Here is a 288358-nt window from a genome sequence, read left to right on the forward strand (position 1 = left end):
TGGAAGTGTTCAAAAAACGTTTGGATGTGGCACTTCGGAACATGGTTTAGGGGGTATGGTAGCACTGGGTTGATGGTTGAACTTGATGATCTTGAAGGTCCTTTCCAACCTTAGTGATTCTGTGATTCTGTGAAACCCAGGCACCGGTTTCCTACTGACAGGCTGCGCCCACGCTGCTGCAATGGAGTTGCAAACACCATCAGTTCTTGATTAAGTAGTCTCTAGTTGGCATTTTAGGAGAGGTGAAAATACTATGGCTCTGTGCAGCTACACGTATTTAAAGAAATAAGCATCATACTATGTGCCCCAGCTACAAATGGCCATTACTTTTGAGGAGAAGGAAGTCAAGAGACACGCTCTTGTTTGCAATCCTTACAATTTTCAGCCTGTCTTACTCCCACACTGCAGGAACATAAGCTCCGGCTCCCACAGGCGCCAGCACAGCGAGGGATGCCAGCAGTGCTCCAGAAAGCTTCATGCCATACCCCATCCCACCCCACCCCATCCAGCACAGGGGTACCAAGTGGGGATGACGTTGCAGGCAACCCTTGCCTGAGCAGGGACATCAGAAGGGGACGGAGCCAGCGCAGGGTTGGAAAGTGCCCGGCTGTCCTTGTTGTATGCTCTAGCTCCTTGTTGCTCCCTCAGGATTAAACTCCCACTCAGATTTAAGAGGGCCTGGCTATAAGATCATGGATTCTGCACCTTTCAGATTACACAGAGCCAGTGGCAAGGCAGAAACTTGACATGATTGCTGCTGGTTGTAAATATATCCAGCCAGCAATCGCTTTTGGTTTGTTCTCTATAGTTTAGACCGTTACACTTTTTGCTTCCTTTAAAATTTCTGTCTTTCTCCATGATGTAGTTACATGGAAACTGCACTGTGAATTTCTCTCTCTATGGTAATACGTATATATTTTGCTCTCTCACATCAAGCAAACTGCTCAGAGCAATAGTCTTCCTTATTACATTCCTGCAAATCTGAAAATCTTAACAGGGCCAGTCCTCTACATTGACCTACTGAGAGCAAACTCTCAGCATGCATTCACTAAGATAATTCCTTTCAGCTCGTGAGGGCAGAGAAGAGCTCGGAGGCTTTGCTCAACACCCCCCTGTCTGTCAGGGCTCACCTTTGGCTGACACTGAGCTATGCAGGCATGGATTTGTAGCCTTCTTCCTGGAGAGGCCCTGGCAGCTGCCTTAGCTTTGCCATAGGGTTTTCCAGCCTGAGCAAGCCAGGACAGTGCAGAGAAAGGGAGGCATGGGTGTCAAATCTGACTTATCCATCCTTCCCCTGGCAAGAGGCATCCATGTTTTAGCTGCCATAGGGATTTCATGGATGCCTCCTCCCAGGCAGCAATGTCCTGCAGGGCCAGGGTGACCTTCTGTGCACTGCAGTGGCGGCAAACGTGTGCGTACGTACCCAAAAGCCACGTATTTTTTGTCCAGGTAGGGAGCTGGCTGGAAGGTGATGTAGAACTGCGAGCCGTTGCTGTGGCGGCCCTTGTTGGCCATCCCGAGGACTCCTCTTCCCTTGTGACGGATGGAGAAGCTTTCATCTAGGGAAAGAGTTTGGGGATGAAAGACTGCGGTTGTGTTGCTCCCTTTGCTGCTAGTCACTGTACAGCTCCCTTTTGCCAGCTCCTGCAAGCTCCCCTTTCCTTCTTCCCTGCTCTCCCTTTCCCTTCTCCTTTTCCCTCCAAAAGTCTCATCGAGTCGCATGCGAGCAAAGTCTGGTTTGAATCAATGTCCTTCCTAGAAAGAGCTTCCCACTACTGCCTAGTGCTTAAGCCAATAAAGAAGCTAATGAAAAATATTCATGAAAGAGCACTCTAGGTATTTCTGAATGTCAGAGCCGCAGCAACGATGCCTCAGGCTCCCCGTTGTCGGTCTGTAATGCCTCTCCCTGGAGGAGCTCAGGGCATTTAGTGCAGCATTTCCCCAGGGCTACCTGGGATAATTCCCACTGTAGGGATGAAGATGGTGGGAGGCAGAGTGGGTGCTCCAGGCATCCCCCATGAGCAGAGACCGGGCTGTGAGGGCAGGACTGGGGTGGGATGCCCATCTGCTCCTGGTGTTCAGTGACTCGCACAGGAGGGCTCCTTTAGCCAAATAAAATGACAGAGCCGAATAAATGGAGAGCAGGTATTTAGTTAAGCAGATCAGGGTGCTCCCAGAGCAGAAGCTTTTTCCAGAAGCTGGGGCAAAGAGAGGAGGCAGGTGATGGGAGACACAAGGCAAGGGCAACTTGGGAGCTGTGAGGAGGTGAAGATCCTCCGTGCCGGCTAAGGAGGGACTGGTTAGGGAGAGAAGAAACAGCTCTCAAGAGGGATGACTGGGGAAGGAGAGGCATAAGGAATGCTTGGGTTTGGGGGATGACGGCAGGACTTGATTCCTTCTCCTCCGTGGAGGGGAGCCCGGCTATGAGGTGGGGAGCAGGGGGTGCACTGATCCTAGCCTCGTCCGTCACCTGTCTCTGACCTGATCACACTGAGCAGTCAACAGCCCCACCACGCTCTCAACAAGCTTGAAGGAGACTGTAGAAATCTTTCAATTTCATTGTTCTGTGATTTTTTTAAAATTCTTTTTACCTTGTTTGAGTGCCCTTCTCAGAAACTGATTCATAAAAATGGTGATTAAATTTTAACTGAACAGTTACTCCCTGACCGCTGCCTTGCAATTTGCAAAATGACTTCAACAGACTAATTTTGGCATAGGATGCTTTGTCCTATGACGTGACTCTCGAGTCCGAGTGATTTTCTGTAATTACCTCAGTCCTTTCAGCTCATTACAGTAAAATGTGGTTGCATCCCATTAATTTCAGCAAACGTTGCAGTGCCCGGACATGTGCCAAGCACAGCATCTCCCAGAACATTAGCAGCTGACAGAGGCATCTCTCACCCTTTCCAGATATCGAAGATATTTGTCCTCTGCCCTCAGTGTAAAATAGTTTGGCGGAAGTAGTGGGAAAGCAATCTAGGCTTTAAGATAGAAAGGCATACCCAAGGGAGCACCTTTCTCAAGGATGAAAAACAACTATTAATTAAAAAGGGGTAGGGGAAGAATTAGCAATCCTCTCCTTCAATACATCAACACATAGAGAATGTGCATATATGGGTAATAAAACTCTTCTAGGAACACTTTCAAGGTTGACAGCTTCCCAATTAAATCCACCTTAAAATTACTTAAGCGATTTTTGACACATTGTCACCTTCCCACATGACATGGCAGCTTCTTTCCTGGTTAGCACAAGGGAAGTATAAGCTTTGCCTGGAGGAGGAGGAGGATGGAGCCGGGAGCCAAATGCTGCATGCTGGGCTGGGGCTTCATGCTGCAGCCCGGGCAGCGCGCGTGGGGCCGTATGTCGCTCTCCGGGACGCAGAGGAGCCTACCGCACGCTCAAACTCATTTTCCTCTGCAGACAATTTCTGCCCCAACAGAAAGTGCGAAGGGTGCGAGACGTGCACTAGCCCTAATCTATGGGGTATAATCGCTGGAAAAGAGGATTCACAAACTTTTAAATCTTTGGTGATGTCCGCCCTGCAAACAGTTTAACAGCCAGCCCTAGTTTTTTCCCCTGCCAACCTATATTCTTTCTGAGATGTGTGTGTCCTGAGAGTCAAGGCTTGCTGCTCTTTCAGGAGCTCCAGCATCAAAGAAGCGACTTTTGCACCTCCCTGCCCACTCTAGACAGCCCGTAGCATTTACTGCCTTAAATCCCGCACGCCGGGCTTCCACTTCCGGCAGCTTTCTTGCCCGCCAGTGCTGTGACTCGGCCGGGCCGAGGGGGCTAGCGACCCACCGCCAGCTGGCTTTTCCTCCATCCATCCCGGGACCTCGAGGCGAGCACGGCTCTCCTCGCGAGCGGCTCTTCAGCATCTCAGGAAGGGAAGTTTTCAGCCACACTTGGCATCTCTGATCTCACTGTTGGCTGCTGCCCAGCCTGCTCAAATGTCACCTCGTTTGCGCCATTGGCAGTGGGAAAGCTTTTATGTAAGGGAACATAAATCAGTTTCAAAAGTGCTTTAACTGTCATAAAACATCTTTATGGGTAGCATTTAATCTAAACAGAAGATCCCAAATGTCTATGTCAATTACATGGGTTGTTTTTCTTAAATATTGCATGCTATAATGTTCTTTCTTCTTTACATTTTATTACTTTATACCAGTATGGGGGAACATTTTTTGTTAAACTTAGCTCATGTTTGGCATTTCTTGACTTTCAGGGTTTTATGTGAGACTCAGAAGTAACTCCCCTTACATCCGCAGAGTCACGTAGCCGCTGGCAGCGATGGCTCCGGTGTGCCCAAGCCTGAAAGGCTGCCCAAGGTCCAGGAAAGCTGGAGTTAAAGCCAACTTCATTCCATCGCTTTAAATGCATTTAAACAAGTGGTGCCTGGAGATCTGTAGCTAATCCACTTCGGCTTTCCTAAGGTCCTGTCCACAAGGTGAGTATTCGCAGTTTGATGTAGGGGTGACCATCAGCCCTCATTTAGGCAGGGAGAAGGGGCTGATGGAGCTGAGCCTCAGGCAGAGGAGGGGGGCAAGGTTACAGATCAAAAAGTGGCCTCGCTAAAGCAGTCCACTCTGGCTAATACAAGCAGATAATAATTCTGACTGAAAAGCAAAACCTTTTGCTTTGGGGAGATGAAAGGAAATTCCCAGGTTATTCTGTGAATAAGATCAAGTAAACAACTTGATTTTTGCAGAAAACTGCCGCTTGCGCAGTAAGATAGCCGAGGAACCATACCTTCAAAGGTGGGACCATAAATTGACTCTCCTCCGTCTCCTTTTCCAGTTATGATGTCTGCAGGGTAAATAAAAATAACCATCAGAGACCAGGTTTATCACAGGTGTTGTTGGGGGTTGTCAGTGAGCAGCTCAGCCAAGGTCAGGGACATGGGTTGCGCATCAGCCTGGGGGAACAACTGCATCCATCTTTCTGTTTCACTACCGAAATTTTAACAGACCCTTGGGAAGATCTCTGCTTCCGTCCCAAGAGACTGTCTCTCTATGGAGAACTATTTCATGCGGTGCATTTAATCGCTGCCCCTCTGAAGAGGTCCAGCATCTCCTGCTGGGAGAGGTCCTGTGGTGGCAGCCCCCAGCCGAGGAAGGGGCGCCCTGGAGAAGGGAGCAGCATTATGAGAAGGAAGGATGAAAATGCAGCTGTGATATTATGGGGAGTTAAGACCACTAACTTGTCTAAGAAAAGAGATTTGATAAGAGAGAAATTCCTATTGAACCAGATTTCTGATGAGTAAGGCACTAAAGAAACCTGATGCATTTATTGTTTAAATTTTTTTTTTCCCCCAAGAAGTCTGGTTTTGTTACTTTATTTAGACATTGTCTTATACCAGTCAGGTTATGGTTAGTCCTCTACAGTAGCAAGCCTGTAATTTTAGGTTGCTTTTACGGACTACATAGACATCTGCATATTTATTCATGGAAAGTAGGAGGTGTATCTTCAAAGTAAATGGATTTAAGCACTCACATTTGGAGCAGGCATGGCAAAAGCAGGTACAAAAATAGATAGGTAAGCTGGATGATAGACCAAAAGGGAGTAATGAGGGAAATTCCTTCTGATACACCTAACTATCTTGACTTGCCTGGGGATGTTGGGCAAACTGCATGGCCCATTGTTCATGGTGCCTTTCTTGTCAGTGCCGAACTCCAGTCATAGCGCTGGCATTCACACAACTCACCAGCACATTTGGAAGGGCTCTGGCACTTGGCTAAATGCCTCTGTAAGTTAATCTCTCTATAAAACAAGTAAAAAGTTTTCCTATGGATATTCTTAGGGTTTTCATGTTTCCAATTAGTTTCCTAATTACTTACCAAAGAACTTCATGGAGAAGAGTTTTAATGTTTTCAATTAGTTTCCTAAATTCTTTTGAAAAGGTCTTGGATAATCAAAAGAACAAATTATCCAAACTTTTCCTATGTTTAGAAAGTGAGATGACTAAAAGAGAAAATGTTTTCTGTTTTTTATATATACATTAATTAAGAGATTAGCTTTGTCCTGGAGTTCAGTTACATCTCCACAGATGAAGACTGTTACTCATGCCACCACTCCTTGTGCTGTAACTCGGATTTACTCAGGACACCTGGAAATGCACCTCCTCCCTGGATCCACCCATTTTCCACAAGGCGATGAAAAAGGGAGTTTTTGTAGGTGAGCTCTCTGCCGTCGCAGAGAGACTTTGCTCCTCTGGCACACAGGGCACGGAAATTCTCACAGGTCCTGGGACACACGTCAGAAAAGAGCTGCAAAATGAAAGCGAGAGAGGAAAGCACATGTGAAATTCCTAGCTGACATCCACTGGCCAAATTTCTGGCCCCCCTCCTTTGGCAGGTGAAATCACTGCGCTGGGTGGGACTTGTTCACAGAATCACAGAATCACTAAGGTTGGAAAAGACCTTTAAGATCATCAAGTTCAACCATCAACCCTACACCACCATGCCCACATGTTCCTCGCTTTTGCTGTTCTCCTCTGTAGCGTACCTCAAAGAGCAGCCTCCCGACGGGCTGTTCCTCAATAGCTATCTCCAGGTACACAAACACGTGCTGTTTAAAGCAGAAAAACAAACGCAGTGAGGGAAAGGCCAGCTCTCCGTGCTGCACTTGCTTCCTAGCACCGGCCAGGGTCCTGCTGCCTGGTGCAAATGGTCTCAGAAAACATCTGCAGGGTTGTCACTGCACAACAGCATTCCTACTATTTTGTTTAAATAAAGAAAAAAGTAGAGGAGGTTTCACTCATTCAGGGCAGAAATAATCCCAACAGTGTGTTAAAAGCAAACTACTGGGCAGGGCCCACTTCTTCATCTTGCATTTATTTACACGCCTATTGCAGCCTGTACAATACAGGCAGGAATAAATGAATCTGCAAGAATACCAGCCACCCTGCCAAAATGGGTATTTCTTGGCCTTCCCAGCCAGCCTTAAATCTGCATGCCATCGATGATGTACCTTCTACGTTACCCATTTTGGTATGACATTTTATTTTTCTCTACTCTCAATTACGGTGTCAGCGCTGGCCTCATCACACCTCACGACACCATGGCATTTCAGGGGGTCTTGGCTGGGAAAGGAGAGGTTTGGCAGTTGGGCTTTTGGTACTCAAAAATAAGGGTACTCAAGGATTTTGGTACCCAAGAGCTGGGCGGTTTGGGATTTTTGAGCAGCACAGTTGCAGCATGGTCAGCAATGTGCTTTTGTTGGACTGTTCAGCCCTGAAGCAGCTAATACATGTTGCGCATCCAGGCTAGTATTTGCCCCTTCCAGGCTGCCAAGAGGCATGGAGGCTCTGCCGTCCTTGGCAAGGGATGGTCCCCGCTGGCCGCTCCAGCCCCAGCTCTGGCCCTGCCATCACAGGGCAGAAACCAAGAAACCACCATCTCTATGCTCGCTCTCCTTCCTCCTCGTGGTGTCTGCCATTTCATCTGACAGCCCCTCCAGCCACTTGCAGACCTTGTACTCTTCTTGTCAAATGGTGCTACTTGCCTGGCTGTTTTTCAGATATTTGGTGTAGAAATCCTCAGCTATCGCTTGGTAAAGTGCCTCGGGCTTAAAGTCATGGTAGTCCCACTCACAGTAAGACCACTTGAGCAGCTCCTTCTCGTCCCCCAGCAGCTGGCCACCAATGAAGCACATCACCGAGGAGGCATATGCCCACACCTCACCTCTCAGTTCCTGCATTTCAGAGGGACAAAATAAAGCCTCCAGGGATTATTTACACCTTTAGTGAAGAAGCAATTGGAAATAATCCACCGCACCCATGGTATTTTTATGCCTTTCCTACTTTTCAAACCACAAATCCCACCAATGGGAACTGGGCAGCAGCTTTCGGTAAGGTGTGCTGACAGTGCACACACTTACGTGCCCTAAATATCTGGATTCTGCTGCTACGGGACATTATCGTGACGACAGTCGCCTGGGCATCACTTTGGGGGCAGCTCAGACTGAACTGAGAGCCTCACCCTGCCTTGAGGGTCTCTGAGAACGTTAAATAAATTGGGGTGGAAAAGCTCACTTCTGAAATCTGCGGATGGCACCGAGCTGCAAGATGCTGCAGCCTGGAGGAGAGGACTCTCATCTGAAACAACCCGAGGACGCAAGAGTTACCTTCTTTTTCTCCTGTAAATATTCACGCCATGCAAATTCTACTAAAGGCTGTATTACAGGATCTGCAAACTTGCTTGGAAACTTCAGCTTCAGAGCCTAGATTTTCAAGGTAAGGAAAAAAAATTGCATACAAGCAGTTTAATACCCCCCAACCCATCCTATCACAGCTTGTATTTCCCTCATGAACTACAACCTAAGCCACGTTCTAATCCCGTTATTGCACTGCCTCTGTCTCTGGCGTAATTCCCGACACTTGCAGAAATACACACAAATTGTTCTAAATCCCTCTTTGCAGATGTAGTGGGTGTCTTGTTTTTCTGTGAAGGGCTGCTTCACAAATATTATTGATTTATCCTGGTACTCCCCCCGCCGCTCCCACATGAGATGGATGTAAGTGGTGAGGTATTCATAGATGTTTCGGCATCATTGCCGAATTTTTGCATGCGTTTCACAGGGACAGGGAGTTGCAGTCCTCTGCTGTCCTAGGAGATTGGGTCCAGGGCCTTGGGGCAAGGAAGTGGCCCGGTGAAAGCTGTGAGGTGAACGTTTCCAGCCCCTGTTGCTTGTACCATCGCCTCAGGAGCACACGGCTGTTTAGATATGGGACGTTCCTGTCCAGGGATTTAGCCTCATCTCCGTGTGGGCTGTATGCAAGCGCTGCGAGCTGCGGCTTAAAGCCAGCCCAGCTGGGCTTAAAAAGAATAAAGCGAAGAAGTGACTTTCTATTCAGCTCCTCGTTGCCGTTGCTGTTGTTGGGACAGTGGCTGGGGGAAAAAAAAAAAAAGGAAAAAAAGCCAAGAGGCCAAGAGGCGCACAGCCCCTGCAGCTGTCGGCTTGGCTTGTCCTTAGGGCTGCTGATAGATGGCAGAGCTTTGTCAGCTGTAAATAACGCTGGGGAACGAGCCCGGCCGATAACTCACGTGCAGGGAGGGCATAAAGGTCGGCTTTGTGCACCCCACGGAGGGCTGGGCGCTGCGCGTCTGCCGCACAGCTGAGCTGCTCAGGAGAAGCCTGCCAAACCCCGTGGGGTTTGCAGCTCTTTTCCCTCTCATCCGCACCGACAGAGCTGCCGTAAGGGACTCGCTGTAAGCTGCTGAGCGGGCAGAGCTGCGCCGCGCATGACGTCTTACACAGCATCGCACAGCTTAAAATTTCTTGGAGGTGTGAGAACAAGGAGGTGAGGATGCTGCAACGGAGACCCCCCGGCCCCAAGCAGTACTGAGCAGGGAGCCCATAAAGCCTCGGTGCCGGTGCCTGCGCCGGGCAGCGCCAAAAAAGAGCAGAAACCCGAATTGAGAGTATTTTCTCCGCTGTTGGGTGCAGGCATTCCTCTGCTTATTTACTTCCAGCCCGCACCACTCCCTGCTGCTCCCAGCCTGGCACCTGAAGCCCCGGGGCTTACCTCTGCCGTGCACTTGGCCACGTGGAAAGCCGGGTCCCGGAGCAGCCCCACCACTGCCACTGCCACGCGCCGCGGGCCCATGGCACCCTGGCCACCACAAGTCCGAGTCTGTCAACAAGAAACCAGCTCCAAGGCAACGCCAGACGCCAACGCCCGCCCCTGCATTTCTAAGCGCTTCCCAAGCCCGGCGCAAGCTGTCAGAGGGGGGGAAATGCCCCGATTTCTGTTTTCCCCTGAAGGAAGGAAAACGAGGTTACACAGAAAGCGCGTGGCAGGGCAGAGGACTGAAGCCCGCTCGTTCCAGAGCTCATGACGGATGCCGTCAGTACGGGGTCATTTAAAAGGAAGATGAAGATCCTGTTGCTAACGGTGGCTAAAATAGCAGATGCCCAGCAAAAAGTGGTAAGAACGAGCAAAACGAGCAGTGTTTTGCCTTTACTTTCCCAGTTCGCCTTTACTCTCCCAGCCTCTGGTGACCCTCTGCTCAAGGATTTCCCGGTATCTTTGTGTTTGATTCCTCTTGGTGGCTCTTTTTCATGTGAATTTCTTTGCTTTTCAGACAAATGTAAAAATCCGGCACCCAGAAAGAGATTTACAGCGTAATTACACCCCGTGTAAAGGGTTGCATCTCCTTTTGACATGGAAACTCCTACCCACGGCTGTATTTGCTGGGAGCTGCTGAGACATCATGCCCAGCGGCAGCCCGGGCAGAGCGGTGTGGAGCATCGACGGAGCGGTTCCAGAGGGGTCGTGGCTCCTGCAGCAAAGCTTTGTGCCACCACAGCAGCTTTGCACCCTTTCGGCTAACGCAGCATGTGCGAAAAAGCAGTTTTGTGGGACAGCACGGGCGCCTGTCAGCACAGCTGGGTCAGGGCAATTTTCATCTCTGAGCAAGGTGTATTTTAGGAGACACTGGTGTTAGAAGTGACAAGACTGAGTTGTATGTCACGTCAAAAATTTGTGTATTTTTCCGTGACATCACGGAGCAACGCAACAATCGTCACATGCCCAGGAAAAATAGCGTGTCAGAATCCTATTGCAGATGAGACAGTTGTGATTTTCTTGCAAAAAATATGTTCTTCAGAAGAAACCTATGTTAAATATAATAAAAATTACATTAATTTCTTAATAACAACGTGCACTCTTTTTTTTTTTTTTTTTTTGCAATTCTATATCCAAATAGCTTTATAAGGTTCTAAATTTGTACATAACCACAGAATTGGAACCAAAAAGCCTAGTGCCTCTCAGCTAGATGTTTCTGAACTACCCATGCCTGTAAAATATTCAGACTGAGAAAGAAATCACAGGTTGCAGAAGGGCTTCCTCATGTAGCCCTGAAGTTCCTCTGGTCCGTGTGTGGCTCAGTGGTAGTTTCTCACAGCGATTCATCAGGGTCACACTTTCATAGCTATTTTGTTGGGATTGCAGCAATGTTGGATTTGAAGAGCTCCATCCTCATGTCATCAAAGACCGTGATGACTATCAGACTCTGAAGGTTTAGCTGCCACAGCTGCTCTCTTGCCTGAAAGACCCATGTACAAGATATTATAATTTCATTTTATGATGTTGTCCTGCTGAAAACATGCAGAAAATTGAGGGAGATGGCACAGTTTGGACATAATAAAATCCTAAGGTAGACAAGGCAGTTTTAATTTACGCAGCGGTACTGGGTGGCAGCAGACAAGCCGAGGCGTGATGGTAGCTGACGGCAGTAAAGCAGCAGCATGTTCCCCTGCAGCTCCTTTTTGTAGACTGTGACTGAGCCACACGCAGGAAAGCCCTTTCCTTCCTCCTCCCCAGGGCCAGCATGACGACTGCCGGAGCCTCTGCAGGCTGTGACAAGTAGAACCTAATTTTAGTAGCCAGACCATACGGCTTCTGCTATAGCCAAACAAAGTCTATAGCAGCCTTAAAAGTCAAGAAGAGAAGCGGCATACCCAAATACAAAATCAGTAACGCTTCAGAAAACATTCTCTCCGCTACCTGTTTTTCTCTACATCCCTATCTTTAGCTTGATACAGATTAATACAACTGAAGTTTATTTGGCCTTTTAAAATGCCTCTTCCTCCTTTTTGTACTATAAAATGGAAGTATTAAAACCAGGGCAATCAAATGCATATTATTTAAAAAAAAAATAGATTGATGTGTGCAATGGCTAAGCGAGTTTAAATTTACACACAAATTCAGCACATACAAATGACTGGCTCCTGTAGTTTCTTTTTCTTTAAAAAAATAAAATAATTAGCTCTTCTTATTTTTTAACTGATAATTTCTAGGTGTGGAAATACTTGCTGTCAGTGTGGGCAAGAAAGGTAATTAACTACAAATATGCTGCTAAATAGCCAATGAAAAAAATGCAGCAAGAAGAAAGTCAACACTTAACCAAACAAGCATAATATTACTAGCTGCACAGGACTGTTTTCTGAAGATTTATGATGGTTGTTTTTTAAAAAAAGAGGAAGCCAAGAGCCACCGATTACTTGCTGTCTCTATCCATTCTAGCTTTTATTTCTCCTCTTTTCACAACACTTTGTAATTCAAGTACATTAAATCTGTTCAACATGTTGCCAATTATCAAAATTATAAATACTAAACCCTTGAACTGGATGACTATTATTCATTTCAGCCTCTTTCTGTTACCTGTTTATGACAACAGGATCTTGTTCTGCACACTTGTTCGTAATACTCAGATGAGCATAAATGTTTTGCTCAGGCAGGAGAGCTGCTGGGGGTCACCCAGCAACATTTTGGTGAAGGGTGAGTCAAATGACTACAACATCGCCCAGCTGAAAGCTGCATAAAGACTAATGCTGTGCTTGTTGAAGGTGCCAAATAACTTCACAAACACCTGGAGAGGAAACATTGCACAGCTTATCTGCTGAAGCTGCTGAACCACAACAGCGTGCTGCGATGACTAGTGGGAGGGCCACTACCGCTGTTTCTGGGGCTGTCACAAGTCCTTTCTGAGAGATACTGTGCAGGGAAAACGCAGCTGTTAGATCACCCAGCGGTCAAAGCAAGCAGCATGGGAGACTTCAAAAACAAACTTCCTACTGCCAGGGAACGAAGGACAGATTCAGCTCCAGAAAGAAGACAGACCTCTATAAGCTCAGTTTTCCAGGTGGAAGGCAGAAACTGACATCACTTTATCAAGAAATCTAAAGCAAAGCCAAAGGGATAACCTGATTTTGAAGATGACAATGTACTAATCGGGCTGTCTACACCGGCCTGAAGTTCTCCACGTGACTGCTGTAATAGCCACAGGCATGCTGCCTTCAAGGGCAAGGAAGATCCAGTGGTTTGGACGGAAGACCCATGAACACACATGAGAGATGGTTCCCTTCAGGAATGCAGAGCCAGTGGGCTACAGTTGCGGATGTTAGAAAAACTTGCAGGACAGAGAGTGGGGAGTTGCCAACTAAAGCAAAGCTCTGCATCGTGCTATTCCAAAGATACTTTCAGTTAGGTAGGATTAAAATGTTAGCCAGAAATGAGCAGTAAGCGTACTACAGTGACATGCTGGTTCACCTAGAATATACCTGGATGGTTGTTTCTATTCAGAAGAATTGCTTCGGCCAGAGATGAACAGCGGTCCATCTGTTGTAGAAAACCATTCATTGTTCATTATATTTTATGGAGCATCTGAAAAGGGATGGAGCATATAGGATTGTTGTAGCTCACAGGACTGCAGGTCTGCAAGAAGCAGACTCTTTAATGCCTCTAACAAATAGATACAAGAGGTCCTGAAAATGAAACCACAGCTATGGAAAGTATGGCATTACTTGTTCCTTCTCTGCTCTTGGAGGTTAGAACCTGCAACAGCAGTAGAATTGGGAAAAATCCTACACAGACGGGAAGAGAAGCGTATCCAGGAAGCAGCCCAGCCTCCAGGGCACACCTGCTTTGCAAACCGGTCTCCACTCGGCTGCTCCCAAGTCAGACTCAGCTTCTCTGGGATGTGGACACTTGCACAGTCAGTGAGACAGTCTGCTGCAGAGATGGAAGACATGGGGAGGCAGGAAGTGTACCAGGCTGCCTCGCTCACATGGGCAGTGGGGCAGTGCTGAGGAACACACACCATGCCAGCTTTCATTCAAGGTGAAGTGGGAAAAGACTAAAAAAACCAAAAAAAGTCAAACTAGGATAGGTCTTAGCAAACACCAACCATAACTTGATCATGATGACTAACCAGCTAAGACAGTAAAACAAGCGTTTTACAAACAAAAGAGATGCAAGCCAAACTCTTCCCTGAGTGGCTGGCAAGATCGACGCTGCGCTCGACACCCTTAACTTCAGCCTGTGAATAAGCATTCAGTTTGAAAGAGTCCGTGGTGAGGCAGTCATGTCTTCTACTCAGGTGCTAAGACGTCATTGCTGTACAACCCCTAGCAGTGCTTTTTTCGTCCCTCTGAGCAGAAAAGAGAGCATAAACCAAGCATAAACAAAACCCCTTGCAAAGTAACGCATGCTGGGATGAAGCTTTTTGTATTGGCAGGGAAATTTGCTCGTGCAGCTCACGTGAAATACCGATATTCATCTGTCAAAAATGAGATGCAGGACTGGAAGGCCCACTGGTCTAATCTACACTGCCAGCGTCTCAGCTTCCACGCACAGAACAGCAAACTCTCTTGAACTTTAGATTTCCAAGGTCACGAAACGCTACTTAGAGCTAAACCATGAACGTAACTGGCAGCAGAGCCAGTATACACACAATACTCAAATACACGCTTAATGCAGCCTGTTTGCTCTACCCCTCAGGAATTTGTTTCAACTTTCACCTGGAGAATCAGCCCCAATCTTCAGAAAAAGCCAAAATTTCATAAACTTGCATTTGAAAAAATAATAGTAAAATCTCTTCAGAGTTCAGCTACACTGGGTCACTTACAAATGGAGTAGAAGAAACACACAATGGTGTTAATTGCTCACAAAAATAGCTCTTTCTTTAGTCTACTTATTTTCCTGTGTTTGTCAAAAATCCTAATCTCATTTTAGCATAGTAAGCAGTGAGATGGATTTGCTAAGAAGATTATGTGAGGAAATGAGAAATTAAGGTGTTTACTGGCTAAGGGGTAAAGATATTTAGTGAGCTTTGAAACATTTTTTAAGGCATACATTTTTTGCTATATAGTTCTTAGTGGCAGCTGGACTAAAAAGCAAAGCTGAAGGGGGTTCCTTTCAAATTCAGAGCAATCCTAGGCTTCAAAGCAATCCTAGGCTTCAATTGCAGCCTTAAAAACGCACACACAGAAGAGGGGCTTATTTTCATCTTTAGTAGAAAGGCACTCACTGGAAAGGAAGCAAATGGTGTCAACGTCTGTGGTATGAGAAACCACGCGAGCTTCTCAAGCAAGCTACGACGTGTGCCTGACAGCTTAAGCAACACAGGGTGCAAGATGAGTCACTGCTGTGCTATTCTCAGAAGCTCATTTCTTCAGTGGTGATTTGGTACAAAAGCGTAAGAAAATTCCAAGCCCAAAACTTCGTTCTTTTTAGTTATAAGGGAAGAATCAAGCAATCTCTATGTGACAGTGGCTCAAGCGTAACTGTAGCATCATACTTAATCCTGCAAGAACTTCATAATGAACAAATCAAAGTTCAAAAACAGAGGAAAGTATTTAAGTTATTCTACTGGTAGTTTAGAACTTAGCTTGTAACCAGCTTTTAGGCATTTCAGGATTCCCAGGTATATGGCAGAGAAGGAACTCAGTGCAAGTTCCAGACCTATGACCAGACAGTATTACGGCTCCCCAGTACAGTATTTTAGATAAAATCAAACTTGTTAGGATGAAACCACCAGAATATTTATTGTAAACTTAAATTTATATAATTAATCAGTAAGATTTTCGCTGATGTCATAACAAGCTCCACTTGCACCTTTTTCATCTGTTCTTCCAGCATCAAGACTTCAAGCTTCTGAAGTACAACTGCAGAATATGCTGGTTCTTTTTTGGTGGCAGAAAAGTATACAAATTCTATTCTGAAAGGAAAAATCAAAAAGTGAAAAGCCTAACTACAGTTTTGCCGTGGGACATTTTTTTGCATTGATTTATTCCCACTGTCTACATGAAAAGGTTTCATGACCAATTTCTATGAAAACTGATCTAGTACTTTGACAAAATGGAGACACTTACCCACACTCCAGCAGAACACAGCTGGGAGCCAGCTGAGTAGTCTACACTTGAGCAAGGAACATCCAGAATTTGGGCTCCCAGAACAAGACGGACATTGATATACTGGGCTGACTGCAGCAGAAGTCCGACAAAGTGATTAAAGAGCTGGAGCACATGACAAAAAAAGCTAAGCGAGCTGGCTTGATTAAGGCCTTAAGAGGCGGCTTTGGGAGGACCTTATTGCTGTCTTCAGCTACCTAATGGGAAGATGTAGAGAAGACAGGGCCAGACACTTCTTGGAGGCGCAGCAGCAGGACGAGAAGCAGTGGACACAAACTGGAACATGGGAAATTTCAATTAAATACAGGAAACATTTTTTCACTATGAATATGGTCAAACACTGGAACTAGTGGCCTAGAGAGGTTGTGGATCTCCAACCCTGGAAGCATTCAAAACTCAGCCAGACAACAGCAGCATGACCTAGTTGGACCTGCTTTGAGGGAGGTGATGGACCAGATGGCTTCTGGAATTAAATTATTTCTAAATTATTCTATCACTCTATGCACTGGGCTTTTATGCCAGTGACTCTCTGGGCAGCCATAGAAGCCAAGCAAGTACAAAGATCTTTTGTTTTGCTTTTAAATTCACCTGCTAATTCCTTAATTTTTACGTTTTGCATTTGTTAAAACATAAAGTAACAATGTAAATCACAAGTATGACACTTTAAAGCAGAAGTGACAACTGACTATGTTGCTTTAAGTACCAGTGGCATTTTATCTGGATTTTAACACAAGTACACTATGTGAGATGTTACCAGTAGCTTAACTTGAAAAGGCAAAGCAGGTATTCTGGCATGGCATTTTATTAAGATGTCAAATATTTTTTGTTAGCAGTTGGTCAGTATTCAAAACAACCTGTACACATCTAATCTAGTCAGCGAAAACAGCTGTACAACTTCAACGCTATATGCCCCGTTTATATAGCTCATTATGCTCTGAAGTGATTCATTGTTTTAAGTCCCCACGAAAACAATTACCAGCTTTAACGAATATTAAAAGTAACATTACATTCTGTTCTCAAAAGTACAAAAAAATAACACTTTAAATATACACTAGCTCCTAAGCTTAGACCAAGTCCTGTCAGGAAGAGAATTTTGCACAACAATAGACAGTGCCTTCAACATCAAGAGCTCTTCAAAGTGCTTGGCAGAGCATGTGAATGCTATCCCCACAGACTAGATGATGAAACTAAGGCACAAAGGTCAACTACCTTGCCCACAGTCACACAGAGCGAGTGGTAGAACTAACAGAGCAGAATTCAGGCTTTTCAGCTGTCCAGTGTAACCACCACATCTCATTGCCACTATCCAAGTGCACTGGCTTAAGCATTTCTGAGGAGCAAAACTTGTACAGCATACAGTAAATAGAAGGGACAACCCAGGGCCAGTCAAAGGCTGCAACAATTTCAACCCAATACAAACAAATCTGGTAGTCAATAAATCAAAATGCACTTAAGGGAATGATCACATAGAAAATTATACATTAACTTGCAGAGCAAAAGCTCATTAAACTTAAGACACATGGTGTTAACTTTGCAAAAAGTACTGGTTAACTTGACAGTAGTTCAGGTAATGTTGACTTCGACAGAGAAGTCGTTCTTTCTGATCGGCAGACATCTTAAGCACTGTTCTACCAGCAAGGTACACTTCTCTGGAGAGTCACACAGAAATGGAAATAAGGGGCCAAATATCTGCTCGGTAGGCATGGATGTGTATGAGGCACAAAAAAAACCCAAAACATCATTTGCTTGTGAGGTATGGAGCAAGTGGTAGAGAAATAGCAATCTGAAAAAATAAAAAAAGCCTAAAATAAATAAGGTTAAGAAAACTGAAAGCCACCCATGAAAAATCACCAAGAAATGCATCTTCGGATAGATTATGCTGCAGAAAAGAAAGTGTGATCTGTGTAATCACTGCTTGGATGAGAAGCATGCTATAGCCTAGCCCTCTGATGACAAATAAGCATTTCAGAAAGCCTGTCCTTGAATAGCGTGCTCATGAGAGGACTCATTTACTGACACAGACTGCTGATGAGGTTCAGAAACGTGTACACTTTGATTCTGTTCTTCACTGATTTGATGGGAAGGAACCGTATCTTGGCTAGAGTGAGACTGTTGATTTGACTCCTGAGTCAGCTGCACGTGCTGAGCTGGATGTGCAGATCCTGCTAAGTGGATTTCTTCACTTTGTCCTTGATGAGCATGGAGATGTTCTAGTGCTTCCTTGGAAAGAGTGATGACGTGCATTTGTTCAGGCTGGGCAGTCTCCATTTGGTTTGCAATCATATTGATACTTTGGATTTGTTCTGCTTGCTCCTGCTGAGCTGAAAGCAACAAGTTTTGCAACTGCTGTGGTGGCTGAGCAAGCAGCGTGAGGTTAGCAGCCTGCTCTGTTGTCATATTTGGGGCGTCTTCTGCAGTAACAATGCTAATGCCTTGATTATGACTAGGCATAAAGTTTATATTATGTACTGCATCTGTAACCAGTAGTTGGATTTCCTGCCCTCCAGAGGCAGAAAGTTGATACTGCTGCAGCTGAAGAATGTTTCTCACTTCTTCTGAATTGGCGTTGGTGCTTGGGGCAGTGCTGGCTTCCTGAAACTGCTTTTCCTTGCTGTGAATTTTCAAATGAGACTTCAGGTTGTCCAGACGAGCAAACTGCAAACTACATTCTGGGCAAGAGAAAGGCTTTTTGCCTGTGTGTAAGATACAGTGTCTTCTCTTAGCACTGGAATCAGAGAAGGATTTTCCACATATACCACAAGAATATGGCTTTTCTCCTCTGCAACAAAAAAACAAAAAGTATTTGATCTCATTAAAATATTCACTTTGACAGTGCTATTTGACTTCCTAATTATTTCTATCTGACTCCACAAACTGTACCACACTTTCATTAGTATATATGCAAGAGCTACAGAGATGATGTAACTGCCCTCCTGTCGTTAATACCAGCTGGTACAAACTTTATGCTGCTAGACCTTGACAAGAATGCAACAACTTACTTTGCACAACTGTAAGCACTGACCATTTTAAGAACATTAATTAACAGTGTGGACTTTAAAACAAAAAGAAGTCTCTAAACCGTAACTTGCTGCCAGTCTCAAAAGGACAAGAAATTTTACCGGAAATGTTTTCTTTTACATAAGGCCCACAGCAGTTCTGCAATGATTTAAAATCTGACATGCCTTTATGTAATGCCTCACATTGACATGGGTACAAGATAACTAATGCTGTTAAAGAGACGTGATAGACTACAGGGAAACCAGACAATGCTCCAATAATCTTGTTACATCATAGCTACTGTTCTGCTGTCAAACAAAAATTTACTGTAAAATTTTCACATAAATAATATAGCAGTAAGTATACTCTCATAAACAGACACAATACACAAAAGAAGAATCTTAGCATGTCTGGGCACATGAGTATTTAACAATAAGTACTTTCCACTACCAATTATTTCTTTAAATAGATGAAACAAAATGTCAATCTTTAACCATCCATCCAAAACAAAACCAAGCCCTGACCATTCTACAATTAAACAAGCACTACACACAGGTATCAGATCAGAAATTACATTTTTAAAGAATGTAATGAAAATTAGACGTACTCTACCTGTGAATTCTAATGTGAGTCTGAAGAGAACTTTTAGCTGTGAATGATTTGCCACAAATTTCACAAGTGAAGGGCTTCTCTCCTATGAAAAAAAAATTTGACATCACTTTTAATATAGCACTTCCCATCAATATATTAAAAAACATTTTACATTTTACCATACACAGTATTAAGTGTGTACTGTCAAATCCTCACACTTCTGCCATGGGTCAGTACAGGATATCTGAAACTGAATGAACTCACTAGTTAAATGAGGATATAGTATTTTAAAGGTACATCTCTGATGTTTCTCCTCTTTGAAGATAAAGAATTAGGTGATCCAAGCCCTCAGAGCAACAAACAACATATCTATCATACAGATGTGGGTGCTCCACATGGAACAGACAAGTTTGAAAAAGGCTGCCCCTGAACTAGCAGGCATTAAATGCTAGGCTCACGTGCAGCACCATGCAGACGAGTAAGCCCGCATTTCCAAACCTGAAAAGCAAATCCATTTATCTTAACAAGTTGGTTGGCTTCCTGTAAGGCTCCAACCTAGGCCTATGATATCCTGGGAACACCAGTCGGAAAAAAAACCCCTAAATTATTGTGGGTTGAATAAATTGTGGGCTTGGTTTTTTTCCACTGCATTTTCTTCTAATTGAGTAGAAGCAGAGGAGCCAAATTAAGTAACAAAAAGGTTCACAAGAAACAGATACTACACAACCAAAGCGAATCCTAATTCACACCATAACGTATCCTTCTTGCATTGAGCTTCTGTAAGACACTAGATATGAGAATCCAGATCACCACTGCGGTAATTCACACCATCCAAGCACGATGAAACTGGGGATGGGGCAGCAGCTAGTTTCCAAAGAAGCTTCACATTTAGGACAGAACTGCTACACTTAGCAGCTTTCATATGGCTTTGGAGGGCAGGGGCAAAGTATGAGAGAACAAGAAATATTTGTCATAAGTGACCTCTAGTCATCTAGTCACAGCCTCCCACTGAAAACAGGAGTACCTTCCTAAGTAGACTGTATTCTCATGACATAGTGTTACAAAATTGCTGCCAAAGCAGAAGAGTCATAGCCATGACTTCATTAGAGACATAGCCATAGTTATTTCTGCATCAGTAATACTAGCATCCGGCCTGTCTTTTCTGGAAGCAAAATACATTGCAAGCCAGTTTCTGCTAGAACTTGTCTTAGTTGATGTATTTTTGCAACTTACCTTGCTATTATGCTTCCTCTTCTCATTTCCCACCACCAAACTAATTTCCCACTATAGAGCTGTACCAGCTTCAGATACAAAACTGTTCTGTGTGTCAACAAACCTCAACAGAAAATGCAGTAAGTATTCCAAGTTAATGCTATTGTGGATACACCAAAACCTCCCAAAAGCACAAGTTCTGACCTCATCATATCTCAGGGAATTTAAAGTTGTGTTATTTTCACTGAGAAAGAGAAAGGAATGAATGAGATATACAACTCAATCTCGTGCTTACTTTATTACAACCGCAGGCAACACGCTTAAGAACAATTTGATTTTCGGAAGAAACAATCACCACTATTTACAGCTATTTTAAAAGAAAAACTTATTCACCCATCATCTTATGAACTTACCCTTCAATGAAAACTATTTTAAGCAGCTTATGCTTTGGTATCACAAGAAAGTAGATCAACACTTTAATCTCTGTTAACCAGCCATTCAAGTATCACCCTTCCCTCTACATTTCTTAAAACACCCTCTGATGCATATGCATTAAATCATCTCTCCCAGCCCAAGTCCTGCCGACGTCTGGTTTATTACAGCGCAATTAAAGAGTAAATGGAAATAATTATTTTTCTGGTCAGCAGCATTTTTCATAAGTACCCATCCCTCACAGACAGGGGTGCCCAACTCAGTTAGGGCATACACTTTTCTGTTACTAGTTAGCTCACTTCAAGCCCCATATGTGGTGGATGCGCTCTCCTGATAAACTGAATTCCCAGCCCAGGATTCTATCACAGGAGAGCTAACTGGCATTTTCTGCACCAGATTTTATAAGAAAGGGGGGGTGGGGGCGAGCTCTTCCAGAATAGGCACTGCTGCTGTGCTGTTGTAACACAAGCATTTTTGTGCTCCTGCGTTCTTGATGTCAAATCTCTTCATTAGTGATACAGGCACCATTATTTACAAGTAGAGCAGAAGTTCATACCACAGAGACAAGTGTCATTTGCCCAACAATGTCTGTATTTGTCTGTACTACTTCCAAGAAACAAAAAAAAAAAACCACAAAACACCGTGACAGACAATATTACCTGTATGTGTTCTTAGATGTTTCTTTAACTGAGCTGCATCCATGAATTTGCGACGACACTGGTTACATTCCGGCAGTGAACGGCCTTGTCGCAATAATAAAAAAAGTGTCAGTGCATAAGTGATCCCCTGTATCTCTTCAGTGATCTTTGTTAAAGCACTTTCCTGTAAAATAACCACTTTGATATAATATAGAGATAAAACAAAAGGTGATTCACTGTCTCCTCCCTATCTTAACTGTCACACTCCTCTTTCTCTATTTAATACTGTCATGGGAAATGAGGAGACTGACATCTGCTCCCCCCCAAACATGCATTCTCTTGATGCTTTGTAAATTCTTCCACCACTTCCTGTATGCGTAACTTAATCTCCATCTTGCTCCAGAAGTGAGGAGGACAATTCTTAAAGCTTGTTTGCCGTTACTAGTCCAAAGTAATGGGAAACTACAAGGCAATTTGCACAACAGGCAGAAGAGACTATAATTTATACAATTCCTAGCTTCTATGTAACACAGCAGAGCCAAAATAAGCAAGTTGTATGTCAAATACAGCGTAACTAATTTGTAATCATCATAAGAGTCCTTCTCGATTAGCTAGCTTTCTAAACATTCCATTAATTATACACTGTTTTGTCTTCTTCACCCTATCCATTGTTATATCAAGATACCACACATCAGGGTAGCAGAGACTAAACACATCACTGAAGAAGAATTTTCAGCCTTGAGGAGGTCAATCTTTAGGAGGACAAATTAGCATGGACTGCAAGCCAGCTCTTCAACCCAAACTTGTTATACCTGTGTGTACTCGATAGTGGCTCTTGAGCTGTCTTTTTTGGCTGAAGTATTTCCCACACTGATCGCACGTAAAAGCCTTCTGCCCTGTAAAGAAAAATCACCTATTAAAATGTAAGCCACATCCCAAGCAAGTGTAAGGAAGTCAATAAATAAACCAGCACACATGAGGGAGAGGAGAAAGACCTTTTTTCAGAAAGGCAAATTCTTGGGGAAGAGAGAATCACAGAATCATTAAGGTTGGAAAGGACCTTTAAGATCGTCAAGTCCCACCATCAACCCAACACCACCATGCCCACTAAACCACGTCCCAAAGTGCCACATCCACATGTTTTTTGAACACTTCCAGTGATGGTGACTCCACCACCTCCCTGGGCAACCTGTTCCAATGCTTGACCACTCTCTCTGTAAAGAAATTTTTCCTAACATCTAAGCTAAACCTCCCCTGGTGCCACTTGAGGTGGTTACATTTGCCTCGAAATATTTACCAGTATGCAGGCTCATATGCTCCAGAAGAGAATGCTTTGTTGTTAGAGCCTTACTGCAGACGGTGCACGTGTACGGCCGTTCTCCAGTGTGCATCCGCTCATGGACTTGAAGAGAATGCTTCTGGGAAAAGCCTTTGCCACACTCACTGCACTTAAAAGGGCGCTCCCCTAAAAGCAAAAGATGGCATTTTTAAGTACTAATGCATTATTTCTCACTAGATATTTGAAGCTGATAGTGAGATGTATTGCAATTTAGTAGCTACTAAAAAATGACTTTTCAGTAGTGATAAGGAGAATTAAGAGACAAGCTTCATATAAGCAAAAACCACAATTCTTTAAATATTGCCATATAGTTCAATGTTTGAACAGAGAAATGATTAACTAAACTGCAATCAAGGCAAGACATAAAGGCTACGAGATCTGCTGACAAGAATAAAACAGTGAACGCAGGAGACACACTATAATTTGGATGAGCATGCTACTTTGGACAGGTCTTGCTGTAGACAACAGCACATTTCAACAACCAGCCCGCATTTAGCAACAAGTCACCAAACCCTAACCCAAAAGCAGCAGTCTCTTAATGCCTACCTGTATGACTTCGCTGATGAATTGCTAAGAAGTGATTATATTTAAATACTTTGCCACAGTCTTTACAGCGAGCTTCAGAACCTGCACGTTTCCTTTTTCCATCGGTTCTCTTTGCCAGTCCTTTTTCCTCCTCATCTCCGAGAAGTTTATAATCTTTTAGTTTGATTGACCTCCTTATTCTACGCTTGCTGTAACGGCTCTGAGTGCTCTGTATTCCTTCAGATTTGGGATCATAATTCTCATCTTTCTCCGCTGACAGATCGACAGCAGCTTCTGAGCCACAAGCAGGTTCAGTTTCTTCTGCATCTCTCCTCGCTGGAGCCTGTTCGCTGACAACTGTTTCTTCTTGTGCGGTGTCTTCCATCATAAAATTTTGCTTATTTTGCATGGAGTTGTTCTCCCTCAGCTGCACATCTTCGGCAGAATTTGCGGCCGATTTTTCTTCTTGGACATTCTTGACTTTTCTCGGTCGCCCTCGTTTTCGTTTTGGTGGATCTTCATTTTTCTTGTCGTTTGCAGTAACGGCGAGAGAGGCTCCGCTGTTAGCCGGAGCTGGTAATGCATTACTCGGGCTACGGCTGGCCTGGTAGTCCGTACAGGCCCATACCAAGTCAGTCACTTTCAGCAGCTGTGCAGTAGCCAGAATTTGTTCTGTGCTTTTTTCACTGGCACGGAGGCAACCAGTGTAGATAAATTCTAGCAGTGCTCCAAAGGTGTCTGCAACCATTCCCTCCAACATGTAAATTGACTGCCCTATTTCACCCTCATCTACAAACATCATTGAGAAGTATTCACTGCTGGCAGCAAGCAAAGCTTTATGGGCTCTGAACTGCACATTCTCCACTATTAGGGTAATGTCACAAAGAAAATCCTTTTTCCTTTGTTCTTCAAAATTAGCTAGAATAGTATCTTTGTGAGCTTTGGAGTGGATGACAACCAGGTTCTCAGAAGTGTCAGGAGCCATTTCTGCCATTTTTATTGTGCATATGAAAGCAGGTGCCTACAAGAACAGAATAGCTTTAATTAAGAAATGTAGAATTGTAGAAGTCTGCATTATAACACACCAGCTATACTTGCTTTACCAGTCAACAGAGTTCAACAGTTTCTGAAGCAATTCTGAAGCCTCTGAACTTTTTTTTAAAAAAATCAACACTATTGCTGACACAGACTTTCTTCAAAACATGTTTTAAATCCTAAGAAATGGCCACGGAGAGTTTCTTCTTAGATCAGAATTACTACCTATTATTTCCTTTGTTTATCTCTGATGTACTGTGAACTGTTTTGCATCTAAAAAAATGGCTGCCCTTTCTGAAAACTCCTTTCACAACTAAAACAATTGAACAAAAAGAACTCTTTGTTCACAGCTCCTAAGTGGAAACAAATAATAATAATAATAATAACAACAATAATAATTTTTTAAAAAAAAGCTCAACTGGAGCTTCATCCCTGCAGATGTCACATTTCAGATTATTCAGGGAAAAGGCTATGAAATCCTGTAATCAATCGTAAGGCTTCACTGGCATCAGTGTGGCAGGACTCCATGCCTTCTGTTATCCATTTCTACCCTTCTGGAAATTTTTCTTTCAGGAAACTTACCTGTTAAGCTTCAGCCTATGGAGGTGGGCAATAAAAGCAGAAAACCAGCAGCTTTTTCTAAGAGCTCTGTCTAAAATAGAGTTCCACTGATCTGGCTTGCTAAGCTTCTTCAATTGTAAATACGCAAGAATTAAAAACAAGCCAAAAAATTACAATCCAGTGATTTCAGAAGACTCCACCAAATAATACTATGGAAGAGATGTGCCAAAAATGTCCATTTTAAGAGGATCAGCTAAGCCAAACATGAAACAGATTAGCTACCTGCCATCCTAAAATATAAAGATGTAATTTTAAATACACACATTTAAAACACAGCAATCAGTGAGCACAACAGCTCCAATTACTGAAGGAACGCTGTAAGAAACAACACAGACTACCTATAGATGATACCTTAATGCTACAAGCGATTCTTTAGCCCCGTTCAGCCATCAAAGAGCTCATGCTGGAGCCAAACTGTGTGCCCAGGAACCTTCATTTCTGAAGGATGCAAACCTGATGTTGCACTCCTAAAGCATGGCTTTAGGGTCTGATTTTTTTTTTAGGGTCTGACCCAACCCCATGTTATAGGGGATTACTGGAACTCCTTGGAGACCTGCTGCCGACTCTGCCGGCAGGCTTTCCCTAACACCCAGGCGCGCCTCAGGGAGGTGTTTTGTGGGTATTCGATCACGAGGTGACATCATTACTATGTGGACTGCAAAATCCAAACCTGCATGCTCACCTAAAAAAAGTAACAGCTGTACAGTAAGGCCGCCTGTAAGGGGAAGGCACCCACACTGCCAGCAGGGCGGTCAGATACATCTGCTGACCGACCGTGGAAGGGCTCACGCATGTTCTCGGGAGCTGGCCCCGAGTAACAGAGCACGGCCCCGGGCTGCTCCTCGCCACGACGGCAGGCCCTGCGGGGCTCGCTGCGAGCGCGGACGGCGGGCGGCCCGCGAGGCACGCAGCACTGCGCGGGGGGCAGCGGAGCGGCACCCCAACCCCCGCCGGGCGCCCCCTCGCCTGCCCCCAGCGCCCCACTTAAGCCCCGAGCTCAATAATTCGCTCCGGCAGGCTTTGGCCGCCCCCCGGGCTCCCCTCGTCAGCGGGGCGAGGCGGTGTCGGGGTACGGAGCGGCGCCCGCGGCCCGATTCCGCGGTACCGGGACGGAGCGGGCGCTGCCCCGGCCGAGCCGCCGGCCCAGGCTCCTCCGGCCCGGCTGCTGCCCTCCCCCGAGCTACAGCGGCGGTTGGGGGCGAGGGTGGGCGAGGGTGGGTGGGTGTGGGTGTTCGTGGTGTCTCCCGGCGGCGCCCGGCACTCACCGCTCCGCCGCCAGCCCCCTCTCCGCAATCGCCGTCGCACTTCCGGCCCGGGCGCCAGCGGCGCCCCTTGCGTCCTGACGTTACACGCAGCGCACAGCGTGGCGACGGGCCCCGGGCGCGGCGGGCGGTGCCGGCGGTGCCAGCCCCGCCCTCCCGGCCGCCTTCCGCGCGCCCTCCGCCCGCCTTCCGCGCGTGCCCAGGGCTGCCGTAATAAGCGTTAAACGAGGCGTGACTTGAGACAAGAGATTTTAATTTGACGATTTCGTGTCTAAGAAACTGGCCCTGGAAAGGGTGACGTTGTTCGCCGGCCGCCTTCCGGCAACGCGGGCGGCTGGTGGGGACGCGCCTCGCGTTAATGGCAGGAGATGCATGGTGGCGGCGGCGGGGAAGCCGCAGCCTACGCTACACAAAACCGGGGCTGGCGTCTTTCAGCGAAAGGAAAGCCTGCAGCCTGCCGTCCAAGCCAAGGGGCCTGCGCCGCGGCTCCCTGTACGGGCCCGCCATGGCCGCCCCCAGGTAGGGGACGAGCTGGCAGTGCTCCATGAACTGCGCCAGCTTCCTCCGGTACGTCTGCCGCGCCGGCTCCGAGCTCCTGGGGTTGTGCGCTGCAAGAGGTTAAACAGTGTCTTAGTGTCCCCGCCATGAACTTTCTGGATTACAGAAATTTTAAACGGGATCGACGCTACACCTGGTGTTTTTATCCTTGGTACAGATCAAACCGCCATACGCCGTCCCCCTTGACGGCAAACCAACAGAAAAAATAAAGTCTGGTGTTTCAGAAATTCTTAACTCTGACAGGGTAACAGCACTCTGAAAGATCAAGGCTTTTGATCGAGGCCCCTGTGTGGGGCTGCTGCGTCCTTAGCACAGTTGTTCTATGACCTAAATGCTTTGCCCATAAGAAAACGTGAGCAGAATGATGCTTTACAGGGGGAAGGAAATGTCAAGGCCAAGAACTTCACAAAGAAGATAGTATTGTTTCTTTACTTTCTTATTTCTGTGCCCTAAGCTGTATTTTGCTGTACATTATTATTGAGTGCCAATCCTCAAATTATTATTATACTGAGGCAGAGGGGAAGGAGTGTTGATCTGCTGGAGGGTAGGAGGGCTCTGCAGAGGGATCTGGACAGGCTGGATCGATGGGCAGAGGCCAACTATATGAGGTTTAATAAGGCCAAGTGCAGGGTCCTGCACTTTGGCCACAACAACCCCATGCAATGCTACAGGCTTGGGGAGGAGTGGCTGGAGAGCAGCCCGGCGGAAAGGGACCTGGGGATGCTGGTTGACAGCCGGCTGAATATGAGCCGGCAGTGTGCCCAGGTGGCCAAGAAGGCCAACAGCGTCCTGGCCTGTATCAGGAATAGTGTGGCCAGCAGGAGTAGGGAAGTGATTGTGCCCCTGTACTCGGCACTGGTGAGGCCGCACCTTGAATACTGTGTTCAGTTTTGGGCCCCTCACTACAAGAAGGATGTTGAGGTGCTGGAGCGTGTCCAGAGAAGGGCAACGAAGCTGGTGAGGGGTCTGGAGCACGTGTCTTATGAGGAGCGGCTGAGGGAACTGGGGTTGTTTAGTCTGGAGAAGAGGAGGCTGAGAGAAGACCTTATCGCTCTCTACAACTACCTGAAAGGGGGTTGTGGCGACGAGGGTGTTGGTCTCTTCTCCCAAGTAACTAGTGATAGGACAAGAGGAAATGGCCTCAAGTTGCGCCAGGGGAGGTTTAGATTGGATATTAGGAAAAATTTCTTCACTGAGAGAGTGGTCAGGCATTGGAACAGGCTGCCCAGGGAGGTGGTGGAGTCGCCATCTCTGGAAGTGTTCAAAAAACGTTTGGATGTGGCGCTTCAGGACATGGTTTAGGGGACATGGTGGTGCTGGATTAATGGTTGGACTTGATGATCTTGAAGGTCCTTTCCTGATTCTGTGATTCTGTGAGTGATTTAAGACAACCAAATCATAACCATTTTTTCCCTGTAGAAGGTACTTTGTATCTTATTACAAAAACTGGACAGCATGCAGGACTATGCTATGAGACACTTCAGCCCACTAGCTTTAAATTGTAGACAACTGCATTTAACAGCTTCCGAGTGATTTTTCAAGCATAGCTGTACGGAGAGCTCTTACAGAAGCCAAGTTTGAAGGGCACTAAATCACTCCAGTGAGGCACGGTGTCCTACTCTTTCCCCCCCCCACCAGGAGTAAATCTCTCTGCATTTGTGATTGATGACCTGTACCTTCTCTTCTTGGATACTGAGAACAATCCAGTATTGTTGTTAGAAAAGCTGCAAGAGCAACTAAACCACTGTTTCTTGTCCCCTATTTAAATGTGACATAAGAGAGAGAGACATAAGTTGAAGATGAGAAAGTCTCACTTTAGATAGAAATAGGATGTAAAAAGTTTTCAAGGGACCATGAAGCACTTTGATCAAGTGTTTGATCAAGGACAGCGTGACTACTCTGAAGAGACACACAATAACAAGTAATGCTGTATTTGCCAAGGAGGTTTTTTCCAGTGTTCTGGAATGCTGTATCTTGGAAACAGTCCTACCCAGTATTAGAAGGAGATAACTTGTTTTCCTGGGTTCCTGTGGTCAAACTGTTTGTCACTGCACGAGGAGAAGAGATTTGTGTCCCTGCATAACGTTTCCATTTCATCATCCAGTGCATATAATGATTTAATGATGCAATATATGAGCAAAGCATTCCTAGCATGGACATTGTTAAGTTATCAAAGCTGTGGTAACAATAGAATGAAAACAGTCTTTGTGGATGAAACAAACTACAGCATAAAAGCAGTTTTGCTGGCTTAAGAACGCTACATTTATACAGGGGCTTATTGTGTGCCTACGCTGTTCAGTGGTCTTCCTTAACAAAGCTATGCTGGCAAAAAGCTGTGTCTTTCTAGTCCAAGAAAATTCTGGAGGGCTCTGGAAAATGCATGAGGAAACACAGGATGTGAAGAACTTTAGACAAATAGTAAAGATTGCCATTATCTAAAAGAAGAAGTAAAAATTCGAAATAACAACAGGCAAGGTAAAAAGTTCACCCGCTGAACAGGTTGGCGTATCAAAGGCAAAACTGGTGGGTTGAAGAAGTAGCGGTCTTGCTCCAGAAATCTCCAGCAGTACTGGAAACCAGACCAGCACTACAGCAGAGCTGCAAACTAGGTTGTTGAAATCCTGAAAGCTGGCACTATTGAGGCTGGTTGCAAACTGTTAAAGATTACTAGATGCAACTGCTATCTTGGACTACAGACAACCCAAAGAAACAAAAATTCTAAAAAATAGCAGATACGAACACAGGAGACAAAGCTTGAGCAGCTTTTCTCGGTGAAGGAGTAGTTCTAACCCCTGGTAGCTCCATGAGATGTTTTACTTCATCATTATTTTGTGGGCTGAGTACAAACCACCTAATTTTAATTTTGGACTTGTTCATCTTTGTTATGGGAAAGTAAGGTGGTTGATTGGACTGTCAATTAAATGAAAAAAGTTAAGAATAATCAATATACCAATACTCTGAATCACGTTAATTTTGAGATGTTCCTAGATAATTTTGCAAATAAGCAGACTGATAAAAAATATTTAATTTCTCTGTGCTAAAAACTTAAAAATCTAATTAAATCTGCATGGATATCTATTTTTTCAAACTGTTTAATTTAGTGTATCGGTATGGAGCCTGTGCAAAAGAAGAGCTTTTCTTGAAAATGACAGGTGTTCTGTATGCACTTAAGTTGATTTTCAGTACAGTTAGGCTGCTCATTTACATATTTAGCTGATGTGTTGTTGGAGATACGTATGATCAGAAAGTTGTCTTCAGGTTATCTGCAAGGCAAGGTGTGTTAGTAAGTTTTAATTGACCACCTGATACGGTTGAAAAAAGGCAAGCATTCAGGATCATAAACCATTCCTCAGTATTTCAGCAGCCTTTTATTTCAGTAATTTTAGTCAATTTTTAAAACAATTCAGGTTATCTATGACTAGTTTAAAATGCAGTACCACCTAGATCATAACATTTTACTTTCTGTTTAAAAACTCCAACAATTCATGTTAGAAATGTTTTCAAGGTTGTCAGGTTGTTGGTGATAAAATGCTATTAAAGTCTCATGGTTTGTGAGAGATCACTTACTAATCTACCCATCTTATTAACCTTATTTTCCTCCCTGATCCTTAACACATTTCCAAGAAGTTTGGCAGTGTGTACTTAAGTCATTATACAATAGTATTTTCCCAATTTGGACATAAGAAAATGAGAGAAACTAGTTATTAGTCTTGAACCAGATGATTTACTGCATTTATAGAATTCATTATTTTTATAGCATATTATTTTATACGCTACCTTTTAAATGGCAGGCGACAAACAGGAGAGCAGTTTTTTTTATACTTAGGAATGGAAATTTTGGCTTTAAGCAGCCTACTTCATTCAGAGCTTTTATGAGAGAAGTTGCTACTCCCTAAAGAAAGAAAACAGTTTTAGAAGACCATTACAGAAATCTAGAATGAAAATATATTCAAAGCCTGATCCTGTCGTCATGCAAATCTATCAACATCAGATGATACCAAATCTGGTGAATTGTAGAAGATAATAAATAATGTAAAATAGGGAGGGAAGTGACCATTAATAATTTCTGATTTCATATTCATGTCTCAGAATGTAGTCCGATGGACTTAGTTGTATTTTTTTCCATTAAAGCTACAAATACCTATTATTTCAAAGCTTTTAAAAATTCTTCTCAGTTGTAAGTACACAGTTTAATATAAACCCATTAGTAAACATAAGACTCATATTGCATTAAAAATGAAATAAACTGGGTGGGATATACTATACATTTTAATATACAAAAGCAAAAACTGGCCTGTTCAAGGTATCCAGCCAAAGGAAGTGCAGTGAGTAGTATTGGCTCCTTTATTGGAGGGAGTTTATGTGGAAGCTTCAGATTCCAATACTTCTCTGGTAACCTAAACAGAAAAACTAAGCACTTTTAAGAAGTATAAACCGTGACATGGTTAAAGATTAAAATGCAGTTAGTATATTCACCTCATAAACTTCAGAAGTTTTTCTTCACTTTCAAAAATATATACCTTATCCTGATATTTTGCTGCATATTCGATGTTGCCAGGCACCAAAGCTTCATATCTGAAGAGGCAGAGCAAAAAAGACTATTCACAAGAAATGTAAAACATAATTTGTGCAGTATAAATTCATGAGCTCTTGGGAGCCTTCTAGTAATTTAGCAAGTATAGGAACTACAAAAAAGTCGCAGCTGGATCATCCAAGTTTCCACCACGTGACTGACAGTTACAAGGTTCAAAATCTGAGAGTCTCTGCCTCAAAATCTGCTTATTAAAGGTCTTTTATAGTGCTGCTTCAGAGCTCCTCTAGTTAAAATACCAATCATGGTTGTTGAAGAGATTAAGAAGGGGCAGCATAAAATTGACTATTATGGTTCTACCTTGTTGAGAAATTCCTGCACACTGAGGAAATCAGTGGGACTTTATGGTGGATCTTTATGGATCTCTTATAAAAATCTTAATAGCTAGTTTTGCATCTACTAAGATTTTGTGAGATTTGTTTGAACTTTTGAGGCTTATGATAGAGAAAACTCAAACTATACCCAAGCAGTCTTCATCACAAAAGACAGTAAGCTGATGCAGATCCTTGTAGAACTTGTGGCCATATGAGTTTCAAAAGGTGATTTTACATTGCTTTCCAAAGCTACAGGCACAGTATAGAGACGTGTAATTGCTTTTCCTGTCCAAACCCTGAACACTATTAAAATGTACTTTGAAAGTATTTTCTCATTGATGTGTTAATATAGGACACATAGTCTACAATTCCAATGATGAAAACTGCTGTGATGTACCTCTGTTTTCCATCTAGGTAAGTGACTGGGCAGTATCCCTGCATTTCAGCACTTATAGGGAATAAGGCCTTCACTTCTGCCGCAGTCAGCTTCTTTGGTAGCTTATCAGGGGGTGGGAGAGGGTGAGGTGCTAGTGGTGGCACATAAACCTCTGGTCTGCTCAAGAATTTCTGTAGAAAAAGAAATTAAATGTTTTTATAATGAAAGAAACGCTGTAAGACTGTTAGTCAAACTCCAGAGGACTGGTTCACGCAATTCAGAAGCTTGTTTATTCCACAACACCTTAGTGTGCTGCGCTGCTGCTGCTCTTGGGTTAAGTCATTTCTTTTCCAACCCACTCTCAGCTGAAGTCATCACTATCTGCCCACCATCCATCACTGTCCATTGCTATCATTAGCCGTGGACATCTACCCCACCATCTCCCCAAAACAGATGGAGAAAGGAGGAAATGGTTGTTTTAAAATGAATGTTTGATCTATGACAATTTGGAAGAGGAGGTTTGGTTTGAATGGACGCTGCTGCATTTTGTCTGCCTATCTGGCGTTTGATAGCAGAAGTATACAAAAAAAAGCTTGAATACTACTAACACTAGTCTAATTCAGATTACATTTGCTTGTTTCTGTATGGAATTAAAGAATTTAAGCAACAGTGTTCCCTCCTCCTGTAATCTCTTCCCAGCCTGCTTTTTGACACTTACATCCAGTTCTTCCCGTGAAGCCATTTTGTAATAGTGTCCTCGAAATTCTGCAGCAAACTGCAATGACGACGTTACAGAGCAGTCAACCAATTCACCCTTTTCTGCAAGGCTGACGGGACAGTACTGTCCAAATTCCCCCAGCCGATACCGCAGCTCTTCAGGAGTGACACATAAATCAGCAATGCCGGCTGCTTTTCCTGTTGACAGAAGCAATTAATGATAATGTTTTATTAATGAAAGGCATCAAAACATCAAACATTTCTATTCAGAAATGTTTCATTTTAGACATAATTGATCATGTCAAAATAATATGAAATAATGAGAATTAAAGTAGCAATTTTAATAGATTGATTTTAAAATGAAGTTGCAATCCGTTTTACCAATTAATTTTAATAAAGTTTTCCTAGCACTTAAGAAATATAATAATTATTAGTGATGTGGGATACTTTGCATGCTTAACTTATTAATCTGTTTTTCCTGGGACAACTTTATTTATGATTTATTATTTTACTCCTTTGTGTTGCTAAGGAACATTTCAGCTATTATTTTATTTCTTTACATTGGTGACAAAGAGTACAAGGTGTGATGAAAGCCTCCCATTTATTCATCCATGTCTTGCAAATGCTACAGTCTATCTGGATGAAATACATTAAAAATCTTTAATAAAATGTCATATAAACTCCAGGCTATTTAAAAGTTGTGCTTTTCAAGCTTGATGTGAAAAAGTTAAACATTTTAAAAATATTTTTTGTGTTATGGCTGCAACTTTTAAGAAGGGTGCAGCCACAGATCTGTAGAAGTTAAAACCAAAAGGTGGGTATAAGATAAGGAAGTCTGTTTTCCCTTCAGAGGAATTCTAGTTAAACTGTACAGGCATATTTAAAAGGCATATTTAATCCTGACCTATGCTGACATACAAAAATTCAAGTGGGAACTGTGCCATTTTAGACTAAAAGTAGTTTTCCTCTCACAGCACAGAAATTAACTCGGCATATTTAACCTTAATTCTGAACATCTAATTAACATTTTCCCTCTCCTTCCCTCTTCCTTCACTGACACTTAAGTGATGCTGCAAGTCATAGTTCCCCTTGTGTCCTTTGAGGTACCCTTTGTGATTTATCACCCAATGCTGAGGAATCTGCCATGGACCATGAGACATCTGACTTCTTTCAGTGTATTCTGTTACCCTGTTCTTTGGAGGATGGCCTCAGACTGTCCTGTAGCTGGTTTTGTCTTTGCTCTCTTCAAGAGACCTATTCAAGATCTCTGCAGATGAGAGCAAAGAATTCAAGGGTATGTATGTGCCCAAGAGTTAGCTTCATCCAAAGCAAGCTGAAGTTGAAATGTGCTCATTACATTGCAGCTTCTTAAAGAAACTAATATTATTTTGAGAAACTTTATTTTTCTTTTACCTTCTTTTATTCTTTCCAGGTATATCTGGATTTCCTTAACAACCAGTTGAACTTCCTGCAGTACTTTCTTCCAGACCCACCACTTGCTCTGAAAGGCATCAATTACACACCAGTTCTGATGTTCCTTCTTATAGTGAGTCCTAATTGCATCAATGTGCTGTTTATAGCAGGAATTTTTAATAGCTAGAATCTGTGAGCTGTCATGTTCAGGGTAGGGAAGTCTGAAGACAATGAAAAATTTAAGTATGAAGATTAGATCATTTCATTGAATTTCACATGTAAATTCTAGAGTTAACTTTAAGTCCTTTTTACAAAACTGTGCTTATTTGACACTGTAGAACATATTTGAGAAATACAACTTCTTAAGAATATTACCAGTTACATATGAAAAGCAGCATACTTCTGATCAGACAGTTATGTTCAGAAACAAAGAACAAAACTTTTGCTCTTTGTATCCCAAATACAACTCAGTAATTTTGTAAAAGACTTGGACTGTATCAGCACACTACCAACACACCATTAAATAGTACCCTAGACAAAATGCTATAAGACTTTTAAAGTAAATTGTTTATTGAAAAACAGGCATAACTTTGAATTATGCTGTTGTTTGAAATCAAGAAGTAGCCATAATCCTTGGATATATTTTGAAAACTGCCTGACATATCTACATGTACATAAATGAAAATAATCTGTCTGACCTCTAAAAATATTATGCAAGACCAGAAGAGATATTTTTATTAAATCATAGAAGTATTTCCTGTTTTGGTTCTTAATTTAAATGACGCCAAAAAAAGGATAAACTTCTGTTTTAATAGGATTAATTTCTCTGTAAGTTGTACCTTTCAGAAATATCTGAAACTGCACATTTGATTTGTATTTAAGCCTATGAAATGCAATTAGTTTGGTATTTAAAATGAAAAGTTTAAAGTAATACTTTTAAAAAGACAGCATTAATTTAATTTCTTGCAATGCAGATTGTCTTTAGGCTCTCAGTAAACAATTAAGCATTGTACTGATTACTTGATAAAAAGAAAGAGGCAAAATGAAAGAGACATGCAATAATGCTCTAAGCTGTCTGGGACTTCTTAGAAACACTTCCTCTAATGAGAACCAGGTTCTTATACAATTTAATTTTAAGGTGAATGTTCTGTTCTTTTTAATTCTCTGTCCGTTTATAAACTACTTACTGCTTTTCCTCAAAAACAACCAACAGCTCTTTAAATAGAATATTTATCTCCTTAGAAAAACAAAGGAGGGAGCAATCTGAACGGAAAGGTTCAGATGAGTAACTCATGAATTGTATGTTATTAAAATATACATTGTTTCCATTTTTTAAAAAGAACTCCAATTGAGACTTAAAAGAGAGCTTATTAGATGAATTATCAAGTTCTCTTATGATGATAATAATTGAATTGATGAATGATAAACTTCAGGAGCAGAGTGAACTAGTAACATTTCTGAAGTATAGTTTATCATTAAAGCCAATCAAACTAAGCAGTGGGTGCACAGCATTGCACATCAGTGACCTGAATCATGCAACTGGGGGATCTGGCCAGAGCATGTCACAAATTCCTCTGCCCTCTTGTGTCTCCATTTCTCGTCTGTGGAAATCAAAGCACTAGAATGTAGAGGGACTGATATCCATGTCTTTTCATATGTGGCATTCGGAGACAGCTGGGTTATGCATCAGCTTAGATATAGCCTCTCTGGGTACAGCACTGAGGCACATAAATAGAGAAATGACAGTATCATGTGGATAAAAATACTGCTATCAGGGAGCATCACTACCTGCTCGTGCTTTCCTTATCCAGCAGTGCTCTTCTGAACACTTCCTTTGCATCCATATCTAATTCAAAAATTTTCACTGGAATTATTCTAGCTGATTCTAAGAGGTTTACTTGCTTTCTTGTTACAGGATATCCATCAATTACAACCCTGCATACAAACAGAAGCAGAAAGACAGTTTCCCTCAGAAGTCAGTTTCTAATTAGCCATTAAGACTATGTATATTCCTAGTACATTCTCAATAGAGACAAAAGTCTACACCCATACCATGAAGTTATTGCTGCCCTGACTTGATAGACATAGTCTTCACTCCTAAGAATTTGTAATCAAACAAGCAAACAAAAAAGTAGATAGAATAAGAAATGTAAAGAGTAAAGGAAATACACAAAGGGCAAAAGGTATAGGAATGTAAGTGGATGGCTCTGACTTACAAAAATGGTGGACTTCAAAATTCTGACACGTCAGTCATTCAGAAACCTAATTTTAAATATGGGAAATCTCCATATGGATTGGGAGGAGTAGTTTTCAAAGTGAAGAGTAAAATGATTTATAGTACTTGATGAGTTTTTTAAATCATATTGAAGAAGAAATGCTTTTCACATATTAGGCAATACTGGGGCAAAATATACTGAAACAATATTCCAGTATTTAGCATGAAAGAAAAGTTGAAAGAATTCTGATCTCAAGCTCAAATAATTTTCAGAGATTATTCCAGAGTTGCCTTTCCTTGTAACAAGTCTCCTTTTTGGGGAGAGGAGTTGAATGTCATGAAATCACTATCATGAAGCGTTTTAAGTCTGCCCAGTTTGGTAGGTGTTTCAATTTTGGAGAAAGAGCCTAGGAAATCAGAATCACATATGAATGAGGTGGAAAGACTCATTGGTTTCAGTTCTTCTTTAATAACTTCTGTTGTTAACAAAACTGCAAAAAACCTTGAGTACTGAACCAGTCCCATGACCAAAGAGAATCAGATGCATCCAAGTTGGTACTGGAGTTGGTATGAGAGAGATAAAATGGTGGTTCTCAAAGGATAATAGAAAATACTGGCTTATTGACTGAAAAAATGTAACTTTCATAAAGCATATTACTTGGATTTACAGGAATATACTGACTTGAAAATTGCAGAAAATTATTCTTCAGTCTGGTTTCCCAGAGTAATGTGAAGAGCCTCATTTTGTACAAATTATTTTCTTAATGCATAAACCAGTGATGTCTTTTAGTGAAATTGTTTTACAGTGATAATATGGGAATCACTGCCTATGAAGGCACTGGCATGTCTTGAAAAAAACTCCAAAACCCAAGCAAGACTCTTACCCGGTGGTATTACACACGTGATTCATCAGAGCCACATCTAGAGCCTGGATGGCAAGTTCATCAGGTACAGTCAGTCCTTTGTGAAGATGCCGCTTCAGCATAAGTGCCAACTCGCTCTCTGGCTGACTGTCTAACACTAGCCGTATGGCATCTCCCATACTCAGGCGCAGTAACCCATATACACTTGCAAATTTCTTGGCAACTGCAAAACATTTTGATTTCAAGACACAACTTTTACATAAGCAACATCACAACCTAGCAGTCTGTTAACCTATGTCCTTAGACTTAGAAGCCAACTGCTCAGCTCATTTCCTGGGTCATTTCCAATGCATATAATGTCAGTAAGTGGGTAGCTAACCCTGCTTAAGCCTCTGAAGGGCCCAAGCCTTTGCATATGTGCAGAGGTTGCCCAGTGCACTAACAGCATTCAATTCAGCACAAATCTCAGCAGCAATAGTCAATATTATTACAAAATATCTTAGAAAATATGCTTCCATTGCCTGCCCTTTTACTGAACAGCCTAGCAGCTGGATCATTTATCTTGGAAATGGGAAATATGGTTAAAATTTCTGCCTTCATATGAGATATTTTGAACCTGTCTCTCCTTTTGCTAACGCCCTATTCTAATCATTAAGCTATGGAGTAAGCTCAGTTTCATCCTCCTCCAGTTAAAGGCAGACCTGTGGATTGAAAGAGTCATGGAGGAAGAATGAGATGGAGAAAGACAGAAATCTTGTTTTTTTTAATCTAGAAGTTTGGAAACAGACTGGGGGATGTGGAGTTTTGGGTTCTATGGGTTTTAGTCCTTGATCCTAAGAATATTTCTTCATTTTGCATTAGATCATATTGACTGAAAGAAATAAGAAACAATTAGAAAGCAATCAGAAATAATACAAGGGGAATAAATAGTCTAAGTCCAGATTTTCTACGTGCCACTCCAGGTCATTAACTTCTTAAGAAACTGGAATAAAATTCAGATGGACAATGCATAAGTATCTACCTGTAAAATGAGACACTAGAGAATGAACTAAAGGATTCTATGCCCAGCAAGAAAAGCAGGAAGACCAACAGTATTAATAGTTTATGATTTTCTAACAGCAGTAATGACAGATACAGCTTCAGTCATTAGACAAGGTTTTGCTTTATAGATAATACTGGCACCTACCTGTAGTCTTTCCAGATTTTGGAGGTCCCACGATTGCAATCTTAACTGGCACAGCTGGTTTAGGTTTTGGCTGACGAATATATTTGATGGGATTTTTCATAAATGTTTCTTTATTTTTTTTACTTGAAAAGAAATAAATATATTGTCGATGGATTACAGGAAAGACTGTGTTTTCATTGCTTTGTTGTGGCTTGATTACATCTCCTTCACTTAGCTGTAGCATATATAAAATGGAAAGCAGTTGATTAGGTTTGACAAAGCCTTCCCTCCCTCCATCCTACAGAAGAGGCTTTATAGGCAGGTAGAGGAGTCCCAACGGTGTGAAACAAACCATCAAAGCATTCTAAAGTTTGTACATACGGACATAATGTTTTGTCCGAGTCTAAGGAACTTCCATACATATGCAATTTTTGTACAAAAAGATGAAGTAAACATTGAAGAGAGAAAGAATATTCACTGTTTCCAGTAGGTGGTACCGTAACACTTTCTGTCCATCAAGAGAGTGTAGTTAGAGAGGTATAACATAATACTTTTTTAAATTTTCAAAGAAAATAATTTTATTCCTCTGTGAATTAAAACCACTTATCTGCCTGACAGTAGAAGTTATACTGAGAATATTGTATTCAGCAGCAGTCATGTACAAATGAAGAAAGCAGAAAAGAATATAATCTCATTAATCATCTCATTGTGGTGAAGTTTAAAACCACAACAAGGCAAACCAAAAAGCTTTTGGTAAAATACATACGCTGCTGATGAAATCTTTTCAAACACATCAGACAGACCACTAGAAAGTCTGTAGTGTTGATGAACTGACATGTAAGAGGAGCACTAATGGCAGAAAGAGTCATTGCAGAAATGCTAAATGAATTCCTTGCACCACTGTTCACTATGTAAGAATGTAGTCATGTCCCTGTTGCAGCCCTTCTTGGAAGAACTGCCTTAAAGTGTCAATAAAAGATGTTTTAGAACAAATTGTTGACATCTGTAAAAAAAATTACCCAGATGGCCTTCACCTTACAGTTCTAAAGGGACTTGGAACGGAAATTGTTACTGAATAATGTGTAACCTATTTCTTACATTGGCCTTCCTTCCACAAAAAAGGAAGGTGGAGAAAGTGACCATTTTTTGAAAAGGCCTCGAGGATGGATACTGGCAAACATAGTCCAGTAAATCTGAACCTGTATTGAGCAAATTTAAATAAATTAAGGAAAAAACTAGTAGTTACAGGCATATATATAAAATAATGGGGAAGAGCAACTCAGCTTCTTGTAGAGTGAAATCATACCTTGCAAATTTATTAGTATGCTTTGAAGGACTCAGTAAATATATAGATAAGTTGATCTGACTGTTAGAGTAAGAGATGAGACTGTCCTGCTGTGCAGCATTTCCTTGCCAGACTCTTTTCTGATTCTCAGGTTCCTATTTCTGCATCAAATCATTTCAGGGTGTTTGCCCTCAATTTATGAGATGTCAGGAATCTGTTCTACTCTACATCTGGCTCCCATTCCTCCCTCAGTTCATCATTTTTATTCTCTACTTATCTAACTCCCTCCCCTCCAAATTTAATGTAAAAGTAATTGGCATATACTCTATCTGCCTTTCTACAAAAACCCCTCCAGTCCTTAATCAATTTCATCATTTCTGTTATATCCTAAAATACTCTCAAAATGATCCTATTTCCCTTTCATTATTGTCTGCATGTACATTTCCACTGTCAGCACACCACTCTGATTTTATCTAATAGCTTTCTATGACTTCTTTCTTCTAACTGAATTGTACTTTTTGGTTGGCAAAAAACCACTATACAGCAGAAATGAATGAATTGGAGAAATGGAATGACAAAAATTTAATGAAATCTAATAGAACAAAGTGCAAGGTTTAGCATGTAGGGACTAATAAGAATTTCTCATATAAGCTGGGGTGCAGTAATTGGAAATGGCAAAAAAGAAGAAATATCTACTTTTATTAATATGTCCCCAGATTATTAGATGCCAATTTGATGCAGCCATGGAAAAGGCAATTCTGATCCTAAAACATTTTAAGTAAGTATTTTGATTATATAAAGCCATAAGAGCTGATCTGTATACAATTCTGATTGCCAAAGTTAGAGAAAGATAAATGTGATCTGGAACAGGTGAAGACCCAACATGATGACTATACAAAAGGGAATAAAAGTTACTTGATTAATTAGCATAGTAAAATGAAGGCCAAAGTATGTTTCCTTTAGGAAGTTCCTGTTTTCTGTGTCCACTGCGGTTTTTTTAATCAATCCTCCTTGTTATTTCTGATTTACTCACAACCCAACCTGCTTTTATTTCTAGCATTAAACCAAAAAATTTACCCGCTAACATTTCACTTGCTACCTATAAAACTGTATCACCCCGCTTTTGGGGGTAGACATGAGTACTTTCTGACTTTGACTTTCCAGATCTCTAGTATGGAATTAGATTTGTTGCTTTTCAAAATTTCTAAATTTTGACAACAAAGAATTATTGCTGATGAATTACATACACTTAACATCTGTTGGTTTACTTTTTTGTCACTTCTAGGGTTGGTGGCCACCTGTGTGGCTTCTTAGAAATTCAAACCCCAAATCCTTTCAGTTTGTTTTCATTGCTTCTGGAAGGCTTTAAGACCTTCTCTGTTATCCTGTGTTTTGTGGGTCATTAAGAATTAGGCATTTCTTTCTGATTTGGTGCCACCTTTAATTCTGTTGCTAATGCTAATGCAACAGATTTTACTAAATGCCTCTCAGGCTTAATTTAGCTGCAACACTGAAGAGAGTAACACCTTTTATTATCAATGCTTGCTGTATTTTGTGCATATCCAGTGGTGCAGTTTTGATTTAGTAATGTAGTTTTCATTAAATATTTCTGGTATTAGTAGCTACTGTCTGATAATACTTTTTATGTGAAATATATTTTTAAAAATATTCTTCAGCTATTTAAGAACATTACCTTGATTGGATCCCACTGACCAAAAGAACTTGGAAATTTATATGAGAAAACTAGCATCTTATGTGCAAGTGGCAAACTTATTGGGTAACATTTCTCAAAAATGCTTCCACGATTTTCCACTAGAGAATTCAGCTTGCTATATATTTCATAGCGTACGATGTGGGGCTTCTGTCCTCCATTGATCTTGATTTGTGGTATTAACAATTTTTCAAGTTCTTCCTGGTTAAGAAAACAATGAAATATTAGAATGATAATCGCAATCAGATTTTTAACAATGACTGACAGCGAGATTTTCTGTGAACTATCAAGCATTTCTTGACCATGTTCGCAGTCACCGTAAATCAGCAGAATTTGGTTTGATATGAGAATTGGTCTTTCTGCCCATTGAAGTTTAAATTACCCAGCCTATATTAAGTATCACACTATTAAAAAAAAAAAAAAAAGACAACCTGACAGTTAACTTTGAGGAGTCTGCTATCATAAAGCTAAAGCTTAAGAAGTATCTTTTATTAAAAAAATAATAAAATATCATTCTTTCCCTACTCCAAACAATTTAGGATGGCTTATTTAGTTACTCTCTAAAAATATTGCTGCTCTCTGGTGACTTAGTATTCCCCGGCTTATTTGACTAAAATATAAAACCAAACCATTTTCTACAGAATTTTTTCTAGCAACCTAATATTCTTACAAGTGCTACTGTGTTTTAATGTCATCATTTAGTTTTTCCTAAAAGACCAAGATTCCACAATGTCAAAGGGGACCAACAATTACAGAATTAGAGAACAATAAAGAGGTGTCTTGAATAAAGGATCAGAAATAGTAAGTTATTTAAAGTTATTTATAAAGGCATAAATGTTCTTGGAATTAAAAAAATAATGGGAAAAATACTGAGTAAGCTGTAACTAGGAGATGTTAGTAGTATCTAGTCTCAATATGTACTTTTATTATATGATACTACTTTTGTGTAATTCCTCAACTTACATATAATATCTATATAGATCCACTTACTGTCATAAACAGAACTCGATATAATAATAAATTCTAAAACAGTAGAGAAACAAACGTTGCTGACTCTCTTAATTACCTGTTTCTGTTTCTGAGCAAATTTTTCATCAGTTTACTAATGCAACAAATGATACCCTCCCAAATGACAGAGAGGAAAATCCTCCAAGAACTACAGTATGCCACTAGTTTTAACTTGAAACATTGTATTGTTCATGTAAAGAGCTAAGGCTGTTAGCAGGCTTTCTTGTTTGTCTCTCATGGGCTTTATCCTAAGTTCTTTCCAATTCTATTTTGCACATTCAGTTTATACTCAGAAAAGTGAAATTAGCCACAAGCTTCATTCAGAACCCCTAAAATTATTTTTGTGATTATCATTTGGATACATGATTATATGCATTGAATAGTTCAACAAAATTATGACATTTTATGGTCACTTTTGGTAATTGAATGTACTTTAAATTCACGTTCTTCCAAAATTAATGGAGAGGTGAATCTCTGAGCACAAAACATTGTGCTTATGCTTCCTTGAAGTACAAAGAATAGTAGGAGTATATTCTTGATTCATCTGACATTTAATCCATTAACTATCAAAATAAAATGAACCTTGAATCAGTTACAATTATGGTGTTGGTAACGGTTGTATTCATTTTGCAAATCTTAACATCTGTGTCTTGGCTATCTACATCTGTAAACGTTCACTCTGGCCAGTGGACAGAGTTTCTTCTAAATCACAATTAGTTTCCTCCTGAAATAAGATACTTTGTATAGTAAACAAATGGCACCAATCTACTAACTGCCTTAGACATGGGCATTAATGTTGCAAATATCTCAAGTTAGATGAGGTTGCCTCACCGTAGGTAATTGCACTGATTTCAAGAAAATTACGCTACTAAGAACTGTGCAAAAAAGTTAGTGTTGTCTATTAAGGATTTTGCCTTAAAAATTATTTTCAAATCCTGTTCATATACTTACGAATCTCTAGCTTGGTTGCCTACATTAACTGACCTATCAAAAAGGAAATAAGGATCCCAAGACTGGGTAGGTCCACTCAAAAGTTTCCTCTGTTTTTTTCCCAGCAATATTAGTCTTATAAATTATATACTTTTAAAAGTATATACCTTCTCACTACAGCCATATTTAGATCATGAGTACAGCAGCATGATTGTTTTAGCACTATAACTTTCAAATTTGACAACTAAAATAAAACTGAAAACTCTTCTTGCATCATGTGATCATATAATTTAACAAAATAGGCAGCGGAACAGGTACCTCTACACCTTGTAAACTGTCTGTTTCTGACTCAAACTTTTCTGCAATTTCATTTTTTATGCGGTCAACAGCATCAATCTCCTGTTCTTCTTCAGCCTCTTCTTCTTCATCTAAAAACTCTTCTTCAAGTATAGCTTCAACATCTTCATTCTCATGTTCCTCCTCAGTGGCTTCATAATGCTCCTTCTTTGCTAAAGCCTATCATGGTAAAATATTTTGTTGTTTCATGTCTATGATACAGATGTTTTGAAGGAACATACGGTATTCTTGTCTCTTTTTTAATTAAAAAAATCATTAATTCAACAAAACCTCATTTTGGGGTATCCTTTATTGTAAGCAAAAATCTAGTAAATTCTAGAATCATATTTCAGAAGAAAATACAGAGGTATTGCATAGTGGATGCAGTGAAGCATTGTACCAGTTCCAAGAGTGCTTAAAAAACTGAAGTGCTATACTACAGTTTTGATAAGAGGAGAATTTTTTTCATACATGGTATTGTAGTTTGGCAGGACTTTGATATAAACAAGTTGAAAGTGTAGTTGACAGAATTTCATCAGCAGTCAAGTAGCACATTAATGCATTTATAAATATACGTTGTAATTGAGTTTGTGCAGAAAAACTGGTACAATCCTATTCTGGATTAACTATGGATTTGACAGGGTACTTAAAAGACATGCCTAATTGTAATTAGTGGGGCTACTCTTATGCTTACAAATTAGACATATAAAACACATTGTAAGTATTTTGCTGAACTGGAGCACATATCAAGAATTCTTTTAAAATTGACTTTAGTGTTCATGAGTCAATAGTTTCTAAAACAATTTAAACATCATGTCAAATTATTTTTGAAAGTAGAAGTTTCTGACAGTCTATCACATTTTTACTATTCTACATTACCCTGAAAATTCTGTGACTAAAAGCTCTAGAAATTTCTACTATATGAATACAAACACTTCTATTTAAAGTCTTATTAGTTTGTTTTCTGTTGTGGTGTAACCCAGCAGGTAGCCAAAACAACCACACAGCCATTCACTCAGCCTCCCCACCTCTGCAGTGGGATCAGGGAGAGAATTGGAAAAAAAAAAGGGCAGAACTCATGGGTTGAGATACAGTTTAATAGGACAGGAAAAAAAAAATAATGGTAATAATAATGATAAAAGAATATACAAAACAAGTGATGCATAACACAATTGCTCACCAGCTGCTGACTGATGCCCAGTTAGTTCTTGAGCCACAGCCCCTCCCTGGCCAACTCCCCCAGTTCATATACTGGGCATGACATAGTATGGTATGGAATATCCCTTTGGCCAGGTCGGGTCAGCTGTCCCGGCCATGTCCCCTCCCAGCTTTCCCTGCACACCCCACCTTCTGGCTGGCAGGCCAGAGCACGGGAAGATGAAAAGTCCTTGGCTGCTCAGCAACAACTGAAAACATCAGTATGTTATCAACATTTTCTCATCCCAAATCCAAAACATAGTCTCATACTGCTTTGTATGAAGAAAATTAACTCTATCCCAGCTGACACCAGGACATTTTCTTACCTCCTGTTTCTTTTGGGTTTGTTCTGCTAAAAGTTCTTCCCTTCTTCTAGCAATCTTCTCATCCTGTTAATGAAAAAAGATGGAAGAAGACAATGATATTTGCTAATAAAAGATCTCCGCTGAGACTTGGTAATGTGATCTAGAATTAATGTTGTTCTTTCCACCTTAAAACACTGTTTCTAGTTGCTTCTAATGTTAAAAAATACTCTCTGTGCAGCTTAAATTTTGCAGATGAGATATACCTCTCTACTAGGTGAACATGTAAGTAAATTTTAGTAAAACTAATTTGGTAGCTTCTGAGATGGAGATTAGAGGGGGGAAAAAGACTGTGATACTGATCACACTGAAAATATTATAATATTATTGGTAAACTACAGAGTTTCTAAACTTATAGGTGGTTTCTGCCATTTGGCAAAGGGGTGACTGAGCATAGTATTAAATGTGTGCTGTTCCCTATGCCTTGTTTAAAACTGCCCAATTTTGACCAACTTATACGCATTTGAAATATAGTCCCACATACATGCTCAGTAGATGCATGTCAAATATCTGATGGCTAAATCCTGTCTCAGAAGTAATATGCAGAAGCATTCCACTGAAGGGCACTGGGGCTGATGGATATTCAACCTGTAATTGCTGTTCTTGCACACTGTGATGCTGTCACCTGAACTGAGATCAGAAAAACTGAGTATGTCAACATGCAGGCATCAGTGCAATTTTAGAAATCCACATTAACTCCAAGTGAAGTGGCCTGGATACCAGAGCATTCTAAGCAGAGCAGCAAGAAAGTCTGCACAGACTAATTTTCTCTACTCTTGTGACTAAACTCTGGTGTTCCTGAACGACACAGTGCCGCGGGCATACTCTTTGCTCTCAGTATCCTGTTGCCAGCTCCTTTCAGTGGAGAAGGAAACTCTAGGGTGTTCCATCCCTCTGATCATTTTTGTGGCCCTCCTCTGGACCCTCTCCAACAGGTCCATGTCTTTCCTGTGCTGAGGGCTCCAGAGCTGGACGCAAGACTCCAGGTGAGGTCTCACCAGAGCGGAGTCAAGGTGCAGAATCACCTCCCTCAACCTGCTGGCCATGCTGCTTTTGGTACAGCCCGGGATATGGGCCTTCCGGTCTGCGAGCGCACATTGCTGGCTCATGTCCAACTTTTCATCCACCAGTACTCCCAAGTCCTTCTCATCAGGGCTGCTCTCAATCCCTTCATCTCCCAGCCTGTACTGATACTGGGGGTTGCCTCAACCCAGGTGCAGGACCCTGCACTTGGTCTTGTTGAACCTCGTGATGGTCACACAGGCCCATTCCTCGAGCTTGTCCAGGTCCCTCAGAATGGCATCCCATCCCTCAGGTGTGTCAGCTGCACCACTTAGCTTGGTGTCATCTGCAAACTTGCTGAGGGTTCACTCGATCCCACTGTTTATGTCATTGATGAAGATCTTAAAGAGCACTGGTCCCAATACAGACTCCTGAGGGTCACCACTCATCACTCCATCATTGGACATTTTAAATAGGACCTTGTTATTTTCCTTTTTCATCAGGACCCATATTGATGCGTACACTGTCCATTAGAAGTTTGGACCCTTGGATCCATAGCACAAGTAATTGCCACTTGCATTATCAGAGTAACTGATTACAGGGTGAGCTGAGTACAGCAATGTAGGCTGGTCACTAGAATGTACCTTTTCCAGCAAGATTTTCAACTTGCATCAGGAAGGACTGAACTGAAAAAATACTTTAGCTCTCCTAGATTATGTGCATTCTCAGAGCCAATCTCTGGCACAAGCAGTTCAGAAAACTTACTGGTATTGTGTGAGCCTTGTCCCAAATTCTGTTGTACTAACATCCTTTGTGTCAGCTGCTCTGTAGTAACTTTTGCTCAGACCTGTTCTGATAGTACATGTGAAGTACTTTATCTCACTTTTATAGAAAATTAGGAACGTTGAATATATTGCACATGCTGATTGTAAATGTCTGCATAGAAGTTTCAGATTACTTCAAGTAACTTGTAACCTGTTCAGTAGTAGGCACAGTTTTGTTGAAATGGGCAACCATGCAGCTGCAACAGCACTGTGGCTTAATGCTATTACATTTCTGTGCAGAGTATCATAGCGGGAAACACAGACACATACACCATACAGTACCTATGAAGTCAGCCTGTGTGAGATGACTCAACAGCACATGTTCAGGGAATATGGGATGCAACAACAGTATGGTGCATGAGCTGTGTATTTGATTTTTTACGGCCATACTCAGTCTCTTCATCTAGTTGCCTCTTGTCCTGGACTTTCTAGATGTCTGGCATTCTGTCAGACTGCCAGTTGTCCGTCAGCGCAGCTGCTTTTCTTGGGCTGTGAGATATCTAAACTCCTACATGAAATAATTGCACAGAGGAGGAAGGGAGCCCTAAATTCTTTCTGGTTCCTATGGTAAATCTGGGAATGCTGTGAATGTGTGGGGCTGTGTCTACTGGCTCCCATATCTGTTCTCTGTGTGCTCTTCATTGCTCTGGGAGTTTTAGAATCTATGTTCAGACCTGTGCTGCTGAAATTACAAGAAAGTAGAAATGACTGCAAACTTACCCTTATTTTTGCTTTCAGGTCTTTCAGTTTCTTTTTATTTTCCATTTTTTTATACTGTTTTTCTTTCCATTTTTTCAGACGTGGAGGAAAAAGACGTTCAAGAACATCACTTTCTTCTATTTGAATATAAACCACAGCATCAGGACAGAGTCCTCGTTCTGACAAATACTGGGCTTCATCTAAAGTACGAGGGAAACCATCCAGTATAAATCCTGTGGACCTAATTAGAAAAGAAGATATTTATCATTACACAATGTGGTTTAAAGTGCAACATGGTGAAAATGCAATTAATCTGAAAAAAATTTTAAAAGTCCCTTATTAAATGTGTATGTTAAGAGTAAACTTAAAATACTTTCAGGTATTATCTTTTGAAAATGTAAAACTGATATTTCACTATATATTTTAATCAGCGCGCTAACAAATGTATTTATTCTGAGGTTTTAATGTGCAGGCATTAATTATTTTAAAATAACTTTAAAAAATCAAAATTAATTGCGTCCTCAGTCTTGCTTGTGTGACTCTAAAAACAGTACTTCTTAGCCACTGCTCTCAAAAAAATAGAAGTTGCCCCAAACTTTCTTTTGGTAACATTTGCCGCAGAAGGCATGTTGCCTGAAGATTCATTTTTTCAGAAATGCCTGACAGTTTCTTCTCTAGTGTAGGATGAGTGCCACTGAGCATGACCTACATCTCCCTTCCTGCAGATATTAAAAACGGGTCAGATATGTCTGGCAAGCTCTATGGCTTGTTGGAGCTCTTACAGTCTCAAATTAGATGAGTAATTCTTTAACGCTGAATGTTGTATTAATAACAAGTTCATGTTTCTCTTTATTACTTTAGACCTTAATAGGATACATTGTAAAACTGAGGTAACCAAAGAAGCTACAAGGAGTGGGAGTGGATGGAAGAACAGGTGGCCCGGATGCTGTGGCAAAAAATTGGGGGAAGGATGTCAATCACAATGTATAATGTGACAAAGGTTCTCTTCTGCTATACAGTCCCTGATGACGCTAAATTTATATAATATAATATTGCAGTATTATGTGTAATGCCGGGTAATTTTTTGTCTTGGTGCATTCTTTTTTCCTAAAACTGATCTCTCTATTTTTACACCATTAAGGGAACGTTGTCCCCTATCTGTGGGCTGACAGGATATAAGTTTATTTGAGGATCTTGTTTATTCTTTTAAGGCATTTATCATACTGTTAGGAATTGAAACCTAATGGTCAATCTGCCAGCAGCTATGATCTCGATGGAAATGGATGGAAGAGATAGGACAGGGAAAAAGGGATTTTCCCTGCTGAAACGACATCCTAAAAAGCCAGTCTGCTTTCTAGGAGTCAATGACCTTATTTATTTATGCAGCAATAATCCACATTTATTGCAGTGTTATGGATGTACTTTCTCATATGAAAGGAAGTCTGTTGCAGATACATCACTGGACTACAGATTGTGATGAATGCACAAGATAACCTGATTCTCTGTTATTTTGGAGGCCACTGATACTTTATCTTTGCTTTCCACACAATGTTTACAATATATGGAAACCAATAGTTACAGCTGGATTCCAGCTCTCCATGTTTATTAATTACATGAAAACATAAAAGGTTTATTTACATGTCTATCCTGTAAGCCCACAAAAACTATGTGGCTGTTCAGGAGATTTGATCCAATTCAAGTGCACTAAATACTTTTGTCCAGTCCTGTGTAGAGCACATGAGACATTATATTACTGTGAAAATATCAATCAAAATAGAGCAACAAAACCAAGACTGAGAGGTAGGTCATGATTCATAAGAAGTACAAAAGCTTTGAAATACTCTCAAGAATCTGATTACACTTACCGGAATGGCTCTTTCCTCCACCAGTCAAGAACAATGTTATCAAGGACTTCTGGAGGCAGTGCCTCATTATCCATTAGATTTGCTTTGATTGCTTCTTCCTCATCGGTTAACTGCACTTCCTTTATGTAAAGAAAATCCACAAAAAAAGAAAGAAAAAAAAAAAAAACCAACAGAAAGAAAGATCGATCTACCTGACACATTTATTGTTTTTTTGACTTAGTAATGTACCGTCTTCATTTGATTTAAACCAGCAGAAACAAAGTAAACTCATTTGCCACATTTCACTGTATTACATTATACATTTTGGGATATTTCCCACGTACTTGGGGTTGGGTAGTTCCCTAGAGTTGGGGCAATTGCTGCTATATGAGTTTTAATGAAACATAAACCCAAGCACAGTTGTAAAGTATTTAATTATACATCTGCTCAAGTGAGAGAAATAGAAACTGAAATGATCACAGTTTCTCCTAATTGCCTACAAGAAGTTTTCCACTTGGTTATACATGTTCTCATGCTGGAAGATTATCTGCTCTATATCATAATGGTTTTTCACTTTTAAAAGCAACTTTTATCTTTTGATGCAATCCAAAGAAAGATATGCAAGGTTACTGGATATAGGCACATCACCAGAAATCAGAAAGATAGCATTGTTCTACAGGGCAGTAATAGTATTAATGACTAGACAAATGCAGAGCATTCAAATACCAAATCTATCTGTTAAGTTCTTGTGAAAAACTGTCCAGAATATGTAACACTGTGAGATTAATATAGCTGAGGATGCACTTCTCATAAAATGGCTTCCTGACACAAACTATAGTAAAAAAGAATGAAAAGAGGGTATACATTTGGTGATGTCAGATTAGTTTACATCAGTCACAATATCAAAATACATGTTTTTACAAGTATACGGGATAAAAGACAACATTAGAATTCAGAAATTACCACTGTTCCTGACCTACTGTGTTAATTTTTCATGGCAATATTCACAGAAGAAAATAATATTTTCTAGTTAGTTATTTTTTTCCCCCTGAAAACAGAATGGCAAAGTTTGTAACAGAAATGTATCTGGTATCCTTTAAAGAGTTCAATACTTTTTCTGGCATACCTTATAAAGGTCGCATTTGTAAAAAGTAATATGTATTTGTTTAAGACTATATATACACTACTGAAAGAGTGTTTTTTAAATGTCAGTGGCCATCAAACATGTACCTATGTTGTATCCAAAGTAACTTGGGAAGAAAACTTAATATGCAGCTAAGTATTCTCCTGTTCCTCTCAGCAAATGGGTTTTAGCTCTCCCCTGAGATTCCTTCATGAATTCCTTACAAAGTTCTGCTATCCTTTCCTCATGTAGTAGTCATATTAACCCAAATTGCTCAAGAATTTGTTAGCATAACCTGTCAGAAAATAAAAGAATAACCCTTTTGAACAAAAGGATCTGAAGTGACTCAAGAACCCTCAAAATGATGATAAGGGAGCTGCTTGCTGCAAGGACATCTCTGAATAAGAATTCCTATGCCTGACATCCATTTTGATAATGTAGCCAAAAGAACTCGAGAATATGCTGGAAGCCACAGACCTGATGTAGTGTGAGTGTGAGTAATATTTTCTCTAGTGCCTGACATAGGCACTAGTGTATATATTAAAAGATGTTAGTATGGCATAACAGATACCTAAGAAGGCAAGGTGGTAGCCAGATCTGTAACACAGAGGCATCTTGAAAGAAATGTGTAAGTGGAAGAAAACAGTAAAACCCATATAAAAGTGTATCACTGACATCACCACTGCAGATGAAATCTTGAAATGGCATTTGCATCTGATAAAAGAAACACAAGATGTATATTCCGGGTACAAGAAAAGAGAACACACCGCATAGCAGTGGTTCAAAGGACAAGGTTGCTCCCCAGACCTGTCAATGCTGTGAAGGCTTTGGTTGACACGTACTAAAACAACACGGATGGTATCTTTTTGCTAAATTCCCAGACTGCATGGTATGGTTTGTTTGCCTTTTTTGCTTTGAATATTATAGCTGACCTTTACCTTAGGCTATGATAGATATGCTTCTAATGTCTTGTGCCAAAGTGAAAGAGAATGATACAAATGAAGTTAAATGAACTTATTTTGCAGAGGTAGTGGGGTCAGTGGAAACTAGAATAGTCAGACGGTCTGTTCATAGTCATATTCATAGAAGTGCTTAGGGAGTTCACAACCCTGGAAATAATCCTCTAGAGTTTTGTGCATGGACCAGTGAATGGGTTTCTAAACAGAACTGCAGTTGCATCAGCTGTGCTTTGGTCACGCCATCAGATAAAGCGCTGTACAAGAAGTGTGAGAAAAAAATACTAATGTAGAAGAAGATTGTTTACCAGCAGAGAAAAAGATGATGAGGAAAAAACACTAACAGAAGTGTCTTAGTGTAAGACATGTATTGATGCCAAAAAAATAAAGCTGAGACAGCCAGCCATAACCACCAGTGCCAGGAACACTTGCCACATTTTTGGCTGTGATGACCAAGTTGTAAACAGACTTGCCAAGAGAACTGCCTCTTAGATTTAACTAATGAAAACCTGAATTTTTGTTCTGACATCCATCATTTTGATCTGTGTTGAAGCATTTGCTTCCAATGTTACCTGCTCTTGTATTACTGCATCAGGAACACTATCTTCCAGTTATCAGGGACCTCCCCCACTTTTCAAGACAACAGAGAGTGGCCTTGAATGCACCTTTGGCAGTTTCCTCAGCACCTGTGAATGCACTCCATTTATTTGTGTACATCCAGATTACATATATGATCCCAAATTTGATCCTATTCCGCTGTGCGTAGTACCACTCCCTACCCATGCTTTCCTATTAGGCACAGAGACCTAGAGGGCCACAGACTAGACCATACTTGAAAAGACCAAGGTAAAGAAGCCATTGAGCATCTCAGCCTTTTCAGTGTCTTTCATCAAAAGCTCACCTGCCCCACTCACTGGCAGACTCATATTTTCCAGGTCTTCCTTTTGCTACTGTTGTTCTGATAGAAATTCTTCTTGCTACTCTTCAGATCCCTCACTAGTTTCCACCTGCATCGGAGCGCTCATCTTCCTAATACTGTGCCTGGAGTTTGTTTCTGTATGCCTCCTCTGTAGCCTGCTTCCCTTCCTGCACGCTTCTTTAGATCCTGTTGTAGGAAGTCTTTGAAGGTCTTTGATGACCAATAACTTGAAAGAACATAGCAGGTATCAGGAGCACACACAAAAAAAAGGCTCTTAGAATGGGATGCAGAAACTTATTTCTTCCTGAAGCTTTGAGAGTTGCATAAACCCTTATTTGTATTGTATAGGAGGTAGATTTTCAATGTCTTTGTACTATGCATTTTTTGAAAGATTTATGTGCTGTGCACCTGTGTGTTGAGACTTCTCCACACAATAAAGGCTTTTACCATATCCACTGCTGTGTTAAGAAGAATTAATTTGCATTGAAACCTCGTCTGTTTTTCCTGATATATCACTGTCTAATAAAAGAAATCGCTCTCTCCTGATAAAAATTTATGTAAATGTTTATTGTTCAGGGAAATTATACCCTGTAAGAGATGGGTTTTAGAGTGTATATTTATAACAACTTTTAGCCAGGATTCAATCTGATTAGGAAAAACAACTAATTTTCTGAAAGCTATCATTCATGAATTATTACACCAGTTCCATGAATATCCAGCTATTTTAAACAGTTTTTAAACTAGCAGGCATATTTGATGCTACCTAACAGTTTTTCTGGTTTAAAGCTGCTGCTAATAAGCAAAGACAACACTACAATCCCGATTACAAAACCTACTGTATTAAAAATATACTATCTTACCCTTTTATGAACACAGAAGTGTATCTGTTTTTTTGACAAGGTATGATCACACTGAAGGGCTGGTAGAGGCATTCTATCCTTTTGCCCCAAGAGAGTGCAGAGAGCCCTGCTGGTGAACATTTCTAAACTCTTGTGCAGCTGGAGCACATTCACCAGACTGAAGCTGCGTAGTATAAATACTTTTCATTATTATTCTGACCTTCTTTTTTTTTCCCTCAGTTTGTCTTCCTTTGCCCCATTTAGCATCTGTCTCTACTGTTTAGAAAAAAACTATACATAATTCCTGGAAATGTTTTGAAGAATGTTTGTGGCATTCATAAGAAAACACTGTCAAGAACTATTGTTTCCACGTATCACAGAATCACAGAATCATTAAGGTTGGAAAAGACCTTTAAGATCATCAAGTCCAACCACCAACCCAACACCACCATGCCCACTAAACCATGTCCTGAAGTGCCACGTCCACACGTCTTTTGAACACTTCCAGTGAAGGTGACTCCACCACCTCCCTGGGCAGCCTGTTCCAATGTTTGATCACCCTCTCAGTAAAGAAATTTTTCTTAATATCGAGTCCAAACCTCCCTTGGCGCACCTTGAGGCCATTTCCTCTCATTCTATCACATTTCATTAAGTAAATAATTTAACATAAGTTTTAACATAAATTTTATTTATTTAACATAAATTTTATAGGAAATTGCTATTCTGCTCTGAAAATGGTTATTTTGTGTATGGACATAAAAAAGATCAGATGATTACCTGTTTGCTTTTTTCAACATCAATTTTAGTCATGGTCTGAGAGAAGCTGTCCAGTTCCTGTGACAGAATTGGCAGAATTGGCATTTTATCATCATCTTCTTCAGGTTCTTCATCAAAATCAGGCCCAACTTTCTCTTTAGTTTTGGGTAAGATCAATTCCTGTAGATATTCTTCAAACTGAATATGGAAAATGCCTAATTTGTCTGCTATCTGTCGTGCACAAGTAGTTTTACCTGCTCCATGAGTCCCAAGTAAGCACACCCGTAAGGGAGGAGCCTATAGGAAAGAATTGGAATATTTTATACCAATTTGGATTCTACAGTGTAACCCCTACTATTTTTCACTTCCAAAATATTATTGTAAAAATTGCATGAAAACCAGTCACATCATTTTGCATTTTAATTTTTCCAGGCCTTCTACTGCTATTCCAAACAGACTGCCTGCTCTCTGGAAACACTGAACAAATACACTATGGCATTGATGCCAGCAGGTAAAAATGAAGCCTCATTAGACAATTCTGCTAAATCTTCCCTTCTTTTACCCTTCTTCCACTTACAAAAAAAGACTTAAAGATAGTACCCCCCCCAATATTTGTGATTTGTTAATCACATCTTATGATTATATAAGCCCTTATAATCTTCCTCTCTTTTCTGCTTTATTTGCATCATTAATTCAATGTGTTAATTTAAAAGTACACTAAAAAATCACTAGGGAAGCAATGTGTTTTATTTGTTTCAAGGACTTGCCTGATATATTTATTGTGACCTAAAAAAAATCATCAATAATAAACAATTACAAATGGGAATGGAAAACAGCTATTTTAAGCTGTTATTATCGGCTTTAAAGAATTTTGAAGATTCTCACTTGTATTGGTTCACTGTGAGCCACGTACTCCTCGGGGTTCTTCAGAAATTTATCTCTGTACTCAGAAGTTGAAAAGTAATAAAACTTTTCTTGATATTTAGCTGCATGTTCATGGAGTCCTGGGTAAAGGACAAAGTTCTCTTTCAGACTGACTGGACAAAAGTGTTTTGTGTCTCCCATGTGCCTTTTCTTTTCCTGATTTTTTTCTTCATCCTGAAAACATTACAAAAATTTTGAAAAACTATTTGAATTCAGTAGTTCACTTAATCTAAATAGATCAACTATATCAGATTAAGTAATTTCAAATACATCAACTGAGCATTGAATGAGAATGGTATTCTTAAGATAGTTTGTAAGCTGAATGTAAGTCTATGAAAATACACAGTTTTTAGATTCAGAGTCAGAAAACAATCTATCCAGACTATTGAGACAATTACTGAGAAAAAAAATGACCATTTTAAATTTGAAATTATAATATCATAGTTAGCTATTGAAGACCAAAGTTAAGATAGAAGTATCTGTTATAAAATCTTTTCCTGCTGTGTTCTTGAAACTCACTTTCTGCTGCTTCTAAATGTGCAGAAGTAGACCTCTTCAGAAAAGGCAATGAGAACTGGTATTATGAAGTCAGATTACTTATCCAATAAAATTAATTTCTAAAAAATCTGTTTCATACTGCTCCAGTACAGTATATGGATATCTTGTACTGTTAAATTTGGGGATGGGCGTCTTCCAACATAGGATGAAAATGAAAGAAAGGTGAAGCTAGACCTTTAATTTCATTAAAGTGGGTGTTTGAAAATTATCAATAGCTGAGATGAAACAGAGAATTGCACATTAGGACTCTGCACCTCCTAATGTTTACATGATGGCTAATGTTTTTGATGGAAATCAAAGTTCACATTTGTTTCTTCAATAAAAGTCCTCTTTGCCATCTGTCAAAACCAGGTACATTCATTCTCCTTATTAGCATGGGGCATTTATGTTTCTCGCTGGGTAAAACTACTATCAGCCAGAACATGGGAATATAATGAAAATGTTCTTGAAACATATACTGATACTCATTCTGTTAGAAGGCTGAAATTGGATCATACAAAATCAGGTCTAAAAGCTGATTTCTCTATGGTTATGTTCAAACTGAAAATAAATGAGTTAAAATAAAAGCATAAATGGACAAAGCCAGCATGCTTACTTCTTCATCTTCATTTTCCTCTTCTTCAACTTCTTCTTCATCTTCCCCTTCAGCAGCCAGATCTTCTGCTTCCTCATCTAAGTCTTCAGCAGATAATTCCCAACTGTGATATTTAAAAGGTTCTGAAAAAGTTAAATATTTTTTTCCCCATTTTAATATTTTTCCTTTGGCTATGCCAGAATATATTCTCTTTGTCCATAAAATAAGCACATATGTGAAAGCAAACCATGCCAACTGTCTGTTGCATTTCTCCTACTCATAGAGCAAAATGTTCACACTGGATGTAGGAATTAATATATTTCTTCTTCCAAAAATGGAACTTCTACTAGTTGTTTTTCGGTTGAAGTAAATTGGTATTTTCAATGGGAACTTGTAGTACAAAAGTTTTAAATAAACACATGCAAATAGTGCCACTACTGTTTGCAACAGGTTTTTTCCTGTTGTTCGTTGGTCAAATTTTATTTATTATAAAGCTAGCACAATAAGATGCTTTGGTTAATAAAACACTTGCATTGTAGTAATGATAGGGAAAATGTAGTATTAATATTATTTATCCAGTACTCAAAATTGTTAAGAGATTTGAGCACGCAAGTGAAGAAAGGTAATTTGCCAGAAAAATATCAATACTGTAACAATCCAGTCTTGAAACACAATCTGTGCAGGTGGGTAGATTAGATTATTATGCACCCTGAAAGTCTCATTGACTTCAGTGAATATTGTACATTAGTGAACCTTTGTCCAGTTCTCAAAACAGTATCCTGACATGCCCAGATAGAGCAAGTAACTGGGGAAATGTGCTGTCAGAATGTTCAGGGAGCTATTATGCACATATTTCATTATGTACAGACATTATAATATATTCACATTATATATATAAATATAGATATATTTCAAATATATATATATTCCTGTCGTGGTTTAGCCCCAGCCGGCAACTAAGCAACACGCAGCTGCTCACTCACTCCCCTTCCCGCAGTGGGACGGGAGAGAGCATTAGAAAAAAAAACCTCATGGGTTGAGATAAACACGGTTTAATAGGACAGAAAGAGAGAAGGAAACAACAATGATAATACCAACAAAGGAATGTACAAGAACAAGTGATGCCCAATACAGCGATTACTCACCACCCAGCGATCAACAGCCCATCCCTGAGCAGCAATTTCCACCCTTCGGCTAACTCCAGTTTATGTACTGGGCATGATGTCGTATGGTAGGGAATATCTCTTTGGCCAGCCTGGGTCATCTGTCTTGGCTGTGTCCCCTCCCAGCTCCCCGTGCACCCCCAGCCTGCTCGCTGGCAGGCCAGCACGAGAAGCTGGACTGTCCTTGACTGCTTAGCAACAACCCAAAACATCAGCACATTATCAACAGTTTCTCATCCCAAATCCAAAACACAGCCTCACACCAGCTTCTGTGAAGAAAACCAGCTCTATCCTGGCTGAAACCAGGACAATTCCTCAATCTTCCTATGTCTTAAAGGCTGCTAGTGTGCTTTTCAGCTCACCCACAGAACACAGCATGTCCTCTTCCCACTTCATGTGAGTAATACAGAACACTGTATAACCTGCCCCCCCATATATTCATCATACGAGTTCTCCAAAATCCCCCTTGGTAGGTTAAGTGTAAATCACATAAACAGTATTACTTACGTTCCATAACCAGCACAATTTGATTAAGCAGACTTTCTGGAGTTTGCTCAGCAATCTCTAAAACAACAACCTGAACCAGAGATGACTGCTTGATTTCTGACTCCATTGTTTGCCAGTCATGCATGAAAAGGTCAATCTTCCTTTTAATTATTTCCATTGCTGGTATATCTGGAAAATCATCCTCTGCAAACTCAGGTAGTATGATTTCTGAAAATCAAATAATATATAGAAGGCAATGCTCCTCTAAAATATTTAGATATTAAAATTATCATTATGCTTCAAGATTATTTTTATTTTCCTTAAATATGGTGACTTTTTTTAATGCTTTTTTACCCCTGTAATTATGAATTATACTACTAGTTTACAAAGACACTTTGAAAATGCCAAATTCATTATGTTGATATAGTGTATACTGATGCTTCTCCAGGAAAATAAACAAGGTCCAATTACTTAACTAAATTTGCATATGGTTATTTAAATCAGCACACATAAATACAATGGCTCTTTCTGCAAACCAATATAAGGAATATACGTTAATTTAAAAATTAGGATTTAATGATTAACAGTTTTTGACAGGCTATCCATATGGTCATGCATCAAATGGAACATGCCAGTATAGGAAGAAATAAAAAGAGTAGAAAACTCACATATGCTGCAAAGAAGCAATTTCATGTTCTGACCTGGTTCAGGTTCAATTACTGAAGCTGTTGTGGAGTGTTCAGGTTGCATGTTAGGTTACTGTTCTTTTTCAAGTGGAGCATGTTCTCTTTACGTGAATAGAAATATAATGCATACTACTAGGTGTTTTTCCTCTCCAGCACAAGATCTCAATATACGTATGTTCATGAAATAAACCTTCATTTACTCAAAGGCACACATATATAAAGACCAACATGGCAAAATTGCTGAGAAAAGAGAAGATTTAAGAGGAGAAAGGAAAGACGGGACTAAGCAGAGAAGTCCACTTCAGTGTAAATATCAAGGATATGAGGTGGTATCGAAGACTGATAAAGCCAAAGCTGTGAGCTAAAACACTAAACCATGCAATATAAGGGTTCTTAAACAAATTACACCTGATGCCTTTATCCATAACTAACAAATGAGGCAAGACAGGTACACAGGGATTATGACCCATCTTTTTAAAGTGATCTGTAATGGGAATGTCTTGATTTCTGGATACCTAATGTTTAATCTTTGCAGAGATGCTGAACACACTTTTGCTTGTTAAATGAAACTGAAACTGTGGGTGTTAAACAGCTTGAAATTTAGATCTACTTGTTCAGAGAACTGGAATACTTCCAGTTCACAACCAAGTCTGCAACAGAATAGAAACAGGGAATTAATTTCTTCTGACTTTCAAGCCTCATTAGTGTGATTTAACTACTAAACCAGGCCTCTTCAGAGTTATGAATGCATTTTTCCAATTGTGCATTGTTATAAATGTACAGAAATTAATGAAGAGGTTATCTGTTAGATATTCAGAGACAATTTGGTCACACATGTGTAATGTAAAAATAAAGTTTACAGCAGATAATGGCATAAATTATGCACTATATCTGCATTAAAAATATACTGAATATCATAAAAGAACTGGTGCCAATTTCAAAGAAAAGATACTGTTATCCTCATTATATGATTGATAATAATTTTAAAAACTCCAAACAAAATCATGCTTGAAACATCTATTTGTACTTCTTCAATCTTGCAAGATGTTTTCAGATACTAAGAATTCCCATTTAGGATAAGTCATCTGTTGATACATTTTGGCTCTTCCCAGCGAAATGGATTAGCATGCTAAAATCCCTGTGAAAATGCATCGTCCTGGAAGAAACCGGTATCGCCTCTATTTATCCTACTGAGTATGGGGAGAACATATAGGGGTTGAAGGCTGAAGTTCCTCCCAAAAAATAGAGGAGTAGCATCATACTTGAAAGTCACTGTGTTATGCACAGGATTCTCAGCAACAGCTTCTCTTACACTAATGGTGAGGCTGCTGCAAAGTTGCATCAGCCTAGGTTTAGCCTGTTCTTGGAACATGACTTTGTGTGCTGTTCCCTCTGCACTTTCTCAGGTATACACTTATACAGATTGTAAGAATGTGCTTACAATTGCAGACAAAAGCATATTATACCTAGGACTTACAGAACCCAAATACTGGTGCTATGAAGCTACAGATGTATGCATGTGTGGAGTAATTCTAAGAAGTACAAAGAAGGAGATGCAAAAGTGTAACCCGTTTCTCTGGAGGCTAGAAGTCATCCGTAGTTATGCAAGGAAAAAGGCTGTGGATGTAAATCCCATCTGCCAGTCAATACACTCCAGCACAAGGAGCATATAAATGATGATAATAATAGTAATACAAAGATGAGTGAAAAAATAAATGAAAATTTAAAAAATTATATCATGGCTTCCCTCTGTGGATACTTGGACTGAGAAACTGTCAGAAAAACTTTGGCTTTAATGAAGCCATGTCTGCATACAATGACTTGTTTAATGAGTGAGGGAAAGAAAATACTTTAATCTCTTAAGATTGTGGAGCAATTTGTCGTGTCAATTGTTTAAGATCAGAGAAGTACAAGCCTGTCTCCTAACAGTCTCATGAAAAGTAAGAAGAAGCTAGATATTGAAAATGCATTAATGTAAATAAGAAATTCACAGGTACTACTCATGATAAACATGACAAAACCATACCAAATCTGTTGTTATACTTGGAGACCAAAATAACAAAGGGATAGGTGCTTCCACTGCCATCTATTTTGCTGAAAAAGGCAGAGGGAATTAAAAACTTGATACTGACACAGAAACAGGAAAGGACAAAGATACTCATTGGTTCCTAGGGCTGCAGTTAGTATCCATTTAGACATTGTCAGGCCCTGAAAGTCCTGAGACACGGTTCTGTCTCAGCTAGAAGAAGATACAGAGGTACCTAGATGACACCATCACCACCTTGTCCTTACTAAATCATGAACAGTCTCTGGGAGCAGCAATGTGGTATTGTTGCTGTTATTTCCATTCCCTGCACTCATTTAATTTTCAGCCCTGATTTTCTTCTTATAATTTTTCTTTTGTCTTCTGTTTAATAAGTCTGATATCAGTGTCTTCAGCTAACAGAGAGAGAAGCAGTTGAGAGCAATGACTAAAATGGTCTGATATTACTGTAAGTTTGCTGGGACTTACAGTGTATGCTGTCTTTGTCTCTTCCCAGAAATGAAGCTGCAAGAAAGAGCTTGAAGAGCAGATGGAGTGATTTTCTACTTTGCTATGATTTTCCCCTCCTCCTTTTGTTTCTGTCTTGTTTTGAGTTTGAAAGAGCAGGGACAGATTCTGACACAAGCAACAACAGGTTCAGCCCATTTCAAAGAACTTTACTGATTTTTACAAAAAAGGACCATTACTACTATTTTTCCTTATATAACTTCCTACACATAAAAAGGAGATTTATTACAAAAAATGAAAGCTTTACTTAATACCTTGTATGTTAATAGCTTCAGCCATTTTCATAAAAATACAAACTCCCAAAACATTAAAAAAACCAGTGTTTTATGGTTACTCCCTGGCATTAAGGAGGCCAGTGCTCACCATGTGAAACTGCAGCACTGTAACATTCATTTTGAGTTTGCCCCAACCTGAAAAATTAAAAAAAATTTCTGGCTCATGAAGAGTTAGACTGCTCTGTTACAAAGTATTTCCTCCCAGAACTGAATGTCTCTCAAACTTCTCTTCTGGATTGTTGAAGAAATCCACAAATGCCACATTTAATTTTCAAAAATAGAGCTAGGTTCAAAAAATGCTATTACTAAGTACAGTACTTAGGTACCAGTAAGATTTGGCAGGAAACAGGACTAACCTACAGTCAGAGTAGAGACACTGCCTAACTTTTGTCTAACATGCTACCAACCAAAGCATCGCCTGTAAGTGTCAGTAACAGCTGGGATATGTGAAAACCTGCAGGACAAGGAACACATCAACAAATTTTTCTGACTTGGATGGCTAAGCTACCTATTATACCAAAGGCCAGAGCCACTAGTGTCTTCTAGAAGAAAGCAAGCTGGTGCCCTGCTTCCAGTGAGTTAAATGCCAAAGAGCTAGGATTAGGGACTCCCATTCTTTTGTCATCGGCCAAATTTGAAAAAGATGCAGGGTTTCAAATACATGTCTCCTTTTGACATTCCTTTATGGCTGGCCCCTTGCTAGTTTGCTACTTGTACCTATTTCTATAATTCTTAATTCCATATATGAAGCCAGGCACTTAAAGGTTACTATAGCAGTTTTGGGTGCTGCAATGTCTACATCTCCTTATGGGTGTTAATGTGTAGTCCTCTAGAAATACAGTCAATTTTTAGATACTTAGGTGATTTAAAAAATTTTATCCTTCCACTTACGAGGCTAAAACTTTTGTTCTCTCAAACTTTTATTCACTCAATACCCCCATTTACCTCTACTATATATATGATAAATTGAGATTTGAAATAAATCAGGCCCTCTATGGTAATTCATATGCTAGCTTAGGGACCTGAGGGCACCCTTGGGCCTAGCTGTCCCTGCCCAGGACTCTGGGGCTCCCCTCACCTGCCCATGGCCCAGGACTCCATGTCAGCCCCCCGAGGCCATCAGCCCCTTCCCCAGCAATGCCGCTGCAGCACCGGTCTCCAGTTCCCCATAGCCCTGCCTGGCCATGGGCTCTGCCAAGCCGGGCCCACCCATGGGCTGACATCCCAGCCCGGCCTCAGCTTGCCCCTGTCCCCAGGGAGGTGCCCAGTGCCCGGGGCTGGAGCTGCCCGGCTCCTGGCTGCCAGGCCCTGTCCTGATGGCCATATTACCACCCTCTGCTCCCAGGTCTCTGTTCCTTTGGGAGCAGTTGGCCCTCACAGCGTCCTGATATGCTGTCCCCAAGAGGAACTGCAAATCTTCATTTTAACTGAAGCACTTTTAAATAATAGGTTAACAAGCATTTTAGCAAGTATTTTTGTGATCTTTTATAACAAAGAATACTTAATGCATTTCCCCTCTTTTTTTACAGCTTTGAACAACACAGCTATTAGAGTGACACCTCAGCGGCTAACCTTCCCTCTATTTGAATGATTATTAGCCTAAACATAAACCAAAAGTACAAAAGGGTGTATCACTAAGCAGAAACACCTTGCAGATTGCAAATAGTCTGATCTTGAATTAGAAATTAATTTTTCCTTGAAAATGTTTATAAACTTTTCCATTTTACTAAACTACATATTCTGTGTATGTTATTACATTAGTTATCCCCTGCAGTGACATTTCTGTCTCTTGCCATGATTCTAAATAGGAACATGAAGATACCTTCCTTTTTATGTTAAAAGATACTGTGTAAATGCTACAGTTAATGATGTTGCATTCTGCAGTGATGTATTCCAAATGAGACAGAGATGTAGCCAGGTAAAACCTGCTTAAATTTGGGCAGCTCTAATGCATTATGTAATGATGATTCCATTAGGAAGACAGTTTTTACAAAAATAAGCAAAGGATACAGTAGTAACTAGGTTACGCTAACTGCCTTTTGCACGTGTTATCCCTGGCACATTCACACTGTAGAAATCATACGTGCTGCCTTGTGAACCGCAGCCCTAGTCAAAACAATAATGTATGGAGGATAGTAATGCATGCTGTCTGGATCTAGCCTTCAACAGATCATCTTTTATAGTCCTGCCCTTTAAACACCTTTCATTTCTGACTAGGTCATGAAACTTTGGAAAGATTCAGGCAGAATAATGGATTTAAATGAATATTTGACATCAGCAGAGACAGAATACTGAACATGGAAACAAATCCACTCAATAGAGAGCTTCTTAATCTCAGAAACACTTACAATTCACGTCACACCTTTCCTGACAGGCCATATTTAGCAAATGGTGTCCCAGCTTTGACTCTCTACTCTAGGCACATAATTCCATCAGATTACCTCTATCTGAGAGTTGTCTTGGCTTAAGGAAACTTATCCAGCAGCAATTACTGCATACTTAAGGAGTTTTAAATAGATTGCACAGGCCCAACTGAACTGGAGAAACTTTCCCCTGGAAAGAAGGGAGAAGTAACAAAAGAAAAAAAAAATTACATTCTTAGGGAAAAAGGACAACCTGAAAATTGGACAACCCAAACATTATTTGGTTTTGGTTCAGTTATTTGAACCTTATTATGACAAAAATGTTGCCTCCCTGGCATTTGGTTTGTGTCAAACAGGGTCCCAGGGACCAAAAATACTAAAAATATATTAAAGTAAGGCAGGCAGCTGTACCTTTGCCATTAGATATAAGCATTTTTTAAAGAAATATATAACATAGCCAAGAACAACACTTGAAAAGACAGTAATGGTTTAAAAATAAATGAATCTAAAAATGCAAACAAGTTTCCTTCAGAGGAGCTTGGCAGTTTACCTAACAGTGCTTTTCATAATTTCTTTTCCTTATCATAGAGGTGATAGGAAACAATCCTCCCCAGCCCCAAATCTGGCACTTTCACAGGGAATGCCTATATGGCAGTCTCATATTCTTTTGCTCTGTGTCTTCTTTGCCTTTACTGAGCATAGTTACCATAGAGACAAACAATCCTCAAAGGCTTTCTGCCCCCACATTCTCCAAGTGAGTTGCTGGGGAAGGAAAGGTTTTAATATCTTTTTTCCCAGTGTTCTGCTAGTATAAGATATGGCTTTTTCTGCCCTCAGTCCATATTCAGCAACAAAAAGATGAAAAAATCCTTCTTTCCTCCCCTCTCAAACCCTGCCAAAGCTGATAAAAAGACACCAGAAGCCAGCACGTCTTCTTCATTAGTTTAACTATGAAAATAAACAGAAAGACAAAATGTAGGGTAACAGTGACACTTCCATTCCTTGGAACTGATGTGTACTTCATTATGAACGTATTTTCGTTTGTCTTTATGAAACAGGCCATGTAGTTTGTTTATACAAACTTTTCATTACTTACTTATAAATATAGGCTGCCAAATAATTTTCAGCATACTACAGTGAAATTTACTTAGTAGACAAACCTATATTGTGTGTACTGATTTATGGTGTATGGAAATATAAGGAGTTAGGTTTACAGATTAAGTTGATTCTTTCTAATGCATAAAAATGTGTATATTTAACAATTTGCTATTTAAAATAAAATGGTTTATGTTGTATTTGTTTCTCTTTTGGACTTTAACATAGTCAAAAAATTCTAGTAGCTAAAATCTAAAATATATATTCTAAAAACTAAAGCAGACCATCTCCATTAAAGACTAGTTGCCTTCAAAGTGTTTTTTGAGAGAAGGCTGCTATAGGATTTCATATACCTTTTCATTAGCTTATGGTTCTATGGAGTTCCATGTGCTGCAGAATTTTACCTTATACCAGAAAGAAGAAAACATGACTCTCTGTGAAATCCAGCAAGCTGGTAGCAGGACATATTTTGATCATTCACATCCAAAGTTAAAATCCATCCATTCCCATTTTTCCCAAGATCCCTTGCCACAGGGAATGGACTAGTAATTTCTGATTAATGTGGATATAATATTAATTTTAAAATGGTCTGTAGAACCAGGATTTGTTAAAATCGCGTGTAGGTGTTTGTGAATATTGCAATTTGATTATTTTGTTGGTTTTTTTCCCCCCTCTTTTTTCCCTGGTATTTTCTTCTTTTTACATTTTCTTTTTTCAGGGGAGGGGGGGAGTGTGTCACAATCTATGAAAGTAAACTTTCTAAAGTATTTTCCTCTGATTTCTCTCTTATCACTTCATCCTGTAGAGAGTGCTCATGGATTTCTAAATACAAGAGGTTATGTCAACCTGGAATTTCAGCAATGCTCATTTTATTTGTTATTTCCATAGATCTCTGTACACATTTTTTAATTTGGTATTTAGGCAGTAGAGGCAATAGAGGGATTTTGTTGTTTTTCAAAGTGCAAATACCTGGTGCCTTATTTTTAACAGGAAATAACAACATGTCTTTAATTGCATTTGCAAGTGTTTAAATAATTTGAACCTGACTATTCCAATATAAACTTCTTTAAAAGAAAAAGTTAAGGCAAGGAATATTTACAGCCAATTTTCAAATATATTAGAAGTTTGCAGAAAAGGAAGGCATACAATTCTTGATACTAGCAAGTAAGAGAGATTATATGTGCTAAAAGGCCAACCTGTATGCTTAGATTCTTCTTTATAACCTGCAGAGTCACTGGACTGTTTCTGGGGTATTTGTTCAGTTTCAGGTGGAAGCTGCTCATCATTGTCCTCAAATTCTGTTGGCACGAATAAAATCATTAGTAACTTTAACAAACCCATTGAAGGATGATGGAGGCAGTATAGAAATAAAGATATTTTTGAATCACACTGCAAAACTTATATTTGATTCCCTGAAAAACAGGAGTTAGTTACTTTAATGCTCAGATATTGCACACTGACCAACACATTTTAAGATAAGCTACCTGATCTGCAGGGAAAGGCAGACCATCTATCAGATGCCACATGACTGTCAATAAAGTGGAGAGATACTTTATTTTATTCAGTGCTTTTACCTAAGAATATTTTTCATTCATTATAATCTATGTGATCTGTGCTCACATTATGCTCAAAAACAAGACTTTGCAAAAGAGTGCACTTGGTGTTCTACAGAGCAGCTCTTATTGGGCCAAAGTGCTTCTGACCTGAAAAAGGGCTTGTGTACCTGAAGGTGGTATAATTTTTTTGACTGTATCAGTTGGTCAATAAAGACTATTATTTTTTCCTACAAATCTTGTTTTGCTTATGTCCCTAGACTATTGTTAGTGTAATAAAACACCACTAGTACTTCTCAATATGTTACAATTACCCAAAACACAAATCATATTAAACAAGAATGTATTTTAAAATCTGAAATTATGACATTTGTTTTCATGTATGTGTCTTTTTTGTAAAAGAAACCACAAACGTTATGAAAAAGAGGTTGGAAACATTGAATTTCTGATTTATGCAGAATCATGAAACTTTATCTCATAAACAAGTATCATCTTCTTACATGCTTAGCAGACAAAAGCCCACAACCTTTAGCATGTGTCAAATTGAGAAAATTCTTCACTTATTCTAGTTCTTTATTTTCTTTTGATATATATAGGAATGCAGTCAAGCAAAATAAATTTTGATGCTCTGTAATAAATAAATCAAAAGTCCATAATATACACAAAGATGAAAATGACATGCAGAAAAATATGTGCAAAATGAAAGACACTTTGTTAAGGTTGTCAGCATGCAAATTCCTACATGCATACATAACTTAATCACAGACAGTCCTAGAGACTTCAATGGAAATACCTGTGGCACAAAAGCTAAGCATGTCTAAATTTTTACAGTGTGTCTAAACACGTAAGAGATTTCATTTACAAGACTGGTGCTGGGTAGGGTCAAGGAAGACAGATGGACAGACATTAAAAAAGTAGATTAAGAAGATGTCCTTTTTCTTATAGATGTTCAGAAAGAGACAAGAGCTTTCAGAAAGGCTGATAGCTCTAATCATAGGCTTTTGTTCTTTTTTTCCTGCAAAGGAATGTATAGCTGTACCAAACTAATATCCCTTAGCCCTTATTTCTCTGAATGAGAGACTAAAAGAATTTAAGAATTGAAGGCATTTGGGATCTAATTGAGAAAGTTGTTCATAAACTTTCTGTTTCAAATTTTGAAAATTCGCTGCCCAAAATGCTGTGATTACAGGTATTAGAATGTAATTATCATATCTGGCTTATAAAGGAGGGCAGAAAGTGGCTTTGAGTATCATGCAACTTTGCTCAAAGACTGAACAAACTGTGAAGTTAATATCACTACAGCTTGTTTTGAAGTTTGTGGTACAAGTAATTTGCTATCTCTTGTCTGCAGATTAATAAACTGTCCTTGCTCAAACTCTCTCACTGAAAAGCCTCCAGTTAGAGGTAGAAAAAAACCCCCAAAACAAATCAGGATGCAAACCAGCCAAGAAAAACAAAGGAATTATATTTAGAGGCTGTAGGACTGAGCACCCATCAACTGCCTTGTAAATGTTATAATTACAATTGATTCCAAAAAGCATTTCTCTTCAAAGGCTAAAGAGGAAATGTCCTAACATGTACAGGTTTAATTATTATTTTTGTTGTTGTTTAAAATACCTTACTGAATTTAACACAATGATAAAAATAAAAAAGCAAGAACATAAAACAATAGCTGAAGAGATGGGTATTGATTCAACCCTCCACCATCTGTAATATGAGGAAGGGAGGGGCGGGGATCAATATTAAAGAGTTTGTAGCAAATATTGGTATTAACAACTGTGAAGGACAAACACAGGAGGCAACGGCTGGAATTATCAGCTCCAGCAACCCATTTATTTCTTGCAAGAGCTTCTGCCCAAATAGCAAGAGTAGCAGAAGAGACATCAGTGAAGATGGGATTCTACTAACACACCACCCTGAGCTATGGTGACTGAGGTATAGGCATATGTGTGCTCCAGTTGAGTTTGCTATACGAAGGGACCAATCCCTAGCAGAAAAGCAGGGCTGACAAATAAAGTGCACAAAATCACAGAATCACAGAATCATTATGGTTGGAAAAGACCTTTAAGATCATCAAGTCTAACTGTCAACCCAACACCACCATGTCCCCTAAACCATATCCTGAAATGCCACATCCACATGTTTTTTGAATACTTCCAGTGATGGTGACTCCACCACCTCCCTGGGCAGCCTGTTCCAATGCTTGACCACTCTCTCCATAAAGAAATTTTTCCTAATATCTAGTCTAAACCTCCCCTGGTGCAATTAAGGCCATTTCCTCTCGTTCTATCGCTAGTTACTTGGGAGAAGAGACCAACACCCAACTCGCCGCAACCCCCTTTCAGGTAGTTGTAGAGAGCGATAAGTCTCCCCTCAGCCTCCTCTTCTCCAGACTGAACAACCCCAGTTTCTTCAGCCACTCCTCATAAGACTTGTTCTCCAGACCCCTCACCAGCTTTACTGCCCAGTCTTAATATAAAGTCTTAAACCATGACAACTCTTTGCTTCAGTGAATATCCCAATTGTATGGGATATTTCATTGCTGAAATGTGGCAGGAAAGCAATATGCCAAGTTTTACTTCAGGAAGATTGGAACAAACCCACAGATCTACCTGAAGCTCTTCTACAACGCCTGAAATATATTCTCATGAAGTCATATAGGTGTCTCCTAGTATAAATAAATCCATATTCATGCAAAGCTGCTGCAAAAATGCTGAAATACAGCAAGAAATTCCTGAAAATAATTTAATCTCAGAATAATTGTGTCAAGGGACATGAAAAAAGATGCGGGGCTATTATTTTCAGCTAGACACTACAAGCAAGAGTTACCACATAAATTGTTTTATGTACCTTCAACATACATTTTCAGCATTGAACTTCGCTTCTTAACTCACTTAAATACATTTGTTAAATTTACCCAAAGTCTCCTTCTCCATTTATTTTCAGTCTCATTAAGACATGTGTAAGTACCTTGCTCATTACTGGAACCATTTTTTTTCCTTTTAAACACAAACAATATTATAAATTCAAATATGTTCAGTCCTGAAGCAATCCCAGTTACTTCAATGTCCCACTGAGGTTACAAAAATTGCAATTATTGAAATGCACATTTATTTATATGGAACGGAACGAGAATAGAATAGAATAGAATAGAAAAGAAAGGAATAGAAAAGAAAGAATATCTCAGTTGGAAGGGAGCTACAATGATCATCTAGTCCAACTGCCTGAGCAGTTCAGGGCTGACTAAGTTAAAGCATGTTATTAAGGGCATTGTCCAAATGCCTCTTAAACACTGACAGGCCTGGGGCATCAACCACATCTCTATGAAGCCCGTTCCAGTGTTTGACCACCTTCTCAGTAAAGAAATGCTTCCTACGTCCAGTCTAAACCTCCCCTGGTGCAGCTTTGAACCATTCCCATATGATATGATATGATATGATATATGAGACATCAAAAGGGCATGATTTGGGCTCTGGAGTATTTTCCTGAGTTTCATTTTTACACCGTAAGGGCTATATAAAAAACCTCAGAACTGTGAACATCTCATTCATTTATATTTTTGTAAAGACATGTCACATGGGAGAAAAGCTGCAGTCAATGTGCTAATGGCACTACATGTGAAATAAAACAGATTTCCAGCTAAGAGCAGCATGACTGAAGTGTTTTGCTGAGTCAGTATTTGATTATTGAAATCAAATGTAGGCGTAGGAAAACATGATTTTCTCTGAACAAGGCCTTATCACGTGTTAAGAGCACAAGTGTATATGACATTATTACTTCTATCATTAATAATTGTTGTTTTGATGTACTCAGATCAAAATCAGTTAGATATTCAAAACTAAGATGAACTTTTTTGTCTGAGACAGAGATAATAGAGAATCTGTGTAGAACACTATATTTAATACTTTAGAACTCATTCACTTTGGAGAAGAGCTATGTGTTTTATCAGAAATTATAAAAAGTTATAATGTAGAATTTTTTAAAAGTTTATATGTAATTTAAAGAATGCTACAAAGCTAAAGTATTTTTTTCAGAGTAGGTGAAATGTTACCTCATTAAAAATTAAAAGCACGTTAGCATATTCAGTCTACCTTTACAACTCGGGCCTTGTTCTATATAGGTAAAATGAACGCCAGGCTGGATAATGCAAGAAAGCATATGTGAGACATATTGACAATACAGAACTTAAGCTTGGCCATAATATTTTTCTATAGAAACCAATATGTTATGTTTGAAAGGAAGACAGTAATGGCAGTCTAGGTGCCTGCTGCTGAGAGAAAAAAAAAAAAAGTGGGAATTCCTGCACTTCAATTTTTAATTTCAGCTCCAGGCTGTAGGTGGTAATTTGGGCTATGATGGAAAAACCTTGAGAACCCATAGCAAAGGAAGAAAATAATCTATACTTGTGTATGGTACTTCATCTTGACAGCAGAGCAGATCCAAAATAGACAGCAACATTCTTCTAAGAAAGTAGGCAGTGTTTAAAGAAGGCAAAAAGGAAAGTACAACCCTGCAACTGTTGAGGTTCAAAAACGTTGAAACTAACTGGAATTAATTCTAAACCTCAAGCCAATTGACAGAATTGTCTGAGGTACAAAAATCCAGCCTATTTGTGACAGATGGCTTGCCACCAAAATCTCAATCCTCACAGATTATTCACTCTTGCCCAGGACAATTACATTTTCATTGCTGGAAACAAAGTATAGCGCAATTCTGATATAAAAGTAGGATCTGTACAGGAAACAGCGAGTGGCTAAACAAAAATAACACGCGGTTCTGTCAACACAGAAAGAAGCGAAATAAGAAGTCTTTACCCCAAATGTTTTATTAATATTGTTATTAGAGGGGAAGCCTCATGTAATACACATAATTCCGTTATTTTTCACGTTGTTAGGTTATGTTATTAAAGGCTAATCTCCATAAGCACGAGGGAGGGGAAGAACAATGACAGGTGGGGGAACCCCGATAACCCAATCAGAACAAACATAACCTTGACTTGGCTCCCCTCAGGGTCATTAAAAGAGGATGATGAAGGCATTGTCTGGGTGTGAGATCTATTGAGATGAGTCCCCCTGGCTGAGGGGGATTACTGCTTACAGGGTATGAGATTCATTAAAAGTGGTTTGGGATTGTGAGACACTTGTAATATTATGAGGCATTTCTGAGAAAGGCAAGGAGAAGGAGGGATCAAAGTGGATTGGGAAGAAACAAGCATGGATAATAGAGTAAGTAGAAGATGAAAGGGGAAATAGGAATACATGCTCACACTCATTACTGCATGGTCCTGGGGATGTGGCACTGCAGCAGCCTCACCTCTACTGGGCTCCTGGGTTCAGCAATTCATAGTGTATGTTGCTACCAGATTCAGCAATTCTTAATGCATGTTAAGAGAGCCAATCCTGAAATAATTTCCATTCCCCTTTAATTGCTTCAGGCTGAGCTTCTTGGGAAGAACAGAAAATCACAGTTTTGTGATTTTCTTATTAGCTATTGTCTAAGTTCTAACAATGTTTTCTAAGTTGTGAGGGGATACAGATTTTTTAGTGAGTAGGAAGCCTCAATACAGTTAATAACCCACTTAGACAAGTTACTAGAGGAGATAGAGAGTCCTGTCCTTCAGGTTTATTGAAAACTGTAACTGTGGTGGCTGATTTAATACATGTCTCTATTCTGTAAATCCATTAAGAATGACACATAGAAATGAGTGCCTGAATCAGTGAAGGAAGCAAAGATAGCAATATAAAGTCATTTTTCTAGATGCTGAATGTAAAAAGGAAATCAAAACTTTAAAATCTGCATAAAACCCAAATTGCTAAATGACTTGAAACACATAATTAGATAAAATAGAAGTCAAATGATACACATTTTCACCTTTCTCCTCAGCAGCCTCTGGAGACAGATCTTCCTCTGATGTCAGTATTTCTTGCATTTCTCTTCGGTAAGTGAAAGATTACTCATCTTAAGACTTACATAAATACTACTGAAGCAAGTTGCAGCTATATTAAATGTAAAGATGTGGAAATATAATGTTGGGAACGGAAATATAATTTGGGTTGTACAAAAAAATATATTTTATCATCTAAAATGTTATTGTCTCAATGCATCAAAAGGCTGGACTAATGAAAGGCTAATGAAAATGCATTTAGCAAGAGAAACTTCTGCCACCATATTTACTATCTAAATGAGATATTCCCCAAAGTTAACACATATTGGATTATTTCCTATACATCACAACTAGTTTTAGTGTACTTTGATAGTACATTTCTGTTGATAAGTGCACTGATGCCTTTAACACAAAGTAAGGCTAGAATTTTCTTATGCGCATTTTATATACATTCAGATATTCAGAATATTTTACCTTTCTTCTTCTTCTTTCTTTTCTAATGCTTCATCTGTTAGTCTTTTCAAAATCTTAGAATTAATTTCATCCCTATTTGCTAAGTATGTTCTGCGTAGTATACAGACTCCTGCAGTACAATTACACAACAGTAATGAGTTTTATGCATCTGTATAAAACTAAAGTTATTTGAGTGAGGAAAATTATTTAATAAATGATAGACAACTTTCCTACTTCTTTGTAAAGCCAAGAAAAGGCATATATAGCACTGAAATATACCGTTTCTTTCTAAGGTTTTAGAGCTTTTTTTTCAATTTCAAGCACCTAATAAACTGAGTCTGGGATATGGGAAGGTTATGATGAAGGCTATAAGCGGAGACAGCACTGAAAGGATTTGTCTTATATTTCTGTATATCATGCATTACTTTGGCATTTATTTTGTTTGTACGTGTATGAAGAAAACTATGAAGAAACAAATGAAAACCAGTCAAATAAAAATATAAAGAATGTACATACCTATACTAGCACAGCTGACTGACAGAAATGAAGAATATGCTGTTCCTACTAAGAACTCTACTGACTTATTTACTTTGGCAAATAGATTTATGATATATGGCTGTGTGGCTGAAATCCATTTCCATCAGTGGAGTTATGCCAGTTTAGACTAGTTCAGGGAATAGCTTACAAAGTAATGACTCAAAATGCTGTGAAAATGTGAGCTCCACAACTACATTATTATTTAAGCAACAGAAATAAGTGGAATCAAATAAAGAGTTAACACAATTTCCCAAATTAAAAAAAAATAATAAAAAGCAAAATGAAACAAAATAGCTACATACAAGGAAACTTATCCATAAGCAAAAACCTACACTTCTATCAAAACCTTATAGCAGACATTATGATCTTGCCTCTTTCATAGAATCATAGAATCATTTGGGTTGGAAGGGACCTTTAAAGGCCATCTAGTCCAACCCCCCTGCAGTGAGCAGGGACATCTTCAACTAGATCAGGTTGCTCAGAGTCCCGTCCAACCTGACCTGGAATGTTTCCAGGGATGGGGCATCTACCACCTCTCTGGGTAACCTGTTCTGGTGTTTCACCACCCTCACAGTGAAGAATTTCTTCCTTCTATCTAGTCTAAATCTACCCTTTTTTAGTTTAAAACCATTACCCCTTTTCCTACCGCAGCTGGCCCTGCTAAAAACTCTGTCCCCATCTTTCTTATAAGCCCCCTTGAAGTACTGCAATAAGGTCTCCCCTTCACCTCACTGTAGTCATACTTGTTCCTCCCATATCTCATGTGATCACCATTATCAACTTCTATAAAATGTATTTTTATCTAAATTTGAACTGTGAGAAGCGTGTTACTTAACTGTTAGGAACATTGGTGTTCATTTGAAGCAGGTGATAATTTTGTGTGAATGGTTTATATTATAAACCAATACTTTCAATTAAATGTATTTTTGAAAAAAGGAGGGTAAGTGAAGGGAAGTTTTAAAAAATGTACTTGGTAAACTCATCTTTAGATAATTCTGTCATGGTATCCTTCTGCAAAAAAGTTGTAAGAGTTTTCAGTGGCTTTGCCTGGAGGCCCAGGCATCCACTTTCCTACCTTTCCATTTTCTCACAGTATTGTGAAAAGCAGCAATACCAAAGAGCGTTAATTTACTTCATTATTCAGAGTCCAAATGACATTGAACTGAAGTGAAGCAGCTTTATAGAATTATCATATGCTGAACATCCAGAAGAATCATAATTACTGTATATAACTAACCATTCTTTCTTCCTTAGGTATCAGCATCTGTGTTCCTCACTCAAACAATTCAATAGTGTTTCATCTGATGACGAATTTCAGTATTACTTGGTCAAACTGAGCAAGTGACCCACAAGACTTTAGAATAATGGATAATACATTAGCAAAGTCCTAAGTGGCTGACCTGAGAATATCTGCTACTGGTATTAACCACAAATAAGCTGGCTTGCTAATGGAGCAGGTTTGTAGATAGCTCAGTTGATTCTGGTTGAAAGAACAATGTTCCTGCAATGTCCTGTTTTAATGCAACTGGAAGTCTGTTAAGAAAATCTCCATGCCTGTATTAGATTTCACTTCGATTTGTTATGATAGGCTACAAATAGTATGACTTGTATTCAATTTGCTCATGACTTGTCTCAAGCTGAGGCAGTAAAAATATATGCTTTATCATTTAAAGCATGTTAATTCTCCTCCCACCAGTGAATGAAACTTTGAAGAAAAATAAATTGTCATTGATTCATATTAAGACCTGATACAGCTCCAGGGATATAATTAGGGTATAGACTCATTATCATCTCAAATACATTAAAAATGGGAATGGTGGTTTTCCTTCCAAGCCTAAAATCTACTTATACATAGGGCCAAATGGGTTGTAATTAAGAAAGCAGTTTTTTTTGTTATGTGATGTAATGACTGTAACGGTGTTAGTTCAAACAGAGGTACTATACGGGTTGTGAGCACAAAATTTAAGTTTCATCAAGGACTTCTCTAAATTCTAGGAAAGGCTTACACTTCTGCTTTAAAGAATCTGTGATCTCGCAGACTAGAGAAACAGAAAGTGATTGCATGGAAGAGATGGCTACCAAGAGTATAAAACAGGTTGCTCAGATTAGAACAAGTAATTGGGAGGTAGGTTTTGAGAACTAGTGGGAATGGCAAAAAGATGTCTACTGCAGGAAGGAAGCACATAATTTGAAAGCCCAAGAGAGGTCTTCTCTGCTATGGACTCCCAAGTTCTTGCTTCCCAAAAGAGAAAAATGGGGCAGTTACTACTGACCAGTTTTCAACACAGTTCCCGTGAAGAACTATCCCCAAAGTGTCTGATCTAGAATAAAGCCTTTCAGGGATGATGAGACAACCTTTTCTTTTATCAAGTTAATTCAGTAATTTGTTAAATTCTGAGAAGTGAAGAGAAAGTTAACATAATCCTGAAAGCATTTCTCCCACTGCAGTCCTTACCCTGCAGAATAGGCTAGAGCCTGACTCCTGCTGTTTGTTATTTAGTACACTGTATTAACATTACATTACTGCATGCCAACTACATGAATAAGGTGCTTTTTGTGGTTGTAAGAAAGGAGAATGCACTGTGTCCCAGAAACTAGGTTCATGAACATTTCAATATGCTTGAAATGTCTGCGAAGAAAAGATAAGGCCTGGAAATGCAATTTGTCCTTAAATTGTTTCTGGAAGTATCTGAGATGAGGTCTTTTTGAATGACAGGAACAGCAAATATGATTTTCAGACGAACACTGGTTAAAGAACTTTCTCATAGAAATGTTCAGTCTGTATGTAGTCTGTATATGAGCTCCAGTCACACTGGAAGACTTTTAGTTAGGATGTTTAAGGTGCTACAAAATTTCACAAAGCTATGTGACTAATAGGTACTGTGGTTGAGTTTTGAGGATGATTAGCTGACCAGATGACATGCTTGTGAAAAGCTTTTTTAAAAAAAAAAAAATAAGAAATCTGTTCTGAGTAAACTGTGTAACCTTGATTTGCCCAGGTTGATTTTTATATTCGAGGACAAGGCTTGGAAAAGCTCTCTGGACTGATTCTAATATCAGGCAGTTACTGAGCTTTCTTGAACTAAGTATGAATAGACCTATCATTCTTTTCTTGAAGGGAAGTTTCTGCTACTGAAAGACCTTTTGATAATGGACTGGGTTGAACAGGTAATGATCAAACATTTGCACAGGGCAATGAAACTTGTGGCGTGGTATGAATCAAGCAGGCATAATCCATTAAGACATGATCTGTCTGGCAGATCTGTTCACTTTTTCATGTCTGGTACCAACCTTCCTTTCTGCTTGAAACAATAAAGTAAAAATCCCTTCCTCTGAATTCATGGGTACTAAGCTATTGTATCAATCTGGATAAGAAATTGCTCAATTTATTTTGACCCCAGGATGGGTAGCTGGATACACCTGCATACAGGTATTTCTCCTCCCACTTTTCTCTCAAGCAGAGAAAGTTTCTATGTGTAACCTGATTTTGTAAGTGGGGAAACCAATGCACAGGCAGGGAAATTTGACTGAGAGCCACATCGCAATCTGGTGGCCAGCCAGACACAGAATACAAAAGTCTGAAACTGCAAGAGTCCAGTGATATTTACTGCTCGTTGTAAAAAGGAGGAAATTGTAAATAGGATTATAAATAGGAGGAATTTTCCTTACTGCTTTTGTAAAGCATTCTTGTTTTCAATTTTGTGTAATACCCTTAATCCAAATTGTAAGAAATTTGGGGCACCCTTGTTGATTCATTGGATTCTTCCTTATCTAGACCCCTGAAACTTTATAAATGGGACATAACTACTTGTTTTTCTTGTAAGTGTGCTTTACATACAGGTATCAACACAGAAAAAAGGAAAGTGTTATGAGTGTGCATTTACTAACCATCTTTTTCTGTATCCTTCAGACAGACAACAGTATCAGGTAAAAGTCCTTTTTCTGATAAAGCTGACCAGTGATCTACTGACAGAGGGTAGTTATCCACTACCCATCCTCCTTTGTCTGGAGCACCAGGAAACCTGTCTTTGTTCTTCTTCATAAGCTGTTATAAAATGTCAGGTTCAGTAAGATAAAAAGACTAAGTCTGTGAGCTGTTCAGAAAGACTGCACAATACAAAATGATTTTCTAAATGTTATGATTTTTCATGATTGTCATTCCAAGTAAATAAAAAGACATTTATAACTATATATCTCTGAATGAAATAAAAACATTTTAAACAAAAAGAGATTAAGGTTGTCTATAAAGAATTTAGATTCCGGTTTCAGTAGTTACAAACCTGTGAGCAAATTTAAAACAATTCAAGATTCTTGGATAAAACCTTCATATACAATTCCTTTCAAACACTTGGGTCTGGTGTTGAGCACTTTAATAGTGACTAAGAGTATAAGAATTGGGCAAGCATACAGTGATACTTCACTCAGATAATTCTCCCAGCCTTTAACAATTGGTAGCCCAAGTACTTTGCAAGACAGAAATTGTTTGTATATATATAGGAGTCCTCAGTAAATTTGTCTTTCATGATCTTGCTCAGTCTCTCCTCAATCCCATGTAAGCTTTCAGACTATGTGATATAAACTAAGCTGATCTTTCAAATGGAAAAATTAAGAACACGTATCGATAATATATACAGGCTGCTATTAGAACAAACATGCTTTGCTATATAGTATTTGTAGTTTTACCTCTGCAATAGCTCTCTCCAGTACTTCAGCATATATTTCAGGTGACAGTGTAATGTCGGAGACTGATGCGTGTTTTATGGCTTCTTCTACCATCGCTTGAACTTCTGGGTGGTCAGCAGTTATCTCTGACATTCCTAACAATATAGATTTTTAAGCACTTCACAAAATTCTGAAATACTTATTTCCTCTGGTCAGGAATAACTGCTAGGCAATTAAATACAGCCACTTCATAATTACAGTGCAGCAGTCATTTTAAGCAACATTACACAATCATACTGAGTAAGAATAAAATACCAGTTCTTCTGAATGCAGTTCTAGAGGGTATTTCATAAAGATAGGTTTTAAGATCTTGGTTTGCTCTCTCATTACAAAAAACCCCCTTAACTGTACTGTATTTTCTACCACTAACTGAAATATTGTTTCAATATGAATGGAACGACATTTGTGTACTAGAATAATCAGGCGCCTGCAGCACCTGAGAATTTCCTTTGATTTGATTTCTCTTTGATTCCCAAATGAAAAAGTTGACCAGATCAATTTAGAAATCAATATAAATCATAGATCAAACAGTGTATTGTCAACAATCAGGAAGCCTGTATTCCCTAAGATGCACAAAACATTCATATTTTGTAATTAATTGCTGACATAATGGACTGTAATTGTTTAAAAATTTTTTTAAGGAACACTCAGAGTTAGTTCACAGTTTACATACTGATTTGATAAAATTTGGTGAAGAACAGTTTTAAGCAACTGCAATATTTACTATGTGAAGAGTATAATTTGGAAAAATGCCATATTTATTTTTCTGTAATTATGCCAAGATTTTTCACTGATTGTGTGGATACTTTTTACATGCACAAATTTACACATTATCAGGTTATTTTTGCTAAGTTACTAGCTCCCTGGGAAAGGGACAATATTTCCACGTCTAAGTATTCCAAATCTAAGTATTTCCATTATGCAAAAAAACTCAATCCAAACCCAAACAAACTTTACAGTTATCATAGCTAAAAATATTATATTCTACTTCTCCAGTTCAAGAAATAGATCCTTCTTAAGTGCTCTCTTCAATATCTTTTGCTGGTATAGAATGTCATAAATTAAAGGAAGAATATAACTGAATGAACAAATGTTTTTCTTTAAAAAGACAAAGACATTTGTAAAAACTACCCCATAATCCACATTTATCTCATTTCCATTTTAGATCCTTATAAACATATTTCATTATGCTTTGCTAAGCATTAGTATTTCATTAATGTCCATTAATTGGATCTACCTAATAGTCTGTCTTCCTTGGTTGAAATGAAGTATCAGACTGTTTGTATGAAAAAATACTATTTGTAAACCATATCAGGCTTACAAACATATTTCATTTGTTTAAGTATATTTCAACAGGTTTATTAAAAATTAGCATACTTTTAAGTTTATCATATTCAAGCGGCAAAAACTCCTACTCCTGAATTCAGATCCTCTCTTCACTTACTTTTTGTTTGTCTGTGAATTAACACCTATTCTCCTTATCTATTAAAAAATTCTGGAAGACTCTTATGCTATAAAAAGACATGTAAGTGAAAATACCAAACTTTTCATCAAAATACATGCTTAGCTCTTACAAAGGTCACTTGGAGTTTCTTCCCCTGTACACTAACATGGTATTAATGGGTTAATATCTTTCAATGACAAAATTAACCATTTCATTTTAGGTTTCTTAAATTGACAGTATCAGGAACAAGGAAAAAATTTTAAATAGTCCTACAAGTGGAAATTTGTATCTTTCACTTTTTAATTTGCAAGACACACTGAAAGCATGGAATGACATGCTTAAAATAGCTAAGATTTACTTTTTTGGATGATGGCAGAATTTATAGTAGTCTCCTCTTCCAAGTTTATTCCTTCTCTGGTTTTAGTGGGTTCTTCAGAATCATCTGCTTTGACACTACTATGTTCTTGCAAGTCTCCTATAGTTATGAAATCGTATTAATTTCACAGAAAACTAGACATAGATTCAAGCTTCCAAAAACATTTAATTTCCCCTTCTGTAGCTTTCTTACTTTCTACGACAATTTACATTCTTCATCTGTTTGTAATTCTGTTTTGCAATAAAACTGCTTGAGCTCTCCAAGGTTGTTAATTATGATTAAGTTCTCATTAATCCTAATATGATTTCACATACCTGTCCTCAAAATTATTAAATAGCCAGGAATCTGGAACATAACAGATTTTAAATTTGGTGACATAGTTCACCATTATTCTTACTGCAACACCAACGTTTTTTGTGTCACTGTCAGCTTGTATGTTTTGCAGCACAAGAGGAATATACTGACTTCTTGTTAGATATATATCTACCCATGAGTAAGTGAAATACAGTGATTCCTTGCTTAGATTGGATAAGGAAAAATGGCCTGAGTGTTCATTTGAACCATAACTAGAGCTAACGGGAAAAGGCAATTTCAATTCAATGGAAAATTTTCATTTCAAAAGAAATAATTTTGAAAAAAAGCACTAAATTTCCTGCAAAAAGAAAATCCAACTTTTGTTTAAAAGTTATTAAAAGAACATGTTATTTCACCATTTCAAAATATTTTCTGAATTCATCAAGCTGCAAAAACCTGGGCAGTTTAAGAAGTCTAACTGTGACCAGAGCTGAGAGTCTTGCAAACGTCCCATCTGAGACAGCATACTTGAAAGGCTTTTCCAAAATGGAAAATCTGTAGATTGTGGGTTCACATCAGCCTAGCGCCGAAAGCTTCTTTCTTGAAGAAAATTTCAATTTTGCAGAGATTTAACTTGTCAGAAAGTTATTCAAATGGAAAGTTTCCAACCAGAATCAGTCAGAACCAATTTCTTCTTTCAAAAAGAGCTCAGAAAACTCTCTCTTACATACTTGTGGCCTTCAATTTCAGAGGATTTATATATAATATCAAAAATACTGAATTCTACTTAGCTATTCCTGTTACTTCATGTTCTTTTAGTTCATGTTTAATGCATCCCAACCATAACAACTTCTGTAATATTTTATAAGTCAAAGTGACAGCAATTGCTTCAGTTAAATAACCTAAAGCAAAAAAGATAGCTTCAAAGACCACAGAACACCTTATTCACCTGATTCTCTTGACTGTTTTTCTAATTCTAACCTATTTTTCACTGCTGTTATAGCTTTTTCTACTGTATCCCTTCGCACTTGCTCAATGTTTTCTTCTCTTGATTCTTCCATATGGGGTTGAATAAGTTTGGTCATATCAAGAACCTAGTGAAATGATGTGAAAAAATAAAAATATTACAGAAGAGAAATATAGCATCTGATCCAACTTCTGTACAATGAAATGAATTTGAAAAAGCTCTGCAAATTTCAGAAAGTTCTACATAGAATTTAAGTGCAGGGTTTTTTTTGTGGAAAAAAAAAATCTGATTTGCATTTACATTTAATTATCTTAGATACAAAAGTTATTCATATTATTATTATGCTAAGACAAATAACTGACACATAAATATTCATCTTACATAGAGGGTAAATAAAAGTATTTTTGAAATGTATATAAATATATATTTAATATATAAATGTATTTTCCTGGTTTCAGCCAGGATAAAGCTGGTTTTATTCACAGAAGCTAGTGTGAGGCTGTGTTTTGGATTTGGGATGAGAAAATGTTGATAATGTGCTGATGTTTTGGGTTGTTGCTGAGCAGTCAGGGACAGTCCAGCTTCTTGTGCTGGCCTGCTAGCAAGAAGGCTGGGGGTGCACAGGAAGCTGGGAAGGGACACAGCCAGGACAGCTGACCCAGGCTGGCCAAAGAGATATTCCCTACCATACAACGTCATGCCCAGTACATAAAATGGAGTTGGCCGGGAGGCGGAAACCACTGCTTGGGAACGAGCTATCACTGGGTGGTGAGCAATTGCTGTATTGGACATGACTTGTTCTTGTACATTCCTTTGTCGGTATTATTATTGTTGTTACCATTGCTGTTTCCTTCTCTCTTGCTGTCCCATTAAACTGTTTTTATCTCAACTCACGAGTTTTTTTCCTAATTCTCTCCCCCATCTCACTGGGGGAGGGAGGAGTGAGCGAGCGGCTGCGTGGTGCTTAGTTGCCGGCTGGGGCTAAACCATGACATGTATATAAATTAATTTCACTAAATTACTATGTTTCCTCTGTAAACCATATGTTTAAAAAGTGTAGGTTAATAACACAGAAGGAATTAGAATGTGCTTAACTGATTCCTAAGGCTCAGCTGATACCCTTGTTATATAAGACATTTATAAACCTACCTTTCCTTTATATTTGTGTGCAATTAGGTTACAAATAGTTGTTCTTCCAGAAAAGGGAGGACCAAATACTAGCACTTTACAAGGAGGAAGTGGCATTGGTGGTAACAGGTAAGGCCGTGGATTCAACATAAATGTCTCCAATGCCTCCAGGGATGACAGTATATAGATTTTACCTAGAAAACTTAAAACAGAAGAGAAGCTAACAGAAATAGACAGTTATCTTATAAAATAGAAATAAAAATTGAAAGTGTCAAACTCCACTAACCTGACAGCCAAGTCTGGGTTTCCCATTACAATATCACCTTCCTTTAAAGCCACAGGACATGCTTGCCCCCACCTGCTTCTACGCCATCGGTATCTGTGCGCTATTAGTTTGTAAGACGACAGAACCCGGAAAAGTTCATCCTGTTTGTTAAAACAGCAATAACAGCACTTGTAAGTTTTGTCTGAAGCTACATATGCTTTGTTCTTAGCCTGTTTTGAAATATTTTGTTGGAAAATAAACAAACCTAAAAAGAAAACCACATCACGCTTTTTAGAGTATTTTTTAAAAATTACATATTTCAGAATAGTAGGACAATTTTAAAGAAAAACTTTAGTTTTTCAATTTTATTTAATAAAAATAGTAGTTAAAATAGTTTCTGAAAGCTTCATTTATTATTTTCAGAAGTTTAAAATGATAAAGAGGTGCAAATCAGCCATGTATTGAAGATGACAGAAAATGGACAAGATTTCTTCTAAAGGGGAAGAAGAAAGGACCATGGTCTGGCAGGGGGAACAGCAAGGCCAAAATATCTCTTTTAGGCATGCAGAAATGTCATGTGATAGGACTAAGTTTAATAGACCTTTTACAGAAGGTGAATAGTGACTGAATCCTAAACTTTATAGTGGCTCTAAATTATTCAGAATAGTATAGAAACGTGCTGGTTGTGAAGAGCTGCAGAAGGACCTTTGGAATCTAGGAAGCTAGGCATTAAAATAACAGTTTTATATAGAAAATGATGAGTTGTCACTGGCTGTCACTACTCAGGAATAGACCTTGGAATTATAACACATACTTCCATGAAAACATCTGGTCAATGCCCAAGAGCAGTCAGAAAACCAACCTGAATGTTAGGAATGTTTAGCAAAGAGAGAACAGGAGATAAAGGTTTGTTTTTTTATTAGCTAAATCCTGCCCTTATCTTTACTGCTATGTGCATTCTGCTACTCCAATCTCAAAAAGTACACAGTAGAATTGGAAAAGCTTCAGAAAAAGATAATATGGCTGACCAATCAATCACACAAAGATTTTCATGTAAGAAGAAATAAGTAGACTGGAACTCTTCGGTCCAGGAACAAGACAGCTACACAAGAACAGGACAGAAGTCTCAAATCATTAGTTATGAGAGGGCAGATACAGAGAACATAACTATTTACTGACTTTTGCATATCAACAACTAGAGGACACTGAGCTAAAAGGTGGCAGATTCAACACAAAGGTAAGCAATTCTGTATATAGCGTCCAGTTAAGCTGCAGAACTCCTTGCCCCAAATACTGTGGATGCTAAAAGCTTGCAGACAGACTAAAACAAACACACAGACTAACTAAATAATAAATACAGATGACCTCTGACACAGAAAGTTCTTCACATGTGAATTTGTCAGGGACTGAAAAAACAGAAAAGTGAAGAGAGGGGTGTTTTTCTCAAAATGTACAGTGGGGTCTCCCAGTTACAGTACCATTCATATATTCAAAGTTTTGTTTAAGAAATAGGAAAGATGCCTGCAAGTGAATACAGGTGAAGACATTTATGCAAAGACTTCTTTTTTTAGTTTTATTTGGAAGGGACACAAATTATAATTGTCATGACTCAGAAAAATTCAGCACTAACTTGTCATGTTCTAATTAATTATAGGAAGTACAATGTATGTGATTTCAGCTATGCAGGATGTTCCTAAATTTGTATTAGCATGCTGTTTCTCATTTAGGAAAAGGGTAAATACAGGTAAGAGTCAGCTGCTGAGATTGTCATCCTTTGGCTAAAGTTTCTTTATTTTCTTGGAAGGCATTAATTCTTCCCCTATTGCTAAAACAAACATTTTGTTCAAAAATTTTTAACAATCACCTATTCACCTTTTTTTTTAACAACAGACTTTTTTCTTTTCATACTCTTTTAGTGGATTTCAGTCCTAGAATTATCTTAAATTCACATTTCTGGAAAATGAAGGCTCAAAAAATGCCCTTACAGCATGGTAAACCAAAATGATTGCTGTGAAACAAAAATTTTATAATATAAGCTTACAGCAGAAAATAAAAAATACTTTAATAATTATTAAAGTCAATCACATTTTAGAAAAGCACACTTACATTTTCCAGTCTCTCCAGCATTTCTTCTTGCTGACTTTGAAGTCTAGTTATAGGAGCTCCATTTCGAACACCCAGAGATTGAAGTCGAACTACCACCGACTGAAGAGAAAATAACTCTTGACTTAGTATCAATAAAAACTGCTTTTGTGATCTAAAAGGACCTCCAAAGTATTTTCAAAATTGTAAGTTATTATTTATATAATGGCTACATATACACAAAGGCCCAGTTTCTAGATTGGAGTCAAGCTAGTTATTGAGCTGAGTTTTAACAAGCTATCTGCTAGATACAGGCAGTGCTAAATGCTGAATCACGGCCTTTGTATCTCCTCATTATGCTACGAATCCCTTCTAAAGGAATAGGCTGTAAAGGATTCTTTCCCACAAAGCAGTGGAAGTATTCAGATGAGCTCTAGTCTGAAAAGGAGGAAAATCTCTTTAGGAGATCAGATTATGTACACTTGGACGTAATACAGCTTTAGATAATTTATTTAAAACGATACTTAAACCAGATGTCTGCCAATGAGAATCAGATGATATAAAATTTAATTGAAGTATTTCCTAAATGTAATCTTGCTTGGATGCAAGTGTTCTTTAAATGAAAAAGCAAATTTTATCATGTTTAGACTAGTTTCATAACAAGTCTTTGCCTTACTTATAGGTAAATGGTTGGAATCTTTACACAACTTGATCGCCTTTACTATAAATCTTGTGCTGTGATGTTCATAAACAGATCGTAAATGAGGAAATGTTATGTTCTAACTCTGCAAAATTAGTGTGGAGTTTTTTTTCACATAGGACTACTCTTGGTACTAAAGTTAAGGATAAATTGAAATACTACTTACAGAACTACAATCGATTCAAATTTGTTTCAAACAACAGAGGAGAAGCTGCAGGAGCAGCTCACTTCCTACACTATCAAAGGCAATCTCACTTCATTTTCAACCACATACTTCAGGTTCTGAGTTGAAGTAGCTCTGATTTCTGAGGCAGAGGATAAGATTATTTATCTTCAAATTTTATCATTGTAGTTTCTTTAATAGGGAGAATGAGTTGCTATATTATGAGCTAAAAATCTAGACACAAGCACTCAGCAGAATTGTCAAATGGAAAAGAAGGAAGTGTCTTCTATTACACTGTAAAACAATATCCAAGTTCATAAAAATTCTGTCATTATTTTAGACACCAGCACAAAATAAGCCAATTCTGTAAATAGATCATACTGAAAATGTTTTAATTTCTCATGTTAATAATGGTATATTACATTAATACACAAAATAAAGCACTAAAAACAGATGGATACAATACAAAAGAGTTTGTAGCCTACCTCAAAATATTCTCATGTAACATATATGTAAGCGTGGGGACAGTGCAGTGAATCTTATAATTGTTTTAATAGAGAAAAAAAAGCAAACATTTCAAAGGTCATGTTTTCTAATAGTAATTAAATAAGCTTTACACACAACTTAAAATTTTGCCAACACCTTAATAAAGAAATCAATCCACAGAATTGAGAAATCATTTTCTAGTGGACGTTAATTAAGTTGGTGCATAGCTTACTTACTACAAAGAGATCATCTGGTTGTTGATTTCCATCGAGTTCAATAAGATATTGACAATCCTGTTCAGCCATCAAGTCCTGTTTAAGAACAAAGACATACTTAATCGAGTATAGTTAACCAGATAATGACGCTGAAGCTCATTCTGTTCCTATACATATCAAAGGCTGGACTCCTGTGGACTTAGCAAAACCAAGATTCATTGTACTGATGACTTACAAAATCTTCTAGAGAGAAACTTTTATGGATAAATACAGAGAGAATTAAAAAATTGGACTTACAATGGGTTCAGAAAACAGATTAGATATCCTAGCTCAAATGCAAGAGACCGACAAAGAATCAAGACACAGTAATGTTTTGTGTATGAATTCAACTTCTAATTGTCTACCTACCTTAACTCTCTGCTGGAAAATGGTGAAAATGTCAGTTAACAGATTTCTTGGAAGTACCAGCCATGAGACTTTTCATTTTGGTCCTGACTCAGTTTCGGTAAAATTTGAACAGTATATTTGATTTTTCTTACTTTCAATTTTCCCATTAGTAAATAAGATACTAGACTAAAATAGACATCCCGTGTCTGTTGTTAATTTCTCTGTCTGAGAATTGAGAACATTCACGCCATTCCTGATGGATGTTGGTCTAACCCCAGCCCTGAAAAAGCCTAGTGAAGGTGACTTTACAACTTTCTAGGTAATCTATTCCAGTTCTTCACTACACTTATGGTCAGAGTTAACTTCCTTGCATCTAGTCTGGGTCTTCTACACTATAAATTAAATTATTTGTCCTATTTTTGGTAGACATGGTAATAACTAACTAATTATTTCTAATACTCTTTGACAGAGAAGATAACAGTTTGTGTTTCTGTTATATACAGTGGTCTTCTTAGTACATCCCTAATATTTGCTTTTGTACTATAGTATCACATTTATTGACTCAGTTTAGTCTAACTAAAACACCACAGATTGCAGATTGTCTGCAGTACTGAGGTCTAGCCAATTATTTCAAATGTTGTTCATTAGGTTTCCTCCCGAACTGTAGTATTTCAGACTTATTTGTGTGACTTGTGATTGAAGTGATTGTGCCCCTGTACTCAGCACTGGTGAGGCCACACCTTGAATCCTGTGTTCAGTTTTGGGCCTCTCACTACAAGAAGGATGCTGAGGTGCTTGAGCGTGTCCAGAGAAGGGCAACAAAGCTGGTGAGGGGTCTGGAGCACAAGTCTTATGAGGAGCGGCTGAGGGAACTGGGGTTGTTCAGTCTGGAGAAGAGGAGGCTGAGGGGAGACCTTATCGCTCTCTACAACTACCTGAAAAGGGGGTTGTGGCGACGTGGTCTCTTCTCCCAACTAACTAGTGATAGGACAAAAGGAAATGTTGCACCAGAGGAGGTTCAGATTGGATAATAGGAAAAATTTCTTCACCAAGAGGGTGGTCAAGCATTGGAACAGGCTGCCCAGGGAGGTGGTGGAGTCGCCATCTCTGGAAGTGTTCAAAAAACGTGTGGATGTGGTGCTTCAGGACATGGTTTAGGGGACATGGTGGCGCTGGATTAAAGGTTGGACTTGATGATCTTGAAGGTCCTTTCCAACCTTAGTGATTCTGTGAATTCTGTGATTCTATTTCTACTCAATTTCATCAAACAACTTATCAAGAAATCAAAGACTGTTCTACAGAGTTCTTTCTACCTATTCCAGTTCAGTGCAAACTGCTCATCTTATAAGCTTTTTTTTTCCAATTTCATCATCTCAACCTCTACCTGGGCCAATGATAGACCCCTATGTTCTTCTAATGTATTAGTGGACCACTGAGTATGTTCACTAATACGTTACCGATAGTGAAGCCTAAAGACCTACAAGCTAGTGGAATGTGTTGAAAGTGTTGAAGTTTGGCGTACATCCTAAAGTAATTTAATCTAAACAACTTTCCATTAGTTTACTTACAAGAAATCCATGTGAGATTGTATAATGATTAAAGATTATCACCTTTTTTTGCTTTCCCCTTGACAGCAGTAACGAGTTTGTTACGCTAGCAAAGAACTTTATACCAGATTTACACAATTTATCTATAGGCTCATCTAATCCATACGGAAATTGAAGGGCATAAATAAACAGTAATTGAAGGAAACATAAGGCGTTTGCAGTTGCTTGTACCAGAAGTTTAAAAAAAAAAATAAAATGAAAAGAACGAATTATTGCTTTGGACCTGTTCTGGGTTTTTTTTGGAGGGGGAGGGGGAAAGATACATAGTAAATCCAACTTTCCCAAACACAACAAGGAAAGAAAAAAACAATGTCACAGCTGCAGAAATTAAATAGGTGATAAACCAAACTGATGGGCTAATTATTTGGTATATAAATCTGCAGGCAGTAAAGCAGGTGAGGAAGGGAATCTATTGGAGTGGAAGGCAATGGATGCAAAGAGCAGATTTCTTATGGGATTGCATGCTAGAATAGACTTTGGTAATGGCAATGATATACTGGGCTCTTCAAATACTTCACTTCCTAGATTTAGGAATAATCTGGCAGCTACGGTTTCACTTTTAAAACTCAAAGTGGATTACTGTACCTTGACTCCAGAGTAGAAAAAACACCTACAGATGACAACTTTCTGTCATTGATTTCAGTATGAATTTCAGAACTTGGGGATATGTTGCAGCATACCTTGTGCCCACCTCTATACAATAAGTCTCAAACTTAAAAAAAAAAAAAAAAGTGAAAATATTTTAAAGTGTTTTGTTACGCATAACCAGATTATTTTGCTTTTTCTTACTTCTAAAGGGTGAAGCATTATATCCTTATACGTTCTAATTCTTTCCTCTGCATTTTCAAGAATATCTTCAGGCCTCTGAACTAATTGATGCAAAAATTCTGACATCATAAGTGGATCTTCTGCAGTCTGCAGAATGAAAAGTTAAATATTTCAAGACACAGAAATAAAATAATGTACTAAACTAATCTTTTTCTTTACTCAAAGGTAAATAAAGTAGTTTTCCAGAGTACTGCAATGAGTATTAGTGATTGTTGACCATGATCCTATCCTGATGAAGTGCAGTTTCTGCAAATTGAGAAGAATGTGCCTAGGACTAGGACTTGCATTGGCAAGTCTCTGGCCAGCATTATAAACCAGAACAATTCAACCTGAATTCAAAATTAGTACCTTCACGGAAAACAAAAAAAAGAAAATCCATTTTTAGTAGTCTAACACCAAAACCAGAAAATAAGCTAGTACCCTGCAAATACTAGTAAAACTTGCCACACTAAAAAAAATTAAGAACTCTTTCATGTGCTTAGACCATATAGAGTCACCATTCACCTGATACACTCTTTTAACTTATGGCAAGAAACAGTTCAGTGACTTCTGAGTTAGAGACTGAATCCAGGTTAAGCTATACAATAATCACCACTTGCTGTCATTTAAGCCTACCATTTAAGTATTATCCCACGTCTCTTAAAGCAGAAGAGAAACTGAATTATGATTAGAGTTCAACAAAATTAATTCACAGTGTAGTATGGTTATATTTTAGAACATTGGAATTTGTTCTGCTTTGTCTAGAGTACATTATAATACTTTGCACTGATTAGAAATCAGCAATATTTACCTCTTCTTCTTCCTGCTCTTCATATTCTTCTTCATACTCCTCTTCATGCTGATCTTTCTCTTTCTTATGCTTTTCAATAACACCAGGATCCCACTGGTTCCTCTGATATACCTGCCCTGAATTGGGGTGTTGCCTTTGTCCTGATATTCTTTGGCATAAGTCATAGTCTGAACACTAGCAAGGAATAATTCAAAGGAAATAATGTGTTTATTGTACTGATATAATAATATTATTTTTCCTGAAACTATAGAATTGGGGGCAGGAGTCTGCTTGGAAAATATTTGAATTCATAAACTCCTTCTCCAATAACATTCTGACTAAACACAAAATTTTCAAAAGCAGTGAATATTGAAGACAGACTTAAATGCTTGCATAGTTTTTCTCCATCAGCATTTTACATTCCATATCAGGAACGTAGCCACTACTTGAGGACATTTTACCATGCAAGTTATACCTGGTACAATAACAACTGTAGGTGTAGTTTACGGATAAAATTATTTGACAGATGAGCTTGTGATTGCTCTTGCAATTAATGCCAAAGTGGTTTGGACTTGAGCAAGAGGTCCCAGATGACTGGAGGTTAGAAAATGTGATGCCCATCTACAAGAAGGGCTGGAAGGAGTATCTGGGGAACTACAGGCCTGTCAGTCTAACCTCGGCGCCAGGGAAGGTTATGGAGCAGATCATCTTGAGTGCCATCACATGGCACATATAGGACAACCAGGTGATCAGGACCAGCCAGCATGGCTTCATGAAAGGCAGGTCCTGCTTGACCAACCTGATTTCCTTCTATGACAGGGTGACCTACTTGGTGGATGAGGGAAAGGCTGTGGATGTTGTCTACCCAGACTTTAGTAAAGTCTTTGACACCATCTCCCACAGCATTCTCCTGGAGAAACTGGCTGCTCATGGCTTGGATGGGTGTACTCTTTGCTGGGTAGAAAACTGTCTGGATGGCCAGGCCCAAAGAGTGTTGGTGAACAGAGTTAAATCCAGTTGGTGGCCAGTCACAAGTGGTGCTTCCCAGGGCTCAGTATTGGGGCCAGTTCTGTTTAATATCTTTATCAGTTATCTGGATGAGGGGATCGAGTGCTCCCTCAGTAAGTTTGCAGATGACACCAAGTTGGGCAGAGAGTTAATCAGCTTGAGGGTAGGAAGGCTCTGCAGAGGGATCTGGACAGGCTGGATCGATGGGCTGAGGCCAGCTGTATGAGATTCAACAAGGCTAAGTGCCGGGTCCTGCACTTGGTCACAACAACTCTATGCAATGCTACAGGCTTGGGGAGGAGTGGCTGGAGAGCTGTCTGGCAGAAAAGGACCTGGGGTATTGATGGACAGTCAGGTGAATATGAGCTGGCAGTGTGTCCCAGGTGACCAAGAAGGCTAATAGCATCCTGGCCTGTATGAGAAATAGTGTGGCCAGCAGGAGTAGGGAAGTGATTTTCTCCCTGTACTCAGCACAGGTGAGGCTGCACGTTGAATACTGTGTTCAGTTTTGGGCGCCTCATTGCAAGAAAGACATCAAGGTGCTGGAGTGTGTCCAAAGAAGGGCAATAAAACTGGTGAAGAGTCTGGAGCACAAGTCTTATGGGGAGCAGCTGAGGGAACTGGGATTGTTCAGTCTGGAGAAGAGGAGGCTGAGGGGAGACCTTATCGCTCTCTACAACTACCTGAAAGGAGATTGTAGCAAGGTGTCGGTCTCTTCTCCCAAGTAACAAGCAATAGGATGAGGGGAAATGGCCTCAAGTTGCGCCAGGGGAGGTTTTGATTGGATATTAGGAAAAATTTCTTCACCAAAGAGGTTGTCAAGCACTGGAACAGGCTGCCCAGGGAAGTGGTTGAGTCCCCATCCCTGGAGGTACTTGAAAGATGTATAGATGTGGTGATTAGGGACATGGTTTAGTGGTAGACTTGGGAATGTTAGGTTAACAGTTGGACTTGATGATCTTAAGGGTCTTTTCCGACCTAAATGACTATGATTTAAGATTAAGTCAATTTTACTAGGAGCCTCTGACCTCTCAGAGTTCTACCATTACTGAAAAGCATAGTGTCATTGTCTCACAGGCTAAAAGAGTTCAGAAGTTTGGAACTCTTTGGAAGAGTAAGCTATGGTTTTTCTATAAAAAGCCTGAAGATACAAATTTAGCTTAACAGATAAATCTGTTTGTGGTCTGTGGTGGTAAAATTATTAGTATTTAAGATTTGAGAGGTCTGGCTAAGAAGTTTATCCTAACTAAAAGAATATGCCTTTCAACTAAAAGCTAACATGACTTGATGATCTTAAATGTTTTTTCCAACTTAAATGGTTCTATGATTCTAACAGTCTGTGACTGTTTCCACCTCCCCACTTCTGAGCTAAGACAATACTGGGTGTGCCATTCCTATAGGCTCCACCAAGAGCCTTCTTTCTACATTGTCACATGTTTGATTCCTTCTTAGAATTGTGGCTGTTCACAGGCTACTTAAGGAGTCCATCCATTCCAGGGATGTAGACCTGACTTTGTTAACACTGAATGGATTGTTTTTTCCTCGCCTCTTTTTTTTTTTTTTTCCCTGAAACAAAAAGCTGGTTGGGTGTCTGCAATCACTTAGCAGATGACAGTGGACCAGAGGAGGAGATGCTGTCTGAATGTTCGCTCACTATGATCATAGTTAATACAGCTTCTATCTGACCTGTCATTAATTATACTTGCATTAATACACACTTGGAGTCCTCAGATATCTGATGGGTCTTAAGATGGGCATCTTAAAATTCTACTGTGGAATTGGGAGTGAGGCACAACAAACAATAAATAATTATTCTTCCTTTCTAAATCACTAACACCTACCCTTCAAACATATGAAAAACCTGAGATAATAAGAAAATATTATAGTTGTTAACATCAATTTTTTACAGAAACAGAGAATTGATATCTAAAGAAAATATAGAGCTTTTGAGATGCATTGCTAGCAATAGGCACACTACACTCATTTCCTGAAGTATCCCTTGAAGCATTACAATACTTCAGGATATTTCTATATTTCTACAGTGAGTCATACAGCTGACATGACTGGTATATGACATAGTGCATTTTGAAATAGGGAAGGAGAAATTCAATCAGATATGGTTCTTTTTTCAAAGGTACATCTTCTGTCCTTGAGGGACAAAATTTCTCTAAATTGGTCTGCTAATAATAATATTTCATTATTCCCAGAGTTATCTAGAATCTGCCGCCTTCTTTTCTTTTTGATATAATGAAAATGGTTAGAATTCTGACAAATCTGTGAAAATAGTTTGAACCCATGAGCATTCAGTCTCAGTCTTCTTCCCAGAGAAGATTATGTGACTATGTGAAGTCAAGAATCATTTTCTTTCTAGTATAGTTAGTATCACTCTTCTATTTGTACTGTTGCACATGAAACTATACAACATACATTCTCAAGAACTGGGATTTATAACTATCTGGTATTAAAACAAAGATTGACTTTCTGTAGCTGAAAAAATCAAAACGGCCTGAAAAGCAGCACAAAAATATGTTTCTCTGATGTTTTAAGATCTTTCCATGAGCATAGAAAAAGCAGTTTGAAGTAGGCATTCACAAATTTTCATTATGCATGGTCAAATTAAATCTCAAAAGTATGGGATTAAAACAAACATGGACTTAAATGTGGTAAAGTGATAGACTAGGACCATGCACTGAAGCTTACTATCTGACAAACCACATATATATGACAACTAGAATCAAAATCCCAATGAAAATGGAGCGTGACACCAGAGGCTGATTATTCAGAGTTGCCTCGGCAGCTCATTCTGTACATTCAGGCTAAAAGATGGAAAAAATCTAGCTGATAATAAATAAAACATTGCAAGAGAAAAGGCAAGGGCCTGAACCCTTGTTGATGATTGTATATACTGTTACTTTGCATGGAGTCTGGCAAAGTCTGGTGTGGGCCAGCTAGTATTTCCCCTGGTGAATAGCTGGGCACAATCTGGAGAATGGCACAGGCTTAGAGCCTTTCCCAGAGGACAGTTTGGACATGGCCGCCCCATTCTGACTAACAAGACAGGTTAGCTGTGTTCTGACAAACCAGTTGGCCTGATGTCTGAAGAGGTGCTCTTGCCTTGTTTTATTTACTAATATGGACGTAGCCAGCAAGTCCTTTCTTTTAAGCTACACTGAGAAAGTCCTTTTAATCCTACACTAACAATCATTTATGTTTCTCTGGTTATATTAGAGTCACCTTAGTAAAGTATCTGGTATATCACATTACTACTCATGAAGAAATTGAGATTTGTAAAATGAGATGAACTAATAATTACTAAGAAGCAGTTTCACAATTAGTGAGTAAAAAATAAACCAATTTGCTTCTTCCTGATACACATGAATGTCAGATGTACATGTATGCAAAATCTCATAATAATAATGTTATTCAAAGTTTTCTTTTCTTGAAAACCTGTATCTTCTAACTGGCAGACATGCAAAGACTGTAACTGCTATCGAAGTTTTAAGAAATGTTCATTACTTTACATGAACCATGCTTATAATGGAACAAACTAGTGTAATTCCATTCCACTATAAAATAGAACAATTTAATATTCCTCAATAAATACTATACTCAAATGCACAGGGGAAAATATTACCTTTTGACATATACAGCATATGAGTCTACTAATAATTAGGAAAATGACTAGCAAGTTACTGAAGATGATATTACCTTAATGTTAATCAGGAAATCTGGTTTTAATTTTAGATTTTTTATTTTCTCTATTTGCTGTGAAACAGTCATGTATTCCTCCGACAGAGATGGAAATCCACTGAGAATATAACCTGCAGAATACATTTTATTAAATATATCTTTTAGAAGGTTATGTCAAATATAGGACTAGTTAGACTCATCTCCTTTAAACAATACATGTATTTTAGTGGCACATTCACATACATGACATAACACTATTAAAAAATTGTGTACCCATGTCTCCTTCAGACAAAACACAGAAAAAAAGTGTGTTTTCAACTTAATATAGGGCTCTCAAAATTTGTTAAGTCGGTTAAGAAATATAAGAAACATGTAGACATTGGAACAGGTTGCCCAGAGTGGTGGTAGCTTCTGCATCCCTGGAAACATTCCAGGTCAGGTTGGACCCCTGACCAACCTGATCTAGCTGAAGATGTCCCTGCTCACTGCAGGGGGATTGGACTAGATGGCCTTAAAAGGTCCCTTCCAACCCAAAGATTCTATGATTCTATGATTAAAGATCATACTCAGACCACCTGCTTCATGTGCCTCACTCAGACACTGCAGTGCTTGCCCCCAAACGGATAATGTTGTGGGGAGACTAAAAATGATAAAGTCAACCTGAGGCAACCGTCAACGAGATCAAATAATATCCTCGGGTTTACCAATAGACATTTGAGGAAAGAAGAAGCCATCTTGAAAAGAAGCATTAAAATTTGTGACTGGGGGAAGAGACCTTAGAGTGAGAACAAGGTAAAAGAACAGCAGCTTAAGCAGGTTTGATGTGCCAGCACTACAACATGCTGTCAAAGCCCTGACAGAGCAGCCTCCCTGTTGGATGCTGCGAGTAATCTGCGTTTCAATGACTGGACTGACAGAACAGGCTTAAACACATAGTGACCCACACCTTGAGTGCGTGTATGTGAGCTCATGGGGAGCTTTCTCACTGGTGTGTGGATTAGTAGACTGTAGAAAATGGCACACACAGGCAAAGCTAGAGCAGCCACATTTCCAACAGAAAGTGTGATTAAATAGGTGAACATGCATTCCCAGGAAAGGGAATGTGTGCTTGTAACTTCCACCCATCTTTGAGAGAGTGTTTGCATGCATAACCATGTCAGCTTGAGTATACTCTTTGGAATTAGTTTTAGGAAGGTGTTTAGAAGTTTATAGGTGTTTATTAATATTTGGCAAGTGCCAAGTGCTATGGTTTGTGTTTTGTGTGGCTGATACTGAACCTCTTCACTGACTGCCAGTTCACTGATTGCCAGTTAATTACTTCCCATTAATAAATCAATAAACAACTTTGGTCCTGATCTGATTTAAATCACGCTAATTGAGCAGTTTTCCCCTGTGATAACGACATAGATTTTTCCTTTGCAAATATTATTTAGGTTAACATGATATGAAAGCCTGGTTGTTTTCTTGTTCTATTAAAAAAAAAAAAAGCAAGCATGCCAGCTACACAGAGGTTATAATTCCGTATTTTCTTACCTACAACACCCTAAAATACAGGTATGCTTGTTATTTTGCAATCCTTCAGTTCCTATGTTATTTTAAAAAGAGACACTGCTTATTTCAAGAAATAGCTTAGAAGCTTCATATCTGACTTCCTTCAGAAGTAAAAAAACCCCAAATAATCTGTTTTTAGTAACTTACAGTTTTTAAATATTATCATTTGTTTTAGCACTTCTGAATACCTCTGACACGTCTCCAACATATGTTTATTACTTAAGTCAGAAGAATATAATTGAAAAGAATTCCTTATCGTGTGTACTGTTCAGAAACTTTGTATTTTGTAAGTTAAAAACAAAAATTAAAACTAAAAAACTCAGCCTCTCCTACAACATTATTTCTAAAATTTTTTAGCCAATTGACTAATTAGTTCCTGATGAAAGCCTACTTAAGCTTTCCAAGGATTATATTAAGGCAGTTGCTAAACAAAAAGTGATTAGAACTAGAAAATACTTAACAAAAATTGGTTTTTAGATGAGTTCTAGTTGGTAGGAAAAATAATGAGGATGTCGATTTTCTATTCCTTGCTGCCTTTGGGCATCTGTAACACAGAAAATGGTGTGGCTACAAATACCAAACTTCTATCAACTTTATAGTCATGTTTATAACCTCAAGGGTCTCTGTGGTCCTCTGTGATACACGTATCTTAGGCATTCATCATCAGACTGACTCAAAGAGGAGAAGTCAGATGACACAGACATCTCTTTAGGCTTTTATTAAAGTCCTGACATATGGATTAAGAGACTGGCATTTCTGCTGCTACTTCTTCCCTCAAATTTTTGTTTCCTCATAATGTCTTTTTTAAATTTCTTCCCTATTTCTCTGTCTTTTGCCTACTGTTTTAAAAGCCTGGTTTCACGAGGTAAAGTTGCATCTTTTGAAAAATCGTTGAGTCTTGGACTACAGGAGGAACAAAAAACATTGCAACTGAAAGCTTATAGAAGTGTGCTAGTTTTCAGAGCAGTAGAAACTTAACATTTTCTTGGCACTATACCTGTCTCTCTTCTATGATGGAAATTTCAAATAGAAGTCAGCACCAGAAAAAGAAACTACATTTTCTTTTACTTTCTTTCCACTTAGCAGTATATTTGTTTCCTCTTCAGGAAAGCAGGATCAGACTCTAGCAAGATCTGCAGCACTAGTCTTAACAGCCTCATAATGCTTCCTCAAAAAGAAGAATTATTACCACTACCAATACTATTTTTATCTAACTTACTCTCAATGACAAAATACAGAAGGAACAAACAATGTTGTAAGGAAAAAAAAAAAGACTGTAATACTTTCTTTGCATTTTAAATAATCTGTTTTTCTTCTTTTTCATTACTTTAAACATTCAAAATATTTTTACTGGGGTTTTTTGTTTGTTTTTTTGTTGTTGTTACAGATTTTTTTTCCTCAAAATTAACACAACATAGGATTGGTATGACACTTTCTGATCTCCCATATTGGTAAATCAATCCCTAAATACACTGTCAGTTTACAGATATTCCACATCCTGAAGAGCACAAGAAAAGATGCTACCATCTATTACGAAATAAATTATATTTGAACAGTGATGGATGCAAAGTTTGTCAAAATTATAGCTAGCTCATTCTAAGAAATTTAGGCTATGAATATACTTACCAAAATGAGCAACTTCTGGTGACTCAATCTTTTTCAGAATCATTTCTGTGACCAGTTCTTCAGAAATATTTTGACCTTTAAAAAGCAATTCTTGACACTAAGGTAAGATGCAAAACAAAACATAATCTTATATAATATGTATTTTTCAAGAATGTGACAAAACTTACTAGAAGATTAGCCCTTTACCTTAAGCCCATATTCTGTTCCTTCATGAATATTCATTTGAATTACTTCCAAAGCTGAGAAAGCACATCAGACAGAATAAAATTAATTAATAAAAAATATTTTATATACAGACATGTACATGCAGAGATACATATAGTCACACACACACTTATGAGCATGTATGCATGCTCCAAGCAACCAGACTATTTTTGTACAAACAGCCGTTATATTTAGGGTCATTATTATATTTTGTCCATCCAGAACTTGGTGCCTTCTGGCAATGTCTGTGTAGATGTTTTTCCCTCAGTTTAGCCCTATAGATACTACAGACAAATGCACAATAGCAGCCTTGCAAGATTATTTTAACTACTGATTTATATTAAATTAGCATTACTGGTATGTAATCCAGAGATGAGTATCTGAGCTCAAACACTTCCCAAATTTTAAAAGCAAGTTTTAGAAAAAGAACTGTTTAGACACACAAAACCAGTTGTGTGTCTAAAGGGCTTTTAAAAAATGGCTTTAAGGGCTTTTAAAAAAGCTGCTTTAAAAACCTGCTCCTTACATTGTCTAATTATCTAAAATTAAATAAATACTAAATTTGACACCCATCAAATTCAAAGGCCTGCGCTCTGTCTCTGTGAACAGTCACATCATAGCAGAATGATCCTGGAAGTCTTTCACACTTCTGTACCATTGAAATAAGCAGACACTCACAAAAATTTTCAAGAATGACCCTTCAGGCCACATCTATATTATTAATAAACCAGGCCAGGTTTGGTCCTGGCCAGGTGGCTCATACCTATGTAGCTAAAATCTTTCTCCCCAGAACACAGATTCTGATGTTTTCAAACTGATCCTACTAGTCATGATGACCATCATGCATACTATCCTTCATACTATGAATAGGTGTGTTTGGGAGAGCACTATTTGCCATGGGCCCAAACTGAGACAGGGAATGTATTAACAAACAACACAGACAACTGAAAATCAGCACTGTACATGTACCTTGGCCCTGTTTTATTTATGAGTATTGACCTATTCATTGGATAAATGGATAGAAAGTATTTTGTCAAATTAAAAAGATTGTAAACACCTTTCCTATTTAATAATTCTCTAACTTCGATTATTTTTTAAATAAATAACACAGCGCAAGACGGATATTGATACACTGGAGCGAGTCCAGTGGAGAGCACCAAAATGATTGGAAGTGTTGAACGTACTAGGAGAAGCTGAAAGAGCTGGCCTTGTTCAGCCTGGAGAAAACAGGACAGCTCTTACTGCTGTCTAAAACTACTTAATGGCAAGGCACAAAGACAGAACCACTATCTTCACAGAAGTGCAGATAGGACAGGAAGCAACAGACACAATAGGAACATGAGAAATTCCAATTAGGAAGCAATTTTTCATCATGAAGGTGGTCAAACATTGGAAAGAGCTGCCCACAGAGGTGGTGAAGTCTCCACCCTTGGAGATATTCCAGACTCAACTGGACACACACCTGAGCATCCTTCTCTAGTTGACCCTGCTTTGAGTAAAAGGTTGGACTCAATGACCTCTGGAGGTCCTTTCTGAGCTATATTATGCATGTTACTGTATGTTGAATTCTTTGTTTCCCATTCTTTGTTTCCTTCTTTTTTGATGTGGAAAATGAAAAAAAAAAGTATTAGGAAAAGTTGAAGGAACGTGTGTGTACACATGTGTGGGTACACTAGACAAAAGAAGATTAGAAGAAATATCATGAGCAAAAGAAGAAAAGAATAATGCTTTTAATCTACATAGAAATGCAATAAGAGAGATTTACATCAGTCATTAAGAAAAACTTTCTAATGGCAAAGACTGTGGACTGCCTAGAAATTTTTAAAAACAGATTTGATAGACATTTGTCAGTAATGGTTTAAAAACTTTCAAACAGTGTGGACTGGCTTAAGTACATTCCTAAGGCCCCTTCCGATTTTGGTCTGATCTATGTTTTGGACTAGGTATTAAATTTTTGTTAGACAATCCTATGAACTAAAAATTCAGTATTTCCATAAGTCAAAAAAGCATTTTATTAAAACTGAATTTTACCATATTATAATTCCAAATCTTCAAAATAAGATAGAGATACTTAATTTGATAAATAAGCCTGTGTATTCACAGGAATATGAAGTGTTACACTGTCCACTAGGGGGCTTTTATTAGAACAATAAAAAATACTAGGGGGCACATTTAAAAGAAAAAATATAATGAAAATGGATATATAAGGAGTTACTTCATAATCAGAACAACTGTACACATATATACCATAAAATCAGATTTATAATTCGGTGTCCCCAAAGAGGCACTCAAGAAACTGCTTCATGGTTAAGGTTGTTATGTGCTTTCTTTTCTTCTGCTTAAAAAGATTATATTAGCCTTCAAACTGGTAGGACAAATCTGGTGGAAAAGTTCTCTTTTTTCATAAAACTTAGGGAATGAATCAAGATTTGCAAATTATAATGTCACAGATACAAAAATACTACCAGGGCTTTAAAAAAATTACAGATATTTAATTTTTTTTTGTTACTGGTGACAAAATTAGTACAAAAGAAAACTGCCAGAGACTTAATTATTTTTGTAGGAACTTACTTTCTTGCTGAGATGCCTTGAAATGAAAAAACACATCTAGCGATGTGTTGATAGGGAATAAGATAATGTTGCAAGCAACAGGTTTTACTCTACAGATCTTCAAAAATCTTTGATGAGAGGGACTGTCAGAAATGGAGCTGGATAGTTTAGAAAATGAAATGGTATCTTGCATTCTGGGAAACAAAAGGTGGTAAAAATTAACTACATCTTCTGTAATAAGCCATCGGATGTTTTTCTTTTAGAAATTTGAAAGTACCAGCTCCCACTCCATCCATTATTATACTGATACAAAATCTACATTTCCGTTTCCTGGAGTACATCCCAGTACTTTTATTAGGCACTGCACAAACAGAAAGAAAAGATCATCCTATTTTTTCATGGTCTATTGGAAAATCTCTGTGCTCTCTGAAGTAGAATGACTTGCCTCCATGTGAACAAGAAGGGTCACATGAACCACCTTACAGGATTGGGAATAGGACTTGATTGTTATGTGTTACATATATCCCTTTCTGAAAAGAGAAGAGAGAAGAGAAGAGAAGAGAAGAGAAGAGAAGAGAAGAGAAGAGAAGAGAAGAGAAGAGAAGAGAAGAGAAGAGAAGAGAAGAGAAGAGAAGAGAAGAGAAGAGAAGAGAAGAGAAGAGAAGAGAAGAGAAGAGAAGAGAAGAGAAGAGAAGAGAAGAGAAGAGAAGAGAAGAGAAGAGAAGAGAAGAGAAGAGAAGAGAAGAGAAGAGAAGAGAAGAGAAGAGAAGAGAAGAGAAGAGAAGAGAAGAGAAGAGAAGAGAAGAGAAGAGAAGAGAAGAGAAGAGAAGAGAAGAGAAGAGAAGAGAAGAGGAGAAGGGAAAGGGAAGGAAATATTTTCTAAGCCTCCTATAACTAAAAGGCCATTTTTCAGCAATTGCATTTCTGGCAAAATGGTTACTTGGTCCTTAACAGTAGTCTTTACTGCAATCAGAAACATGTCGTTTTGAATTACAGGGAACAGCAAGGATACTCTAAACCGAAAGATATTATGAAGCCAATGCAACATTTCAAATACAGTGTATGTTTACCTTCTATGAAAATGCATTTCCATATTTGCGCTAGTTTTCTAGCTAACGTTTTCTTTCCAGAACCCTTAAAATGAAAGATACACATTTAAAGGAAAAACAGGCAGAAGGAAAAAAAGCCCAAACATATTACACAATAAAGAATATATATTCATATGATAAAAACAGTTAAAAGTTACCATCAGGATTAGGATCTCTGAGTTAGGCACTGGGCAAACACAAACACACTTTTGAATACCATCCTCTATTCTATACTGTCTTGCATTGCTAATAGACTGTTCCTTTGCCATTATTTATTTCCAAAGTAATTATACTGACTTTGTTTCTGAGTAATTCTCTCTAAAACTCAGCTATGATTTCCCTATAAATTCCTACGAGAAACCCTTTGGGACTGAAATTTATTATCTTCAGTCTCAAATTATGATGCAAACCTGTCCAGCCATTTCTTGGGAAGATACATAGGGATAGTATTCTTTAACTAAAACAATTAATATGTAAAAACTGCCCTTGTTAGTCCACAAATCTGGTTTACATACTGACAAAATGTTTATTTTATCACTTATATGAATCCTGAGGAACCAACATGAGCAAGAGTAATGAGGCCTCTAAGAGTACAGCTACCTGAATAGGATTTTGCAAAACTCCCCGTCTTCTACCCTTAGGATTATGCCCTTTTTTCAAAGGCATACAAGAAGACCTTTTTTGACAGTCTGTTTGCCCTAGATAAATTTTGTGATTAAAAAATTTTAAAAAAACACAAATAAATCACACTCCCAGTTAACAATGTATCAGCAAACACTCCAGCCTATGGGTGTGATGAGAATATATGTATTTGGTTTTGCTTTAATGGCACTATGCTTTTAGCTTAAAAGAAGTATTTGAAATAAGACAGATGTTCTATGCATCAGCCATATAAATAAAAGATATTATCATAAAAATAGAATATTTAATTCCCTGTCCTCTTAGCTGGGCCTGTGCAATTTTAACCCTTTGTTAAAATTTGTATTAATATCAAACATCTACTGAAGGCAATGATTTCAGATAAGAATATAAATTTCTTATATGTTTTTTGCATTGTCCTTCAATGTGTATCTTATGCTGGTTTGGCCTATAAAAATATAAAGTTGGAAATTTGTTATTTGTTTCAAACTAGGCGAGCCAGTCAACTGTAGTTTTCTACCGAGCTGAATACATTTTCGAGTCTCATGCTGACCATAAGGCACACTTGTTGGCTATCACCTTATACAGTCTCACTGTGATGTTTGCATCTCATCCACTTGCAGAACACCACCCTGCCTCCTTTCTCAGTTTAGTCACATGTAAAGATTTGCAATCAAGCATTACCCAGCAACTGGAGCCAAGGAGTAAGAAAGCATGCAGGCTTGTGCAAACACTACGGACTGGGAGACTTCCAGCCTGCTGAAAGTCTTTGAAGAAAGGAAATGTAGCTGTATCTTAACACTATGGCCATTTCCCATGATAAAATCTGCAACCGCCATGTGACTATATGCTGATGCACCGCACCACAATGTAGGAGGGCTCTACAGTAGTACGTGGTGTGGTGCAGAGAGGGACTGGGGCTTGATTTGGTGGGGCTTTGAAGTTTGGGTTTATTGTTGGTTCTAGGTGCACACCATTTATCTCTCTACCTGCTAGGCAGCACAAAGCGGATTTCCATTCGGTCATTTCACGCTCTGTTGTGTTACCTAAGGGAAACACACACAAAGGCAGAGGGCAAGCTGATAGAAGACCTTTTGTTCACATGGGAAGTGGGGTGCTCTGAAGGCACCTTTCATGGGTAACTGCAATGTTGTTCAAGAGGAAAGCAGCTTTCAGGGCACCGGTGGCGTGTTTTAAGTGCATACAAGATTCAGTACAGACAAAAGGCAAACTTGCACCAAAAAAGAACCCCCTTCAGAAAACTAAGGCACTAATGTAAAATCACTCGTACAGTCTCCTACATTTGGGAAGATGAAATCTGAAAAGTCTAGGATTACAAAACATCAAATTTTACACAGTAAAGAAGGCCACAAATTATTTGAGAAAAAGAGAGACCTTGCACGACAGTTAAAATATAGTACAAATCTCCTTATCAGGACACCTTGGTGGATTTCAGTCATTCCCAAATATATGACATATAATTACATCAAACTTTTAATATTAATATCTCATTGCATGTCTGTAAGTCAGTACATTGATCTGAAGGTATTTTATGTCTATTTATGTCTTTAATATGTCAAGTTTTTTAAAATTTAGGATACTGAAATAACATTAAAACAATCCAGTTGCCAATATGAAAAGAGGAGAAACTTTTTGAGGAACATGTGACTTTTAAGTACAGTAATAACATTTTTAATTGTAATTGACCAGTCAGACCAAAAATTGGCCTCATTAAATGAGATCAGAATCTTTACCACAACCTGCAGGATTTGCAAAGTGGAAAAGATAAAAAAGTAGGCCTTTGATCTTTTTGGCAGTGTCACTACACTGATGTTTTGAAAGGAAAAGTAGAATTGTTAGCAGAATATCTGAAGAAACCACTTCTATCAGACATCTTACTGGCTTTCCAAGGACAACTAAGCAAGTGGGCTTGGACAACAGAAAGGATTTTTCAGCTTCATCTTCATCAAAGATGTCTGCAAAGGGCTGAGCTTGGTTTTCCTCTTGTGAAGCCATATATTATCTAAGACTGGGGGAAAAAAAGCTTGCTATAAAATACAATAGCTTACATATGTGTAAAATACTTAGAAATGGAACTGAATCATAATGTGTTACAAGGCGAATTGCTTTGTAACAAAAGCTGTTAGAAGAAGCAGCAGCATTTAGAGAACATACACAATGCACCTATTACTAAGAGAAGAGCTGCTTCTGAAATATAAGGGATTGTCGGAACCACCCCCGATCCCTAGCTGCAACTATATGGTTGTTGATAATGACTCCTTCCTGACTCTCAAACTGCCTGTTACTCTTTTTTAAACAGCATGCAGTTCTTTCATTGCCTTTTCCTTCCTGTTCCAGTTAACATACAGTTGTAACTTCTCTCTGGTCTCTGCAATGGACCATGGACCTGCTAAGACCTTCTCTTGTGAGCTTCAGACACAGAAGAGTCCTGCCATGGTTAGTGGAACTACTCGCTGTGTCCACAGCTGGGTACACGAATAAGGCTTTGCAGAATTAAATCACACTTCATGATCTGTTCTGTAATCCTCTCATAAATCCCAGCTCTTCCAGGACTAGCAAGAGATTGCACATCCAGCGCTATGCAACGAAGTAAAACTGAAGCAAGCTTCTGATTAAGGTAAGCCGGAGCAAAGTTTGGGTGGGCCTTTCAAAGAAATGGAGTCCAAAAATGTGAGAAGCTTGATGAAGCATGCTTGAAGAAGGCAAAACAAAACCTCGCTTTCTTTAGAGGGCCACTTAAATGTCCCCTCCCTGCCCAACCCCAGACATTTTTAAATTAAGAAATTCTACTTCAGGATGAAAATCTTAAAAATTTTGTTTTGACACATCAAACTGAAACATTCTGACACCGTCAGAATAATTCTGACTGACCGGGACAGTATTTTAATATTAAAAAACCCACCACACACAAACCAGCCCTCCATTTCTCTCACGGAAACTCACGGGCTGAACTTCACCTGGCGTTTCCGGCCGTTCCACGCCCTTCCCGAACCCTTACAACGAAGGGGCAATTTCCTAATTACCAAATCCACCCCAACCAGGAACCAAAGAAATAAACCAGACCCCAGCGCAAAGGCGATCCCCGCCGTCGGCGCCCCTCAGGGACTGGGGGTTCACTTACGTTAAGAGAAGGGGGCAGAGCGAGGGCGCAACGCCTGCCGCGCGCGCCCCGCCGCCAACGGCTTGTGTACCCCCGTTACCCGGGCAACCGGAGAGCACCGCCCTGCGCCCCGCCCCCTCGGCAGAAGGATGCAGGCGGGGGCCGGGGGGCAGCCGGGCGGGACGGGGATTTTGGAGCTGTTCCTGGTGCTGGCCCTGCGGACGTGGGCCGCGCGGCACCGCCGCCTCCCGCAAACAGCGGGGCCCGGCGGGGGCAGCGGCTGACGGCGCCGCCGCTTCGCCTCCCCCGCCGACCCGGCCCCGCCGCGCAGCTCCACCGCCCCCTCCGGCGGCGGCGCAGACGCGCTCTCTCTCGCTGCGCCTGCGCGGTGGCGTGTCGGCACTTCCGGCTTTCCCCCGTCCTGGCAAGTGGGCGGTTGGGGCTGGTCTCGCGTCCCCAGCCCCCGTCGCCTCCCCATCCTCGCGGCAGAAGCTCGGCTTCTCCCCTCGCTGTTGGCGGGCAGCTCTCTCTGCCGCGCCTCGGGGCCGGGGCAAGGCCCGAGCCCTACTGTGGCCGCCATGCCGGCGGCCACTGCCGCCGCCCCCATGATCAGCTCAGTGCAGAAGCTGGTGCTGTACGAGACCAGGGCTGTAAGTAGCGTCTGCCCCGCCGCCACTCCCGGGGGGCGGGGAGGTGCCCCGCCAGACGGCCCCCGCGCTGGGGGCTGCCGCTCCGCGCGTGGGTCAGAGCAGGAGGATGTTCCCGCTCCCTGTCGTGCCGCCTTGGCCCTGCTTTCTTGGCAGGCCCGCAGCTTGTAAAAACCCCTGTTGCTCACCTTTCTCGTCTTTTTTTTTTTTGTGTGTGCGTGTGTGTCACACATCCAAAACATACAGATAACTAAAAAAAATTTTTAAATTCTTGTCTTCACCCTGCCTCTGCCTTGCGACTTAAGTGAGGAGCTGGTTTCTGACCGAAGTGCAGTTAGCATACGCAAGTATGCCGTCTGAGTAGTGCTGTAGGCCCCCCTCCCCGCGCTGCTGCCCCTCTTACTGTTTGCACAGTTACCTGCTTGTTTTCTTTTGTGGCTGTTGTGGCTCCGCGAGGCTGGCAGGTCTGACTGCTATGGTGTGGTGAATTACAACTGGGTGCCTGGAGATTGTCCAGAGTTAAAAAGTTGGGATTTGAATTAAGAATTTAAATGGGATGGCTGAAGTGGTTACCACTGGCACTCATCTGAGAGATTTCGGTTCTCATCAGCTGAATGGCTTGTGGACCAGATTCCAGAGTTTTCCTTCTGACCTCTGAAAGTAAGCTGTTGAAGATTTTTAGAATTCCTTAATAGTCTGTTCCAGAAACTGTAGGGATTTGTTATTCCCAGTACTTTTTGCTGTGGGCAAAGTGGATTGGAGGTTTGAGTGGCAGCTGCTTTAGCCATGTGATAAGCGTGCCACCATGTGTGTCAGAATCCAATTTTTGGTGTAAATAACCCGAGACAATACCATTGTGTTTATGATCCGTTACTCCCAATCAAACCTCTTTGTGTAATTTCTCTTGTTTCATAGTACGTTGTTTTTTTCACTTGAGGTCATTTTGGATAGAGTTAGGTACCATGGCTTTAAGTGCCACAGCTCAACTCTAGCCTGAAGTTCAGATGTTACTTGTAGTCATAAGAGAAAGATAGTTTATACACTGAAGTCAGTGTAGCCTCTTGAAAACATACTAAAATGCAGATTAAAGCATGCAGAATTATTGGTACCAGTAAATGAAAAAATTGAGGTTACTCTTGCTTTCCAGAATGTTACTTCCCTCCCTCACCCCCCCCCCCGTTCCATGCATAAAGGAATTTTGATGGCTGCCTTAATGCATCTTTCTCAGCTGCTGAAAACCACTGTTTGTTGTTTTATTGTCACCTAATCATCGTTATATGGGAGGAGGGCAGTGGGGAAATATGATTCCTGAATCAGGAATTACTGAATTTAGTTGCTCTTGGCTGACAACTCGTGCTACTCTTCAGGTAGCTGAGATTTGGCTTTTTGTGACTGGCATGCGCTGATATCTGGCTTCCTCCTCTCTGAGCTGTAAGGTTCAGTTGCCGAGAGACAACCTGTTAGTTACAGAGAACAATGTAGATGCTTTAGGGTTCTGTCAGCAAGCTACAATTCTCTAGTCCTTTCAAGTTGATCCTGTTAGTTCAGGAACTAGAGTCTTTCACATCTGGCTAGTGGTAGCTGGCAGGATCTGCAGGAATGGGTGGGTTTGCCCATGCTTTGCTGTGTTCAGAATTCAGTAAAGGGCAGATCCAGCAGTCCTGATCACTTAAGGAGGCAAGACATTTTTGATCAGCTATGGTTTGTGGATTGGTATGTGCCATTTGAAATGTCTCAGCTGAGCAATGGTGCCTCAGAGCTGTTTATTCAGTCACTTCTGGGTGGGGCGGGGATGTAAATGGAATATTTTCCTGAATATGGTTATATGTTCTACTAAAAAATAAAAAAGCATGCTATACTATGGTGAATTTCAGGCCTTTGAGTTTTGAAATTCAAATTCCAATCCTTTTTTTCCCCAAAGGAAAAATGCTATAGGAATAATTTTGGCATAATTATTTGAAAAGTGTTGATGCCCTTAATAAAAATCACAGACTGATGTAGGTTGAAAGGGACTTCTGGAATTCACCTAGTCCAGCCCCCTGCTTAAAGCACCTTCAATGAGATCATGATGCTCAGGGCTGTGTCCAGCTGAGTTTTGAATATCTCCAAGTATGGAGATTCTACAGCCTCTGCAGACAATATGTTATCGTGCTTACCACCTCCATGGTTTAAAAAGAAAAAGGGGCGCGCGTGAGGAAGAAATTCCATATATTAAGTTGGATTTCTGCATGTTTCAACTTCTGTCTGTTGCATCTTGTCCATCCAGTGGTCACCCCTTGGAAATATTTGGCTCTTGCTTATCTGCACCTTCTCATTAGATAGTTTTAGACAGCAGTAAGATCCTGCCAAAGCTTTCTGAAGGCTGAAAAAAAACCAATTCTTTGTCTCTCCCAATGCATCATGTGCTCTGTCCTCCTGATCATCTTGGTAGCTCAACGCTGTCTTGTACTGGGGAGCCCAAAACTAGACTTCAGACTTGATCAGGTCACAGAGAATTTTAGAGGGAAATTTGCTGTTACAGCTGAGACAGTGTCACGTTGGATTGCTGACAAAAGTTCCCACTTCTCCCCAAGGTACCCCTCATGCAGCCTCCTTTGCATAAAATCTCACAATCATGCAGTTGCCAGCTGTGACAGTTAATCACTGGTATGACGGAAGCATCACCCAGACATAAAACTGAATAGCTTTCTCTTGGTTCAGGTTACTCTTCTGATTTCCCAAAGGCCATACACTTGCTAGACACATTTCTGTTCATGTTTATATTTAGTTGCTGAGACCTGCCTTTTAAACTGATGCTTTGAGTCAATAAATACCATGGAAATGTGAATTGTATCTCATGTTTGTTCTGGGAAGTTGAAGGTTTCTATAGAAGTAGTCAGAAAAATTAACTGAAACAGTTGTATTCAGATCAATGCCAATTATCTTTCATTATATATTCATTTTATGCATATATTTACTGCTGAAATGCATACCAGAGGGAAGTAAAGATATTTCAGCAATATGACTAATATGAAACAACAGATACTTTCCTCTCTTCTTTAGGAGAAGATGGAACTTTTGTGTATCCCCCAAATAAAGCCCACCTGAAAACTGTTGGTTAGTTCATTGGAAATTATCATTCTCCTGAGGCGGGGTGACATTGAACAAGTCAATTTGTGCCATCTTTATAAAGGCATATCACTTGCCTATCTTTCAGGATATTATGAGGCTTAATTAATATTATTTTATTCTAATCAGGTTCTTCTACAGTCTCCATCTCCACAGTATCCAAGTGACTTGCACAAGCTTATTAAGCAATGTGACTAGCATAATTACCTGTAGATTTTTCTGGCCTTTTCCTCAGGGGAAATTATGTGGGGGTTTTGGGGCCTTTGTTGTTGTTTTTTGTAACGTTTCTTTTCTCTAAAAATAATCTGAAAGTTTTTATATTAACAAAACCAAGGTTTGCTTATTTAATGCTGAAGTTAGTCTGTGGTCAAATTGGAAAAACTAATGTAGAAAATGATTTTACAGAAAAAGCTATAGAATTTGTACTGAATTATCATGTGCACTGATTTATAAAGATGGTTATCTGATGCAGGTAAAAAAATGTTAAAAGTAGTGAGCTATCTACTGGGCAACCATTACCTATCATAATTTTCTAGCTAGAAGTGGCTGTGAAATTTGGTCTTTTTGGAGTGATTCATTAGCAGAAGACAACTCCTCTCGGATGACTGTCCCATTCCCTCTGTAATGGTGCTCCAGGAATGGCGATGATATAATGGAGCAGAGGACAAAGTTAGGACAAGGAAAGGAGTTTTGTGGAACTTGGGAAAGCACTGTTTCTGTCTTAAATGTCTTGATATAGTACCAGATAAATGGGCAATAAAATAGAGAAACTTAATCAACTGGTGTATGTGGGATCTGAGACTATTTATGAGTGCAGCAGATACTTGGCAGAATAGCAGAGATGAGAACACCACAACCCTTGAAGGGTTTATGCTATTCAGCCAGAACAAAAAAGTGGTAGCATCACACTACACGTGAAAGATGTGCCTTCAAATGTATGCCGAAGTTGTTTTGGTGACATATGTTTTATTTCTTTTGTCCTGGTTGTCTGGGGTATTGTCATGTAGTCAGTAGATCAACAGGAGAGAGATACTCTTACTATTGTTGTGAGACCACTTTTCTGGATGGAATGGTGATGAGGGACAGATAAATGATCACAAATTGATGTGTTTAAATGTAATGTAAGGATGAAGAAAAATAGGTATTTTCTATCACTATTTTTATTTTCAAAATGAAGTTTGTTATGGCCCTAAAATTGAGTATTCTTCCTTGTTTAAAGTAAGAATGTACTTTACGAGTATGAATGTACTGAACAAGGGGTGAAGATAAAATGAGTAACAAGAATGAGGTTATGAAAAAGGAAACAATCGGTGTTGGAGTAGAAATAAAATTCAACATGCTGTGGCTGAAGGGTTATATTATCTCCATCCTGGAAATTTGAAGACATAGGCACAGTAAAGAGTGGAATGACTGTTAAGTATTTTCAAGTTGTTCAAGTCAAGGGTTGTGCTGTGACTGGATCACAAGTGGAATATTTAATCCATTCTGAAGTCATGTACATAATTTTCTGTAGGAAAGTAATTGAAAAATCAAGGTAAATGACATAAAATGTAGTCTAGACTTACAAAGATGCTGTCAGATTAACCTGGTTGTTTTTGCATATCTTCATCTTAAAAATTAGATAGCCTTATGGATTTAAACCAAATCCACTATGGAGGTGCAGTGCCACAAGGAAAATCTCTGACTTCACTAATAGGGGAGGTTAGTAGAGAAGTTAAGTGTGAAGTGTATACGGAATCATCTCATAGGATTGATTTTTTTTTTTTTTTTTTGAGGTATGGTTTTAGGACCGATATACTTCAGCATTTTCAGTAGTGTTACTAGCCCAAAATGTGGGTCAGCTCTGATTAGGGTTTCAAAAAATTGCCAATAATTAGGTTAATCAGAGCACATGATAGCAAGAAATGATGATGACCCTCAGGAGTAGATAAAAGAAATAATTTGAAATAGAATGGTATACTATGAAACTTCATGCCCCTTAGGATAGATTATACACCAATAAAAGTTTGTTGAGAGTTTATCAATTCAGAAGCAGTAGAGGAGGAGGAGGAGGATCTGGGTGTTTAATCTGAAGAAGGAGTGGGACGTTGAGCCACTGATGAAGTACAAGTCTGAAAAAGGCAGGTGTGGTTGTCTGTGGTACAGTCATTAATGAGAAATACTGATGTATCTCTATAATGAGACCTTGTATGGTATATTGTGTACACTTTCTGTCCATATTCATTTAAGAAATAAGAATTCAACCAGGAACAGGTCCAGTGAGGTAACACAGATGCTAGAGATGACCTGGGAGGAGCGAAGGGACAGCAAGATTTCTTTAGTCTGTTGAAGTGAGTGCTGAAAAGGGGTCCAGTTATTTATGTTTCTGAAAGCATTCCAGCAGAATAGATGCTAAAGAAGGGAGAAGTATTTGGCTAAAAGAAAACATATAGATTGATGATTAATAGATTTAGCTTGAAATTGGAAGGGAGAATCTTGAGGAATCCCTCATTGGAGCAGCAAGAGCGAAGTCCTGTTTGGGACAAAAAAGCTGTGGTTGTTCTGGGACATCAGGGAAAAACTGAACGCAGTGGCTGTAGGATGCAGGGTAGGTAACCATTCCTAAGTGCCCCGAGAGTGGTGCTTGGCAGGGTGCGTTCTTAAAACTTCTCATCTTGAAAGAGCTTCTTTTGAAGAATTTCAACTGATCATGGGAAGCAGACAGCATGCCAACTGAATTTTTACTATTGTCAGGTACCTCTTTTTGCCCCCATCTCTTCCTTTCTTCATGTCATTCTGCCAGTTTCTATGAGAGGTGAGAGATAGATACTCCCTGAATTGCTGTAGGATCTATACAAAGAAAGGACATAGTAGAGTTCTTGCTGTACCTTACATCTAGGTGTCATAATTATTTTTCCCCCCTTCTTTGGTGTAGTAGAGAAAAAAGGCTGAACCTATACTTTTTTAAACCCTATTTAATATCTTGCTTACACCTTGAAATTTCTGATCTACGATCAAGTTCCATACATATTAAAACTACTACAAAAATTTGATGAAGAGGCTTTTTCTTGCATGATTTTTATGCTTGTTGTGAAGGAGGGTGGAGGTTTGATGGCGGGTGACAGTTACCATTGCACTGCCAAGTTAAGTATAAATTAAAGTAGAAAGATAATAGTGCGCGGAGCCAAAGTCAGTGTTCACTTGAAGGTTTCTCATCTGGCAACCCGGTGTGCTGCTTTAGTCTGACAGAAAGTGTGACTAGCACGTAAATACCTTCCTGTATCCTGTGCAGCTGCCCAGGGGCTGGGGGCTGCAGGGCGGCCTCTGTGAGGAGAGGCCTGGGCTGCCCCGTGCCAGATGTGGCCAGTTCCAGCCGGCTCCAGCCAACCCACCGCAGGGCACAGTTGAGCTCAGCAGCCAAGATGGTGGCACCTCTGTGATAATGTATTTGAGAGAGAGTAAAAAATGCTCTGTGGCAGCTGTGAGAGAGGAGTGAGGAAAATTGTGAGAGAAACAGCCCTGCAGACACCAAGGTCAGCGATGGAGGAGGTGTTCCAAGGCACCAGAACAGAAAGCCCCTGCAGCCCTTGGGGAGGACTGCGTTGGAGCGAGGATATATTTCCTGAAGGAGCTGCAGCCTGTGGAGAGGACCCACGCTGGAGCAGCGAAAAGTGTGAGGTGGAGTGAGCAGCAAAGAGGAACTGTTATGAACTGACCACAACTCCCCCCATTTCCCACTCCCCTGCACTGCTCAGGGCGGGGGGAAGGTAGAGGAGTTGGGAGTGAAGGAGTGAAGCTGTGCCTGGGAAGAAAGAAGGATAGGGAGGAAAGGTGGTGTTTTAATTTGTTTTTGTTTCTTGCTACCAGAACCTGTTTTCAATAAATTACATTCCTTTTCCCCAAGTCATCTGTTTTGCCTGTGACAGTAAATGGTAGGCGATCTCCCTGTCCTTACCTGGACCCATCACCTTATCCATCTTATTTTCTCTGCCCGTCCTGTTGAGGATGGGGAGCAAGAGTGCTGCGGGGGGAGGGGTGGCGGGGTGGGGGTGGGGGGGGTGTCTGGCAGCTGGCCAAGGTCACCCACCAGGCTTCCTTAGGGCTTGTGTTTTTAGACACATCCATGGGCTCAACAGGTATTTTTTTGCAAGCATTTTGTGTAAGTTCTTAAATGTTTTCTGTATGCTATTTGCAGGTTTAAACATTGGCTGTATTAGTGCACTGCCATATTTTTCAAGTACCTTTTAGTATATTTTCACTTTTCCTGCTCATTAAGCTGTGTGTTGCTTTTTAACTGGAGTGAAATAAGTTCTTTACAGTGCTAACATTTCTTAATGATAATAAGTCTATACAAAGAGGCAAATCATATTTTAGACCAGGACTTCTAAGAAGTAATCTTCTTAAAGAAAAAAAAAATTGTGGGCAGAATGTTTGATTTCAGAACTATTATCTTGCCATTATAAACAACAATTTGCAGTAAGAAGCTTTTAATTTTGTTTAGACTCCTTTCAGAAGAAGCTATTTTATTGGTTTGGCTGAATCAAAAGATTGATAAAAGAGAGTGTAAAGCCTTTCCATTAGATTGCTTTGGTTAAGACTCAATCCCAGGTAGAAGTGACTAATGATTGTTCCTGTCTTGTGGTTGCTTAGTGATAATTGTGCAATAAATTAAACTTCAGTCCAGATCTCATAGGCAAGTACCTGCATGGTGCACTGCCATGGATGGTAAAGTGCACTGGTTAACAAGTTTCAGTGAGGCCAAGGGCAGACTATGCCTGGAGACAGCGTATTTCATCTCAAGTCATGGTTGAAGGGCTTTGGCAGAGTAGTATGAGGAAGTCTGTGCAGTTTCTGCTGGTGTACTGTTCTGTTGAGAAAGTATTTTGTTGGTCAAGGTTGTCCATTTTTCTAAATGCAGTGGCTTTGCTGTGGAATGGAATTGCTTGAGACGTTTGGAAAATGCTTCAATCTATTCAGTTCAACTTAGTAACAAATGGAATAAGAGAATAACGATAGAAACTCCCCCAAAAGCTTATCTGTCTTACCTGTGGATTCTCATTTCTTTTACTGTAATGATTTTTGTTAATCAAAGTAGTTATAAACAGTACAGTGTATTTAGCTTTGAATTTTACAATTATATTACAACCTCAGAAATTAATTTGTTTGATACATGCTCAGTGTTGTATTGATTTGTTATTTTTGTTTATTCTTTCTTAGTATTCATGTGATGGCAAATTTAATTGTGGTACATGTCACTGGTATGGTTTTAATTTGGGCTCTATATCATCCAGTAAGACAGACTTACTAATTAGATTAATTATATCATATAAATTAGGTAGCAGAAGCAGCTAATGCTGAAATGTCTTTTTTGTTTAATTTTTACATTGTTAGTTTTCATATAACCTTTGTTTTCATTTCAAACCTTCAAGGTTGAACATGAGCTGGCATACCATGCCATTTTTTGAGTAATTCTGGGGTTGTTGATTGTTAGCCAGTCCTGAAAACTTCCCAAACAGAAGTCTAATTTTGGGTTCCTAGTTTTGAGGACTAGTCCAAATTCAAAAGTTTTTGCAGATGTTTCAATTTTTTATTGCTTCCACACACATCCTCTAACATGCAGCAGGTAAGAGCCCCATTTGCTAAATTGAGATTTCCCATTGCCTGGCTTTCTTAGAAGGTGGCTTCTTTAAGTCCATTGATGCTGGGTTTTGATGCTGTTCTCAGCTGACCTTCCTTAATACATTACACAGCCTACCTTTCTAACTTAAACCAAAACCCCTAAATTAGTTCTTAAAGGACTTCAAAGAGCGCTTGTTAAGTACCATTCATTATCGTTGCTACCATAGTCTGCAGATACAATTACTTCTCATCTAATCTAGCTCTGCTGCTGTTGTGAGCAGCAGCAGCACTTAAAGCTGGCACTGTAGCTGTGCATAGCTCGCTATAGCAACTGCCAAGCTGATGTGTGATGCATTCCTCATAGCTAGCGCTTCCTTATGTTTTATCAATTTATTAAAATAGAAAAGTACCCAACTGAACTTCCTTAGCAATAGCGCGCGCTCTCTCTCTCTTTCTCTTCCTGTGTGTCATGTGCCATGTTCCAATTTTAAATGCGGTCTTTGGACAAGCATCTTAAAGTTGTACTATTCTATTTTTATTCATGTGGTGGGTTGACCCTGGCTGGACACCAGGTGCCCACCAAAGCCACACTATCACTCCCCTTCTCAGCTGGACCGGGGAGAAAAAGTGTGATGAAAGGCTTGTGGGTTGAGATAAGGACAGGGAGAGATCACTCACCAATTACCGTCATGGGCAAAACAGACTTGACTTGGAGAATATTAATTTATTACCAATCAAATCAGAGTGGGGTGATGAGAACTAAAACCAAATCTTAAAACACCTTCCCCACACCCTTCCCTTCTTCCTGGTCTCAACTTCACTCCCGATTTTCTCTACCTCTTCCCTGCCCCAGCAGCACAGGGGGATGGAGAATGGGGGTTGTGGTTAGTTCATCACACGTTGTCTCTGCCGCTCCTTCCTCCTCAGGAGGAGGACTCCTCACACTCTTCCCCTGCTCCAGCATGGGGTCCCTCCCACAGGAGACAATCCTCCACAAACTTCTCCAACGTGAGTCCTTCCCACGGGCTGCAGTTCTTCATGAAGTGCTCCAGCCTGGGTCCCTTCCACGGGGTGCCGTCCTTCAGGAACAGGCTGCTCCAGCCTGGGTCTTCTGCAGGGTCACAAGTCTTGCCAGCAAACGTGCTCCAGCCTGGGCTCCTCTCTCCACGGGGCCACAGGTCCTGCCAGGAGCCTGCTCCAGCATGGGCTTCCCAGGGGGTCACAGCCTCCTTCGGGCATCCACCTACTCTGGCGTGGGTGTTCCCTGGGCTGCAGGTGGAGATCTGCTCCAGTGTGGAGCTCCATGGGCTGCAGGGGCACAGCCTGCCTAACCGTGGTCTTCACCAGGGGCTGCAGGGGAATCTCTGCTCCAGCGCCTGGAGCACCTCCTGCCCTTTCCTTCTGCACCGATCTTGGTGTCTGCGCAGTTGTTGCTCTCACATATTCTCACTCCTCTCTCCAGCTGCAATTGCTCAGGTTTTTTTTTCCCCTCTTAACTATACTATTCCAGAGGTGCTACCACTGTTGCTGATGGGCTCAGCCTTGGCCAGTGGCGGGTCCATCTTGGAGCTGGCTGGCATTGGCTCTGCTGGACGTAGGGGAAGCTTCTAGCAGCTTCTCACAGAAGCCACACCTGCAGCCCCACTGCTACCAAAACCTTGCAAACTCAATACAATTCAGGATGATTGGTTGGTAACCATAGGTGTTGCTTTGGGAAGAAATTACGTTCATTTAGTGAGATGGACATGGTGGGAGATCACTGAGCTGTATTGCAGTGTTATGGACTACTTAAAATTGTTGAGCTTTAATTAAGAATTTTCTGGAAATAGAGAAGCAGCACTCCTAAAAAGCAAAACTAACTTATAATCTGTCTATTACAAATCAATATGATGTTCCCCTCTGCCCATTCACTTTCTACCGCATGAACAGAAAGGTGGTAGATCTAAGGAAGTGACTGTCTTGGTGGTTTGGTGTTTCTTCCTGGTGGGTGATTTGAGCAGAATTGCTCCATCCTCCACGTGTGTGCCATTCAGTGCCACGCAATGAGGGCTCCAACATGCTCCCTGTCGTTATGATTTCCCTCCTGGGAAGCACAGATCTTGGCCCTAATGCATCTCCTGCGGAGGCTGCTCTGAGGGAGGCAGGCTGGGGAGCTTGGGCTGTGCACAGCAGCACATTGCTGCTAAAGCAAACCAGTAGGAAAGAGTTTCCTGTGCCCACGTGCTACCTCAGGCTTCAGTGAGGGAGTGCTGTGATGGCATATGATTTGAAGGGCCTTCTATACTATCATTGAGGAGTAAACAGCAAAAATTGCCACTCCATGAGCACTGTAATGCCAGTGCACAAAGTGGAGCCAGGAGTTGGTGGTGCTGCCTTTTATAGCTCTTAAAGTATTTTATTTTCTTCTTTAGAGCGTACTGACTATCTAGATGTTTTTGTGATTCCAAGGAAGCTGAAGAGGGCTTTAAGTTCTTCTTTTACTGTAAATATTTTGCCATTAAAAATGTTTCTTAACATCTAATTGGTATAAATGATAAAATTCTGAGTTTTGTGTACATGTTGTTATTGATTTCCTCTCCCACACCATAAATCCATGTGACTTTTAAAGATAAGAGCTGGCTGCATAGATCCACATGAATTTGCCATGCTTTCCTACTAGGCTGAGCCATATTAATGAGTTACACCTTGCTGTGTGGTAGCACCACACTGGTTAAATGAATTAGTAAAATGAGAGCTGCTTATAGCAAGTCAATTCTGCAACTTGTGCTTACTGTTAATTCCTCTAAATGTAAAAATTAATTTATAGTTTGATTCCCTTAAATGAGAAATGGACACGTTATATGTTTATCTGTGCTCTTTCTTTCATATTTCAATGAGTAATAAAGGTAGTCCTTTTTTAAAAAAGTTATATTTTTAACCAGCATGGCTGGTGAAATTAAACTTGAGTCTTGTGGAAGAGCATTGGTGAGAAGTTTGTCATAGCAAATACAAATAAAAAATGAAGAAAACTTGCAGTACTTAAGTACTTAAAATTTTTCTGTGTTTAGTGTGGACTAGGAAAGACTAGTTGGCAGAAATAGCAATGGACTACAATATAGTAGCAGTCATTTTAGATCATATAAAAGCTTCTGCAAAAGTGTGTATAAGCTTCTGCAAAATTTTACAAAGCAAATGGGAAGACAGTAAGGACTGGGGCAGGGCAAATTGGACAGTGCCTTGTGTAAGTTGCATTTTTTCCTCTCTAAACAGGTTTTCATCTTTCTTCAATTTTTATTTTTTTTTTCCTCCTTGTACAGTGGAGAGAATGAGGTCTTTTAAGTTGTAAAGGTTGAGTACAACATGTACCTACTTAAGGTACTGATGTCTAAAACCGTTTATTCACAGTCCAGATGGAATATTACATATTTGATGTTACGTGAAATGGATGTAATCTGGAAACTATATAAATGGGATTGTTGATATCTTATGTTACAATGGGCTTTGGTTGCTTTATCTTGTATAATAATCTCATTTTCTTTTTTTAAATGTAGCGGTATTTTCTTGTTGGAAGTAATCCTGCAGAAACCAAATACCGTGTTTTGAAAATAGATCGCACTGAACCAAAGGACTTGGTTATAATTGATGATAAGGTGAGAGCCTCTAGTTAGGGCTTTTTCAGTTATTCCAAATAATACCAAATTGAGCTGAAATTAAATATTACGCATTTAATCTGTTTCAACAAAGTTATGTTACAGAATCATAGATTCATATAACAATTGAGGTTGGAGGGGGTCTCTGGAGGCTATCTAGTCCTATGCCCGTGCTCAGAGCAATGCCAACTAGATCAGGTTGCTCAGGGCCATGTCTAATTGCATTTTGGATATGGATGGAGATGCCACGTCTCTGGGTAACCTGTTCCAGTGTTCAACCATCCTCAATGGTGGTAAAGCTTTTTCTTATGTTCAAATGGAATTTCCTGTATTTCAATTTGTGCCCACTACCTCTTGGCCTTTTACTGGATACCACTGAGAAAAGTCTGCCTCAGACTTCTTTATTCCCCTCTACCAGGTGTTACACATTGATAAAATCCCCTCTGAGCTTTCTCTTCTTCAGGCTGATCAATCCCAACTCTCTCAGCCTCTCCTTGTATGTCGGATGCATACAGTATTAGCATGATAATGACTAGTTAAAATATGGAAGTGGCCACAAAATCTCCAAACAGCATGTTCACTTTTCCCAAATTTTTCAATTTGTTACGTATATACTCCCAATGTTTTTTTTTATGTTCAGCTATGCTGCTCTAAGTGCAAAATAATTACTATCTAGCCAAATTTTTAGTATTTCTGATATATTGCACAGTAACAGCGGCAGCAAGAGTTTTAATGTACGCAATAGAGTATGACTTGATTCCTTTCCAGGAAGTTTATGGTTTAAAATCTTAACACTTAAGATTTAGAAATGTTTGAATTCACATGTGACCATGGCTATTTCTATTGCAGTGAATGGTGTGTTTTGTACGTTTCTTACTTGTTGGTAGGACTGAAGCAGGAGACAGAGGATGTAGAGCAGACGTTTAGTGTATGAAGTAAATTCTACTGTTCTCTGACATGAAATAACATTTAACTAAGCAGTAACTTAAGTGACTTTTTATTTTAAAGCATGTGTATACGCAACAAGAGGTGAGGGAACTTCTTGGACGTTTAGACCTGGGAAACAGAACAAAGATTGGGCAGAAGGGCTCTTCTGGGTTATCTCGAGCTGTCTCTGCTTTTGGTGTAGTCGGTAAGTATTTGGGTTTATAAAATCTTTTATTTCTTAAGGAGGTGAGGCTTGCTGTGTCACACTGCATATCTTTCTGTCTCCTCTTGATTTTTTTTTTTTTTTAAACTGAAGAGGATTGAGAAATTTCATTCTCAAATAAGTTTCTATGTATTTTGTGAAAACAGGTGGCCAGGACAGGGCTAAGAGTTGTGCTGTAACTAGACTCTTCTGTGTTACTAAGAGACAGATCTAGAAAATAGCAAAACTTATAACGAAAGTTAGCCAAAAAAAAAAAGCCAAACAATAACCAAAGAAGCTTGGTTGAAGATCTCACCAAACTCAACTGATTATAGGATAAAAATCACATGGAACCTGGCCTCCTGAATTCCAGAGCTCACAGAATGTTTTTTTAAAAAAGAAAACAAAAGTTGACATCCTTTATTAGGTTGCATTTCTTCATCACACACTATTCAGAAAGATGACTTGATTTTCTTGTTGGCAAACTTTTTTGCAGCGATGTATTTAAGTATTTCTTTTTCATGTTTGAACAAGTGTAACTGACTAGTATGTCAACTAATTTTTAAATGCTGATTAGCTGCCATAATCCTAGAGAATTGCTTCAAGGATTTAATAGCTTCTAACTTCATCTGAAAGTCACAGCTTTCCTCCCTATTGTCAGATGCTGAGGTTGATACGTTGATGGGTCATGTCTCCAATGTAAATGTTAATGTGTGCTCTGACAGCCCCCAAGAATACTTTGTGCTTTATTTGAATCAATATACACCTGAACATCTAAATCTAAAGCTGTAGAGGAGATAGAGAATGCAATTACTTTAAAAGATGCTCCCGAATTTTGCATAACCACCAAAACATAAGAAAATATTAGTAGTATTCTAATCTAAGTGGCAGATTTAGCAAACTTTCTTCTATATTCTTTTTGTCCATGAAGAGTTTTGGAACTTATCAATGGATACACTTTTCAGAAATTTCTTAGATGAGGTTTACGTTCCTTATTAATTTAAGAGTATTAATAATACAGGTAAACCTAAAGAAGCTTCTAACAGTCTTGCAGTGTTGACGCTTTTTGCACAAGCCGTAAGTGCTCGATATGTAAATATGTGAAAATAAATTCAGATGGAAGGAGGTTGTGTTCAATGAAAATTTTGCATCCTAATTGTATGTTTGTTTATATGTACTCTTCATAATAGGAGAGTTTCTATTCTGTAGCTGGACAAATGCATTGGTTGTCAGATATGGTGTACTATTTCTATTTTCTGGTGAGGCCTCATCTGGAATATTGTGTCCAGTTCTGGGCTCCCTGGTTCAAGAGGGACAGGGAACTTTTGGAGAGAGTCCAACAGAGGTTTACGAGTATGATTAAGGGCCTGGAACATCTCTCATATGAGGAAAGGCTGAGAGACCTGGGACTGTTTAGTCTGGAGAAGAGAAGGCTGAGGGGAGACCTTATAAACATCTATAAACACCTGAAGGGTGGCTGTCAGGAGGATGGAGCCAGTCTCTTTGCAGTAGTGCCCAGTGATAGGACAAAGGGGCAAGGGGCACAAGCTGCAGCACAGGCAGTTCCACCTCAACACGAGGAAAAACTTCTTTACTGTGGGGGTGACAGAGCACTGGAACAGGCTGCCCAGAGAGGTTGTGGAATCTCCTTCTCTGGAGACCTTCAAAACCTGACTGGCCGCGTTCCTGTGTGACCTGCCCTAGGTGATCCTGCCTTGGCAGGTGGGTTGGACCAGATGATCTTCAGAGATCCCTTCCAACCCCTACCATTCTGTGATTTCTAGATTATTTTTTTAGAAGCACCATGCTGTCTTAGTGACCTTCAGATTATCTTGCACTTTATATGCTTTAGACATCTTCTATCTTGATGCTATCTAATCATATCTGTATAAACACGTAATTTGAGGGAATGCAACTGGTCGTTTATTTCTGCCTCCTGACTCAGGTCAGGAGGACAGGGCTATTTTTTTCTAGGATTGGAAAGGACAGCTTTGTCCTGTTTTCTGGTTATTTCATTAACCAGAGACAGTACATTCAGTGCACTTGGAATGGGAGTGCTGATAGGCTAAGTTCTGGTTCACTGTATAGTGTTTAAAAGTAGAAATCACTTTTAAATGAAGGGAACCAGGCCAAGGGGAAAGGCTGGGTTCCTTATCAGACTTTGGTATAATATTTGGTGAAATTTAAAGCATAAAGGCTGTTCATGTAAGTGATTCCAGTACCTGGAGGATACAGGAAGACCTTTGACTGCTATTAACAACTGAAATTCAATAGCGTGGCTGCTTCCAATTGAAGACTCTGTTTCTTATTGTCAGCAGGGTCTCCTTTACTTGTGCAGGTGAGAGCATTTTTCCAAGGGGGGCTAATAAGGCAGAAGAAAAGAATTGCAGTTCATTCGATCACATTGCAGCCTCCAGCAGTGACAGGGAGGAAAATGTGTGCTTTGCTCATCCTTCTTTAATTTATAATGCAAACCTAAAAGAACTGAATATAAATACAAGTAACAGTGTGAACTGTGAGGGGTTTCCCCCCCTCCCCCCCCATTTATATATTTGTTGACAGTGCAGCAGTGAGTGAGTTTTGGGCTCTTTGCTAGTAGCCACCCATCAAAGCAGCTACCTCCAAGAGCTAATTCATGTAATTTATTAGTTATTAAAACTTAGTACTGCTGTATCACTACCTATACTGTATTAGAAACAGATTTGGGTTTGGGGTGGTTACATATTTCTATTTTTAATTTGCATTTATGCATTTGTATTGTATTTAAAGGTTTGTAATGCTTTTTCCTAATTATATGTAATAGAGACATCCAAAGAAGCAACTCAGTGAAGAAGCATGGCTATGCCCTGTAACATTGGGGAATGAGGGTAGAGGCTTCAGGAGCCTTCTTTAATAGGCAGTAAAGCCAGACACTTCCTGCGCTACCTCCTTAGCCCTCTGGACTTCAGCAGGGTCAAGGTTTGGTATCTGAGAGAGAAAATAGAAAGAAAGGATTACCCCTGATGTTCTGAATGCTAATTTGGGGGAGATGCTGCTGTAGACAGGGAATTTAATTCCCTGCTGTTAATGAGAGAGAGTACAAAGGTGTTGTAGTACCCTCAACTCCTTTTGCTGTTCTGTGCCTCTCCCCAGTAGACAATATATAAAGGTGAACTGGAGATTGGGATTCCTCCTTGGCCTGGAAAATTAACGTTTTGGTATCTGAAGTAATTAGGGTATGCCTCACTCTGAACAGTGAGAGTTCTATAAAAAGCAAATACAAGTATTTTAAGTAGACAGCAACTTACTCTGAATTTTCAATGTCTTAACTCTACTACCCAATATTAAAAATATGCACAGTGGAAGTGAAAAAAAGTAAGAACTATGTACTTCATTGATTAGCACTTATTGGGGGTGAATTGTTAGAGTCTGTGTCTATGTATATGTATATTTTTGTATATGCATATGTATGCACATTATACATATAACATTAAGAAGAAACAAAAATTCTGTGGAGTCTTGAAACAATTCTGATATTGTTTTTCTAAGTGTGTTTGATCAAATCAATGCAAACATCCAACTAATAGCATTGTAATGCTGCTTTAACAGGTTTTGTCAGGTTTTTAGAAGGCTACTACATTGTGTTAATAACAAAAAGAAGAAAAATGGCAGATATTGGAGGTCATGCAATATATAAAATAGAAGATACGAATATGATCTACATTCCAAATGACTCTGTAAGAGTCACTCATCCTGATGAAGCCAGGTAAATAATGGTGGTAAACTGTACTTTTTGAGTATTTTCTAAGCAACGGTGAACTGCAACTAGAAATTTCAGCCATAGAATTCCTTCTATTAATATGTCATTCAAGCCATTTTACTTTAGTTGGTAAATTAGCGTGGAAGAATGGAGAGTGGGCTGCAAGTTCTGTGGCCTCTAACCTGGAGGGTAAATACAACAGTTACAGTCTTTCAGAGCTTTTTGTCCACATCTCCATGTCACTTACATGTCAAAGCTACATCCTAGCAAACGTGCACCACGAAACATCCAATATAAACATTGTTCTTACAAGGTCAAAGTAATGCTAATACTGGTTTATATTGTTTGGGGTATTGTTCTTTTGTTAGTAGTTCTAGCATCATGTTAATGTCACCTGAAGAGATATTTTGTACCCTTCAAGAAGTGCTGAGCAAATTATTTAGGGATTCTGTGATGTCAGAATCTTGTGAATGTTGGTGTTGTAAAGCGTGATAAACTGACCCACTGGTAAGTTTAGCTTCTTTTTTCCTTTCTGTAAGTTCTTTCTAAAGAAAGGGGTTTGGGCCTTTGAGCAGCAGGAAGTCTTGTATGACATGTACAAGTACATTCTGGTGGTGTTTTTATCAGGCAAATGATATCAATAAACTGGTGTTCAGTCTGTACTAAGTGTGACTAGTCTAAAAGTTGTGATGGGTTATGATAAACTGATGTCAGGTAATAAATCAAGCCAATGGTAACTTAAAAAAGTTTTCACTTTAAGATATGACTGATTGTAAACCTCAGTGTCCCCTCTTAGAATGCAGCAGACCGTATTATCTGACCTATATATTTATGGTGTTAACGATTTTATCTTTCATAGACAGTGTTATCGTTTCTTCTGAGAATTTGCAAGTGTATGACATGTTGAAGTAGATTTTTTTTTTTCTTTTTCATTTATTTGAGAATAACTGTGAAAATACTTACTTCTTGTGTAGTACTGTTGGGATTTACTTGTGTAAGTCCTAGAGAATTTGACCCACGTATGCAGAAAATAGAACTGCAACTGTATCTACAGCTGCCTAAAGAAATGGAGTATGTACATGAGTAGACACTGGATTAGAAAAAGGCTATTTCATTTATTTAATCCAGATGCTGGCATTCTAGTGGAATTATCTGTCAAAACAACTACAGTAAGGTAGCTAGAGAACTTACAGCAAGAGTTAATATTTATATGTAGTTTAATTTCTGAGATCCTCTGAAGGACTTCTTGTCTGCTTAAAATTTCCTTTATCTTGAATTATTTTGCTAGGTATCTGAGAATCTTTCAAAATGTGGACCTTTCTAGCAACTTCTATTTTAGGTAAGTATTTGTTACTAATTCCTTTAAAAAATTGTCCTCATTGAAGATATGCCCTGCGCAGGGTACATCTTTCATAGGGCCTACTGGGCATTACCAGTTCTCTTGCTTACTGCTTCATAAATGCCATACCCGAGACAAGTTTCTGTGTTCCAGCTACTATTACACATGAGATTTTTGGGACAGCAGAAAAATGGGGAAAATGTGATAAGCCTGGCAATAGTAGTTAGAACACTTTAAGACTTAAAAAATGCCACACCAAAACCAAACCAAAAACCCTTTTGCAAGTATCAAAAGGTATATCAGTCTAGAACATACTCCCTCTTGGAAAATAAAGGCTTTTTGTCACAACTGTATCTGAAGGCAAAACCTATCGAGGTTTCGTGTCTGTTTTGTGGTTTTGCATGGAAAGGCTTTTTCACAGTGTAAAACCTGCATTTTTCTTCCATGCCTTGTCTCCCAGCCCTAACATTATAGAATTTCTGGGGGTTTTTGTCTGCTTGGAGGTGATGAATGTATACTGTTTTGTGATGGTGCATAGAGGGGAAAGGAGAAGGTTCTTATAAGACTTTCTGATAAACACATTTATCAGCTTAATTTAAATTGTTCTTGGCTGAAATCATAGCATATTTTTCTGCATGGTTTTCATATAAATCCTGAACAGAATTAGAAGTTAGGTATAAGAAAACATTTGGTCTAAGAGGAAAACAGAGGAATAGCCTGAACAAGTCTCTTACTGGGATGCTGTTTAAAGGTTCTGTTATATGCAAACTGATCATGTAACAGACTTTTGTTTTTTTTCCTAATAGGTAGGCATGTCAGGTTGTTATTATGGAAATGTGGTGAACACATGGGTTAGAGTTTGTTATCATGAGCGATAAATCTAAATGTCCAATGTTTAAATTTTTTTTTTTTTTTTTTTTAATATCATTAATGAATATTTAGAACTTACTGGGGGGCCAGTAATCATTGATGCCGTCTTAGGAAAATCTTTGGAGATCTGTATTTCTGATTCAAGTGTTGTATAAACTTGGTTTCTCCTGGAGGGAATGAATCCTAGTGGCTTATAAAATTTAGCAATTAGTGTAGAGTGTTGTCAGTATAAAAGACATAAGATACAGAATTTGTTACTATTATGGAACTAATAACCACCTTTTGCTTATTCAGCAGCCACTGTCTTAGGATGCATCTATGCTGCAATCACAAATTTGAAGACACGTAGTTTTTGTGGACCAAATTTTTGGGTGTTTTGAGTTCAGGTACTAGTTAGAGAGTAGTATTTAAATCTCAGAAAAATGAGGTTGTCTATGTATATGGATATTTCGGCTATTGTAGTGTAAACAGTTGCTATGTTTGTAAAGCTTCTTGTGGTAATTTGTATCATTTGTACCATTTGCCATTATAGAATCAGAATCTGTTAAGAGTCTTTTTTTTTTTTAATGGATAGAGAGAGAGTAAGGGCTTTCAGAAAAATCCTGTGCTTCTACAATTATTAATAAACAATAACTGTCTATCAGTTACAGCTATGATCTATCTCACTCCCTTCAGTATAATCTTACTGTCCTGAGAATGCCACTTGAGACACTGAAAAATGAAACAACTCAGACCCGACAAGAGAGTTTTGATATATTTGAGGATGAAGGACTTTCAACACAGGGTGGAAGTGGTAAGCCAATATGCCTCATTAAACTACTGTTGTTGGTTATGAGTACATTTAGAGTGTGTTCTCCTTAAGTTTACTTTTGAGAAACACAGATCTTCTGTGTTGATCAGTAGTGTCATAACAGTTGTGAGTTAATAAAAGATTACATAAAGTGCAAAATACAGACATTTGAATTTGAACAATGCAATTTCTATAGGTGATTAATCATTGTTTTGTTAATTTACATTGCAGCTCAGGGAGATAATTGAGCATGCTGACATTTTTCAGCAACTGGTTCTTCAACTGACTTGTAAGACTCAGAATAGGAGTGAATCACAAAGAGTGGGAAGCAATAACTGATTATGTACTAATAAATCTTTTTTGTTTCATGTTGGAAAATATCGATGACATAGGAATTGTATGAAGTTAGTTTCAACTTGGTGTAGTAAGCTCTATCAGGAAGTCTAAGAAAAATTACTGATTTCATTTGAAAACTACAGCCTTCACTTTGGATCTAACATGTTCATGAGAATGTAGAAATGACCAGACAGACAAAACTATTTTCCCACTTGCTTGGCCCTTAAAAAAAAAAAAAGTCCCCCAAAATTCTTAATATTGGATTTTATTCTGTTGAAGTTGATTTTTTTTTATCTTTTATTGCCCTGTGATTTGTACTAATTATCTGAATGCTTGCCAAAAAATTAAATTTTAATTTTTTTACTTGTTGGTATTGTACGTGTGACACCACTTTTTCCCTTGTTTAATCATGAAATATCAGAAATAACAGTGCTACCTTTGATTCATAATAAGTACATTGCTGTAAAAGTGGTCTCAAACAGCTGTGGAGATACAACTAAGCTTCTTAGGTATTAATAGAACACCATGCCTTTTAAATACATCACTGGTAAGCAAAACAATAGAACAGAGGAAGTCTGCTACTATTTTGCTTAGCATATCAACTTGGTATGGAGGCCAACTGAGATGCAACATAGAATCTGAATCTGTGCTTGTATTGGTTATAAAGAGGCTCAACAGCCTCTTGCATTACCACTCTTATTTGTAGTCACCCACTGTGTAACCTCTGTTGCACAGAAAATATAATACTTGTCCTAAAATAACTTTGGTTCTAGGAGATAGAAGGGACAAAACATGAGTCATGAAATTCACACTAACCCAAAATGAATCTTCTGAGGCACTGAATAAGGAATTTACTGGTCCTGCTTTCTGTGCCTTCAGAGGGGACTCTGAAGGTCTGATGTGCACATAGTTAAAATACAGAAATGCCCGAAACAACCCCTGACCCAAATTTGTGCAAGACAAGCTTGTGCACTGTCGACCCTTTCATTTTTGACACCCTAGAATAGACCTACACTGACTACAACTCAAAGAATGATAATGAATATTAGGTAAGTAACTGATAATCTTTGATAGTGGAACTTACTATGTTAAATAGTTGTAAACATCTATCATGTTGTCATTTAAAAAGTTTAAAAGTAAAAAGTAATGCTGTGTACAGTATGCCCTAAATCCTGTGGAAAAATTGGAAGATAATTGAATAGTGTATTAAACAAAAGAGACTTCCCCTCCCACATCACCACCTTCCCTGCCTCACCCCCCCCAAAGATATCAGTAACATGGTCATATATATCAGGATATCAGAAATTGGTTGTCAAATACTACAATAGCAGAAATGACCATAAGGAGTGGAGGGAGCAATAACTCTTCCTCTTACCTGCAAGATCCCTCAGGAGTCCATACAATGGCATTGTCTCCTCCATGTCATTGTGAAAACACTGGGAGATAAAGATGCCATAACCTTGACCCCATCAGCAGCATGCTGATAGCACACACAACTCCATTTCCAGTAGATAGCAGCAACATGTCTGTTCATATGATAGACTATGTGTAAGAAATAGCCACCTGACATTCAAGAAAAAATTCTCACCAAAGTAATGCTACTAGAAATGGGAAAGAGCTGACCAATTGTTTGTGTATGCTCCTTCACCAAAATGGTTACATCAGTTTTCCCAAGGCTTGTGGTAAGTTGGGTGACTAGGTAGCAACAGTTTGTTCAACAGCTGCATTTTCACCTTCAGTCTATTGGGAGAACTCATGTTTTTCTCCCAGCAAAACATTTGGCTGCTATAATTGACATACATACTCCTACGATATAACTCATTCTGCCAGAAGCTTCATTTGAAAAAACTAGACCAAAAAAATGTAGCTAGTAGAATTCTTGTCCTATTCCTTCTCTTTAAGATTTAGACTCATTCAGTTCCCTTCACCACCTCTTGGTGCCAGTTGTCATCTTCATCCTGATTTTTGAAACAGAAAAAGACTCAGGTTCCAGATGTATGAGAAATTGAATTTTAATTTGCAGGTCTACAATAGCTGCATTTCTTGGTGTCAATGCAAATTGGGAAACCCAGGCTAAATTATATATAAAGGGGATTGACATGCTTTTTGTAAAGAGGGCCAGGCATCATCTTCCAGAGCCTAACAGGTAATTCCAGAGGTGACCCAGAATTGAAAAGCTTATGAAGTCTCCTATGAGAATATTTTTGCCTTAAATCAAGTTGTGAATTCCAGTTATTTCCCTTATTATCAAATCCTCTGTTGCTGCTCAAATACTACAGTGACTGGCAACCATAGAAATACTGGAAATATTCATAAATGCTGAACTTTAGCATGCTCCTGAAGTTATCTGTGTTTGGTAAAGTTTGAGGATGCAAGTAAATGATATGCTGAGTTGCAGTCAAGGGAAAATCAAAATAAAGGTCCAATGACCTGGATTTTCAAACAGTCCAGTGCAGGTAAGCTTGTTTCTTAACTGCTAATGCGCTTTCCTTGTAACAACTTCATAGGTGTATTTGGGATTTGCAGTAAGCCTTATGAAAAGTATGTGTGGAATGGCAAGCTTCTAGATGCAGTAAAAAATACTATTCATCGTGACTGGCTGCTGTATATTATCCATGGATTCTGTGGGCAATCAAGTATCCTTTTACTCTTGTAATGAATGTTGGTTTAAGAATTTTCAGACAGTTTGAAGGTGTAAAATACCTTGAATTATTTCTTTGTCATGTAAATACTTTTCAATTTTATAATTATTTGTTGGCTTTTATTTTCATTACTTTTCTAGGTTTTATGGCTAAACAGCAAACACGGTTATGTTCTTATTACAGGGTCCTGACACAGGTAGGCTTGCATTCTCAGTGAGGCAGTGTTTGTAAGCATGGGGTTTTTAGTAATACAGAATTTGAGAGGATTTTAAGTCTGAGCTATATTTTTCACTCATATTTGAGGAACGGGAAAAAAGCTAAACAGAACTGAATTGCTGACACAGAAATGTTCTCTTACTAATCTCCTTTAAAACATTTTTTTAGTAACTGAGATTTGCAGAAATTCTTTTTCTGTTGAAGATGATGATAGAAGTTCATGTGTGCTGTGTGAAGAGAGTTACGTAAACATTAGAACATCAGAAAATCTTTTTTCCTGACTATATATTATTTTAAATGGGTAAATGGGTCTATGTACGTTGTAGTAGGAGGAGAAAAAGCCCAAATCCATATCACACTCCAAAGAAATGCCATCTCAACATCTTAGTTGATAAGAATTTAGTATATTACAGAGACACTGCATTTTAATCACCGACAGCATCATGTTAGTTCAAAAGCCTGTCAACAAGCTTTGCGGAAGCAAATACAATTTTGAAGTTAGTTAGTGGTGTCTTCACAAAATTTAATTTTGTTTTTTCATGATTGTAAGGCTGCTGGTCATTGGCTCAGTCCCCAAACAGAAAACTAGATCTGTTTTCATATACCACTATTTCATCTGGGGTCTTACTTAAGCAAAGTGGTAGCTGTGGATCGGTCCACCAGCATTATGCCTGCAGCTGCTTTGTGAGTGACAATAGTCTTTGCACCAGGTTTTTGATGAGCAAATGTCTTCTTTCCTCTTTCTTGTGCCTCCCTTCTCCTAAGGCAGCAGTGATAGTCACACTAGACATCTGATTCTATCTTTTTTGTTTTTAATAAAAAATAAGAAACGTAAAAGGAAGCTACCGCTGCATCCGTAGCTGTTTGCCTCTGGCTTTCAGTTGGTGTTACTTAAGTAGTTGCAAATTTATCTACTTTTCCAGACAAATAATTAGAGGCTGACTAATATACCTGATCTGAAAATAGAAGCTCCCAGGCTTTAATCCCACTATTCACAAAAGCAGTATTTGCGGCCCAAGGTGAATCTTGTACCTACTTCACCTATATTGTCGCTTCATAAAATAGAAATTCTTCTCTTCCGTATGTTGTGAAAAGTGGTTGATGTATTATAATGTAGATTCCCTTTTCAGAGTTCTTCAAAACGACTGTTGAAAAAGGCAACTGCAAAAGAAATTTGGAATTGATGCTCATGTCTGTTAAGGATATTTTAGGAAATCAGATGTTTCACTTTCATACACCTTTTTTAGAATTTATTTTTGCTTGCATAAAGTGAATGAAAAATTGCATGTGGCATGTAAACCTTAACTTCTCTTTCAAGAACTGTTAATATACGGTCGCCCTATATATGTCACTCTGATAGCCAGAAGATCAAGCAAATTTGCTGGAACACGTTTTCTGAAACGAGGAGCAAACTGTGAGGTAAATTAAATGTGATTTTTAGGGGTTCCCCTCTACCCCCTCAACGATATGAAAGTTTGAAGTTGACTGACTGGAGTACTGAAATGTTCTGGAGGATTGTTAGGGCTTTGGTTTAAACTATGCTATTGGGTAATGTTATCACAGCTATCATTAAATTTTAAATTCAGATAATAAATCTGTTCTGCCAGTTAAGACTTACTATTTTAAGTTTTGTTGTGTTTTGGGAGTTTTTTTACACTTAGAGATATGTTATTTCCCGAATAGAGGAAAAAAAAAATTGATAATATACATTTAGGGACAAATGCGAGTTTAACCTTCAGTGGTGGTCTCGCTATCATGATTTGGTGTCTTGCAGTTTAGTGATCAGTTCGCTGTAATGCATGCAGCTCTGAAGTGTCATGTCTACATCATAGGTGTATTTCTGTTTGGTTTAGGGAGATGTTGCTAATGAAGTGGAAACTGAGCAAATACTTTATGATGCGTCAGTTATGTCATTTTCTGCGGGGAGTTATTCTTCTTATGTTCAGGTTCGAGGATCAGTCCCTCTGTACTGGTCTCAAGATATTTCAACTATGATGCCTAAGCCACCCATAACATGTATGTACAAATTATTCTTTGTGATAGTTTATGGTTAGTGCTGTGTCCTAAAGGAACACCTGAGAGAGTAAGTGAAAACTAAATTTGCAAAAATGAACAAATTGTCTATGCATTTGTTCTTTGGGAAGCTATAATTTAAGGTAAAACAATGTTCTTTATTATAAACATCATGACATACAAACATTCAACAATATAAACAGCTGCATTTGATGAAATTTAATGGAAAAAAAATCTCCATCTTAAGTCTTCACATTCAGAAATGGAATACAAAAACCTTCTGTTTCAAGGTGTTAATTTGTGCTTATTATTTTGTATACAAATTTAGCTACGTTTGACTTAGTATCGTGGATACAATTTTGAACCTGTTGAAAATGGTGGAAAGCATCTGGGCTAAGTTTAATGGGACCCCGAATATTTGCTCATTGTAAACATCTCATGAAAGTTTTGGTTAAGAAGTCACTTCCAATTTGGAGAAGGGAGGATTTTTTTTAAACTGCTTTTGCATGAAGAGGGAGAGTATGTAATCTTATCATTACTATTAGAGAATTAGCATGTATTTTGTGAAGAGTACTTCTAAGGGAATGGCTACAACTTGCTTAACATTGTCCTGAATACACGTATTTATTGCAGTGGACCAAGCAGATCCTTTTGCTCACGTTGCTGCTCTTCACTTTGACCAAATGCTTCAGAGATTTGGCTCTCCCATTATTATTTTGAATCTTGTGAAGGTACAATGTTTTGAATTTGTTCTATATGTTTTCTAATTTTTAATATGATGCTTATTTCTGTACAGTTTCTGTGTAATTTGGTTGTGCTCTAAACTAATGCTAGGTTATATATGGCATATTTTCCTCATAAATCTCATCCTACATGAATTACTACGTAAGTCTCTAACTGCTTCCACTACAGCCCTTCAAAAAAAGAAGTTTCCCATGTTTATAGACTTCTTCTAGTAACCTCTCTCTGTTACAGTTTCCAGGTTTTTTCTATTACCCTTTAGATGTAAGTCCAAATAAATTTACCACTAAATTTAATTCAGCACTGAAAAATGCTAAAATAGTATGGTACTTTGCAAAGTGAGATTTGTAGGCTTCTTGACACAGATGACTGAGTTATTTTGAAATACTATGATAAAGGCTTATCTTTTGTTGTTTGCTCCATCTGCTAGAGTCATGGAAGTATGAGCAGGAGAGAAATCTGAAGCATCTGATGCTAGCTAATGGGCAGTGCCAGTGACAGCAGGGATGGACTAATGGGGGGAGCTTCATGATTGCTGCAGTATTTCAGTTAAATGCTGTGTGAGAGGCTGTGGTACAAAGCCTGTATTCTGGGTGGCACTCTAATTTTGGTTATTAAAACTTGTACTTGTGTTGGGGTTTTTTTGTTGTTTTGTTTGTTTGTTTTCCTGTTCTGATCCAGTCATTTTCTGTGGTGGTGTCTGTTTCCACATTTGGGTTTAATATATTTATTTGTTCTGCTTGGATCATATCTTATTTCTTTTCAGTCTTTAAAAAAAATCATTTAACTTAAGTTGTAGAACTGTATTCAGTAGAAAAAAGGATCTTTTATGTGCAGATAGGATCCATTCCTAGTATAAAAAAAAATAGGGGAAAATACAAAAGGAAGGCTTTTAAAACTCCAAGTTGTAATAAAAGGCAACTAGATACCCTATTTTCTATTTCTAGAAGCTTTCCTGTTTAGGAGTGCTTTTAAGACTGTCCAAGAGTCTATGGAATCAGCTTAGGGTAGCATTTGTTGACAAGAAAATGATTTTATCTCTTGCAGCCATAGCTTTCAAAAAACATTGTTATAGTGTGAGTCTAGGCTCTTGTGACCTTGACACGTGAATCATTATATGCTTTTATTCATAGGGCTTTTGATACAGTGGCTGAAAATGCATCTCTTTCCCTCTCTGTAGATGCTCAATATTAAGATACTAAAATTCACGTACTTTTTTATATCTATATACCAATAAAAAAAAAGGGGGGGGGGAAGCCCCCAAATCTGAACACTTTTATTTGGATGTTGCTGTTGCTTTTAACACAAATGTTAAGCAATTCAATGTCCAGTACTTTTATTATTTGATTTCTTAAATGTTTATGAAACATAATCTGTGTCTTCCTCTATTTGTCTGTCCTAGAAACTTGCTAACTAGTAATTAATGTATTAGGCTTCCTTTGGGTTTCACAGAATCACAGAATGGCAGGGGTTGGAAGGGATCTCCTGAAGATCATCTGGTCCAACCCACCTGCCAAGGCAGGATCACCTAGGGCAGGTTGCACAGGAATGCATCCAGTTGGGTTTTGAAGGTCTCCAGAGAAGGAGACTCCCCAACCTCTCTGGGCAGCCTGTCCCAATGCTCCATCACCCTCACAGTAAAGTTCTTCCTCATGTTGAGGTGGAACTGCCTGTGCTGCAGTTTGTGCCCCTTGCCCCTTTGTCCTATCACTGGGCACTACTGCAAAGAGACTGGCTCCATCCTCCTGACAGCCACCCTTCAGGTGTTTATAGATGTTTATAAGGTCTCCCCTCAGCCTTCTCTTCTCCAGACTAAACAGTCCCAGGTCTCTCAGCCTTTCCTCGTATGAGATATGTTCCAGGCCCTTAATCATACTCGTAAACCTCTGTTGGACTCTCTCCAAAAGTTCCCTGTCTCTCTTGAACTGGGGACCCCAGAACTGGACACAATACTCCAGATAAGGCCTCACCAGCGCAGAGTAGAGGGGGAGGATAACCTCTCTCGACCTGCTGGTCACACTCTTAATGCACCCCAGGATACCATTGACCCTCTTGGCCACCAGGGCATGTGGCTGTCCCATGGAGAACTTACTGCCTACCAGGACTCCAAGGTCCTTCTCCATGGAGCTGCTTTCCAGCAGGTCAACCCCTAACCTGTACTGGTGCATGGGGTTGTTTCTCCCCAGGTGCAGAACACTACATTTGTCCTTGTTAAATTTCATGAGATTCCCCTCTGGACAATTGATGTCCAGATCAATTGTTTATTTAGGACTGCTGTTACATATTTGCATTTGCCTTTTGTACCCCAGAATTGAATGGGATACATTTCTTTCTGCCTTTTTCCTACTCTTTTCTTCTTTGTCCATCTCTTCTGTATTAACACTTTTGTTTCCTTGTGCTGTTTGCTCTTACAGGGTTCCATTTTTCAGCGAATGATGATTTACAGTTGAAATAGGTGACTTTTACTACTAATACAGATCAATTGTTAAAAACTCAGAATGCTTAGATTTTTCTGTCTCTTCTGTTCTTAATTTAACTGTACTAGTTATGAACAACTGCCCACAGTTGTTACAGCTTCCATTTTTAATTTCTGTTGTATATACATACATGTATGTATGTATAAGCATTGCATACATTTGTTAATGAAAACTGTAATGTTAACTTTCTATGCTTTTTGCTAAAGGAACGTGAAAAAAGAAAGCACGAAAGGATTCTTAGTGAAGAACTTGTTGCTGCTGTGACATATCTCAACCAGTTTTTACCCCCCGAGCATGCAATTATATATATACCCTGGGATATGGCCAAATACACAAAAAGGTAGAAAAGATCCTTCTTTGTACTAGTGCTCTTAGCCACGATACAAATAATTGTATGCTACTGAGTGTCTCTTTTCAGTTGAATGTAGATTAGGAATGATGGGAGAATTTTATTAAGTCTCTGGACAGAATAAAACCTCAGCTTTTTGAAGGGTTTTTAATATTTTCTATGGTTTCTTACCAAAGTGGAGCACGCCTGAAAACTTTGAAAGTCTCTGAAAAGGAAGATTTTAGAGAAAAGCCATAAACATTCACTTTTTATTTTGTATTAGTCAAAATACTGCATTTTGTCAGATGTTCCATTTCAGTCATTGAATTTAAGTTACAAAATTTTGGAAAACAAGAAGTTTCATATCAGTCACTCCTCAATTTCCTCTTTCAAAAAAAATGAGGGCATTAATTAATGTTTACAAATTAATGTTTACAATTAATGTTACAAAACATTTAGATTATTAGAAGCATGTATCTTAGAAAGGCAAATACATTCTGTAACTTTTTATTCTGTGATTTTGGAGAACAGAATGCTGTACTAAAATCATGTGAAAAGGATTAATGTTTTCCTAAATGTAGAAATGTTTACAAGGCACAAACATTTTAAATCTGCAGGTATAGATTGCTATTCTTAAGTTACACACAACTCGGTTGTAAAGTTCTTTGACCTGCATATGTCTACTGTATCTTATAATGCCAGAAATTCTAGAAGAATGACAAGACTTGTTGGACCAACTTTTGGGTATCTGTAACTGTATTAGTCTGAGCAAAACAATGGAAAAACTAATACTGCTCAAAGGACAGGAATATATTTAATGTTTGTCGATTAAAATTTTGTGAAAAAAGCTTTGGAAAACAATCTTTATAAATTTTTTCAGATTACAAGTTGGTTGTTCTATTCTAAAATGGCATTGTGTACAGTTAGGTGCATATTCAATTGTTTGTGTTATGATTAAATAGTCAATCTCAAAATAAGGCTAGATTTCCTTTCGGAAGATATGCTAGGTGCAAGTTCTTGGGTTTTGTACAGAGTGATGCTGATGAAGCTTAGTGGTCTGTCCTATATGGGAAATGGTACTAGGTGATCAAAGGATTCCCCTTCTAGCTTTAAGCCTGAGGTATATTTATATACATATCCACCTAGTACAGATGTAAAAAAATACCTGAACGAGATTATTTATGCAAGCAAGAGATATTTAAGAATGGAAGATAATGTATATGTCTGCCTACAGAATAGACGGTTTCAGGAGTACTTGAGAACGTGTTTGCTTTAACGTGTAGCTTCAAAGTAAATTTGTTGGGAAGTAGTACCGGTGGAGATGTTCCAAAATACTGCTTCCATCTCAGTACAAGCAATCTTTAAAAAATAAATAATTGTTCTTGTTACTTGAAATGTAAGCACTAATAAAAACTTAAAATGAAATTATGAGTAAACAGAGGTATACATCTCCAACAGTGAACGAGTGGATGCCCTGATCTGAGCAAGGAGGTGCAGGGCATCATGAAAGCCACCCACAGAAACAAGTGTTACTGAACAGAACAGCATGTTGCAAACAAAATGAGGGAATATGATTTAGCACAATCATATATCCTTTTCTGCCTTGTTCTTATTTTGTGAATCACAAAGTTTGGCAGAGGAAAATTAGTGTGATATAAAAGTCAAGGAGTTTTAGATTTTTTGAAGTCTTCCACTTCTAGTTTACATAATATGTTTTATTAAAAAGTAAGCAAAATTGCTCAGATAGTTAGTGTCTGTTTCCTAAGTCTGTTAAGTTTAAGAAAATTATAGACATAATTACTCTTGGATAAATGAAGCTGTGATGTGAGTTTTCCTTTAAGTAATTTTTGTTATTAGAAGACTTTACAAGCAGTGAAATTTTTTTTAGTATTAATGTATCTTGACTGTGTATTTTTTTAACCTCCTCAGCAAACTTTGCAATGTCCTGGATAGACTGAATGTGATTGCAGAAAGTGTGGTAAAGAAAACTGGATTTTTTGTAAATCGACCTGATTCCTACTGCAGTATCCTGCGGCCAGATGAAAAGTATGTATAATTTAATTGATGCATAATGAATAACATCTATTCCTTGGAGAGTTGTCTGGAATTTCTATGTCTATTACACTATTCCTTATTTTAAGGCTTAAATTAGTATGAATGAATGTAACTTGTTAGTAAGTTTTAGCTGAAAGCTGATTTCAGTCAGAGGCAGATGCTAAGAAATGCCAATATACTTGAAAGAGTACAGTTGTGCTGCTGCTGTTCTACTTACAATGAATTCTTACTCCATTATTTGTAACTTGTAATCTATTCCATGTGTGTGTTTTGTTTTGTTTTTTTTTTACCTTGACCAAGGGAATCCTAAATTTGAGGGTAAATTTAACAAAGCAAATAACATTTGGAATTTAATAAGTGGTTTCTTTCGAAGCCATACTAGTAAGATAACTAATATTTTCCAATGGATTTTATGGTATTCATACAAAATTTAAAACTTTAAAAAAAAAAATAGAAACTGTATTTGCTTAGACTGCTGGAGAAGTACAGTGATTTAATCAGCTGAATTCTCTCAAGTCCCTGAAAATCCAGAATTATAACAACTTCCACATTAAAAGTTCAGTATGTTTTTGATTCAAGTTTTCACATTGAGGATCTAATTCATCACTACCCAAATGGGTGTTTGTATTTTACATGAAGAGCGTCCTTGCCTTTTTAGCCTATCTTCGTTTAGAAACAGTCTGAGCTAAAACTCTCATAGGCTCTCTGAGAACTTGTCTTTGCCATGCAATGCAGCAAACATGGTGACTGTAAACTAGCAGGAACAAGATCAATACATGCATGTAATGCTGTGTTTGGTAGAGATAGTCTGATGAGTCCCAAATGTACTATACAGGCTTGCCATAGCAGTGCTCTGGTCAGGCTAGGTAACCCTACTAACTTGAAAATACTCAGTAGTTCAGGGGTTACTCACACAGAGCATATGTAATTGCTTCTCCGTCTCAAAATGTATCCATTTCCGATTTATGTTCTCTGGCTCTGGGGTACAGTTAAAGACCTATACAGAATTGCAAGACATGGACGATATATACATATATATGTATGTATCCAGCATGTATGCCTAGAATCAGTATGAGGGGGAGATTTAAATCAACCAGCTTGTGCTACAGCGTATGTTATGCCTCTACCTTCCAGTCGTTGGCATTGTACCCACTTCAACTTCTGTGCATTCAAGACCCAATCTAGCCACACTTGCGTTGCTCATACTCCATTGTATGGGGAGCAAAGGAAATAGTTTGTATGGCTTTGGAATAGTTCTACTTTAAGGCTAGATTTTTATTTTTTTCTTTTGCAATGTGTTTTAAATATAACATTTTACTGCTGCGTAGAGCTTTCACTGCTTTCTGCTATTCAGGGATATCAGTTTTGCTCTGTGGCAGGTTTTTAATTGCCACCTTTTTTCACTGAGCAGGTCAATAAATGGTATGATCTGTTATATTAAAAAATGATTTGTAAGTCATTCTGTTTTGCTTCTTTCAGGTGGAATGAACTGGGAGGTTATGTTGTTTCCACTGGTCGCTTGCAGGTACTAAAATATACTTTATTAATTCATAGTTATAGCGATGTAGACCAGAAATCCCAAAGCACCAGTGAACGATTTCACTTAAATACCTGATTGGTGATTCACAGAGTGCTTTTAAATGAGTATTTATAGTAAACAGCATTATTGCAGTCCATCGCAGAAATCCAACTGGGAAATGGGGCTTAAAGTTCTTGCATGGTACCACAAAACCTTGTGGTATTGGAATTGTATTTTTGCTAGAGATGATCTGAGAAATTATCATATTTTAAACAAGTTTCCATTACTATTTAGTCTGTAGTATTACCAGCGCAGTGAAAGTTCAAACAGCAGCATTTTAGCAAACTGCATAATAAAATGTTATACAAAAGAGGTGAGGAATAAGCATACTTAAGCCTCGTGACATAGTCATACACATGAAAATGGGTTATTAAAAGCATTTTCACCAGTGCTGGTTATTATTGTTACAATTTCCATCGCTAAAAAAAAAAAACCAAAAAAAAAACCAAACTAGAAACAGTGCTTTCTTTAAGGTCAGAAAAGTGCTGACTAAACTGTAAACCATACAGTACCAGATTTATGCCTGAACGTTATGATTATATACTCTGAACACAGGGCATATTCTGAAGAAGCATTAGTTGCTTTTGACTTGCCATTCATAATTTTGTCGTTAGCATGTGACCATTCCTTTACTAGCTGATCAGTGGGATGTGTTTGTTGAGGGCAGATAAACAGCAGAGTAGATAGAATTTGCTGTGTTTTAAAATAAAACATATCAACAGTAGTTAGAATTTTTTTTTTTTAATATTAGTCTTACAGGTTTACCTGTATTAGGGGAATGATTATTTTCTCTGTCTTTCAACTTTAATCATGTGAGGTAGTCACCGTTGGCATACATGTAAGCATTTGGATCACAGTTCATCTCAGAGTAGACGTCTTGTAAGACACACCCAAAAAGTGCTTCTTTATTAAGGCAATAAAAGTTTAGTTGACTAGCTTGGGTGTAGCCAGATATATACAAGCAGAAGAATCTCCCATGCTCTTACATTAAAACGTGTTTCTTGCAGCTGTTCATATTATAAAATAACTTTGTGTGCATTATGGAAATGAAGAATGGCGGTGCAAGCAACATAAAAGAATATGTGCGTGACTGTGACCTTCACCAAAATGTTCATGTGTGTTGCCTCAGATACGGAAAGCTTAAAATATAAGCACCATTACAGTAGAACCACAGCAATTTAGAAATGTGCTTTATTTTTTGCCATAGTTACAGCATACTTGAAAATAAGGCCCTCTTCACTGAAATGACATGAAATAACAAAATAACTGAAAAGCTTTTCTTTTTAGAGGCAAGTTTTCAGGGCTGTTTGTGAGTTGAGAGAGAGATGCAGTTTGTGTGATGACAAGAAGCAAGAGTATTTTGAAAGCAGGCATTGCAGCAGTCTGATGTAGCTTGCTAGAGATTAATTGCTTTTTAACATTTTTTAGATATGTCTTTCCTCAAATTTTTGTGAAGTGACATAATTTAAGATTTGACAAGTCTTGGATAGTAGGGAGAAAAAAAATCATGAGTGTAATAATTTGTTAATCCAAATAAAAAATTTTTCTTAATTGCTTTACCAGACTGGAGTTCTCCGAACCAATTGTGTGGACTGTTTAGATCGCACTAACACAGCCCAGTTTATGGTGGGAAAATGTGCTTTGGCATACCAACTCTATTCATTAGGATTGATTGATAAACCAAATTTACAGTTTGATACGGATGCTGTTAGGTAAGATATATTAATAAAGTGTATCATGTTTTTATTTTTTAATTTTGTGTCAAGAGATTTAGGAAAATTATGTCTTCTACATATGTCTATGTAGAAAAAAGTGTAATTCTTCCTATTGGAATGATCATGTTTATTCATCTAAGTTTAAAACATCTTCCATACTTGAAATCTTCTTGAGAAAATCCAGTCATGCTGAAAATTTGGTCTTCTGGAAAAGTGTGTTAATCAGGCTTCTTACAAGATAACTGCTTGACTTCATTCTCTTTATATGCCTAAATTTAAAGGTAAGAGTTTTCCTTCTAAATAAATGTAAAAAAAAAAAACCACCCAGTCGTTCACACTTACTTCACTTGCTTGAGGCAAAATGCTGTTGAAAAATGAAAACTAAGTACATGCTTTTATGGAGAATGACAAACTCATATTTGTATAGAAGTACATCTTACCTCACTATTTCCTACTTTTCCTCTGGAAAAAATCTGTGCTTTTTGATTTACTGCAGAAAAGTTTTCAGCAAATTTGTTCTCTCAGATCAGGTATCAGCAATACTATTCAAGCATCCTCAAACCATTTAAGAAAACCCAACATTTAAATGGAAATGCTTTGGTGGTCAGTGGGAACTAAGCTACTTAACTTGTGAATATGCTTCAGAAATCAATGTAAGAGTCCTTGAGGTCATGTGTTTTTATTCCTTAAAGTTGTTGTCGTGACTGTGAAACTTACGACTTCATTGCTGGTTTTGACTAGTGGTTTGATAGTTTTGGAACATGGAGACATAACTTGCATTTCAGAAAAGACAAAAGTACTCTGTCTCCCCTCCCCTTTACTCAAGACATACCTTCAGCTCCTCTTCTTTCTCCCATTAGCTTCCAGCACTTGCCTGGTGCCAGGAGCCGGTATGTGCCACAGAAACAACCTCACTTGCAGCATGTTGGTTCACTGTGCAATCCTGATGGCCAGGGAGAGCACCCACTGCCTGGCTTCGTTGGTGTGCTAGCAATACCTCTCACCCACCATGGCCCAGCTGCTGGGTGCTGCATGTTTTACTCTGGGAGCAAACAACTACTGCTGCAAATACCGGTTGCTGTGCAGCCTCCTGGGGACTCAGCAATCAGGACTCTTGGGGTCTAACTGGAGGGGATGAGGAGGTGGACACGTCTCTTATATCCACTCTTTGTGATGTCCTCTACAGCTACCACTTACTTCAGCACCTCAGGTCACAGGCCTGTCTTTCCTTAGGCTTTACTACTTCCCTGGTTCACACCCTTATTTTGGGAGCCCAGGTTTCCTCTGTTACTTTCTGCTGCAATAGTCCCATGTCTCCTGTCTATCTTCTCTTCCTTCTGTTTCCTCTCTTTGCCCTAGCCACCCAAATATCCATCTCCTACCATCATATCTTAAGATTATAGTAGTTGCCTTGTCCCTGATTTTCCTGATACCTTGTTTCTCATTATCAGAAATAACGTGGCCAGCAGGACTAGAAAAGTGATTTTCCCCCTTGTACTCAGCACTGGTGAGGCCACACCTTGAATACCGTGTTCAGTTTTGGGCCCCTCATTACAAGAAAGATGTTGAGGTGCTGGGCCATGTTCCAAAGAAGGGCAACGAAGATGGTGAAGGGACTAGAGCACAAGCCCTGTGAGGAGCAGCTGAGGGAACTGGGGTTGTTTAGCCAGGAGAAAAGGAGGCTGCGGGGAGACCTTATCGCTCTCTACAACTACCTGAAAGGAGGTTGTAGTGAGGTGGGTATCGGTCTCTTCTCCCAAGTAACTAGTGATAGGATGAGAGGAAATGGCCTCAAGTTGCGCCAGGGGAGGTTTTGATTGGATATTAGGAAAAATTTCTTCACCAAAAAGGTTGTCAAGCATTGGAACAGGCTACCTAGGGAAGTGGTTGAGTCCCCGTCACTGGAGGTACTTGAAAGACGTGTAGCTATTGCACTTAAGGACATGGTTTAGTGGTAGACTTGGCAGCGTTATGTTAATGGTTGGACTTGATGATCTTAAAGTTTTTTTCCAACCTAAATGATTCTATGGTTATCTCTGTGAAATGTAGCTATTATCCTGGCATAAAAGGTTACTTTTATCCAGGCAGATTTGACTTATTTTTTTCTTCCCCATTGCACTAGGTGTTTGCCTGTCTGAAACAGATTTTGTCATCTGTTAAGACTTGTTTCTGAATTACTGAATTCAGGATAATTAAAAAATCCTGCTCCATAATGCAACAAATTCTGAAGATGGTCTGTTTCTCCATTGTGCAGTCTTTCACTTTGACCTCCTACGCTTTTGTTCCCTGCATTGTCTCACATCGTGTATCTGCTTCCTGCTTACTCTGCCTCTTCATTTACACTATTCTAACTGCCCAAAGAGGGTAATCTGTAGCAGTCTGTCTTCCTTAATTTAGCTAACACGTCTGAAAAACTAGCCCTTTTCATCACATTCTTTGACTATCCTTCTTATAATTCTGATTTTTCTCTTATGGTCTCACTGTCTGGCTACAATGCAGAATTTCTGTTGAACTAGATTTCTAAGTCAGCATTTTATTTCAGTTGGCCATCCTGAAGGCTAAAGAAACCATGTGTCTTCAATAGTCTGATTTTGTTATCCTGTCTTGGAAGTTTCCTAGACAAAGTGTACCTTAGCAGCTTGTTTTATCATATGTAGTTAACTTTTCTCTCTGCAGAAGACTAGTCTTTGACTGCAGGCTTATATTTTGACACTGTGGAAGAATAATTTAATTCTACAAGTCCTTTCCAAATTAAGTGGATCAATGTCCTTAATGAATTTAAAGTTGTCTGCTTTCTATGAACCTTTATTGCAAGGTCATTGGAGCTCTGTTCATCAATCCCCCATGGCTGACTGGGAAATTTTTGAGAGGTATCATCCTTTTTATCTACCAGTTTTTGTATTCAGCCAGTTTTTTAGCTTTTAGTTGACCAGCATTGCTGTCTTTCCCCTTGTGTAAACAAAAAACAACAAAACAAAACAAAATCAAAAACCCAAAAGACAAACAAGCCAACACACCAAACCCAAAGAAACAAACAGGAGATTCTCATACATGGTATCATGATCACTGAATAATTTGTGTGGAGGCAGGTGGGTTTTGGTTTGTTTCTTTTGTTGTCTTTTGTTTTGTTGTTTGTTTTTTTTGAAGTTACTAAGCAGATGTTTCCTCCTAATTGATCTTTCTTCTGGACAACTATTTTGTTTTTACAGAAATTGATTTGCTGCTGAGATAAGTGTTCTTGATCCAGAACCTTTTGAGGAGGACTTCAGTCAGATGGTTGCTGGGTTACTTATGTAGTGTATCCCTTTATTGGAAACTTTCTTAAGGGAATACTTTTGTTTTGTGGGTTTTCTTTCATTTTGTTGTTGTTTTGTTTGTTTCTACCCTCCTTCTTAAGGACTTCTCAGGTATTACAGTGTACCACATGCAGATGCCTGAGTTACTATGTCTTGCTATACAGATGTGAAATACATTTCCACAGGTTTGGTGGTTGGGTTTCTTTTTTTTGTTTTGTTCTGTTTCGGTTTTTTGCCTTTTAACTAAACTTTAAGCCTCTTTTAGCAAGACGTCATGCTTGTCATTGTCTTGTTCAAGCAAGGCCATAGACCATTTCTGAGAAGCAGTTTGCAATCTGTTGTCTTTCAGACTGGTTGTCATCTCCTTAGGACAGCCTTCTTTTCTGAGGCTGTTGTAATTATTTTTGTCATTGATAGAGTGCTTCTTGATAATTTTTGCTATTTGAACTGTTCTCAGTTTGCAGTCTATGGTCAACTTCTTGATGCTAGAGGACTGTGTTGTTTTTAGCCAGGTCTCCTTGTTCATCTTAGCAGCCAACTCTTTCTACCGTCTTCTTATATCATGTTTTTCCAGCTCCAGCAAATGGTGTCTGACTGCCATTCACATTTCTTAAGTCATGTTTCTTTGGTTTGTGCCATCTTTTATTTTAACTAGAGAGAATTTTTGAAAGTTATGCTAACTTTATTCCCAGTGGGCTTGACAGAAAACATAGCCTTGAGTTATTGATGTGTTCTGTCTCATTTAGTGTATTTAAAGTACTTTTGTTTAACTTTAGTTTGTGATGGTATGTTTTCTCCCTGCAGACTAGTAGGACACGTTAATCTTCTCCCTGAATCTACAGAAGTGTATATTGTGTAGAGTGAATGCATTCTGACATATTATAAATTAGTGAATATCTTACAGTCTAATGCTTCTCAGTAATTATTCGATCTGAATAAAATTTCCACATATTTATCTGAATAAAGAATAGAGACATAGCTTTAAATTTCAGTGTTTGTAAGCTAATAGCATGTTTTAATTAAATACTTGTTTTTTTGTAAACCAGCAGAAGTACTTAGGAGAAGAAAATGTATCGCTTGTTAAACAGAAAGACTTCATTATTACAATACTTTATTACTTTTTCTCTTAAAAAAGTTTTCAGCACTTTGATGGATGACGCATTTTGGTTTTCCTTCAGACTATTTGAGGAATTATATGAAGATCATGGAGATACACTTTCACTGCAATATGGAGGTTCTCAGCTTGTCCACAGGGTAAAAACCTATAGAAAAATAGCTCCATGGACTCAGCATTCCAAAGATATTATGCAGACACTCTCAAGATACTATAGTAATGCTTTCTCAGGTAAATATAAATTAAAGTGCTTTCTTTTAAGCCATTATTTAAAAAGCATCTTACTTGTGATGTTTCAATAATCCATACTATGATCTTATGACAGAGATCCTCTATACTATAATTTCCAAATAATTCAGTAAAATCTGATAGATATCAAATGGCTATTCTGATTTGATGAAGAATTTATATCCTATGCCAATGCATGTTGTAGCATGCAGCCTTATTTGATAAAAGTTAGTGAACTGGTGTAAGAAGTATTTAGAAAATGTACACAGGTTGCACTGAAACTGCCAGTGACATCTGTAGATCTATAGAGAAGCACATAGCTGTTACAGAGGCGTTAAAGTGATGGACATACCACAAATATGTGGAAACTGGTAAATTTAAATCTAAATACAAGTAGAAGACTTCAAGTGGAATATTTCCTGTGATGTTTCTGGGGACTTCAAACAAAAAGCAAACTCTGATGCATGTAATTGTTTTGTATGACTAGAAGCTACTAACTGTTGAATCTGTGGTAGAAAAGACAAAATTAAATTAAAAAAGCAAGGTTCATTAAGTAAATAAGCTATTTTTTGAGTTAAATAAGTTGTGAAATATTAGCTTACTCCTTTACTAGCTCCTATCAGTAACAGATGCTGTTCTGCTTTGTTCTGGACAACATTGCTAAGAAAAAGCCTCTTTGAAAAATGCTGAGCCATACCTTATGCAAAATAATTGGAAAAAAATGCTTAGTGTTTTTAGAAGTTACGAGAAAGATCTAAAAGAATTATCAAAGACAAATTATCTAAGACATGTCAGGATGACAAACATTGAGAGCTGCTGTGTTCTAAATATTGTGTCAGTCCTCTATTACTCTTTCCCACAAAAGCTGCATAGCCAGGGAAGGAAGTTGCGGGTTTTTTTTTCCTAGTAGACTGCAATTATTTAGAAACTATGTGAATTTTAAGATAGTGAGTTCGACACTGGCTAGAAATACTTCAGTAATCTGTAGGTTCTTTGACTGAAGTTATTGCTTTTGTTAATGACAATTATGTGTATGTAACAAAATGTAAGAGCACAGTGTTTGAAGTACCGTTTCTGAATGTAATTAACGTAATTTGTGTATCATATTTGCCCAAGTCAAATGAGAAATGGAGAGCTTGTTTATTTCAGTGATATGGCCTCTTATTGTTTGCAGTGGCAGTAAGGTATGGCTTCATCAATTCTTAGGAGCAAAAGGGAGCGCACTTGCAGTATCACCTGTACTGTTAAGTACAAGATGGAAAAAATCTCTGAAGCTGTTCACTTTTACGCCAGCCTCCTAAACGGTGTAGGTGGAAGCTTGAGCAAAGTTCTAGATCCAAGTTTGGGGTTGTGGTCTGCTTGCAAGGATAGTCAAGATATGCATGTGTTTTTGTAATAAAAGAATTTGTTCTGAAAAAGATGTTAGAAAAAGGAGAAAGAATACAGAATGAAAAAAGTCCATCTAGGGGAACTTGTAGCTGAGTACACAAACAGATGTTAGTCTTTACTAAAGTCAGTACGAAAATGAAACTTTCATAAAGGTGCTGCACACTTTCCCCAATTATGGTTTTGGTATTTGATCCCATTTGAGCCAAATATTTTTTGTGCTTTATGCATTCCTTGTGTTGAAGATGGCATCATTGAAACATAGCATTCAATGTTGTATTTACTGCATTTTTAGTATGATATTTTAAAAGATTCATTTCAGTGAAATTTAAAGGTTCACTGTCCAATACTGCTTGTTCAGGTGGCATCTGCAAACCTGTTAATGTGACACATTGAGAGAGATCATTTTATTCTTGAAGCTTTCTCAGAAAGCAGAGATAAAGGAAGTATTTTTAGAAGAAGATTCTGATTTGCTATACTGCACTTATTGTTACTATCCATCACATATCCTTTAAAATGCAAATAAAAATCTGAGGGCTAACTAGTTCATGAGCCAGTGTTTCTTTGTGTTTCTGATCTGAGAAACTTTTTTTAATCCTTACGAATTTTATGTACCAGTAGTAAACACACACAGAAAATTTTAATGATTTGCTTGAAGTCATACAGTATATCAGATTCAGAACAAGATTACAAGTGGCATGCTAATAATGCCTCGTAAATAAATGACTTAGACAAACAGAACAAGTGTGGCTATTGTAAAAAATATATGATTCTAAAAATAACTTACACTTTCAAGAAAATGGTTTAATCTGTTGACCTTTGGCTCTTAGGGTAATTGGGGAAACACTGTCACAGGTTGCCCAGAGAGGTGGTGGATGCCCTATCCCTGGAAACATTCAAGGTCAGGTTGGACGGGGCTCTGAGCAACCTGATCTAGTTGAAGATGTCCCTGCTCACCTTTAAAGGTTCCTTCCAACCCAAACTGTTCTGTGATTCTCTAATCACGAGGTTGTACAGATGAGAAAAAGTAAGACCTGTATCAGTTAAGTGACTTGCCTGGAGATACTGATCCCGTAGATGAGACTTGGACTTGTCAGAAAAATAACTTTGAATGCAGTTTCACCCTAGTCCATGATATGTGGCTCCCTCAGTAAATTTGCAGATGACACCAAGTTGGGTGAGAGTGTTGATCTGCTGGAGGGTAGGAGGGCTCTGCAGAGGGATCTGGACAGGCTGGATCGATGGGCAGAGGCCAACTGTATGAGGTTTAATAAGGCCAAGTGCAGGGTCCTGCACTTGAGTCACAACAACCCCATGCAACACTACAGGCTTGGGGAGGAGTGGCTGGAGAGCTGTCTGGTGGAAAGGGACCTGGGGGTGCTGGTTGACAGCCGGATGAACATGAGCCGGCAGTGTGCCCAGGTGGCCAAGAAGGCCAACAGCGTCCTGGCCTGTATCAGGACTACTGTGGCCAGCAGGAGTAGGGAAGTGATCGTGCCCCTGTACTCGGCACTGGTGAGGCCGCAGCTTGAATCCTGTGTCCAGTTTTGGGCCCCTCACTACAAGAAGGATGTTGAGGTGCTGGAGCGTGTCCAGAGAAGGGCAACGAAGCTGGTGAGGGGTCTGGAGCACAAGTCTTATGAGGAGCGGCTGAGGGAACTGGGGTTGTTCAGTCTGGAGAAGAGGAGGCTGCGGGGAGACCTTATCGCTCTCTACGACTACCTGAAAGGGGGTTGTGGCGAGGTGGGTGTTGGTCTCTTCTCCCAAGTAACTAGTGATAGGATGAGAGGAAATGGCCTCAAGTTGCGCCAGGGGAGGTTTAGATTGGATATTAGGAAAAATTTCTTCACTGAGGGTGGTCAAGCATTGGAACAGGCTGCCCAGGGAGGTGGTGGAGTTGCCATCTCTGGAAGTGTTCAAAAAACGTGTGGATGTGGCACTTCAGGACATGGTTTAGGGGACATGGTGGCGCTGGATTAATGGTTGGACTTGATGATCTTGAAGGTCCTTTCCAACCTAGTGATTCTGTGATATGTAATAGAGTGAAGAATTGAAAAAGTGTTCTCAGGATCAAGTTAGTGACTGAAGCTTTGAAGAAAACCAAGGTTTCCTCCTAAAAATATGGGACAATTAATTCTATGGTAACTTGAAAGAAATCTTACAGGATTAGGCAAAAATTCTGACTTTTTTTGGTGCATGTTTTTAATTCTAGCATTTGAAAAAAGTAGAGGGTGCAGTCTAGTTGGGGAAATCAACCCCTTGAAGTACCCTGTTTATAAGCAAACGAGTTGTACCAGAAAAAAGAACATCATCCAGCTAAGAATTTAGGTGTTCCTTCAACATTCTGATTAGTCGAATTCTAACATTTTCCTTTTGTTTGTGATTTTCAGAGAAATTAGGAAATAGTATTCCAAATAATATTCTTCTGACTTTTATGCATTTTAGAAAGTAATGTGACATTGCAGACTTCAGTGCTAGAGTTGCAACATGCATAATAAGCTTCTGGAATCTGGAATAATCTATTTATCCACAAACAGGACTGGACATAGTAAGCTACCTTTTAGTGTTGTATGAAAGTAAACTTAATTACTGTAACCTTTTAGTCATGGGACGTTATAGTCCCAGTTGTGTTGAATCTCTCATGATTTAGTAATTTGTTGTGTAGTGCAGTTGCAAACTCAGATTGAGAGCAGTAGATTATTTTAGGTTTATTTGATTAAATGGCCCCATCAGTTCCTGTTTTCTAAAATGGTCTTAAAAATGTGCTAGTATACACGTACATTGCAGTATCTTTTGAAAAATCAGTGCAGTCTTTGTACTTGCTTGTACATAATTACTACATTCGGTGCTAACAATGAAGGGTGAAAACCTGTTTGCTCTTCTGTCTGTATTCCACAGTGCATTGACACATTCTTATTTATTTATTTTTGACAACACAGTTTTTTCTGTCTAGATAAGAAAATTGATCTGAAAAGCTCAATATCCTGCTTTCTCTGGACAGTGTTTCAAAGGAAGACAAAAGCTTTCATTATTTTTTTATTCAAAATTAAGTCATAACATTGTTCAACCCCTAAGGTAAGGCAGGGGAAAGGCTGTCACCTTTCAAGTTAACTATCTGCTTCTCCATTCACACATATAGGTATATGGTTGTGCCTACTTGAAGACTTATGCGCAAACATTCTTTAATGTTATGGTTTTTTACCTGCTTTTAAATTACGAGTTGAGAAGTAAGACAGTAGAAAGACATTTTCTGATATATGTCCTGTATTTCTGTTAAGTTTAAAACACAACTGCACAACTGAAACAATAAATGCAAAAGAGAGTTTGAGTCCTTTTGCAACATGATGTTTAACAGCACAGTCATTTTTTTACTATGGAAGAAAGGTAAGAAAGCTTTAATGAATAGCTGCTATAAAACATTTCAGACAATGAATTGGTTAATTCAGTTGATATGAGTTTAAATTCAAGCTGTTTTTCACAGAACATGTTTTATTTCATTTTAGCATCTGTCATATAAGTAGTGATATAGTTTAACTGAATTATCTTGTTTTACTCTTAACTGTCTTACAATTATTTAGTTAACAATTTCATTATGCCGTCTGCTCCTGAAGGTGAAACAATGGTAAATGAACAAAGGAGGCTCATTTCTGCCTTTAGATTTCAGAAGTTACCACCAATTTTAACCTATTTGCTCATGTTAATTAATTTTGTCTTTAGGGCACCCCCAGTTTCTATGCTTAAAGTAAAGAGCTTTCTTGGGTTTTTTTTCAGCACTTTCTTTAAACCACTAACTAAATTTATCAGGAAGAAAGAATACACATTACTGCTTGTGACTTCCTTTCTTTTTAATTCTCAGTGTCCTCAATAAAGAGTTTTTTATTTAGTTTTTTCAGACTTTTTTACTGAGTTTTGCATAGCTTTCTTATGCTGTTCCTGGCCTTCCTCACATTCTCTCCTCATGTTCTGGTTAAACTGTGACACTATTTTGCAGAAAAAATAGGGCTTGCCAACCATAAGGACATACATGTTTTTGAGTATTACTGTATAGAATAGTTAGTGTTTGTAAGTTGATCCTCTTAAGAAAAATTGGGAAGGTAGGGAGCAAGAAAGGACGTAAAATAAGTATCTTTTTGGAAGAGTGCTCTGAAGGGACATTGAAGGGACAGTAAAAGTATCTGGAGGGAGTATGAGTGGGTAGAAAAGGAAGAAAAAAGCTGGATTCCAGATGAAAGGTTCTCCAAGTAGGGAAGGTGAGCCAAGCAACATGAAGAGGTTTCCCCTTTCTATCCCTTTCCCTGGTGCCTTGCCTTGTTACACCATGTGACTGTTTATACAGAAGATTCCGCTTCCAAATATTGACCTCCACATATGCACACTTCTGTGAAGTACCATGTTTTTCTATAATCCTGTTGTCACCAAATGTCTACATAGCACTTAATTTGGTAGCTGCTTGTGTGTCTTAATTCCCTGTAAAAATTACTATATATTGCATAGAAGGAAGAGACATTTGAATTCAGAGGAGAAGGAGGTATTGACTGAAACTTTGGTGGTGGTCAGGAACCAACTTTGTCGTTGCTCTCATACCACTGTTTTGTGGATTCTGCCTATTTTTTTACCTGCTTTCTGGTATACTGAGACTTCAGTTTGTCTTCCTGATGCAGTGTGTTGCTAAAGGGACACTCAACTCTCATGATACTTTTTGAAATATGGAGAGAGCTTAAGGAGTAACACTGTCTCTTGAACTAGTCTGAACTATTCCTTGTCTGATAATTATTGAAGTGCAAACAAGAGTGGAGACGAGGGCTTTCCATGTGCTAATTCCTGAGGGCACAAATAGAGCTCAATTCTCCATATATTCCCCCATATCTGAAGATTCTTTGAGTAAAGATTCTATGATCTTTTGCATGTAAGCCTTCCTCTGCCCCCATGACTCTGCTTGCAAAGCTGTCTTTATCACAGTTCACCATCCTCAAGCCCTCATTTGACTCCAGCTTTTCTTTGTATCTGTTGTAACTCATCGTATCTGCAGCTCAGTAGCAAGAGAGATTTTAAAGATGTAAGTGAACAGCAACGCTTCTTGTCATGCTTCATCTACAGTGGTGTGTAACTACTGGATTTTTAGCACTTGCCTTATTTAGCCTGTTGAAGCTTAGAATATGGCAAGATGAATTGATGATTTAAGCCAACAGGAAAAAAAGTCCAAACTATTAAAAGGTGTTTGTGAATTTTAATCACTTTACTGACTACATTTTGGCTAGAAAAACCCAAAGAATTCATAATTTCTGTGTGATGTGGGGAGCTTGTGTATTGTGTGGATACTGTTTAATTTCATTAAATCATTCTTCTGTTATTTAGACTGCAGTAAATTCATCATGATATGTCAGATTCCCTGAGCATGTGCACATGTTTCATGCATACACATATATGCAGAGATGGGAGATGGAGCTGCAGCTTCAGATCTTAACTTCTGCAAAGCCTCTAAGCAGAGCTGCTGCCTTAGCTCCTTGGTGAGAGAAGCCAAGGAAAGAGGCAGCAGTGGTACCAGGCCCACATGCACTGCAGTGTGGCAGAAGGTCAGGTCTAAATGAAGTCTCATTACAGTGCTTGAAACCCGGAGGTCCCTGTAGAAGTCATAGGACATACACGCTCTGTCTGTGAGGAGCAAGCATAACATGCAAATGTCTGAATGGGCTTGAGCTCTGCAATGTTCCTGGCATTAAGTGTACCTCTTGTCTACAGATGCTGACAGGCAAGATTCTATCAATCTCTTTCTGGGAGTATTCAAGCCTACAGAAGGAAAACCTCATCTCTGGGAACTTCCTACTGATTTTTATTTGCATCACAAGAACACTCTCAGTCTGTCACAGACCAGGCGAAGGTATTTTGCTGTTCTGTTTTTTTGTTTGCTATTGCTCTAATAAATTTTTAAAATGCATGTTAACCAAATAATTTAGTCAGCCTGTCAAAAGCTTGCTCTATTGTTTTTTAAGTTTTCACAAGGACTTAAAAAAAATAACCTTGAATATATTACCAAAAGTGTTGGATGTTGGTGTTTTGAAGGATTTGCTTTAGTATGTTATTTTCCTGTTGTACTGAAGAAAGCAGTTTCATTTCATATGAACTTCTAGCCTGCAGTGTGAAACACTTGACTATTTTGCTTGAAGTATGGTTACCACTGTCTCAATTAAGCAATATACAGGTGTATTTTTGGTCAGATTTATTAAGTCATTGTTGCATTTGAGATTAGGTGATGACATTTGTGTTTTGGGGTGTTTTGGCTGTAATGCAGTTAGTATGTAATGCATACCAAGAAGCCCACGATTTTCTACTTTCCTTTCATCCATGTCTAGCTTATTTTGAAGACTACTTTTCTTCATTTGCATTCCATTGGAGTTGCATGGTAATATACAGAAATAATAGAGCTAAAGCGTAACAATTTTAAAGTCATTTTAGACTGCTTCACACTGTGGAATGACTTTAAGGATTATAAATACTGTGTGTAAAAAAAAAAAAAAAAAAAAAAAAAAAAAATTAATTATTTTAGTAATAAGAACAGTACTAGACTTGTTAACTAAATCATCTCTTTTAGAAATTTCACTGTTTGTATCTTTGTTCATTCTGAGAGTCTTAAAGCTCTACCGTCACAAATGGTAGATCTGAATGTCTGCATTTAGATTTTTGTCTGGGGAAGACTGCAAGTGTTTAAACAGAGTGTTCAGTCCCTGTTGGCTTCTTATTCCATTAACCCGTCACGGCAGCTGGCATGTGATATGACTGTTTGTAAATATCAATTGTTTTATATGGTCTCCTGAGGCTTCTTTTGATGCTAGCTCATATCAGCCATACAACCAAGTGCTATTTCAGGCACACATGAAACACTCAACCTTAATTTTATTGCCTACTGGTTCCGGACATTATTGTATGTCAAAAACTAATTCAGCTGATATATCGCAAATACATGAATGTCCTAGTTTCCCTTTCATCTGTTAGTCTGTTAAACAACTGTCTCTTATTTGTCACAGACGCTGTTCTCAAATGAGGTGGAACATTTAAAAAAAATTGTTGGTATTCTTCATTTACTTGTTAATTATTTTTATGCTTCATTCTGGCCAGAATTTCTTCTGAGCGCTTAAAATATACAATAAAGATGTTTTCTCATGTGAACAAAATGACATTTCCATGTAATAAGTAGTTAGGTCTTCCAAGTAATTTTTTACTTCTACCAAACTATTGGACAAGTTCTTTGTGTAACTTTGTCCTGCCACTCTGTGCAGTCCCTCTGTTGGGCACAGCAGTAAAGGAGATAATGAAAACTCATAATGAAACCAAGGATATAGGAAGAGAAGGAAGATGATGTTTCCTGTCATTGAAACTTCTTTTGATTATCTGTGCTTTTCCTATATTGTATTTGCCTCTCCATCAGAAAGAAATTTCATAATGAGTTTCATATATTACTTTTCACGTGAATCACAAATTATATAAAGGACAGTGAATATGGAAAAGGAGACTTCCTGTTGCCACGTTACTTGTCATTTATGCTGGCAGCAAAACTGGGTATGTCTTAATTTCTGAAGGTGCTGGAGAAAATGGGTTGCTAACATGGCCTTGTACGGTACTTCAAGAGGAGACATGACTGTCAGGCATAACTCATCCCCTTCTGTTTAGGACGTACACAGTTCTTGGCATTGAACTTTTTGCCCTGCCTGTTCCGCACCATTTGCGAAGTCCTACTTACAAGTCTGTCTCTGGGCATGGGAATACACCCGTTGTTTCTGCTCCAGATGGCTGCACTGAGACATGAGTAGGGGAGAACTGCATTAATATTCTGATTACAGCCCTTACAGTATTGTGAATACACATTGGTATTTGAAATAAAAATCAACGAAGGTAAATGTCTTTTCATCCTGAGTAATGGAATAGAAGAAACTATCAGAACAATTTAGAGAAGAAATTAAATTATATTTGAGAAGAAAAAATAAAAATATGTAAATATGAATGAAAGAAAACATGCTTTATTTTATGAATGTGCTTGATTTCCTTTGTTTTTCAGAAATCCTGAATAAACTTCCAGTAGGGCCTGGTTTTTGCTGTTGGCTATGCCAACATACAGTTCTCAGACTTAGGACAGCTGCCACATCAAAATGTATTTCTGTGTGTAGCAGTCAGCTACTTTGACAATCTTCCAGTTTTTATTATCATTGACCTTCATTTCTTCATATCCTTTTCCTAAATTTTAGGATCTGAATAATACATGGTGGGTGGGGGTTGATATATTTTCTTTTTTAAAGATCAGAACAAGAGAAATATATAAATACCTTCTATATGTACTAAGACCTTAACTTTCAGTACTGTAGAGGTAGGCACCTGAAATGTATTTTGTTTAATGGAACAAAACAACTCCTCCCTCCATACCTGTATTGAGCTTCATGTGTTTAAATTTCATGGCCTGAGAGCAAAGTAGTAGGGTAGGGGCCTGTTGAGGTCCTCCATCCAAGGATAATTCTTTACTTTCTTCCATACTTGAATTATAAAGAAATGTTTACTGAAGTGACACTGTATGGTTGGGTAACTGTTATGTGCAAACATTTAGACTGGATACAAGATCAAATCTTCTGTATCAATTGTGTGTCTATTTTTCCTGTACAGTTATACTTACTGGTGGACCACAGGTGTGCTAAAGCATTTACCTCTTCCTTTTGATGAAGGTAGGAACTATCTTTTTAACTGTTTCAGATCCCAAATCTGGAGGGGAAAAAAAGTTTCCATAATGATTGTGAAATACTTTGCACCTTCCCCCCCCGCCCCCCCCCCCCCCCCCAATGAACTATGATTTTTTTCAACTGCATGATGCACAAGATACCTAATTGGCTAAAACTTGACCTCCATGTGTTTATGTGCTGGGGCACACTTTTTTTTCCCTTGCCTATTGACACACATTTATAGTCTATGCTGGTGGTTATATTCCTGTTGCAGATGACAGGCTATAGCTAGTGTGTATTATTTCTCTGGAATACTGTAGAGCGTATTTTATTAGGAATTGTTGTCATGAAGGCAAATCAAATTATGGTGGTTGGTAATGCATATTTATTACAGATGTTCTGTGCATCTCCTTCATATCATATTTTCATGTTTTAGAGGGGATATGGCTGTAGAAAAATGCCTGGTAGGGTGGCTAGGTAAGGAGGCTACTGTTTAGATTTTTGCAGAGTCACTAGTTGTTAGTAAAAAGATTTTTTTTTTTTCTTTTCCCCAGTGACATGTGCTGAAAACAGGCGCAAATTGACAGTGAAGAAATTCCACAAGTATGAAGAGGAAATTGATATCCATAATGAGTTTTTTCGGCCATATGAGTTGAGCAGTTTTGATGAGACCTTCTGCTTGGCAATGACCAATTCTACACGGTATTTTGGGGTATTTGGGACTATAAATCCTTAACTGGAATTTGACTTGATGTGATTTAAATGTACATTTGGTTATTTGGTTAAATCTGTTTAACACGATAGGTTTTGTGGTTTGGTTGGGTTTTTTTAGCTTCAAATATAGCAAACCTCTAGAAACTAAATTACAATACTGAAATTGAAATGCTACCTAAAAAAAATTCTGTTAAGATAGCACTTAAATTTACAATTATTTTCCATTATGGGGTGTCAAATGTTTGGATGATTGAAGGCTGAGAAATGAGCTTTTCTTTGTGGACTCAGATCATAGAGGCTACCTTCAAAGCAATTGTTTTCTAATTGTTCTGCTGTCATTTTACAGTTGTTTTCTTTGATTCACCAGGTTCTCATAGCTGGCCAGATAGGTATCTTTTTTGTTTGGTTTGTTTTCTTTTGTTGGCAACAATCAGCTGGATATTCTAAGCATAATCTTAACTATGCTTTAGCTAAATACTTCCATGCAGATTATGTTTAATGTAGTTTTTTGATGCAGTTTGAATATTGGCAGCATTTTGAAAACAATGTAGCTGAGTTACTAGGCTTCTTCAGCACAGGAATGGAGCACATTGCTCTAGCCTCCTTGGCAAGTGGTAATGTTTGCAGCTGTTTTATGGGACTAAATAATGCAACTGAAAGTTTTTAAAATATCTAAAGTGTTTATATTTACATGACTTTAACTTGTAATGATGAAGTTAGAACTTGACACTTCTTTTTGTAAGGATTTTTTTTTTAATTCAAAGGTAGATGTTAGAGGTGGTTCTTCCAGAAAATTTAAAAGTGTTGTGTTGAATGTTGCTCGTGAACAGTTTTTCCTTTCTATTTTGCCAGAGATTTTATGCCTAAGAATGTGGGGATTGATCCAAGTCCATTTACTGTTCGTAAACCTGATGAAACTGGAAAATCAGTGTTGGGGTAAGTCTGAAATAGGAAATTCTGTCTGGTTTAATAGTAGTGAAATTGTGATGCAAATATATAACTTCTCTGTGTGTGTCTGAGTAGCATATTCTCTGTTACATGGGAAATAAAAATTATTGCAATTACACTGTAAAATCGTACACTTTGAAAATTATATCTAATTTGAGATTTTTCTTTGACATTGGGAATTCTTTATTCAGACTTGTTTAAGCTTTTCTGTTTTCTTATACTCCTCTAAGTAAAACCCATGAGAAAATTTTATCTAGAATAAAGATACAAAGGTTGTTGAAATTTGGTCATCTCCTCATACTAGTGGTAACTGTATTCTCTGTTGGAGATGACAGGAATGCTTATATTGTTGGGTTTTTAAAAAAAAAAAATAACACATACCCTGAAACATTAATAAAATGCCAATTTCAGCATAGTTGTTGATTAAAAGTGTTATTGAAATATTTATAGATAAAATTATATAATACAATTCAGCAACAGTTATTGGGACAAATGAATGTTTCATTTAGCTGTTCTTGCATCCTGGACTTTGATTTGTTACTTTATTCTCTTCCTGTGTTTGATCTGCTGTATCACACAAGAGCTATGGGGACTCTTCCTGAAGCAATTCATTCTCTCCATGATATCTCATATTAAGGAAACCTTTTGTCAGTAATGACTAAACCTGTGCTGTCACATTATAACTTCTTCTGAAAACTTGCCATTCTGTTAAAAGCTACAAAATTTGATTGTCTCATAAATAACATCTGTTGTGCCTTGACCCTGAGCGACTCGCTGTCAATAAATGTTGAGAGTAGACTATGCTTATCACTAGTAGAACCTGATTTCATGCTACTGATGTTCCCTGGGAATAAGCAGAAACACTGTTCAACATTACACAGTCTACCTCTGCTAAGAACTGTCAGTTTATGGGTGCTTTTGAGGATAAGCTTTATCCTTCCACTTTGGTATAATGTCAGATTTTAGACTAACTAATTTCTGTCCAGATATTCCATTAAATACTTGACCATTATATATTTTTCTCAGGCACTTTGCTTCAAGATCTCCACTGTGATTTTTAGGGATTGTTACAAGATAGAGAATCAGCTGGGTCAAAGCCACATTCCAGGACTCCCTGGGTATTGCTCATAAGGCTTCCTATGCATTGGCTGTGTAGTGGGGTAAAAGGTGACTTCAATCTTCCACCTTACTCATATTTAGCCCTTCATAGAGGTGGTATCTTTGCCTTGCACATTTGTCATCATCTTTTGATCCACTATGACATTTCTGGAGGATTTGGTGATCTGTTTTCATCTGTAAGTGTTCTGGTCCCCTAGGACAATTGGATCTTGGCTGCCTTCCGAGTATGTGTTGGGGGTGAGGATATCACTCTTAACAGTGTTTGGCTGCTTGCTCCATTCTTCAGCTTTCCGAAAGGACCGCTTTTCTTATGACCTTTGCCTCATTTAGAAAAGTAGGGAAGCTAGCCATAATTTTTTCTAAAAAGAACGTAGTATGTCTTCATAACTTTCCGTAAACCTCCATCTTTCTGCTGAGTCAGAAATTAAACTTACCTGTGTTGTTTTCCCCACCCAAGGCATTTGTTCCAGCTGTAAGAATTCTTCTGATATATTAATGTCCTTGGCGGCAGGGTATGCTCTCAGATCAAGCACCTTTGGGAGGACTCTCCTACTTGTTTATATATGTTCCTAAAGCATATAAAGTTTAGCAAATTCACTACAGGGATAAATTGCTGTATGAGTTGGACTGCAAAACGCAGAACTCTGTGACCGTCATGGTGTGCTCCACTAGAGCTCAAGTGATACTGATGACCTCCATGCCTTTGCTGATGAGAACACTAGAGCTGCAACTCAAATTAGCATTTGCACTAAAATGCATGCTCTTGTCAAAGCCTTTTAGCTCATGCTGCTGTCGTCTTTTAGGGCCTTCCTTTAGGGTATGTCATGCACAATGCCAGTTCATGTATAGATAGTCACCTCAGCCAGGAGGAGATGTTGCTTCCCTGTGTTGAGAACTGATTCGTCTATAAACAAAATCATTACCTGCCTTCCAGTCCCCCTTCCTCCAGAGTCCCTGAAAGATTGTGACAGTATCTGAGAGGAAAGTGGAACCACATATCTTTCTATGGCCAGTAGGAAAGGGTGTAGAGGACATAAGGGTGGTACAATTTCTGATGGGTAAAGTAATGTATACTTTTCAGAGCTTGTACAGTTAAACCCAGTGTTAGCCTACTAAAATATAGATGCTGTATCTTGAAGAATTCTTACAAATAAGGCACTGTTTTGTATTTACTAGAATTTCTAGAGTGAGAAATGCATGCCTCTTAAAGAAATGTTGCTGATTAAAGTGTTAAATGGAGGGGAGAGGTATGGAAAAGGAAGGGGGAAAAAAATTATGTTATGATTACAATTTTTGGGCCTAAGATTAGGAAAGCTAGTGGAGTGGATAATGTTGTTAATCAGAAAGAGAAACTTTTTCCCAGATTAAAACCAAAGATGTTATGTCTCAGCGAATTTTTATTCCTTTTTATTAATTCATAATTAATAAATTATTTAGGGGAGGATTTAAGTAAAAGTCAGAGAACTGGTGGAGAAAAGCTGACATAATCCTTTGAGCTCTCTTTAAATGCTGTGGAATAAGAAGAGATTGAAGAAAAGTGAACCAATTGGGGGATTCAAAAGATGAGCAACAAGTTGCTCCAGGGGATAGAATTCATTTCCCCTAGTAAGATTGTAACCAAAATTAGGAGTTTTAAATACTTGTTGTTAATATCTTGCTGGTTTCATAAATATACACTGCCTTTTGTAATAGGAACAAAAATAATAGAGAAGAAACAGTGCTGCAGCGCAAAACAGCTGCTAGTGCTCCTCCACCCCCAAGTGAGGAAGCAGTGTCAAGTAGTTCTGAAGATGATTCTGGGACCGACAAAGAAGATGAAGGTGCTGTTTCTCAACGTTCAACTCCAGTAAAGGTGACTGATACAGGAGATAATACAAAAATCACAGAGGTAAGAAACTATTGTGGCAGGCAAGAAGGCTAATCGTGGACTTGAAATCCAGACTTCTTTAAAAAATGGTAAATGTTGTAGAACAGTCAGAAATCAGGCACTGAGAAATTAAGTGGAAAATGTCTCCAGTGTATTTTCTTTGTGTAGATATTAGCACAGCTGGTTATAAAACTTCCCTGTTATTCTTGTCGTGTAATAGTGAAACACAGCAGGAAAATATAATTTTCAAAAAATGAAAAGTATGTTTGGAAACCTATGGCATTTGAAAAGTACTTAGGTCAGGAGTAGTCCATAATATAAAGCATAAAATAGATCTATGTTCATGTGTTAATTCAGAGCAGTAGTACAGTTCTGATCATTGTCCCTTACCGTGCTCTGGCTTACATCACAGGGTGGTCTTGGAGCATGTAAATGGGATTCCTTTTTGAGTGAAACTAAACTGGGAGGTGCTTCTCCAGGAGTGCACCTGGTCTACCTACCTAATCAACATTTAGTCCGTGGGAGCTAATGTGGAGCAAACCCCCTTTAAGACATGTATTATGGATCTGAGGTCCTGATCACCACCTCTTTCAATTACAAATCTATTCCTTTTGAATGATGCCATTTGCTCAGGTGGATGTAACTATAAAGTAATGTTCAATCTTGCTAAATTTCAACCTGATTTATGTGAAGATTCTTAAATTGTTGTCTCGTAATTCTATGGTCTAACATTTAAAAATCAAGAAACTAAACTAACTCAGAAAATGTGTATGATAATTTTGTCACACTGGTTCTATGCTATTACTACTACTAAGGTTGAAGATAATGGCAGGATAATGGTGAAATCTTGTATGCACAGTCATATGAAAATAATGTGTATTCTCAATTGTGAGCTATTAATCTTTTTTTTCTGGCATAACCAATTCTGTTGGAATGCCTTGGGTGCTAATTTAATGAAAATACTGATTTGTATGAAGTATTATGGAAATACATATTTTATTAATTCATGTAACATTTCTTCAAATTCTTTATTGTAGATAACCATTTTGGGTACCACTGAAAATGTCTTAGCAAAAGGATATGCTAATGGAGATTATACAAATTTGCAAAATAGTTATGTTGTTCTGGGAGGTTTTTTGGGGTTGGTTTGTTTGGGTTATTTTTGTCACAGCTGATTTAAATGGTTATAGTGTTGTGCTTGTACGTGTTATCACTTTTGAAAAACTTCAGTATTTATGACCTTAGTCAGTATAAAATGTAGTGCCTTGATAGGCAACAGAGAATAAAACTGCCTTTTTTTCTTCTACAATTCAAATTTTCATTCCATTCGGTCTTTAACCGAGGATTGTTTGTTATCAGATAATGGATTTTCAGCCTTCTGTACAACACTGTTTTCTTCCTAACCTTAATGAAGCATTTTCAATAAAATAACTATGAAACCTTGTGATATTAATTTTGGACAATGTGGATTAATTGTTATGCCAATACAAGTGCATTTATTTCTGTTTATTATGTTTATCTGAAAATTTCCATTATCTCTGAATAATAGAGTACCTGTTTTCAAGCAAGCCAGATTGCTTCTGCAGTGTTAATAACAGAAGTCCAACCTGAAATTTTATCCTTGATTCTTACCATTGCCTGTTACCTCACTTCAGTTTTTTCATCTGTGTACTGAACACACTTCAAGACTCAGACCTAAGATATCTTTTTTAGGTTTTTAAGATGCTTAAATGAAAGATGCATGTAAACACAAAATCTGATTTACTATATTATTGCATTTTAATGGCTTACAATGGGGTGAGCTATTCTGATTCTTTTAGTAATGCACATGAAGAAATATTTTCCATTTTATTTGCACCTTTTCATGCATCAAATTTTAGTCATAATTTGCGATGTTAATTTGTGTCATTGCTTATTAAAATTGCAGGGATGAAAAGGATTACGTATTCAGTTATGCTGAACTGCTGTGTTAGCAGTTAACTTGGCATATTGGTAATGTCTGCCTGCCATTGCAAATTTGTTTATTCTCTTCAAAAGTACAAAGCTTCTCTTAGATACATTATTTTTGAGGGCATGTTGTTATGGAAACTTTCTGTTCAGAGACCAGACATAAAAATTAGTAATCTTAAAGACTGTATTAGACATTAGATTTTAACATGTTCACCAGCTGATCTTCATTTAGCTTGTGAAGTGTGTTTTTTACATTACCAGACTAAGCAGAGCATCAAATATAGGCTTTTCAAGAAAAGTTTTGGAATTATTTTTCTGGCAGTAGCAATTATTTGTTTTGTCTACGCATGTAGTTGAAAAGTTTAAAAAGAAGACCTGTAATGGAGGGTTTAAAAACTGGATGGCTAAACTGACAAATGTAACAAGAAACAAAACAACTGTGGCTGGAAAATGTGATAATCTGTCTTGTTGATTAAATAAGTGTCTATTTTCTAGAACTGGTAAACCACAGAAATGTTTCAGATAATTTTTTCCCCCCCCTCAAGTTAAGCTTAGCTTAGAAGAAAAACTTTAATGAAGAATGCACTTAAAAGCCTAAGCTTACAACTATTCTATTTTATGTCTCTCTTAGCTAAACTGGTAGCTTGCTAGCACTCTAACCAGTGTCAGTCTGCACTGTACTATTTTCTCATTTGTGAAAATGGATTGTGTATAGTATTGTTTAAAAATACTAGAAGTTTGGGTGAAAAACACTAGTGTGCAGTATTTTTGTGTGTAAAAGGGGTTTATATTTGTGAGCTTATTTTTTCAGGTGCATTCTTGAGTAAATACGGTTATTGCAGAATGATTGGATGTTTGGTCAGGGATTTTATTTTCGGTGTTTTTTACATCAGCAACTGTAGAGTGGAGAAAAATTGTATCGGGACGCAAACAGCTAGTTCCTTTCTATGCACATCTCACAGAAGGTAATAATAAAATGCTTTTATACTTCTGGTCAGGACATATCTTTCCAAAGCTGCTCTTTGACTTTGGGTCTTTTTGAACTAAAAGAAAACCATTTTTATAGTTGACTGACTTGCAGTCACATGTGTCTTGTCAGTAAACCCCCTCAGTTTAACAATGAATCATTAGACATACTGAAGTATTGCATGTGCATTGGATCCTTGTTATAGCTGAATGGCATGATTGTGTAACATATAAAATAAAAATAGTTTTGTTCAATCTGAAACTTGTAATTATTTCAGTGTTGACAGCACGAAATGTGGAAGCAGAAGTGGGAGCATGTTCTGAACAAATATGACTTATTCTATATTGAATTTCAACACAGAACAGAATTTAATACCTACATCATTGTATGTCCTATGAATATAATTTCTTCTCCTAATTTGTTGTTTTATCTGATGTTAACTTTCAAGAATCCTTTCCTTTACTTGTGGAACAAATGTTGAAGAAATGTCTATTTTTAAATTGATTATTTTTATTTTTAAAAAAAGAAAGATGCACAAGCTAAGATTACTATGTATATAAGAAACTTGTTTGGTTTTGCGTGCATTTGTGAAATTATTTTCAGGTTTACAAAGAATTCCTTGCTTGAAAGCAAACTTTTATTTGGATATTGTTACTGTATCCTCAGTCTGAATTTTTCTTATGTTCCAGAATGTAGTGCAATCAACAAAAGATGTGTATGGAGTCAATCTTTCAGATGTTCCTTCAGAAGATGATCTCACAATATATAGTAGGTGAGATAAATTTCCAGTGGTAATCAGTAAAAGATCATTTGAGCTAGTTAAATACAGCTTGTCAAAGTGCCACCTTTGATTAAACTTAAATATTTTAGAGATATTTGGATATATATACTATTCTGTTTTTAAAATTAAACTGTGTCTGTGTCAGCTCTGATTTCAGTGGAAGTTATGCAGATGTTTCTGCAAGATTTGGAACTTAAATGGAATGAAAGATGCTTCAACAGAAATACCTGTCACTTAACATAGTCCTAGAAATTAATAAGCAAATTCCATATTAGGAAAGGTTCCATGGTTCTAAGCTATATAGTCTGTGATTTTTTGCATTTTTCAAATGTTGAATTGCACTAATTCAAATCAGTCATAAGTTGAAGTAGCCTCTTCTATAAAGATGCACACAAAACAACAGAAGTTAAGTCTTTTTTTAACATAGTGTCTTATTTGTAGAGATATGTGTTGTTACCTTTTACTCAAATCTAAAAAGTCTGTGTGACTTTTGATGTTCAAGAAAAAATATTTTTCTGAATAATATTCAGGCTTTTTCTTGAAATATCTTGTCCTTTTGAGCTTGAAATAAAAAATTGTGGATTTTATAGGTAGATCTTGAGACTGTTACTAAATCTGGTATAGACTATGAGCAGAAAAGTAGAGAAAAGCAGTCGGAATAACTCACACTGTAGAAGCATGGATATTTAAGTGACAGATACTTGTACTGTAAGTTTCAGGAGAGGGAGAAGTCAGTTTGGCCTTTGGCATTATTGGAATTCCGTGAAATAACATGCAGATATATATGGGGTGTGTATATATATATGCACAGCACGAAGTGTAGTGTGTGTAATAATGTGCTCTTACACGCTGCATTTTGAACAGCATCATACTGCCACTTGTTCTTAATAAATGGTTTTGTGAATTCAAACCATACATACAGGAAATGAGTAAGATACAGCATGGTGCGAGACAAAATACAGCTCCTTAGGGGGTCTGGCAAGTTCCCACTCAGTTCCTGCACTTTGAGGTAGACTGCTACACTGTGAGGCAGCATGCTGCACAGCACCTGCAGCCTCTCCTCAGGAGCTTGGAGCTGCTGGCATATTGTGAGCAGTTGGAGGTAAGAGTTGGTGGGCAAGCATCACCTCCCAGCTTCAACTAAAAAACTGCTTTTATTCAATCAGAGAATTATAGAATCTTTGGGCTGGAAGGAACCTTTAAAGGTCACCTAGTCCAGCCTCCTTGCAGTGAGCAGGGATATCTTCAACTAGAACAGGTTGCTGAGAGCCCCGTCCAGCCTGACCTTGAATGTTTCCAGGGATGGTGCATCTACCACCTCTCTGGGCAACCTGTTCCAGTGTTTTACCACCCTCATTATGAAAAATTTCTTCCTCATAGCTAGTCTAAATCTACCCTCTTTTACTTTAAAACCATTACCCATTGTCCTATTGCAACAGGCCCTGTTAAAAAGTCTGTCCCCATCTTTCTTAGAAGCCCCCTTGCAGCACTGGAAGGCTGCAAGAAGGTCTCCCTGGAACCTTCTCTTCTCCATGCTGAACAACCCCAACTCTCAGCCTGTCCTCATAGGGGAGGTGTTCCATCCCTCTGATCACTTTGGCCTCCTCTGGACCCTCTCCAACAGGTCCATGTCTTTCCTGTGCTGAGGGCTCCAGAGCTGGATGCCGGACTCCAGGTGGGGTCTTACCAGAGTGGAGTAGAGAGGCAGAATCAAGGATAACTTGGATTTTTATCCTGTACTTGTCACCGCTTCTACAGGAGCCATGAACCGCCAGCTCCCCAAGAGCAATCAGCAAATTAATGCTCCAAGGAAAAGCAGTGACTCCATTGTATCAGGAATGCTGTTTCTGAATTGCCATAACCCCACATAGAGTGCTGGCTATGTGTTGCCATGGTTACAAAACGTGTATTTACGCTATTGTTCTCAAGTTCTCTCCTCAATGTCACAGAATAACACTGAAGCCAAAAAGAAAACAGTTCAAATCTTCTTTTTTTTTTCTTAAATCAGAAATTAATTTGAACCTTTTGAAATTTTGTTAACTCAGACCAAAACTGAATTAGAATAATTTCAGTTATAGATGAACTAAAACTGAACTGAGAAGTTACTTAGTTCACTGGTGGTGGAGATTCTTTCTTAACTACAATCTTTTTCTTTGAAAACTACTCAGAATAATGGGAATTTAGGACTGGAGATCAGTTGGAGAAATTTCAATCCAAATTTAAGATCGTCTTAGTTCTAAAAGACTTATCATGCTCTTCCAAGAGAGCGATTGCTTATGCAAGAAAGCAGGGGTGCAAATCAATTACATTAGCTTAATAAACCAATGTTTCAAACACCTGCTTAGAATGTAGAATTAATGGAGATTGATAAAATGGGTGTAAGAAAACTACTGTGTGTAAGAAAAACACTGTGTGTATATTACAGTGAATACTTGTAAGGCATGCATTGAAATGGGCTTGTGTGTGCATTTGGTTTTATTTTCTAATGTGTAATAATAGTGATTACCTTGTTATATTTGAAACCCCTTCAATTTGTTTGAAAATTTGTTTCAGTCATTTTTTTCAGTTGGTGATATGTGATGATTAATTCTGACAGTTCATGAATACTCTCAAAGAATTATTTTTTTCTTTTTATTTAAAATTTTTTTTCTGTCAGTTTTTATTTAGGAGTAGGTACTTCTCTTGCATTCTTTAGCTCTTTGAAATTCCCATTTCTACCTATTTCCTACATGCTGAGTAATTTGAAGATAATACACTTGAAAAGGGTTGAGGAGGATGTTTCTCATTATTTCTGAAATTTTTTACTTCACCTATGCCTCTAACTTTCATTCCTTATTTTAACTACTAGAAAATGGATGCCAAATTGACAATTACCCTTTGGTATACTGGGTAGTTATTGTTGTTCTGGAAATGTCCCCGTGTGAACCAGTGTCTACCATGAGTCACTTTGTGCAGATGAGCAACTCTGTGATAACCAGAATTTTGAGCTACTTCCCATTTTATAATTTCTTAGGCTGGACTAACATTCAGTCTATTGTTACAGTAGCACTGTAAACTCCATGGGGGCTTTGGTCCCAATTAATATCCTTCTCAAAACAACAAAAAAAAATCTTCCATTTGTTTCATTTTCCTCCAGCAATGCAGGTTTTAAAAATATAACAAATTCCTTACCTCTTTTAGCTAACAAGACATAGTGTTATTCATGGTCTGAAGTGCTGATTTGTGTGAAAAGTATAGATTTTACTGACATCCTTTATTACAATGTACATAGTTTTAAGAACAGCAGCAATTTATTGCACAGGCTGATTATAGTTCTCACTTTAAGTCTTTTTCTATTATTGTATTAAGGGAAATGGAGGTGTACGATCCTGACTACTTGATATTGTTGGACATGTTATGTATTTTTTTTCTTTACTAGCATCAGGGACTTACAGATTTAAAGTACCTCAGGTTAAGTTACTTTACGTCAACTGATCTATTAGGCCTATATGCAAATGAAAAGTAATTTGAATCTGTTCAGCCCATTTTCACTGATGGCTGAGATTAACTTGTGTTAATTCTCATCAAAATAGAAATCACAGAAGCATAGATTGGTTGAGTTTGGAAGGGACAGGAGGTCCCTCAAATAATTTGAGGGTGTATACTGCAGATCAACTGTGCATGGTGTCTTACTGATGTCTGGTAACTTGCTTGTGTTAATTTAGGCCTTGCTTGTTTCAGAATATCAGATAATTTGAAGCAACTAATAAAAATACTTACACCTTTAGTTTGCCTTTTTTTAAGCTTGTTTCAATAGCAAGCTCCTGCACTAGAAGATCTTAATTATTTGTATTTCCACTTATAATTCTCTTATTTAGAAATGTAAGTATTTATTCCTTCAACATCCAAAGTGATGTCGCGTGTTTCTGAGGCTTTTGTTTCTACAGTATAGAATCTGAACGGAGCAGAAAGAAAAGCCACAATAAGTTGTTTAGGAATGTATTGTTCCTTTGTCTTTTGTACACTCTTCCATGCAATTGCTTTTGTGCTGTTAGTTGTCCCCTGTTCAAATGTACTAAATATTTCCGAAACAGACCAGTAAGACTATTTCTAAGCTAAATGGAAGCTAACTATTAAGAACTGCCTCCCAACTCAGAAAATTAAAGTATTAAATCACAGCTAACATTTACTTCTGTTTTCAGTAGCACAGATGTATTGGAGAGTGAACAAATTGAGTTTGAGTGCAAGATAACTACATATACATGTATTTGAAACCCTCTGACTTTTCCTCTTAGACTGAGGGAATAAGATTAGTAATTAACCTTTTTAAAAATTTTACTCCAATTCATTGTCAAGAAAAAAGCAGTAACAATATTTTGCATCTTCAGTGTCTTCCAGCAAATGTTCGAAGATGGAGTAATTCTCCCAAAAGGTCGTGCTTGGAAATAAGTGAGCTGGACTGACAGGTTTTCAGCTGAATAAACTAGATTGAATTTGGCTGAGGACTGCCTTAAATCTGAAACTTGAGACACTTTCTGCCTTTTCTGTTGACTTTTCCCATAGGCTATTCATCTGACTGATAGCTTTGAAAAAGACATAGGAAGTTGACTGCAGCAGGATGCCTGTTTCGTAGGAGCTGAGGCCTGTTTCTATCCCATGACACCAATTAATAGGCAAATCTTTTTCAAGCTAAAAGACTTTGCACCCGCTGCAAAGTTTTAAAATCTCTCTTCTTTACCAGAGAGGTAGTCCATGATCAGTGACCTATACAACATGACTTAAAGACTCATTTTTTGGTGTAATTTTTTTTCATTTGCTGAATTTGGGGGGATAGTTCTTTTACTTTCATTGATTTATTCTCCTGTCTACCACTTTTCCCAGGTTTGTTCAGCTGGGACAGAGTCAGTATAAACAAGACAAGATCAGCCAGCAATTTTGCTCAAAACACCACTTGGATAGGGTTATAAATTTGTAAGTACTCCTTTTTTTTTTTTTTTTGTTCCCTCTAGCCTAATTCTTTTTGCTTTTGTCATTAGACCTGAAAAAACCATAAGGTAAATTTGATGTTAAATTGTTTGAGAGTCATACTTGTGTTGCTTTTACTGCATAAGGGGATTCAATACATAGCATGAAGCATTAGGTTCCTACTTCTCCCCTGTACATTAAAAAAGTGCACTTTTTTTATGGTTTTTTTTTGTTAGGGTCTTTGGTGGTGGTGGTTTTTAGGTTTTTTTAGTGCCAAGATTTTTGTATTCAAAATTCTTAGTAGTCATGAGTTATCACAGCACAAAGTGATGAAGCTACTGAGTTTAAAAGGCAATTTCTTCTTGCTGTGATTGCTTTTGAAAGGGATTAGTTGTCCTGTGTATTAGTCATTAAAAAAAACATTCAAAGTTGCAACTCTGTCTTTAGTGTGCAGTTATCTGAATTTATTTGTTCTGAGAAGGCTATGAATGCCCTTTATTTGCTTTCGTGGACATTTGAGGAGTCTTGAGAGGTCAAATGGGATATTTTTATTTTTCTGGTGAATGGATAGGTGCTAGAGATAGTGGGGTAAAGTGGGAATTGATTCCTGCTTTGTTTTGTGCACTTGATGACCATCTGTCACTGAAGTCAGAGGATCTATACTAGCTTTAATCATTATGCAGAGTGTTTTAACTGAAGAAAAGAGCATCTTGAATCTTGCATAGATGTTATTTTAACAATTAGTCTGCTACATTTTCCTCAGAAGTATCTCCTTGGGTTTCTTTTGGTTGTCTGCCCTTTGTTACATATTGGTTCTATGTGTTTGTCAGTGATACTTTGAGCTGATGAGGCAATCTTTTAAACCAGTTCATTCGTTACAATAGATACATTTTACATCTTGTTCAAAACAGATAAGTAGTTGATGGTAGCTTGTAAGGGAAGATCAAGCTCAGTGCTTTTTGTCAATGAAACACTTGAATACTTTATTCCTAAAAGATTAGTGTGGAAGCCATATTCAACAAAGACAATTGTGGTGGGATTGTAGGAGGATTGCTCTCCAGGGATACCTGCCATTTGGAGTAATTTCTGTGTATTCTGTTGCGAATAGAGTAACTTTCCATTACTATTAAAAAATGACTCAACATCAAAATGACAGTATGTGCATGTGTTTAATTTATACTGAAATAAGGAATTTAACAGTTTGTGATTATGGATTAATTACTGCTGTGCAAGAATGGCCTCTAGTGATAGGCCAGACCATTTGAATCTTTTCTTAGTATAAAAAAGGGTCATGATATTATCCAAATACGCCATTATTGAAGCAAGTCTTGGAATTTAGATGATTGACTCCTAACTTCCCAGTTTACATCTTCCTGTGCTGTAGGCAGCTTAAAGTTTCACCAAGGCAGGTTTTTATTTGCTTTTGTCTCTGGGGTACATGATCTCTTACCCCAGTGCTTTTCATAGTAAAATCACAGAATCACAGAAAATGAAGTACTCAGTCTAAAACTTTGATTTCTTATCGTCAATGAGATATAATTTAGGCTTAGGTTAGTTGCTGTCATTTCCACACTTCTCAAGAAAATATTTTTTATATCCTTTTTCAATCTAAAAAAACCCCAAAATTCATAACTTTAAACCTTGCGGCCATTTTTATCAAATACATCAAGCCAATACAAAAAGAAATACTTCTTATTTTTACAACGTCACTTTGGTTATATTTATGAACTCAAATATGCGTTGTAGAAATACTGAAGAGAAGCTTCTGGCTTAAATTTAGAAACTGTAAGTATAGATTAGAAGCGAAAAATGGATACTTGAACAGGGACTACAGTGATGCAGTGAAATAATACCAAAGAGGAGTGGAGAATGTGGAAGGATACTGAAGTTCCTCTTTTTGTTCATAGAAATACCATGAAGGAAAAAGGGTAGAATTTTTGTTAGAGCTAAATAGAGCTAAACAGAGCTAGGTTACTTTTAGCACAATCTATTATCATGTATGTGAAGAGAGACTTTGAGTACCGTAATATAATTACTGTTGGCTGACATAGTGCACCTGTTCCTGATTCCCTAGTACTCACTGCAGTGTGGTATAAATAATACTGTTGAAAAATATACTCTCAATCACTTTCCAAATGTACTTCTTGCGTTCATCTAGGAGTACAAGAAATTTGATTCCCTCCTGACCAGGGAATTGAGCGTTTTGATTCACTGCAGCACTTCTGGAGAAAAGCGTGGAAATGGCTTAATGCTCTTATAACAAAGAGTAGCTGGTTGCATACATTGGGGTGCAACCTGTCTTTGGTGCCTGTGCCCATTGTGGCCTATGCAATATAGAAACAATGCTTGTGCACCAAATTTAATTCATCCATAGGTATCTACTTTCCTGTTCGGTTTTGTGGAGCACTGATGATGCTCAAGCACAACACTTTAGTAAGTGCTATCTGCAGCATGGTCCAGGGCTATGTTCTCCTTAAATATTTGAAAAACGTACCCTATCTTCAGAGAGATACAGTACATGTTTTTGAAAGTTCTCATGATGTTAAATGTGTAATTTTATTTTTTTTTTAATCAAGACTACCTAGATTCTGCTTGTTATCCAAGTATTGATCAGAAGTGACTCAAATTGAGTAGCAACTAATTATCTACAAGTTAGCAGCTAACTATGTACAAGTAGCTTATGGGCTTATTTACAGTTTGGTTCTGTGTATATGCACACTATATACATTTTTTGCTCACCAAGATGACAGTAATGAAGTAAATTTCAGTGAACAGTGGAGCACCCTATATTTTCCATTTTTGTTAATTAAATGCTTTACTGCAGTATTTTTAATCTGTAATACCACTTTAAAATATAAAAGTAAAAATAGAGCAGGACATTTTCTAATTTGAAGGAAGTGTTTTACAACCCTAGTTAGTTTTGAAGGCTGTTCCCTCAGTTTACAGCTTTTCTCTTGTTCATTCAGTACTTCCATATGACTTTGTTAGTATAAGGTCTATTTCTTGGAGGATTAGATAAAATTCACCTTACATTTGTAAACTTGACATCGTCACTCCTTTATAACTGCGCCACAGAAAATGTTGGTAATTGAACTTGTTATCTTGCTGTGTATTCACATCCTAGGAGTTTGGGGGGGATTCCTTATGTTGAAAGGCAGAAGTAGTAAATGAATAAAGGATATGTAGAATGTTGAGTATACTTATTTTTTACATTAAACCCATGCATAAACCCATGTTTAAAAACCCAACGTATTCTGCACTTCAGTAGAGCACCTTCTTGCTACATAACCCTTTGTCAGAGCAGCATCTAGTCTTCAGCAAAGTCTCCCCCTTGAAATCTCCCAGAAGGGCCTGAATAGATGCTGTGTTTTTACCTACAGCTCATTTTATTTATTCCTTTTCTTGGAAATAGGATAGCTATGCCTCTTAATTAAAACAAGCACTGCTTCAGCTCCTTTGAGATGTAAATATTTGGGTTAAATTGGGAGTCATCTACCTTACCTCCTTCCTTAATTAAAAACTCCTTGCCTCTATGGTGGATGAAATTCTTTCCTGTTTGGTGATTATTTGGATTCGTTTTACTTTAAGATGTCCTGTATGGGATCTCATATTCTTTAACAGCTGTCTGTATATTAAGAAGTATATATGATCTAAACCTCTCTATACCTCTAAATAAAATAAAAATATGTAGCTTACTATTAGCTCTTGACTCAGAACAGAGATGAGGATAATTAACCACTTCGGGTTAACTGATCCAAGAGAGACATGTTACAGCAACTTTAATTTCTCTTCTTCTTTTGACTCACATATATCCACTGTTCTGGTATTCTAAAAATACCTTTAAGGATTAGTCTTCCTCACTTAATTTGAATCTTTCCTTTTTTTGACTCTCAGTATTTTAAACAAAGCAGTTCCGTGATTCTCTAGCATTTATTGTCTGTGAGAATTCTCTTGAAATTTACTGGTCTGGCTGTTTATAAATTACCTGGATTTTGTCTTCTGTCTGACGATGAAAGATTGGCCTTCGCTGGGATTCTAAATGGATTTAGCACTGTCTATGTGCTCGTCACTTGCAAAATGGTTTGACTACTGCTACTGAGAGTATCTTCATTTTATATTCTGGGGAAGCAGTTTTAAAGTCATTGTGGGCACCTTCCCTGAAAGTACTTGGTACTTCATGTTGGCTAGAAAAGACAAAAGTATCGGGAATCAACACCACATAGAAGGAATAATTCTGTCGTTTTGGGTTTGAATGTGCTGTTCATTTTCAGTCACACGTCTCAAAGAATACTGCTTGGAAGGGTCTGAGGAAAAGCTGTAGTATGATCAGAGTTGTAGAACTCTCCAGAAAAGAGCTGGCTGGGGACTGAAGGAAATAATTAAGTTCATGATGTGATGGTTTATAAAATGCTCTACTGAAGTTCGACGGGTGAAATGGTTTAGTATTACAGTTTAAGTCACAGCATGACTGGATTTGATGGGAGAAGTTAACAGAACAGCTGAGCCAGTTCTAAGAGTTCATTGCCACCAAAAGGGGGAGGTCCTGCTCTTTCCCTCCTTCCTTATCACATACTTTTTCAGTTACTGGTGCAAGCTTTACTACTTGTTACAGTGCTCCATAAATCAGTTCAGCTCATCAGTCTGCAGCAAACTAATTCAGCAAAAAAAGCAAGTAGTTCCCTGGTAGATCAATGAGATTATTTAGACTATTTAGTGAAGGTCCCAGTTATCACCAGGGCCAGCACAGAAGAGACAGAGCCACAGGGTCAAACGCAGCAGAACTTTCTCATGTGGCTGGTGGCAATTTGTTAGATTGGCTCACTTCTCTTGCATAGCACCCTTATGACAGATCGGGCAGTTGCTTTTTCCAGGGATCTTGGGAAAATGGTTTGAACTCCTTGTGATTCAGATCCCTGTGTATGTAAGAAGAATTATCTTTTTCCAGTTCATTTGTTCTGTCAATACGGAGCTCTGAGCTTTTCAGATGAAAAAACTCGTGTGCCTAGCATTTTTAGTAGAGTTGTCAACTGAGATGCTCAATATTATTTTAACAATAAAGCTGTTAGCATTCATCTGCCTCATACTGATTTAGATCATAATTTTCATTTATTGATGTCTGTTTCAAATTAAAAAAAAAAAAAGATTCTTTTATACCTGAATGTTCACACTTGATCTCTGGGTCCTCCATATTTCCTACCTGTCTACACTGAATCCTGAATAAAAATCTACATGTCAAATCTCATACCATCCATTGGTGTGTTAAAAAAAAAAAAAAAAAAAAAAAAGCCTGCAACAGCAGTATACATACCTTCAGAATGGTATGTGAATTGTGATAAAATTTGCCATAATTTCTCAAAATCCAAAGGCTTTTTTTTAACCTGAAGAAATACTTTGAGCTATGAAGCAATAGTTGAGTACAATTCTGACTTGACAGGGTCTTTGTCACTGCAACACACATAAAAATTTAGTTTATCGTTGTCTGCTGTCCACCTGGTTTAGCATTTCTGTATGTCATGTATAAAAAGGATAACACAGTAGTCTCACAAGACTAGAAAAAAGCATTTTGAGTTTTATAACAGGTCTTAGATTCTTTTTTTTTTAATGTGCCAAAATGCGTTCTGTTATTAAATTTCTTTTTCCAAATTTCAAATAAAGCACTACTGTATCTTTTACTACAGTGATCACTGTTAAAATGCTTCAGAAGTCCTGTGGCTTGAAGCTTGGTTTTCTAATTTTATTTTGGGGTTAATGTCAGCAGCATTGAAATCATATCCTCTAAAAATGTGACCATAATAAATTCTTATGAAATATGACAATAAGTCTAGTTATTTCTACATTGTATATTACTGTTTTGTTGAATTTGGCATTTTGTAGTATTAACAGTCTCTAGCAAAAACCAGAAAGTACTAAACTATGTGCCACCTTAGCTCATCTTTTAGACTTTTCAATGAAAATTCTCAGGACCCTTCTTCAACCTGTCCCTCTGTCCTCTTCGTGAAGTGATATATTTCTCTTCATCAGTTTGAGAACTGTCTTCCTCAAGTAACCCTATTTGAAAATGTAAGTCTAAGCTTTCGCTTTCCAAAAAGAAACACACTATTCCTCTTTTTTTTTTTTGTGAGTTCTTCTGATACTTGTTTTGTGTTGTCCTGTACTACCCCTAGGTTCTTTTGTGTGTTGAAATTTTGAATTAGTTTGTGGTTAGCATAAATCGTCCCTACTTAAAAGATTTCTTCTTCCTTAGACTTCACCTTTATGTATTGGATGTTTTGACTTTCTCTCATGTTTTTTCTGTTTTCACTGTAGAGATCCTGCTTCTAATCTGGATTATAAAATGCTCATTTAGATGTATACCTGTGTAAAGAGAGTCTCTTCTTTCTCTAATCTTTGAAACTGTACATGTTGTTGGGAGTTTTCAGGTGATGGTTGTGGGACCTGGATGCAGTCCAGGTTTTGCTGCTGGTCAGTTCTGTAAGGTACAAGTTGCAGTATTATTGGACAGTCTCCTGTTTTTCAGTCCTCTCCACTCACAAAGAATGTGACTGAAACTTTGTTGTATGGAGGTGTTGGTGTCTAAGGAAGGACAGTTCTGTTGAAGCCTCATTCAAGAGCACAGCAAGCAATTTAAAGGGCTGCCATTTGGGGGAGGGGGATGGGGGGCCCAAACAAAAACTCTGGATTTGCCACAGTTTTGTAGATCAGATATATTTGCTTTTGGATTCAAACAAGGCAGCAGAGTACGTTTTGTCTTCTCCTTTAGATATACTTTAGAGACTTGAGGAGAACTAATCAATGTTGAAACAAATGTGGCTTTCTGGTGACTGCTATATTTCTGAGAGCTAAGCACGTCACCATGCACTTTTCCTTCAAAGTATGGAACATCTTTGCTGTTACTGAAGATTTTAGCTGTATCTTCTTTTACTGTAGAGGGAATGCTACCCTTGATGAATCCATAATACCATGAATCCTGTTCATGAGTGGGATTAAAATAACTGTACTTTGCGTGTCAAGGGTGCTGTCCTTCAGGACATGGTGTTTACGTTCCTATCTATGCAATTTTAATTGGGAGGCCATAGAGCTACAGGTCTCTAGACAGAGCTGATAGCCAAGTCATAAATAATGTGCTCTCCTTCATGACTCTATTGTAAGATATTAAACTTAAGTAGATTAGATTTTTACATGAATAGTGTTAGAGAAATTACTTTTAATTAAATGACTGGATAATACAAGCATTCTACAAATAGTTACAGCTTAATACAGGGTTATTAATCAAAATTGGCATGCATGAACATGCGGTTCTTTCAATATATTTTTATCACATTGAAGCAAGTAGATGGAAACCTGAGATTTAGTTACTAATGCTCCAAATGAAATACACTTTGCTGTCCAGTTTCCATTGTGCCTAAGGAAATTACTTTTGACTCATTAGTGCTTCAGAAGTGTCATGTCTTTAGAAACAAATCAATAAATAGAGAAGGCATCAAATTAGTGTTATGGCTTTGTTTTTTACTTAATTGTTCACTTCCTAGTGGACTAGACAGGCCAGCTACATTTGAGTAAGTGACGTCTTTTGGTGTTAGTGAAATTTGTAAGTTAGTACACTGTGCTACTGTCAAATACCATTGGTAGAGTCACAGCTTGAATGCTTTAAAATAAAATAAATAAGTATCTGCAGAAGCTATGGGTCCTTTAAAAAGCAATCTACTTTTAAAGCACGAAGATACAAATTTAGATAGACTAATTTTACCAGTACTGACAACATGCACCTTAGTGTTTTATAACACTAAGGCCAAGTGCTGGCTCCTGCACTTTGGTCACAACCACCCCATGCAACGCTACAGGCTTGGGGAGGAGTGGCTGGAGAGCTGCCTGGTGGAAAAGGACCTGGGGGTGCTGGTTGACAGCCGACTAAATATGAGCTGGCAGTGTGCCCAGGTGACCAAGAAGGCCAGCAGCATCCTGGCCTGGATCAGCAATAGTGTGGCCAGCAGGAGTAGGGAGGTGACTGTGCCCCTGTACTCAGCACTGGTGAGGCCACACCTCAAATACTGTGTTCAGTGTTGGGCCCCTCACTGTAAGAAGGACGTTGAGGTGCTCAAGCGTGTCCAAAGAAGCTGGTGAGGGATCTGGAGCACAAGTCTTACGAGGAGCGGCTGAGGGAACTGGGGTTGTTCAGTCTGGAGAAGAGGAGGCTGAGGGGAGAGCTTATCGCTCTCTATGACTACCTGAAAGGGGGTTGTGGCGAGGTAAATGGTCTCTTCTCCCAAGTAACTAGTAGGACAAGAGGAAATGGTCTCATGTTGCACCAGGGGAGGTTTAGATTGGATATTAGGAAAAATTTGTTTACGGAGAGACTGGTCAAGCATTGGAACAGGCTGCCCAGGGAGGTGGTGGAGTCACTGTCCCTGGAAGTGTTCAAAAAATGTGTGGACATGGCGCTTCGGGACATAGTTTAGTGGGCATGGTGGTGTTGGGTTGATGGTTGGACTTGATGATCTTAAAGGTCTTTTCCAACTTTAATGATTCTGTGGTTCTGTGATAATAAACTAGAAGAATATGATAGTGATAATGAGAAGAAACTATCACTGTTGGGGGAAAAAAAAATAGAAGGAAAAGGTTAGGTGTGATAGAATGTCCATAGTATTATTCATATAATTTACAAAAACTGAAATAAAACACTGATTTGGTGAGAACGTAATAGCAGAGGTTGGCGCTTCAGAAGAGTTTCAACTCTTTTGGAATGAGAGTTTTGTGTTGGTTAAGAAAAGCATTAAAACTGTAAGCATTTTGGAAATTTTATCCTAATCATACACAAACAGGTAACTTGCTTACAATTTTAGTTTTAGAATTCTGTGGCACTACAGTGGAATGTAAACAAATACTAAGAAGCCTAAACAGGAACTGTTTTACAATCTAAAATAAGGAAAATTTAAAATATATTCTATGCAGTAAGGCTTCACTTTTTGGCAAATGTTTTAGCTTTACTTATTTCTCTAGTTCTAGAATAACCAAATGTTTCTATGACACAACCTAGCAAATTCTGACTACATCTTGGTAAAATGTAACTTGGTTTTAAGTATGCAGCCAAACTCTGTGAGTGACCAGTGATTTTATTGTCTCAAATTCCATAGCATACCTGTATAAGTAATTCTATCATTGCAATCAAAGTATAATCAACTGAGTTGATGGAAAAATACAAATTTAAATATGAAATTGAAAAATATTACTTTAATATGGAAATATTTTTATATACCATATTCCAGTTGTAGTGGAATATTAGGCATACTATGTTACATAACACATTGCAGTCATTTTATAAGACTAAAAAACCATCACATGATGAAACATCTGAAATCGACATTGTAACAAAATAAAAGGCTACAAAATAAGGCAGAGGGGTTTTTGGCAGTTTTAATAGAGATCCTGGTTTAGAAACAGTGTCAAACATTAGTTTATGCTCATAGTGCAACTAGAAGATTATTACTGCATTTCATTTCTAGAAGGGCTCTGCCATTGTTTGAGTGTTCCAGTTCTTCAAAGGCATCATTTCTTGTTTTTTCTCCCCTTTGCAAGAGGTTATACACACAAAAATAACTTCTTGTCTCTTGAAGAGCACCCAGGTAGTGAGTCATGACCGTGGCTTCTGTGGAATATGGCAATGATGCTAATACCTATGAATCTTCATTGTATTTGAGCTGATCGATGCTGGCTTTTGGAAATAGTGAGCTTTGACAGTAAGTTGCTGCTGTAATTTCTTACCTAAGAATGTTTGAGACCAAAAATACGTGCATATGCTCATAAAATATTTAACAATAGCAATCTGACTGTTTTGCAGCTACTGGCACTGGCTACTATTCCAATATACTATTATGTAAAGTATTTAGAAAATTTGTCTTCAGTAGCTAAAATAGTAGATGACAAATGAAAAGCTAGTTAAAAAAAAAATCTGAGGTATTAAACACACTTTTGGTCCTTGCTGTGTTATCAGAGAGGGTGGAGAAGACCTTGGAACTCTGCATAAATGGCAAGGTGACAAGGGTGATCAGAAAATAACTAGTATATAAGCAGAGATGAAATACACTTGGTTGCGTGATAAGTGATGTGGAGGAGGGAATCAGAGAATGTCTGTTCGCCATTTCTCCCACTGTAAGAATTATGAGCAACCAAGGCCCATAATAGAAATGAAAGGAATGTCACATCGGACACAAGTCATGGAACTTATTTCCACAGGATGCTGTAATTGTCAGATACTGGAAAAAAAAGTGAAAACCTATGGAAATTACTTTTCATTAAATGGTAGCCTGAGGTAGATCCTAAATCCTGGTTGCTCAAATACAGGAGGATATACTGCAGAAGGCATCATTAAGTACCTGTTCTGTTTTAATAATCTGTCCTTAAAAATTGCTGCTAGCTACTCTGTGAGGCAGGCTGATTGGCTCCATGAAATTTTGGTTCAACTTGGAATAAAAGATCAGTGTATGTGGTGGTAGTTAAGTGAGTCTCTAGAATTGAAATCTTTGTGTTGTATGAAATACTTGGGCAGCTTATATAGATAATTATAGTTCTATCATAATGATTATCTATAACCACTGTTACAGATAATCATAGTGCCGTCAGATCATTTTTCCTTGGAGTTCATTTCAAACTTTGATTTCCTCTAAATTTCAAACAGTATTGAAAGAAGGAGAAGTTAACGCATAGGTTACCTTCAGATGGGAATGTGTTAGTCATTGAATGTTGGGGAATCCAAACTGATCTGCTATCACACAGGTTAAACATCTGTACTGTTCAACTCTGGGAGTATTTTATAAATAAATTACTAAAATATTGCTGGGAAATGTACATAATATATTTATGAATACAGCTTTCATAACAGCTACAGTGCTTTAAATGAAAGTGATTTGCTACACAATACTGCTAGTGTTTATTAATTTATTAAGTATTGAGTATAAACATTTTTGTTGCTACTTTGCAGTTGATGGTGGAGAACACATTACTACTGAAGTTTTTGTCTTAGAACTGTAGAATATTATAAATAGGAAAGGACCCTGACGGTCATCTGATCTAGTCCCCTGCTCAGAGGAGGACCAAATTAGATGAGGTTGCTCAGGGCCACGTACCCTTGCATTTTGAATTATTCTTAAGGAGGGAGGTTCCAGAGGCTTTCTGAGCAACCCGTTCCAGTGTTTAATCACCCTCACAGTGGAGAAAAGTTCTCTTGTTTCGAATCAGACTGCCCCATGTTGCAATCTATATTCCCTTTTTGAAATTTATCTTTTATTCACGCGCTCCAAGAAGAGTCTGGCTTTACGCTATCAGTACCCTCCCACTAGGTGGTTGCTGACAGCAATAAGGTCCCCCTTAGCTTCTCTTCTCTGGGCTGGACAAACCCAGTGCTTGCAGCCTCTCTTCACATGGCATATGCTCCAGCTCTCTAGTCATCTTGGTGACCTTTGCTGGATTCATCCGAGTATTTCATTGTCTCTCGTGTACTGGAGACCCCAAGTGTGGGCACAGTTCTCCAAGCGTGGTAGCTCAAGCCCTGAACAGAGGGAAGCAATTGCTTTACTTGACCTGTTGGCTATGCACTTTTCCAGAGTTGTATTTGAAAGACCAGCTTCTACCTTATGAGTGAGTCTGATTTACAGCAGTGCTTAGAAAAGGTCTGACATACTCAGGTTCTTGTACACTTTCAAATTACATGTTTTTTCTCATGAGTAGGTTTAAATATTAGACAGCATTTATGTTATAAAGTTTATATAAATTATTATAAAGTTTTTATTTAAAAATTTATAAAAACTATATATATTGTATATAATTAATATATAATTTTTATAATATAATTTATTATAAAAATTTTATAAAAATATTTTCATAAAATACTAGCTGTCCCAGTGTACAGAATGCTGTTGTTGGTAGTAAGTTGTCTGTTTCCTGATAATTAGATGGAAATTTCTTATCTGATAAATCCTTTCTATATGTTGGTTCAGAGTATAATCACTTGCTTGTTATAATTGCTACTAAGTGGATAGCTCAATAAAGTTTTCTTGTTATCTGCTATAATGCATGGCACAGATCTGTTTCAGCTTGGGTACTTACTGACTGTAGCAGATCTGAGGAAGGATGAAGAAATGAGGACAGAGTGGAGGGAAATGACAAAGTATTCTGTAATGTGATTAGTGACAACTTACCTAATTACCCTACTTGGAAAGCTGGGTCTTATCAGGTCTGCAGTAGTGTTAAAAATCTAGGTAAATGAATTATCTAGTGGGAAGTTGCTCTTTTATTGACTCATATATTTCAAGGAAAGGAAATACTCTCCTCTCTCTGTGGAAAATTTTTACTTAAAGTTACAAATATTCTGCGTGTGTGGTGTTTTTTTTTTTGCAGAATACCCATCTCCTCCTTTTCTCAAGACAATATTTACGAAGTCCAGCCTCCAAGAGCTGATAGGAAATCAATAGAGATTTTTCATGCACACATTCAGGCTGGAAGAGGAAACATGCAGCCACTGGGAAAAGATGACTTCCTCATGTACAGAGAGTACATTCGAAACAGATACATGTAAATCCAAGCTGGATTCTCCTGCCAAGTCTGCTGTACTGATAGGTCATAAAAATAATTTTAGAAAGGAAACCTAGTTTGGTATTTTGCAGTAATAAAGTCATTATCTAACATTTCTATTTCTTATGCTTTACTATTGTACATTTACAGTATTGTGCTTTACTATTATACATTTACAGTATTGTGCTTTACAGGAAAAAAGATATTTAATATCTGCTCTTCAGCTGAAAGAGAAAGTGTATCTTAAGACACTAAGTGAATAATCAGAACACCTACCAGTCACTGAAGCAATTTACAGCAAAGAAAATATTGCATCTTTAGGTTTTATATTGATTTCTTACATCGTTATGTTTTCTAGTAAAGTTGAAATGATTTGTACATAAGAATTGGAAGATAATACTTTTATTTCTCTCTGTTCCATGATAGCAAAAAATCTTTTTTTAGAACAGAATGTTTTCTGAGATTTCTTGAGATTTTTGGCAAACTGAGTGCTAAAATGACTGCTTGTAAATATACTGCTTTCTTTAAAAAAGTGAAAAATGTGTGGCTTATTTCAAAATCAAAATTTGCATCTAGACTAACAAACTTTGTAACCCTAATTTGTGTCAAAACTAATCTCACTGGTGCATGTAGCTACAGAATCTGTGCCACATGCAGGGTGAAAATGGCTTGTGACTAATTATCCTGGGCTTCTAGTAGGAATCTGAGGTGAATCACTTACTGACTTCATCTGCAAATGAAAGAATTCTCTCCACTTTACTGGGTTTAGACTCTTAGAGGGCACAGAACTATCCTGTTCTTTTTCTGTATGACAGGCATTATTCTTTTTGCAGCATAATCTTTCCAGCCCTACATTTGTGCTTCTGCAAGAGGCTTTCAGGTTCAAGCCTACAGCCTCCCAAGAAATCAGTGTCAGTGAGTGAGGTATAGAGACTGGATCAGCTGAGGTGATCATGCAAGAGGAAGCAGTAGTTGAGTTAGGCAAGACTGAACATCATGCCCAGTGGTAGCTAAGAAGTGGAGAAGCAGCAGGTAAGGTTGTTTAGTTTGGGCTTGTGGTTAAAACATTTCTCAAATTAAAAAAAAAAGGGGGGGGAACCCTATTATTTGCAATTACAAGATAAAATTCCCAACACTGCTTTCTAGCCCTTTGCCTTGAATACTGACGGTGTCAGTGGCATCCTTGACAAGTCATGTTATTCCACAAGCTTGTACAGAGCATATTTCAGGATTTTCTGGAATAACTGAATAACTGTTTTAGGGATGTCAGCCAACTGCACGTATGAGATGTAGAGAACATGTTTGTTCATAGTAAATTGCTTGCAGGCAGCTACCCCAGATTCTTGGCTGCATGCTGCAAGCATATTCTGGATATATTTGTATATTTGATGCAGTCAGTTGCACTTTCATCGGTAATTCAATGAAAGAAACATTGCGGTGGATAAAGGGAAAAGATAGAAGTTTCTTGTGATAGAAGTCTGTGTGTTTCAGGGAGTGACTTGTATGCTGTCAGTGAGGGAACATGGTACCTCAAGGTACTGAAAAATTTTGGTGTCCATTCTCTTGTTAATTGATTAATACTGCTTTGAGAGAAATTAATGTATTTTAGGAGATGGAAGAATGAAATGTCACTTTAGATAATACTTCTTTGCAACTGTCAGCCTTGTATGGTTTTTTTCTCTGGAAAAAAAAACCTGTACTGAATTCTTTTGTCCAATATGAAAAATGATTTGAAGGAATAAATGCTTGCTTTGGAAAAATGTAAAATGTCTTTATGCTAATGAGGCAAATGCATGCTTTTGTTGCTGCACTTAAGTTATTTCAAAGAATGTTTTCTAGACTACCACAATCCTTATACTTTTGTTGTTCATAGATACTGGTAATTCATAAAAGTTGCTCTTGAAAGTGTACTGTATAACCACAGGTAAGGCAAAAGATAATGCTTTCTTTTTTAGCATCCAATGTTGCAAAATACAGGAACTGTAATAATTTTACAGCTCTAAGAGAAAATATGTTCACACTTTAGCAATTCAAACACTTCTCAGGAAAAGAGGATTAAAGGGTTTTGGTTTTAGGAAGTTTTGAGATGACTGACATCTCAATCCATTCTCTGTGATATAATGCCAGGCTTTTCAGTGTCTCCTAAATGTGTGCCTTGACAGTCCTGTTGTAGCGTCCCCTTGGCTCTTTTAGTATGTATAACTGCTGCTTGTTTCTCCTAGCTGCTTATAGGGATCTAAGCCATGTGCACTATTTCATACACTTGGGTATTGATATTCAGGTGATAGCTTGTAAGATCTACCATCAGTGTACTCTTAGCAGCTGCTAAGAATACTTCAGGGTGCTAAAGCCAACTGTTTGCTAGGTTTGTTTAAATAAATAAAAAAATGCACAAACCAAGACTCCCAGCTTAACACTGCCTGAATGATAAACTTTCGACAGTCTGAATAGATCTGCTGCCTAATGTATGTAAAGGGTTAATTTAAAAAGAAAATATGCTCTTCACCCATATAACAAGTTCAGTTGTACAAAGGACTCCAGAGATGCTGCCTCTGCATCTGCTTACTTTATTCTCTTGTGATAATAAGTTTCAGTTCTCAGCTGTGTTAGTTCTGAATAGAAGCATATATTTCCCTTTCAGAAGCTGAGGAAAAAGTGTGTGAAATAAGTATAAACAGAAATAGAATGGGCTGTATGGGCTCTGCAGACTAATGTGGCGCTCTTTTGGACTCTTAAGTGCTAATGATCATCTTTAACATTAAACCATATGGACAAATAAAATGAGAAATGTGTTGGTTTTCCTCCAAAAGATACTTAATTTGTTTCGGTGTGTTTGAAGGTTACATTGAAGTACAGTACTAAAATTAACACCTGGAGAATAATGACTTTGGATTCTTTTCTTGTGGATTCAGGGGGCACATCAGATTAAGGCTCTGCCATTTCTGAGCCAGTGGTGTTCTGATGCCAGTCCAACAACTTAAGCTCTGTTCTATGACCCTTTTCAAATTGATACTTTTGCCCTTAGGAGCAGGTTTTTCCCTCAACATTTTCATTGGCAATTTCCCTTCCATGTGAGTTTTGCTTCTGCTTGTAAAGCCTGCTGATCTTTTGTTCTCTCACTGTCATTCCTTTCCAGAGAGACTCGGATGTGACCCTGGAACAGGATCCTTATAATGTGCACACAGCTGCAGCGACCAGAGGGGAGAAAGTCAAAGAGCTGTACATAGTTCTGGAATGGCATTTGTGGTAGATTTTTGTTTTGGTCTTGAGGTTTTAAGATTTTTGAAGGTTCTGCTGGCTTTCACAGACTCAGGCCAGCCTTCAGTGGTATAAACGACAAAGCATGTGACCTCAAATAGTTGTGTTTTACAGTAAGAGGAAATACTGGCTTCACCCAGGAGATCATTTCATTCCCCATAGGAGTTTCACCCTATCAGTACTCTCTGAATAATTACATGTACAAGTACAGCTCGCTGAGCATAGAATGGTGCATGTGCCATACTTCAGTAGTTGCATGAGTGTAGGGTTATGTACAAAGTGTTGTTCCATTTTTCTGGCATAGACTGAATCAGATTCATCACCTGGAGCCTGATACGGAAAAGACATAATGTGCTTGGCTCCCAAATGCCTCCTCCTGTCTTCTATTTATTTAGAAAATCTAATTAAAGTTGTCATTTTTGGTGGTGATTTAAAAGTAATATGGAACTAGTACAATATGTTACAAAATATTAATGAAAAAAAATCATACATTGAAACTGCAACCCTTGCAAATATTGATAATCAGCAGTTCCCTACTCGAGTTCTTTAATCTATATGCTACAAAGAAAACCGTTACAGCTGCTAAACTGTCTACTAGAATCAAGTAAAAGCGTACTGAGAAAAGGCATGAAAAACAATGTTTAATGGTACTATATATTTCTGGAGGAGCAATACATGTTTTTTGCCAGATCTGGCCCAAGATTTGAATATGATATCGAAATTTCATTCTTTTGAATATATTCATCTGTGAAGAATCAAGAGATAGCATAATAAAGGTAGGACAGGCAAGCAGCATGTAAGAAACATCTTTGATGGTCCATTTGCATTTTCCCATTCTAGGTCTAGCTGTGCTGCTGGCACTAAAGCCCGGTGTGGTTCTTGGGCATTATGGTAGCCGCAGAATACACATTCGTGGTCATCTTCCTATTTTTAGCACGCAGCATGTACAAGATAGCGTGCACACTGCGACCTCCAAATCCTCTCAAAAACTCTAGGTTTTGAGAGAGCACTGTTATTTTGTATTCCCTGACAGATCAGGTGCTCTTTTTTTGTAAGGGTTATCTTTTGTTATTCTATTTCCCTTCTTCTTCTGAATTTTTGGTAATTTTTTTGATTTCCCTTCCCCTTTCTTCTTCACCACCTGTGGTTCAGAATCCTTCCTCTTACCTGGAACTGCACGACAAGTTGCAGTTTGCCCACTATATCCACATCCTTTTGGAGCTTTTACTTCTTAAAGGAAAACTCTGTAAATTTTATCCTTTTGTTGAAAAACCTTAATGCTTTCTTCAACACATATCCCCCCTTTTTAAATGCAGGCTGTGCCATTATCTTGCCCTGCCTGATTTCCTACCTCCTGTGGTGGCGACAGACGCCTGTATTGTCTCTCTTGGGTTCTCTGTGTCTTGGTAACATATTCTTGAGAAGTGCTCTGCTTGGGTACAGGATGTTAGTGTTTGAAGAAATTGTAGACATCACTTAAAATCTTTTCCTCTAGAGAAAGTCAAGTGCTGCTCTGATGAAGAAAGTAAGAGAGCATTTAAAGTGGTCCTCTCTGATTGTCTCTAGTCCTGCTATAGCTGGCACTCTGCATCCTGATTGAATTGAAGATGTCCTTGCTCATTGCAGGGGGGCTGGACTAGATGGCCTTTAAAGGTCCCTTCCAACCCAAGCTATTCTATGATCCTACTGTGTGGAGTTGTACAAAGGGGAGGGAGATATTTTTTTGCTTGTGCTCCCAAGCAAGTGGTTCCAGCCCGTTTGAATAAACTATGTCAAAGTTTGGCACACATCAAAGTTTGCTGGCTTGTCCAGCAGGAGATCTTGCAGCAACGAGCATGGCTCAGGCCCCTTAGGGGGTTTTATCCTTCCGATTCTGATGCCTCTGTTCCCTCCCAGTGCCTCTTCCTCGACGTTAACAGCGGGCTCAGTGGTGCAGAGGGCTGGGGCTCACGTCCCGCCTCCTGTGGCTGTTATCCGAGCTAAACCCGGCATTAACCATGCCGCAGGGTTAAGCTCGAGTGCAGGCTCTGTCCTCACGAGTACCAAGGACAGCTCCCGCCCCGGCGGGGCCCACGGGCGTGGGGGGTACCCTGCGCACACGCGAAACACCGCGACCCTTCTGGCTGTGCTGGTTACATGGGGGAAGATTCTGTTTTTCTTGAAGAAGGAAGATCACGAATGTCCATTATGTTATTGCCTAGCTATACCCACTGCCTTAATCCTGGCATATACTAGGAATGCGTTTTGTTGGCTCTGGGAGGATGGGTGGTACATGTTGTCTTGGGTGAGTAAAAGCTCAGATTGAAAAGCAGTTTCACACGCTTAAAATCAGCCTTTGATGACTTTCATCTGAGTGCTTTCAGAAAATATTTATCTACATCCGTTCCTTAAAGCATGCATTACTGTATCTCGGATATCTCGACTGAATAGGGTTAAAATATCTGTAAGATATAAGTAAAGCAGCTCACAGGCTGTGTTATTTATGCTTCTTAAGATAAGCAACGCATTACTTGAAGACTGCATCAGGAGCCGTTTTTTCAGTAACACAGACCTTCCTGTGCGACATGGAATTCAGTCATCACCCACCCACACACTCCAGCACTAACGCATGCCAATTAAGGTGATAGGCGACACTCTTATGAGCTCATGCTGTGTCAGGTTCACAGAGGTGGCACTATCTTATGTCTACCGCAAATGTTTCCTTCAAAATTCAGGCATCCAGATGTACTTATCAACATCATGTGTTGACCTGGTTTTGCTGAAGTGCTGGTGCTCAAAATCCCACTGAAGTTCAAATATTTTCCAAACATACAGCCACTTTATACCCCAAATCCTAAATAATTCAGACCTGGGCTTTTGCTGGAAGATCCTTTAGACTTGGGAAGAGAAATAAAAACGTAAAACAAATGAAAAAATACAGAAGGACATCTCTTAATTTTGCCACTCTTACAAATGCTATGTTTACCTTGTCCTTCACCGTTCTGTTGTCATTTTTCTTGGGTGTAAGCCTTACTGTACTCTAAGTGAAAACCTGAGCTTACTGCAAACCATGGGAGAAGCCACTGCTGCAGGCTTGCATGGTGTTTATCCTGTTTCTTATGATTGCTGGTCAAAACAGAATTACTAAATTATTATGCACACCTTACATGCAGGGCCGTGATACAGCGGATACCTGTGTCCTGGGTCTGCGGGTATGTGGGCACGTTTGCCATCCTTGTTTGACGCTGTTTGCTGTGCTTGGCAAGGGATTTCCTTGGTGTAGGGTTGCTGTTGGAGCTGATCTATGGAGCAGGTTGGTAAAAAGTCTGGGTTTTTTGTCGCCTTCTTCAGAAGCAGTTTTGCCCTGCCAGGATGTTCAGGTGAGGCATTTTCATCCATGCTGACCTATCTGTCCAGCAGCCTGTTACGAACCTTTCTGCCTTTGGTTGGTGTATTGCTGCACTGAGGAAGGCATTGTGCTAAATGGCGGAGATTACCGGTCCTCTGCTGTTCTTGGGCCAGCCAGGAAGACGAGATGCAGTTGAACTCACGGCAGATAGCAGTCCCGTGCATCTTTTGCTGCAGGATTGCTCACTGTTGACCTGTCTGGCTCAGAACGATGGGACTGCCCTGCCTTGTCCTGCCCTGCCGAGAGGAGACCCCAGCAGCACCTCTGCACCTTCTGCAGGAGCAAACAGCCTTCCATGAAACTCTGTGAGATGCCTGCCTTAAACATCATCCTCTCCCCAAACACACAAGCAAGGGAGGCCAAACTGAGTCCAGCCCATGGCTGTCACTACTGCCTGCAAGCTACCTAACTCAGGCTCTGCAGGCTTGTGACCAACCACACTGGCACGCCAAGTGCTGTTGCTCCACTAATGGAGACTTGTGGGGTGGGTAATACTGTAGTTTTTCTTGTGATTACTGGAAACGGCCGATACAAAGGTAAAATTATGCTTTTTGCTAAGCATGCAGTCCTGATTTCCCTTTGGGGGGTTTGTTGGCCTGTTACTAATACATTCAAAATTAGTATATATGAATCACTAGTTGCATATTTAATTTGGGGGGTTTCTGCCTCAGTAATAGTTAACTCTGAAAGAACAGAGTTCCTAAATTGCATTGAAGCCTTTGATGGTGCCTATGGAAAGTAGCATGACTATGCAGAGTTTCAAGAGTACTGTCCCGTTGGCAGGTATATAGCAATCAGTTGGACTATGGGTACATAGTGCCAACCCACCCTGGCAGGTATTGTAATCATAGAATCTTTGCATTGGAAGGGACCTTTAAAGGTCATCTAGTCCAACCCCCCTGCAATGAGCAGGGACACCTTCAACTAGATCAGGTTGCTCAGAGCCCCGTCCAACCTGACCTTGAGTGTTTCCAAGGGTGGGGCTTCTAGCACCTCTCTGGGCAACCTGTGCCAGTGTTTCACCACCCTCATTGTGAAACATTTCTTCCTTAGATCTGGTCTAAATCTACCCTCTTTCACTTTAAAACCATTACCCTTTGTCCTGTCACTACGGGCCCTGCTAAAATCACCCAATACTGTTGAACCCCAACTACCCCAGTCAGCTGTCGTTTGCTGACTGAGCAGTTGTTGAAGCATCTAGTGAAGATTTGCCCATCTTGCATTTTTCTCTGCATAATTAAAAAAAAAAAACACACTACCACTGCCAACTGAAAAACTCAAGCATCCGCAGCCCAGAATGGAAGAAAGCTTAGGTGGGGACTGTCAGGATGCTGGACATGGAGGTGCAGGTTTCTAACAGCAGATCTGCTTCTTTTTGTCACCAGCCGATGAACAGATGGTATCTGACGTTCCACAAAGCCCCTTTCCACTTTTCCTGGGATTTCTGATTCACGTGGCCCAACATGATAATTCAACTGTGGTAAAAACCTAACTCGGTGTTATTCTAATAGTATGACAAACATACTAAGAGAGGAGTATATGCATACTTTTTGCCTAGTCTGTTTCTAATACTTTGTCTTGCTTGTTTTATTACTGATGTATTCAGAGTTGCCATCAGTAAGTCAGTTTAATTGTTCTTAGTTTGTTTAATTTTCCACATAATTCCCTGGAAATACAGTGTGGACCATGTAAGGACAAAGGGAAAGGAAAAGAAGAAACTAAGGAAAATTTTGAATCTCAATCAAACCCATCTTATTGGGTGCAGACATTCTCCACAGCCCAGAAATCCCACAATAACATCACCTACAATAATGATAAATATTCTGTGCCATTCTCTTCCCAGATTTTTCCCTGATCAAACTACTGGATAAACAGACTCAGACGCTCGCAAGTCCAGGCTACGAAGACTGATGCTGGGCTTAAGGCTCTGCACTCCTTTTGGAGACTTTCTGTTTTCTTCCTCCACAGCTTACAAGGGCATTTCGTAGGATCGTGAACTCTCTGCTCAGCAAGAGAGGGACAACTCAGTGAAACCTCTTCCAACAGAGGCAGGATTTTAAGGAGGAGTTAGACCTGTCATCTGGTAGAGAATGCTGTTTCCTCAAAACTCTCATAATCTTTCCACAGCCTTGGTGAGCTTTTTAGGTATTTTTCCTTTTGCTCTCCCTTCTCTCCCCACAGATCACAGTCCTTTACAGTGGATAATACCAGGGGTGAGCAAGAGCTAACGTGCATCTCAGTGAGGCAGGGAGGAAAGGAAAAAGGCAAATAAGGGAAGAACTAGAGTTGTCTGAGTGAAAATAAAGGTTTGGCCCTCACTGAGGTGTATTTGAACAACCAAGCTGATGTACAAGGAAGAGTAGGTTGGTGGGGAGGCCGTAATGTAGTTGCTAGGAACTGCAGAAGAGCTGTGCATGAGCCTGGGCACACGCACATCGTTTGCTTTCACGTTGTCAGGCAAGCGGGTAGGTTGACATTACAAAGCCAGAGCACACCGTGTCACAGAGCCCCAGCTGAGCGTGTGAGCATGGGTCCAACATGCACAGAGACACGTGGAGTGAAGGGCTTGTGCTGCCGTGGCAGGGAGGAGGCTGGGTCACAGCACATGTAAAACAAGCAGCAAGCCTGCAGTTGAGACATACCCCATATCCACATGAAGCCTGACAGGAGTCACAGCAGTCATTTGGAAGATACATGTGCCAAGCCTAATTTGAATTTCCAAAGGTCACATTTGTCATTCTCAGCGTACCAGCATTCTCATTAACAAGTGCCTCCAGCTGGTCCTGTGCAATGGCCTCAGGACGTGCCCTTGTAACCAAGCAGTGCAGCACAGGGCTACCACCGAGGCCTCGGGCTCATCTACCCTGCTCTGCAGTTAAGGGGTGGCATAGGAGAGAGGGCTGCATGCCGGACACACTACTTAGGGGACTAGATTTTGACCTAGCAGGGATGTCTTGCTGGATGTTGCGTGAAACCCATAGAGCGGCTTTCTGAAGGTGTAGATTGATCTGTAGGACCACCTGACTGAAGTCCATCTTACCTGATGGCAGTGGCATCAAAGCCAGGTAGGCTGTAAACAGAGAGGAAGGCTTCCAGAGGTGAGTCAGCTCACCTGTCTTAGGGTAGAATGAGTTACCTCATCCTCAGAGACTTACCTCTCTGCAAGTGCTTATTTCTTTCCCCTGTGCCACCTTGGAGGAACCTACACAACTGGCTTAGCCAAGACACCTGCATTTAAAAAACTAAAATTAGATGAGACCCTTGGTAGCCTTTACAAAACCTGCCAGAGCTGTGAGGTAAGTGACCAGAGCTATAACATTACACTTGACAGTGGGTCCCTTACAAAATTATTTTATGGCTTTAACCTCTGTCTTAACCACTCCAGACACAGGTATGTACGGCTCTGGTACAACACTTCTCTAAAATAAGGGCATATGCCACTCCAGGGCTACCCCATGTTGTCAGGCATACTGGGGACTTCTGATCTATCACCAGCCAGTGCAGAGAACAGGCTGCTCGGGGTCAGCAGAACTTGTCAATCATCAGTGGCTTTGACCAAAACAGGACTTGTCTGTGCCTCCATCGCTGACAGGTTGTGGTCACTTCTCTACCTGTGTCCGGAGCCTCGTCCAGGGACCAGCTCTCCCTGAGTCCCCTGAGACTCGCAAAGCTTAGCTCTGCTTCTCCTCTGCCTGCTGCCAGCATATTCTCCATCTGCCACCTTGGCTTGGATCTCTGATGAACATTATGTTATGGAATGGCATTTCCAGTAACATTTATACCATTAAAGAATCCGCAGACCCATCTACTTCCCACTCATTAAATGCTCTTCCTTCAAAGGTTGGGTTTAGATAGAGTTAGTTTGCACTGCAGCCTGCTGAGCAAAAGCCACTTGCTCACCTTGGGGAGCATCACTCTGTCCTCAGCACAGAAAAGTGTCCACAGCCTGAAGACAAGGCTACCTGCTTTTTTGGTCAGAAGTAACTGGTCCCAACTGGAAATCTTCACTTATCTGCCATATAAATGCTACCTGACCCCTCAGCTACCTAACGTCTCCTGCTTTTGGATATTCAATACAGTATGTGTCCAGCAGATCACTGAATCTGCTGGTCTGCTTAAATCATCACCACTCATCTCCTCCATGCTACCATTTATTGAATGTTGGCTGCAGAGCATACTTGTGCTAGCACAAATACTGCATTGGGTTAGTTTTTTCCCAGATGGGCCCTTTACATTCTTTTTCTTACAACTTCTAACTTGCCAACATCCTTTTTGCCTGCTTTCATTCTACATATCTTTGCCATTGCTGATTTTATAAATTCTTCTGCACATCTCGAGTATCATGTGTCTGAGCACAGGGCCATGATTCCTGCTCCGAGCAATCACAAAACTGCCCTTGACCTTTCCAGCTCTGTAGCTGCAGATGTGAAGCTGGGAGGTTCAGTCAAGGATGTGTTTCTTGCTAATTCTTACTCTAGTCATTAGCTTGCTGCTTCACTGTTGTTTCTGGACTGCAGATTTGGGCTGACTTGGAAATAGATGTCTCTGTATCCCCTGATGTTTTCCTTCTGTTTAATTTTTTCTTTTCCGCAGCAGAGGCTCAGTGATTTGGCCATTAGCTGTGCCTGTAGAAATAGAGGCTGCAGCTTGTAACAGCAGTTAACACTCTTTCCATGCTCTCAACAGCTGAAATTGCAGCATGGCCCAAGTGCTGATGTCGCAGTCCCAAAATACCCTTCTAGAGACACTTCATCACATCCTCGTAAGAGAAAAGACTGTTCAGATAAAGCCTGAGGAGACATGAACGCAAAATGTTTCATTTCCCACTTGAACTTCATCAAAGGCTCACCTCTCGCAACTGCCTCAGCCCTCTCCCACCGCCACCTGGAATCTCCAAAAGCTCTTCACCCCCATGCACACACAGGTGGGCCTGCTTGTCTGCTCCTGCAGAAGGTGGAAAACGTTCCCAGATCCCACCTGTCTTCTCAACTGCGTGATTGTGTTTCAGACTGAGCGTCACTGGTCTCTGTGCGGCTGTCTGTCAACGCGTGGGCACAGGCGATGGAGATGGGCCGGCTTGGGCTGGCTTGTGTTTCGATCACAGCGGGAGGTATTTTGAAAGAGCATTGCATTTTCCATGGAATCCCCTGAAGCTTCTTCATTTATATTTTTTGTTAGAGGTTAAGTTTTTCAGTACAAAATAAAAATATCATTAAAACACCATCAGTACTACAAAGTGTTTGGTGCAGTATGAATTTTCTCAAAGGAACCGTTTAACTTGAGCTGATTATGAGATCAGTCTGTAACTCCTCTGAAAAATGTTTATCCTCAATGTAAGTGCTATGACTTTGGGAAGGATACACATGCATCACAAGTACCCCTATAAAGAAATTAACATGCTTTGATATTTGGATGTAATCAATATTTCCTCTATTTCTCAATTCCTTTATTTTACTGGCAAAAAAAAAAAAAAAAAAGATTTGCCAATGCTTTTCTTGTAATGCTGTCATTTCAGAGCATATGTTTACACTTGGCTTAGGACCATTTTGCATGTTGACCTGTTTGTAACTCAACAACCGTATGGCTGAGAGTGCAGGTAGGAAGTCTCCTATCTATGCCAAGAACTGGTCCCAGGGTTTTATATTCTCAGCCCTACCCTGCTTCAAGGGGCCGCAGTGCAGACTCATGCAAGGCACTTGCTCTTTGAATCCTAACTTCAAGACTGTAAACGTCTTCTTTCTGACAGTTTGCTTTTTGCCAACACGGCTCGTAAGCTTCCTCGCACTCACGCTCTCTTCCTCGCTCTCTCACTCCTTTTCCCCTCCTCTCCTTTGCAGTGGTTTATTCATGCTGGCATGCCACACTCCATGGGCTCCGTCTCAGAGAGTCTTCCAATAACCTCAAGGGAGTTTTGGAGATTTGTTGCTCACTTTAACGTGCCTAAAAGCTGTTGCTTGCACTTCAGTCCAGGCAGAACATCCTTAATTTCAAATGTCACCAACGTGAAGGGAGGTGATTGTTGCTTCAGCTACGAAAACTATGGTGGAATTTCAACTCTGGAAATAGCATGGTAGGAGGAAAATGTACGCATAACTTTGTGTCTGCTTCATTGATAAGAGCTCATCTTTAAGGATGTTGATATCTGGAGTGAGATATCTAGTCTTTCTCACATGGAACTTTGTGGGAATACTGGTTTAAGTTCAGTGGGAATAGCATCAGCCCTAAAATGTGAGCATAAAAAACTTTTAAAACCTGTGGTAGATGGGTAGAATGATGCCATACTGTATCTGGGTAGTATTTTTCTCACGTTGTCCAGCAGCACCACATTTAACAGCAGTGAGATTATGATTTAACCAGGGGCATCATTCCAGTGGCATCCTGAAGGTCCTCCAGACTATAGACGTCATTTGTCGGCTGTAGAAGCATTGATTTTTCAACCTATGTTAGGCAAGAATAACTGAAAGAATACATTGTGAACCTTGTCTTTCATTTACTTAGTACTCTAGAAAATACGACCAGCAAAATCCATTTCCCTCAGAAAAGTGTTTGTGAAAGAAGTGACCTCTTCCCTGGCCAGATTCCCGGCTCTCTGGTAATTGCTTTCTGCACACTTTGCTTTCCCACCTTGTTCTTCCTCTCTTCCTACCTCACCAGCTGAAAATGATTTCTTTGCTACGCTTACCTGTGGGCAGAGCATAGTGGCTGGACAACAAAACCACCCTTTCTAGGTGGGGATGTAGGCAGGGAAGAAAGGCAGTATGGGAACCAGAAGGAAGAAAAAGCAATTGCCCAGATTCCCAGTGCTGTGTCTGCAGGCACTGCATCCCACGGGGCACGACACGAAGCCTGCACCGTTGCTTAGGTATTGATATGATAAGTGTTCTAGCACCGCTTAGATGTTCAGCCAATATTTTATTTTAGTGCCAGTAGGCAACATGGAGACTTTAATGACAGTTTTCTTGAGCTGGGATTCCTGTTGGACATGGTGTGGTCCAGCGACGGTTCTGGGGTAGGACTTGAGGATCTTCCCTCTGGTTCCCAGTGCTCACACTGGATGATTTGCAGGGATAGATAAAATTGCTTTGTATCGATTTCCACATTTGTAATTAGTGCTTTGGCATACGGAAAAGAAGGAATCTCTGTAAGTGCTTGTACAAAAAGGCTGCAAGTGATCTAGAAAAATAGATAAGGAGTGTCTCCTGGTATCAAACATGGATTCTGCTCTGTGCACACACACAGAGCAGCTCTCTAGAAGCTGCCTTTCATGGTGATGGTTGGGTTCTAGGACAGGATCAAGCCTGCAACAATGTTGTTTGAGATAAGCAGCATTTTACAGTGCTCCTGGCCACCTGGAAACCCCAGCTCACTGCCCACTGTTTGAAAGACCCTGTGTATATATGGGACTAATTAATGTTTGTATAAGGAGGCTGACACCTTCTGCATGCCTTGGGTTACTGCTTAGGGGCCTGCAAGTGCCAGGAGGTGTGTGGCGTACACAGAGTTACATGTGGGCCAAAGTCCCACCTGCTGCTTCTCCTGCAAACACCTCAGCTCTCGTTCTCCCTCAATCGCCGATTTTGTCGACTCTCAAACAGTTCAACTTTGACACGCTGTGCAGGTGGTCCACAGCAAAAACTGAGTCAGTGGATTCATGACCTCAGCCTTTACGACTTCAGACCGCACAGCAACCAACAGCGCTGCAAGTTGCGACCTTCTGCGCCAACTAACCACAAGAAGAGCGTGAAATAGGTGTTTCCCTGATCCTCTGACACAGGGGCACGAAGTCCAGGGAATCCTGTGTTTATTTCAGGTTCTGGTGGGAATGTGGTGTAATCGTTCTCCCCATCCTCTTTTGACCATGCCTTCATCTCATCTGCTTGGTGTTAACAACCCACTCACATATTTACACACTTTTGTCCTAACACCTTCACCGCTGTTCTCTACATCTCCGTCAAGTGATGACGGCCCCTTGCATCCCCCACCTAGGGCATGCTGGCAGGGTAGGCTGACTTTGGGGCACACGGATGCATCTGGGCTGTAAGAGGGCACAGGGAAAGGAGACCAGTGGCCTGGTGTCTGGTTCATAGGTGGTTTAGGTTCAGATGGCCATTCCTGATGGCTTGTGCGTTTAGATTGATGGAGACTCCAGGGTGGATTTGCAAGAGAAATTTCCCATTTCTTCCCACCCAACCATTAACTATAACACTACAGGAATACTGTATTTTTTGAGTCAAAGGAGTCAAGGCTCAGCCTTATCAGGCATGAAATAAATAACTTTCTGCTTAAGCAATAAGGAACTTAACTTGCCCTCACAGCAGAGAGTTCAATAAATCATATATTGATCTGAGAAGAAAATCATTAACTTCAGGAAAAGAGGGGGTATATTGTTCTGAACTGGAGATAGTTCCATTAGCAGTGAAGGCCAGTCTGCTTAGATAAACTGACTTACTAGTGACTTTGAAATCACAGAGAAGATAGGGTCTGGTCAACAGTTTAACAAATAGTTTCAAGGAATACAGGCATTGTTGACCTAGCCACAACCAAACAAAGGCCATTGTGGGAAATGTCAGTAAAACCCAGGATGAAATAGTCCAGGTTAAGGATGAATCATCAAGAGTTAATGACAGAAATTACATTTATTTTTAAGATTACTCAAGAAGAAAGCACTGACTTGCATTTGGTTTGAATTTTGAGTGGCTTACCTTTCACTTATTTTGAGCTCAAAATGTGCCTATTTAGAGTGTTTATCCTGCAGAATCTGTGACACGTTATCCATCATACATCACACGTGGCACACACAGGCATAATAATTACCAGAGCATGCAACCCGTCATAGCCCCTATGCGTTTTCCTGTGAAATGTACCCCAGGAATGGTGCACATTTATGAAACACTTAGAGGCGTGTGTATCTCAGACTGTGGCTGTGTTTCCAGCTTTTCTTCTCAGCGGCAGCATAAGCGGCAGTGACATCCACTACGCTTCCCCAGCCATTTCCAGAATCCTGGTTTTGGTTGCTGTGCCTTTGCTGAACTTCACTGTTTGGGCTGAAATATTTCATGGCAGGACAGCAAGGAACTTGGAGCTGCGGTTGTTTTCATGCTGTTCCTTCAATGCATGTTACTGTCTCCTACAAGGAAGACAGGGTTTACCCTTTATATATATGTATGTATTTTATATATAAAACTATATATTATATCTTATTTACATTGTTTATTTTGTTTTGTAATGTAATATAATATAATAGCTTTTTATATATTTATATAACTATAACCCAAACTAGATAAGCCATCTTGTTTGCCCTAGCACACCTAGGAGAGGAGCCAGATGGGCAGCATTTCGTTAGGTCAGTTTTGTTTATTCGTTTGGGCAATTCTTCCATCATTGCTGGGAGGAAAAAAAATGACATTTTAAGTGTCATTTAGCCTTGATTAGGATCCTGAGGGCTCTGTACTATGGGCTTTCTGTCAACGGCGCGTCTTAAATGCTTACAAACAAGCATGTGCTTAAGTGCTTTGCTGATGGAGGGCCAGAGCACTTGGCAGCTTGCTAGGCTGAGCCCTCTCCCTCTCCTCTCTGCCAGGCACAGCACTGGGAGGGAAGGAGTTCAGCTACGTCCTTCAGTCATAGCTATTTAAAAAAATGCAAGGGAGGGGAGAGAATGAAACCAAAGCAACGGACAGGCAGTGGGAACACCTCGAAGGGTGACTTCCGTCACCTTTATCCTCCTCTGACCATCTTTACGTCCTAGCAATTATATTGATTTCAATGGAGCAGGCTGCTCTGCGGCATATATTTAGCAGACTGTGACCGTGACTAAAAGCAGTATATACACTCATAGATTATTCATAGGGCAAGTAAAGAGCGATGGTATGAACTGACTGAAAGTAACTCAAAGATGACTACAGAGAAGTCCAAAATCCATCTAAACCCTGAAGATCTAGACCACAGGCCTGAAGACCAGGCCAGCGGGCACACATCTTGCTTCATACCCTGCCTTGAATCTTGTTTAGATGGAAGAAGGGAATTTGACGCTTTGGCCTTCAGATGAAATGTCCAGGCCATATAGCAGCTGCGTTTAGCACGGGTTGTGTTCCCTGCACACCACACATACACTTCTGGGGGTGATTTCCCAATTAAAGAGGCAAGAGTGCTACCATGTGCAGACCTCAAAGGTGCTTAATGCAATGTATAGTGTATAGCAATAGCTTGAAATGACAGGAACGTCAAAACCCCTCTGCAGTGGCTTCTGGCTGCAGTGAACACACAAAAGGACAATATCAGGACTTCTTTTTTTGTTTGTTTCCTAACAGGGGATCAAACAACAGACCAAAATTTCACCTGCGTTAGAGTGAAGGTCTAGACCATAAAATCCTGATTTTTCCGAGCCAACTGTGTGAATGGGTTTTGACACAGGGTGCTTAAAGCACCGTACTGGTACTGTACGCAGAGAATGGGGTGCACTGGCATTCCTGGAAATGGGGCATGGTTGCCCCAGAAGGGCCGTCGAGGAAGGTGCTGTCAGCATTGCTGGAGCAGGGAGTGATCCATGGGCTTGCAGCAATCTAATAGAGGGGAACAGATGACCAGAATCAGCATTTAATAAGTTTATTCAGCATCTTTTGAACACAGCTGCCCTATTGCTGCTTTTTTTTTTTCCCCACAGACCTGGAAATAATAACCTTTATTTAAGTGCTTATATTCAGCCATATCAGCACTGCATGTTCCAGCATTAAGGCTTTGAAATGGATATTTGATACAAGATGATTATTTGCTAAGCCATCAGGTTCAAAAGTAGATTTTTAGAAATAGCCATGACCAGAGCCTTTTTAAAAAAGTGACCTGCAAACAGCTTTTTAAAACTCAGCAGCTTTGCCTTTTCACTGTACGCTGTCTCATATTCAGCAGGAACTGAATTAATTTCTGAGCACTGACGTTCTCAATTCTTGACATCCAGCAAATTAATTGTTTGGGTTTTTCAGGTGCCCCACCTATGACCTTGCAAGACCCAATTCTATTTGGGAAACAATAATATCATAAATTACGTCATGATGGTTACAGTGGGGTCTCCCTTTTGAATCTTGTATATGCTAGCAGTCAAGCACTCCAAAATAAACTATATTTTGTTGTATTTTGGTGCTAAAAATAAATGACTGTGTAATGTGTGTAATTGTAGGTAGCATTAAATGAATGTTAACTGTAATTAAATTGCATTCTTAAATTCTTCAGCTTGGATTTTTGGTGACTCACCCAGTGCCTTTCTCTCTGTATCCAGATATTTTCAGAGTATGGATGAATTCCAAGTATGAAATCTCAATTTAGACAGGACAAAAGAGTTAACAGCAGGTTGTGGAAGCGACCAAAATAAAGGCAAATTTGTATCAGCTGCTTTGATGAAGAGGGTTCCTTCTTTTCAGCCTCAGCATCTTGACTCCCTGCTCTCACGAGATGAGGGTGTAGCAGCCATGGCTGGCAGAGGCTGCTTTTTCTCATGTGCTGTTGAGCGAGTACTTGCAGCTCGTTCCTCCTGGTGCAGCCTGTGCTACCCTGCTCAACAGCCATGTCACACAGCAAGACTTAAGCCCACTGAAAAGTTGCACTGGGGTAGCTACACCCCCAGATCTCTGCTCCCTGTGCTGTCGTGTAGTTGCTTGGATAGCTGGCATCCGTGGTGCAGATCTGCAAGACCGATGATCCCGTGTCTGCCTCTGTGTTTAAAAATATAGGACCATTATTTCCACTCACCAGGGACAAATGGTTTATTAATGCTTCTTGGTCTGCAATCTGGGGACTGAAGTTTTAAAACCCTAAGTGGTTCAGAGACTGAGAGTTCACACCACCACAGTATGATTAAGGCAATGGTACCTGTGTGGGGTCCCATCGCTATGGCAGAGGCTTATTCGATGAAGTCCCTTGGGTGTTCAGATTCATCCCACATCTCTCCTTCCTTCCCCACAATCCCCAAATGATCAGAAATTACCTGGATTTCTTGAACTGCAAAGCTTCCGACGCTTGCTTTCCTGCAGAGCTTTGCAAGCAGCCGAGGTGTGATCCGGGGGAGCTTGGTGGCACCCGGGGGCCGCGCCAGGCCGGGGAGCCGCAGCGGGAGGGCTGCCATGGCCACCTGGTTCCCTGGGTGCCACAGGGGCCTGGGAGCAGCTCACTGCTGCAGGAAAACGTCGTTTTAAAGAGATCGTAAGGCACCCGAAATCCGTAGAGTCCTCCTTTCCAATCCTCCCGATGAAATAAGTGCAGAGAGGTCCCTCTCACACATTTTCTTCTCAGGTTTTTACTTTCTGTGGGCAGGAGCGAGCTGCTCCTTGCTGTTATTACTCACCTTGCGGCCATGAGAGACGCAGCCTGCTTGCCCCGCAGGCAGGAGGCCTGCCATGGCCGGCACAGCCCCCAGCCCTCTCTGTCTCTGCTCAGCCCAGTGCCGAGGGATTTTTGGGTCGTTAGGGCCATTTGCCAAGGTCTATAGCCTCCCAGGTCGCGTCTCGTCTGCCGAAATGCCCAGTCTCTCAGTTAAATGCCCTTTTTTTATGATCTCTCTTGGTATCAGCCATTGCCGTTGCTGGGCACTGAGGCTCCCTGCGAGCCACAGCCACGCCAGCTCTGCTGCTGGTGCACCGATACGGGCCGCTCTGCAGAGAAAGACCCTACCTAGATATATTTCAGTGCAAAATCAACCTCCACCGGGGAAAAACCTGTGCTCCCTTCTGTCCGTGAGACTACCTCCTGCAGATAAAATCCCAGCCTTGTTTGTGCCAGACATCAGGCACTGGGCCGGAGGCTTGCGACGGGCACCGCCCTCCTACGCCCACCCCATCTTCTCTTGCCACCCCACTTTCTTTCTAGAGCTGTAATTTTTGTCGTTTACCTGCCTCTGCCCTGCCGAGAGCTGCTAGCCATGGGGGTTTGCTGCCTCTTGGCTTGCTGCCACCCAGATGGAGATGAAGTCATCCCCATATAGGAATTTCAGGCAGTTCCTTGAAAACTAAGGGGCAGAGCAGCACAGGCCACCCTGCCATGGCGAGGAGCGGCGGGGAGAAAACCCCAGAGCCAGCGGCCCCTGTTGCTCTCTCCTCTCCTCTGGCACGTTCAGCAGCAGTGCGGTACGAGCGAAGGATGAAATCCCTGTGTATGGGTACACTTCTGGCCCTGCTTGTCCATCCGCAACCAGCTGCTGAGCAGCAGCTCCCGCCTTTGGAGAGGTCCAAGGGGGAAAACAGCTACGTCCTCAAGGAAGCGGAAGGTTTTTCTGTGCCAGTCACATTTGCATCATGTTCCTCCCCTTGCTCAGCAACTCTGTTTTCCTCTCCAGTTGCTCAGCTGCTCACTTCCAGGAATTTTTAAAGGTGCTGCACCAAAAAGGAATAAAGGCAAGTTTGGGTGGTTAGAAATGGAGGCATCTAAGGCAACCCACGTGAGCATCGATGGACCGGCAACTCTGACAATGCTCTGAAATGCATTATTAGAGGTGTGTGTGCCCACTACCAGGGATTAGATCAATTAGATCACTTATTGAATAGAGTGAAAAAAAAGGTGTTTTAGCTTTGAATATTGTTGGAGAGAGATGTGACATACCCAATAAAGAAAACACCGTTAGAAGTCTATCGGTGCCACACACACACAAAAAAGCTTGTGCTTGATTTTGGCACTGCACCTGAACTCAAAGCCAGTAACGAGGTCATTACAAACACACCAAGGGATGCTCCCCTGAAAATGAGCTTCATGTCTTTTTTAAGCCAGACCTGAAATCCTCCCCGGCTCCCGTAGCAGGGCAGCAGCTGGGCATGGCACGGGGATGTATGGGAATGCAGGAGTGGCTCATCTCTAAAATTGTACTGGGATACTTTCAGATAAATTAACAAAGATCATTTTTTTCACCTTGAGAGTGCCAACTAATTTAGTAAGTGTCTGATCTTGATGATCTAGAGATGTCTTTAAGTAGAGATGAACTCTGACCTCTGGACATTTTAAAATAAACGTTTAGGCACCCTTAGATAATAAACCCATGTTAGCATTTTAAATGTCAATAAGTTAGGTGAGCATCATTTTTGGAGAGTTCTTACAAAGTAGCTGGTTTTCATACCTTTTGACTCCCACAAGGAATTCACAACAAAGCTTTCTGAAGAATTTAGTTTAGACACCAAAGCTACTAAACTATTTGCTCAGAGAATGGTACATGAGAGTAAATGGTGTTGTCCTTAGTGTCAACGAATAGCTCCTTGTGAGATATTGTAATGTACAGTATCACTGTTTTAACATGCAAGGCTCTGCCTTGAAGTTTATTGGGCTAACATGTAACACAGACGGTGAATAGCAGAAGGGCAATAAACAAGAAGTGCTTCGGGGCTTATGGAAATCTCTGACTCATGTCTGATGTTACAAAGGTTGTCCAAAAGCCGCCAGCACTGGTGTGAAGTAGATGAAACACTATGAGACTCAGCATTCAGCATCTTCCCACAGAGCAAAGGGAACTCGGACGGGATCGAAATGCCGCTGCTACTTCCCCTGCTCCGCAGGCAGCACGCACAGAGCAGGGCTTTGCCTCCTGCCCGGCACCGCTTGTGCGACGAGAGGCGGCACCACGGGGTGGGCAACAAGAGAGGGGTTCTCCAGGCTCCGGCTGTTGGGGTTCCCACTCCCAGCTATAGCGCTGCCGCAGGGTTGGGCCCCGCTGCTGTAGGGCTGTGCTGATGGATTTGTTTTGGCTGGTTGGTCGGCTTTTGGGTTGGAAATCGGGATCTTGCGGTCATTGTGAGCCTCATGCACAGGGTTGAATTCTCATAGGGATCTTCTTGAAGAGTAGGACTTCCACGTTTTCTTTTTCTCTGTGTGTGTGTGTGCACAATGTGCAGGTGTGCGAGTGTGTGTGCATAGAAATAAGGCCTAATAATATCATTAAATGAATTCCTCCTGTTGCTATGGGAACACACACCACTGCATCAAGCGTGTGCAGCAGAGGTAGGTGATAAGGCCGACATCGGAGCAGATCTTTGGACTTATCTTCTAACATGTTTTCTTTTTCAAAGCAGACCAGGGAACAATCGGACCGGAGTGCCTGAAGCATAGAGATGCAAATCAGGAATTGGCGGCCTGTTCCGAACTTGCAAACGAACCAATCTTCACACCTGATATGAGCAAGCCCCACCTGGCATGCCGTCGTGGTTTAGCCCCAGTCGGCAACCAAGCCCCACGCAGGCCGCTCACTCACTCCCCCACGGTGGGGCGGGGGAGAGAATCGGAAGGGTAAAAGTGAGGAAACTCATGGTTTGAGACAATGACAGTTTAATAGGAAAAGCAAAATCCATGCATGCAAGCAAAGCAAAACAAGGAATCCATTCACCACTCCCCATGGGCAGGCAGGGGTTCAGCCATCTCCAGGGAAGCAGGGCTGCATCACGCGTAACGGTTACTTGGGAAGACAAATGCCATCACTCTGAACGTCCCTCCACCCCTTCCTTCTTCTTTGTCCCAGCTTTATATACGGAGCATGACGTTATATGGTAGGGAATATCCCTTTGGCCAGCCTGGGTCAGCTGTCCCGGCCGTGTCCCCTCCCAGCTCCCCGTGCACCCCCAGCCTGCTCGCTGGCAGCCCAGCGTGAGGAGCTGGACTGTCCTTGACTGCTCAGCAACAACTCAAAACATCAGCACATTATCAACATTGTTCTCATCCCAAATCCAAAACACAGCCTCACACCAGCTTCTGTGAACAAAATTAACTCCATCCTGGCTGAAACCAGGACACACACCAGCCTGCAGCTGGGGCTGGTTTCCAAGGAGATGAGCAGTGGGCTGGCAGGGTGGCAGGAGGAGGCAGGACAAAGCATCTGCCCATTCAATACCTCCCCGTGATTCATCAGGGTGGGGGAGAAAAAACCCATCCCCAAAAGCCACCCAAGGAGCAGAGGCTTGCAGGGCAGCTAAGGATCCTAAAGTCACACTCCTCCACACTGGGCAGGGTTTGCTCCTGGACTGTCTGTGCTCTCAAATCTATCTCCCCATGCTGAATGGGAAATGGGCACACAACTGTCCCCCACTGATGGACACTGTTTTGGAGGCATCGTGGTTGAAAAGGTCTGGTGGTGAGGAAGCCTCTGCCCTGACCACCACCACCACCACCACCCCCCTTATGCTGAGGGGCTGGGAGGTCTCACAGGAGCAACCTCAGCTTCCTCCTGCCCTGTTTGCCGCATGGAGAGTGGTATTTACCCACAGCTTCACCAGCAGGGCCGTACAGCTGTCCCCCAGCGAGGCACAGGTTTATAGCCCTCTTGCTGAGATAGGCAGGTCACCTCAGGGACATTTTCTTCCTTTCCACGGTCACAGCAGGACTACGAGTCCTCTAACAGGAAGGACCTTTTTTCCTTTCTTTTGATTTCTAGTCCAAATCTGAGCATGGTCCAGCAAGCAGCCCCGCGCCCCTGACAGGCAGCCTGAGCTGGAGCTGGGGACACCGACCGCCGCTCCGCCTTGCTGTGGGGTATCTGTGGGGACAGCTTTGTTTTGAAGGGTTTTCCCTGCCCCACCTGTCCCCACAGCAGTACACAGAGAAGGTGTTAGTCACTGTGCTCAGAAGAGGCTTAAGGAAGCAAAGAAAAAACGCTGTAAGTGTCAAGTGTCCCTTTAGAAGTGCAAGGTGCGCTTGAACAGTTCGTTACTAATAAGCGTGTATTCACAGAATCAAATCAAGTCAACAGCTAAAAAAGAAAAATGTAATTGACTTAGTGGACCCATTGCAAAGCATGCTTTATCACTTGCTTCTCAAAACCATGTTTCATCACATTGGGTTCGCCGCTCTCTTTGCAACCTTATCGACCGTACTGGCACAGAGCCTTGCCTTGCAAGCCCCCCAGGAGCATGCTTCGAGGGGTGACCAGCAGCTAGAATGCAGAAGCAGCATGAATGAAACAATCGTGTGGACAGAAGAGCAGCTCTGACACGTTTCTGTTTGGCTTGTGCTGGGGTGGAGCTGCAGGCAGGGTGTGAGCTGGCCGAGACTGTATCAATAGCGTTCAAAATTACGAGGGCACGTAGGAGATGGAGCTGGAGAAGTTGGGCATATTATTACTTCCAGGCAATCAGATAATTGGCGAACAACCAGTTATCTGTTCATAAACCTCACAAAAAGTAGTTAACCGCTGGGTCACTCTCAGGCCAACAAAGTGTGACACATTTAGTCTCTGGCCCCTGTCTTACTTCATTTTGCTTTGCTTTTTCTCATTTCCATAGCACTTTGGACGAGGAGGGACCAGCAGTCTGAGCTCCCCTGTGTGCTGCACCCTGTGGTCATCTTGAGGAGCTCAGTCCTCAGCAGAGGTAAGTGGTGGTGGCTTCCATGAGCTCCATCAATCCCTCGGTACCTTGTAACAGCAGGTGATCGATGAAGGAAGGTGAACCCAGTATGTGAACCATATCCCTCCTTACAAGCAGACATGAGGCTGTGCCAGCCGAGAACTGCTGGTCAGGACCACCTTTTAGGGGTGAAAAGGAAGAAAAGGAAAACATTTGCTGTGTCACTTCAGAGGACACAGCTGGCCAATATCTTAGATACTTGGGAGGAAAGTGAAAAAGCCCCTCAATAATGTTTATAATAATAAAAAAAACTAAGCCAGCTATGCAGTAGGAAAACCAATTCCTTAAGACTCTGTTTTGCAGAAAAAAACTGTTGTATCCTTCACAGGCAGGCAGCTGAAGCCTGGAAGCATGAGATATGTAGAGCATTGCCCTAATGCAGAAATGTAGAGCCCTGCAGGAATGGTGTGAAGCAACTCAAGAGCTGGAAGGGCCCTCCACACCAATGCAGACACGCACACTCGTCCAGTTTAATCCTATCCATCCCTCCACACTCCTCAGAGCCTGGCTTATCACGTACCTTTATAATTATTACTCATTTCCATTTTAACAAAGCAATTTCTGATCCAAAACTTAGGTGCAAGAGTGATTATCCATGTCAACCTGCAGCTCTTCCTTTGAGTTGCAGCTTTCGTAGACAGGACTCCACCACCCAGGGAGATTTTCTGGGATTTTTTCCCAAAAGGCTCACCTGGCCTTTAATTGTAACTGAAATGCATCTGCTCAAGTTGCAATTCTTCAACCAGAAGATCCCACTCTTCCCAGAGTGGTAGCTTGTCTTCTTTCTCCTTATACCACCACTGATCTTTGCGCTGTCTCTGAACTTTACCAGTCCTGTTTGTTTTTTCAAAAATAATTTTCTAGTTTGTTGACATTGGATGATTTAGGAAAAAATAATGATTGCTAGGAGATATCAGTGAAGGCAAGAGCCTTTGATTCCCTCCTCCCCCAACTTTGCACTACTTGCTATCTGACAGCAAGTCAGGTTTTAACCCCTACACCGTACGCCTTGATAACACCACATCATGCCAATATTTAACATCACAATGTCACGCAGTACCAAGTCAGACACTTTGGATAAATCCAAGTGCATTTTTCTGCATAGAGGTGTTTATCCCATCAAAGGTGGGGGGTCTAATCCCATCACAGAGGGACAGAAAAGGTTGTGTGATGTGAAGAGCTGCCTTCTGAGAAGCTGTGCTAGCCATGTTAGTTAGGTTTGCAGCATGTAATATTTAGCTGATAGAGCTACCCGTACATCTTCTTTTAACCAGGATAGCTGGGGGTGGGGAAGGAGAAGGTTGAACTTTTTACTGGAACTGTATCTGCAAGACCACTCACAGAATGGGTGGTATGGTATCCAGCTGGCATCAACATTTCCACCATTAAACTCATGTCCCCAGCCATTGCATTACGCTTTGGAAAACTGGCCATTTTAAAGTCCTAAATATACATCTGAGTGGTTTGCATTGCATTCTGTTTGCACAACTTAAATGTCAACAGAGCTTGACCAGGGGTACCTAGGCAACAGCTAATTTTGAGGTCAGTGATTAACTCTTCTTTGTCAGAACATAATTTGACATCAAATTAGCTCTAGCTGAATATAGCACTTTCTGGATTAAAAAATAGCTTTCTTGCTATTTTTAGACACTGAAAGCCACTATTAGTGGTGGCAAGGGATGTTTGCTGCATTTTCTCCCAGCTGAAATACTGACATTCATGAGGGGAGCAGTCTCTTAGGGAGGCTGCCCCCCTACCCCGGGATTCCCAAGAAGAGGAACTGATGGCTCAGCTCAGCCACTGCACATCGTGCCGCTGTGTTTGTGGCCACAGCAGGGAGCAATTGATTTTTATTTTTTATGGCACATATACACACTTCCTTGATTAGATAAAAAGTGGATGCTACCAATTAGCACATATATCAACAGCTTGGTAAACTGTTGATGCTCAACTTGCATTTTGCTCCTTCCCTCCCCAGAGCACTTACTTTGCTACCATCAACTCTTGAGATGCCCTCATTTTTTCATGAACTTCTAGCTAGTGACTCAAACCATAATTTTTGGTTTAAAGCTCTCTATATTCTAGCACTGTGTTTCAAATCCGTTCTGCTATCACACAGGGCTTTTTGGAAATGATAGTGAAAACTGATGCCTGACATTAAAAGGTCATTCTAAGAGGTCACCTCAGGAAACAGGCCCCTCTGCAGGGATACAGATATTAAGATCATCCTTCTGCCTGGAAACCTACTAATTTGTCATCTACATCAGCATGAGCATTTGTTTGAGGGGGGTCCAGACCTATGGATATTACACCACTGGGCCATGCCCCTGCCCTTTCCTCTGCCGAGCCCAACCTGTGCTCCCGTGCGGGGACGGGAGGAGGGGAGTGGGCTGGACGCCCACAGGAGAGCCATGGGCTTTGCTTGCTTCTGGCACCTGAGTGTTGCTTTGCCCATGGATTTTTGCCAGCTTTTCCTGCTGCCTTGGGAAACATAACCATCCTGGCCCCTACGCTCTGTCCTGTAGGCACCCTGTGATGCTAGTAACTTCAACCTTGCCACCTTTACCTTCGCTTTACTTCTATATTGAAGTTGACACTGCCAGGGGAAAAAAAAAAAAAGTTTCCTGAGAATTTACGATTGTCTTTTGCTGCTGCAGCTATATAATCATCAATTTCTTTCTCGCTGGCAGGGACCCAGGCTGTTGAGCAGTAACAGTCTTGTTTTGAAGTTGCTTTAATTTGTTCTCTTAGAATAAATGTCTTCGCTAAGTGTTGCCAAGCTGATGTGTAAGGAAATATGAAACTATATTTGTATCTGGAAGACTCAAATAAAATATGTAAAGCACTAACCATTATAATGATCAGGGTATATACATATGAATATATATACATATATATATACCCAGCATATATGTGTGTATATATATATTTATACCCAGTATTCCCATGGGTGGGCAGGGAGCTTGCTTTCTCCCTATACTGTACCCTGCTACTGAAGGTACAGCCTTCCTCTCGGCAGTAGCTCTTCACCCACTTTCTCACCATTAACAAACAAAATCCTATCTTTTCTTCTGTGTCTTTTTAGTACACAATCTTCTCTCGTGTCTAGGATTTCTTGTAGTTTAGTGAGCCAAGCCCATCCAGCGTTTCTTGGCTACCACTTTGTAATTAGGGAGGTTAGCTGAGCCCTAGAAGAGATTGCCTATGTAGAGGCGACAAACTCCATCTTAAGGATTTTAAGGGCAAAATGGAAACCTGTCCATCAGGGATAGCTTAAGTATAGTTGATTTTGTACTGAGGCTGTGTGGAGATGCACCGTAGCAAGCACAGGAAAGAAAGCCTGACTACGGCCTCGTAGGGTCAGTGAAGATGGGGATTTTGGTCCTGTCTCAAAGGGGATGTTTCTATATTACATGCAGTGGCCTCTTAATGTCATGTAGTTGCTGGCCCAAATTTTTGGTAGGGCATGTAGTTAATTCATTCCCATGGGAGACGTACAGTAGGGGAATCAGATCTCCCCTGCTGTTTCTACAGGGATTTGTTTAGTCACTAAGCAAGTATATAGAGGGCTACAAATGTTCTCTCCTAGATTTTAAAAAAATGAACAAATGAATCTTGCTTAGGTCTCTAAAAACAAGGACGTGGCTACCAGTTTTGGGGAAAGACCTCTAGTGCAGATCCTCCTCGGTCGGTGGTGCAGCTCTGCTTCCTCAGTGCGTCCCTCTGGCCAGTTCCACAGAGGTCAAGGCTGAGCATATTCCTTTTCCATTTGGATCCTATTCTGAGCTCTACCTGCTCAAGGGATCTTCAGCACTGGGATTCCTGGCTTAGAAATAGATTTCTTCCTATTTTTTGGGAGCCACAAACGTTATTGTAGTTCCCAAAGTCCTTTATAGGAACTGGCCTGCAGAGCTGGTTCTGCGCCACAGGCAAGGAAATTGCTGGTGGGTGACAATGGGGCTGTCTTCTTGCAATTTCTGAGAGAGCAATTTCAGAGAAGATGGGCACAGTGCTTTTTCCACAATGAAATTTATTTTTAAATTGATATCTGATATCTGGAAAAATTGTTCTCAAACTTGCTATTAATTTTAATGTAAAAATATAGCTACACCCTTCTGTATAGCAGCTAATCAGCAACTTACAGGATCACGCGAAACAACAGAAACAATTTCGCGAAACAAATTTGCAGCTTCTCTTTACAAAGCTGCAAAAAGACATTGGTTAGGTAAACCCAGGACTTCCTCACTTCGATGTGCAGAAAAGCCCTTCAACAATTTAAAGGCTAGTTTGAAGCCGTTTAAAAACCTGAGCAAAAAGGTTTTGGGAAAGTTTAAAAGAATGAAAACAATAAAAGACCTTGTTCCATTGCACTTGATGACACATCTAATGATGAATGACCTTTGCTGCTGCTGATTTCTTTCCATCAACAGAACAACCACGGCAAGGAAGGACAAGCTGCAAAATACATGTCTTTGGCTTCAGTATATTCACCACTAATCTCTAGAAATAAATAGAGTGGACCAGAGGCTATCTTTTTTAATAAAGATAAGCAGTGCCTTTCCTAACGAACCCTATACAAACCCATGTGCAGCTCTTTCAGCATCCAAGTGTTGCTGGCAAATACTATTCCCTCAGAAGGTCAGACAGGTCCTCTGCCTTAGCCTGGCTTGCTGGTGGAAGTGGGTTCACAGATGTGGAGGTTGCTCTGGCAGTCACTGGGTCCCTACCAAAAGAAGATAAGAAAGCACAAGCACCTGAAAAAAAAATAAACATCTCTGGGTGGTGAGCATTAAGAGGTGTCTTCCAGGGGAGAGCCCCTGCCTGAGGTCAAAGATGGATCAGAAACTCATCCTGTCTGAAATGGGAGTGGTAGGAGGCAAAGGGCTCATAGCCTGGGACCATGCCGCCATCAGCCACAGGCAGAACCGGCAGCTGCCGAAGCTGGTGGGATGGGGTGGAGGCTGGGGAGGATCCTACCCCAAGAAGGAAAGGGGGTGGAAGAGGACTCTTGCTCGGTGGGCTAGCAGAGTTAGAAAAGAGTGAAGGGACAGGTTTTGTATTTCAGTGTCTGCCCTCTGTCCAAAATAGGAGAGTGAGTGAATGTGTGAGCTTTCAGCTTGTGTATGGCTCAGAGAAAATAATACATTTGAAAGAGTCAGGCTGGCTTGGGCACTTGCAGGGCCCCAAAAAGAGTCCATCGGGAAGAATTAATAAGAAAGAAGTCTGTCCTTTCTCCTTTCCATCAGTGCTACCTGGATCCAAACCCACCATTTCTAACCCTTAAGTCACTCTGTGACAAAGTGTCTTCAGCTGGAGACTATCTTGGGGAAGACTAAATTTAAGAGATTCATGTTTTGTTTTCCTGGAAATTTCAATGGGGATCTATGATGTTTCTGGGACACTATTGCTGTCACAGGTTGACCCCTCTTTATTTAGCTTTCAATTGTTGCAAAGCCCTTTGAGAGCCATAAGTGGAAGCTCAAAGTAATGTTTGCTATGCTTGTCTAGTTTTCTGTACATACCAACATTTACATTTGCTTCTCACTGAAAAAGAAGTGCATGATAGTTCAAACTCTCTGGATTTCAACCTAAGATTCAGACTGAATTCATCCCTGAGAGTAAGTATTTATTTACTACACTATTTAAAGCAGATTTTCACTGGCTTATGTGAAGTTTGTCCCTGTACTTTCTGCTAGCGATTCAGAGATCACATAAGACATAGTACCGCTTTCCAAAGCACCCATAAAATCCATCGGAGAAGTGCAGCTTTGTGAATGCAACCAACCAGGATTTTCATCCCAAGCACGTGCTAGAAAAAGCGTGATAGTTGTGTCCATGTGTTTATGCGGTCCCATATAGCCTTAGTGTGCAGGTAAAATAGATTTACAGAGTTGCAGGCTGTTTTCTGGACTGTATCTGCATGAGGGACAGGGCAGCCAAGCAGCTGAAGACTCATCAAAGGGGACTGATGACACCGTGAGTGCTCCATCAAGAAGCACAGTCAAGGACTGCGTGGGAAACACGACGTGTGGTGGAGAAACGGGACTGTGGAGGATGTGACTGAAATCCTAAATGGCACCTGAACCCTTCTGAAGTTTATTTCATCAGTAGGTTTTTCAATACAGCATGTTTGCAGGTGGACACCTGTCTAAATCTGAAGGGTCAGCCAGGGCGTATTGTTAGCAAGGACCTGATCATTGGTGACACCAGATGGTGGGGCTCAGTTCACCAAGTCAGGAAAATGATAAACTTGAAGAGGCGCCTAAATGGATCGCTAAGTGTTTAAAACATCTTTTCACACCAGCTGCATAGAAATCTCTGAAATGTCAGCACTGGTTAGCTCACCATCTGTGTTATCTCCCTCTCTTTTCCCCTCCCCATCCCTTTATTTTAAGGCTTCTTTATGTTGCCAGAAGAAAAACGACTCTTCAATACTTTCGGCGTGTTATTGGAAAGATAAATTTTGAAGTGCTTTTTTTTTTTTTTTGTTCCAAATCATGCTATGTAAAGCATGTGTAATAATGCTTGACATTTCTTCAGCCTACTTATTAATCATTAAAGAAAATACCAGTTATCAAAATAATCCATAGTTAACCAAAATTAAGTAATCGCATACCAAAATTACACTGCAATATTGCTCAGCTTTCAGAACAGATGGAGAATTCAAGCAGAGAGTTTTTAGATTGTTTATTTCAGCGACTTTTAAATTTTGTTGCTGCTTAATTTTCAGAAATTCACTAAGGTAATTACTGAATTACATCATGTCCTGCACCTAGGTATGCACTGCTGAAACATAGCTTTTTATTTTTATATTCTCCTGTGAGATCTGCGGATCCAGTCTCAGCTAGGAAGCCAAGATGAAAACATCTTGACAGCAGCACAGGAGGTCTGGCCAGACTTTTCTCTCCACTGCTCCTTGTGGTGCCGCGGTAAATGAGTGCGGCTGTCAGATGCCAGCTTTATCTACTCTCTGAATCCTCTTTTTCCTACAACCAGTTAAATTAAGAGCAATCCAGATGGCTCACCTTTTGGTTGGAATGTTGGAATGACTGCTGCAAGAAGCTGAACTAAGAAGCTAAAAGGTCTTTAACGATAGCTCTGGAAATATAAACAGTTCCCAAGGAGGTGTAACCATTTCAGTAAGCGTGGAGTTGGTTGCTAACTCTGCCCATTGATACCCAGCAACGTGAGGGAGATGAGGGAGATGCAGAGCCCTGCTCCCTGAGCACAGCAAGAACCTGACATGGACTGTAAGAGCATACTCCTCCTGAAAGTGTTACAGTCTGGAGAAATGCAAGGACTCAGGAGCCAGAAGAACTCAGAAAACACCCGACAACAAGGAGCAAAGTCAAGCTGGACACATGCATCTCCCTTTTAGAGACACACTACGATGCTTGAACAATTCTTTCACTGAGTGAAATATGTGACAACGGGTAAGGGATACGAGACTGGACTGGCTCATGGGTTGAAAACTCTTCTTACATCTTACTCTGAGATCCTAATGCTCTCACAAGGTTTCACCACCGTGAAAGGACTTCTGCCTTGATAGCATGGGCTTCATAGTTTTCAGTTAAGGAAATGTGCTAGAGAACATAGAGGTTTAAAATGACATATAACCAAAATATAAAAAGCAAACATGGCCTTATGATACATGTGCTATTATAGAAAATACTCGTTTCCCAGAGGCAATAGGTTATTCAAAGATGTGACAAATCACCCACGATCAAGACCTTCTGCACCATGTTTCACTGATGAAAACCGGTGCTTTCCTCTGTAGCACCCGTTTCTGCCCTAGGGTTCTTGTGGTCTTAATCTTAATTAAGCCAAGCTAACATTGCCCATACCCAGCTCATTCTCCACTTGGCAAAGGGAATAAGAAACGTTGCATTTTCTGAACTATCGTGGGGGTACGTGACTAAGTGCTTGAGTTGTGTAGGCTTGCAAACCCTTCTTAAACCTTCTGGCAACCAGTTTTGCTGTGGCTATATATGCGTCTGTAATGCCTGGGTAGGCACGGGAGAATACACGGGCAGTGGGGCACCACGCAGGACAAGGGGTCTGTGGGCACAAGTCGCAGCGAAGGAAAGTCCAACTAGATAAAAAGGAAAAAATCTTTACAGTGAGGATGAAGCATGGGTGCAGGTCGCCCAGAGAGGCTGCACTTGGAGATATTCAGACTTACCTGAACGAGATGCTGAGAAAAAACCCTTGTACCGCTGACACTGGCCCTGCTCTGAGCGGGTGGTGGGACCAGAGATACTCCCCAGGCCTGACCTCCATGAGGCCCCGCCAAAGTAAACTATTCTGAGATTCATGTTTCAGAAATCCTGGGAAGCCACCGCTTGGGTTGTTCAGAGATACAAAATGTCCACAGCCTGTCTTGATAATTTTAGCCTGCAGGACACGGGTGGGGGTGGATGTAATGAACGTTGACACTTGTAATTCCCTTCAAATGTGTCCACCTCTTACTGTGGCATGGCCCGCGTGCCTTCTTCGTTTGGGCTGTCCAAGGCAGCAAACGCATTTTCTTTTAATGAATTTCTCAAAGTTGTGTCTAAATGGTTTGCATGCTGTCCCCATAAACGAGAGGGTGATGATCCACATCCCTGTGATCAGCAGTTACAGAACAAACATGCTGTCCCAGACTGGGGCACCTTTTGGCTCGTCCCCTTCGTGCTAGGAAAGCCATGTCGCTGCAGATGGAAACTACCAGCTGCCCACGTTCGTTTGGCATCAGGTTTGGTGGCGATTGGCACGAAACCGTTATCCTTTGCCTCATCGATTAACAGGCTTTAGAGAGGAAATGTATAGAGAGGGAACACATCGTGCGGCGCAAAGCGCGAGGCAAGGAGAGAGAGCTGGTGTTTTTCATGTCCGTGCGATTGGGTCTTCTCCGGTTTGTGCCTCCCGTTTGGGGGACCTCAGGAAACAGGGTGGGCGCTTCCGCTGGTGAACAGGTTGTTAACCCTAGCGTACATGCTGTTTGGAGAGGACAAATGTGAAGCAGGCTTCTCCACAGCGATTTCTAGCACTGTGTGCCAACACCTCGAAGCACCGAACCATAGAACAGCTGGGGTTGGAAGGGACCTTTGAAGGCCATTAGCCCAACGCCCTGCCGTGAGCAGGGACACCTGCAACCCGATCAGGCTGCTCAGAGCGCCGTCCCACCAGGCCCGGAACGTTTCCAGGGTCGGGGCACCCGCCACCCCGCTCTGGGCAGCCCGTGCCAGCGCCTCTCCCCGCGATGTCCCCGCGGGCTCCGCCGTACGACCCCCACCCGGCCAGCTGCTCCCCACAAGCGCGCCGGGCGCGGGCGGCCGAGGCGGGAAGCCTTCCTGCGGAGCGGGGCCGCGCCTCCCGCCTTCTCCGCTCGCGCCCCCGAGCAAACGCCCCGCGCCGCCGCCCTGCGGCGGCGCGCGCTCTGCCCACTGCCCCCCCGCGCCCGCCGGCCGCCGCTGACGTCAGCGCCGCGCGGTCCGGCCCGCCCCCCCCTCGCCTTCTCCCGGCGGCCGCCCGCCCGCTCCCGCCAAAGTCGCGCGCCGGGCCGCGGGCGGGGCGGTGGGGTGGGCGGGGCGGGGCGGGGCGCGGGGAGCGGCCGGGCCGGCGGGAAACTTCTCCGGGTTCAGCACCACAGACAGGGCGGGCGCGGCGCCGCCGCCCGGCATGCGCGCCCCACCGCCCCGCCGCCTGCCGCCCCCGCGCCGCCCCTGCCCCCGCACAGCCGCGGCCGCCCGGGCGGCGATGGAGGCGGTGGCGGCGCTGAACGAGAGCGGAGCGGCCGTCCCCCGGCTGCCGGCCGGCGGCGGCGGCAACGCCTCGCTGGAGCTGTCGTCGCGGCCCCCCGCGCCCGCCGCCCTCAACCCCTGGGACGTGATGCTCTGCGTCTCCGGCACCGCCATCGCTTGCGAGAACGCCCTGGTGGTGGCCATCATCTGCTACTCGCCCGCCCTGCGCACCCCCATGTTCGTGCTGGTGGGCAGCCTGGCCACGGCCGACCTCCTGGCCGGCCTCGGGCTCATCCTCAACTTCGTTTTCCAGTACGTGATCCGCTCCGAGACGGTCAGCCTGCTGACGGTGGGCTTCCTCGTCGCCTCCTTCGCCGCCTCCGTGAGTAGCTTGCTGGCCATCACGGTCGACCGCTACCTCTCCCTCTACAACGCCCTCACCTACTACTCGGAGAGGACGGTGCTCTGCATCCACACCATGCTGGCGGGCGCCTGGGGGGTCTCCCTCTGCCTGGGGCTGCTGCCCGTCCTGGGCTGGAACTGCCTCCACGACCGCGCCGCCTGCAGCGTCGTCAGACCCTTGACCAAGAGCAACGTGACGCTGCTGTCCGCCTCTTTCTTTCTCATTTTCCTCATCATGCTCCATCTCTACATCGAGATCTGCAAGATCGTTTGCAGGCATGCCCACCAGATCGCTCTCCAGCAGCACTTTCTGACTGCTTCGCACTACGTCGCCACCAAAAAAGGCGTCTCGACCCTCGCTATAATCCTCGGGACTTTCGGAGCCAGCTGGCTGCCTTTTGCCATCTACTGCGTCGTGGGGGATCCCGACTACCCTTCTGTGTACACGTACGCCACGCTTCTACCCGCCACCTACAACTCCATGATCAACCCCATCATTTACGCCTACAGAAACCAGGAAATCCAGAGGTCCATGTGGGTGCTCTTCTGCGGCTGCTTTCAGGCTAAAGTGTCCTTTCGCTCCCGGTCCCCCAGCGATGTCTGAGTGTCTTTCCTCTCTGTCGTACTGCACCGAGTGACAATCTACCCAGCAAACTATTACAGTGCCTGTTCTAAACTTCAAACTACGTCGTGAGGTCGTTGGAAACATGCTTAAGTATTAGCACTTTATACATGTTCCTATCTCTGAGAGAGGTTTGGGGTAAGGAGTTTTGGGTTCCGTGAAAAAAAAAACAAAAACCCCAACATGTGGTTGTATATAAATTTGCACATCACATTTGTAAAGTGAAGACATTCCGATGCCGCTTAATTATAGCACCTTATTTCTAGCTGCTGACCTGCCAAAACAGTGTTGCCTTTCTGAAGGGCAGAGAGGAAGAAAGTTGTATTTCTGTTGTATTTGTACCTGGGGCAGGGGGGTGTGTGGGGGTGTGTGTGTGTGTATGTGTGTAACTATACTTTGCTGCACAATATTGGTAAATTATTACATTTTGTATACAAATAAAAACATTTAAGATGTAATATAAGTTTGTGTGATTAGATGCTTTTAGAAATAAGAGGGCTTGCAAATTTGCCAGTTGAGCAAAGTCCCCTTGTTTACCTTTGAAAGCTCCCCTAGAGAGATCGTCATTCACTGTGGAGATGAAATAATACTGCACCAGGGCAGGCACCTTCCTGCTTGCCTGTTTGTTTGGTTTCTTCTTTACTCTGGCAAAGAAGAGCACAACCCCCTTTTTATTCACCAGCAACCAAAGAAACAAAAAGCCTAGTCAAATAGGCTGCTAATTACAGTTATTCTCCACATTTCCAGTAGCTTTCATCTTCAAGTTTTACGATAGCTCTTTATGATAATGCTCCATTAAAAAGTTACCGAACTGGGGAAAAATTTGACTCCAATCTGGGCTCTTTTTTCCCTCTTTTAGTCTAACACTGGAGGAGAAAAAAGGAAAAAAGAAGAAAAAGTCACAATCATCTTTCCTAAAAGCCTGTACAATGCCACAATAAATTGACTTTCTTTATCATCTGCAGTTCTGAGAGGAACCTGAATTGGTTCTCCCCCTCCTTTTTTGGACTGCATGCTGTAGAAAAATCATTTAAGTGCATCTTTGCTGTCTGCCTGTCTCAGAACAGTATATAGTTTTCTCACAATCCCACGGCTTGGTGGCTTCAAAGAGCCCATCAGAGGTCAACGTTGTTCAGAGTTTGGAAACACTTCTCCACTCACATTCAAGTTCACCGGCAACTCATTTATTTAGAGCAATAACATGCGCAGCAGATTTTGCTGCTTATTTATTTATACTTACGCTACATTTGCATCCTGGTTATGTTATAGTTTATCACTATCATTTCAATTTGTATTTAAGGGCTGAAACAGATTACTTTTACGTGCGTAGTGCCATATAAAAAGTTTGGACTAACGTGTTTCCCAGCTTACGACTGGGCAAGGCATCAAGCGTTTGCCTGCTGGAGCCGCTGGGGCCACAAGGATCCAACCCGCCTCAGCGAGGCTGTGAATCAGCTAATGCTGTATTTATGCAAATGCAAGTGTTATGAAAACCAGTACCATTTCACTGACAACACAGAGATACGTCATTTTAAAAAAGACTGTATTCCAGACTCTGCTAGCCTACATATTTTTATCAATTCTAGTAATCACCAACATGACATTGTAATTGATTAATACCTTCAGGCACGCAGCTCATCAGGGCACTGTGGCTGCGATGTTACAAATATGATTTAAACCGATCTTACAAGAGATCACAATGCTGCTGGATTAAGAACTCAGAACTTAGATTAAGTTGCTAGTGAGAAAGATCTTTTTTTTCCCCCCCTTTTAAGCCCTTATACACTGAAGTTACTAGTGAGAAAGACCTACTTTTTTCCCTCTTTTAAGCCCTCATCTCACACACTACATCTAAACTGGCAAATGAAAGAGGACAAGGCCTGCCCTCTAGCCCTGCGGCCGGGTGGCACAGAGCGTGCCTAAACTCTTTCCCCATGCAAAGCCAGGGACCAAATTGCTGGCTGGAGCATCCTGGTCCTGCTCTAGTAACCTGCAAAGACTCAGCCAAAAATGCTGCATCACCCACAGTAACTGCTGAGAGAAAAGACCAGCGAGTGCCTCGGACCGGTGAAATCTTGTAAAACTTCCTGGTAAAACTGGGAAACATGCCACCTGCTAGGATTTATCTCATAAATCCTTGTTGTTCCTGCGTGGCCCGCAGTAAAACCGCAGGGCAGGGTTGCCATCGGTTCCCTTACTGCGTGCTTCCCACAGGCAGCGCTCCACGCCGGGATGCTGGTCCTCGCACCCCAGCACTGAACCTGCACCCAGGTGCGAGATGCTGAGTAGGACCTGGGCAGGCTCCTGGGAGCCCTGTGCAGCCTCTGACGACCAGTGTTGGCTCTAAAAGCTGCTCGGGGCAATTTCTCATACATACTTTTAGTCCCTGAAGTTAGGGAGACGGAATCTGCTGGAGACCATCACTGATGCCGACCTCTCCCCATTAACTCTGTCAGGAATTTACTTTCACCATAAATTCATTAAACAATGACAACTTGTATAAAATTTAGATACAGAAAATTTAGATGGATAGAATCCTACTTCGTTAATAAACCACTTAATCCAGGAGCAAAAAGGACTTACACTTACTGAAATCCTTAGGTGAGCTACGTTTCCAGTTTTAGCCCAACGTGTTGTTTGCTTCGTTTCTTTTTTTACTATATGACCACATTTTCATTTTAGCACTTCTCCCAGTGATTTACTGTCTCGACACAATAAAGCTGGATCCCTCCTGTTAAAAATGCAATACTTCTGAAGTATTTTTCCAGGCAGTCTTCCCCTCTTCTAGGAAGGAAATTTGGGTTACAGTGATCTTTCTTAGCCATTCATTTGGTTGGGACAATATAAATGTGGGGGGTTTTTTGTATACCATGTTCAGAAAGCTTTTGCTGACTCACAATTTCTGGGAAATACTAAGGTAAAAGAAGAGAGAGTATTTTGATGGGTTTTGGTTAGCCCTGAGAGTGGAATTGACGTCAACCCACTTGCAGTAATATACGGCCTTTCATTGTCAGAGGAAGTCCTGATCTGCAGGGATACCTGAGCAGAATAACATAAAGCAGGCTACATAATCTCTTGTCTTCCCAAATAACATCTCATTTTAGAAAAAGAAGAGCTGCAACTCCTGATGGAGGAAGTCCAGGAATCGTGTTTCGCATGATGCCTGTATTTTCCCTGCTGAGTTTCTTATCGAAACAGCAGACATTTGCTTGAGAAAATGGCGTTGCATTTGCAGCATCTGGACCCACAAGCTTCTTCTTACATTGTCAGACAGATGGCACTTTTTTACCTTGGTCATGAAACCATTTGTGGAAGACAGAAATTCCTGGAGTGCCCCACGGGCAGCCGCTGTGCCGCGCATCGCCGTGACCCCACGCAGCCCCGATGGGGAGCCAGCTAGGGCGGCAATCCCGTGCCCTGTCTGAGCTTGTATTTCCAAAAGTCAATGGGCAAATTTGCCAGCATAAAGACCGCAGAACTGTGATAGCAGGTGCTGGTGCCACTGGTGAGCACGGACCTTTCCGTGTCCCTGCGGGCCTGGGTACTCGCTGGTTTTTACATTCTCATACCAACGGTGCAGTCTTTCAAGGGAGGAAACATTCTCTGAGTTAGGTGCAAGGATCAGGCCCAATGGTCGGTGATGCTGTATTATAGGTAGCCTTTACTGAAAATGGAAATGAGATTTCCTACATTACCTACTTTAAAAATGCATTGGCTTATTCTGAAGTAGCTGCAATAATGTCAGTCTTGGTCTAAAGAGCTCTTAGCCTGCTCCCGCTAAAACCGGTGATGCTCTCCATTGCACATCGGCCAAGATAACGACAGTATCTCGTTACAAAAAAATTACCATTTTGAAGCAGGAAGTCCTTGACCTTAGCTCCAATTTTCATTGGAAACTCATGGTTTATTACTAACCTTGAAAATCTTACCAGACTTGCAGTGCCTCGAAAGGCCAGATCCCGGCAATTTGGCTTGCGTGAAGTACCTCTCTCTGTGATTAGCTCCCTCATTTTGGCGGGACCAATTACAGAAAGAAGAGCACAGCTCTGGTGAGGAAGGCCTGGTTGGGAGCTGGGCTGAAAGCCCCCCCCCCCCGCTTGATTTTCTGTGGGGCTTCTGCCGAAATCGGTGGTGTGATGGTGGAAACGAGACGGGCTCCGCAGGCTTCTTTGTATGAGTCACTGTATATTAAAAAGCCAGCTGGGTTCAAAATCACAGGTCAAACAAAACCTCTTTATTTAGCTAAGCAAACAAAAGAACAAAACACTTTTAAGCCTGAAAAGTGAGTCTGTACATATTTTTATCAATGTAATGATCCACAGGTACTAAGTAACACCCAGCGAAGCGCTAGAAGCTCTAGTCACCATTCTGCTGCTCTCGTTTTAAAAGGATAATTTTTTTTAATGAGGTAAAAATAATTTCTGATAGTACAGCTGCTCCTAAGCTCTTCAGCTAGCTGTTCTGTTAATCATTTAAAAAGAAAAAAAGACAAGGGTAGGGAAACAAAACCCCCAGTTTTCTTCTTCTTGCTGCTTCATGACAGAGACATGCGACGCGGAGAGCAAGGAGTGACCGAGCGGGTGCGATTCAGCTCTACACGGAGGATGAGCACATCTGACGCTCACCTCAACCCCTGCTGGGTTTGCTTGTTTGGGGAACACTCTGAGTTGTGATGTGTCTCGCTGTTGCCTGGTCCTCATCGAGTGAACTCCCCCCCGGGACCTGCCGCAGCCGAAAGCTCAGGGAGCGGTGCCTGAGCTGCTGCGTTTTGCTCAGGAGTGCCCCACAGATCTCCCCCGGCTGGAAAACCGGCACACATTTCACTGCCCTCTCAATGTTGAAACTCTTTCCACGGAATACAGAAAGTCCTCCCAGGGAAAACATCCCCCCCCCCGGGCCAGTTTCATTTATCGAGGGCAGTAACAGGTCATGGAAATAATCCAATTGCTGCTGGGGCACCTGGAGAGCCATAAGCGCTGACTCAGCACTGAGAGTCGATGTGGCAACCGGTTCAGCAGAGGCTGGTCTGCTCATGTCAGCTGTCTCTGCTGAGAAGTGACAGAAGGCAGTAGGAGGTGAAGCAATGGTGTGGTCTCTGTGCAGGGTCCACGCATTACAGCGAAGACTGTTAGTGAGGGTATTTTTTCCACCAGATTCCCATCCTTTTTGTTTTCATTCTACTTTGACGGCACCATGCTACAAGTGGTGGGAGAGAAAGAGCAAGAGAAAAGACCAATGTGCTAATCCCTGCATTAGGGGAAGAGCGCAGTGGTTCAAGGTATCGCACACAACACGTAAACAGCTCTTCCAGCAGGTACCTCAGATACATCAGTTGCACGGGGTGCTCCCTTCCAGCAATGTTCTCTTGCACACAAGAGAAGACGCCAAAACCATTTCTTTACTGCAGCATCGTTTGAGTTATCATCAATCCTAGATCCCTCAAGCGGACAACTGCAAATGCGGGCAGATCCCTTGAGCGGCCCAACGTACCACACAGCCTTGTGAAGGAACAAAACATAGTCAAGATCCACCTTTCACCCTGGTTTTGAGCACAGTTAAGCTTCTAGCTGCAAGCCCAGACTTGGCAATCACCGGCAAGACAACATGCCTCTTCTGACAGCATGAGCATGAGCTCTGGTTTGTGCCTCTGTGTCTCCAGAAAGCTGTGCCTTGTTATGGGTCTTTCAGCTACTGGATCATCTCCTGAAGGTGCTGTTTCCTACAGCAGCGTGAGACGATGCGAGCTTGCTCTCAATCTCAGTCACAGCTGGGCACGGTGTCAGAAGCTGGCTGGTGAGGAAAATACCTGGGAAAATATCTGCCAACGTTCGACTGCTCTTTGGTTCCCAGCTGTTGCCCGTTGCTAGTGCCCACAGGCATGACAGGAGGTGTTGAGTGGGAACAGCAAATCTGAATAACCATTAAGGGAACTTTTTTCTGAGTCGAGCTGTATCTCTCTACACATGCATTTCTTTGTAAGTGTGTAAGTAGGAATTACAGTTCTGTAATCAATAAAAAGAAACAACACTGTGTGAATTGAGCTCCTGATTCTGAGTTTATCTACCTCTCCAACTTTACTCGGAAAGGAAAGAAGATTCCTAATTTTCCTTGGTTAGCACATAAAATCCATACGATGGCTGATTTTTAAAGATGTGTCAGCACTTAAAGGTGAGAATTAGATGCTTAGGAACAGAATTAGGAAAAGGAATTAAGCATCCATATTCCTAAAGGGGGATCCCTCAGCAATCTTGCTTACTGACTGGACCTACAAGTACCAAATCAGTTGGCTGCTTTACTTTTTTATCCTCCGTGCCATTATAGCCGGGCAGCAGCACGTGCACAGGGTGCTTTGCTTTTTCACAGCCCAAGCAGCCTGGAAGCTGCTTTCCACCCTGCCTTAAACTTGGCAGGGATTGAGGAGCTCTGTGTCCTTACACCTGTGTTTCCCACATGGCCCCATTTGGCAGGAAAGCACGTGAACACTGTGTGGGATAAGAATGATCCATTTTTTTTGCCTCTGCACTGGCCAGTGTTTCCGCTGGCCTAAATTCCCTCCGGCAGAGGAAGGGTCTGAGCCCAGGATATTGGCAGAGAGGGTGTTTTTTATGCGACGGAGGTTTATCAGCATCGTTGGGAGCGCTTGTTTCACTAGCACAGGCTGTTTGGGTTCAATGATGCGGGGAGGGCAGGGGCAGGATGGCCGGAATGCTTCAGGCACAGGGGGCTGGGTGTGGTCAGGAGGAGGCGAATCGACTCCGGGAAAAGGAAAGAATTCTGAGCTGGGGGGATATTTTCATGCTTTTTTTCCCTGCTACTCACTGTCTAGCTACTGGCTGGTTTAAAACAAAGTTGTTTTTGCTGGGAAGGAGTTTCTCCTAGTTTCTTCAACTCCTTGTTGTGTGGTTGCTTCAGTTTGTAGCTTGATTGAAAGAATGTGATTTTTCAGGGCAGGTTTGAAAAAAGGTTTTAAAAATTGGCTTGAACCTGGTGTCTTCCTTGAGATAAGGCTTATATTGCATGGATCACTACTTGTTTTCTCACTGACAGGATGATGGCATGCAGATTAATAATTACATTCAAAACTGAGGCAGAAGGAGAGGCTTTGGAAACATTCTCCAAGATGTAGATTGTTTGAATAAAGGTTGAGTCTCCTATAAAATGTAATTAAGATCTAGGACACATTTGGAATGACTGAAGTTTTTTAATCCTCACCTTCAGTGACACGTTATCCTTTGCATCACGGTGAGATAATGTGACCGTATACCTGCAGGCAGATATAATTTGTCACTTCTAGTTGCTGCTGCTTTTTATAGAAAGATGTGCATGTAGGTAATACTAAGGTGGTGTCAAAAACAGTTTCTTCCATCAGAAATTGGATGCATCAGTAAGTATGGGCACATTCCTCCTTTCCAGCATCAGTCTCTGACTTTTGATACTAATTTTGGTGCTAATTTTTCTTAATCAGTAGGTAGTCAGCTTTTCCTAAAGCATTTATGATTTTTCCAAAGAGTGGTGCATCCTGTTTTACATGTAGTTGTGCAGTGGCAAATAAGAAAAATGGGAGACAAGTAAGTTAAAGGCTCCACCTTTCTGTACCCCTGCTGTTCTATAAATGGCTCAGAGAAAATACTAAAGTCGATTGAATTACGCTGCCAAAATAAAGACATCAGAAAGCCTTTTGCAGGGAGAGTTCGGGGATTCTTGTGGAAGCGTGATCTGCGCACTAAGCATAAACCCAAGACTCTGAGCAGCTCCTCAACTTGACGTGGCTGAAGATGGACTCCTTTCTCCTGGGGACCTGAGCTGCTCCCTGGCCACCACGTGAGAGACGGGCATTTGCAGAGCAATCCATTGTACGAGACCTCACTCGTAACACTGGAACAGTAAGCCCTGAGAGCACTCAGATACTGCTCATTCGTGAACGGGAACAGCTAATTGCATTCTTTTAATTTGAAATGAAGTTGGAGAGATTCGCATACTTTGCTGTAGTTGCTGTGCTGTCAGACAGCATCAGTTCCACAGTTTGTGGGAAACAAAGGCTCTGTGAAGCACCACACCTCTCCCAGCCCTATTTAGGTTAAGTACCCCGGCTGCGAGCTTCTCTGCTGAAACCCACCGCTATGCTAGCAGCATGCGGCCGTTATTGTGCCACCCAGAACATCTCCGATTTTCTTCTGTCATAAGATATTTTTAGAAGTTGGGGAAGTCTCTGACTCTGCCTTCATCATCGTTAAAACTGGGATCTCTTGTCTGACCGTAGGATGTCCGTAGTCTTGGGTCAGCTCTATAGGAGCTTCCTAATAATACTCTTCCATCCGACTGTTGCTTGGTCTGAAATGAGCACTTCTTACTTTATCTGAGCAGGCAGAAACACGCTGAATGTGGCTGATACTTGACTCGGCGATGTCAATGCAGCTGCTCTATCATGCAGGCAGCAGAACTGGTTTTCTGCCCAACCAGTTGCTTGTCCCATTTGCCTGCCAAGCCATGTGGCTGTGTTTCCACCTCTCCAGCGATTCCCTGGTGCCTCAGCCAGTGCTGAGCAGGGCATGAGTCCCTTGGCACCCCCTCTCCATTTTATCCCTGCCACAAACTGAGGAATGTGTTGGTGGCACTCAGTGCTGTGGGTGCTTCTTGTGAGTCCAGCATACCACTGGACAGATCAAGACATGGAAAGCGTCTTATCCCACTCTGTGGAGCATTCCTACGTAGTAAGAGGTGGGAGATGGATACCTGCATGAAAGCCTGTGCGTTTTTATCCTCCTCTTCTCCGGGGCAGAAAATGATGATATGAGAAAATGAGGTAGCAGTGAAACTTGCTTAGGAGCTACCAAAGAACATCAGAAAAGTCATTTTGCTCCTGGAACAAGGTGTTTGCATACAAAACACAGATAGGATGCATGTCTTCTGTTCCCATTGTGAGAACATCCATACGTGTCTGTTGTTCCTATTTCTCTCACTTCTTTCCCTGACACCCCGATTTGCCCTCATTTCTCCCCCAGAGGTTGCCTTTCCTTCTCTCTTCCCTGAAGATGCTGTGAAAATGTCAGCTTTCAGGCTCTTGGCATGAACTGCCTTTTCTCAAACACATCTCCGTTTTCCTCTCTTTTCAGGCAGCGCTAGCACTTCTCTTGGAGGGGTTTCACACGTGAGGAGTCGGGTGGATGTCACCTCAGAGGGGACTGCTCCCCCTAACACTTCTGCTCTTGCTACACCTGGGAAAATCATATCTGAGAGAGATCTGTGGGCCAATCTGGTGAAGACGCAAACAAAACGCCTGGCTCTATCAGATCTGCACCTCGCTTTGCCTCCTAGTGCTCCTCAGAAGGATCTGTAAGCTACTGGTGGACTTTATTCTCTGTCTCTTGAAAGTCACCTACCACCAGAGGTGAAAAGACACAACGGGAGTGGTATTTTGCAGGATACCCAGCATGTTACATCCCTACGGTCTTCAGAGCAAGCACCGAAGGCTTAGCCCACCTCACCGTGACGTGCTGGTTCGTGGTCAGGATAATCCTAAAGGGCACACCGTGCCGTCGGGCTACCTGAAGGACACGTTCAAGACCTGTGAAGGTGTGATAGACAGCACAATGCCCTGTGGATCATTTTTCCCGGTGCCAGGGTAGGAGCAGAGCAGATTAATGCGGGTGTGGCGGTGGAGTCCCACAGCCAACACACAGGCACATTCAGGTTGGTCTAAAACCATGCGGCGAGCTGCTTTTGCACGTATCAGAGAGGTCGGTCAGACCCTTTGGTGGAGGTAAATGCTCTCTGCCCACAGCAGCACTTTTAATATGGACAGGCAAGCCCAGCTGCCCGGCTGCGGGCAGGAGGCAAGAGGGGGTGAACCGGGCAGGACGGGGAGGGCAGCCCAGCTCAGGGGAGCGGCGGCAGCCAGCTCTGCCACCAGCCCCTCCGCGGCTCCCTCGGGGAGGTGGGTGTCTTGTCTCTCCCACGCCGGTCACACACCCCCCGGGTCTGGGGCAGGTGGTGGTGCCGTGCCGCCCAGGGGCCTCCCTCCCCACGGAGACGGCGGTGCGGGCAGGGGCAGGCAGCGGGGCTGCGGGGTGGGTCACTCTGTCTTGCTGCCTCTCAGAGAGGCTCCGTTCATGGTCTGTGGTTTGCTGTCCACCTTAATTAGAAATGGAGACTGAGAAATCTACGTTTGTATCCTTGAACACATTGCTTGCAGGCCATAAAGATCTCTTTTAAACAACCTAAGCCAGTTTTTGCATCATCTTGCCCTCACTCCATTCCCAAACACCTTAACATGACATTTACAATTTTGTCTGTCCCGGTATCACCTCTGTTTGCTTCCACATAGAAGAGAAGTTGCTGTTCCTGCTTCTTAAGATGACTCTCAAGTGACCTCCTTTTAAAATTTATAACCCTATATAAATCCATAGCAACAATTTCTCAGCTGTTCCGGCACTTTGGGCTGTTGATAGGCTGCGATGTGCTCGCTGTGCTGTGGTTAACTGCGTCCGTCTCCACCGGTTCACCCCAAATAAAGGAGAAACTATTGCTCGGCGCCCTTTCCCATCGAGCTGCATTTTCCTCAAGAGCTGCTTGCACACTTCATCCATCAGAGACGTTGTCCATCTTTCCGCAAGATTCTTTGTGCCGTGACCTGATAGTGGTTGTTTCAAACTTTTGGAAATGTTCCTTTGTAGAGAGATACAGTGGAAATCTTTATGTTTTATATTACTCTTCTGATTTGAACTGATAAGGTCTGCTGATAATCTACCGCCATGGTATAATGATGTAGGCAGCGATGTAATGTGATGTAGGCAGCGATGTAATGTAATGTAGGCAGCATGACCAGTGGATTTGCAGAGCCTGAGAGCCTTTTAATTGCTTTTCTGTGCCTCTTCTCCCATTCCCGAGTTAACTTTGTTTCTTCTTCTTTCTACAAATACGACAACTGCTTTATGCAAATGTCCTTCATAACTACAGTGGGGGAAGCAAGCACGACACAAACCCTAATCGTTCTTTGCAACCTCTTAAGAGCACTGAGAGCAAGCAAGGGAGGAGAACGCAGTTTGGGTGAAATTTCTCCCCCTGCAAGAGCAATCAGTGGGGGTGTGCTGCCGGAGCGGGAGGATGCACTGAGTCATGTTTCACGGGTGTCTGTCTCGGCCCTAGTGTGAGTCAATTTTTTTCATAAATTACTTGGGTGATGGAGCAGGGAGAATACTTACTCTGTGTGCAGCTGTCAAGCAGCTGGGAGGGGCTGCAGTTACCTTGGAGGACCAGCTGGGTGTTCAATACGACCTTAGAAAGTCTGAAAGAGAGTCTGAGGGAAAAAAAGAGAAAGCCTATTGGGGGTAAGCACAGCAACTCAGCAGGAAAATCAGCCGTGCAAATCCAGGATGGGGAGTGACCAGCCATGTTAGCAAACCCATGGAGGGATATCATGAGCTGAGCTTGGTTGACAGCATCGCCTCACCGTTTGTGAAGGCTCAAGGGAGCTCCTCCAGTACATGAAAGCTGCTGTGAAAGTGGAAGAAAATCATGTGCGTCCCACATCCATGGTTTGTAGAACGACGAATGATGGGCTTATATTACAGCAAGAAAACGTCAGGCTTGACACTGGAAAATTATCCATTGCCAGAAATAATGGAGCACTGGAAAAGTCTGTGTAGGGAGGCTGTAAGGACCTCTGTCACTGGAAACCTGTCACAGCAAGTCACAAATGTCCACCGGGAATGACACAGGGAGAACAAGTCTGCCTTGAGACAGAGCAACAGGTTGAATAAACCCACGAGGTCTCTTCCAGCACCATTTTTCTATGTCACTGTTATAGTCACATTTACTTTAATTTGCTGTTTGCAAATACTTAAGTAGCAGGTAATAGTGGATACTACGGATGCTAGTTCTCTACCTATGTTTAGGCCAGGCTTTGTGATGACTTTGTTACGTATTGCTGGCCTCGTAGGGCCAGCCATTCACCTCCTAATTCATGCAATGTCTAGACACCAGAATGGAGCCCGTATGAACAGAACAGTTTATGAATAAATAAGACTTTTTTTTTCCCAAAAAATATTTCCCACAGAGTGTCAGCACCTTCTTAATCAAGCATTGAACTCTGTGTGTCTATATATACACACATCTTTTTAAATCAAGTTTTCTTTTGTCGGACTTCCTTGCGTGCAAGCCCATTGCTAGGAGGGAGCGCTACGAATCATCCCTCACGGTAGGAGGTGCTTTGGTACATTTCCTATAACGATTACACCCAGCTGACCTCCAAGTTGTTATAGAGAAATGACTGAAGTCGTCTGAGGACAGCTGTACCTGCAGGTACAAGCTGAAGTGCTCTTTTTCTTTGAGATGCCACGCAAAAAAGATTACGGAGTAAACCATCTTTCCTCTCTAGCGAAAGCTGGGTTTGGAAACTGGTGACAAAAAAATAACAGCCTAGGAAAATGTCCCAAGTAAAGTGATTTCCATGGGGATGTTCTTTATCCCAGATTATCTACAACCAATGGGAGGGAAGGATTATTGAATCACTGTGAGCCCCCAAGACCAGGCTGCCAGCCCCCATTCACCGCCACTGATCTGAGCCCTTCCCATCGATACGTGAGCGACTGTCCGCCAGTGGGAGCGAAGGGTCTCCAGCGAGCAGGGGCTGGTGGTAGCAAAAATAGCATGGGGTGGAAGAAAATCTCCTTGAGATGCTCAGGCCTGTTGTACGTGCTCTGTAGCAACTGGCATAGCACTATAAGAGACTGCAAATTAAATCATGATGATGTGGATGAACAAATGGGGTCAAATTCTAGTCCATGTCATTAGGACACAGACATTAATTTTAATTAATGATGATTGTAATATGGTGCCTGACAGCAGAATTAAGGCAGGTGTGCACGTGCATGTGTGCAGAAGTCAGTGTCTGCCACCTTCACAGGACAGACCTTATGGCTTTGGCAGAAAGGTGAGGGTAGGAGGGATCTCAAGGGATCACCCGGTCGCCTTCTTGCGCAGGCCGTTCAGGGAACTGGTGGAAAGTAGCAGAAGATAATGCCATCCCTCTGACAAACTTTGGCCAAAATTTGCTATGAGAAAACCGGAGTAAAGCAAAGAGTCTTTGTGAAGGTTGGTCCCCCAAATTGCCGAACAGCTCAATCAACTTCTGCAGCTGGTAAATACAAAGAAAATAAGGGAATCAATATGTAATAATGTAGCAGATAACAAGATGATGAGTGAGAAGCTGCGTGTGTTCATACAGGACAGATCACATCAGACAAAATCAATAGCTGCCTTTGTCAAAGCTATAGGCTTGGTGATGACAGTAGACATTTATCTGAATTATAGTAACTTTCGACAAAGAACCTTGTGGAAAACCTGGCAATCTGTTCAGACCCTCATGCTGCTGAGTTTGAATTAGTCAAACTTTGTTAGTTAAAAAAAGCAAATATTCCGTTTTCTGGACCCCCTGAGTGACGCTGAAAAGGCACATTTTGAATAAGGATCACGAGCCAGATGCTGTCCCACACCCACAGAGCTGCGTGGTGTACTGATCACCCTGTGCAGAAACCCTGCTCATTCACTACCCTAAGTAATTGTTGACTAAAAGCCTTTCTACGGTTTAGAAGATCTGTGTTACAGAGCAAGCTCACTATGACTGGTGTCACTTGGGTGCATCTTCCCAAGGACATGGGAGCCCCAGGACCATCCTGTGGACAAACTGTGCAAAGACGTGCAAGAACTGCATGAAGGAATAAAAGGCAGAAGGCTCCTTGGGCAGTGGAAATGGGGGGGGGGGGGTGTCACAGAGACACTTGTTTCTGGCGCAGGCAGGGCAGCGTGTGGCAGCGAGTGCCTGCACAGACATAGCTGTTTGTTACCCGAAAAGGATCTTTCTGCTGTGTGTGCAACTGGATACAAAATTCACAGCACTGGGTTTGCCACAGGACTCCAGGTGTTGCGTCCTCAGCAAAGAGTAGGTTGTCCAAGTCCCTTGTACATGGTCCTGGGGTCATAGCAAAGCACGTAGCAGTCGTGTGTGATCAACTGCCAAATAAAATATATCGCCCTTTTTGATATTTTCCCAAAGCGTTTCTTTTTCTGTGAACGTCAGGTTAATAAAGATGTTTAGCACAACCCCGTGATTGCAGTAAGAATTCATATTGTTTTATGGCCAGCTCTTTGTGTTGGCTTTGCCTTGAGGAGAAGGGGAGGGGAGACTCTTACAGCATTTTCTTTCTGTACTATTAAAAAACCTCATGTTAGAAAGGTATGTGACGCAGGAATATGTGCAGTTATCAGCGATAGTAAAACTCTAATCCACAGACAACCAGCCAGAAGAATTTAGCCAACATAATAGGCCTGATTTATTGCAGTCTGCACAAGGAAGATCTGTGCTTACACAAGCTGCCGAAATCACGGACACCGGTACCTCAATATCTGGCCGCTGATAAAGGTACGGCCGCTGCTCTTTGCGTGAAAGGGTCTCGGCTCAAGCCGCGCTGCCTCGTGCCGCAGCCCAGCCTTGCCACCGCTGGCCCAGGTTCACTGGACGGGGCAGGACAGGCACAAACCAGGGAGTAACACACGCAGGCTGTGGGGTGGCAGGATCCACATTTATAAATGTTCACTGGTTTCTTTTTATGAAATAGCCTTTGCCCAGCTCCGCGTGGAGCAGCGCCTCTGTCAGCCGGTCACCACGGACAAGCAGCTTCACCCGGAGGGAGGTTGGGGCTTGTCTTGTGAGCCTGAGATGCGGAGAGCTCTTGGCGGTATCCCTGCTGTTCCCCCTCTTCTTCCTGGGGCTGGAAAGAGCCGCTGCTTGTTAGGAGACGGGTACTGCAGCAATGGGGAAAAGCCTGGGAATATCTTGGTGTGCTTGCCCTCAGGACACTCCTTTTTTTAGCCTGGGTGATGCTCTTGGGAAAGGTCCCTGTGGCCACCTATCCTCAAAGACCTGATTAAAAAGATAAGGTTTTCTCGCAATGCCTCATGCCTACAGATGAAACCGATACACAAAAATTCATTAGTAGACTTTAGCTTTTCTTGAGTACTGCCAATGGTTTCAGCTAAACTATGATTTCCAGCATTTTCACAGAAGAATAAAAGACATTTCCTGGACGACTCTTCCAAAATGTCTGGGAGATGCCAGCATTCATCCCGTCACGTCATGAACTGCTCTATTTATGTGCTTAAACCAGAGCCTAAGAGCTCAGCTTTGGACAACTCCCGGCAGGACTGGGGTTTTTTACGCAGCTGCGTTGTGCCTAATGCAGAGGGGGCCTGGACTCAGTTTCCCCCCCAGTACAAACACTTACGTGGTGGTAACAATCCAGCACACCGTAAAACAACCCGTGTGTTGGCGGGAGCGTGTAAGCGTGCGCAGCGCACGTATGCTGCACCTAACACCCGGTACCTGGCAGAGCTGCACGCTCGGAGGTGAGCTCTGACGGCCACCAGCCGCCCTGGGGAGAGGGCTGGCTCTGCAGCCCCGGGGCGGCTCGGGGAGGGATCACTCCTATTGCCTGAGCTGACAGAAGGCCGGGAGCAGACAGACCGCCACACCGGGGGAGAGGCCGAGCCCGGCACCGGCTCTCAGGCACCACCTGGACGGGGCGCCCACGAGCACAGGCAGCGGCGGGGGGGAGGTCCCCGAAGCCCCCCAGTACAGCGCCCTGCCTTCTCTGGGCGGCCGCAGTCACCCCTTGCTCTCTGAGGAGATGCCAAAGCGCGGAGGCATGGCACCATGCGCCTGCTTTCGTTTCTTGGCACGTACAGAGACCGAAACTCATGGACAACCCCACCAGCTCTTACCTTCACTGAGCACGGGAGGGTATGAGCCACTCTGCCATCTTTGTGTAAATGTCACCGGGACCACAGCGTTTCCGTGCAGTGGCCATGGCCCGTGGTGGTCGCCTCAGCGGTGCAATTTCTGAGCCCTGGGGACCAGTACTCCCATGTAGTGCCTGAGAGCTGGCGGGGTTCACCTTGCCTTGGCGTTGCCTGACTGTTCGTGTCATTGCAGCAAACACACGTGGGGTTCAGACGCGGGACGCCAGCAAGCCTGTGCAGACGCTGGTGTTAGAGCACGTGTTCCACAGGGGTGTGTGTCCCACATCAGGCAGATGTTTAGCCTGGCAGTTTGCGTGCACGAAGCCACGAGGGGCTTACAACCAGGTGTCTGGCCTTGGGGTTTCAAGCTGGAGGAGCAGCCCTGGACGCTTTTGCTCGGGGGTGAATCCATGTGGAGCCGCGCCCAACGGCGATGCTCGCTGCCAGAGCTGTGCCACGGAGAGCCTTGGCCCGGCCGGGTCAGCCCTGGGTTGGGTTTGGAAGGATGTCGTTGGTCCGGGAGGGGTGCAAAGGCACAGGGCACCCCAGCAGCAGGGGTCCGGCAACCACCGGCACCCCACAAACATGCCTCTGCAGCAGCACGTCCCGCGGGGCCTTCACCACAAACCTGAGGCCGTGGTCAGGATGCGTACGTAAAGCCCCGCGCAGCAGGGCCACAACATAACAAACGCACAAACGCACAGCTGGCAGTTATGGTACTTGCCAGGTGTAGGATGAAACTTAATCAGACAGAAACCCCATCTTTAAGTATTTGTAAAAGATGTTACCAACCTATCAGGAATCAAGCCTTCCTTAACGCCCCTGAGTTTCCTAGTCCACAGCTTCCCTGCAGGTGAGAGTATCTGCAAAAACACCATTCCAGCGCAGGGGAGCAGCTCGCTTACCCTATAGCACGAGCCTTCTGCCCATCCTGGCCAGCTGAGTTTATTTAGTAATTAACACTCGGGTGAACTCCCAGTGCTGGGGCCAGCATCCCTCCGACCAGTTTACGTCAAAGTGGCCTCTGGCTCTGCTGCTCTTCTGCCCTTAAATGCCCGCACTGTCCCACCTGCCTTCCCATACCTGAACCCTAAAGATTGACGGTGATGGGCCATGTTTACACCAAGGGCCATCGTCACAGTTTTTCATGAACGTCCTTGGAAATGTCACAGGACATTCTTGAAATAAGAGATGAGGCTCGTTTTTGGGGTTTTGGTGTGGGTTTTTTTTTTGTGGTTCTTGAGGTTTTGGCCGGTGCCCACCAACGCCAGATCTTGGCTGTGGGTTGGCAGTGCGGCTGCTCATGCCCCTTCCCGTGGCAGAGCTGGGGTTTTTTTCCACTCAGGAGCTTTCTGCAAACAAGGGGAAATATTCTCGAACCAGCTGTGCCCCATTTCTAGACACGGCGCGGGCAACTCCGAATGACCTCGCAGGCTCCCAAGTGCCTTGTCTCCTTTCGGAAAAGAGATCACTGGTTATCCAAAGTCATCTGCGTGCTTTTTTTTTAAAGGGCTCTCAAGCTCCCTTGGATCTGAACTGACCTGTGGTCTGCAGGAGGCTGAAGCTGACACACAGAGGGCAAGGAAAAGCTTTGGGTTTTCGGAGCATTTTGTGCAGCTGGCAGGACATGGGCCAAGCCATTAAATGCCCCAGAGGAGCAATAGCCCTGCATCGGGGCAGACAGGCATGGCTCCCGTGTCAGGCTGCCGCCTCCTGTGAGGGAAAGGTCTTGCAGAGCTCTTGCTCTGCAGAATTATTGTATTTATACCATTTATGTTTGCACCGATTCTCCTGTGGTTTCTGGCCTTCCCGGGGGTTGAAGGAGCCCAGGACGGAGGGGCTGTGCCACCTGGCCCAGCCTGCGTTGCACGGGAGGGGCACCGGGGGGCAGGTGCAGGTCTGGCTGCTGTGCTGAGCCCCCCACGGGTCCCTTCTTGGGGGTGCCCAGGCTCCAGGCCGCCTGTGGTGCGGAGCTGCCCGCAGAGGGGTAGCAGTGCTGCCTTCCCTTTCCCAGATGACCAGAGCAGCAGGATTTCTCACCTGCTTTGGGGGCTCTCACAGGACTCCTGCGGGGCTTGTCCACCTCTCCCCAGGCAAGTAGGAGGCCTGTGGGGAGCCCCATCACAGCCCAATGCTGGGGGCATCCAGCCCCCCGAGCAGGCAGGGGCCCTGGTGCTGCAGTGAACATCCCACGGGCGACACACACGCCCCGGGATCCCTCTCCTTCCATGCCCATCCTCGCTGGAGACTGGGGTGACCAGCACGGCAAAGAAAAAGAAAAAAGGAAAGGAAAAGAAGGGGAGAGATAAAAATAGGAATACGTGGTAAATGGAAGGTATGAGATGCCAAACGTGGGCCTTGACAGGAAAAGCAAAAGTAATAAAAACTGCTCCTTTTCTCTTGAAAAAGAGCGCTTTTGCTGCAAGGTGGGGAAATGCTGCCACCTCCCGATGTGCATCCCCAGCTCAGCTGCTCCTTCCTGGCAGGATTTTGGGGGAATGCCTGAGGTCTTGGGGTTCACCATCACCCAGAGCCAGCGCAGCCTGAAGCGGTCTGTGGTTACCCCGGGGGCAGGCACCTCAGCAATAAAGCAAAACCATGCACGCCATCTCCAGGCGCCGGCAGCACAGAAATCATACATAATCTGCGTTCTGCTAATTTGTGGTGGTTGATCAAACGTTTTCCGATGGTGGGTGAGAGTGAAACAACAGGCGCAGGCAGGGAAGAAGCAGCCTTTCTGTAGCAAACAGCCAAAAGGAGAGCAGCTCTCTTTTCATGATCTTTATTTCATTATGATTACATTTTGATTATTATTCTTGCACTGAAGGAAGGCAGAAAAATAAGGTGGTAAATGTGGGGATGAATAGCTCTTACCGGTCAGCACAAAGTGGCATATATTATTCTTCTAAAGGCTTATGACCTGCAAAGAGAGAAGGAAAAGTTCAGCAATCCAAAGCATGGTCACCTTGCATAGGCGGAAAAAAGTCTGCTGGTGGGTCCACCTGTCTGCATTCAGCTCTCCCTGTGCCAAACACAAAGGCTACAACATCCCCGTTGACACCACAGCAGAAATGGGTACCACTTCTGAAGACGTTGTCCCACGAGTGGGGCTGCTCATTGCAGCGAGTGGGGCACAGAGCCCGGGCGTTTTAGCTGCTGGGGCACTCGGGAACAGCTGAGGATCCAGTTCTGCATCCAGGAGAGGGACCTCTACTAGCGAGGGCAGTAACATGGACCAAAGGAACAGCATTGCCCCGTGGTTGGGCTGTGGGAGCCATCATGGCTGGTACCAAGCAAGGGGATGGGGTGCTTTCCTGGAGGCTGCCATGGAGGTGGTGGTGGTGCCAACCCTCCATCCCAGAGCCCGGATCCGGCCCTGCGCCGTGCCATGATGATGGCAGTGCTCACGTGGGCCACAAGTGCTGCTCTGACCCCTCCTTGACGGGTTCGGTGGCTGCTGCTCCCCCCGCTCCTCTGCGCTGCCTCCCTGGGGGAGCGGGCAGGCAGGGCTGGCGCGGAGGGCTGGCACTTGTGCAGGCGGTTGCAGAGCTTTCCCTGTCTCTCCCTTTCACCTGCCCAATAAAGCACTCCCAGCCGGAAGATCCCAGCTGGCACACACGGCGGCGGCTGCAGGCAGGCACACCGAGCCACTTCGGAGCACCCAGCCTCCGGCCGCGCCGCTGAGCCTGCTCCAGCACAGGGGTAATGTTTTTGGATGCAAACCCCAGCAACCCGCTTGTCACTTAGGAGGGTGTAGATATGATTTTAAGAATAAACGCAGAGTGCAGCGAGCACGCTGCCTGGGCACCTGGGGGTGGGAGGAAGGCAGCTGAGGCAGCGGGAGCGTGGCCCTGCTCCCCATCGCTCCATTACAGAGAGAGCAGGGGCTGAAATTTCATTCCAGCAATGCTAAGAATAATATATATGATCAAAAGGCCTGTTTCATCTCTGGAGATTGTGAGCCTGCCAAAGGTTTGCTGCAGGAAATAAGAGAAGAGCTTTTTCGGAAAGGCTTGAGTGGCTAGAAACAGCAGTGATGTGCTGCTCTGTTTTTGGATAGCTTTCTGTCAAAGGCAGTTTGTAGTTTGCTAACCAGCTTCTGATGAGGGACAGAACACCTCTCCTGTGAGGACAGGCTGAGAGAGTTGGGGTTTTTCACCCTAGAGAAGAGAAGGCTCCGGGGAGACCTTCTTGCAGCCTTCCAGTACTTAAAGGGAACCTGTAAGAAAGATGGGACAGATTTTTTAGCAGGGCCTGTTGGGTAGCACAAGGGGTAATGGTTTTAAACTAAAAGAGGAGAGATTCAGACTAGATAGAAGGAAGAAATTTTTCACACTGAGGGTGGTGAAACACTGTCATACGTCACCCAGAGAGGTGGTAGATGCCCCATCCCTGGAAACATTCCAGGTCAGGTCGGACGGGGCTCTGAGCAACCTGATCTAGTTGAAGACGTCCCTGCTCACTGCAGGGGGCTTGGACTAGGTGATCTTCAATGGTCCCTTCTAACCATGATTCTGTGAAAGCACGGTGCTAGTTAAAACTGAAGGTTTGCAAGGGCCTTTTTATTGCACTTAGTTGGAAGAAGAGTTTTTAGGGGCATTTTGGGCACAAATAAATCAATACATCCTCTTACCTCCATCTGATGAATGGGGGGTGAAAGCAGAAAAGGGACAGAATGGGGGGGGCGCAAGCTGGAGGAGCAAGGAGCCACCTCCACATGCCCTCACCTGTGCTTGTGGGTGTTTTAACAAGGCCAGCCCTTGCCGTGGCCCCAATGAAACCAGCTGCAAGGGCAGGTGAGGGCCGCAGCCGTGGGGATGTGAAATGGGTGCTGGGGAGCAGCACAGAAGTGGCTGCGGCCAGCGATGGATGCAAGCGTGGCTTGCTGCCGGCCCCTTCTGCTGCCGTCCCGGTTTGTGCAGAGCTCTGCTTCCTTTCATGTAATCAACAAATTAGGTTCTGTAATTTACCTTACAAACAAGACGCTCGTACGCTCGCTCCCTTTTTTTTTCCCCCCCAGAGGTTTAGCAAGCAAACAGTGGGAGACCAAAGAATCAAAGCCATAAAGTAATCTGCATATAATCAGTAATTACCATGAATCAAACCCTCCTTCAGTTCAGCTGGTTATTATTTCCCTGATAACGTAATTCTCTGCACTGGCAAAACTAGGAAAAGCTCATTTTCACCAGAATGGCAAATAATTTCCTGCTGTGAATATAATACTGTATCAAGCAGTTTAGTGACCACATAAATCCAGCTAATAAAATTTATGGGAAATATAAGGACTATTAGAAACAGTGGAAAAAACCCGCAAAAGTAATCATTCCCGTGCATGGTGGGAGGATATTTTGCCAGCAGACTTGTGTTAAACACCTCCTCCCGGGTGTCATTGACTGTGCCAGCGCTGGGAGCTGATGTGGATGAGGATGCTCCAGCAGGACTTTTGTTTAGCCTGAACACAGGGTGATGGCCACATGTGGCTGCAGCCATGAGAACCCCTTCGGTTTGCCCTGTGGGACTCGCTGGCAGAGGATACCGTGGCCACCGCTGGGGCAGGGCCTTGGCTCCGATGCTCCCAAAAACGCCTCCGGGTTGCAGGGAGCGCGAAGGTGGCCTCGCTGCGGCTGCGGGAGCGGGGCTGGCTGCACCCCACGCTCGCAGGGTCTTCCGGAGACCCTCACATCCCGGGATCTTGCAAGCCCTAGAGAGGCGGCAAGTTAGCTGGAGGGTTTCAAAAACCAAAGGGGCATCCAAGCCTGGCCTGAAAATCCCTGGGATTTAGGGCAGTCACTTTTCCGTGTGACCTTAGAGGTCTCCACCAGAGAGACAATAGAATCATAGAATCACAGAATACCAGGCTGGAAACAGACCTCAAGGACCATCCGGTCCAGCCTTTCTTGGCAAAAGCAGTACAAAAGATCCGCAGAGAGTGGCCTGCAGGAGCCGCCTGGGAAGCCCAGATGTATTCGGTTTCTCCCCAGCCGGGCTCGCCCCGCGGGGGGACAAGGGCTGCGCTGCTGCTTTCTACTGCTGATTCACCCAAAGATGAATCATCGGCACCGAAACTCCTCCCGGCGGGCGCTGGGGCACAGCCGCCCTGCAGAGAGCAAAGTAGACGGAAGCAAAGGAGTTATCCTAATGTTTCCTTCTAATTAATCACCACTGAATTACTGCCAGGAACCCTGCTGGCCAGCAAACGATGCTGGCTCGTGGGCAGCACCTGTCTCAGTTGGGAGCGTAGCGAACGTCTTCGCGCTTTTAAAACCCCAAGACACATCCCTGTCCGGGGTGCAGCGAGGGAGAGCAGCCCCCCCGTCCCCGCCCCGGCTCCCCACACCCTGCTGGCGATGCTTGCAAACTGGTCTTGGCATTTGCCAAAAAAGCAGCTGGGAAAATTCAACCTACGCCGTTTGCTTGGCACGGAAGGGCAACGCTAAAGCTACGCCGGCGTGCCAACACGCGGGCTGCGCGCTGCTTGCTCATGAGGTGAGGAGTTAGCAGCTCAAGGGGCAGACACGGGGCACAGATGTCTTACCAACACGGCTGAGCACGTACCCGAGAAGCAGTCTGCGAATCAGTCAGGTCCATCCCGTCCGCAACCACAAAGCATGTGTGAAAAGTCTCCTGCGGGCAGGCTACCACCCCCGAGCATCGTTCCAGCGTGAAAAGTAGTCAGGAGTGGAAAGGAGAGGGACAAAAAGGGGCTGAGTGGCCCCAAAAAGGGAGACCACTATTGCTGCCCCTGGCCGCCGGTTACAAGTCCTCTCCTGGTGTTTAATGTTGCCACCTGCAAAAGAGAATGGGGGAGTAAACCTCTCCCGCTCCAGCCTGTACCTGAGGACACAGAGCAGACACTTGATGGAGCTCGAGTCGAATTTCCATCAGACCTTTCGCTGATGGCAGACCGCGGCTGCAGAGGCTGTGGCGAGGCTTTGCCTCGGCATCTCCTCTTGGAACTGCTCTAGTTTGTGCAAACGCCGGGTTTCGGGGCTTTGGGCTGCTGACACGGTACTGTGCTGCTATGGGTACGCTGCTTCGAGCTAGCAACTTCGGGCAGAGCTGTCCCTGCCTGCCGGGCAGAGGTTTCTGCACCGTGCTCGGAAGCTGGTGTTGACACCTCCTCCCTGTGGTGACCCATGGGCTGGGGAGGCTGGGACGTGGCAGCCCACTACAGAGCCCACGCTCTGCCTGCGTCCCCGTTGCAGGCCGAGGGCTCACGGCCACCAGGCAAGAGCGAGCGGGGATGCGCTTCAGGGGCGGCAGCTGCATCCAAGCCGCGATGGTCCCAGCGTCGTGGAGGACCTGGGCAGCCGGTACGCGTTTGCACGCCCAGATCCGACGGCGCCTTTTGATGCCGACTCTGCATTAGTCTGAGCATTCATCAGACAGGTGACGGTCCGTCAGCATCCACCTGAACGCCGAGGAGCACGCTCCTGTGCCACAGGCGGGGAAGGACGATTTTTATCAACCGAGGGTCTTTTTAAAACGTCTCCTGATTGTTTAATCCCAATTTAGTAACGTTACATAATCCCTTAATGGTATCTGGTACTTCATGGTTGCTGTTCACAACAGCAACACTAAAAACAGAACCAGAGATACGTCTCTCTGTCATGTTTGTTTCTTCAGTACTTGCTGTCTTCCATTTAGCTATTTATTTCTCGTCTGCCCATGATGGCTGCGTTGTTGTTACTACTATCTTTGGATAAACACCCCAAGTGACCAATTTTGCACCTCCCCAAGTCTTCTGCTCCGGTTGTGCCACTGCATACTTTTTGGTTCTTCTTTCTGTGCTTTTTATTTCTTCTTTCTATGCTTTTTGTTTTATCCCTATCCCCCATTTTGCACCAGCTGCAGATAATTTTTAACTGTCCCCAATTACAGTTCAAGAAAGGCGTGAACAAAGGTTCCTCTTCACTTATACTGAACATTACCGACACGTTATTTCTGTGGCAGACTTTGAGTCTTTGATTTTAACCAGCTGCTGTAAACGTACAGAAGTAAACAGCAGAATCTGTAAACAGTTCAATACAGGAGACTTGATTTAGCACCTTCCAAGACAAAGCAATCAATAATCTATTACACATCTAATCACGGGCACGAACAGCCCAGCAGCCCTCTGCAGAGTGGTCCACCACATGAGAAGGGCAGCGGGAGACCACGGGAAGAGGGACACAAATCACCGAGATTGCAAGTGCCTCACTTGGAGTAGATCTATAAATGCAAATATTCAAATTCAACAATCACCTCTCGCTACCAGTGAATCACGCCATTGCTGTCTGGAGGCTAGTTGCTATGGCACGAAGCTGGAGCGATGGCAGAAGTCCAAGAATCCCGCCTTTGAAATGTTAACTGAATTTAACTCTTGACTTTTCTCAGGCAAGGTTCATTACTTTGTGTGACTGTGTCATATTAAATGAGTGCTTTGTCTGCCCCGGGTACCCGTTTGGAAGGGATATTATTCATCACCGGGACAGTGAAGCAGGTCAATAACAACCATTTGCCAATAAGGATTTTTTCATACCTTCAAGTCCAGTATGTGATCACTGCAGTCACATAAAGGCCTCTCTTCTTCCTTTTTTTTTTTTTAATTCTTTTTTTTTTTTTTACATTTCTTCCCTTTTTTTTTCCCCTCACATTTCTTTTCTTCCTTCCCCCCCCCCCCCCCCCACCTCATCTCCTTGCTTTAGGCAAGTTAATACCCAGTTCACAGTGCCTGGACATGCTCAGACCATACCTAGACACCTCAACTTTGAACAGGTATAGCCTGGGCACACGCTGCTGCTCCATTTAAGTGACAGTGTAGGCTGCTATCTGTAATATCCACCAGGAAAATCAAGAGTTTAGAGACTTCAGCAAGGAACAGGTATGAACACCAGTTGAAAAGTGTTTTTGTGAATGGCAGAACTACCTACACATGGAATGTAGAGAGCTGAAAGAGGAGCTTGTGCCCAAAATGTGCATGTGGCACCCTGCTTAAAAGTGAGCTGCAGTATCTATACTGCACTGTATCTACACTGCACTTCTGCTTGAAGACACCAATTCTTTTCAGCTGTGTAAATGAGATCTCTCACATTTAGTTATTGGGCCAGATTTGGCAATTTAGGATTAGTAAAATCCAAGGAAACGCCTAGATTAAACGCTACCCAATATTCATGCAGCTGTGCTTCTGACATCTTTTCTTTAACACTTACGAGGAGCTATTAAGGACACGCACATTGCAAGTTAACTGAGAACGGCAGAATAAACCAGATGGCCTTACTGCGAAGACAACTACCAAAGAGAATAGCGTATAGAGAACTGCATCCATACTTGCACAGATGCAGATTCACAAACTGTGACAATGATTTTTCTCCCACAAACACAAGAAAGTCGTTACTGCTGCAGTGGGAAAAGTCTTGAATATAGTAGGTCATGTATAACATTACAGCGGAGGCCAAGATGGTGACAGTAAAGTTGGAAGGGTTGCTGTATGCTATTCCTACTCCAGCCTGTACCTCTGGAGTTTTGCCCAGTTCCAGGAGCAGGTTAATAACCACGTGCCCCTCTAAATTGTTCTGTAGACCATGCAACGTTTCATGTTCCACCTTCAGAAATCTTGTTCTGACTTTCAACACTTGTTTTCCTCTATTACACAATTCCATCTTCCAGGAATGGGTTTGTAAGGAAGAGTGCTCTTGTGCTCTCTCACGCTTGCCTTCCCAACAGGCTTTTGATGGTGTGCTCAGACCTGGAGTTACCCCAAAGAAGGGAAAACAAAAGCCCTACGCAACGTGCAGTACACTGCTAGATAGCACTTAAAAAATGACTTTGCAGCATCTCCTGTGTTCTTTGTCATCTTTCATTAGCCATGATTTTGACTGCTGCATCTCCTCTTCTCACGATACGCTGATGGTAACATTTTTTTTTAAAAAAAAACAACTCTAAATCATACAAGCCACCAGCTCCCAATTTTTTTTTTAACTAATGAATCACTGTAATATTTCAACTTTTTTCATAGGTAGGCATGTAGATATCATTTGATGATACGTTTTCTTGTTTAATATGGGTCCTTAGATTAAGTGCAGAATATTTATTGTAACTTTGTAGACCACCGATTAAATCTTGGCAATCCAAGGATTCCTCAGGTATACCAGTGAAAGGCAGGCCTCACTGAAAAAGCAACAACCAAGAACATTTAAAATGAACCATTTATTAAATCAAACTGTTATTTTAACAGTTACATAAGTTACACAGCATGTTTAAGTCAAAAGATTTCACAAGGAAAAAAAAAAATTAAACTTTCATTATGCAGGCAGAAATAGTACCACACAATATGTACCTGGGAGGGAAGAAGGGAAGGGGAATCTCTAAACATTCAAATAAGGCCATAATTATTTTAAAACAACAATAAAACAATAATACCCCCCCCCAAAAGATGCATTTTCCTTTCAGTGTGTTCAGTGCTGCTACTATATGTACTTTTAGTGTACAGATGTAATCGAGGCAGTGATATCTTGATAGCTAGGTTTAATGTTTTAAAACACTATCAGAAGTGGAATAAGGCTCATTAGTACATACAGCTGCCTTTGGAATGTCAATCTCAGTTGCCTTCATTAACCTAAAATTCACAAAGTGCACAGTTAAGATATGCCAAAAAATTGAAACTGCTACTCTACCAACAGCTGCCCATGCTTAATACTTAGTGGTCTACTGGAACAAAGTATGTTCTTTCAAAAAATGTGTAAGAAAAGCCACTGTAAAACATTTAGTTTCAAAGATGCACTAGGAGCTTTTTGTAAACTGAAAAGTAGAAAAACATGGATTAATTATGTAAAGAAAAGAATACAAAAAACACCAGAAATGACCATCAAACTTTCAAAGAACAAGCACCACAATGGACATTAGCATTCGATTTTGCAGCGTACAGCAATGTAAGAATTTTACTCTAACCAATCCACTTCATCAAATTCTGAATCATCTTCTGAATCGCTGTATTCCACAGCAATGCGACGAGAAAGTATAGTAGCAACATCATTCTCAATGCGCTCATGTTTAGCTTCTTGTTCACGCTGCTCTTCAACTTTGCGTAGCTGAATACCTAAAGAACATCAAATCACAAACATGTTACTCTCCTCCTTTACCATTATGCAAAGTATTTAGCTCATGATTCACAAAATGCTTTGCAAGCGAAAACGAAGGCTGAGGAACATCATCCTCCTCAGACAGAAGTTCTCTGTCAAGTTTTTAAAGAGAGGAATGTCAGAATTGCAATGGCAGACGAGGTAATCGGTCCTTCTACTATAATATCCTGCTTTTTAAATGAAGTTATTTAAAGTTAATTAAAGACTTCTCATTAAAAACACACCCACATTTTTAGTACCACAGTAAGTAATTAGGCCATTTTACTATTTGCATTTCCAAACAATTTTTATACTCTCTCTTCATGTTCTCAATTAAAAGTTATAGCTATTTGAGTATCCTAACAAGATAGGATTTCTTGTAACTCAGTTTTGATCATGTAATAATCTGTTTTGGGATAGAGTATTACTTAAAGATCAAACACCAAGAAGAAATAACATATACCAATAGTATGAGAAAGTAACTTAGTTAAAAACATGACAGAGATTATGTATTTTGGTTTTATACTCACGATACCACAGACTGACAGAGTCTAAATAAGACCTACATCCTGTACTTAATACTCTCTGTTGTCAACTGACAGGCAACACAAGCACAGGTCCTTACGGAAATTTAAGCTGTGGCAACTTGAGCCTTTGCTTCTTGTGCACCACGTGGTCAAAAGCGTTTTCAGGAATCACCGAAATTGTACCGGAAGGCTCACCTTTCTTAAGTTTTTTTTCTGACATTCTCTACTCATGTTCATGCACCCCGGTTGTACTCAATGGCTGTTGATACTTCTTTAGAGTCATGTGCATATAGATGCTTTAATTTTTTTTTATTAGTATTATAGCCTCCCTACTGATATTACTGTACCATATAGATTCTGTACTGTGTTGAAGGTGCAGGGGAAAGCCAGAAGAATGTGGTACTCGGAATGTTTGAGAAAGATTAACTATTCAAAGATGGCACTCAGTCAAAGAGCAGCACTCACAGTGCAGTGGGGATTTTTCTGGCCGTGGCCACGTAAGCTGAAAGGTACAGCTTGTACATACAGCTCCTCGCTAGATCATCAGGAAAACATTGCCCTGCACCTCTGCCGTTCGCTCGCACTCTGCCAAGCGGGGCACCCCGCCATGTAGAGACTGCTCCACTACTGCGTTGAGACTTGTCCAGATCAGATGCTTAATGGATTTAAGTCTTAAGCAATGATTTCTGAATGACATTTACATGCTGCTGTAATACATTGATATATGATCAAAATTCCAATGCAAGTTGATCTGATCTGCTTTTATCTAACAGTCTGTGAAAAACGTTTTTCTTCTACACAATCTGTAGGTTATCAGAAATAGCTACATTTTCAGGTAAACAGAAGTAAGGAGATAATCTCCACAGATCATCTATAATCACATGTACTTTTTTTAATAAAAATCTCACTTCCACAGAGAACCAGTTTTGCCATCCAAACTACACATCTGATAAGTGCAATTACATAGTGAAAAAAAAAATCCATCTACTTGGCAGTGCATACACTGTAGAGAACAGAAAGCAGAAACAGACCTAAGATGCATTCCTCTAAACTAACTTCTTAGGTGGAATATTCCATCTCTCAATGCATATTTAGCAAATTTCTGAGACCGTTCTTTTTGCCCTGTAATAGCCAAAAGTTACCTTTCCGTATTGCTTCCAGCAGAACGCTTCTAGCATCGCTGATTACGGGAAGAGTTGAAGGGTGGCGTTTGGGTTCAGGAGCAGGAATCACTTGGGACGGTGGAGACGGGGGCATTAGGGGGGCATGAGGGCCAGGGACAACGGTCGTGGGAGGAGGGTGCAGAACAGGAGGAGGGTGAGAAAGGGCTGCAACGGTGACAGGAGAGGAGGGTCGAATGCCAGGAGGAGGCAAGGGAGGTGGTGGAGGCGGTGGGGGAAGTCCCTGTACTTCAGCTTGTGGAGGAACTGGGTGAACTGGTACAGCTTCGCACACCTGGGCAGCTCGAGTGACAGGAGGAGAGGGTTGTGCCAGGGGAGGAGCAATTGGAGGTGGAGCTGGATGTAGGACTCCGGGCGCTATCTGGAGAGGAGCTGGTGGGGGTGGCACAGCTGGGGCCTGCAGAGCCGCCGTGGGAGGCGGGGGGGGAGGTGGGACTGGCGGTGGAGGAGTGGAAGTCATTGCAGCTCTTAAGGATGAAGTTGACAAAGCAGATGGAAGAGGTGGTGGTGGTGGAGGAGGAGGAGTGGGGCTCACAAACACCGGTGTTCTGCCTGTTGCTGGTGATTGAGGACGATTTTCTACCAAGCCAGTAGCGGAACTGAAAAATATTTGAGAACAGGACAAAGTTATTAGAGCTGGAGAGTGAGAAAAATAGTAATAGATTCATTTCTGCAACTTAAGAATATTGAATGCTGGGCATTAAAGAGCACCATGTACTATGATGATTTCAAGTTATTCACACCTCATATACAAGGAAATCTAATTCTCAGTATGGAGTATGCATCAGTCTTGCAATAGACCTTTGCTCAAATTCAATTAACTGAGCTGATACTCTTACACAGACCTGCATCTTTATCAAAGGTTTCCTATACTAGTATAATTCTCCCCTCCCATCCCTAAGTAAATCTGAATTATTTTTCTGAAGTTAAGGGAACTAGCAGTTGATTAATTGCTTCAATTCACAGAACTTTAAAAACATAACAGCACAAACAATGAGGATGAGCTATGTTTGAAACAGGTATTTTAGGTTTAATGACAGGGTGAGTGAGGCTAATATAAAAGGTGATAAATTCTTTGTACAGAGAGGTATATTGATATGCTAGACACTCATAGTGCAACGAATAGGTTAACTGAAGCAAACAAAAGGGAACAGTAAAATTATTTTCCTGAAATACCACTAGAGGATTTCTTTCAGCTGTTGTGGAAAATTAATCTAAAGAGTTATGCATTTCTGTGTATTATCTCCTGAATACATACATACAAAAAAAATCTTTTCAAGAGACTAACATCTTGCTGATGTAGCAACCCTGTGTGAATTAACTGTCCTCCATTCCAAGTTGTATGTACCTGACCATAAAGTTAAGATTTTGGGTATAAAACAATAGGGGAGTGACAACCAGAGCCTCACTCTAGAAAATGCTCTAAGTATGTATCCAGTTCTGGAAAGGCATAGAGAAACAGAAGACAAAGACACTTGGGGGAAGACCAAAAAAAAAAAAAAAAAAAAAAGGCAGTTGCAACTTAGCAAATGTGATGAATATATGGTTTTGACAGTTGACTGTCTTACTGTGATATAGTCTTCCTTTCATGTAGGCTGAAACACAGCATAGTAGTACAAGTATCAGATTTGTACTACTGGTACTACTTCAGATTTTGGAAATTTTAAATTTCCAAAATTCCAAAGCTAAATCCTGAGATTTCAACGTCTTTCACAGAAATATTTTCCATACAGTTTTTTGTCTTGCCATTTAACTCCGAAGGCAACATAGTCACTGTATTAATGGCAAGGCAAGGCCTCTCTCCACAATGGCAGCCTACGGGGTATAGTTTCTCTCTAACTCCTGCATGGCCCTGCAGCTGTGGATGCGTCAGGGCTGTGGACTGACACAGCCCCAAGGATGTGTGTACTGCCTGGGCTGCATGGAAATAATACTAATGGACCATTAGGGGGATGGTGGAAAACTAAAACCCTCCAATAAATCTGCATGTGGCTTGACCACTTCATACCTAACACAAGGAGGCACAGGTTTCACGTCGCCTGCTCCATGCATTGGAGGTGGTGGTGGTGGTTCATGAGGTCTGACCAACACTCGCTCCTCAGCTCTGTTCAGAAGTTCAGACATCTGGCTATAGGGCAATGCAGAAAGTGAGTATGATCCATCCATATGGTCCACATAGGCTTGAGATCTGTAGAAAAATAGTGAAAAATGATCCAATGTAAGCTTTAGTGAAAGTATTAGTGCCCTTAGCTAATGCTCTATACTTGTTTGATTTCTGAATTCAAGTATCTTCTCTGCACCAATGTTGCATATTGTACTTCATGGCTTTTAAATAATTTATCTCACTTTCTATGCCATTGCTTCTAGCAGCTCAAGGGTTTAAAGCTTTTGACAGGTATATCAGACAATTTCTACAGTATGTGTGTGATCTTAGTGTTTATTAGTCACATTATTTTGACTTAAGTAAATGTAGCAATACGATCAGAAGTACACATATACCAGAGTGTATTATGAAACAGACATTATACTCAGTAATCATTTCTGCTCCTCAATCCCTACATACATGCAACCATCTTCTTCTATAACATTCATGAAACAGCCATCGATGTTAGAACAGTAGAATTTACAACTGAGTAATTTAGCTGAACTTCTGCCAGAGAAGTATTCCAGTAGAGAGAACCCATTACTCTAGACCTAACACTTTGTAGCTATACAACAGATAAAATAATCTAAGTACCTACTCTTGAGTAGTAGCAGTAAATAAAGATAATTACAGATTAAAAGGATTCACCTTCCTTGTTAATGACAACTTTAGACACACCTTAAGGACCTGATCAGTTAGGAAATTTTAATTAACTATTCAATTAAAAATTTTTAAAAATGTCTCTATTAAATTCAGAGGAAATGTGTTCACAGAACACTTTCCAACAAGCAAAGGAGTACCCTATGTATTCCACATACACCACTGTAGTATCTAACCTATTAAATTCTTCGGGGGTGAAGTCTTACTCTGTTACTCAAAAGCACGGTGCTATTCTGTATCTGAACGACATGCTCTGCACATGTAGTGGTCCCAAGCACTACAGCATTATTCACAACTGCATTACTAGTACTGAGATAAAGTTTAGGCCATGGTCCTGGATACAAAAGGAGTCCTGCAACAAGTGCGCCTAATGTGGAATCTGATGTACAACACAACAGAAGGACAGCAGGAAAGCAATGTTTCTGCCAACGATTTGACACAGTAGTTTACAAAGAAAAGATACTATAAAGGTGTTCCCAGAAAAATGGTAATCACCATAACTTGAGTTGTATCCCACTGACTGAAATGCATTGAGACCATTTTTACTTTCTAAATTCAGAGCGCTAAATTTTCTACAAACAGGCTTTTCCATTTTTCAAACAGAAAACACTAGCTCCTAGAGTTGTTGATAATTATCCACTATCACTATTAAGTTTGTCTGAAGGCCTTACAAAGCTAAACAAAATACTCTGTTACGGTGCTTTTGGCCAGTGAAGGATAGGGGAAAAAATTTAACTGTTTTTTGGAGGACAAGGAACACTTTTTAATTAAAAGCAAACAAACAAAACAACCCCCCAAAAGCACACCACCAAAACTCCTAATATGAGTTGTCAGCCCTCTTTCCTATCAGAAGTTTCTCAGCTGGTTTTGCACAAACACCAGAAGTACAAACACAGCAGGTGTTTACCACGTGGTAAATGTGGTAAATGTGGAAATGCTACTTTTAGCCACCAGCAAATTCGTGCTGCGAAATGAGAATCCAACAGGTTGGATTTTGTAATGGACTATAACCAGAAATGTCAATCAAATCTTGGATTTGCTCAAGAGTAAAGAGAAGCTCAGTGATCTCATCTGAGTTCCAAGTGGATGTTTGTTCACATCACACCCACCCTACAGTCTTGGCAGCATCTACTGAAGAAAAAACCAAGAGACTAGAATAATAGGGATTTTGTAGGTCAAGACTGGAATGTAGTGACACACCTAGGTGCAAACTTGCAGAAGCGATGCTACACCTTCTTCAAGTTGCAGATGACAACACATCCTCAAGGATACAATGAATTCCAAGGATACACACTACTCTTAAAAAAAACAAGATAATAGCTATTCTTTTAAGGACACACTGACTAGGTATTTTAAAACTGAGTTTTGATTGAGCTAAATCAATGATTTCCAGTGCAGTTCAAGAATAGCAGTAGCATCTCATCATTTACCATTTCTCAAGCATGTTCACTATGTAGTATGAGTATCTGTACTGAATAAAGGATGGGGGGAAAAAAAAAAAAAAGAAACCTTGATTCAAAATGTGAAGCTGGGCCATTAGCAACTTCAATGTGCTTATGTAAGAGGTTAGCATCATCTTCTGCGAGCTCCGGACCTTGGGCTAACTTCTGCCACTCTCTCCGTCTGTCATGAGGTGCCCTTGGCACTTTCTCTGGTTCATGAGGGCGATCTAGATTTTTCTGCTGTAGGAGAGTTGTGCAAACAAAACTGACAACTAAGACACTGTCTTTTAATTAGTTGCATTTAAGCATCAGTCACAAAATAATGAAAAACAATCCCAATTCAAAGTGCAAGAAAAATGTACTTTCGGTCTAAATATGATACGTAAACCAAAAAGACTTGTAAGAGGCAGAAAATTCAACCTAGTGAAGAACTAGCTGAATAATACAGAGAAAAATAACTGTATAAGTAGCTTTTTATTCTAAGTCTGAAATGAAATGATGAATCTGACACTTATATTTACTGCATCTATGTATGAAATATACAGAAACATGGTGAAACAAAAAGTAGCATTACCTTTGCAAAAGTGGTTGTTTAAATTCAAGAAAATAAAAACAAAGTGCCCTATTCCTACTAATTCCTTTCTAGTTTAGAGTAAACATATCTATTCGAACGTCATTCAAGCTTTTTCATCTGTCAGATTGTCAGAATTTTGTATTATATAAAAGTGTTCTAGTGAAATTCTTTACTTGCTGTATTCCTCCTTTTTTCTCCTTTTTGAGTCATTGCTAGAAGACTTCCAAATTTCGGCAAACCTGCTGTTAGTTACATTAAGACAGCATAAAAGCTCTAGGCCCTTCTATATTATTTTATTATTATTATTGAATACTTATTTGTTAAAGTTGATGGAATTGAATGAATACACATAGTTTTACTTGAATGAAGATGACTCTGTAAAGTCTGCATTGTTATTAATTGCATAACCAAAAAGTACCATATCTGCAAGTAAAACCTCTCTAGGAAAAAACACCACAAGCTATATAAAACTAACAGATATACCTTCTGCTTCCTCTTTTCTTTTCTTTTGTCCTCAGTGTCCTGCAACATTTTTTCCTTCCACAGATCAAAGAAGTATGAAGGATTGGTATAAAACTTCAAACCTTCTTTTCCATCATCTCTGAAATACAATGACACAAACAGGGCATAGTATTTATTTGACAACACATGAATCCAAACTTTAAGGCAAAGGAAAGGCATATTAAGGAATACCTAGTATCTCAGACCCTGAAATATTTTACCGAAGAACATTAAAAAGATGAACATTGACCTCCTGTGCCATCATTCTTTACTATCTTTTCTTGTATTCAAGGTCCTGATTTTAAAAAAGTAACTTCAACACAAGCTGTAAATAAAAAAGAGTATCATAAATCAGAGAACTCCCATTCCAATGACTCAAATCTTGTTCTCAAAATAATGAGCAAATGTGTGTGGCTGCTCATGTTCAACTACTGAAAGGAACTGACTTTGCGATAGCAACAACATTAATTTCCATTAAAGACCTTTCTACATACTTAATTGCTTATTTTCTTCACTTCACATCCAAGAGCATTACACAGTTCAACAAATACAGAGTAAAAAAAAAAAAAAAGGATTTTTCCTACCACTTGAATAAAGTGCAGTAAAGTTTTAACGCTTATAATGTCCTCTGCTGCTTGCATTCCGCCAGAAGCTTCACAGTTTTCTAATGTGGCTCCTTAAATATTCAAGTGCTACTCAACACGAGCAATGTGCCTAGATAGAGTATCTCTATTACATAAAATAAGCTACAAAAGGCTTTTGATTAATTTTATTTTACTAACCTGTAAGGGGTGAGAATGTTAAGCGGAGGAGGCTGTTCACAAATGTCATAAGTTTCTTGCAAAGGAATAGGCAGAGTTTTGCGGTCAAACAGCTGTTGATCTTGAATTGTGGAACTCCGGAAGGCTTTTCTCATTGTAATGTCCTGCAGTGACACTGGAAGGGGATATTGCCATTTAAAAAAAAAAAAAAAAAACAAACAAAAAAACCAAAACAACCAAAGATAGTTTATTTGGATTAATCTGGAATTGCTTAATGCTGGTTAAACTATAAATATTAAGCATTGCTACTAGTATCTTCCACATTTTACAGCAAATATTAATTCATCTAGCACTACTGCCATGGCAAGATATTGTCAGATTATGTGAAAAACATCCTCGTAATGTTCTAGCACATTATCCTCTATTTAACTCCACAGGAAATTTTTGCTCACCTGGACAGATCTCAGAACTCTGACTCTCCAAAGCAGTTCAACGAATTACTTACTGTAGCTATCAAATATCATTCTGTAGTTCAGAAGTACCTAATAACGTTTACCAACTCCATTTCCCAATCCTTTTGGTACTAAAAAATTCCTGTCTATCTTGAGGTCTTCCCTTTATACTACCAGCAAGCCAAACTTTGCATTCCTTGCACGTAGGTAGCAGTTCCACTGAAGGCCCACTGAGATGCCAAACCAGCAAATCACTTAAGTTTACGCTACTGATATCAGTGAGTTTTAATGGAAGGTGATACTACGTTCCAACGCATGAAACTAGTCAAATGTTGCTTTTTAATCAGACTGTTTAATCAAGATGAGACTTCTTTGTTTAATTCAGGTGAGACACCTTGAGTTTTTAAGCACAGTAGTTAGGAATACTCAATTATCTTCATGTAAGATCCAAATGAAATTAAGACCAGGTGAACACAATAGATTAAACAGCAATTTGAAATATATTGACTTACTGCTGCTAAAGCCCATATATCTTTTTCTATTTCACAATCATGACAATTTAGGAAAAGATTAATGGAAAGCAACCACAACTGGTGAAACTTGCACTTTTAATTTTGGAAACAGCATACATATTCAGTGTCATATTTCCTTCCCTCCCTGATCTTCAGTTACTACATCTGTGAAGTCCAGGTGTGTTTGCAGCCAGCATTAAATTTTCACTAGATAAAGCAGCAGCCCTTTTCATTGGCTTGGGCTTTTTTTTTTTTTTTTTTTAATAACAAACAATACTGAAAACATACAGTTTTAAGACATACTAGCAAAGAGAGTATTTTCAGCACACGCATTTTATCTATAAATTATCTATAAATTTATATATATAAAAGTATAGATTTATTATTTATACAATTATATATAAAATATAAATGATATATTTTTATAATATACTAAATATATATAATAATTTTTCTATAAATCTATATAAATTATATAAGTTTATGTATAAATTATGTTTATTTCATACAAACAGGTTGATAGTAGTGCCCCTTTACAGAAGATGAGAGGACACCCCACCATCCCATATCTCTAGGGCCTTTGGCAACAATATTTTAGAAGAGTGCACCTGTTGAAGCTGAAAGCTGCATTTTACTCTGGTTCATTAACACATACAAGCGTACACATACGTATGTACTCACAGAGCTGGATTTCTACTGTATGATCACAAAGGGGCAGAAGGCAGGATATTTTCCAGAGGGCTTGCAATTCCTGGGATGTTCTGTCTTCTTACCTAAGTGTATTGGCAGCATCCCTTGTGAGGCTAAGGATGGGATTTATTTGATTTTCAGTTTGGCTTTGAAGTTTGTTACAGTTGGCAAGGTTGTGTGCTCCTGGAAAAGTTCCTACTTTTTACCCTTAGGTTCTATTTCATTACAATGTCTTTTATTCTTTTTTAATACCTTTAATTAGTTGCTCAGAAGCCTTTTTAAGTGTGTGAAAGTATTATAACATCTGAATGTCAGCTAGGGGTCTCAACTTCTGCAGCTATTTTTGCACTCATAAATAACCATATCTATTCTGTACCTGTCATGAAGTACAGGTTGTTATTTGCTGGCAAAAGTTCACGGTTAGAAGAACTGGGGTTTACCTCATCTAAAAACCTAGTCTTAGATTCTTTTATACTTCAGCTGTTTTTCCTTTGGTTTGCTGGTTTTACAAATCTCACCAAATGTGCTTGTTCAGAGTTGCTTGGCAATCCTGCAAGTCTTTAAACTGTCTGTCACTTATTGGAGACTATGCCAACAAAAATAAAAGTTAGGATACTTCTCTTTGAACCTGTGTACATTCTGAAGGCAATGAGGTAAACTAATTTATTCCAATAAATACAGTTCTTTGTTTTAGTATTAAAATGTTCAGAGACTATATGACACCATATTACTGAGACACACATTGTTCTATAAATTCTTTATTAGTGTTCCTTAATCCCGTCAGTGAGAAAATAAAGCCAGTCTAATTCATCATCTCCATTTTCTTGTTTAACTCTCCACTTTTTGTAAGCATGTACAAGGGGATAACCCACCTGAGGATAACCAATCAATCCCCAACAATAAGCACAGATTACTTTCTCTCTGCAACTCAGCTATGTAGCAAAGGTCTTCACAGAAAACACACACTGTCGAATTTCAAACAGCAAAACAGCATTTCCTGCGCTGATATCCGGTGACCGGCATTCCCTGAAAACCACACCGTTATTCAAACCAGCTGACTGTATTAGGACAACGTTACTGAGGAAATGAAAGGATGCGGCACACAAAATGCTGAGGACCATGACACTGGTATAACTCGCCTACGGACAGGGATCAGGTAAATCTCATGCTGCAAGCAGAGCGTAATCCTGGGCTGTGCACGGTTTGGCTTACAAAGCCATTTGTTTAGCTTGCCAGCTGGCTAAGAAACAGAAGCCCTGCCTGGCTTGCCACCTCGGGGGGAGGATTATGTGAAAACCTGTCTGGTCATCCGGCCACTTAGCTTTGGCTAGTTGACAAACTGGCACAGCAAGAGGACAGGTCGAACAAATTGGACGTATGAATTCAGGTGTGAGAAGAGACAAGACACTGAAGGATGAGTTGGAAATGCTGCAGGCGTTTGACTTGATGCTGATAAATTTAAGCTCCCAGTTGCCTAATTCCTCACTAGCACCAGAACCTTTGTATATAGCCCAAGATCCTAAATTTCATATGCATACATTGTCCTGAAAGTCCATCTGCTACACCACTAGCGTCTACTGCAATGAACAAAAAAATGGAGTCTTAAATAATTTCCTTAAATGTTGAGACGTTCACAATTTAAATTAAACATTCATTCAACAACCTGAACAAATGCCAGTTTATCTTTAGTGTGTCTGTTATTTGGATTGTACAAAAAGACCTATTATATCAGCCAGTCTACCTTTCTGTACACCACAGTATTTTCAACATAATTAAAAATTATCTGTCAGAAAGCTAAACTACCAACCTTTTGTACATTTGGTTTTGAGAAAGATATGTCAGTCCATTTTTATTTGTAATCAACAACAAACTGGGGGAAAAAAAGGTATTTAAATTACACTCTATTAAGATAAAATAAATGGATTTCTTTTGGGCTGAACTACAAATTAAAGAACATATTGGTAATATATATATAAAATAATGTTTTACCTCCTGTTAAGCCTCTCTATTAAACTGCAATCCCCAATTTGTAGTAAAAGTCAGGTATGGAGCACATCAGCGTAATGACAGAAAGTAGCTATTTTTGCATTGCAAAGATATTAATTTTTTTTTTTTGCTTCACCAGAAGAAAAAAACCTGTTACTATATTTTTTTTGTTTTAAACTCACTCCAATGTACAATTTATGAAGAGGTTCTAGGCCAAAAAATACCATTCTTCTAAAGGTGGTAAAGAAATAAATAATATGTATTTCTTTTAAAGGCTTGCTTTCTCAACACCTTCTGCGCAATTTCATCCTGACAACTTTTAAGACCATGAACTCTTGAATGCCACAGCCATGCCTCTTTGCAGAATGTAATGACTATGGGAAATTACATACAAATCAATGGACTTAGTTGCCCACAACTCCCTTTCTCTGTTCAAAATCTTACCCAGTGATTTGAAACGTGCAGGGAGGAAAGAATGACAACATCGAATGAATAACTTAAGTCATAAGATTCCAACTAAATATAATTAACTGGGGGGAGACAATTCTCGTCAGTTAAAGATTTGTGTGATTCAGTTCCTAAAGTCGCTGCAATCTGATTTCTACTTCATATATTTTATTTTTTTAATGATTATCCACTTCAACAATGCCTAGAGTGACACAGATACTAGTTTTCTCTGCCATCAGGATACTTCTGACTGGTCACTGCAGGTTTAATAGTTGCTAAGCAGAAAGACTACTTCTGCAGAACAGAAACTACTCTCCTTTGGTCCTGTCCCCAACACAAGAAATTCACATTTTCCGAAATACTGATTTTAAAAAAAATATCCAAAACAGCTCAAGCATTCTTTGGATAGAGAATGTGTGTAGCTTAACTACTACAGGTAAACGAAGTGAAGGTGTAAATGTTAGAGCAATCATTTTAAGAGGACTCAGAAGCTGTTTTAAATGCAGCATGTAGAACCAGGGAGCCCCGAGCAGCCCGTTAGGGAAGATGTGAATCACTCAGCTGCGTCAAGCAGTAAATCTGCTGGTGAGTCTGAACAAAACCACCACATTATTTAGCAAATGACATTTTGTCCAGATCCCTCTTCTTATATACGAAATACAAATTATACAATATCACAGCTTTACCACTGAACTATTAAGCCTTGGACACACTAATTTAAAACTGATTTACTTACTAAATAACTCATAAATTGAATTGAGGGCTAAGAAAATTGGAAGAAAAAGCACAGAGAGCAGTTGGAGCTCAGCCCATCTGCACAGATCTTTGAGAGGGAGACGCACTCAAATCCAACATCTAGTTAAGGGGAGATGTGCCAGGAAAAGCGACCTGCTTTAATCTGATTTAATAGTCTTTTTCTTTATTTGACTTTGGGGGTAAAAATTCTTATTAATGAATTGAAATAGTGTTATTCTCCACATTAACATATAACACATGGAGGTCATGATCCAGTTTTCATGTGCTCACTGTTCTGCACCTTAATTACATTTATACTCAAGTCACCAAATTCCTCTTCAGAGGCTAGAGGCCATAAGTGAGCTGCCCCTTAAAATGGGATTTGCCACCCTTCCTTCTAAGTCTCACGATGGGCTGAGTATCCCGATGTGAAAATGTGACCGAGTCTCCCATTTTCAGAAGTATACAGACTACCATCAGCTGTGGAGCTTTTTAGGTTTCTCCCCGCCAGATGCCACCTCTTTTGCCTACAGCAAAACCTCAAGTCTCTCTTTAGCATTAATCCCGCAGAACGCCTGAACTACTATCCTTTTTATGACAGGGCAGTATTTCTAGAATGTTTAGGAAGAAAACCAAGCACATGTATTCAAAGCCAGAAACCTACTGAAATACAATTCACAACGCTGTTTCATTCCTTTCCTGAAGTATGCTCAGCCACAGCACTTCTGCCATTAAGTTTTTCAAGTTGCTTGTCACAGTTATAACAGATATGCTGTAGAAATCAAGAATTTGATACACGGCCTTTGAGATTAAAATCCTCTCCAGTTTGAGATTTAAATAGAATTAGGCAGTTCATATTAAACAACCACTAAATTAATACCAAAATATGCAGGTTATGAATTCTCCTACCATGATACCATTTATTTCTCAGTGATACACAACTATTTTCTAACACTTCATTACACTGTACATCAGAGCTGTACTGTCTATCAGCATTTCAAAAACATACAACATAAAAGCTAAAATGAATATTCTTTTAAAAACTGTCAGATTTCTATTCTTTTAAAAACTGACAAATTTCTACAGATATGAAATTATTTACTTTTAGTAGTACTTCAAGCTTAATGGCACAAATAAACTCACAAAATGTGATAAATTAAGAAGAATATATCATTATACTTATAAAATTTGCATACATATGGTGAGAGTTAGTAGTGTTATTTACAAAGTACATACTGAAATTAAAAATGGTTGCAAAGAAACTATACTCTTAAGGTTTATTTTCTGACCTATGATGATATCTTATATTGCAGAGCTACTGAAACAGTCAACCTTAGCACACCTCCATAGCAAGAATGTATTTTCCCAAAGCTAAAAAGACCCCAGATAGGATAACTCTTGAATACATATAGGCTAGTTTCCCATACAATTGAAATAAAGTTCAGTTTACTGACTGAAAGCAGAGGATTTCTTTTTGTCCGTATGCAAGTTTAGTATCTCTTCTGAGGGGAAAAACACACATGTATGTAAAAAGAATAAAGTATGCAAAAAAATCGATTACAACATGAAATTAATAATTCTGTGAAATCAAGAACTTGGAAACAGTGTAGTAATTCAAAGCAAACCAAGTTCATAGCAATTCTTCTGTGACAGAAAGATTAAGCACCAGGAGTTAGTTCCTTCAGGATACAATCCTAACCTTGGTTTCATTTGGTTTTATTCTTTCACAGAGATATTGTAATAATTCAAAATGAGAAAACTGCGACACGGACTATTAAAAAAATCTAGAGCTTTTTATTACTTTGACTCTACCAGAAACATCTTGTCAAATATCTGCACCTCATTCAATGAATCTGACTGGGCTGGTTTTGTTCATGACACTTAGCTTTAAATGAATCCTAATTTCTTCCTCTTGTGTAATAGCATGGGCCCAAAGGAACACATTAAATCTTCTATTACTGCCTGCTGGCAAAGAACTAGCAAATGAGATTCATTTTAGAAGTATAGCCCATTTTACACATGTTGTTAGCTGAGCAGAAGTACTGCAATTTGCTTAATTCATAGAATCATAGAATATTTTGGGTTGGAAGGGACCTTTAAAAGTCATCTAGTCCAACCCTCCTGCAATAAGCAGGGACATCTTCAGCTAGATCAGGTTGCTCAGAGCCCCGTCCAACCTGACCTGGAATGTTGCCAGGGATGGGGCATCCACCACCTCTCTGGGTGACCTGTGCCAGTGGTTCACCACCCTCATTGTGAAAAATTTCTTCCTTAGATCTAGTTCTTGCACAGAGGGTTAAGAAAGGCGAGAAAGGTAAATCCAAATGTTTCCCCCACACTTTCATGCATTAAAATCCTCCAGCTATTTTAGCCCAGATCAGGACTAAACCAAACTATTCGTGATGATTTCAAGCCCATAACAGGCTCAGAAAGTTTCCTGATCCCTAGTTTTTAAGGAAATATAATACCGAATTTTCTCTCATCAACTTTGTCCTCACCTGGTGACTCATTCTGGACAGACGTTTGTGAATAAAGAACACTGGGTATGGCTCATAGGCTCAAGGCCCGGATATTCTTAGGCTAATAAAAATAGTAATTTAATGGTTCCTGACACTGAGGACTGCATATGTTCCTCTGAAGTACTACCAGTCACTGTTATTCTGTGGCATGAGAGACAAACCCAGGGTATCAGATTTGAGTCACACTTACCCACTCTGGACTTGATCAAGTAGACCTCTTTTCAGCCCTGTTTTCTTTAATTGTGGTGTCTGTCCTTTCTTCAGCTATACAGTTTAGCAAATGCTGTAGTATACACAGTAGTCTGAAAAGTTATTGATCTGGTGCATTTGAGACTACATACTATTTAAAAATATTTCTAGCAGTACTCTGACATCAAATAGTTACGGATATTTAGTACTGAAACCTACAGCCAAACTTGTCAAAGGCCATTTACACAGGAAAGTACAATCTTCCATCTTGCTATCCTGTAACATCCTTAGACGCTTTAACTCTATGACTTAAAATGGTCCCTCCATTTTCCTGAAACATGAACGGTTGCCATATTAGATATGCCATATCAACATATAACCCACTCTGATTTAAACCAAAAACTAGGCTGTCAAGGGTAAATGCAGAACTGACATTAACACTCTGGAGTATTAGAGCTCTTACAAAATTACAATTGCTGACAGTTTGTTACTGTACACAGAAAGGATTTTTGTCATTATCCAATCATAATAAACATGGTATTTTATTGGAAAAAAAGGTGTATGCGTATGATTTATGCTCAGTTGTCAAGAGACTTGGAAAATCCCATTAATGTAAGAATTCCCCTAGGCAAGTCATGATTTGGTGGAAAATCTGCTACGAGCTGTGAACAGCTGTCTTTTGAAACCTGCTCTAAAATTAATGTCACACAAAATACAGAATCAAAACTTCCTCAGCTTAATTTTGTTATTAGTGAAATTTCAACATTGGTAACTAAACACAGCCTTAAGACCATGATCCCAGTTTGACACTTCATTTTTCCTGAATGACACACAACTATTATAACTAGACATTCAGAACTAAAACAGCCTTCTAGACTTCAAAATTGGATTCCACAGGCAATCTCAAGTTATTTCTCATGACAGGATGTTGCTCTACTTTCTAGGTCTTAGCCATATAGTCTAGAACACCCTAAAACTGTTTGGGGTTACAAGACCTTTCATAGCTCCACCTGTTACCAACGGATATCCAGGAAGGCAGAAAAGCTTCATGGCATTTACATGCTAGGTGGTCAATCTTCTTGTAGTCATCACAAAGCCTATGCATCATTTAAATCTCATACAAATTCTACCTTATAGGCATGAGCCATACCCTACTGACTTTTGCAAGTACTTGCTTTCTCAGTGCTAACCAATATTTATACTTCTTAAAGCTATTTAGGAAGAATCCAAGGGGATATATAGCATCAACAAATGGAATTATACAACTGTAACTTCATACAGAAAGTAAGGTGGTAACAAGTTAAATGCAAAAACCCTACTTGAACAAACAGTTACATCCCATGGGAATTAGTAGGAAAGTAGAAAAAAAAGAGTAAAGACTTATCTGCAAGCATTCACATAATATATAATAATATTAATACTATTAACTCTAATACATAATACTACTGAAGTGACACATACCCTTGTAGCAGTTTTTATGTAAATTCATTGGTAACAGTACTGTTCAGTAACCATGAAAATGTTGAGCTGAGAAAGCTGCTCAAGGATGTAAGAGAAACCTGTAGCAGGAATAGAAATGGACTCTTTCTCATGATGCTTTGCTCTGTGTTCTTATAAATATAATTTAAACTATTATTATTTCCATTTCATGTATCAGTGGTGTCTGGATGACAAAATAAGAAATCTTCAATGCAGGAGTTAACTTACATTCCTCTTCCTTTGGATCAAGCTGTGTAACACTGACAGATAAGCGATCTACACGTTCTTGTAAGGAGTTCACTCTAAATGAGAAACTGTGTGCTTCGTTGAAAAGTTCACCAAATATATCTTCAGCATATTTACCTGAAATATGAAAAAAAAAAAATTCAAGCATACCACAAGACAGCCAAATGAGTTTGCCTTGCAAAAGATTCCTAACTATTTTAGGTAAGTAAATCTAATATGCATGAGTGTCACTTGTAACAACGTGTACTTACTGAGCTCACTAAGCATGCTTAAGAAAAGTAACTAGAAGTTAAATACTTACTTGTAATTTACTTATCAGAAATGAAATTATTTAATACATTACAGGACAGATATTCAGCTGGTATAAATTGATTTAACTATGCTGATATGCAAGGAACTAGACTGGTTAGTTTCTTAGATAGGTATAAAAGGATGATTTCCAGCATCTGAATCCGCTCCTGTACGAGCAATAACTGATCTTTCCAAGTGAAACTTATCTCATCATTTCTCAAAATGAAGCACAGTTTCCACTCCTATTGTACAGAGGACCTTTCTAAAACAGAAGATCAGATATTTATATCTGGGCTAATTAGAACCAGCCTATTCAAAAATACACAGTAAAATAATAAATCCTCCTTTGAAGGATCAAAATTCTAGAAACTGGCCGATTTATACTGAAGTAAAAGAAGAATCTCCTTTGTTTGCTTCAATGGGCATCAGACATTTAGCCCAAAAGAGCAGGAGATTCAAGTACCATGAGAAAAGGATCAGTAACGAGTTTCTTTTCTACAGATAGAGTACTCCATATAGTGCTTCCAATGCCCCCTCCCGACTCGAGTTATCTGCCAATGCCACTGAAAAAAACCACTAAACTGCCTAGCAAAATTTATAGCCACATTTCTGAAATACCACCTGATAGCTTTTTAAACTTTCTACCATACTGTGAATATGTAATTTGTATAGTGTTTGTGCACTTACATTGGTTTTGGAAGTACAAATCTTATAAATTTCTAACTACCTGGCTTGCACACAACTTCTGACAGGTACAATAGGAAAAGACAGTTATGAACATGTTGCCTTTGGTGAACAATACATCTGGAAGTATATCTAAAAATGAGGACATTTTAAAATAAACACATCAAAAGGACAAAAATTAAATCCCTACAGGTACTGTCAAAATTACTTAAAGTTACTGCGTAGTAAGCAGAAGGCCAGTGCATACTATTTATTAAGACTTAGGTAATGACAATAGAAAACCGGCATGACTATAAACAACAGAATATAAAAGGGGATATCAGAAGAAATGTAAAGCTGAAGAAAAGAGAAAGGATCATAAATTCCAGCACATTAAGCATAAAAACAAAAAACTAGCCTAAGGAACAACTGGCAAACTAACAATAAATATTCCTTCAAAGACATGAGTAGCAAGAAAGCCTGCCAGGGAGTCTGTAGAGCTAACTGGTAATGAAGGTATAACGGAATACTCAGAGAAGACAAGACCCCTGTGGCCAAGCTAATTTAACACCTTCCCCTGGTGTTCAGTGAAAGGAACTGGAGAGACCCTCAAGCCAGAACTCTTCACAGAATCACAGAATCACTAAGGTTGGAAGAGACCTTCAAGATCATCAAGTCCAACCATTAACCCAATGCTGCCATGTTCCTTAAACCATGTCCTGAAGCGCTGCATCCACACATTTTTTGACTACTTCCAGTGATGGTGACTCCAGCACCTCCCTGGGCAGTCTGTTCCAATGCTTGACCACCCTCTCAGTATTTTTCCTAATATCCAATCTAAACCTCCCCTGGCGCAACTTGAGGCCATCTCCTCTCGTCCTACCGCTAGTTACTTGGGAGAAGAGACCAACACCCACCTCGCCACAACCCCCTTTCAGGTAGTTGTAGAGAGCGATAAGGTCTCCCCTCAGCCTCCTCTTCTCCAGATTGAACAACCCCAGTTCCCTCAGCCGCTCCTTGTAAAACTTGTGCTCCAGACCCCTCACCAGCTTCGTTGCCCTTCTTTGGACACGCTCCAGCACCTCAGCATCCTTCTTGTAGTGAGGGGCCCAACACTGAACACAGGATTCGAGGTGCGGCCTCACCAGTGCTGAGTACAGGGGCACGATCACTTCCCTACTCCTGCTGGCCACACTATTCCTGATACAGGCCAGGACGCTGTTGGCCTTCTTGGCCACCTGGGCACACTGCCGGCTCATATTCAGCCAGCTGTCAGCCAGCACCCCCAGGTCCCTTTCCGCTGGGCAGCTCTCCAGCCACTCCTCCCCAAGCCTGTAGCGTTGCGTGGGGTTGTTGTGGCTGAAGTGCAGGACCCGGCATTTGGCCTTATTAAACCTCATACAGTTGACCTCTGCCCATCGATCCAGCCTGTCCAGATCCCTCTGCAGAGCCCTCCTACCCTCCAGCAGATCAACATTCCCACCCAACTTGGTGTCATCTGCAAACTTACTGAGGGAGCACTTGATCCCCTCATCCAGATCATCAATAAAGATATTGAACAAGACCAGCCCCAGAACCGAGCCCTGGGGAACACCGCTTGTGACCGGCCGCCAGCCGGATTTAACGCCATTCACCACAACTCTCTGGGCTTGGCCATCCAGCCAGTTCCTCACCCAGCGAAGAGTAAACCTGTCTAAGCCACGAGCCGCCAGTTTCTCCAGGAGAATGCTGTGGGAGACGCTGTCAAAGGTTTTACTAAAGTCCAGGTAGACAACATCCACAGCCTTTCCCTCATCCACTAGGCAGGTCACCTGGTCATAGAAGGAAATCAGGTTGGTCAAGCAACCTGAAGTCAAGGTCAGCTTCCTTGCAGGAGGCTCAAAGAAAATGAAAGGACTGTATGAAAATTACAAAACTAAGTTGACAAAATGACCAGTAAAATATTAGTAACAGTTTGTAAATCTCCTTAATACTCACTGAAAGGTGGCAAACAACAGTAACGTTCACAAATTTTTTCATGGAATGTCTTGAGAGCTACAGGCCTGTAAGCCGGACACCCAGACAAATGAAACTGCAGCTGGTCGAAGAGACTTACATGTTGGAAAGATTTGGAGCCTGGGAGATAAGTCTGAGTATTGTACATGCTTGCCTTGCTCTTATTCTTGGATCATCTGCTATTAGCCACAGTGAGAAGCAAATCAAAGATGCATCCATTCTTAGAACCTTTGTCTTTAAGCACCAGTCCGCAGTAAAATAGAGATGGAAAGTTCATAAAGTCTACTTAGCTGGCAACTCACCTAACATTAAGAGTTTCTAATATATGTCTTGAAACTCTGAAAAGTTTATGTTCTTTAACCTGTATCTGAAGCAAGAGAAATTACTTAAAAATGTGATCCACTAAGAGCAGGAATACAAAACTTTTATATACATTTACTACAAATTTAATGTATTTCAGATAATATATTCAGATATATTATTCATTTTAATTAGACAACTCACACAATATTCAGAGACATAAAAATTAAAATTAAAATAAAGTGTAAGATCTCATGTATAAAATAAAAAGTAAATTGCAGGGCTCTAAAATCCAGCAACTTCCCTTTTATAGGTGTATTTTAAGGTTACAGTTTATTTGTATCATTTCATCAGGCATACAATTCATCTACCTCATTAATGAGCTCCAATTGGAAATAACCTGTCTCAAAAATCTTTTCATTATGTTGCATACAACCACAAACATATTGCAGTGAATAATTTGCCTATGCTTATCAACACTAATTCCCAAATGGGAAACACATTAAAAACAACCTGTCACATTTGAAGTGGTATGCCAACCATAATGCCTCTACCTACAGGCCTGTTGGCAGTCTCTTTACTTAGCCTGAAGTATATTTAACTAAATGCTTTTTCAAGCAAAGCAAAATGTTTGCTTTTAGTGAATTGTACAAGTTCAGTTCAAAAGAATACTATGTGTGAATGTATGTATACAACATTTATAATCCAGTATTTGTTTATGTTGCCATCTCTGTGTGTATTCCATATCTTCAATTTTGAATGGATTACTAAAGATACTATTACAGGTGATAAAACTGAACAAAGTGTCACAAAGACTCAAATAGATAAAAAAAAATTATGAGAAAAAAATACATTAGTAAATAAAGCTGATCACATTCTACTTAATTTATAGGTAATATGTTAGAAGAGTAAGGAATCAAAATTAGTTCCATTACATAGAATGAATATTCCAAAGTATTATTAACACTTCAGAAAATTTACATCATTAAAGGACTGCCTAATGAAAAACCCTACCCATTTCATGCAGTACAATAAAGTGAATGACAGACAACTATGACAATTAAAATAACAACATCTTAGGATCTTGGTCACAGCTGGATACATAATACCAGATTAGAAAGAGCGGTGATCATGTTTGCCTATTAAATTAAATGTCAATATAGACTTCTAAAAATAAATTATTTTAACATCTGTGAAAAGCTTATTTTACTGTATTTGCAAACTTGCTTAATTGACCAGAAATATACCAAAATTTGTCCTTTTTAAAAGAAAAATCATATTCTCTCCAATATTACTACTAGCTGTTCTTCTCAGTCCATCATACTGGCATTTATTCTTATTAACAGAGCACAAGTTTTTTTTCATTTAAATAAAATGCTACCTTATTATTTATTTTTACTTAAGGAATGTATTATTCACCTTATTATTCTTTTCACAACTTTTTTCTTGTCTCCAAGGAGCCTATTCACAATTAACCCTTCAGTAAGAAAGGCATACAGGAATGCAGCTCCCTCTGGTGTCAGTCAATGTCCTTTTTTGTGACAGCAAAATAAAATATCTTGGAAATGACATAATGTCCTTCCTCTCCTAAGAACGTGCATGGGTTTTGATAGTCTTTATTGAACAATTATTTTCCTAGCATTTAAAACATACCTACGAGCCGAAAACAGAATACTAGCTAGTAGCTACTACCTGAAAATAGAATGAAAATACTACTACTCACAGCCTTCCTCACGTTTTTAAAATTAAAATTGGCAAAATATGTATCATCCACTCCTGTTCGTTACCATAGCAGTAAGTGTACAATGGCTTATAAAATCTGAAAAAGCAGATGATCAGTTTTATAGTTCTCCTCTTTCACCATTTGCTTCTCTTAATTTGTTTTATCTTCTCATTTCCCCCCGTAATTTCTTAAACATTTGTACAGCATCGGCCCTGTGAACAAATGAATCATAGAATAGTTTGGGTTGGAAGGGACCTTTAAAGGCCATGTAGTCCAACCCCCTGCAAGCGACCAGGGGGGTCTTCAACTAGATCAGGTTGCTCAGAGCCCCGTCCAACCTGACCTTCAATGTTTTTAGGGATGGGACATCTGAATACTTTCTAACTATCCAATATGCTAATATGAAGGGATACTAAGGTACAAGGTGGGTTTTGTCTTGTTCTGGGGGACTGGGTATATATATATCAGATGAACGGAACTCAACTATCACTACCATGTAAGGTTCTGAACCTTATTTCAGGCTAATTAAACATAGTGTGGCAAAGAGTTGCCATTTATAAGTCTTACCTATTGTGTTGTACAAATTCCTAGATCCACACTAACATGCTGCAGGTGCAGGATCAGGGCATAAATTAGCAGTCCCCTCAAAACTCCAGTCTTTAAAATCACCTGAAGTATTGCGTTCTCTATGCGGTGTCCATTAGCAAACCTTACGGAAAGGGCATTTAAATTACTCGTTTTACAACACCAGATCAGCTACCATGAGATTCAGTTACAGGCTCTCAGGCAAGGAGTGGGACTCGAGTCCTGAAGCAGGACTCGTGGAAGAAGCCAATTCTTTACTATCCTTTCCCATTTTCAAAGAAAAGGAGTTCCAAACACTTCAACTGCACCTAAAGCTGAAACAGCATCCAGCAGCCTGTAGGAACCATGGTCTAAATTTTAAATAGCTATGTGGATAAATAAATTGAGCACCTAAAGTGCTCAATACTGTAAAACAACATTATTTTTGGAAATTCAAGATGATGACTGGTAAATCTCAGGCCAGTGTGAGATGCATCAAAGTGGGACAATCAAAAGACAATTGTTCAATGTTGCCAAAAGTATCAATCTTAATTAATTTAGTCTTAAGTACTCTGTCAAACTTCTGGAGCTCAGTAGAGGGGGAGGGGGTGGGATTAACATGTACAGAAACAAAATCTAATCCAACATACTTATGACTGGAATTAAATTATAAAAATATAGATAATATATTAAATATGTCATGATATTATTAAATGCAGTGTATGATAAAGGGTTATATCATTAAATTTTATATTAAATGTTATTTTAATAGTAAAATAGTAAATATGTTGATATAATGAAACATACAAACCTCAAAATATTATTGCAGTTTAAAAATATAGGTTTGGCAATCCTATTTTTTAAAAAGATACAGAAATGGATAAAATATCAGAAAGAACAAGCTAAGAATTCAGTCTGTTACTCACCTATACACTATCATTGCTTGATTTCTATTATTTCAATCCCATTGACACAGTAAACAATATTTTTGTTCAGTACATTTTCTAAAAAATAAAAAGTATAGAAAAGCGTACGTAAACCCTGTCTCAAGTCCTACTGCACAATCCCTTCCCAATATACTTACACTATGCAAAATTATATTATTTATTACTGAATAGTTCCTTCCTACACAATACAGTGCATATAGTAGAAAATAATCTTTCAGGATAATTGGTTACCACATAAACTGCTAACAATATATAACAAGGGTCCCTTTATAAAACTAACAAAAAAAGTTATTCCAAGTCTATTAATACATTTTTCCTCCTCCATTAATTCCAATACATGACTTAACATATCCATTGCCTGTTGATTCAGCTTCAGCTCTTCACTACATTGATTTTATTTAAATGAATGTTTTAGCAAAAATCAAGGTATATCAGAGTTCCACTTGAAACCCTAGGCTTGTTTCTCATCAGGATCATTTCAATCTCACAGCTCAGTGGCTAGAAGACAGACTAAAGGCTAGGAGACCTGACTGTCTCCCAGGCTTGGAGATAAGGACATTGGTAGGTTCTTGAGAACTTTAGTGGCTATGGCTGAGCAAGCTCTGAAAAATGGTCTACTAAATGTAGTTCAGCAATGCTAATTAGGAAACTATCATTATGAAGGTGTAAGGGCAGTCCACAAGGACTGGATTTAAGGATTGTAACAGCAACATCAGAGTACTGAAGAGACAACTTGGTTCCTCTAGCCAGCAAAATTGGAACCAGGCATCTATCAGATTCTCAGGATATCAAAAGTATAAAATAAACTCTGGCAAGAGCTAGCTCTGAAGCAGGTCTCACGATTCTTGTTGACATTCAATAAGAAAAAGTCAGACTTCAAAAATCTCCAGTCATGGAGGCCTGAGATATCATTTCTTATCTCCCACTGAGGACACCCATCAAGTAAACTGGCTGAGATCATCCACTGGACATTCAGAAATCTGTGAAAGAGGCTGCTGAGAGCTGAACCTGATGTTGAAGGCACCAGTCCTAAAGATCATTCCACAGGGAAGTCCTGCTCTTCCTTTCCTTTTTTAGTATCACCTGAATTGACTGCTCTATGTAGGTAAGGAATTAATGACATGTAGGATTTGGTTCTGCTAACGCATAGTTATTTTCAATGAGAAATTACTGACCATTTGTTCAGCCATTAATCATCATTTGAGGTCAAGACAAAACAGCACCACATTGCCAGTACTGCCACTGCTTGGAGGCAACATGAAGAAATCAGACAGAAGTCTTTGAGAGGATGGAGGGTCTCTGAAAAGCAGAGTAGGCCACTAGTTTCTTTACGCCATGTGCATAAGACCACCTTTTTTAGTGTTCCCTGTCAATCACAGTAATAACAAAGGAAGAAGGGTGACCAATGAAGAAAATCCACAGAGAGTATTGAATATGCTTGTGAGCACAGTGAGAAGAAGGATTCCCAGGGCAGGACCTGCCACAGGGATTCTGCTGGTTCTTGATTCATAGTGTCATAGAATAGTTTGGGTTGGAAGGAACCTTTACAGGTCATCTAGTCCAAGCCCCCTGCAACAAGCAGGGACATCTTCAACTAGATCAGGTTGCTCAGAGCCTCGTCCAACCTGACCTGGAATGTTTCCAGGGATGGAGCATCTACCACCTCTCTGGGCAACCTGGGCCAGGGTTTCACCACCTTCATTGTGAAAAATGTCTTCCTCATATCTAGTCTAAATCTGCCCTCTTCTAGTTTAAAACCATCAGCTCTTGTCCTGTCACAACAGGCCCTGCTAAAAAGTCTGTCCCCATCTTTCTTAGAAGCCCCCTTTAAGCACTGGAAGGCTGCAATAAGGTCTCCCTGGAGCCTTTTCTTCTCCAAGCTGAACAACCCCAACTCTCTCAGCCTGTCCTCATAGGAGAGGTGTTCCAGCCCTCTGATCATTTTTGTGGCCTCCTCTGGACCCGCTCCAACAGGTCCACGTCTTTCCTGTGCTGAGGGCTCCAGAGCTGGATGCAGGACTCCAGGTGGGGTCTCACCAGAGCAGAGTAGAGGGGCAGAATCACCTCCCTCGAGCTGCTGGCCACGCTGCTTTGGATGCAGCCCAAGATACAGTTGGTCTTCTGGGCTGCGAGCGCACATTGCCGGCTTGTGTCCAGCTTTTCATCCACCAACACGCCCACGTCCTTCTCAGCAGGGCTGCTCTCAATCCCTTCATCCCCCAGCCTGTACTGATACTGGGGGTTGCCTCAACCCAGGCAGGACCCTGCACTTGGCCTTGTTGAACCTCATGAGGTTCACATGCGCCCATTCCTCAAGCTTGTCCAGGTCCCTCTGGATGGCATGCCACCCCTCAGGTGTGTCAACTGCACTACTCAGCTTGGTGTCACCTGCAAACTTGCTGAGGGTGCACTTGATCCCACTGTCTATGTCATTGATGAAGGTATTAAAGAGCACTGGTCCCATCATGGACCCCTGAAGGACACCACTCGTCACTGATCTTCATCTTGACATTGAGCTGTTGACCACTACCCTTGGGATGTGACCATCCAACCAATTCCTCATCCATTCAACCACCGAGTCCATATCTCTCCAGTGTAGAGAGAAGGATGTTGTGGAGGACCATGTCAAAAGCCTTACAGAAGTCCAGATAGACGACATCGGTAGCTCTTCCCTTGTCCACTGATGTAGTCACTCCATCATAGAAGGTCACTAGGTTGGTCAGGCAGGACTTGCCCTTGGTGAAGCCATGCTGGCTGTCTCAAATCACCTCCCTGTCCTCCATGTACCTTAGCACAGTTTCTAGGAGGATCTGTTCCATGATCTTCCCCGGCACAGAGGCAAGGTTGACGGGTTGGTAGTTCCCAGGGTTCTCCTTGCTACCCTTTTTAAAAAATGGTGCAATTTTCCCCTTTTTTCAGTCACCAGGGACTTCACCTGACTGCTAGGACTTTTCAAGTATCATAGAGAGTGGCTTGGCAACTGCATCAGCCAATTCCCTCAGGACTCTGGGATGCATCTTGTCAAGTCCCATAGACTTATGTATGTTCAAGTTCCTCAGACGGTCACAATTACTGACTGAAGCTCTAGCTGCAGATCCGCAAAGACCTACCCTGATCATGCAACATGTGGGGGCCTCACCATGTGCTGAAGATGTTGTCCAGACAGGATGAAGAAAGGATGGTCTTTGAGCTGAGGAGGAGTGGTTCTAAAGATCAGCTGCACACCAGACACCTTGTTGGCAAGTATTTCTGGAGAAACATCTCCTACTTATTGAATGTTAACACCTTAAGCCATGGCAAACTGAAGGTTTTCCTGAGGTGAGAAATGTCTCTCACAAGATGAGCAGTGTTTAAAACCCTCTAGGAGATGGCATGGTAAGCAAAAAATAAGGAAGAAAAGTTAGAAGTGTCTAAGAGACAGAAAAAAAAGGGGGGAAAATAATATGCTCAAAAGTCAGGGTTTCACTCCTGAAAACTAACAAATAAGGTGTGAGGAAAAGAAACAACTAACTAGGAGAACATGGTAAAAATAGGAAGTAGTACAAAGAAAAGATAGAAAGAGGGGAAAGGCTACTGAAGATTCAATGTTAAATGAAAATTGTTTTCACTAACAGAAAAGGCACTCCAGCTTAGCAAACAGAATTATGCAGCATTCTCTTTTGTTATACAGATGTAGAAGAAAGAAAAGGGAAATGACATCTTGCTATAATTGAAGTTCTGGTCTGAATGCCTGCAATGTAAACATTCATTAAAAAAACATACTCAAAAGGGGAAATGTTCTCCTCCCCAGATGGAGGTGTCAGAGACCGGGGCCAAGAACAAACCCCATCAGTTAGGTTTCTTATGTAGTACTGAGATTCTGTGTATAGGGAACAGCTGAATAAGAGGAAAAACAAGATTGGCCAATAGCTGTGAACAAAATGAGGAGGTTACATGCACACAAAAGAACTATTTATCTGTCTTCTAACAATGGTACAGCTGCACAGTGCTATCAGTTGTGTTTCATGTATGCTGGAATGCTATAGTTTGACATACACTGACATATGCCAACTCAGGCAGTACTGGAGTACTAATGTATCTGAAGTATTGCTGAAAAAAAGAAGTAAGCACTTCTCCAAAGCAGATACAGTCAGAAAGCAAGAAATACAGGGAAGAATGCCTAGGAAACTAACACAGCTGTTGCTGTTGTCCAGAGAGTTGCTGTTGCCACAGTGCTTAAGAAAAGTTGTCACAAGACAGATCCTTTTACGAAGTTAGAGAAGACTGGGAATAAACAGGGGGGAAAAAAATTACTTACTGGCAATTTTATACGTTGTATCAAGACAGACTGATGTGTTTCATGCTCCAGGAAGAAAGGCAAGGACTATCACTCAAAGCAGAAATAAATATGTCGTCCTTTCATCTCTACTTCTTTTAAAGGTCAAAAAATTTCTCAAACTGAACAATTAAAAGCAACACGTCAAATAAATTATGAAAGGACTGAGAATTTGTATGGAGATACATAGCAGTTTATTGCTGATGTACTGATGTAAAGCCTCTTTTCATTTTATATTAAAACAGAGGAAAACAGAATTCCTGTCATTTAATAGGTATTGTTTCTGCAGGCATGTCCTACTTACACATATTATCAAAGACCAAAGAAATACAGTCCTGTTCAGGTTGAAAAGACCTCCAGAAGTCATCTAGTCCAACGCCCTGCTCCGAGCAGATCCAATTAGACTGAGTTGATTGACTAATCCAGTTGAGTTATTAGTATCTCCAAGAATGGAGATCTAACAACATACATGACAAAACTCCACTCTTCGCTTTTCTAAATAATGTTTTTCGGTATCATTTAAAGTACTGGAAGCGCTCTTTGTCCATGTCATATCAGAAGAAAGGCTAAGAATGGTTGGTCTTGAGAGTCATAATGGCAGGAGATTAATCCTCCATTTGAGGGCTGATACCTGAAAAATCTTAAAGGCAGAAATGATTAAGTGCTAATCAGGTCAGAGCCCATTAATTTAAATTTGTGTAACTTTACCATCGAAAGCAAGACCAGCTTTAGTTTAAAGGAAACGAAACCCTACCAGAAGACTCTGTTTCCAGTCTCAGAGTGAAGCCTCATTTCACCCACGACGTAAAGGCTGATTCTCAAACATACACATCACCCACAAAAACAAAAAGGAAAGGACCGCAGAGAAGCTGGTTGCCAGGGGACTGCTGCGGAGCCATGCCTGCTGGCTGTGACTCACAGGCAATTACTGAAATTTATCTGCATGTCAGCAGGCCTCGCTGTGCACCGGTAACAGCAACACACCACGTGAAGATTGGTTATTTGGGTTTAAGGACGTGGGAGACAAAACTCCTATGCCAGAACTCCCGAATTTTTTTGAATTTGTATTGCTACAAGCACAAACAGGCAGAAAAGCTAAAAGAATTCTGGAACAAAATACTTTCACAGGTACTTGTACCTTTGTAACACAATCTCCATTTTTACAGAGCAATCCTTAAAGCTGCTGAGAAATAAGGATTATTTTGCAAAACAAGTTCTGTTTAATTGTAGGAAAAAAATGTGGTTTTTTGTTGAAAACATACACAGAATAAACCAAAAACCTACAGGTTGAAGAACTAAATCAGCTGATTGCATGAAACTCAGAAAGGGAACATCTGTCATTCAGTAATTCGGTTGGTATAAACACTGCCCGCAGAAAACCTACAAACACCATGATCCTATTTGGAGAGGAGAACCAATTATTGAAGTAACAGGTCCTGCTCATTGGTATTTAATTTATAAAAAATTCTGAATTACCTATTCTGGGTTTGCTGTTGCAGAGTAAACTAGTGCATTTTCCCTCCTCTTTTACCTTCCTTATAATTTCCAACATTGTGTGCCTTTTTGACCACTAGTGAGTCACAAGTTCATGACAGAAACTCCTCTTAAGTGAAAACAGCTAATTTAAAGCTCATCCCTACATATGGGCGCATCATGTAGAACCATATTCCTTCTACAGAAAAGGAGTTTACACAATTACAGTTACACTCCCTTGAAAGTGTCTCTCTAACTGTGCTATACATTAGGCAAGCCATATCACAAATGTGGGAGCATTCAGTGGATATTCTTCAATACATTTTTCTCCCTTAACTGAGTTTTTTTGTTCTGGTATTGTTTCATCCTGACCTCTTCCTGAACAGTTCTATACACAATGTCAGGTGTAAGGTCTGTTTACTGAGAAAACATAGTAAAGGCAGCTGAATCTCAGTAGGTAAGCACTGAGACCATGATGTATAGTTAGAAGTTGGTGTTCTGTAAAATTGAAAAACCAAATGATTTGGGTTTTTTTAAGGTCAAATGAACCTTCCAAATGAAAATATCAAACGTAAGTTTGGTATGCCATCTATGAAAGGAAATACCCCTAGATGGAGTATATAATCAAATAAGAATTTATAGAACAAGAAAACTAAAATAAATGAATATAGTATAAGAGTGACTTGGAAGGGGAGGCTAGTACACCAGCAGCTAGTCTGAGAAGGGCTTTTGGCAGACAAGCAAGACCACAGATGGTGATCATATACTGCATCTTAATCTGATATGCTCTTAGTTCAATGAAAGGCATTTAAACAGTTACTTTCCTTGCTGTTGCAGCAGCTATACTAATAATGTTCATATTTATGTGCTGTAAGCATTGCTGTCTCCATTGTATAATTCAGTGTCCTCAGAGTCTTCAACCTAATAGCACCCTAGCAGCTTTGAAAGGCTGCCAAAACAGTCACCATACTGTATACCATCAATCCAGTAACTAAATCAATCTAATTAACAAATTAGGCTACATCACCTATGATGCCAAGATATTGATGGAGCTGAAAGGCTTTTTGCATTGTAGATGTATATACATGCACATTCTAATATTTAATGTGTTGCTAGTTTGGAAAATACTAATGTCCTAGCAGTTAAAAAGCACTTGTAGTATTGGAAATTAAAAATGCTATCAAGCTGGTTCATCTGACATCTTTTTAAAGTTTCTATAACTTAAAAGAAAAAACAACCCAGAAACCAGCCTCTTGAGAAAAAACTCCTTCAGAGTTCTAGAGCTTGAGAAGTATTCACTCCTCTCAAACACACAGAGGGAAAAATTGTTGACAGAAGGGAGAAGGAAGAAAAATCCTTAGCTGTTTGAAACACCATGTAATAGTTACATTTCTGAGTTTATTATTTTAAAATAAGACAAATACTCTTTTTTCCTAAGTGACCACAACATGACCAAGAGTTTGAGTTAAGAGAATTAAGCAACCAGTGATATATTCCTCATTATGTCATATTCCCTACTCAAGAATTGTTCTAAGGTTAGCAATTACTGACTTCATTAACTACCAGGTATCTTTTTCTGTCATGTTCCACTGGTAACAGAAACATATGGCTGAACAGTTTTAAGACGTGTTGCTGGAAAAATTCCTAGCTTTCTTCCACAGAAGTCCATGCTAGTCACTAGCCACAAAAGGAGTACATTCAAGGCTCAGCCACAATTTTCTACTGAGAATCTGAAAACGTATTCCTACTTCAACCACAACAACTATGACTGTAAAATAAGTTAGTTCTAAATACAGCTATTAGGACAAAGTACTTACTTAGGCTACTCAGTTGTCTGATTATATTTGCCAAGGAGATATTGGTGACACATTCCAGTTCATTCTTGATACCTCGGGGCAGAGCTGTGTGGCACAGGTGCCTAGGGTCTATGTTTCTTTTTACCAGCGGCATTCTGAAATGTATCAGAGGACCAGCAAATCTGTAAAGAAAGGAGACAAAATAGTGTTGTAAGTTTATTTATATTTTAAATTCAGATTATGTCTAAGGTTAAATTGACCAATCCTAACAAGATAAAAATACCTCTGTAGTACTGATGGAATTAATCGTTCTGCGAGTACATAAATATTTTCTTCTTTGCCCAATGAAAGACTAATACATTCTCTCTCTTTAAAGCTTTACCTGACTCAGATGCCAGTGAAGTGACAAATATTTTTTTTACAGTTCATGCTTTTTTCTCACCACACCACCGCACCCGCCGCCCCGTGCCCCAAAACAGGATAATCTTTGTGGTACAAAACATTAACGAATTATTTCCTTCTTGATAGACTACTTCCTTATTCAGGCCAGGCGAACTCCAACAATAAATTCCCTTTATTATGAGGTCAAAGTCAAACTAGTTACCTACTCTGCCTGAAAGGTAGATACGATCCATTCAGTATGTAATGTCATGTTACTAGCAGGAGTCCCCCTTCTAGTCTAAACATCACTTCTAAATCATACTTAAGGCAAGAAAAGAGAAGATGTTTCCCTTCCACCCTCACTGCTACTGGCAATAAATTCAGCTAAGAACACATCTTCCAAATACAAAACTCTCCTCAGTAAACTTGTAGTGCAAAGTCTTCCATGACTCAGAAATCCTACCCCCCCACACCTTTCCAAATCCACGTACATTAAATTAATCAAGAGTCTTTACTAGTTCTGCAAACAGCGTAAGAATCATTTCAGGCTTTGAATCCCAGGCTTGTAATTTTCTGCACCCACAGCACTGACTGGAAGGAGTTTCTCAGGGGAAAAGTTATGCCTCTCATCTTACTAGTGCTGCTTATCAAGATCCATCTACTAAAACTTTTCTTAATGAAAAATAGATTCCCTAAAATTCTGTAATTTTTCTGTCTGTCATGTAAAACTCCGAATGACCAATGCAAAACTCCCATTTGATACGCAGAGAATGGATACGCTTGGTATTGTTATAACTTATGTCTCCCTTCCCATTGCGGAGGAGACTGCACTTTCTCCAGACAGCAGGGCAGAGAATTTTCCCGCAGCGCAACCTCCAGTCCTAGTCCATCAACCAGACAGCCTGCCACAGCTTCATCCATCTTCCGCTTAGAAGCTTTATCCCAAAACATTCCCAGGATGTAGCCTGGGCTTTGTGTTGTGCCACAGAATGCATCTTCCCTACAGTATATATTTAGCCACTGTTATCTTTTCTTGGGTGAAATGGAGAGATATTTTGATAAGAATAACATAAGGCTATGGTGGTAGAGCTGAAGTTTTGCTGACCTAGAATGGCATAGGGAATTAAAAGAGTCAAAGATGACTGTAATGGAGTATTTTCCTCTTGCAGACTGCTTATATTTCTCCTTTCTTGGGATTATATCCTTTCACTGAAGCCAGGGCTCGTAGCTGAGGGACCCAGGCAAGATTCTTAAGTCTACCTGAGAAACACTTCTGTGCTTCTGTTACATCTGATTAGACGTCATTCATTGCATTTTAACACCATGTCTACTGCCCTTATTTTCTTGAGAGAACAATCAAAAATATTTTATGCTTTTGAGGTATAAAAAACAATGAAAATAATTCTTCTTGTCACTGGCTTAAGTGAAAGATTATACAGTTCTTAAAATTTTGTAATTTAGATTCTCAGTACTAACTGTAAAAATTATGGAAGTGTGCATGGGGCAGGGGTAAATTCTAAGAACAGATTTTTATTTTCCAGGAATATCCCAAATCTTTCTAGTCCCTAAGTACCTAAGTACTAAAAGGCTAGCTGCTACATACAAGCTAAATGAAATAAAAAGTGCATAACCGAACACTTTCTCAGATAGAAGCAATGACAAAGTGTTTATAATTAAGGTGAGACATTTTACCTGCTGGTACAAGACATGGGTGGAGCATGAAGCAAGGGAGATCAAAGGGGCCCCACCAGCAGCAATTCTGCTGTCTTAAGGTTTACAACTCCTCTCCCCCAAGTGACAAGAACCTTAAAAAACCCTTAACTACAGGTTTGTTATCACCGTTCCCCAACAGAAAGTAAAGGACTCATTCTATCGCTGACAAAGAAACACAACAAATGATACATGAGCAATGTTCTACAGAAGCATTTAATATTTAATTTCAGAGTTAAGCCCTTTCTTGATTACTGCTTTAATGATACTGTTGTATAAATAGCACAGTAGGCAAGTCTTTTAAAAAGACGTCCAAACAAGTATGTAAAGGAATATTTTCACAGAAAACGTAAAAATCTATATATAAAAGAAACTGAAATAGTCCTTATTTCTATCTACTATAGATCTGTGTTATAAAGGTAAAAAAAAAAAATCCGTAAATAACAAGCATAAAAGCAGTTGACGGCTACTGCACTTTTTCTTTTGTTTTATTTTATACAATCAAGATATTAGTAAGTGATATTTCTCACCCTCAATTTTATATCGTTCATGTAAAACTTGCCGAATTTATAGCATGTATAGGTCATAAAGCTTCAGATGCTCAAGCAACAGATTCTTTACAAAACTGTGTGTAACAGCAACAACAACAACAACGTTAAAAGTAACTCCAGCCAACTGCTAGCTAGATTTTAAGCAACAGTGTTTGAGTGTGCACTGCCCTTTACCTGTCTGATTTGTCTCTAAGACAGGGCATTCAACAAAACAGCTGAGAAGACACAGTATTGGCCCAAACTTTCTACAATAGGCATAAAAAGATGCTGCACAAGCAGAGATTAAGCCAGAACTCCCTGGACCTCAAGATGTACAACTCTGAACCTGAATAAAAGTCCATTTAAGACAATGGAAATTTTCTAACTTTGACCTCTTCAGAATTTGCAGAAAATCTATTCTTTGACCTTTTTTCCTCCCCCAAACCCTACAAATACCATTTTCTAATATCTGTATAATGCAGTTGTGGGTGTCCTACCCAAAGGTATAATGAGAAAAGATAGCAGAGGGAACAGTAAATACGGCAAAAGGTAGTTTTAAAACAAGAATAAACTTGGAAGGGAAACAAATGACAGAAGATGTAACTGACACCTTCCAAATTATGCATCATGTTTTAAAAACTATGTAAAGCCTGAACAGAGGGTATTTCCCCGTTTCCCACAGAAAAAAGACCAAGGAGGCAACGGAGAAAAGTATCACTTAAACATGCTCAAAACAAAGGAAAAGGCATTTCACACAATGTTCAATAAACCGTGGAACTCATTGCCATAGGATGCTGTATACAACAAAAGTACCTGCCAGTAGTTTGTCCACTATGGACCACATGTTCTTTAGCTGCAACTGCTAGAAGGTCTTGATGATTCCTCCCCAACCGTATTTATCGATCCCAGCACAGGGAGCCCTCACTCATGAAACGGGTGTGCAACAGCAAACAGAACTTACTGTACCCAAACAATTTCTTCGCTCCTATAAAAGATATGTCTCCCAATGCAGTTCTTAGCAAGAAAGATGAAAAATTTTGGAATTACTATATTTCTTATGCAGCTTTAGAGCTGTGAAAGAGGAAAACACAAAAATGGCATTGTTACCATCTAGTACATCTTTTAGGTTAAAAGCAAAAAAATACACACCCCCTCCCAAAACCACACATTACCCAAGCCACTCTGGCAGCAAAGGAAAAATCCATTACAGGATCATGAAATCCTGTTACCACGTTGCTCCCAAGTCAGCCCTGGAAACTGCCCATAACCCCAAAGAGGCAGAAGCAGCTTGTCAGTGCCTCAGAGGATCCCCAGGCTGAAAGGTTAGGTGACACCTCCTCGGAGGCTCACAGCTCTCCCTGCCCTCAGCCCCACCGCTCCCCAGCTCAAAACGGAGGGGAAGGGAAGGCAACCCTCCAACACAGGTGTCTCCTCTTCCCTCCTGTCCAAGGCAAATCTTTGAGGCAAGCCTGAAGAAGCGGCACTAGTTTACACTCGAGTTAAATGGAAGCGCTTTACTCTATAGCGACCTTAAACTGCAACTCCTCTTTACAAAGAGATGCCGATCTCTTTCGCAGAGCCACTATTGAAAACTCTTCGCCCCCACTTCCTTTGAAGCACTCTGAAACCGCTTGAGGAGCTAACTCTAATCTTCTTTACAACCCCCCCTGCTACTTCAGTTGCACAATGGCTGGCACCACCTCATCCCCCACGCACACGCTGCGAGTATGAGTACGGAATGCGAATGTGTGTATGTAATAACAGTCTAGTGTTTTTATTAATCTATCGTGCTTGGATACGTGATTTTCTAGGATTTAGGTAAAGTGCTCCAGTTGCTTTTTCAACTAATTCCTATTACTTAAAAAACTGCAGAACAATGGCAGTAATGAAAGTTAATGAACATCTTTTTAGAAGAACAGCCTTAACGAGATTTGACCGCGCTTCCCTTCAACAGCCAAGCTGTTCAGCGTGTTGCGCAACCAGTAAAATCACAGCCCTCTTCAGCGATTACGGGCGGTGACACTCTTCCATCTCTCTGCCTCGTACTTCTGGAGCGCTGCTGGCAGCGGCCGAGACCCCTGCCCTCGGGCCACCTGCCCCCCCCCGCCCGCACCGCAGCCCCGCACCGCAGCCCCGCAGGCGCCGACCGGGCCGGTGCCAAGAGAAGGCCCTGGGGAGCAGCGGTGTAGGCAACAGCTGTCATTTTCCCTTCAACACGCTCCTGGAGAAATATTTCAGAACTGCAAGACGTGCGGAGAAATGTGACGAGAAGCTTGTGAAAAACGTGAAATGTCAGTTGTCACAGTAACGATTCAGGTTTTCTAGTAAGACAAGTCGGAACGAAAGCACAACATTAAGGTGGGGAAAACTAACTCATTAACCTGCCCAACAGTTTAACTGGTAACTAAACTATACTTCAGTTTTACTTTCAGAAGACTAATGAAATTACACGATCACGTCTTTTTTAACGAAAGTTTACTTCCGATTAGGTTACATTTCGTCCTTCCTAAACTTGACATTATTTTCTTAGCATTAATGAAAAACATTAATCTTTAATTTTATATAATATACCAATAATGCAGCACGGAATGCCCGGGGTTAAATTTAATTCCAACCATTCCTATAGCATGTCTTTATGCCTTACTGTTACCATACTTACTGCAATTTTCCTTTAACAATGTGCAACAGCAATGCCTTTCATATGCCTCATTTAATTGATCGCATTCTAGCTGCTGGCAGAACAGACCACAGTTTGAAACACAACAATCAATTTAACACTTCCCCCACCCACCCTTTAGAAACAGAAATGGAATATACAATAGCTTTTATATTTGCTTATATAATCACGCACTAACCGCATCTACACTATACAGACTTTGGGACAGAATGAAACTAGCTACTAAAAATCCTCGAAGGTATTAATGAATCTGGTAAAATCAGAATTGCATCAGCCAACAAAACAAGCTCCTTCTCATGTCAGATTTTCTTTTAATTACACTACGAGACATCATGTTACACTAGTTGCAGAAAATCCAAAGATGAAGATTTTATAATACACACCTCTACTATGAAAAGGCAGATGTGCAAAGACTTCATGCAGCGTGTTTCTCTGCAGCTCTCACTGCAAGATCAAGGTCCAGGTAAAAGCTTGAGAAAAAGCAGGCACCAACAGTACGGTGTCCTTCAAGAAAGTAGGCCACGACCACCTACTGCTGAGTGAACATAACGATTTGAAAACTCTAAAGGCAATTAACATCCCTTAGAGGATACATCTTGGAGCTGACAAGATGACAACTGACATCTTAAATTGACAATTCAACAGAAATCTGTTAAAATCACGGTTCTGCAATCCTTGCTGTTATGAATCATGTCACAGAATGAAAGATCTCCTTCTTGGAACATTTCCCTCAAATCTCAGTCTTCTGCAACTTGCTCACAAAAATTTTTCTAGCTGCAAATGACTGGGAAAAGATGACCTTATGGTAACCAAAAAGCAGTGTCAAAGAAAATAAATGCAAAATACATTACTAGAAAGTGATGTTGACATCACTGCTGTCTAAAAATGAGTGTAAAATGAATCAGTTACATCTTAATACTTCCTGTACTAGATTGTTGATTCAAAAAAGTTGTTACACATTTGATCAACGTAAGAAGACGTGACTATAAGGGGTATATCAAGGATGTTGATAATTTGGGTTTTTTATTAAACCACAGAGTCATTAATAAAATATTTCTTATTTTATTTGTAGTTACAAATATAAAAAATACTGTTCCTGATGTAATACCAATTACAGTCTCTCAAATGTTCTCTTAATATTCTGTTGCTGAACTGAAGATAAGATTATGCAGGGGTGGATTAATACGTCAATGGGCCACTGAAGTCTCTCTCTCAGTAATGTATAGGAAAGTATTTGATTTGCAAGATAATAATCAACAGATTTCTAACTAATAAAATTATGAAACATTTAAAAATACATTGTAATTTTTATTCTGTATTGTTTTAATTGTGTGACAATTATTATTTTCTTTCTATAGAACAATCTCAGTACATCTGCCATGTCAGATAAGCAGAAAACAGACAACACAGTCACAAAAATGGGTAGGACTTGAGTTCTGTTAAATCTCTAAAGCATAATTACAGACGGTGTTAAAAAAATTACTTTTCAGCTACTACCATCCAGTCAATTTTCTCCCAGATGTGTATCATAAGACTACAATCTCTCCCCCATGCATGCATGCACACCTGCACAGAGGCACGCTCACCGTTGAAGCATGGAAAAAACATTTGAAAATTATGGCTTTGATTATAGATACAAACCACAGATACACCTACTTCCTTGCCAAAACGTCTAAGTTTCACCTTTATTCAGCTAAACAAGTGAAAAAAGTGACAGTAATCTTTTACACTGGGAAAAAACAAGTTCCTATTTTCAGCTCTATATTGGTTGCGACTATCATGAAACAGTATAATAAAAATGAAGGCAATTTTGGAAAGTTACGGGTGAGAAGAAATGGAATGATTAATTATTTGTATGCTGACTTTTAAGAGCTTTATCTATGATAAATTAGGGTTTTTTCCAAAAAAATCTTACATAGCTGCTGTCACTGAGGTAACTCCAGTGATGGCCGCAACAGCAGAATTCCCAGCATAGGTAACACTGCAAAATATGACCCCCTGGTAACAGCACCGTAGCACTGCTAATGGAGCAAGTACAACTTCATTAACAGAAACAGCAGCAATATCAGGGGAGAAAGCTGACATACCAATTCATAACTACAGGGACTACCTCAAGGTTTAGAGGAGGCAACAGCCTATCTTCTGTTAAGTGAAACGCTGCGATCTGGGCTGAGTCAGGGAGCTTACGTGTAATGAAATACAGCATCATAGCATGCAGCAGCCAGGTTCTACTGAGACCAGCCCTCAGGGCTTCCATACCACTTCCAGTTTTGTTGGGGGAGACATTGAGAGCCTGACTCCAGCTACAACCCACTGTATGTGTTTGGGCTTCCTGAGGGTCCTTACACATTTCCTGGAATTCCTCCCAGCTGTGTTTTGTTTGCGCTGCCACTAGCCCCTCTTGCCCCAGCACGCAGGTGACGGAGGCTGTCACCATCATTTATACAGTCCTCTCCTCCCCTCAAGCCCTAATGAAACATTTCACACCAATCGTGCGTACAGAGCAAAAACCCAAGGTACCCTAAACACAAGGAGAGAATTTTCAGCTCAATATGGGGTTCTTTTTCCCCAATACAGGTGCAAAATGCAATAGGGCTAAACAAACAGCATGCAGGTTTTGCAAATCTCTTCCCTTTTGTTACGCAGAATTCCTATTAATGAAGTGGAATTCAAACACAAACAATTTGGAGCACAGCAGCTTACAAACTGTGGCTTTTTTAGATAGTTTCTTTCTACAAGGCTAAGCTCAGCTTGATTTCACATAACTCAAGTTTTTTCCTTTGTTTTCACCTCCGATTTTCTGGAATATAAACAAGTACCTACTGATTCATCAATTTGTTAAGCATTCATTCTTTTAACCATGTTGCTTCCTTCATTTTTCCCCCACTACCAACAACTTCCATCTTACTATGGTAAGTATTTTTTAAATGTAAGTTCTTTGTATCAAATTTAACAGACCTACAGCAAAAGAAAAAAAAAAATCCAGTCACCATAAGCGCAGCTATTTGATGTGTCTTGCTAATAACTGTAAAAACATTTCTGTTCATCTTAATAAAGAAACTATTTAAATCAAATTGCTCTTGGGGAAAAAAAAAATTTAGGTTCAACACTCCCTACACTGAACAGCAGGATTGCTGAGGGCAATAAGGCACTAAGCCAGTTGCATTTCTGGATCATAGAGACAAAATTCAATGAACGAAGTTAGACATGACACTGTTTGGCATATTTACAGCAAGAAACATTCAGACATACAAATTTCTTTAACTATTTTAAGCAAAAATGGAAATTAAAAAAGATGGTGAACTTTGTGACAACTTACTTCCAAAATATATATAACATAAAAAACACAGAACAAAGAATAAAACTTCTGATTCAAAAAAATCCCTAAGTATCTTCAAAAAAATAGTAACAAAGATTTCCAGGTGTTACATTAGAATTAATTGGTGATGGGTTTTTCCCCTTACAATTCTACTTCTCAGTATCTTTAAACTAAAACTTTTTTAACATATATGATGACCTCGTCCCTTCATGCCCTGTGATATTTTAAGTTTACAAAACAGTAAACAATCAGAAACTGTACAGAATATAACTGCATTGTTCAAATCCAAATACAAATTTCAAAAGGCACAAAATACTAATCACCAATTCTTTTCCTTCCAATATTGAAGACTTACAAAACCGATCTTGTGAATAGTTCACAGAAAAGATGAGAAGCATTTTCCCTAAACAGGCACAAGCTCTAATGATATCTTACTACAAAAAGGAAGATTAGTGAAATTCATCATATGTGTCCATATATTAATGCAGAAATATTTAGTCATGCGGGAACCACATTGCATTTTTTTGTTAGGATATTAATGAAGAAAAAAAATAGTGACTCCTTGCACTTGTATTTCTATTAAGCTTTCTGAAGAAGTTAATTTAAAAAAAAATATAAATTACATGCACAATGTATTTGCACTATATATATGCACACACATATACTTCCACCTCTAAATAGAAATCTTTTAAATTATTACATGTAAGATTTGAAAAAAAGAGCTGCAAAATTTTCTATCAGCATTACTAAATATTATTCAGATTACCTTGTACTCATTAGTTTTCTCCTAGTGAGCTCCTGTCAGGTCATTTGATTAAAAATAATTTTGGAAGTATCCTGGGTTCTAATTTAGGTACAGCCAAGAATGCACAAATTAATTTTTGATTACAAGTTTTCCTCCATTTCCCCAAAGGCTAAAAATGTATTAATGCATAACATACTATGTGATTTGAAATAGCTTTTGATTCCTATGTTTTATCCGATGACTTTTTTTTCTCTCAGCATTAATCTAGTTTTCCTGTTAACAGTTTCTACTTACGGTGTATAACACAAAGCCCTATGATGGATTGCAACAAAAGCTCTTTATTGTAGTCCTGACAGAGACAGATAACTAATCCGGCGTTAATTTTAAATCAAAACCTTAGTAACCAGAACTAAGGGTACAGCTTCTGTGGTTTTAGCATCTCTACCGCAACATACTATGTTTGAAAATTTTCTACAATTTTTCTTGAAAATGTATATTCTACATATTAACAGTTACCTTTGTTAAAAGTCCTTTACCAGTTCAGGATGAGACTTATTAAGTGCACATGTCAATTTTATAAAATTTACCTAATGCATATAAAATGAATACCAACATACTTCTGTTGCAGGGATACCACAACCTGCTTTTGAACGGACACTATTTCAAGGCAGTAAATTATAAATATTTAAAGAAAAGGTACCTGAACTTCCCAGCTGGTGAGAAAAGTAACCAGGCAGGTAGCGGGAAGACGAGGTGTTCCACCCTGGCTACGGCACGCTCCCCGTCAGCGGTGCACGCCAACGTCCAGAACTCCCCACGCCGAGGGAGCCCCGGGCTGGAGCACTGTTAATGGCAGCCAACACCTCCCACGCCGGCCCGCTCCGAAGCGGGCTGGCCCTCGCACAAAGGCATTAGAATTCAACACACAGTGCCCTGACTTAACAACAGAGCTGTCCTGACAAAGGAGACACAGAAGCGCTCACCCCCGGTGACCAAAGCCTGCTCTTTTTCCCCAGACACAAGTGGAGAACCCCCTGAAGGCAGAGCGATTAAGAAATAATTATTCCTTTGGTACCAAGCTACAACTGGTAAATATTAAATTACGATGTGCCAAAAATGAAGGAAATGAGTGGCTAAGCACGGGTGAGTAAGGGAAGGAAGGGGAATACGACAGTCGGGGCCTTCCATCGTGTTGACCTTACTGCTGAATCCGAGAAGGAAACTGGATGCTAATGAAATAGTAAATAATGTTGGGAATCTACAGTAATAATGAGACCAACATACAGAGGGCTGTGACTAAGAAACCTCACGCAAGGCAGGAACTACTTACGCAGCTCCCGTATATTAATCCAGCAGTGATACACACTGTACTAACTAGTCCTCACTTACTAAAGTAAGTAACAGGTGTCAACAACAACTGTCAGAAGCTTTTCATGCCTCAAAACATTACTAGAGATTTGAAGAAGTGATGTTAGCGCTGCAAGAGCCAGAGTTAAGCCATGTATTTAAAAATGAAATTTTCATTGCACTTTATGCCATGATACCAAATGCCTAAATGCATTTTATGCTGGGATACCAAAACCACAAATGACAGATAATTTTCGGTTTTGATTTTCTTTTTCAGTTTTAAAGGAAGAATTAAGATACACCAAGTCTTAAGTGGGAGGTACAGATGTGCAACAATCACATTATTACTGGTTGAGCTTATTTGTAGATGAATTTTTCTCCCTTGTGAACAATAAAATTCCTCAGAAGAGGATTTCTTGCAGAAAATGTGAATGTGCATAAACAACATTTTGCCCTGTCTACTGCTATTTATACTACTTAACACATTTGAGAAGACATTAATGCAGGAAAAAGGTATTAACATTCACAGAGAAGTTGTTTACTTTTGAACAGAGATGTTATTAAATATTCAACAGTCCAGAAACACTGATGATTTATATGTTGAAGGCTAGAAATGGATCACTTCATGCCTTCACTCAGTATGATGTCAAAACTCCTAACTGAAGTGAATACACAATTTGCTAAGTAAAGACCGGAGGACTCCGATGAGCTTGGTTCCAGTGCAGTGCTGTTTGGGACAGTAATTTTTCCAGTATTCTTCCCATTCAATTTTCATAATTTTAGGTTGGGGGTTTCCAGTAGTTTCTTGGGTAAACTCTTCTACAACCAACTACATCTAATACACAGGAAAATGTGTCAATACTCCCTTTTTCCCTCCCAGTTTTGTTCCACTATATGTTCAGATTACATGTTTTGATTCTTATTTTTTGTTGTTTGTAACCTTCAGGTATTTACAGATGTCATACCCTTTTTCTTTGCTAGCAATTCTACCAAGTTATACATTTCTGTTCTTATTTAGCAGGAAAAAAAAATTAAAGTGTCACTAATTCCAGTAACATATATTACTCTTACTGAAGTACCATCTAATTTATCAGCCTCATTCTAGCAATGTGGTATCCAAAATTGAAAACATCATTCTGGATGCATGGATGCATTTGTGTAACATGAGCATACCTAATCAAGTCTAAACATCAGGATGGTGTTTAGCCAGCAGTGTGCTCTTGCAGCCCAGAAGGCCAACCGTGTCCTGGGCTGCATCCAAAGCAGCGTGGCCAGCAGCTCAAGGGAGGTGATTCTGCCCCTCTACTCCGCTCTGGTGAGACCCCACCTGGAGTCCTGCGTCCAGCTCCGGAGCCCTCAGCACAGGAAAGACATGGACCTGTTGGAGTGGGTCCGGCCACAAAAACGATCAGAGGGCTGGAATACCTCCCCTATGAGGACAGGCTGAGAGAGTTGGGGTTGTTCAGCCTGGAGAAGAGAAGGCTCCAGGGAGACCTTCTTGCAGCCTTCCAGTGCTTAAAGAGGGCTTCTAAGAAAGATGGGGACAGACTTTTTAGCAGGGCCTGTTGTGACAGGACAAGAGCTGATGGTTTTAAACTAAGAGGGTAGATATAGACTAGATATAAGGAAGAAATTTTTCACAATGAGGGTGGCGAAACCCTGGCCCAGAATGCCCAGAGTGCTGGTAGCTGCCTCATCCCTGGAAACATTCCAGGTCAGGTTGGACGGGGCTCTGAGCAACCTGGTCTAGTTGAATATGTCCCTGCTCACTGCAGAGGGGTTGGACTAGATGGCCTTTAAAGGTTCCTTCCAACCCAAACTATTCTACGAGTCTATGATTTTAAATGAGATTCTTTCCAGGACCATGTTTAGAAGTTACAATATAAGTCTTTTTGTTAATTTGTATGACTTCCAAAGAATAAATAATCTTTTACATAAAACTGAAGAAACTACTCATGCCAATATTTATTAACAAGTAATGTGATGCTATTTGCATCATGTTATACTTCTGTTATAACACTGATGAAAGATAAACAAGCTGCATTCTTTGGCCTATAAAAGAATCAGTATTAGTTTAGCAAATTTATGTAGCAAGTAGGGATTACCTGCATGACAGTTGTTATATTTTAATAAATGATTCCTAATATTTCATTAATTTCTGCAAGCCATAATTTAAACATGTTAAGATACATCATAAGGAAAAACTTATTTTCCAGACATAGTAAGATTTCCTCATAATTTCATAAGCAGCATTTAAAGACCTTATATTTACATATGTATTTTTCCCTAAATTTAAATTCTAGCCAGTATTTACTTTCACTGTCCATGTCTGAGTTTTAGAAATATTCTTGCCAGGAAAGGAATAAATATTGTAGAGAAAACTAAATTTTTATTTTTACTTTTTTTAACACCAGAACTAATTCAAGCAAGTCCTCTCAAGGCTTTTGTGTCATGGTTGATTCTGAGCTTTAACTAAAGCTGCTGCCATAATTGGGATACCTGTAAGATGCCTTTCCTCTCTGGTTTCCTGTATCTATTTACATGTAAACTAACACTGTCACTTTTCCATTGCCCATAACATTTGCAATGACATACATTTTCATAGTATGTGCAGGAGTTTAACAATGTTTCAAATATCCATTCCCCTATGAAATTTGTCTCAAACCAGACAGCAGTTTAGAAATTATTGGGATGAAATAGGAATCACAGACAAACAGACAAAGAATTACTGCATTCACCTCCTTTTCTTGACCCCAGGTTTGGAAACTTGATTTTTAAATTAATTTGGTTTTATGCTACACTTCAAACAACAATTATTTAAAGTTACTAGCTTAAATAACTGGAGGCACAAACATGAAATAAGAACATTTTGAAATTTGCACATCCTCGTACTTTCTGATTTGGGTTTAGAAATACAAAATCTGTGGGAATTAATACTGCAGTCACTAAACTCAAGATGCCGTCTCAGTTTCAAGCAGAGACAAACTATTCACATTTTGGAAGCTTTGCGAGGGAACTTACCTTCATGGGCTCAGAAGACTGTTTTCAGTTGTGCATCAGACTCTTACATCAGACTTCTTATTAAAGAGACAACAAAGGTGCACCCCCAAGGCTTATGGCATCAACATTATTAAACCACTATGACCAAAAAACCTGCATGTATGTATTTATCAGGGAAAGGTGTTCTCAGTCTGCAGGGGAAACATCTATGGCTCCCACGACCATTACATGTGGCAATCATAATATATTCTGTGATAAGGGAACCACTGAGTAAGCACAGATCTCTCCTGGCTCCTTTGAGGGAGTTGAGGGACTACACACATGAAAAGGAAAAGAAAAGAAGGTGAAGCTGTTTATTCTCTACAACACCACAAAAAGATTAGCCCAGCCAGCCAAGAGGAAGGGTAGACATAGTAAGGGAGTTAATAAAAGTTGGCTCCTTCTCTCTTACACAAGTATTTAGCAAAGGGTAGGTAGTGATTGAATAGGGATGGAGAAATGAGATTATCTTTAGCTGTCTGTACAGGGAGCTCTGGAAAGATAGGTTGGAATTGTTAGACTTTGAACTAGTACGTATAATTATCAAGTCATAAAGATACCTGTTTGCCTCAAAGGTAGATAATGTAAGAAGCAAGGAACTTAGTAATTCCCATAATTCCTTCTGCATTAAGGTGTGTTAACTGTAGATATTCAGAGAATGTAGGACACAGTATTGGAATAAAACTGCATAAAAGTCTAATTATCAAATATTGGTGCTGTCATCAAAATGTTGGTTTCAAGCATATAGAAAGGGGGGAAACAGGCATGGCTGGGAGGACAGCATCACAGTCACTTCAGCAGTCTCTGAGGACAGCAGCAGGAAATCACTGTACCTAGACAAATGTCTGCGTTTCCACAGAGTGCACAGAAATCACAGGTGCCCATAAAGAGTAATCCAGTCCATTTACATTATTTGTATTTTTTCTACAAAGGATGTATGGAACCAACAGGAAATCTA

The 288358-nt window shown here is 40.3% G+C and overlaps 6 protein-coding genes across 6 annotated transcripts; 2 read left to right on the forward strand and 4 right to left on the reverse strand.

The window, feature by feature from the left end:
• Nucleotides 1-1268: 1268 nt before the first annotated feature.
• On the reverse strand, nucleotides 1269-9608 carry PPIL6 (peptidylprolyl isomerase like 6; the record flags this gene model as incomplete). Its single annotated transcript, XM_081998522.1, is given in 9 exon segments — nucleotides 1269-1559; nucleotides 3739-3864; nucleotides 3866-3879; nucleotides 4751-4807; nucleotides 6120-6267; nucleotides 6506-6568; nucleotides 7505-7693; nucleotides 8126-8221; nucleotides 9528-9608. Coding segments are annotated over 9 exon segments (1065 nt in total).
• An 8054-nt stretch (nucleotides 9609-17662) lies between these two features.
• Nucleotides 17663-24425, reverse strand: ZBTB24 (zinc finger and BTB domain containing 24; the record flags this gene model as incomplete). Its single annotated transcript, XM_081998523.1, has 5 exons — nucleotides 17663-18476; nucleotides 19307-19388; nucleotides 21589-21672; nucleotides 22865-23032; nucleotides 23453-24425. 5 exons carry the CDS (start codon nucleotides 24423-24425, stop codon nucleotides 17663-17665), a joined length of 2121 nt encoding a protein of 706 aa, XP_081854649.1.
• Nucleotides 24426-26648: 2223 nt separating this feature from the next.
• On the reverse strand, nucleotides 26649-104259 carry AK9 (adenylate kinase 9; the record flags this gene model as incomplete). The annotated part of the gene is made up of 36 exons (XM_081998195.1): nucleotides 26649-26957; nucleotides 30685-30799; nucleotides 31202-31304; nucleotides 31384-31482; nucleotides 32210-32379; nucleotides 32907-33103; nucleotides 34319-34539; nucleotides 36107-36253; nucleotides 37418-37619; nucleotides 38583-38796; nucleotides 41540-41758; nucleotides 43814-44011; nucleotides 45355-45417; nucleotides 47937-48156; nucleotides 49781-49899; nucleotides 54374-54649; nucleotides 55238-55450; nucleotides 56430-56551; nucleotides 58079-58285; nucleotides 66224-66325; nucleotides 72452-72522; nucleotides 72939-73047; nucleotides 77343-77499; nucleotides 78138-78271; nucleotides 81240-81384; nucleotides 82407-82587; nucleotides 82672-82811; nucleotides 84757-84855; nucleotides 86318-86392; nucleotides 89080-89205; nucleotides 89909-90082; nucleotides 94604-94716; nucleotides 97763-97859; nucleotides 97949-98001; nucleotides 101587-101650; nucleotides 104143-104259. 36 exons carry the CDS (start codon nucleotides 104257-104259, stop codon nucleotides 26755-26757), a joined length of 5265 nt encoding a protein of 1754 aa, XP_081854321.1. The 3' UTR covers nucleotides 26649-26754.
• Nucleotides 104260-105942: 1683 nt separating this feature from the next.
• Nucleotides 105943-180896, forward strand: FIG4 (FIG4 phosphoinositide 5-phosphatase; the record flags this gene model as incomplete). The annotated part of the gene is made up of 23 exons (XM_081997734.1): nucleotides 105943-106014; nucleotides 118248-118346; nucleotides 119355-119478; nucleotides 123064-123220; nucleotides 124503-124553; nucleotides 126068-126216; nucleotides 129057-129185; nucleotides 130726-130826; nucleotides 131261-131423; nucleotides 132054-132151; nucleotides 134845-134978; nucleotides 136896-137012; nucleotides 138501-138546; nucleotides 140164-140312; nucleotides 144790-144956; nucleotides 152079-152217; nucleotides 154986-155044; nucleotides 155593-155740; nucleotides 156605-156688; nucleotides 159512-159707; nucleotides 163293-163375; nucleotides 168245-168334; nucleotides 180719-180896. The coding sequence occupies 23 exons, from the start codon at nucleotides 105943-105945 to the stop codon at nucleotides 180894-180896; spliced, it is 2733 nt and encodes a 910-aa protein (XP_081853860.1).
• A 33743-nt stretch (nucleotides 180897-214639) lies between these two features.
• GPR6 (G protein-coupled receptor 6) lies at nucleotides 214640-215629 on the forward strand (the record flags this gene model as incomplete). The annotated part of the gene is made up of 1 exon (XM_081998671.1): nucleotides 214640-215629. The coding sequence occupies one exon, from the start codon at nucleotides 214640-214642 to the stop codon at nucleotides 215627-215629; it is 990 nt and encodes a 329-aa protein (XP_081854797.1).
• Nucleotides 215630-242361: 26732 nt separating this feature from the next.
• On the reverse strand, nucleotides 242362-273806 carry WASF1 (WASP family member 1; the record flags this gene model as incomplete). Its single annotated transcript, XM_081997554.1, has 8 exons — nucleotides 242362-242519; nucleotides 244211-244848; nucleotides 246258-246437; nucleotides 248562-248734; nucleotides 249552-249669; nucleotides 250352-250505; nucleotides 259568-259702; nucleotides 273674-273806. 8 exons carry the CDS (start codon nucleotides 273804-273806, stop codon nucleotides 242362-242364), a joined length of 1689 nt encoding a protein of 562 aa, XP_081853680.1.
• Between the last annotated feature and the right edge of the window lie 14552 nt (nucleotides 273807-288358).

This window comes from Phaethon aethereus, assembly GCF_964289735.1.
Source record: "Phaethon aethereus genome assembly, chromosome: 3".
NCBI classification, from domain to species: Eukaryota; Metazoa; Chordata; class Aves; order Phaethontiformes; family Phaethontidae; genus Phaethon; species Phaethon aethereus.